The sequence below is a fragment of the Lagenorhynchus albirostris genome, chromosome 4 (genome assembly GCF_949774975.1).
Source record: "Lagenorhynchus albirostris chromosome 4, mLagAlb1.1, whole genome shotgun sequence".
NCBI lineage: Eukaryota > Metazoa > Chordata > Mammalia > Artiodactyla > Delphinidae > Lagenorhynchus > Lagenorhynchus albirostris.
The window spans coordinates 20697698-20944944 of NC_083098.1; the positions used below are offsets into that span (position 1 = coordinate 20697698).

Consider the following 247247-nt stretch of genomic DNA (forward strand, 5'->3'; position numbering starts at 1 on the left):
ATTCAATAAATTTAAGATAGAAGTACAGAGTCTTCAACTGTGTTGAATGCTGCCAAGAAGCAGCACTCATGAAAATGAATGAAATAAGATGAACTAGAAAGATGTTCATTTTAAAATTCTGCATGCAACCGTGTAGCAGCATGGGTTGCTGCTACAAAGAAAAAAAATCCGCCTGCCAGTGCAGGGGACACGGGTTTGATCCCACGTCCGGGGAAGATCACCCATGCCACGGAGTAACTAAGCCTGTGTGCCACAACTACTGAGCCTGCGCTCTAGAGCCCGAGAGCCACAACTACTGAAGTCCACGCACCTAGAGAGCCACAACTACTGAAGCCCATGTGCCTAGAGCCTGTGCTCCACAACAAGAGAAGCCACTGCAATGAGAAGCCCCAGCACCACAACGAAGAGTAGCCCCCCGCTCGCTGCAACTAGAGGAAGCCCGCCCGCAGCAACGAAGACCCAACGCAGCCAAAAAAAAACACAAAACCCCAAAAACCCTGATAAAGAAACACAAGACAAAAGAAAAAAACCATAGACCAATCTCATCTATACATACAGATGAAAAAATTTTTTAAAAGGTTAATAACTATGGCAAAAAGGATTGTATTCCAGGAATTCAAGAGTGTTTTGATTTCAGTAAATCTATTAACACAATTACCCAAATAAATTAAAGAAGAGAAAACATGATCATATCAATAGATGCTAAAAGGCTTATTACTAAGATTCGGTAGCTATTCCTAATGAAGATTCTTGAGTAAAACAGAAATTGAAGGAAACTACTTAAACACAATGAAGATTATTTATGAAAAGCCTATAGGTATTTAAAAATCATAAGCTGTTTCAATTAAAATCAGGAACTAACAGGAATAGCTACTGTCATTAAAGATTATCTTGGAGGATGCAGTGACTATTGATATGATTATATACCTAGGAAACCACGGAGATTAGGAAAAACAATTAAAGAGGGATTTTTAGTAAGGTATTTGGAAACGATGAATATACAAAATTTAATGGCAATAAACACTTTGAAATGCTAATGAAAGAAATATTTCATTCACAATAGCAAAAAAAAAAGGGGGGAATAAAGTTACACAGAAAGGTATAAGATCTATGAGAAAAAAAAACCTACAAAAATGTTACTAAAACATATATATGTGTATAACTGATTCACTTTGTTATAAAGCAGAAACTAACACACCATTGTAAAGCAATTATACCCCAATAAAGATGTTAAAAAAAGTTACTAAAAACAATTGAACAAAATTTAAGCATATGAAAAAATACTATTGTAAATATAAATCTCTTAAAATTAATAAATTCAATAAAACTCATATTAGAATCACAAGAGTATTTTAAAATTGGATTAAACTATATTAAGATTCATTTAGAGTCAGAAAATTCTACAAAAACAAACAAACAAACAAAAAGAAAGGAACTTTACTCACCAGATATCAGCATATACTATAGTCATTGGAATCAAGTCAGTTAATAGGATAAGAAAAACAACTGCATTAAGTAAGAATAAACAAGACTGATAGAAAAGAATTGAGATGAAAGTTTACTGTATGACAAATATGGTGTTTTAGTTCAAAGAGAAAACAAAATTGGACTCCCAATTTTCACTAAGGGTTTTAATGTGGCATAAAATTATTTTTTAAATGATCATTGGGAATTCCCTGGCTGTCTAGTGGTTAGGACTCAAGGCTCTCACTGCCGGCGCCCTGGGTTCAATCCCTGGTCAGGGAACTAAGATCCCACAAGCCGCACGGCACAGCCAAAAAAAATTTATTTATTTTTTACTTTAGAAAGAGAGAGTTGGGGGGTGGGGGGAAAGAAAACAAGAGACTAAATACAGGGAAAACCTGTATTAACAATTTTTTGTGACAAAAGAGTTAAAGTCAAATATCAATTATACATAATAAATATGGAGGAAATTGCAATGGAGGTTACAAAGAGTTAATATCTATACTACTGTGTATTATATAATATGAAATGATAACATTTACTATAGAGCACTTACAAATGGGCAAGAAAAACGCAAACAAAAACATGGGCAAATATAAAGACATAAACATAGAAGAGTAAATCCAAATGACCAAGATGTAGAAAATTATGCTCAAACTCACTAGTAATCAGGGCAATACAAATAAAGCTCTAGAAGATTGTCAGTTTTTACCCCATTAGATAGATGGTCACATATAAAGAAGAGCAATACCTATCACTGGTGGGAATTTTGCAGGAGGGACAAGGTACTCCCATACATTGGTGGCAAAAAATACAGATTGTTACAGACTTTTGGGAAAAAATATATTCTTTGTCACAATAATCCTATAGAAATAAAATCAGTATGTATGTCCCCATATACATATATTTTTTTATTGATCTTAATGGAAAATATTGATCTTAATGGAAAATACACATTAGAGCTGTATTAGTTGACTCTATTTCTATGCCATAGTGATGGGATATATATACTCTTATTTTGAGTGTTGTGTGTGTATGTATATATGTTTGCATATGATTTCATGAGCATGAAGAAAAATGGGAATGATATATTCTAATGGGGATGACATCATTTGTCTAGAGAGGATAGGTAGAGTAAAGATGGGAATTTGGGTGGGAAGGGGAAGAGGAGAGAGAAAAGAGTAAGCAAACAGAAAAAAATACTAAATTCCATGTACGGCATCCCATTTTCAGATTATATAAATTAAACATTTGTACACACAAGAAAAAAGTTTAAAACATTAAATGGATTTGATATCATGACGGTCATTTGATGACCGTACCCAGAGCATTTTTAGATAAGTGGAAGCAAAGAATAAAGTAAAATTCTTATTAGAACAGTTTGAGTAATAAATAAATAGTAAGATAGCAGACGACTATAAACTGAAACTTTACCAAATAATACCAATAAAAAAGTAAAATATAATAAACGATGAGCAAAAAAAGGGGTATGAGGCAAAGGTGGCCTCTGTATATTGGCCCATGGGTTGTTTATTTCTTTACAGCAGGCTGAGACCCATGAGCGCAAAAGCCCACTGACACCAAACCAAAATTTACCCATCCACTTGTTTTAAACATAGTCCAAACAAACAGAGTTTTAGAAATTTAGAGCTTGCCTGCTTTATATACCCTGTGAAACTGTGCCCCAAATCTGCTTGCCACAGGTAATATAAGCCTTGGGCTATAAAGACTCTAAGCTGCTGCTGCCCTTTGGAATTCTCTAACCCAGAGACTTCTGCCATGCTGCTGAGTGACATCATACATAAGCCCCCTAGACATAATACCTCTGTCTCTGATGTCTCTTTCCAGCGGTACCCTTGCCCTCCTCTCGTCGATGGTGGCCTCATGCCTTAAGCCTCTGTATGCTGCTAGGGCCTTTCCCAAATTGCAAACCTTTAGAAGTAGAACCAAAATAGAGCTTGTGTGCTCTACTGCCACCTCATGGCCATAAATTTTTCTTTGATCGGCCCTGAAATGCTCAAACTCACCCCACTTATACTACATAATAATAAAAGTAAAAATTCATCAGGAAGATACACCAGTGCTAAAATTGTAGATGCCTAATATATCCTCAGAATAAATAAAGCCAAAATGAATAGGATTACAAAGAGTAATTGACAAATGCACAAACATAGTGAGAGATGTTAACACGTCATTTTCAGTAACTGACTAAAGGGACATAAAATTAGTAAGACTATATAAATTACATAGAACTATAGTCAACAATTAAAGAATTTCTTTTTTTTTCAAGCATACTTGAAATATTTACAAAAATCTAAAATACTTTTAGGCCTAAAAGTATCAAACTTTTAAACATATAGAGACTACAAAGTACTACTGTTACAAATCAATAACAAAAGCTTATTCAAAAGAGATTTAAAATTTTTAGAAATTAAAAACATACTTCCAAATAATTCATGAAACCAAGAAGTAATTATAATAAAAATTAGAACATATTTAAAATTGGATGAAGATGAAAAGATTACAGACCAATAGATATGTAATAGCTGAAGCAGTACCTAGAGGGAAACTTACCAGAAGCAATTCACATTCACGGGAAGGACAACAGCCTACACTTACAGTCTATCCAAAGTCTATATTGTCTCTTCTACTCTATGTCATAATATAGTCCAAAGAAACCTGGACCGTCTGGACATTCTGTAGAACATCACATATGTTTGTTATATTGATCAGTAAAAACAGACTAAGAAGTATTAAGTGTGTTGGACATCTGGGACACAGGCATCCCCGAGAATAAGAGAAAACCCTTTGAAGACTAAGGGACCTACCACATCAGTGAAGGTTTTAGGGGGGTCCAGTAGTCTGGGGTAGGTTTAAAATAAAGGACAAATTATTGCATGTCACATTCCCACCATGAAGAAGGACGTACAATACTTCACAGGCCTCTTTGGGCTTTGGAGGCAGCATATTCCATAGTTAGGAATACTGCTGTGACACATACGCTGAGTGACACAGAGGCTGCCAGCTTTGACAGGAGCTTACAGCAGGAAAGTACTCTGCCATGGGTTCAGGCTGCAATACAAGCAACCCTACCATTTGGGCTATACAGTCCAGCAGACTCTGATATTGGAAGCGTTTGCAGTGAGAAAAGAGACCATGTGGAGTTTATGGCAAATCTCATTAGGAAAATTACAACATAGATCTTTGGGGTTCTCTAGCAAGGCCATGCTATCTGCTGATAATTATATACTCTTACTAGTTCCAGGCATGCTACTGGATCCACCCGACAATGGGCATTAAGTGACCATGTGGCTAGAACGTCCCATCACGAGCTTGGCTTTTTTAGACCTATCAAGGCATAAGGACAAGCTGGCCTAGTAGCAATCCATGATAAGCTGAAAGCAGCACATCAAGAATTGGGCACGAAAAGCACTACAGGACACAAGCAAGCAGTATGAGTATGTGGCCCAGGACCCCGTTTCATCAAAAACTGTTGCAATATTTTCTCTCCATCAGCTTGCAACTATGGTTGTATAGGCATTCCCAAGTTGCTCAAGGAGGAAAAAGGCTAAATTTGGTCCATTGAAAGGTCATCTCAAGATGTGGATGCAAGCCAAAAATGGATCACTGCCTACTTTAGCTCTGGAAATATAGCAATAAGATGAAATTCTCCTAGTATGCAGAACTTTGGACTGTCCACCTTGTCATTCATTTTGCATGGAAAGAGAAGTGGCCCAAGGTAAGAATGTATCCAGATTCATGGTCAAATGACTTGGCTGGTAGGTTAGAGGTTGGAACGAAAAAGTTCGGAAGATTGGAGACAAAGACATCTGGGAAAGAGGCATAGGGAAGGACCTGTGGGAATACAGTAGACAAAAAAATATGAAGATTTTATATTACATGTTAACTCCCACAGAGGTTATCTACCAACAATCAAGTAGAGGAAATGATTCAGCCAGTTGATGTGAGCCAGCTTCTTCCAACCTTAGTACTGGTACAATTGGTGCATAAATATAATGACAGGGATGGAGGCTATACAGAGGTCCAAACAGCAGAAGTTCCCACTGAACAAGGCTGATCTAGCCATGCTGCTGCTGAATGCCCGAACTGCCAGCAACGGAAAACAACACTGATACCTCAGTACGGCACCATCCTTCAAGGAGATCATATAGTCATACAGTGACAAGTTGAATACATCAGATCTCTTCCATACAGGAAGGAGAACAATTAATCTTGACCGGAACTGACACTCATTCTGAATATGGATTTGTCTTTCCTTCTCACATGGCCTCAACCTGCACCACTACTCAAGGGCTTACAGAATGTTTGATCCACCAACATGGAATCCTGTATATCACTGCACTGGATCAAGAAAGGCTCTTTACAGCACAGCAGTTGCAGCAGTGGACATGTGACAATGTGATTCAGTGATCTCATCATAAATCACAAACATCATAACAACTAGAGGCTGCCAAACAGAGTGAAAAAGCCTTTAGAAGCCCTTCAAAGATACAAGGGTGGGTCACCAGCATATATATGGTGGGTCACCATATCTCCAGTAGAAAAAGGATCAATGGAGAAAGAATCAGTGACATATTTACCATCAGTTCCCGTGATCTTCTTGGAAATTTTTTCTTCTTATCTCTGCACGTCAATGCTGTTATAAAATGGAAGCAGAAAGAAATATGCTTGACACCCAAGTGATCCACTGGGAGATCTCTAGGTAAAATCGTGTTCCATTTTAACGGCTCGATTTAAGTAGACAAGTGTAGTAGCCATGGCTGAGCATGGCATTCTACATTCACTTGAAAAGGAATGGAGACCTGGGCTCAGACAACTCAGGGGTGATGATCTGGGTTGCTCTACCAGGTAGTGACCGGGACCAGCCAAGGTGCTAGCTAAGGGTGAGAGGAATGTAGAAGAGACAGTACGTACCTGGATAGCAGAGAAGGGAGATGATGGATTGAGGGTGCAGGACCAGCTGCAGAACTAGGGGCTATATAGTTCATTCAGTGAACATTTCTTTTATAAATTTCCCCAGCAGAAGAACCGATCAGAATTCTGGAGGAGCTTTTCCTAGATAGAGTGAAATTATGTAAAGCAACAGATTCAAATGATACAGGGGGTGGACAGTAATATGTTCTGTGGTGTGTAGCCAGTATTCCTCTTTCAGGACTGAGGCAGTCATTCCCCTGAGGGCTCTGAGTGTTTTCTGTTGGGGGTTTACAACCAAAGCCCTCTGTAGGGAGTGCCCTCAGATAAAAGAAACTCTGTAGTCCAAATTACACTCCCTCCCTGAGGGCAGTACATATCCAATGACTACTTGATTGGAATTCATATTAATCGTTGCCAACAGAATTTTAAGTGATATGCTGTTAGTGAAAGAAAAATAAAACTTGAGATGAGCTGATGAGAGCTTGAGAATGGAGGCTGTTGGTGAGAGGACATCATGATGATGTGGTCAGTGAGGGCCATTGAAATTCAGAGTGTTATTTGGGCAGAAGGCAACTGAGAGAGGTTGATATGAGGCCCAGACGGGCACTGGGCAGTAACAAAGTATCTGGGCTTCAGTTTTCTCATCTAGAAGAGGAAGGAGTCAGACTAAATTGTCATCAGGTGTCTTCCAGCTCCTGTATTCTGTAATTCTAAAGTCCTCTGCAGAACATACAAACAGCACTGAGGGACAATACTTCAAATCTGTGACTGACTTACTAATGGAAAATGATTCTTTAATACAATGATACAGATGGTTATCCATAACCTAGAGATTCCTACATTCCTACATTTACAATTCAATTTACAATTGAATTGTAAATTTCAATTGGCAATAACTCATACGAAGAAGCACAGCAAAATATTCAGTTTTTATTAAAAATAATATGACCTTAACAACAATGCTCTTGCCAGTGGAGTATAATGTATAAATTAATGCAGTAGCAAATAAAACAAAGCAGTGAGTATAACAAAACAGTAACAGACTCACACACATAGAGCACAAACTAGTGGTTACCAGTGGGGAAAGGGAAGAAGGGAGGGGGGGATATAGGATTAAGAGGTGTAAACTACTATATATAAAATAAATGAGCTACAAGGATATATTGTACAGTGCAGGGAGTATAGCCAATATTTTATAATAATTATAAATGGAGTATAATCTATAAAATTTTGAATCGCTATGTTGTATACCTGAAACTAATATAATATTGTAAATCAACTATGCATCAAGTAAAAAAAATAAGAATTTCTGGAAAAACTATACTCCAAAGAAAAGAAAATGTAATGTCTGCTAAAAACTTAATTTAATTTTTGTTCCATTTCTTTAAGACACTAAAGCTAGGGGCTTCCCTGGTGGCACAGTGGTTGAGAATCTGCCTGCCAATGCAGGGGACATGGGTTCAAGCCCTGGTCTGGGAAGATACCACATGCCGTGGAGCAACTAGGCCCATGAGCCACAACTACTGAGCCTGTGCGTCTGGAGCTTGTGCTCCACAACAAGAGAGGCCCGCGCACCGTGATGAAGAGTGGCCCCCGCTCGCCACAACTAGAGAAAGCCCACGCACAGAAACGAAGACCCAACACAGCCAAAAATAAATAAATAAATAAATAAAATTAAAAAAAAAAAAGACATTAAAGCTAACACCCTATCCAAGGGCTGTGTGTAGGAATTTAGGGTAGCTACCCTTGCCAAGGACACTGCTCATGCCTCCAGGAACTGTTTGACAAAGAACCGTTTCCCCCACAGGCCTGTGTGCAAGTAGGAGCAGCCCTGTCTTTTGTCTCAGAGCCTTGCCCACCAGGTATCCAACCATCGTATTAATGGGAGCCTGCATGGCCAGTGCTCTGAGCCCTCACATGTCAAACTGTCTGGCCTCTAGGAAAAACGCTTTCATGTCCTGGGTCCCATATGTGCCCTAAGGAGACCACCAGGCACCAGAGGGATTGACTGAGAGAAGACCCCTGCACTGGAGCTTTGGGACTGGACTGCGGCATTCTACAGTGCCTTGAACTGGGGACAGAGGGAAGCAGACATCTTTGTTGCAAAAGAAACCAAATTGCGACATTGAAGGTCTTCATTACTCAGGGAAAATTGAGATTAAAAAAAATTTTTTGAAGTGAAGCCATTTAAAAAGATGGAAATAAATGAATGTTTGTGACTTTATATTTAAAAAGAAATGACAAATTATGAAATAGTTTGTTTTAGCTTATGTTTAGAATAGGCTGTGAAGGCAACTCTTTTTAAATTCTTTGAACAAACAAAGAATAAATCAAATGTTGATTTAGCAGGCATAATTTTCTGAATAGATTGTCTAATAGTGTGATATAACATCCTTGATTTCACTTTTGACCTTCATAGCACAATCATGAAGAGGACGTTTTTGCAAAAAAAAATACGATAAAGCTACTAAAATTAAAATATTCTGGTGTTAGTAGATAAACAAATCAGTGGAATAGAATAAAACTCCAGAAATAGACTCAAGTATATATGGAAATTTAATATATGATAAACAAAAGATACCTCAAGTCACAGGGAGAAAAGGCTATTTTAATAAATGGTACTTATTATGGGTGAATTGTGTCCCCCCAAAAACATATGTTAAATCCTAACCCCCAGTACCTCAGAATGTGACCTTATTTGGAAATAGGTTTATGGCAGATGTAATTAGTTAAGGTGAGGCCATACTGGAGTAGGCTGCGCTCCTCATGCAATATGACTAGCTTCCTGATAAGAAGGAGAAGTTTGGACACAGAGACACACACAAAGGGAGGATGATACAAAGACATACGGGGAGAATGCCATGTGAAGACAGAGGCAGAGATTGGAATGATGTACCTATAAGCCAAGGAGCATCTGGGACTACAGTGAGCTGGAAGAGGCAAGGAAGGATTCTCCCCCGGAGGCTTTGGAGGGAACAGGACTCTGTTGACACCTTGATTTTGGACTTCCAGTCTCCAGAACTGCGAGAGAATAAGTTTCTGTTGTTACGAGCCACCCAGTCTGTGGTACTTTGTTTTGGCAGCTCTACCAAACTAGTACAGTATCAGATAACTAGATAACCATTTGCAAAAATTTAACATTGAATTCATACCTCACCTCGTATATCAGGGTAAATTAGAAATGTGTCACATGGGCTTCCCTGGTGGTGCAGTGGTTAAGAATTTGTCTGCCAATGCAGGGGACACGGGTTCAAGCCCTGGTCCAGGAAGATCCCACATGCCATGGAGCAACTAAGCCCATGCGCCACAACTACTGAACCCGTGTGCCACAACTACTGAAGCCCGCACGCCTAGAGCCCATGCTCTGCAACAAGAGAAGACACCGCAATGAGAAGCCCACGCACTGCAACGAAGAGTAGCCCCTGCTTGCTGCAACTAGAGAAAGCCCGCGTGCAGCAACGAAGACTCAATGCAGCCAAAAAGAAAATAAATAAATTTATATATAAAAAAAGAGAAATGCATCAGAGAAGTAAAAGGCAAAAGTAAAACTAAACAAGTGCTGGGGAGAAAATGAGTGAAGTCCTTCCTAACTATGAAATGATATCTATCTAGATGCATGAAGGAAAAGATTCATATATTCAACAGTATGGAAAGAAAACTCTTTTGCTTAACAGAAAAAGCACTGCTAGCAAAAGAAAAAACAAAAGAAAAACTGGAGAAAATATTTGTAATTTATATCACAGACAAGTGGCTATTCTCTCCTACATAAAGATCTTTTCAAAATAGAAAAGAGAGGGACTTCCCTGGCAGTCCAGTGGTTAGGACTTTGCCTTCCAATGCAGGGGGTGCAGGTTCGATACCTGCTTGGGGAGCTAAGATCCCACATGCCTCTTGGCCAAAAAACCAAAACATTAAACAAACAAACAAACAAAATACCCAGAAGCAATATTGTAACAAATTCAATAAAGACTCCAAAAATGGGGTCCACATCAAAAAAACTTTAAAAAAAGTAGAATAAAATAGAAAAGAGAAATACCCAAAATCTGATGAATGGACATAGGACATGGACAGATAGTTTACTGAAAAAGAAAGGCAAACAGCCTTTAAACCTATGGAAAGATGCCCACTCATTAATCAGAGAAACTTCAAGTTACACTGAAATACCATCTGTCATTTATCGGATTGGCAAAAATCCCAAAGTTTGACAATAAATGCTCTTGGTGTGACCCTAGAAAAGAATGCCCAAGTGTGCACGTGCACACCGACCCCCTCCCCCCCCCACAAGCGCTTGTTTTCATTCATTGTGGGATTATTTATAACAGCAAAAGACTGGAAAGAATTTGCATCAGTAGAGGACTGCTTAAACTAATTATAACAGAGCCACAATGAAGCACCATTCAGTGGTAAATAGAAATGAGGATAATTTCGACGTACTGACATGCGACAGAAAAGTGTATATAGTATGCTGCCATTTGTGTAATTAGAGGGGGATATATTTCAAAGATAAATACCTATTTGTTTATATTTGCTGAAAGAAATACTGGAAGAAGAAACCAAAAACTAAATAAATGAAGTGGGGTGGAATTCTTAAGGGACAGGAAAAGAAGCAAGAGTTCTCCAGAAATGCCTTTCATACAGTCTTGACTTTTAAATCATATAAATGTTTTACACATTCCAAAATTATACTTAAACTTTGTTTAAAAGGAAATCTTAGAATGGGAAGCAAATGGAAATAAATGAATCTAACTGTATATCAGTATATATATATTTTAGTAATTACATCAAGAATTACATCAAGTGATTTTAAAATTTAGTACTCTTAGTGGATATCTTTGGTGAGATATAGTCCAAGAACAAAAAGAACTGCAAAATATTTTAAACTTAATTCAGTAGTTTATTGTAAGTAATAATACTGCTATTGTTATTTTGAAATCTTTTTAACATAAGATAAAGCTAATTAATATGATGTTAATATTATCAGGAATCAAGATATTCAGTGTAAGAGAAAAAAGATAAGTTAGGCAAAAGCCCTATAAAGAAACATTTGAATTAGAAATATCAGTTTGACCTCATATCTTTTATAGCTTTATTTTTTTTATGATGAAAAACTGTGATGACTTAGAAAACTTTATTTACTTAACATATCTAGTTATCTTATGGAACCTATGTCCTATAATTGCATTCTTTTATATAACATTCACTTTTTCTCCTTATTAATTGTCACTGAAGGGATTTTGACTAAATATAATCAGTGCATGAACTATATTCTAAAATCATCGATAATACTAAAAACAGCACTGTTTTTATTCTACAGTACCTATTGAAAGTACAATGATTTCTAAAACATGCATTCCTTAGCAATGTTTACTGCAGAGGTCTCGATGCAATGATACTCCAGTAATAGAGTATAGAGTAATAGAGTAATAGAGTATAGGACAAACTCCTTTGTCCTCCAGAGTTTTGTTTCAAAGATACCCATCCTCATGGAAAGGTACCAGTGTCTTTTGGAGAATACTTGATTCCAAGTCTGGAGTAGGGAAAATGCAATATGAAATCTGGACAGCTTGTTATGCCTGAGAGGAAGAAAGCATTCAAACATTATTGCCCCATGTCCAAAGAGTGCAGAAACAAGTGTGAAGGGACCCAAGGGCCAAATGGGGGACAATTTGAAAATCAGAAAATAAATAATGATGGGCTGAAACACACTGCGTATTAAAAAGTCATGAGTTGACATGAAAAGAATACAGGAGACTTCTGGCTCTGGTGATGATGATATAGCAGCTAGTATCATACAATCATCAGCCACAAACAATCATAAAACCTGGACATACATCCTTCAGGTTACTTCCTGGCAGCTATCCCACAGACTTAGAACCATGCTGCATACATCCTCTTAGCCAGTTTGCTCAACTAAGACCAAGTCGTTGCCAGACTGCTCAGGGTGCCAGACCTCGTCCATTCCAAAATACGTCCGGTGTTAACCGTCTAGTTGCTCCCATTTAGTATTATGGTCCCACAAGCCATGTCAACAGAGTGTTGCTAACACATCGACACACAGTTGAGTCCACAACTGCAGCAGCTGCTGCTGTAGCTATTTCTGCTGTCTGTATTCTTCCAAAGTACAAATATGCTGTGAGAGTTTACAGTCCTCAACATCTTTATGCACAGCCACAAGTTACTATGCGGCAGCCTGCTGTTCATGTACAAGGTCAGGAGGCTTTGACTGCTTCCATGTTGGCATTTGCCCCTCCCCAAGTGCAAAATCAAATTTGGGCGAACTCATCTTTCCTTATTTAAGACATGCACCCTAGTCTTGCTGGTAAAAATCACGGGGATGTTGTTGGAAGCTGATAATTCAGAACTTCCTCATATGCTTGACTCTCCAGAGTCTCTCTCTGCGCTAAGGTTGATGAAGCTGTCACTGTACTACAAGCCACCACGTTAAAGAGGCTGCCCAGGAAGCAGTTAACAGTGCCACTGGGGTTCCAACTGTTTAAAATTGATCAGGGACCATGAAAAGATACTTGTGCTTCACCACAGAAAAATGTCTAAACATCAAAAACTTAATATAGAAAAATTGCAAAATATAAAACAAATTTTAAAAGGAAAGAGAATTTTGAATCTTATGTACTGAGCAAATGCCAGGTCTAACAAACATAGTGCTAGTCCTAGATTATTTACTGGTTTACAAACACACACAGCAAAAGGGAAAGAAATTAGCAAAATATAAAAACAAATGAATGTTTTATAGACCCTGGGGAAAATAATTTTCAGCAAAGTACAAAAATTTTAAGCATTCCTTTAATTTTATAATTCTTTACTGTGAAATAGCTCAGAATGTCACTTCTGTTTTCTTGTCTTGTCTTTTCTTTTTTTTTTTTTTTTTTGCGGTACGCGGCCCTCTCACTGTTGTGGCCTCTCCCATTGCGGAGCACAGGCTTCGGACGCGCAGGCTCAGCGGCCATGGCTCACGGGCCCAGCCGCTCTGCGGCATGTGGGATCTTCCCAGACCGGGGCACGAACCCATATCCCCTGCCTTGGCGGGCAGACTCTCAACCACTGCGCTACCAGGGAAGCCCGTCACTTCTGTTTTAAATAACAGAATCGATAATGGAGCAAGGAAATGCAATTTGGATTAAAAAAATTCTTGCATCAATAAAAATTCCTTAAACAGCAAAAAAATTAATGAATAAACAAAGATACACTTTATAAATTTATAAGGAACAATATTCTTGTATTTATGTGCTTAAATACTATGAACACTTGAATATTGTACACATGGTTAACTGGATGCAACTTTTAAATGACTTTAATAAAGTTAATTTTCATAAAAAGTTTTTCTAAATAGAAAATTTTAAATTCAAATTACATATGGACACCTGCAAGACTATGTTAAAAAGTAAAATGTTTTGGTCTAATGAACATATAAAACACATCTAATAAAAAAATGAGTTTTCTCCTTAATTAAAAATATGTCCTCATTCTGAAAATGATTTATTGTGTCTTTATCTTTTATTAAGACCAAATTTCTATTTTAAAATCTAATTTTCTTGTAAATATAAATTACTGTCTTATGAATATAAATATATTTTTACTTCCTTATTTGTAAAAATGATATGTCCTCATGATTTAAACATTAGTCAAAACACTGGTGCAATTTAAACTTTAAAAATTTTAGTACTAGAATTAAAATAGTTGAAAATGAGGCATAGGGGTCATAAGTGTGCTAAGTTGTAAAAGTATAGAAGATGCTACTAGAACAGTAGCTATTTTATCTTGTCCCAAAATTATCTGGGTGTGTTTCAACTTTTGGCAGTTTTAGTGATATATTTTGTGCAAGGTCTCAGTCTTAGTAGGAATAGATACATATTTTTGGTTGCCTTAAATTACAGTTGCTTCACTTTGTAAATTTATGCATAAATTTCATATTCTGTGCTGTTTTAATACCTTGCTTATATAGGTGAGGAAGGAGAGAGACCAAAGTAATGTTTAGTCCCTGTATTTGGCTTTTGCCAAAGAAATCTGAACAATTTCTAAGAGGCCATTCACTGAGGCTATTTAAGAAGATTTTACATGACCCTTCTAATTTTAAAATAAAGAACCTTGAAAGTCAACTGAAACTGCATTTTGCTTGTGATGGGTTCTATATATAGCAGATTTCATCAGCCAGAATTGAAAGGTGATTCTGTTTTACTAAGGAAAAGAAAATCTCATGTGGACAATAGTCTACTAATCTTTCATTTCTGCAGGCCGACTTCAGTTCCTACATTGTGTTATACTAATCGAAAAATCATAGTTTATTTCCATTTGTGATTTAGTTTTATGTCTGTAAATAAATATTACAGACAAAGTTTCATTTAAAAACTATTCGGTGACAAAGCGATAAAGAGGCATGGACATATATACACTACCAAAAGTAAGGTAGTTAGCTAGTGGGAAGCAGCCGCATAGCACAGAGAGATCAGCTCGGTGTTTTGTGACCGCCTGGAGGGGTGGGATAGGCAGGGTGGGAGGGAGGGAGACGCAAGCGGGAAGAGATATGGGAATATATGTATATATATAACTGATTCATTTTGTTGTGAAGCTGAAACTAACATACCATTGTAAAGCAATTATACTCCAATAAAGATGTTAAAAAAAAAAAAAAAAAACTATTAAAGCAGGGCTCCCCTGGTGGCGCAGTGGTTGAGAGTCCGCCTGCCGATGCAGGGGACATGGGTTCGTGCCCCGGCCTGGGAGGATCCCACATGCCATGGAGCGGCTGGGCCCGTGAGCCATGGCCGCTGGGCCTGCACTTCCGGAACCTGTGCTCTGCAACGTGAGAGGCCCGCGTACCGCAAAAAACTATTAAAGCAGACTGTCATGTTAAAGGTATTGCAGAAGAAATATAAGTCTAACTTTAGTTCTTTTATTTAACATATTATTAATTCAGATAGTCACTGTAGTGTGCTGTCCAGAGTACTTTTCAACATGTTACTCTGCTGGGCTGCTGGCTTTCCAAGGTCCTCAGTGAAAGTCTCGCCCTCGCCAGCTGTGTGTCTTCAGGGTAGTCATACCTCCGCCTTTTCTCTGACGTCAGGGTGGTGAGGTAGCAGATGGAAGCACCTCTGTGCTCAGAGGTGGGTGAATCTAAATTCCCCATCTCCCCCCTCAAACTTTTGCCTTAGGTACCAGCAGCATCCACGTCATCTCGGAGCTCATCACATATACAGAATCTCGACTCCCCCCAGACTCACTAAGGCAGACTGTGCATTTTAATAACATTCCAAGATGATGTGTAGGCATGCGAGAGTCTTAGAGTCACAACCCTCGATAAACTGCTTGGAGGAAGTTGTCTGAGTTCTTTGTCCCTTCAATTTAGTCCTAAATATTGCTATTAAAAAGATGTCCACTAGAGGTCACCAGACTCAAGTGATTAATTGATTTGCCACCCATTTGCTTGGAAAAAGAAAAAAAAGTCAGGACCAGGGCTGGGAGTTACCTCAAAGAGTCAAATCCTCCTGCACCCCCATCTCCCCCAAAACAGGAACTTTCTGCCCACCTCCTCAAAGGCAAGTTTAATCAGAAATCTGCATTTGCAAAAGGTGTACCATCAGAGGTCAGAGCATTGATCTTCAGGTGAAATCCGTGCAGTAGGGGCCAGCCTCACATCATGGGGGAGCCAAGGGGGGGGGTTGCTGAGTGCTTGTGCTGCCCCCACTGCTACGGGGTGACCTCAGGCAAGTGGCTTCTCCTCTCAGCCCATGTCTCCATCCATAAAGTGTAGGCAGTCGGACCATGAGATTCCCAGGGTCCGCTGAGCTTGGATGCTGTGGGTCTCTTCCTGTTGCAGCTTTCTGTCTTGTGCCCCAAAATTTGCCAAGGAAATAGAACCAATCTCCAAGCTCCCGTCTCCACCCATAAGTTGTCTTCCCGGCTCTCAAGGCCATGGGTGACCAGGCACTGGGCCTGGAATTCAGGGTGTCTGACAGGCCTGGAGTTTTAAGGCACCCAGAGGCAAAGGCACATTTGTCTCTGTGTGGTAGAGTGGGTTCTGAGTGTGGGGAGAGATGTGTAAGATGATGGAGGGACAGAGCTGGAGGCCCCAATCCAAGCATTTCAGAGATGGGGAAACTGAGGTCCAGCGAAGAATGTGACTCTATCCCAGGTCCCTAGGGCCCTGAGTCAGTGACGGAGCTGGGACTGGGATTCAGGAATTGCTGGTGGAGAGGACAGAGGAGGATGTTTCTTTTCGTGGCTCAGAACGGCCTAGAGAGAGGCCGGCAAGCGTGTCTGTCTTTCTGGTCTCCTGTCCATAAATGTAAGTACTTCTTTTGGTTTATGTTTAGATGTTTAGTTACTCAAATATGTCCTAGTCCACCCAGGAAAACCCCTACGAGGGTGTGTGTAGTCCTGTCTGGCCCACAGCAGGAAGGTGACAAAGATTTTTTAGGTGACCTAAGAAAGGCATGGTGTTTGGCAGGAAAGGGAATTAACTACAGTTTAGGCTACTTACTGGTGCCAAGTTTTGTGCAAATCACTTTACATGGGGTTAGTGACCTTGTGCACTACTCACAAAAACCTTTGAAGGCAGGTATTACGCCCATGTTACAGATGGGGAAACTGAGGCTAGGAGAAGGAAAGATACTTGCCCAAGGCCAGACGGCTAGCTGAGGTTCATCAGTGTGTTGGTTAAGATGCTAGTTGCTGTAACAAATAATCCCCAGATCTCAGTAGCTTAACCAGTAGAAGGTAGTTTTTGTTCTTCAACAGTGCAATCTGGTGATCCTGGTTGGTGGGCTGCCTTCTTCCACGTGGTGACTCAGGGACCCAGGCTTCTTCCAGCCTGTGGCTTCAGTCTTTCCAGGGCCTCACAGACCTCCCTCCTGGCTGGCAGTTGGAGGATGAGTGTGTAGAGAAGGCACAAGCTTCTTTACATCCGCAGCCCAGAAGGGACATCATTTCTCATGCATTCCATTGGTGAGAAGTAGTCACATGACCACATACAGAGCAAGGGGTGCTGGGAAAGGTAGTCCCCAGCTGAGTAGCTGCACTATGGAAAGAGGGGTACACATTTTTGGAGGACAGTTCATTGTCTCTGCCACAGTGTGACACCAAAGGTCATGCCCCCTCACCCAGGGCACCATGCATCCATGCATTGGACTGAAGGAGCATGGGTGGGCACCACCCTCTGGGTGTGACCAGCACTGCAGTCTTGGTTGTGATAATAAATCCTGCAGCATTGGGATTGGAAAGGCTCCTAGAGTCTTTTTTTTGGCTCTGCTGTGCATCTTGTGGGATTTTAGTTCCCCGACCAGGAATTAAACCCAGGCCCTCGGCAGTGAGAGTGTGGAGTCCTAACCACTGGACCACCAGGGAATTGCCAAGGCTCTTAGATTCTGCTCGTCTATCTGAAGCCGCTCAGCAAAGTCCATGGCAAGACAGTGATGCAGCCTTTGCTGGGCGTGGCACAAACACCCAGTGAGCCGGAGCTCACCTGCTGATGAGACAGCTGCCTGTAACCAACGTTCCTGGGGTGATGCTGACCTCTCCCCTCAGGCTGACCTGAGGCCTTACTGTCAAGCCCAGTGGGTCAGCGAAATAAGGAAATATAGGGGCATGCTGGCCCTTCTCAGTCACGACTAGTCCTTCCTCCTTCTGAGTTGAAATCTTCCTCTCTGTCTCTTCCCCCATGTCCTGCCCTCTGGAATATCCCAGAACATATATGCTCACCCTCCCTCAGGAGACACTGGTCATCTGGTTAATTAATTGATTGATTGGTTCATTCATTCAACAAATACCATGGACTGGTTGCCAGGGATAATGGGTGTACTGCGTTGAATAGCATCATCCCCAAATTTATGCCCACTTGGAACCTCAGAATGAGACTTTTTTGGAAATAGGGTCTTTGCAGATGTAAGCAAGTTAAGTTGAGGTCATCCTGGAAGACGATGGGCCCTAATCCAATGATTTACAATCTCTTAGAAGAAGGGAGAAATTTGGGCACAGACACAGAGAGGAAAACACCACGTGAAGACACAGACAGCCCGGGAGAAGGCCACGTGGTGACAGAGGCAGGGACTGGGTGACGCCATCACGAGTCACGGGCACCAGGGACTGCCAGCCACCACCAGAAGCAGAGGTGGCGTCCGGGAACGGATCCTCCCACTGAGCCCCCAGGAAGTAACCACCCCAGCTGACACCTTGATTTTGGACTTCTGACCTCCATAACTGTGAGAGAAGAAACTTCTGTGTTTGAAGTGCCCCCCACTCACTTTGAGGCACTTTGTTAAGGCAGATACAGTCGAGTGACTGAAACAAGCATGGCTCCTACTGTCAATCTACTTACAGGCTAGTAAAGAAGAGAGATTAAAAAATACAGTTCACAAACAAATAGGGGACACTTAGAAGGGCCTGCAGCAGGGTCAGTAATGCGTGGGGTTGGCGGGACAAGCATGCTGTGGATAGAGCGGTCTGGGAGGAAGGAGGGCACGGGGCAGCTGCATGAGGAGTGCGTCAGGGAGCGATTGTGGGTGGAGGGAATAGCATGGGCAAAGGCCCTGAGGTGGGAAGAGCTTGACACCCTCGAAGAACAGAAGGGAGGCCAGTGTGGCTGAGTAGGTGGGAACAGGGGAGACAGCTGTGAACTCAGGTGGGGCAGCGTCACTTAGGGAGGCCAGGGAAAGGAGCGAGTTTTTTCTTCTGTGTGCATCGGGACATCTTTGGAGGGTTTTTAAGCAGGAGAATGATAGGATCAAATTGATGTCATTTTGACTGCTGTGTGGAGGATTGGAAAACATTCACTCACTCACTCATTCACTCAATGACTAATAATACAAGTAAAAACCCAGAGCCATGGCCAGGCTTGCAGATGGAATGCAATGGCCAAGAGAGTGCCCTGGGGTGGTCAAGGCGGTCAGAGGATCCCACACTGGTAAGACGAGCTACAAGCAGAGACCCGCTGAGCCAGGAGAGGGGTAGGGGATGGTGCCCCCAGATGCGGGCACAGCAGCGCAAAGCCTCCACAGCACACTCCTGCTTCCACAAGCTGTATCTTCACCAGGCTGGATGTGATGGTTCCTGCAATTTTTCTCATAATATCCTTCAAATGTTGTAATAAATTCCTGATAACGATGCTCTCAGCTTGCTATCCAAGAGCTCAGTTGTTCTGCAGGCCTTACCAATCACGTTTATCATCACAAGGTTTCATAAACACTTTATAATTCGCAGAGCCCTTTTGCAGTTCTGTCCAACACACCCTCCCATGGCCCAAGGTGTGGGGAGGAGGCAGATGTTCAGATCGATCTTATTTCACCTCCAGAGAGGTCTAATTCCATCCGCTCATGTAGAATAACCGCCTGCAAGCTCCAGAGACAGGGATAGATAAAGACCCCCACCCAGGGGCAATAATGTGACGGAACAGCCAGATACACCAGGGAGCCGTGGTCCTTTGAAGACTATAAAATCTGGTAGGCTGGTAAAGAGCTGGCTCTGGCAATGTGGACTCGGGTCCAGAGGCCCCAGCCAGGAGGGAAAGACAAGATTTGGTCCCCCGGCTCGCTGGCCTTGAGCAAGTCTCTTAAGCTTTCTGAGCCTCAGCTACAAAAGAGGGATGTCGTTTGAGTCTCACAAGAGGCCCAGGAGGGAAGCTCTGAGTGGTTGAGAGCGAGTCAGGCTGCTGGGTGTTAAGTCCTGCCTCTGCCACCAGGACCTGCATGACCCTGGACATGTTACTTAAGGACTCTGTTTCCCTAACCATAAAATGGGGGGAAAGATAGCATCCGCCTTACATGGTTGTTGAGAGGATCAAATGACATAATACATAGTAGCGCTCAGTGAATGCTAACGAGCACTATCCTGGCTTAGAGATGAGGAAGAGAGGTAAAGTCCCTAAACGTTACTCAGGTGTTTTCCTGCTATATTTCCTTGTTGATGATGATGATGATGGTGATGAAAGTGGTGGTGGTAATCATGATGGTGGTGGTGGTGGTGGTGATGATGGAGATGGTGGTGGTGGTGGTGGTGATGATGGAGTTGGTGGTGGTGGTGAGATGATGATGGTGGTGGTGGTGGTGGGATGATGGTGGTGATGGTGGTGGTGGTGGTGATGATGGAGATGGTGGTGGTGGTGGTGGTAACAGCAAATGGGTTAGTGTGGGCTGGAATAGTTATTTCCTCAGCGCTAGGATCTATTGTTGCCGGGGATGCCTGGAGCCTCTGGGGGCCAGTGAGCACCCACAGGAGAAGCCTTGCTCTAATCTGCACAAGTGCCATTTTCTCTGTGAGCTGTGACTCGACAAAGGCTGAGAAGCCCTATTTAATTTGATGCTGTTCATATCATTCTGTCCTCTATTTGTTGCTTAGTAACACTGACTCCCTCTGCTTCCTACTTTTTTTTCTCTAAAGACAAAGTCTTCCCACTTGCCCTTTTCATTCAGTTCAACAGATGCTTTTAAAAGGTCCCTGGACAGTTGGTGAAGGAGAAGATCAGAGCCTCGATCCTAACTACTGTCTCCTTAGATGAAATATTTTCCCATTTTGACAAGTGCCTTTGAGGACTGTGTGATGAGGAAAGAGCCCTGACTGGGAGCCAAGGACTTGAAACTGAGTTCTGATTCTGCCACCACCTCAGCCTGTGACATTGGGCTGGTCACTTAACTTCCTGGGGGGTTCCCATGTTGCGGTAGATTAAAATGGCTGCAAATTCTTCATCACCCATCATGCTGAATGTGGGCTGGCTCCCCTGTGACTTATTTTGAATGACAGCTTGTGAACTTCTGGTGGAAATGGATGCTAATTTCTGGGGCTGGGTCTCCAGGGATGTGCAGCTTCTGCTTTTGCCCCCACCTTGGAGCCTCTCTCGTGTAAGCCAGCTGCCATGTATGAGTCTGACTGCCCTCAACCACCATGCCAGGAGGAAGCCCAAGCAGCCACCTGGAGAGACAGAGGCCATGTGGAGGAGCCCAAGGTCCCCTTTATGTGAGTGAAGCCTTCTTGGACCTTCCAGCCCTGCTCAGCCACCAGCAGAATGCCACCAGGACCCCAGCTGATGCCACCCACAGCAAAAGAACCACCCGGCTGACTCCTGCCCAAATTCCTGGTCCAGAATCAAGGGCAAGTAAAGTGGTTGTGTTAAGCCACTGGGTTTGGGCATAGTTTCTTACCTAGCAATAGATAACTGATTCTCATGGACTATGTCTTCTTCCTCCCCAGGGGACTACTTTGGGACAACAGGTGTGAGGGAGGGGTCGCTATTTCTTTGCCAATTGGGTGATCTCCAAACTCTTCCCAGGTCCTTCACGACCCAGCCCTCTCCAGCCTCCCTGGCAGCTGCTCCCCACCACCTTTGCTCTCATCAGCCCAAACTTCTGCCTGGACCCACCTGCTGTGTCACTTCTCCAGGCCTTTGCATTCAGCCTGCGTTCTTCCCGGAAGGCCCTTTCCCTCCTCTTCCTACAGCAAACCTCTGTTCCTTCTTTGGGATCTAGCTCAAACTTTACCCTTTCTCCAGCTGCCCCCAGGCTACCTCTGGACTCTACAGGCCCTCATGACGATGTCTGAGCCTTATTCTGAAAATAACTCTGCTGCTCTTGGCAGGGCACATCCTGGGCCCCAGCGTCTCTCCAGGCAGAAGGTACATGCTGACATCCAGCCAGACCGTCCTCCCCTAGGCTCAGGAACCAAGGTGTTATGTACTCGAGGATGGCAGCTTGTGGTCCCTGTATTAGGGCAGCACAAAGGCAACCTGAACTGTGGATAACAAGTGATACCATATTTTCTCCAGGAAAAAAAATTCAATTCAGTGAATTCGTGCAGCATTTCATGTACCACGAAGTAACAGTCTCAAGGCAACAGCCAAGAGAATCCCTTGTACCCAGGCTCCTTCTCCTTTCTTGTTCCAGGAGACTGTTCGCAAGTCACAGAGCAAGTTGCAGCCAGAGTCTGACAGTTTCCATTGTATCAAAAACTTGGGGGAAACAATTATCTGTGATCACAGTAAGCCTTCTGGGTAATTTATATTTCTAACGATTATCAAAAACAATATCTCTTTTGCTAAACTGTCCAAATTGCTCCCACAAATATCAAAAGTGCTTTTTCCCCCCAGCTTTCCCTGCTAGTCTCCGCGTCAACACCTATCTGTGGTATTCTGATCGCTGCTGCTAAGTGGGTGTCTGGAAAGTTTTAGGGAGGATTTTGAACTGGGTAATGTTCAGCTCCTCTTGACATTACCTAAGTGCTTTATGCCTAAGTTTTCTTCTATTGTTTCCTGCTAAAATGAGCGAGAAGTTGTCTCCCACCAGCTCTGGCTTTTGTCAAGATGACAGCGGGGACTTGGACTGAAAGCTTGTCACTTCAGAAGGGAGGGAGGAAAAGCCGCAGCCCCATGTGAAGGCACGGGAGGAAGTTGGGAGCCCACAGCCTGGGGGTGTTTGTTTAAAAGGGGTCTTTAGTGACACGTTTTATCTTCCTCGGAGCCACCTGAACCCCTGCCCAGGTGAGCTTGTTGGGTTTCAGACATGGGGGCTGTGGGTCGTGTGGCACTGTAGCAGGGATTGGGGACAATCGGACCAAAGAGGTGTCACAGCATGACCTTGGGCAGGTCCCTCAACTTCCCAGAGCCTCTGATTCCCTGTCCATAACCTGGGGACAATAGCTACCTCCCAGGGTCCTTGTGTGGATTTAATGAACCACCAGGTGTAGTGACCATTTGTAAGGAGGGGTGATGATTTGTAAGGGGGTGATGTGAGGGAACCAGGATCCACTGGTCACACTGTGCACTGGCCCTGTGCTGCCACTTCCCCGCAGGTTAGTTCACAGACCTTCCCAACAACCCGTGGGGTACAGGGGTATCCTGAGTTGATGCTCAGAGAGGCCTGTGAGTCTCCTGTGCCAGACTTACCTAATGACCCTCCATGCTCAGTTCTCTGATGTAAGGTCAGTACCTCTTGGGAGCAGCCATGACGTCCTTCAGTAGGTGATGGACGGATAAACTGGTACATCCTCACCATGGAATACTATTCAGTGCTGAAAAGAGATGCACTATCAGGGCATGAAAAGACATGGAGGGAACTTAAACGCATACTACTAAGTGAACGAAGCCAATCTTATAAAGGCTCCATACCACGTGATTCCAATTATATGACATTCTGGAAAAGGCAAAACTTTGGAGACAGTAAAAAGATCAGTAGTTTCTGGGGCCAGTGCGGGGAGGGATGAATAGGATTTTTAAGGGAGTGAAACCCTTCTGTACGATACTATAATGGTGGATGCATGTCATCATGCATTTGTCAACCCCCATAAAATGTACAATACCAAGAGTGACCCCTCATGTAAACTATGGACTTTAAGTGATAATGATGTGATAATGTAGGTTCATTGATTATAACAAGTGTACCACTCTGGCGGGGGACATTGATAGTGGAGGAGGCTCTGGGTGTTGGGGAGTAGGGGGTATATATTAGAAATATCTGTACTTTCTGCTCAATTTTACTATGAACCTAAAACTGCCCTGGTGGCGCAGTGGTTGATAGTCCGCCTGCCGATGCAGGGGACGCGGGTTCATGACCCGGTCCGGGAAGATCCCACATGCCGTGGAGAGGCTGGGCCCATGAGCCATGGCCGCAGAGCCTGCATGTCTGGAGCCTGTGCTCCGCAACGGGAGAGGCCACAACAGTGAGAGGCCCGCGTACCACAAAAAAAAAAAAAAGAAATAAAGTCTACTTTTTAGAAAGAAGAAAAACCAAAAAACAGGATAAAGTCGGCACCTCCTCCAGGGAGACTTCCCTGACTACTGTAGCCGGTGGCAATTTCTTCCCGTGCTGGGAATCTGCAGGCCAGCACAGCTTCTGCCCAGTTACCTCATTCCTGTTCTCTAACAGGTGGCTGGTGTTTCCAACATCTGAACCAAACCAGCCCATAAGGCCCTCCAGGGCAGGGACGGGGGATGTGCCTTAGAACCTTCCACCTCTTGCCAAAGAACCCAGGGAGGAAATGTGTAGTAGGTTCCCGGCAAATATGGCAGCTGCTGTGGGGTCCAGACCTGGTGGCACAGAGCCCTGTGGCTTGTTGACCAAACCATCAGCAGCCTCTGAGCTGCCCTCAGCGACGCCATGACCAGGCCCCCATTTTGGTGGCTTTCATGGTCACTCCTCTCCACCAATCCCAGGGCAGCAGGCTGAGCCCATTTCTTAGGTGAGGGACCCAAGGCTGGGGGAGGAGGTGCCCCTCACCTGGTGCTGCAGTGACTGTGATGGTTAAGTTTATGTGCCGACTTGACTGGACCAAGGGGTGTGCAGAGAGCTGGTAAAGCCTCATTTCTGAGTGTGTGTGTGAGAGCGCTTGAGTTAGGACTGAGTAAGGCAGATCACCCTCCCCAGTGTGGGCGGGCATCCTCAATCTGTTCGGGGCCTGAATAGAACAAAAAGGCGGACAAAGGGTGAATCCACGCAACTTCAGCTGGGCCGTCCCTCTTCTCCTGCCCTTGGCATCGGCTCAGGCCTTCTGACTTAGATTGGAACTACCACCAGCCTTCCTGGGCCTCCAGCTTTACAGATGGCAGATTGCGGGACTTCTCAGCCTCTGTAATTACATGAGAATATCTTGTAATACATTTCTTTCTAGATATCCATATATGTCCTCTCGGTTCTGTTCTTCTGGAGAACCCGCCTATTGACCTAGTGGGGTGATGAGGACACAGAGGTGGGGGTTCTGGGATGCGCTTCTCCTCTGTGAGGGCATTTGTCCTTCTTCTGCTCTAAAGTTGCCTTGGCATCCTCAAGCTCTTTTTTCCAGTATGAAACTTCTCGATGTACTTGGTGACTCATCAGAAGGCCCCTAAGTGGCATTCATTCTGCTTTCAGAGATGAGTAAATCACGACTCAGACTCATGGGGGCTCAGAACTACCCGGCAACAATGCAGTGTGTGGGGGGTGTGCATGCGGGGTGGGTGGAGGTTCAGGCCGGCGTGGGTAGGTGGGGCTGCGGGGGCCCTGATGTAGCACCCAGCCCTGGTGACACAGAGCCACGTGACCAGTGCCAAGCTCTCTGGCCGCTTCTGCTGCAATTTTAAGAATTCTTCAGAGTGGACCGTGAGCTCAGGTGTATAAAGGAACATAGGAAAGGAGGGAGGGGGAGGGGGGATGGTCAGAGAAATGGGGGATAGAGGGAGCAGGGTTTGGGAGCCCTGCTCCCAAAGGCTCTGCCACCGACCAGCCCTGTGATGTGTGATCTTGGGGAGCCACCACCTCCTTGGAGACGGAGGAGGGCCACCTGGTTGGTCATGGTGTCAGGAAGACCCATGGAGATGTAACACCAAAGAGAGTTTCCTGTCTTGGAGGTGGTCAAGGGCAGGTGGGATAGCCTCCAGCAGGGAGGCTGGGAAGGGGTCTGTGGGAGCACAGGCGGAACGTGCTCCAGACCTTGCTAAATGCTGAATGCAGCTCTTCTGCTCCCAGCTATCCAGGACTCCCCATAAATCCAAACTTCTGGCTCTGTTGGCCTGGGCAGGATGGGCTCTCCAGGTGGTTCTGATACTCGTGCAGCCTGGGTTGGGAACCTGCAGCCCAGAGCAGGGCTCCTCTGACTTTACTATCTACATGAATCACAGGAGTAGCTCTTTGAAATGAAGACTCTTAACTCAGGAGGTCTGAGGTGAGATGGGTTTCTGCATCTCTAACAGTCACCCAGGTGAAGATCACACTCGCAATCACTCGCCTTTACAGTCATGGGTCTTAAATTTCCCTGTGCATCAGAATCCCCGGGGAACCTGTTAAAATGTGGATACATGGGTGATCCTGGGGTCTCACAGTCCTAGATGTCCAATGTGTAGCTGACATACCCCACGTGCTGTTCTGATCTCACTAGCTCAGTAGGTTACACACTCAGGACCTAGGTCTCTGAGTCTGCGGAACGCTCGGCCTGGTCGTTCAAGGGCAATTTCCCAACTCTCAATACTGCTTGTTTATCATCCTGGGACCCACAAGAGGGTGATTTGGGCTCTTGATTCCTGGATTTTGATGAGTATATGTTTGAATGCCAAGGGGTTGGTTCAGTACTCCGGTTATGTTTATCCAAGGCTGCCCTTGCAAGGGTTGGAATTTCCATGCCTCACCTAAGCTCATCTGCAGGACCGCAGTGGACACCAGATGACAGCAAGACGACAGTCCCAACACAACATTAGGATTATATTAATCTCCTGTGGCTTCTGTAAAAAAATTGCCACAAACTCAGTGGCTTAAAACAACAGTTCTGGAGCCAGAAGTCTGAAATCAGTATCATGGGGCTGAAATCAAGAAGAATCCACTTCCTGCCCTCTTCCAGCATAGAGGCTGCTGGCATTCCTTGGCTTGTGGCTGCATTACTCCGATCTTCAAGGCCAGCATCTTCCGGTCTCTCTTTGCTCCATCTTCACATCACCTTCTCTATGTGTGTGTCGAACCTCCCTCTGCCTCTCTCCTTTAGGGATACTTGTGACAGTCTTTAAGGTCCACCTGGAAAATCCAGGGTAATCACCCCATTTCATGTAATTACATCACATGTCAGTTAGACATTTTTTTCCAAATGAGGTAACATTCACAGGGTCCGGGAGGTAGGACCTGTTATCTAGGGGACCATTTTTGGCCTAATACACTGATGGTCTGAAAAAGGCCCCAACTCTGCTGTCCTTCAGATGAAAACTCACGAACGTCCTTCCTCACTTTTCTCTGTATGCTTGGCATGTAGCCCAATGCCTGAAACTGGTAGGCATTGGGCTACATGCCAAGCGTACAGAGAAAAGTGAGGAAGGATGTTTGCTGAGTAAATTGAAATGGACTTTAAATAGGAAAGAAGTGGGCAAGCACATGAATGCAGAATCTGAGAACAGGGAGGCATCAGAGGACTACAGATGGGACAATAGGACTGAAGTGTGGGAGGCATTTTTAGATATCCCATTAAAGGGTCTGGACACTGTCCTTATGAAGCCATTCATTCCTTCATCCATTCATTCATTCAGTACTCAACAGCAAAGCACAGGGTTTGACTTCGTGGGGGAGTGAAGACAGGCCTCCTAGAGAGATGGCACTGAATTAGGACAAGAGCTGTGTTTTAATAAGTTCTCTTAGTATTTCCAAGTTGTTGCCCTATGAGTTTGGGTGCCATATCAGTCAGGGTTCTCTAGAGAAACAGAACCAATAGGGGATATCTCTATCTCTATCTCTATCTCTATCTATCCCTATCTCTATCTCTATCTCTATATCTATACCTATATCTAGAGAGAGATTTATTTTAAGGAACTGGCTCATGTCATCATGGGAGTTGGCAAGTCCAAAATCTGCAGGGCAGGCTGGAAACCCAGGGAAAGGTTGATGTTGCAACTTAAATCTGAAGGTCATCTGCTGGCAGAGTTCCCTCTTCCTCAGAGGACCTCAGTCATCACCTCTTAAGGCCTTCATCTGATTGGGTGAGACCCACCCACGTTATAGAGGGTCATCTGCTTTACTCAAAGTCTACTGGTATAAATGTTACTCTTGTCTAAAAAATATCTTCACAGCAACATCTAGACTGGTGTTTGGCCAAATCTTGGCCTTGACAAACTGACACATAAAAGTAACCATCACACCTGCTGTATTTTCTGATGCATTAAGATTTATGACTGTTGAATCTCTGTGGATTGTACCTTGCACAATTACATAATATCCCTCTTTGTTCCTGTGAGTGCTTTCTGCCTTGAATCCTTTAGACAACATTAGTTTGTCATTCTTGTTATCTTTTAAATTTCAGTTTTCAAATGTAGACTATGTTGGACTTCTATTCATCAGCATTTTTGGTGTCTGCCTTTGTAAACAGCACTTAAACTAGATTTGGATTTTATCCCAGCCTTACGGGCTTTTGATAGGAAATTCAGCCCATTCACATTTCTTATGAAAGTTGATATCCATGGTTTTAAATTTTTCATCTTTTATTAGATTTTGTTGTTATTGCTGTTATTTCCTGTGTCTCCCCCCTTTCTTAATTTTGTCTCTTTACTCGTTCTCTCCACCCTCCCTACCTCCACCCATTAATTCAGAAGTTCTATTCAGCTTCTTTTTTACCAATTGGTGCTTTACAACTCCTGATACTCATAATTAAACGATACTTCCCTGTTGATGTATAAAAAGTAAATGGGGGCTTCCCTGGTGGCGCAGTGGTTGAGAGTCCGCCTGCCGATGCAGGGGACGCGGGTTCATGCCCCGGTCCGGGAAGATCCCACATGCCGCGGAGCCGCTGGGCCCGTGAGCCATGGCCGCTGAGCCTGCGCGTCCGGAGCCTGTGCTCCGCAACGGGAGAGGCCACAACAGTGAGAGGCCCGCATACCGCAAAAAAAAAAAAAAAAAAAAAAAAAAAGTAAATGGTAACAATGTCCCCCTCCCCATCTTCCCTGGCACCAAATCAGACCCTTGTACTTCTCCACTTCACTCCTTGCGCAACTCCTGAAGATCAATTCTAGTTTTTACTTTCAGGCTAATACAGGTTTCCCTTACAGTATGTGGCTTATGTTTCAAGAATCCCTATTTAGCAATTATTGTACAGAATCCCAGGCATATTTAGATTAAACCACATATTTTGCAAGGGTCATTGCTCACCACTATTTTCTGTGTTTTATCTTGAGATTTCTGCTGTGATTGAACTATGTCGGTGAGAGAGAAACTTCCGCGGGTCAAAGGGGCCTTCTCTGTGTCTTGCCATGTTAGATATTTTCCTTCTTCTGCACTGACACATGAATTCCATCATAGCAGGGGAAAGGCGCGTTGATCAGACAGTCAGAATCCCTGGACATTGTCCCAAAATTGCCTAGGAATCTGGAACCACTCTGAATCTCCTTGTTTGGGTTGTGACCGATTTTTTCTGGAATTCTGCAAGACTTTCTCATAACTTATCCTTGGAGTTGGAGACTTTATGGCATATCTTCAGCCCAGAGACATTTTCTTCTAGCATTTCTTTCATTTGTTTCCCCTCCAGCTCCTTTTGGAGTGCCTGTTCTTCACATGCTGTACTGCCTGGAACTGCCAGCAAGCCTCTCATTTTCTCCCTGATGATTTTCATGTATTGTTCCTCCACATTTTAAGGCATTTATTCCACATTATCTTCCAGTGCTAATTTTTCTCACCGTGACTATTCTCTTTCTGAATTTACCTACAACTTTTAAAGTTTTTTAAATCCATGGCATATGTTAAATGTTTCTGTGCTCTGACTGAGGTTCATTTTCTCTCTTGCCTCCCCAGGAGGAATTGTTCAATCTGTCCCCTTCCCACTGTTTATTGGGTCCCTTCACAGGTTTTGTCCTTGATGGTGGTCTCCTTGATGGTGGGCAGTGACCAGCCAGTGGGGATGGATGACAAGCTGCTTATGTTCTTGTAGACAGTGACAAATGAGTTGGAAAAGTCCTGCCAAGATACTGGAGGAGGGGTCTCTACTCCCAGCCTTGCAGGTGCGAGGAGGGCTGCTGATTCCAAGGGTGGGCTGCAGGAGCCATTCAGGTCAGCCTCCAGCCCTCCATGCTGAAGGAGAGGATGGGCAGTAAAGGTGGGTGAGTTAGAAAGAAAAGAAACTCATCTGATTTGTTTTCAAAGAGCCTCTAAGCTCCCAATAGATAAATGAGAAAGAGAATGCTTCTCAAAATTAAGAAATATGAAATGTCCAGCCTCTTAATTACCATGGAAATGCAAATTGCAATTGCAAAGGGACCATTTTTCATTTGCCATAGTAGGCAAGGCTAAAAAATAAAGTAATTCTCCAAGCCAGTGTGCACCCCTCGGAAGTAAACTGGAGGGAACTTTGAGAAACTTGTTTTGGTAAAATGTATCTATAGATCTGAAGAAGCCTATCAGGATCCAGTGATTCTGCTTCTAGGACTTTGCTCTAGTGCACACACACATATACCAACACATGCAGTGTGATCACAGTAACTTCTGGAAACCCTTTCTTAAATATGCATAAACCCCAAAATGTAAACAGTAATAGCCTTTGAGTGATTTTTTTTCTTCTTTCTACTTTGTGTTAATTCTCCAAAATTTCTGTAATTAGTATACTGCAAGGGGGAAAGAGTTCTGTGTGATTTTGGACAAATACCCGTCTATGTCTGAGCCCCAGTCCTCTCATCGATAGAAATGCGCCCAATGTCACCTGTCTCACGGTGATATTGGGGATGAAATGAAAAACCTTGAGGTGTGAAACCCCCCAAACTGAGCCTGGGGCAGAGTGGGTGCTGCTCGACGCCTGTTTCCTTCCTTCCTCTGTGAGCCTCACCGGGTCAGACACGAAGATGGGGATCGGATGGAGGGGGCAGCTGGAGGATAAAGTGAGGTGCCTGATGTGAGTCTCGTGGCTTTAACAAAAGTCCCCGAGGTAGTGTGTTCAGTGGATAGAACTCATCTCCCAAACCATCTGGAAACTTTGCTCCCGAAATATTGGTCACATATTCCCGGCAGCCATTCTGAGCAGCAGTTTCTGCAATGATAACTCAGAACAGGCATCTCAGGTTGGCTGTGAGGACCAGACAGCAGACACAGCGCAGGAGGCGCCCCGCACCGCCAACCGGTGCTTCACAGCCCCAAGGCCTGTCTCAAGTATAGACCTTTGCCCCTATCTGCAAACCACACCTCTCAGACCCCAGGGCAGAACCGAAAGGACGGTTTCCAAACTGCCTTAGCCTCGCGCCACACATTTACCTTGTGAAAGCATGCTACGTTGCACTTCATGCATTTAAAGCAGCCCTTGGTTACAGGTACACATTTAAATGGGCCACATCTTCCTATCCCTGTTCCTCTGTTAGGGGAGCCCTCTCCATCTTTGGTGAGGCCGAAATTAAGGCGTCTGGTGCATAGTAGGCGCTCAACGTGTTAGTTAATATTGCAATAACAATGATAATGAATCCGAACTTGGGGACGCTGGGGCCAGGGTAGTGAGTGAAAGGTGGTCCGAGTCTCGTCCGAGGGTCCAACCACCGGTTACTCACCGAGTGCACGTCTTTCCCAGTGTCCTGACGGTCTGTGGGCGTGGAGTGGCAGGGCCGGGCCTCAGCCAGGGCCCAAGTCCACTCGGAAACTTTCGCTGTGGGCGGGTCCGACCCGCCCACCCGGCGACCTCTTCTCTGAGGCCCTGTGGGCCAGTGGGCAGCTGTCAGGCGAGGCGCTCTGTGATTGGCAGAGGAAGCAGTGATTGGCAGGCACGCCGGTCGCTCAGCGGGCCGAGTCGGCGCCGCGTCCTCCTGGCCGCGTCGAGAGTGGAGGGCAGCCTGCGGCCCCGCCCCAGGCCCCGCCCCTCCCCTGCCCTCGTTGTGGGCAGCGCTCTCCAGCTGCCACTGTAAGCGGCGCCGCCCGCTCGGTCGCGGTTGCTTCGCTTTGGCCCCGGTCCGTCCAGCTCCTCTGGAGCAACTTTGCAGCGAGCTCTGAAGCCCAAGGGCGTCGCGGCGCCGCGTGAGGCCTACTAGCGGGCCGGTGAGTACTTCACGGCAAAGGGGCGGTCGCAGGGTGGGAGTTGCAGCCCGCCTCGGCCTCAGTTTCCCCATCTGAGCGGACGGGCGGCTGGTACTAGTGTCCCCTGCAAGTTCCCCAGAAGTTGGAGGGCCAGGGTCCCGTCCTCTCCGCGACGCTCACGGTAACCCCTGCCCGGGCCTCGATCGCGTCTTCCTTCCGGAGTGCGCGCCCCCTCGTCCCCAGTCCGGGCACCCCGGGCATCGCGGGGCACTGCGCGCTCCGAGCACCGTCACGCCCGCGAGCCTGGCTTAGAAACCACACTGCCGGCGGGAAAACCGGCCTCAGAGGCAGGCGGCTTGTGGCGCTGGGGACCCGGCGAGTGGAAGGGGGCGCGCCTGCCCTGCGTCCCACAGCACCTGTACCGAGTTGCCCAGTCATGGCCCTTCCTCCGCGGCCGTCGGCTGGCTCTCTGGGACTCCGGGCCGCCCTCAGTACCCCCGAGGCCGCTGGAAGCCGCCTGGGCCTCCTCATAGGGGCTGCTGTGTGTGTGTGTGTGTGTGTGTGTGTGTGTGTGTGTGTGTGCCTGGGCCTCCTCATAGGGGCTGCTGTGTGTGTGTGTGTGTGTGTGTGTGTGTGTGTGTGTGTGTGTGCCTGGGCCTCATCATAGGGGCTGCTGTGTGTGTGTGTGTGTGTGTGTGTGTGCCTCCTCATAGGGGCTGCTGTGTGTGTGTGTGTGTGTGTGTGTGTGTGTGTGCCTGGGCCTCATCATAGGGGCTGCTGTGTGTGTGTGTGTGTGTGTGTGTGTGTGTGTGCCTGGGCCTCATCATAGGGGCTGCTGGGTGTGTGTGTGTGTGTGTGTGTGTGTGTGTGTGTGTGTGTGTGCCTGGGCCTCCTAATAGGGGCTGCTGGGTGTGTGTGTGTGTGTGTGTGTGTGTGTGTGTGTGTGCGCCTGGGCCTCATCATAGGGGCTGCTGTGTGTGTGTGTGTGTGTGTGTGTGTGTGTGTGCGTGCGTGCTGGGGGTTCACTCCCCAAGCGGACACGTGCCCTCCTGAGGGGGCAGATTCTGAGACTGAAGCCCCCACTGCCCACTTAGAATCTGTGTAGCAGTTACTCTCCCCCTGGTGCTCCTCAGTAAGGCATGGCGAGGGGCAGTGGCAGCCCCTGGGCCCTGGCTGGTGTGAACCTGGCCCTCAGGAACATCAATTTCTGTTTTGATAGATGGAAACTTTCTGGGGAATCTGACTTTTGGGCGTGGTGGAGCTGAGCCCTCTCACACCATTTATTGTAGTTGATGTTAAGAAATTCCGAGGAACTAACATTTGTACAGTATTTGGCCCTCCCAGTAGTCTTAGGGGTAGGAATTATATCCCTATTTGACCCATGAGGAAGTTAAAACCCCACAGCTGATCATGCAGAGCCTGGTGGGAAACCTCTGCCCCTGGGCAGGTGCTGAGAACCAGTGCCTGCCTCTCCTCACCTTGGACAGTGACCCCTGGCACTTGGCCCATTTGTAAAGGGCTTTCCCTTCTGCTGTGATGCATCACTGAGGGAACGATGCCCTGGGTACCCACTGTGCTGGCTGCCTGACCTCACTGCAGACTCAGTGAGGAAGCCACGCCAACAGAAACCCGGAGGCCATACTCTCCACTGCCCGTCCTGTCAGCTCTGTCTCCAAGGGGCTGTGATTCTCACTGGAGCCCCTCGGCATCTGATCAGGGATTCAGAAGAACGTTCCTTTATATACTTGCTCCCCCAGCAAATGGACCTTTGCCTGGACACAGGAAAGTTTGCTGGGAGACCACATCTCATCTTCTTTCCCAGGATGGAAGGGTATGTGGAGGACTCCCCACTCAGGCCTCCCCTGCCCCTCCCAGGCCAGGGCTGGACAGGCCTTTGGGGCTGGTCACAGAGGGGAACCTAGTTCAGTCCCTGACCCCCAAAATGCCTGTGCTGTGGGACAGAGACCAAATCCTGGTCCACGATAGTGGTGGTAAGAATTACGACAGCTAGCTTGCTCTACGCCTCATATGGCTCCCTCCCCTCTCCCAGGTCCCCTCTCACAAGTGGCACCAACACCATGGCCCCGGGGCACAAATCAGGCCCCATTCTGCTCCCCCCTGCCCACATTCAGTGGGTATTGCTTCTGTTTCTCCTGGCCCAGGAGTGCACTCAGATGCCTGCCCTCGGCCAGGCCTCCTCACTTTCCCTGGAAGACCACCCAGCTCCCTCCCTGGTCTCCCTGGGCCATCCCCATACAGCCCTGATGGTCCTTTAACTGCCACTGCCCTACAGCACCAGCCTGCATTTCCTTCTGCCCTAGGCTCAACCCCACACTAAGCCTGGCACTTGTTCAGGCCCTCGGGACCTGCCCCAGGTTCCAGCTGCCCGCTCAGCCTCTTTTCTCCTTCCTGTGCGCCCGCCCCAGAGTCACTTCCGCACCTTCCCAGCCATGTTGCCTTTAAGCCATGTCCGTTGCCCTTTCTCCTGGGCAGTCCCCCACTGAAATGCCCACACACCTCCATTCCTCCCTCCCTTCATCCTTGCCTGGCTCATGTCTGCTTGTCCTAAAGCTTTAGTCAAGGCCACTCATCCAGAATCCCCACCCTGCCCCTTTTCCACTGCTGAGTGTGGCCCCCTTCTGTGCTTGCAGCCCCCAAGAGCTCCCTCTTTGTGGTTGTCAGTTTGGGTGTCATCCTTCCCATCTGGACTGAGTTCTCCAAGGCAGGTCCTATAGGATCCTCTCTGGGGCCCGGGAGACCCAAGTTGGGGCCCGGCACAGGATCGGCCCACAGTCCATGCGCGCTGACCCACCCCGGCCAGGCGAGGAGCATTCCCAGCTTATTCCCGCTTAGTCCTGGGAACTTGGCACATTGGGTGGAGCCGGAATGTTCCTTGGTTTGGCCCTTAATACTCTGGGGCAAAAATAGGTACCTCCAAGGGCTATGTGCCCTTGTCTTGAGGAGCAGCCCTGTGCCAGGCTGCTGGGCTATCCAGAGCAGACATCCCAGACCCTGGGAACCCCTGGGCCCTCTCCCTTCAGGCTCAGTCACAGACGGGTTTTAGAATAACATTTTGTGGTAATTCCAAAAACCTTGCACGTTCATTATAGAAAATTAGGGAAGTACATTTAGAAAAAATAAAATAAAACTACCTGTAGTCTCTTCACTCAGACATAGTATAACCATTGTGGGGGCATTTTCTTCCATCTTTTTGTGCACATGAATTTTGTTTTCATCCTAAATAGGCTCAGATCAATAGCTCATGCTGCTTTAGATCCCACTTAACAGCGTCATACAAACATTTCCTTATCTTTTTTTGTTTTGTTTTGTTTTGTTGCGGTACGTGGGCCTCTCACTGTTGTGGCCTCTCCCATTGCGGAGCACAGGCTCCAGACACGCAGGCTCAGCGGCCATGGCTCACGGGCCCAGCCGCTCCGTGGCATGTGGGATCCTCCCAGACCGGGGCACGAACCCGTGTCCCCTGCATCGACAGGTGGACTCTCAACCACTGCGCCACCAGGGAAGCCCAACATTTCCTTATCTTTAAACGTTCATATACAGGTCCTGGTTAACAGCTATATAGTGTAGCACCATCTGGAGGGGCTGTGAGTTTCACACCTGCCCTCTCTGGACGGTGCTGGAAAGTACAGCTGTGATGGACACCAGAGAGGTGCTCTGTAAGAGCAAAGGCGTGGAGGTCCACGGTGGCACATGGATGTGGGGGAGCAGCAAGTGGGCTGAATGTGAAACCGTGGGCATCCCTGGTTTTTCCCCTGGTCTGGGATCCTGCTGGTGGAGGCTCCGCTCAGAGGGTGTGTGAACATCCTTAAGGCTTCCCATGGGGGCTTGTTTCAGAGGTCGGGGTGGCCCCCCTGGGGGGACAGCAGAGTGGGGCCAGCCTGAGCAAGGGTTAGAGAGCTTGGGCTGAAGTCCGCGTGAGATCATTCTCCGCATGTCAGTAGGTGTATGATCCTAGCAGCCCTCTCAGGGGGTGGCAGCCCCTCAGCCGAGCTCCGTGATGTTGGCCTTTTGTGTTTTGATGGGATAAAAATATGCCTGGGTGCTCATGTGGAAAGAATGCCGGCCACTCTGGTTTTCTGGATCTTACACAACGACAGGTTCCAAGCCATTACTCTGGTCGTGGGGCGGCAGTGTGGATTGACTGCCCCACTCGTAGGCATCGGAAGAGTCTTGGAGCTGGGGTGGAGTGGGACGCTCATGCTCTCATCCTGCAGTCAGGAGTCTGGATTCGGGATTCTGGGGCCAGGCTGGAGGGAGGGACCTGCTTCCAATCACACAGCGAGATGGGGCAGGCTCTTCCCCAGCGGGGCTCCTTCCCCCAGGCCAGGCTGCCTCGGGTATACCTTGCAAGGCAAGCAGGCAGGTATTCTGAGTGGATGAGATGTAGCCCCTGCCTTCAGGGGCCCCAGTGTCACAGGAAAGAAGACAGAAAAGAAAGCGCCAGACACCATGCGGGTCCCTCCACCGGGAGATCACCTGTGATCCTCCCTGTGACCCATCCATGGCAATGGATCATTTCGTTTGTTTTAAAATAACAAGACCTTTGATTCAAAAAGGGTTTGGCCAACTCTCAGGGAACCTGAAAATTAATCCTCCTTTATTCATCCATTCTCACTAAGCAGAGATTTTACTTTAAACAGTAGTATTTTGATTGTAATGTGACATGCCTAATACTTAGCCCAACAGGCCAGCCAGAACCTGTGTTTTCCTGAAATTCCAGGTCGGAATTTCAGGCTCCATGTGGTTTGTCTCGGGTCAGCCAGTGACCCACACAACTGGGTTGTCTGCTAAATCACCGGCTGACTTTCCCCGCCCACAGCTGGCCACCTGCCCAATGGGTCTGCACGTGCAGGCAGATGACGAATTTCACAAAAGTTGCCTCTTTGTTTGGTGTTTGGAAATAGCACCAAGCACTGTGTTGGTTTCCAAGCAGATCCATGTGGCTTGACATGCTTTTGGTTTGCAGCCAGAGGGATGTTTTAAAATAAGGGCTCAGTCCCTCTGAGGGAGGAATGTCCAGATTGAAATCTCCAGGGTTCTTTGGCGGACAGAGATCTGATCTCTGGGACCCATCTCTAGTAGGAATGGAGCAGACCTGGTTGTGTAGCCCCGGGGAAGTGGCGTGTGGCGCCTGGGGCCCCCTCCGACTCTTGCTGTGTCAGCAGTCTGCAGACACGTGTCAGGCAGCCACTCTGGCAGGCTCGGGGCAGTCTCAGAGCTTGGAGCTGGGCACTGGGGATGCCTGGGAACCTGGTCCCTTGTGGCCTCTGGTCTCATGTGGTCCTCACAGTGTCCCCAAGTGTAAGACGATTGTCCCCATTTACAGTTGAGGAAACTGAGGTGCAGAGAGGGACGTGGCCTGCTCAGGACTACAGAGCTGGTGGACACAGCCAAGCGCGACAGCTACGACGGGTTAGTCTGGGAGCCAGATTCCTCATTGCCGGGCTTTCCCTGCTCTGTGCTCATTTCCTCATCTCAGTGAAGAGGATGGATATGGCCCTGAGGCTGCGGTGAGGATCATGGGATCCTTGGGGATCCCCCGCACCGTGCACGTGGTCCCGACTTCTTCAGGGTCTGTGTCTGATCCTGGTTCCCTGGCTGGGGAACTCCTAGAGCTCTCAGCTCCACGGTCTGGGGCTCATGGTTGCCCTTAATTGTGTCAGTGGTGGTTTTTGCTGTTTTGCTAAATGGCATTATTGACTAATGGAGCCCTTTCCCCTGTGGTAGATGCTCTGTGCTCGCCAGTCTGTTCCGGTCATCTCTTCTGACACACCAGCTTCATGGTTTCCGTCACTGCACATCTAGTGTGTGTTCACATCTGGTGCATTCGTGTTCCCTGATATTTGTTCTGTGGTTCAGGCCTAGCGTGGAGGGCTTGGGAGGCGGGCAGGTCTGACTACATCCTGGCTCCAGGGGCTGTGTTCCCCCCTTCTCTTCCCCTCCCCATTTCGCTCCCCCTCTCCCCTCCCTTCCCTCCTCCCCTCGCCTCCCTATCCCTCCTCTTCCCCTTCCCCTCTCCTCACATTTATTTAACTTTCACTCTGTGCTAGTGTATTCATTCCCTAGGGCTCATATAAGAAAGTTACAGAAACTGGGTGGCTTTAAACAATAGAAATTTATTGTCTCATAGTTCTGGAGGCAGAAGTCCGCGATCAGGATGTCGGCGGGGCTGGTTGCTCCTGGGGGCTCTGAGCGAGAGTCCTCCCTCGCCTCTCCTGGCTTCGGGTGTTGCTGGCGATGCTTGGCATCCCTGGGCGTGCAGCTGCATCTGTCTGACCTCTGCCTCCTCCTTCACATGGGGCCCTCCTCTCTGTGTCTGTGTGTTTCCCTCTTCTTATAAGGATACCAGTCACTGGATTAGGGCCCACCCTAAGTCAGGATGATCTCATGTCAAGATCCGTGACTGCATCTGCAAGGACCCCTTCTTCCAAACAAGGTCTCCTTCACAGATTTTGGGTGGACGTACTCGGAGGCCAGCTTTCATCCCAGCACAGCCAGGCACTGTGCCCAGGGCTCCGTGTGGACCATCTCACTGAATCCTCGCGACATTCTACATCCCCACTTCTCAGATGAGCACACCCGAGGTCCCGTGGCTCATGCCTGGTGAGGCAGGGACCCAAGGCCTTGAGACTTAGGGCCCGGCTCATGCCTGCTGTGGGACTTGCCCAGCCAGCCGGCCTTGAGTGTTTCCTCCCTCGAGTTCCTGCTCTGTAAAATGGGAGTGTCTTACGGGGGCTGTTGTGAGGTTGAATGAGATCACATAGAATGCTGGGCAGCCCCCACCCTGTTTCCCTTGTCCGTCCCCTCTCTTTACCAGAAACTAGAGGCCAGAGCAGACTGGGCTTGGCTGGCCTCCTGTGTCTGACCCTCCGCTTTTCTCACTGCAGAATGGCCTCCGGTGCCTGTCCTCCGAGCCCCTCTGGCCCACGGTCTCCACCGCTGCCACAACGGCCCCAGGCCCGCTCACGGCTCAATGCCACCACCTCGGTGGAGCAGGAGAAGAGTGGGACGCCCCGAGCTCCCGGACCCCAGGTTGGACCTGGACGAGATGTGAGAGACACGACTGCCTCGGCCATGCCCCAGGCCTCGCATGCCAGGAGCCAAGAAAGGGTGGATGGAACAGGTAAGGGGATGGGGCCTGAGAAGCTGGACTGTCCTCCCCCGGGGGTGTTCTAGAAGCAGGGCGAGCACCCGAGTCCTGGCACGTGGTCCAGACACCCCTGCGAGGTTCCTCCTGCAGGGCACCCCCTGTGGTCGGGGGCCCACCTGCTCCACTCAGGGCCCCTCGACTCTCACCTTGCAGCGGGCTTTGCTCCTAAGTTCACAAACTTGGGCTGCAGCAGACTTCACGTTTCCTTATTTTATTTATAATCAAAAGCACCAGCTCCCACCTGCTCAGGGTCCCCACCAGGCACCGTATGGGGGGAGGTGGCAGGAGGAAGTCTTCCCCACCCCAGCTGGTCCCGCCCAGCACTCGGGGCAGCCCATGTTGTTCCCTGTCCACCGTGGCCACTGCTCAGGGGCCATTCAGTCAGGCAGCTCTGCCCGGTCTGGGGGCCCCACGTGGCCACTCCCCCTGGGGACTGGCTGCCAGCCTGCAATATGCCTGGGCCCAGGCCCAGGTCCCCGCTGCCCTCTGGACCACCATCCTCCATCCCCAGGCCAGGCTTCCAAGGGCTTCCCCTCCCCCCCAGTCCACTTCTGGGCCTCCTCAGGTTTCCACTCTGTCCCAGGAGGCACCTCCCAGGCGAAGAGATGAGACAGTGTGAGGACCCGGGTGCGACGCGACAGCTGGTTGTGGTGCTGGCAGCCTTGCTGACATTGGGGGAGGGACACCAGGGTTTGGTCCGTCCTCTGTCCACCTGCTGCTCACTGAGCACGGCCCTTTGCTGGCCCTGAGTGGCCATCGGCAGCACAGGTGAGTCAGGCCTGCCCCCTGTCTCCAAGGAGTCCACGGTCTCGTGGGGAGCATAGAAGTGGCCCTGGGCCTGGCGCTGGGGAGGTGGGGCCCTGCTCTGTGGGAAGAGATGACGCCTGAGCAAGAGTGAGCCTGGGGAGAGGGCACAGCACGGGCAGGGCCAGCGGGAAGAAATGGCCTCGCCGGGGGTGGACTTGGGGTAGAGAGAGCCCCGGGCCTCCAGGTGACGGGGTGGCAGCGAGGAAGGAAGGCTCGGATTGGTGATGCTCTCGTGTCTGGCCTGCGATTTGAGCTACACCAGGAGTGAGCGGGGGCAGGACCAGGCAACGGACTGTAACAGGAGCCTTGTGTGAGAGGCTCCTCTGTGCTTTCGGGGCTGTTGTAGGGAAAAATCCTCAAGTCTACTGTGAGTTCCAAGACAGGGAGGATCCCTGGACCTCTGGCTGTGATATTTGGGGAAAACATAGCTGGTATCGGCGTTACTTTTTCTAATAATCCACCGAGTGCTTCTCAGTGCGTTTGTCTTATTCTCACAGCGACCAAACCTGTGAAGTAGGGACCTTGGCTCCGATTACAGGTGCGGCGATCAGAACGGAGCCCGCTGGGAACATCAGGTCTAAAAGCTCTGTGGGTGGTGAAAGCCCTGTGACTTCTTTCCATGGATCACCGCCCTCTCCTCCCTGCTCACCGAGACCATCCCACGTTCTTCAAATCCGCCTCCGCCTTCCCTGTTCCCCCACCTCCCCTTTGCCACATGGGAACCTCTGCCCAAAATATGCTATCGCCATCTCCACCTGTTGAAATCCTACCCAGCTCTCAAGGCACTGCCGCCTCTTCGACTTTCTGACCTCCTCCCACAGCAAGAAAGACATGTGCTGTCGTAACCGGACTCACACACCCACGGGCCTGCACGCACACACGCACACATCCAGTGGGAACGGAAATTTCCAAAACCATACTTGTCCTTAGTGTGTGTGTTGCTGTCTGATAGTCTCCATTCTGTTGCTTTTATTTAAAAACAAATGCTGCTTGTGGGCAGTAAAATTGGTTCCGTGACCTTCTGGGTCGAAGTCTGTAGTTTGAAAAACGCTCTGTGGTTTGGTGCCAGTGCGCCCCAGCCGGGACTCTGGAGTGCGTCTGTCCACACGAGCTGTTTATTTACTGAGTGTCGGGGCCATGAGGTGGTGCAGGAAGATGGTGCCGGGATGGCTGAGGTGGGACGCTTGGCTGGGCTGGTGGCCTTGAGCTGTGTGCCCTTGAGGGAGTTGGGAGGCCTCGCTGAGCCTGTCTCTGTATCTGTAAAGTGGGCGCAGTCATACCAGCCATGTGGAGTCCACGTGCTAGGACCCTGTGCTCTGAGCATGGCGCATGGGGCGAGGTGCTGAGTCAAGACCCCTTGTCCCTTAGGTGCCTGCCCGGTGGCGCAGAGAGCGTCCGTGCCTGGAGCTCGATGTGTTTCGTGGATGTCATCAAGCCTCCTGCCCCCCGAGCCCATCTCATTTCCTATTCAGGCTTCTCCTGGGGTGTTGCCTCGCATGTCGGGACAGCCTTCCAGTTTCACGGCCCCACTCAGTCCCTCTTGGGCGACCGGTCTCAGTGTCAGCTCCAGGCTCTGTGTGTCTGGGTGTAGGGGCTTCACGTGTGCGTCGGATTCTTCTCTCCCCCAGGAGGCTGTTGTGCTGCAAGCTGTGCGTGCGTGCGTGTGCGCACGTGTGCATGTGCGCCCACGTGCTTCCTTGTGTCCTGCACGAGGCAGGACACCGTGACTCTCTCGGCCGCCGCTGCTCCAGATGCTCTGTATGAGTTAGGGAAGTCCCCGGCCGCGCCCCGCCCTTCTCCAGCTCGCCCAGCCTTGCCGTTTCGTTTTCCCCCTTGAGAAGCCGGCTGCCTGAGGTGAGCACCCCCAGCTCAGCACTGCCCCTGCCCCATGCAGGGGCCCCAGACCCGTGGTGGGGAGCGTCTGCCATGTGCACTGCAGACCTGGGGGCTTCACGTGACCCCTTACGGTAGCTCGAGAGGGAGACTCTGTTCTTGTCCCCATCTAGAGATGAGGAAACTGAGCCATCAACTTACCAAAGCAGCCAGTGCTGAGTGATGGGCACAGGGGTGATCCCAGTCTCCTGTCCCACGCTGCCCCCATGCCCAGCGGAGCTGCAGGGACCTCTGAGCTCTGGGTGAAGAGGGCCTGAGCTCTGCGGCTCCATCACGCTGGACTAGTGCCTGATTGTCCCCAGAAACACGCCCCACTGGGCTCTTCTGATCTCCATATCTCCTTCAAAGATCACTGCGTTCTCTGCTTCGTCTCCAAGGCCTCTGGGCAGGCCAGGGCCTGATCTGGAATCTCTGTCCAGCCACAAACACCCCACAGCTGCGGGGCCAGGAGACGGGGGCTGGGAACGCACTTGGTTTCAATCTGGGTGAAGCAAAACGGCCTCAGAGGACGGACCAAGTCAAGACTGCCAGTTTCAGATAAGAAGAGTCAGGAAACACATGTGGTCTCTGTTTGGCTTCTGACCCCGAGGGGAGGGGCGGGGAGCACTGAGTAAGCGCTGGGCCAGTTGGCACCCTCGGGGTCCCGGCCCGCCACAGCTGGGCCCTGCTGCGTCACTTCTCTCTGTGGCGTCACTGTCACTGAATTGGACACAGCAGGAAACGTTCACCCCAGTGTTGACCGAGGGCCTGCCTGCTCAGCGGGTGCAGGAGACAGTGGGCAAGGCAGGCAGGGCCCGCCGCCACGTGCAGGGCACAAAGGGCTCCCAGGCTGATGGCTCTGGGCAGGGGTTGGACGCAGGGTCAAGAGGTCGGCCAACGGAGCGGGGTCTCAAATGGTCGGGATAAGGAGAATGGGTGTTCTGGGGAACGTTAGAGGATTTAAACCAGAGGAGCGGCATGACCTCTGTTACGTGGAGATGACCCGTGGGAGCCGAGGCCGGCAGGGAGCCCCGTGGCAGGTGGAGAGGCCCCCGGAAGCTGGGCTGACTCCAGGTCTCTGGCTGGAGCTGCCAGGTGGGTGCAGGGCGTGGGCGGGGCAGTTTCCCAGCGGGGTTCAGGGCGGGACGGCGGGATTGGGAAGGTCAGGAGACGATGTGGTGCGGGAGGGGATGCGGAGCGCTGAGTCCCTGCTGTCCTGGGGACAAGGCCACAGCCACAAACGACGCGCTCTCTCCTTGTCCGGTCAAGGTGCTGGCTAATGAAGAGTTAGGGAGTTTTGTACACGCGTTATTTTATCCTGACCCTGACTGAAGCCCTGGTCTGTCTGGTTGTCAGGCCATCACTCCGATCCCCTCACTCCAGGATGACCTGTCGTGAGGACAGATGGCAGGGGCGGTGAGGCTGTCTCCGGCCTGGTGGCTTCCTGGGACCTTTGGAAACTTGGCAGCATGCCCTTCATCCCTTACCTTTAACCTCCCCTTTGCATTCCAAGTCTTGGGTGTCACCTCTTCCAGGAAGCCCCTGCCATCAGGATTGATGATGCCTGGTACCTCCGCCGCCCCTCTGAGCCTGCACTGCTGGACTGTGATTGTCCCCGTCTGGCCCCTGGGCGGGTAGGGGGGGCGGGGGTCCTGCCTCCTTCAGCTCAGTGCCCTTGGCTCCTGGAGCTCAGACTGGCCCGGGGCCAATGCTCAGTAAACGTCTGCTGGGTGAGTGATGATGGGCGAGGTCCATGACCACTGCTTGGGCCTGTGGGAAGCTCAGACCTCCTGCCCGGGACCCTTGCCTTGGAGCTTAGCCAGCCCCTGGAAAAGACGGGGTCGCAGGGATTGTCCTCCTTGTGTGTTCATGAGAACCAGAGTCAGCATCACGAAGGCTGCTGGGACACCCCCTGGTGCAAGGTGACCCAGCCGCCCACAGCGATGAGGAGGACACGTGGGATGCCCTGGGGCTCTTATCACCTTTCCCTTCACCGCAGCCCACGTGGTGGGTGTCAGGAGAGGACCAGGGACTCTAAGGCCTAAGGCTTTAGGGAGCCTAAGGCCTTGTCCAGGGCCAGCGAGTGAGGCAGTGGAAGGGCAGCAGCTCCTAGAGACAGGAGTATGGCATCATAGTTCCTGTGTGTTTCAGATTGTGCTCTTCTCTTAAGAGCCTTTGGCGTGCATTCAACCATTTAAACAATGTGCTCCAGCAAATCTAGATCTCAGCAGTTGTGGAGAATGGAAGCCAGCTTCTCTCTTGCTCTCAGCCGTCTCTGGGGAGCTGGCAGAGCCCTCGGGACTTCTGGGAAGGGACGCCTGAGGCTCCCCAGCCCACGGCCCTGGGGTGGGTGACGAGTGGGAGCATGACTTGCTCGCCACTCACCTTTGTCTGTTTCTACTCAGAACCTGCTCAGATCAGGGAGGTGAGCTTGGCAGTTCAGTCTCCAGGCCAAGAGTGTGCTGTGTTCCAGGCCCTGTGCAAGGATTTGGGGAGACAGAGATGAAAGCTTGAGACCATTCCCTTGTCGGTCCCCTGTCCACCCCTCCCGTCTGTTCAGCTTTTGCTGAGCTGTGTCTGACACTGGGGGATGGAGATGGGTCAGACCTGCGGGACACAGATCATCTCCGTAAAGGCTGGTGGGACCGTGAGAGACGCAGGAAAATGGAGATGGGCTGTGCTGGGGGGAGGGGACAGCATCCTGGGGACTCTCCTCCCATTTCATGACAAAATGAGCATCAGTTACTAATGTGGTGTGGTGGATACAAGTCTCTCAAATGCGTGGGATCCGCAGGAGATAAATAGTATAAAGGAGGGGGTGTGCTGGTCCTCTGTGGATCCTCACAGAGGTGAGGAGACTACCCAGGGCCATGCAGCTCTGCCATTGCCGTTTTGTGATTGATAGAAAGACTTTCAAAAATGAGCTAGAGTCGGGACACTCTCAGTTGCTGGTGATGTTGAAACCCGATGTAAATTAACATAAGCAAAAAAAAAAAAAAAGAAAAACAGGGTGTGGGGCTTCCCTGGTGGCACAGTGGTTAAGAATCCGCCTGCCAATGCAGGGGACACGGGTTCGAGCCCTGGTCCGGGAAGCTCCCACATGCCGCGGAGCAACTAAGCCCGTGCGCCACAACTACTGAAGCCCGAGTGCCTAGAGCCTGTGCTCTGCAACAAGAGAAGCCACTTCAGTGAGAAGCCCGTGCACCGCAACAAAGAGTAGCCCCCGCTCGCCACAACTAGAGAAAGACGCGCACGGCAACAAAGAACAAAAGCAGCCAAAATAAATCAATAAATAAAATAAATTTATTAAAAAAACCCAAAACAACAGGGTGCAGGGGATTTGTTACTTCCATATGTCTGCACAGTGTAGAGTATCCAGGGACTCAGATGACATGATTGGGAATCTGCCCCCAGCTCTGCTTTCCTGCGTGCCCTCACTCTCAGGTGGGCTTCCCCCAGGGCAGCCCTCGACCTCCAAGCTGGTGTCTGTCAGCTGAGATCCAGCAGAAGGAAGAGACATTGCCCAGCAGCCAGCACAGACCCCACTGTCCTGACTTGGGTCTGTGTCCCTCCCTGAACCTGCTGCTGTGGTCAGGGAGACGGATGGGCCAGTAGGCTTGCTGCAGCCATCCTGTGAGAGTGGGGGAGGGTGGGTCCCCAAAGGGGCCATCAGGTTAGGGTTAGGAAGAGGCCAGGAATGAGAGTCAAGCCCGCAGAGAACTCGTGTGTTCAGTGGCCCTCGGTATCCACGCTGACGCAGCCAGCGTCTGGCGGTGGTCTTTATGTGAGGGTTCCTCCTTGGCTGGAACAAGCCAGAACCCCCCGATCGGTTCGCAGCACGAGCCCAACATTTGAGTAGTTGTAGACCTACTTCTGCCGGTGCCAAATGGAAAGGAGGGTAATGAGGGAGGTGAGGTGCATGTTTCAAAGAGATTCTGTATATCGAGGAGACTTCTTGAAATGTCAGGCTGTGGACAATGTCTGCGAAAAATTAATCACGGACAGAATAACCTTTTTAGCCAACAGATCTGTGCCTGAATCTTCCATATTCTGATTTAATAAAAAGGACCTTGGACTTGTGAATTTAGTGAGTAAAGAAAAGAGCTGTGAACTCCGAGAGGTGCCTGGTGTTGGGCTGGGAAGTGTGGCCTCAGTGAGCCAGGAAGGCCCTGGGGTCAGCCGAGAGGTGGGACGTGGGGAGGGGAAAGGAACGCACACTGGGAACGCCAACTCTGGACCAGGCACTTAATACGAAGCGTCTCATTCTTCATAAACCGTCCTACTGGATGGATATTGACGATGGGATTGAAAATGACGCTCCCTTGGTCATGCGGCACTTGGACGCTAAGGGTAGATTCACAGGCAGGTCAGATTTCTCCTCACACACACCCTCCTTCCCTGCGAGCCCACCCTTCCCATTTGTTCTCTTTCGTCTGAGCCCTTGGCCAGAAAGTTCATTCCCACCCTTGCTGAAGGGGGTGACGGCAGCCGAAGGGAGAACTGACCTTGATGACTCAGGAAGCACCGAGGTCTGGGGCCATGGGGTGGGATGGACGTCCTGGGCCCTGAAGCCATCTCTGGGTTAGGTCCCTGGGACCTGGTCAAGGGAACCCAGGCTGAACTCCTCAGGGAGAGGTATCATCATGTTTGCAAGCTGTCCACCAAGAGGGTCTCAGTACATGTGCCTGACCTGTGGGTCTCGTTAAGAATCCTCCTTTTGAGCCGTTCCCAGACACCCCCACCCGGCCCCCGTGTCCTCTCCAAACTAGGTGTGACCTCTGCCTTTGAACCTCCTAGGCTGCGTCGCTTTAGGCCCCTGCCCTGCCGTCTCCCCCTGGGCTCCTGGGTGCCGTAGATTTGGGCACCCTGCACACAGGGGCTGGCTCTGAGCTGGCGGACCTGGTTCTGGGAAAGGCCTGGATGAAGGGGTAGGGAAAGCTGGTCATCCGGTGGGTGTTCCTGGGGACTGTTCGTGTTTCCCTGAATTCTGCCTTCTGTTTCCAGAAATGTCTAGAGAGCAAGAGTCTGTTAATCCCAATTAGGCACCTGCTAAGGTGGGCTGTGGCAATGGCCGAGGCGAGGTGTGGTGTCGGGCATAGGCCCGGGTATTGGTTGCTTAAATCAAAGAAAGGGACTGGTAAAACGTGATCTTTTTAAAAAAAGCTTTTGTTATGCTGCCCACTGCAGGAGAGGTTGTAGTGAAATCGCTGAAGTTACGTGATGCTTTTGTTAAGGATAGCTTTTTACAAAGAAAATACAGCACGAGCTGTATGATGTTTGGACCCTTGGACCTGGTAATTCACCTGAAGAACCTGTGCTGGGAGAATGACCCCCCCAATAAAAAATACACCTACAGAATGGTTTGTTGGCACTGTTTTATAAAATTAGGGAGTATGGGAATAACCTAAAGGTCCGATGGAGAGGAGAGGCCCAGAACCCTGATGGGATTTCTGAGCCACTGAAATGGTGCATTTCACTGCAGAGCAACATGGGAAATTGGTTGTGATTCACTACTTTATATATATATAAATAAAATATATACCAAAATGTATGTACCGTGATTATGACCTCCAAAAATCAGTCGTGTGTATAGACGACAGTCTTGAAAAACATGAATTTGGTTTGTTTATTGGGGCGCTGGGCATTGGGGTGCAGGTTCTCCAGCTCAGGGGCTTTTGAACTTGAGCCCTCGGATCTTTCTAGAACTCCGTTCAAGCCTGAGCTCAGCCGCTGTGGCTGCAGTGAGCTGAGGGGGTGACGGTGGTTACCGGTGCCCCCCTCTGTCCCTTGTAGCTTTGTGGTCCTTGCTCCCAGGAAAGCAGCTTCCTGGCGCCTTCTCTCTGCATCTGCTGTCATGCTCTTGACCTGGGGCTGACGTCTGTTCCTGCCGTCCCCTCCCCTCCTCAGATAAGTGACAAGGACCAGCTTGGTGACAGTCCATCTGCTTGTTTTCCCGTGTTAAAGGGCCTGCGAAGGGAGATGTGGACACCCCCTTTGAAGAGGTCCTGGAGAAGGCCAAGGCTGGGGACCCCAAGGCACAGACGGAGGTGAGCACTGCTGTCCGCGGGAGACTCAGGCCACGGCCTGCAGCGTGGTGGGTCTGGGAGAAGCTGGTGCCTGCAAGCTGGGAGCTGGGAGCGGCCTGACTGTGCCCGCCGTGTCCAGGCCCCCGTTTGTTGCATTTCCGTGTTCATGGTGTCGTTTCTTCCCTCCGCCCTCTGGGGAGCACATACGTGTTCACCTCCTCTGTCCAGCTCCCACCTGATCTTGGGCATCACCTCCTCTGATACCATCTCTGCTTCCTGCCTCTCCTCATGCCCCACCCCCTCTCTCATCGCATCAGTGGGGGAGGGGTCCTGACACCCCCCTTGGCAGGGAGCACCGGGCGGAGAGGCAGAGGGAGGCCGAGGTTGCCCAGCTGCGGGGATCAGCTCAGGGCAGGACGTGGGAGCCCGGGCGCTGTGCGTGGAGGCCGCTGCAGCACGTGGAGTGACGGGGTCCTGCTTGCAGGTGGGGAAACGCTACCTGCAGCTTGCCAGCGACGGGGATGAAGAGGTCAACAACTGCACTGCCGTCGACTGGCTGACCCTCGCCGCCAAGCAGGGCCGGCGCGAGGCCGTCAAGCTTCTCCGCCGGTGCCTGGCGGACAGAAAAGGTGGGTCAAGAGGCCTGGGGGGGGATGCATGAGGCATGCCGTGCAGCTTTGCTAAATTAACAACTAAAGTAGCAGCAGGAAAACTTGCTGCTGGCAGTGCCATTGAGCAATGAGTGTGGTTTCTGTTATGCCAGTGGCTTTGCCATTTAGACATTTTTGGAGTATAACGTGTGATACTTAGGGAGTGAAGCCATTTTCATCCTCTTTAACTTGTGGTGGTGTCTACAAGGAGATACCCTCTGGGTTCTAATCCAAATTGAGGAGTAGATCCTGGAGACGGGGGCCTGAGGTCAGAGCGGCACTTTCTGAACTGACTTTCCATCCAGTCTGAGCCGAGAAGCTGGGGACCATGGGCCAGTGAAGACCCGCTCAGGCTGGCACTCACCGCCAGGACGGGTCTGGGTGTTGGGAGGGGCAGTGATGTGTAGCCTGGCCACGTGTGGACACTTACTAGGTTATCCTGCCCAAGGGAAATGGCTCGTTCCTGGTGTCAGGGAAGAGTGTTTCCTGAAGGTTCAAACCGCAGAAGAAAGATGAAGTGGGTGTCAGAAAGGGGCCTTTTTTCCCTCAGATTGTAGAAGTGTTTATTGTTATCACAGAAAACTTGAACTATATGGAAAACATAAAGATAGAAATTACCCATCACGTTGAAACCCAGAGAGAAGTGCTCTGTAGTTTGGTATTTGTTTTCTTCTGGTTTTGCATTGTAATGTTTTAAAGTAACATTTATTATATAGAATCTACTCTCTCTGGACCTTAGGCTGATGCCTTTGACAACTTGGAGTGGTCATATTTTGCTAGCCGAAATTTCTCACCAAGCCAGCTTCCCCGTTCCAGGGCAGGCAGGACGGCCTTGCACTGGCCGATCGAGTCGGTGTGGCCCGCACAGCTCACTGTTGGAGCCAGTGGTTCCCAGACGCCTTGAGGGAGCCAAGGCAGGCCCGAGGACCAGAGGGCGTGTGAGGGAGGGGGCCAGGCCTCGTGCGACCCACAGCCTCCACGTTCTCACAGTTGAGTGCTTACCGATCATAAACATGGGCTCTGGTTGAAAGTTTCGGAGACATTTCAAAGGAGAAAAAGCCCAATCCTCCATCCCTAGTCTCGCTGCCCTCTGGAAGGGCCTTGCTGACGTCCAGGTGGTTGGGGAGCAGGGGGAAAGGCAGCTGCTGACCAGCCCATGAAACCTGCTCCCGGTCTCTCCATGGGTGAGTCTTGCCTACCTGGGAAAGGGCCGTCTGTGCAGGGACACAGTTGCTCCTGGCGCCCTAGGAGGGGCGGGCGCTGTGGATGCAGGGATGCCCCGCTCTTGCACCCAGGCCACTCACTGCAGTGAGACTGACCAGGGTCTGAGACCGGCTCTGCCTCCCTGACTCGGTGGCCTTGGCAATCCAGGCCGCCCCTGTGTGCCTTGGTTTCTCCATCTGTAAGGCGGGGACAGCAGCATCCCACCAGAGGGTCCTTGTGAGGGTGAAATGGGGAGGGGGGAGCAAGCCAGGAAGATGGGGAGTCCTTGCCCAGCACCAGGCCGCCATGGCCACTTGGTGAGTGTCTGCTGAAAGGCCAGGCCAAGCCGCCCACCGGCCAGGACTTTGGCCAGACATCCTTTTGGTCAGATGTTCGTTTCAGCCCTGGTGACAAAGGTGCCTGCAAAGCCGCTTGCAGGAATCCCTTCCCAACCCCCTCAAGCGGGCTGGCCAGGGCCAGGGCGTCGCTGACAGCTTCTGGGCAGGTGAGGCGAGGGCTCTGATGCCTCCCCTCTTTCAGGCATCACCTCCGAGAACGAGCAGGAGGTGAGGCAGCTTTCCTCCGAGACCGACCTGGAGCGGGCCGTGCGCAAGGCGGCCCTCGTCATGTACTGGAAGCTCAACCCCAAGAAGAAGAAGCAGGTGGCCGTGTCGGAGCTGCTGGAGAACGTGGGCCAGGTCAACGAGCACGGTACGCGGCCTTGCCGTGCAGCCTCCTGGGCCTTTGTGTTGGAGTCCCGGGTGCTTCCGCATGGGAACCGAAGCGGGGGCTCCAGGGACCTTCTTGTGGGGACCTCACAGGTGTCCTGTAAAGCCGGGGAGCGTCCTTCCTGGACATCCTCCTGTTCCCGGGGTCCCCACCCTGAGCTGTGCCCTGAGCCCTGGCTCAGTCCGAGGTCTGGGCGCCCAGCAGGCCCTTCCCCTGGTTCTACCTAGATTTGCTCTGCGCCTTGGGGTTTCCTCCCCTCCTGCCCACAGGCAGAGCCACAGGCCTTGTCGTTCCAATGGTGTCCTGCTCTTCCTGAGGGACAGGGAGTGCGGGGAGGGTGAGAGGTGCCGGCAGGGACCTAGGTCCCTGAACCCCCAAGAGTCTCTCCAGGGCGGACCTCATAGCCAGCCTCTGCATCCCTCCCTACCTCCTTCTAACTTGGCTTTCCGCAAAGGGCACGGGCAGCAGCCAGAAGGACGGATGGGGCAGGAGAATGGGCGTCCCTGACTGGGTGTGGCCGCTCCATTTCCCTGGGTTGGTGGCGCGGGGGGCACCTGACTCTTGCGACTTCATTACCTCGAGGAGCCCCTGCCTCCCGCTGTTCAGAAAATGACTCTCTTCCCAGGGCTTTGCCCAGCCTTCTCCAGCCCCGAGGGGTAGATGCTGGGGGCTGGAGCTACCTGCCAACCCGTCAGAGAGGACTGCTGGGTGGGCACCTCTGCCCCTTCTCTGGGGATCTCAGGGCAGGACTCCTGTCTTACCTGCCCCTCTGGGACGGGCAGAGGTGGCCGGGTGGCAGCACTCCCAAGAGGCATGCTTGCCCCATTTGGAGCCCGGAGACCCTGTGAGGCCTCAGCGCCACCTGCACGTGCTGCCCCCGCCCCCACTGGCCACTTCCACTCGGGGCTCCTGTGGCCTCCCTCAGTCACAGTGCCCCTCCTCTCCTGTTGTCACTGTCTGCGCTCTGGTCCAACTCCTGCCCGCCCCGCCCCTGCAGAGGTGCACCTCGGAGCCTGGCGCGGGAGAGCTGGGTGAATGCCTGCCAGGTTGGGGGTGTGGCGGTAGGGGCGGGCACTTTCTCCTCCAGGGGAGCATCACGCCAAGTGACGACGCTAGCAGCAAAGGTGTATGGGGACAGGCTAGGCTGACCGGAGGGTATGGTGTGTCCAGTGCCAAGGCCGCGCCTGTACAGGGGATGGGCTGTGCCCTGTGGGGCCTGAGTCACCCTTGGGGGCGCAAGCTGAGAGGTGACAGTCCCGAGGGGTGGCCCTTGCACTGCCCTCCGGGGCTGCGTGGAGGCACCAGGCCCTGCAGTCCCCGGGGCACACTGGCAGGTTCCCGGGGGGCTGCAGGGAATGGGGCGGTCAGCCTGCCCCGAGTCTCAATCCGCTCTGTCCCCTGCAGATGGAGGGGTGCAGCCTGGCCCTGTCCCCAAGTCACTGCAGAAGCAGAGGCGGGTGCTAGAGCGCTTGGTCAGCAGCGAATGTGAGTACGGCCGCCGGTCCTGCGCTTGCGACACCTCTTGCCGTGCTGTCTCTCCCACCACCCCGAGCGCCGTGTCTGCTCCCTCCTGCCAGTCCAGGGCTGGCCTCCAGGGTCTTGGAGGCGTGATGGATTTTCAGTCCCTCTGGGGCTGTTGATTGGGTGTCAGTGTTCTGGGCTCTGGGATCTGGACCCTGCCCACTGGGAGCATGCACTCTGGAGGGACAGGGAGGGCAGCATGACAGTCCCTGCAGGACAGAGAGCTGCTGGGGGCTGCGAGCACGCCGGGTGCCCGAGCCAGTGAGGGTGAGGAGGCAGCTGGCCCTCGGAGGGCACCGGGGGGTGCTCCAGGCCAAGCAGACGTCACAGGCAGAGGCCTGGGGGCACCCAGCATGGGCTGTGGGGAGGTGGGGGATAGAGGGCAGAACATGGCGGGTGGAGGTAGTGAAGGTGTGCCAGGCACACAGTAGGCCCGGCACACAGTAGGTCCTCAGAGGATACGCGTTGACTGGCGGGGTTAGGAGGGGGCTGAGCCGCAGGGCGTCAGTGCTGTGAGCGGCCAGGGCCAAGGGAGGGAAGGGGTCACAGGGGCCCTGGCGGTGACGGTGGCTGAGGAGTCAGCGTTGGAGCTGGGCTCAGGCAGCCCCTAGGCTTGAAGAGCTAGGGAGGGGGCCGCTTCGGGGGAGGGACAGCACATCACCAAGGCGAGGAGGCCATCGGCAGGCCTGTCTGCCTCTCTCCTCTCGTCGTCCGGGCCCAGGGAGGGGTTTGCCTGGCCCAGCCAGCGTGCCCCTGCTCGCCTGGCCACGCGGGGTGACAGTGCTTGCAGTCTCGCAGACCCCATCGCCTGGCCACGCGGGGTGACAGTGCTTGCAGTCTCGCAGACCCCATGTGTTCTCTTCTGTGCTTTAGCCAAGAGCTACATAGCGCTGGACGACTTCGTGGAGATCACCAAGAAGTACGCCAAGGGCGTCATCCCCGCCGACCTGTTCCTGCAGGACGACGACGATGACGAGCTGGCAGGCAAGAGCCCCGAGGACCTGCCCCTGCGCCTGAAGGTGAGCGTGGCTGGAGGCACCCGTGGAGGGCTCTCAGCCCGGGCCGCACCGCCCTGCGCCCCCCAGCGCTCCCCGGGGAGCTGTAGGTGGGGGGCCTCGCCCAACACAGGGGCCTCAGGGATTGTGTAGCTTCTCCCTGCAGAGACTCGTCCTGCAGGGACGTCACCGTAACTGCGTAAGGACGCGTCCTTGTGAAGGGAGGCCTTTCACGTGTGCTCAGGCTCTGAAACCAAGGGCACTGTCGGGGGCCGGCAGGTTCAGTGGGTGATGGACAAGCTGAGGTAACTTCTCATCTTTCCCTGCCAAACGCCATCGGGGGACAGGGTGCCGTGCCCTGGAGGCCGCCTTTCACTTAGACTTCGTCATTTTGAAAAATTATCCGTTTATGGCACAGAGTGGAGGTCAGTTCCTCGAAGATGCCTTTTCCCTAAAGCAGAGTGCTGTGTTCAGGCGGCCAGGAGGCCCCTGCAGTGGTGCCTGTTTATCTGGATCTGCAGGGGCTCGGGGAGCAAGCCGGGTGTGGTGTGGAGAGAGTGGCAGGGAGGTGACCGAGGGCCGACCTGAAGGGGGGAGCGTGCGCTTACACCGTTGGCCAGCGAGCAGCAGTGGCGTCCGGGAGCGAGGGAGGCTTAGCGTGCCGACAGCCAGGAGTGGCTGCTCGTGTGGCCCTGGTGTCACAGCTTTTGTTTTCCTGGTCACGTGGTTGTGACTAAGGGTGCAGATGTACAGTGTGGCCACACCGCCCTTCACCAGATTTCCCCCAGTTCAGCTCACGGGCTTGAATTTGTTGTGTCTGTATCTCACTTTGCCGAGAACACCAGGATTTACAGAAGTCTGGCTATCTGGCCCCAGACGGGTCCATCACCACAACTGGCCAGGAGGGCCCCGGCCAGCACAAGGGCCTCTGAGCAGACCAAGCGTCACAGAGGTCCTGGCGTTTGTCACACAAGAATCCGTCGGGTTCTGTGCATCCCCAGCTGCCTGGGAACGTGTGTGAGCTGCCGTCAGCGTGGGAGAGTGGGCTGTGTGTGTGCGAGCGGGGTCAGGGCTGGTGACAGGACGTGTGCTGACGTGTCACCCTCCCAGACGCAGCGCAGTGTAAGCACCGTGCTGGGGCCTGGAGGTGGAGGCTCAGAAAGCTGCCCTCGGTGGGTGGAGAGGCCGACTTGGAAGCAAGTTCCACAGAGATGCTGCAGCCCAGAGAGGTAGGTGTGAGGCCACGCTCAGGACCAGCGAGCTGAGTGAGAGTCCCTGAGGGCAGGTAGGGTGTCCAGGGTGAAGGTTCTGAGACGCGGGGTCGGGATGGCCCAGGAAGCCAACCAGGGAGGCCATGGCTTTTATTGAAGGCCCACTCGGAAGCAGGCCTGGGCTAAGTGTGTTCACAAATGACATTAGTTTTCTTATTAAAGTGAGCGAGGGAAGGTGGAGCATTTGCTGTGGTTCTTCGCAAAGAGGAGGTGCTCCCCAAATGCCAGTGAGGGTCAAAGGTGAAAGGGTAGTGGGAGAAGACCCATGGGCCAGGTGGTCCTGGCCTGGACACCGTAGTTTGCATTGTTCTGGCATAATTACTAATAATGCCTGCTTTCAAAAGCATCCTGGTTTGGACAGCAAGTTATGTTACCCTCCTTACTGGTAACAAGCTCAGTGCTGTAAGATATCTGAAAGCCCTTTTTGGGAAAAAGAGATTTGAAGTATTCCGAAAAGAAATAAGGCTTCTTTTTTCTTTTTTATTTTTTTTTTCAGTTTTTGAAGTTGTCAGAGCACTTTGATTCTTTTACAGTTTGTCTCATTAAAAGCCTTTGGAAAAAGAGAGAATGAATCATAGCGGTGTCTCCCGGAACTAAAAGCTGTCCCAGCCTTTATTAGCCCCCTGGAGGACAGAGAAAGGACGTGTGCCCGGGGAGCCCTCAGCACCCCAGTGGGAAGTGACAGGTGCCTCTCTGCAAGCTGACATGACCCCCAGGGATGTTCCAGGCTCCGAGCTGCCTCTTCTCAAGCCTTTGGTGACAGATGAAACCTTCGTAAAGATGAATTCAGGAATATTTTAAAGGCATAATGTTTTTGTATTAAATTATTGAGAATCCAGCACATGAACATTCACTCAGGTCCGAGCAGAGTCTAGTTGACCTGCTGAGTGAGTGGTGGGTTCCTTGGTCGGCTTCCCCTGTTGTAAAAGGCTGTTTGCTCGGTTTCTCACATTAGCCGAGCGACTGGTGACCACAGCCCTGGCCAGGTTGCCCTGTCCTGTCCTTTCGTGAACTGACTCCCTACTCATTTTTTTTTTTTTTTTTTGGCCGCGCTGTGCGACATGCAGGATCTTAGTTCCCCGACCAGGGATCGAACCTGTGCCCCTAACAGCGGAAGCGCAGAGTCCTAACCACTGGACCACCAGGGAAGTCCCCCTACTTATTTTTAAAAATTTCTCTCCTGCTCAAAGAAAAGTTCATTTTAATTTGTTTGGGCTTTCTCTACAGAAAAGGTTTCTAGTCTCAGAATTTGGTGGGGCCCCAAGAAGTAGGGCTTGGGTAGAAGCTACAAGGGACAGAATTGGGACCTTAAAAGGAGAGAACCCCTGGTCATGGTGGCCCAGGTGCCTCGCCGTGCGGGCAGAGGCTGGCACCATTGGACATCAGGTTCTAGAAGCTTTGTGTCTTTTAAAGGTCCTCTCAACCATGTGGTTGTGTGGCCTCATGGGCAAAAAAAAAAAAAAAAAAAAATAGTGTGAATGGTTTTGAGCATTAGGATAGGATTTCAGATTAGTTTTAAGGTCCCAGCTACTTGGGTACCTCCAGGCTAGCTCCCCCAAAGCTGTCCAGTGCTGGTTGTGCAGAGAGAGAACGGCTGTGGGAACAGCCGCCCTGGGGGGCCTCTCATCTGTCTGGTTAGAAACGCCCCGTCCACAGGGATGAGCCGAGAGGCCGCCGCTGACGCACTCACGGGTTCTTTCCATTGCTCTTTGCATCGCTGTTGCGTGCTGTTGTGTTTCAGCTGGTGGGTGTGGCTTTGGGCCGAAGGGGCCCCTCCCAGAGGAAGCCGGAGCAGGTTATTCTTGGAGACACTGGTTTGCTGTCTGGCAAGTGTCAGAAATCCACACCAAGGATTATGGCGTCCGACGTCCCCTAGTGCCACCTCCAGGTGGGGTGGGTGCTGTGTCTGCTTCTGGGAAGCTGGCCCCAGTGAGCTGGGGGGGCCCTTAGTTGATTTACTGGTTTGTTCATTTTCTTGCCCATTCTAAAACAGAGAGTAAGTGGACCGTCACAAACACGTCGGGAGGAATGCAGCTCTGCGTGCATGCGCGTGTGTGTCTGTAGACTTTTCTGCGCGCGCACACAGTCTTACACACTCCTGTTTCCGCTGTGAGCCCGGGTCACTCTCCTCTGGAGGACTCACTCTCCTGGCTGCTCCCGGGCGTCCTGGTCATCCTGAGTTGCCTGCCAGCCGCGGCTCTTGGGCAGATGACGGCCGCACCCCAGTATTGTCACTCAGTTGTACACACCCAGGATCCCTGCCCCTCCTCGGCCCTCTGCTGGGTGGGGCAGAGCGAGTCTGTCCCCAGGGTGTGGGTGGAGGCTGTGCTGCCCACCTCACCCGGGCACTGACAGGGCTTCTGTCATGTAGCCCCTCGGACGGGCTCTGGGCACAGCTGGGCTTTGCTGCCCCCAGGCGTGGGTGACCTCCACGAGGACCCAGCCCCTGGTGCGGTCCTCCTTGAGGAGGACCGAGTGAGCACCGGCACTGCCCACAGCTACTTTCTTTATTCACCCCCTTCGGCTTCCCTCCCGTCTCCCCGGAACCGTGGTGGGGCTGGAGGCCTCCGGGATTCTGTACAGAGAACCAGGCAGGTATGGGGGCCACCCTGGGTGGCAGAATCGCCCTCGCTTCCCTCACAGCCCCTCATTCGTCTTCTGTTGCGGAAAAGGCCGAGGGTTTCTGATGCTCTTTGCAGTGAGCACAGCCCGGGGGAGTGGGACCCAAGGCAGGGAGCGGTGCTGCCCTTGAACGTGGCTGTGAGGGTTGAGCGTCTGTTCTAGCAGTCGGTGTGCAGGGGTGGGGGGTGCAGGCGGCTGGCGTCGGGCCTCCTGTCACAGTGAAGACGTCGCATCCGCCCCATCGCAGCTGAACCCTTTCCATTCACATGGCTGCCGAACTCTCCTTCCCGGAGTCCCTGCTCCGCTCCTGGGCCGGTCAGAGCCCAGCGTAGGCCGGTAAAGCAGTGTTTCCTCTCCCCCTTGGTAGATGGGTGAGCCGCTGAGGCTCGGTGACGTCCCCTCCACAGGGGTGGCTGAGACGCAAGCAGCCCGGTGCTCTGTCATCTTTGCAAGTGTGAGGCCCGTGGGGAGGGAAGAGGGGGCCAGGTGGGCTCTGCCAGGCGCCCCAGGTCTCGCAGCGAAGACCAGCCCTCATAAGTCTGGAGACCCTGGTGGAGGGTTGGGAGTCAGGGGTGGGCGGGAGGGAGGGGCCAGGCCCTGCAGGATTGGGCGGGATCGAGGGAAGTTTCGTGAGACCACGCGGAGCATCACCACCTGCAGAGGGTGTTACAGGTGGAGGGACTGTGCGGACCAAGGGCCTGGCCGTGGTTGAAATGACGGGTGAGTTCGCTTTGCCCAGAGCCGGGGGCAGTGCGGGTGAGTGACAGAGAGCAGCGACACGGCAGAGAGTGGGGCTCCCACCCTGGCCACGTTCCAGTGCCCCTCCTTTGTCTGCACCCCTCCTCCCAGGTGGTCAGATACCCGCTGCACGTCATCATGGAGCTGAAAGAGTACCTGATTGATGTGGCGTCCCGGGCGGGCCTGCACTGGCTGTCCACCCTCGTGCCTACCCACCACATCAACGCCCTGGTCTTCTTCTTCATCGTCAGCAACCTCACCATCGACTTCTTCGCCTTCTTCGTGCCCCTGGTCGTCTTCTACCTGTCCTTCATCTCCATGGTCATCTGCACCCTCAAGGTTTTCCAGGACAGCAAGGCCTGGGAGAGCTTCCGTGCCCTCACCAGCCTGCTCCTGCGATTCGAGCCCAACCTGGACGTGGAGCAGGCCGAGGGGAACTTCGGCTGGAACCACCTGGAGCCCTACGTCCACTTCCTGCTGTCTGTCTTCTTCGTCATCTTCTCCTTCCCCATCGCCAGCAAGGACTGCATCCCCTGCTCGGAGCTGGCCGTCGTGTCCGTCTTCTTCACGGTCACTAGCTACATGAGCCTGAGCACCTCGGCCGAGCCCTACACCAGGAGGGCCCTGGTGACCGAGGTGGCGGCCGGCCTGCTCTCCCTTCTGCCCACCGTGCCCGTCGACTGGCGCTACCTGAAGCTCCTGGGCCAGACCTTCTTCACGGTGCCCGTCGGCCACTTCGTCGTCCTGAACGTCAGCATCCCCTGCCTGCTCTATGTGTACCTGCTGTACCTCTTCTTCCGCATGGCCCAGCTGAGAAACTTCAAGGGCGCCTACTGCTACCTGGTCCCCTACCTGGTCTGCTTCATGTGGTGCGAGCTCTCCGTGGTCATCCTGCTTGAGTCCACCGGCCTGGGGCTGGTGCGTGCGTCCATCGGCTACTTCCTCTTCCTCTTCGCTCTCCCCATCCTGGTGGCCGGCCTGGCGCTGATGGCTGCGGTGCGGTTGGCCCACTGGTTCTTGTCCCTGGAGCTCACCAAGGTTGTGGTCACCATGGTGGTCTGCAGCATCCCCCTGCTGGTCCGTTGGTGGACCAGGGCCAACTTCTCCGTGGTGGAGATGGTCAAGTCCCTGACACGGAGCTCCATCGTCAAGCTGATCCTGGTGTGGCTCACGGCCATCGTGCTCTTCTGCTGGTTCTACGTGTACCGCTCGGAGGGCATGAAGGTCTACAACTCCACGCTGACCTGGCAGCAGTACGGCTTCCTGTGCGGGCCGAGGGCCTGGAAGGAGACCAACATGGCCCGCACCCAGATCCTCTGCAGCCACCTGGAGGGCCACAGGGTCACGTGGACCGGCCGCTTCAAGTATGTCCGCGTGACGGAGATCGACAACAGCGCCGAGTCGGCCATCAACATGCTCCCGCTCTTCATCGGCGACTGGGTGCGCTGCCTCTACGGTGAGGCCTACCCGTCCTGCAGCTCAGGCAACGTCTCCACGGCCGAGGAGGAGCTCTGCCGCCTCAAGCTCCTGGCCAAGCACCCCTGCCACATCAAGAAGTTCGACCGGCACAAGTTCGAGATCACCGTGGGCATGCCCTACAGTGGCGCCAACGGCACCCGCGGCCCCGAGGAGGACGACATCACCAAGGACATCGTGCTGCGGGCCAGCAGCGAGTTCAAGGACGTGCTGCTCCACCTGCGCCAGGGCAGCGTCATCGAGTTCAGCACCGTCCTCGAGGGCCGCCTGGGCAGCAAGTGGCCCGTCTTCGAGCTCAAGGCCATCAGCTGCCTCAACTGCATGGCGCAGCTGTCACCAGCCAGGCGGCAGGTGAAGGTCGAGCGGGACTGGCGCAGCACTGTGCACGGCGCCGTGAAGTTCGCCTTCAACTTCTTCTTCTTCCCCTTCCTGTCGGTGGCCTGAGGATGCGTCCTGTTGCAGGAGTGTCGGTGCATGTGGCTGCCAGGACCTCCCCCCACGGCCTCCCGGCTGAACAGTGCAACACTAACCACTGTGCGCGCGCGCGCGCGTGTGTGTGTGTGTGTGTGTGTGTGTGTGTGTGTGTCCGCACGCATGCGCAAACACAGGGCTTTGGAGACCACTTGTCACGTGTAGTCTGCTCACACCTCTGTGAACGGGCTGACTCCTTTAGCTCTGTCCACTTTGACTGCCCAGTGTGGTTGGAAATGGCATGCACAGCCTCGACCCGCAGTCCCGACCTCTCCGTGCGCAGCTGGTGTGCCAGGCTAGACCAGGATTCCTGTGCCGGAAAAACACTTTACAGACGCTGCCCTCCCTCCCCTACCACCTCCACGCACGCCCCGGCCCCTCATTTACTTCTGTTTGGGTTTGTTATTTAAAGAACCAATAGTGCTGCTCTGTAAACTCGACGATAGCTTTTCTTATTTATTTGGTCACTGCTAAGCCTTGACAGCTGTTTGCAGATCCTGGGGGCCTGCAGAGCCGCTCTGTCATATGACCAAGGCCCTGCCTGATTCTGAGATCGGAGGCCGCACGGGCAGAAGCCCCGAGCTCTGCATCCTGCAGCCTGCCCGCCTCGCAGCTCTCCTGTCTGGTGGGTAATGGGTGAGTTTGCGAGGGTCTCGCCTGAATCCACCGGGACTAGGAAATAGAAGGAACCCGGGGCGTCCCCTCCCGGTGCTCAGAAACGCTAGGCCATGTTCAGAACCAGAAAGCAGAAAGTCAGGGTCCTAAAGCAGCCGAAATAAAAACCTTTGATGAAATCCACTGTCCTTTTCTTTCTTTAAAAGAAGGCTGTTTTTTGTACGTGTAAGAGAATCAGCAGGTGTCTACCCTTGTGCTGAGTTACATACAAGTGCAGCTGGGGTTACAAAGAGCAGAACTGATTCTCAGTGAGCGACCCCGACACTACTAGGCCAGGGGCCCCTGCAGTGTTTGCGCCATCACCCAGCTGTCTGCCCGGGTCTTACTAGGTGTGAAATGCTCATGGTCATGATTATTTGTGAAACTGAAATCACTGCTGAAAGGGCACATACGTGGTTATTCGTGGTTCAGTAGCTGTGTTGTTCAGCAGTGTGTTGCTTGTGAAACCGTATCCTGTATTCAGTGATGAACAATGATAATTCCATAGAATTAGCATCAGAACTTGAGCCATCTAGGGGTGGCTAGAGCAGCTTGGGGTCCCTCAGCAAACTTAGCACCCTGGGCACGGGTGCATGCCTGTCTGGGTCCCTTGGGCAGGGGGACATGTCTGTCTGGGTCCCTCCGGCCTTTGGTTTCTTCCCTGAGGTTGAGGACAGCCTGGTCCCCTCCTGCCCCCCGGTGGGCAGTGCCCCCCACCCAGTGAGCTGCATGTCCAGTTCTTTGCTGTGGTCAGGAAACCTGGAGTTGTTCACACATCCTTCTGTGGTTTGGAGTTGACTCAGGGTGTGGCCACCTCCGTTTTGAAGACGCATCTCACCTTGGTGGGTAGCAGCGGCATCCCTGCATTGCTGGCTCTTTCTGTTTTGTCTTCCTGCCTGGTCTGGTCTGCCTGAAATCCCATGTTGGGAAGTGCTCAGGAGGGTGGCATCCCTTTGTGCCTCTGGGTTTCTTCCCAGGTAATGAGATGAGGTTAAATGTCAGCCCCACTCCCCTCTCTGATCTGGAGGTTTGTGAGGCCATGAAGTGAGTTCACAGTTCAGCTCTGCCTCCCAGACTCCCCACTGATTGTCTGGAGGGCGAGGAAGCTGCCTGGCTTTCTGAGTGAATGCAGATGACCTCATATCATCCTCACTGGGCAGGGGGCAGGTGCCGTGACAGCCCTGATCCACAGAAAACGGTTCCAGTATTAGACCGAGATCTGCCGGTGCCCTGTCCTCTGGGTCACGCTGTTACTCAGCTCCCGAGCAGAGCGCCTCCTTGGATCAGGGGGTGGTGTGGTCTCACGGGGATTGCCCTGCATCCGCCATTCAGCCCCTGTCCCTAGGTCCCAGTGTCCTGATCTATAAAATGTAAGTCTGGGTTAGGTCAGTGGTTTGCAAAACTACTTAGCAATGAAACGCTGTTTAAAAAACCAAGTGTGGGACTTCCGTGGTGGTGCAGTGGTTAAGAATCCGCCTGCCAATGCAGGGGACACGGGTTCGAGCCCTGGTCCGGGAAGATCCCACATGCCGCGGAGCAACTAAGCCCGTGCACCACAACTACTGAGCCTGCGCTCTAGAGCCCATGGGCCACAACTACTGAGCCCACGTGCCACAACTACTGAAGCCCGCGTGCCTAGAGCCCATGCTCCGCAACTAGAGAAAGCCCGCATGCAGCAACCAAGACCCAACGCAGCCAAAAAAAAATTAAAAAAAAAAGCCAAATGTATTTGATCAGATGGGCCTTGCTAGGTTCCTCCCTGTTTACCGCACTTCGTTCAGTACTTTACTACAGTTATCTACGGTGATAACTCCTTCCTGGAACAGGCTTTCTATCTTAAATATTTTAGGCAGTAAGGGTGAAGTTCAAAGGTTCTTCCTGAGTCTTTTGGGTCTTGCTTCCTTTCAGCTCTAAATAATCCACATGCCAGAGTGGCACATCTTGGAGCAACTTGCCCCGAACACACCCCCATCAGTCGCAAAAGAAAGTTTGACCAGAAACTTCTTTCACATTCTCAAGGAACAGATAATTGGTATAAACACGAATAAAGAAAAGAGCAACTTTGGATGGAAGAATCTTACAAGAGTTTATTGGTGGTCTGATGTAACTTCCTCATAAAAACCAGTGCCTCATCCAAACCCATTTGGGAAGGAACACCTTTCCTTAGGATTTTGTTAGCAGCAATGTGGCCTTTTTCCTGGTTTCCTCTTGAAGCCAAGGAGGACCTTGTGGGGCTCCTAGCAACAGAAGCCTTTTTGTGTCCCCAGTTTCTTGTTTGTAGGAAATAGGTTTCAGCCTCCATGACCTTCCCTAAGTTCCAAAGGGCAGGTTCAAACAGCTGTTGACCAGGGAAAGGAGGTGATGCAGAGACAAGGGAGGAGCAGTCAGAAAACAATAGTGCAGCCTTGGGGCAGGTCCTGGTTCTGCCTCAAAGGATACACATAACAATATCTTTGAGCTCTTCTACAAAACTAAAATCCCCTACAAATGGAAGATGTTAAGTACTTGATGAAGCGGTCTTGATTCCAGAGAAGGTCACCAACCTCAAGAACCAGAGAAGCTCATCAGGAAACTACCTGAGGCCAGATTAAAGGAGTGCAGGCCCTGCCCGCACCCTGATAATAATCAGCAACCCACCCTTGAGCCGCTGCTATAAAACTCCTCACCAAAGCGTTGGGTTGGGACACACAGTTTTTGAGGGCAGAAGCCCGCTGTGTCCCCCTTTGCCTGGCAAGGCAATAAAGAAATTCTTTTCTACACCCAAACAAACAAAAACAAGTGTACAGAACTCCATGCAAAAACAGTGTTGTTTGTAAGTTCAGGTGTAACCTATGCAGCAGATGAGAACAGGAAGCCACCTGGCTGGTTTGGACCCCTCATCCCAGCTGTGTGACCTCGGGCAGATTCACACTTTCCAGGCCTCCGGTGCCTTTTCTGTAAATGGGGGATGTAACAGGGCCTGCCTCATCGGTTGTTTTTAGGATTAAACTAGTTAATTTTATCGCAGGGTGGTCACAACAGTGTCAGGCACTAGTAAATCTCAGTACACTTGTGAATGTTTTAAATGAAGTTAAGCATTCATGGAACTTTAGAACCAATTAAGAACCTTTATGGAGGCCCTCACCAAACGAATGTCCCTTCTAGCTTTTAAAAAGTTTAACCTTTGTGAAAATAACCATGTTTAGCTGAACGGAACTTATTGGAGTGGCTTAATCCAAACAGGGGGACTGGTGTCAGATGATGCTCTGTCTGCACCCACCTCCCAACCACCACACCCGCCGGGACTCACAGTCCTGCCTTTCTGCCTGCTTCACAGCTTTCATTCCTCATGACTACGCATCCAGATAAGGTTGGCTAATACGTATGACTTATCATCGAAAACGTTCCTTATTTAACTTAACTAATGAGCTTTGATTCCGTTCATTGCCGCCCTCGAACAAATATTTATTGCACTCTGATGCTGAGCAGATGCTGTAATTGCACGGTTGGAATCAAACCCAGTTTCCACCCTCAGGGAAATCACACAAGTCAGATGTGTGTGGGCCCCAGTGCAGCGTCAGAAGTGCCCTTCTGCCTTCAGACACAGGAAGTGCTATGGGGGCCCAGAGAAGGCAGAACTTCAGCCTGGGGAGGGAGACGGGGTCCGGAAGGCTTCTGGGAGGATGTGGGGTTTGCCCCATTTTGATAGCAAAGGGAGAGACTGGATTTGGTGAGGTCAGAGGAAGACTATTCAACATTCAGGGCACCCATTGATGCCTCAGGCGTCGCCCAGGACGCCAGGGGGTTCCAGAGGATAGAGCTTGGGGTCCAAAGACCAGGTTGGAATTGAGTCTCTGTCCTGCAGGCAGCTAGAGCCCCTCTCTTGACTCTGAAGCCAGGGCCCTCATAAGGTCAGGGCTGAGCTCTGGAAAATGGGTCAGAGGGTACTTTAAGGCACCGTGTGGAGGAGAAAGGAGACAGTGGAAAAGTCATCCCCCGTCTCCCAGCAGACCTGGCCAGCTGGCCCTTTGGTGGTAGATACTGCTTCTATGGAAGCTTCCACGGGGCCATAAACACCAAATGGCCTTGACCCCTGTGGCGCTGAGGGTCCCCGGCCTGCTTGCTGTCCTCCTTTCCTGTTGATAAACAGGTCGCTGTCTGCCCGGCCCAGGACCAGGTGGTAGGCGCATGGAGGGATCTGCAGAGGTCAGGCTGTTGGCGGCAAAGAGTGCTGCTTCCGGGAGCTGATCCCCACCCTCTGTGAGGCGGGTAGGGGACCTAGGTCTCTGAGCGTCACTTTGTTTACATGAGGCTGTTTGGTCCTGAGAACTAGGTCCCATGGCCCGCCCCCTGCCAACATTTACACGTGAGAATTGTTAAAAGGTTCATGTTCATGTTGTGTGGACTTGGCCAAAGTTACGTGGCCAGGAGGTGGCAGAGCTGGGACAGAACCAAAGCCTGTTCTTTTTACAGAGCCACAAAGAAACCACCATTTTCCTGGGGCTTAAAATCCCTTTTCAGGGCTTCCCTGGTGGCGCAGTGGTTGAGAGTCCGCCTGCCGAGGCAGGGGACACGGGTTCGTGCCCCGGTCCGGGAGGATCCCACGTGCCGCGGAGCGGCTGGGCCCGTGAGCCGTGGCCGCTGAGCCTGCGCGTCCGGAGCCTGTGCTCCGCAACGGGAGAGGCCGCAGCAGTGAGAGGCCCGCGTACCGCAAAATAAATAAATAAAAAATCCCTTTTCAGAACATTGCCCACAGGGGCCACCCTTGGGCCTGCCAGGAAAGAACTGTGCTGACCGCAGGGGCCACCAGCAGATCACACCATGTCTGAGCGCCTGCCAGGCCTTTATCCCTCTGGGCCTGCAGGAGCACCAGGGGCTGGTCTGCGGTGGTGGGTGGAGGTGGGGGGGTGTCTCACGACGCTTCCATGAAGCGTCATGGTGTTTGTGCTGCTCGGGGAAGACCCAGTCGAGGCCTGGAGAGGGTTTGGCACCAGAGCTTCCCACACATCGCAGTGAGACCCCCCCCCCCGCTTCTGAGTGCCCCAGAGGGGTATTCTTTCACGGAACCTGCCCTGTCCATCCTCTTGAGGGGTGGACAGCAGTGTCAGAAAGGCCGCACTCCCCTTGTGGACGTGCTGCTAAAGACCAGTTCTTCAACGTTCAGTTATTCAAATGCTCTTTTTCATTTCCATTCCTATATCCCAATCACACGTCATGTAACTGCAAAAACCCAAATTTCTGCATGTACCTATTTCAAAGTTGTCCATAAAGCAGGACCTTGTCGTTCCTGAACGTGCTGTGAGACAACAGAATCCTTTAACCGTCCCAACTCCCGGTCTGCATGTCCAGATGTCAGGGTTAAAGCCACACCAGCCCGCTGTGCACACGTAAACCTCACCGAGAAGCGCTGGGAGAGCTCCCTGCACCTGGCAGGGTCTTCACCTGGGGACAAGTGCTGCTTGTCATCATGAAATAAAGAAAATTCATTCGTTCAACAAATGCTGAGCACCTACGGTGTGCTGTGCTCTTCTGAGGCACAGGGGATGCAGCAGTGAACAGAGCGGTCCCCACCCCACGTCAGAACGTGACGTTTCCTGGTGGGGGGCTGGGGGACCATCAGCCAATAATAAAGTGACATAATGCCCAGTAGAGAAAGGGGCCACAATCACCTGCCACGAGCACTTTAGAGGCTCCTGTCCGATTTGCCAGGGTTCGTGTGTTTTCTCCTTTAATCATCATGGCAGCCATCGCAAGATAGACATTTCCACTTTGAAGATGCGGGAGGGAAAATAACCACCCCCAGAGGTGTCCACGTGCTAATCCTCTAAACGAGGCAAAAGGGACTCCACAGATGGGTTAAGGGTTTTGAGATGGGAGTTGATCCTGGATTATCCAGGTGGATGCAATGCAATCACAAGCGTCCTTACAAGAGTGGGGCAGGAGTATTATCAGGGAGAGAGAGATTGAGGATGATACGCTACTGGCTTGAAGATGAAGGAAGGGACCATGAACCAAGGAACGTAGATGCCCCTAGAAACTGGAAAAGGCAAGGAATGGATTCTCCCCTAGAGTCTCCAGAGGGAACCGGCCCTGCTTGAGAGCTTTCATCTTGATATTAGCCCAGTGAGACCCATTTCAGAGTCTGACCTCCAGAACGGTAAGATAATGAATTTGGATTGTTTTGGGTCACTAAGTTTGTGGTCACTGGTTACAGCAGCCACAGGAAACTCATACAGAGATGGAGTGGGTCAGGAGGCTAGTGTCCTCCAGCTCACACAGCCAAGTCTTGATGGAGCTCAGACTCAAGCCCCGCTGCTGGCCCTCTGCCTGGCCATTTCCTCCCAGCTCCATAGAGCAGTTTGAAGTTCTCTTCCTGTAGTGGAAGCTGAAGTACACATTATGGCGGTACTGAGCGAGGAGGAGAGTAGCTGTCCTCCTGTTACACGGGGGACAGAAGACCTCTGTGTTCTGACCATAAGTGCTCTTGACAGGTGGAAATTCCCAGGGGTCTCAAAACCTTTCTGCAAATAGGGGGAGAGGGGGGGTATAAATTATATATGAAATGAATGGATGAAAAAATAAAATGGACACAGTAGTTACTTTTAGAAAGCAAAATGAATAGATTAGGATATCCTTAAAAGGATACCTAGCTACGTTTTTTGTTTTTTGGGTTTTTTTTTTTTGGTACGCGGGCCTCTCACTGTTGTGGCCTCTCCCGTTGTGGAGCACAGGCTCCGGACGCGCAGGCTCAGCGGCCATGGCTCACAGGCCCAGCCGCTCCGCGGCATGTGGGATCCTCCCGGACCGGGGCACGAACCCGCGTCCCCTGCATCGGCAGGCGGACTCTCAACCACTGCACCACCAGGGAAGCCCCATGAAAGTTTTTAAAGGGAATAAGGGAAATAATTTCAGTTAATCATTGAGATGGGAGCTCAGGGCCGTCGCCATCTCCCTCTGTGTGCAGGCTTGTGTGCAGACTTGTCAACTCCTCATGACCTTTCTTTAGATAATATCTTGTTCACAAAGTTTGTGAGATTACTGAAGGGGAAGCTAGGGAAGAGATCTGGTCATCTGTTAATTACTTATTTTTTATTCCTACTTCTTGATCTACAGAAAGAACCAACAAGTTAGGAAGGTATCGTGTGAACAAAAGATTTGAAAGGTGTGCTTGGGCCAGAGATGAGTAGGGCGTGGGGGTGCCTGATTTAAAAGTTAGTCACGATGTAGTTTTGCTAAAGTGACAAGAGAAAAGGGATTTCCTGCAGAGGACTGTTTCCTGCAAAGAGCTATTTACAAATCCCCCCCTTCAGATATCATTCCATTTCTATGGGATTAAGGACGAAGGTCCATCTCCTGTAACTGCTTAATCCTGAGAAAGGGCGTCGAGGTCTTAGAGTGAAAGGTATCGACATGGGTTTGAAGCATCTCTTTGCTGACAGTTTTAGCTGCCCATTTACATATATGGGCAGAACAAGCTACTATTATTTTGATGCCCACAAAGATATAGATTATTATGAGCAGTAGTGTTAATCCCATTCTCTTGAGGCCAGTTCTTGGAATTGTGCTGGCCACAGATTCAACACTGCTCAAGATAGAGCGGCTTATGTCATGGCTGCAGTCTCGTCATCAGGCAGTTAGCTTTTCCCTCTGGTGGCAGTTACAGTATCTGTAAAACAACTCAGGAATGTACACCAGCTACTGAATCTGTGACTCTATCGTCCTCATCGTTAACTGCTAGAGCCTGCTCTCTCGTGACTCAGGGAGGCCTGGGAGACCTCAGCTTTTATACAAACAAGAGGCAGGGGACATTGAGGGACCTTTGTACTTGGGAGGGGGCCCGCACAGGGTTCTGCACGGTTCCAGCATTAGCAGATACCAGCACCACTCCATTTACCTTTATCCCTCGCAGGTGCCCTTCTTCTCTGGTAGTAGAGCCCTGACCTTGAGCTGGACCTTTGGCTGCCCAGGAACAGCCCTGTTTCCCAGCCTCCCCTGCTGCGGGCCTAATTTCTGGTCACTGGAAGTAATTGGAATGGATACAATATTCTTCTCCTGTCCTGAGAGTCAGGGGAGAGGTTGGGTTGGCCTCGCTTGGCTCATACACTGACCCCATGACTAAAGCGGGCGAGACACTTGGTCCAGTGCTGCACCCAGCCTGCACACATGAGGGAGCGGAGGTTTCTCCCGAACCAGCTCATAGCCCAGTTACCAGCAGAGGGGAACGTGGCTGCTGGTGGTGATGAACCGCATCCCTGCCCTCCCAGCCTGCGTGGCTGCAGGGACTCCAGATTCTGGCCAGCAGTGCCAGGGGTCCTGGGGGTGCATGCAGAGCCCACACCACCCTCCTGAGTGGTGTCGGTGGTTTGGTCAGCCTGCTGGCTCCGGGTGCAGCAAACCCCTCTCCTCCCGGACCTCGCCCTCCCCCAGCCCCCTCCTCCCTCCCGCAGGCTCCCTGCTGCCCTCCGCGCAAGGCAGCTTCATTCTCAGCGTGGACACAGGCTACCCTGATTTCCCACAGGGACCGAGCTGCAGGGTTTGGCAAGACTTCACTGAAGCTTGGTCCCAGTGCGAGGGCAGAGCGATGATGTCATTCAACACGCTTCCAGGGGGCCCAGGCTCCGTGCTGACCACTTCTGCCAGGATTTTCTTCTTTAATCTGCACCACCCCACGAGGTAGGTGCTATCATTCTCCATGCTTTGTGGATGAGAAAACTGAGACGCGGGAAGGGTAGGTAACGACCCCAAGATCCACAACTGCCCTCAAAGCCAGGCTTTGAGTCCCTGAACTGGGCTCCAGCGTCCCTGCCCTGAACCACTTAGCCTCTGTGCTGCTCACATAGTGGGCACCCAAAGAACATTTGTCGAGCGAACAAATGAGTGATTAAGCAGGTTTGTAAAGGTAAATGGTGAAGCTAGTTCTCGTCTGGCACCCCTCATAGGCGTTACACGTGTATTAAATGAATAAGTCGCTTCTCCAGCCATCCATCTCTATTTTGCATGTTTGTACATCTTTTAATAATGGATTCCTTTCCACTTTTATTTTTACTTTTGTCTTCCTAATATTGCTGCCTTCTGCGGATATCAGTTCCTCTCTGAAATTCATTGTCACTTGACTGTGTGGGCCCCATGTGGAATTCTAACAGCATCCAGGTAGCAACAATGGGGCTTTGTTGTTTAAAAGAGGACATGGCTGTTTTAAATGAATCACTCACAACTCGGGCAATTATCTTGAGCTCTATAAGCTTCTCCGTTGCTAGGAAACCATCCCTCCAAGCTGGTAAACCTTTGCTAAAGTTTTGTTGTCGAGCGGTTCCACTTCTGCAGGCCCTGAGCCAGCCTGCTGTTCCAGGCTGCGAAGTTAGTTCCCAGCAGAGGAAAAGCAGCAGTGGCCTGAAAACACCCCTCGGACGGCACCCATGGGGACCTGAGGTGGCTCAGGTGGCGGCGACTCCAGGACCCAGTCTGGGGGCACACTGCCTGGGGGCGGATCCCCAGTTTGTGGCCTTGGGTGAGGTACCCCTCTCTCCCTGTGCCTCAGTTTCCATCTTTGTAAAATAAGGAAATCACAGCATCCTCGTTTACGGCGACTTGCCGATGAAATGAGAAAAGCTTACAAAAAGCTCTCAGCACGGTGCCTGGTGCAGTGCACGGCTCAGAAGCGCCCGCTGTTACTACAACAACGACGCGGAGTGTGAAGGGTAAGGACGCTGCCAGGCAGCTGGGCAGGTCACCGAGGGGCCCACACTCCAGGCCACGGCTCAAGGGCATAGTCCAGTGGGTGTCAGGAGCCTCAGAGGCTTGGGGCTCGGGGGAAACAGGGTGATGGCTCTGCCTTCACCTGAGCAGAGGATGGTCTGCAGTTGGGAAGAGGTCTGGTGAGGGGAGCAGAGTTTGAGCCTTGTTTCACGTGGCCCCTGGAGTGCTCGCCCTGTGACCTGCCCACAGCTCAGCCCGGGGGCCCGTCCACGTGTGCCGCTCCCCGCAGGGCCCTGGCCCTCTAGCAGCCCCACACCCCTCTGTGCTACCATCTGGCTGCCAGCCCCTGAGCACGGCTCAGAGCTCCCGGCAAGGCCCCACCCTGGCTGCCCCCAAGAAAGGCCACATGGAGGCCGGTCCCGCCTTTGCTGCTCGACCTTAGGCGAGTACTTGGACCTCTCTGGGGTCCTCATCTGTGAAAGTGGGCAGGAATCTGCTGAAAGTATTGGCTGTGAGATCAGAATGAAGGGACCTGAGTGTGTCCACTCCCCAAAGGACCACAAACTGGAGTGGTTTAAAACAACACACTTATTCTCCTACGGTCTGCGGAGGGCGGTCAGAAGTCCCACGTGGTCTCACTGGGCTAAAATCGATGTGTCGGCAGGGCTGTGCTCCTTCCAGAGGCTCTAGGGGAGAATCCATTTCCTTGCTTTTTCCAGCTCCTAGAGGCCACCCACACTCCTTGGCCTGTGGCCCCTTCCTCCATCTTCAGAGCCAGCGATGACAGGTGGAGTCCTCATGTCACATCTCTCTGACCCTTTTTGCACTGCTGCATCTCCCTCTGAGTACAGCCAACAGAGGTTCTCTACCTTCTGGGACTCATGTGACAGACTGCTCCTCCCTGGATAACAGGATATGCTCCCCCATCTCAAGGTCCATCATCTTAATCACACCTGTGGAGTCCCAGAGCTGGTGCTCAGTCAGTGCTGGGTGGGGCTGGATTTGGTAGGGCTGAGACCACGGTATCGTCACCATCCTTTGGGCATCTGCCATGCGCCGGTGCTTCCACCATCTGAGTTTGAATCCAGACTCCTCAACTTACAAGTTCTTTGAATTTCGGCACAAGTTAAATCTTACTCTCCCTAAGCCTCAGTTTCTCCAGGTGTAAAATGGGTATAACACTAATACTCCCCCCCTTCCCCCACAAAAAGGCAAAACATGAAGCCTAAACGAGATACTACCATGGGTTTAACAAGGTATTTTTTATTACCTCACTAGTCATCCCAGCAAGAAGGAGTGGCATCGCCCTCTATTTACACATGGGGTTCAGAGAGGTTAGCCCATTGTCCAAGGTCACACATCCCGGAAGTGGCTTTCCCCTCCTTTATCAGTGTCCTGGGGTGGAGTGGTTGATGGAGAACTTAGCCAAAGTCCTGCCAGCACACCCACCAGGACAGCCACTTCCTTCCTCCTGCTGGGCCCGAAGTTAAAACACCCTCTTGAAAGTGGAGGCAAGGCCTGGGCTCCCAGGAGGGGAGCAGGGAAGCCACGGGGTACATGAAGCACTTCCCCACACAGTCTCTGGCTTATCTCAGCCATTGCAGCATGTGGGGCTGGGCCTCTCTGGCTTCCAGAACCAATCCAGATGCCCTGTGGTCTGGTTCCTCCCAGATCCTGTTCCCCAGGACACTGAAGCATGTGTGGTGCTGCTGCTGGGGGAGCACCGTATTAGGAGTTAACTGGACCAAACTAGAAACGTGACTCCAGCACCTGCTAGCTGTGTGATTTTGAGCCAATGCCTTCACCTCTCTGAACCTCAGTTTCCTCATCTGTGCCATATTCTCAAGTTGGACGTGAGGCTCAAAAAAGGTGAGGGGAGAGTGTGAGAATATTTGAAAATCATGGTGGGCTATGCTTCCTTGCTTCAAAACAAGCAAAGCAAAACAAAACAAGACAACTGTCATTTATTGAGAGCTTACGTGCCAGGCACTGCACTTTGCAGGCCTTATCCAATTGAATCTCACCCCTCCCCTCACGACCCCAAACCACAAGGTCAGTACTATCATCAGCTCCATTTCCTCAGTGTTGAAATCAGAGCTCGGAAAGGTTAAAGGCTGCCGTAGAATCTGGAGGCAGGAAAGCCTGGAAGTGAGCCAGGCTTCCCATGTGTATCCCCATCCGCCATATGTGCCTCCTGACGGGACCCATGGCCCATTAAAAACAAACAGCATTCCAAGCCTCATTTTCCATGTAACATTTGTTATTTTATTGGAAAAAGCTGGTATTAACATATTTATAATTTTATTCAACAGTTGGATAGTTTGTGAGACACCAAAGAAAACAAGAATGCACCTATGAGTCACAGAGTCCAAAATGGTCAGGCCTGTCTACTCTACCACCACGTACCCGATGCCACCGAGCGATCAGTCCTCAGAGTATTGAAATAAAAACAAAAACAACGCAACAACTTCACAATGACTATGTGAACGCCCGTACATTCAAAGAGCAGAAAATTTAAACGGTAAGGAAGCAAAGTTTGTGACTATGTTACTGGCCCTTCTGCCATGTCTAGTTTTGCCCCTCCCCCTCAGCCTCTTTTCGCAACACACATTTTATTCATAATTTGCTTTGGACATCATTATTTTCCAGGGATCCAAAGGCATGCTTTTTCTTCTGAGATCTTTTTCTTTCTTTCCCTTTTTTTTTTTTTCCTTTCTGGTTTGGTATCCAAAGTTTAAAACAGAGTAAGGAACCAGGAACTGTATTAAGACCTCCTTCTGAATACAGATTTGCACTTTGTAGAAATGGTCCATGTTAAATCTATGATCTGACAGTAACCTCTATCTGCAAATGCAAATTTCCTCTCAGCATCTGAATCAGAAAGGGAAATGGATCACACCAAACACCCCAGTAATTGTGTAAGGCCCTCAGAGCTGGATTTTGGCTTCAACAAGATTTCTATACAATTTACCACATTTTGAACCTCTTTACAAAGGGAAAAAGAGGAATCCATCCCTGTGATTGTTAACTTTAGTTAGAATAGATATGTACATATAATACTGTCCAGGTTACCTGGATTTTACAGTGATATATAAACAAACATTCTTCATTCATGTCGATTAAAAAAAAATCAATGGACCCATTTCCTTGTGTAATTATCATATGGCTGGAAGTGAGTGCACATGCGTTCTGTGCTTTGACACACACAAAAGTAGACCATTATCTGTTGAGAAAAATCTCGGGTTGGGCCTATTTCCTGGGTTACGTTACATCTTGTAAAAAAAAAAATGTCGGATTCGGTTGGGCCTCTAAACTCCGCTTTTTGAATCAAAATGCAAGCCACGTGGTTCCGCTGCCAGTTCCAAGGGCAAAGACAAGTGAGCCTGGTGGGTGGGTGGGCCGATCTGGTCCTGACAGCGGGAGGAACTGTCCTGGAAATACCGCATTCTCTGCGGCCCGAGGGGAAGTGTCCTTTGGGACTGAGGGTCATAAAAGAAAATTTATCCTAAAATGGTCATAACATGCAATTTTCTTTTGGAGGCAGTTCAGTGCATCTGGAAAAGGAGCTGGGGTACAGATGTGGGGTGGAGAGAGGGCGGAGTTCCTCGTTACCCAACAGGTGAGGGGCACCCCGGGGGTCTTCTGCATTCTGTGTCTCGATTCTCCCCGGACCCTCGTCATTGTCCCACCTGCTCTGTCCTGCTTCACAAGATGAAGAGATGTTTCCAGAAGCTTCCAGGCTAGAATGCTGCTTTAACATAAGCCACCAACGTGGTGGGTTATAAAGGGCCTTGTGGGAGCGCCTGGATGGGATTCCTGACTCCCCCCTTGGTTGGTGCAGGCCTTGGGCCTCAGTTTTCTTGTATGCACAATGGGAATGACAAGTTATTCACCTTTAATCCCTGGCACCTGGCACAGAGCCTGGCACTCAGTGCGCAGTTGGCATTTATGGAGGAAATGAATAGGCACCCAGTTCACAGGGTCGTGATGAAGATTCAGAAAGATCATGGAGGGAGCCAGTACGAGTTCCCACGAGGTGTCAGTGACGGCTGCAGGATGACAGGAGAGCCACAGGGCGGCTGCAGGGACAGACCCATGGGCCTGGGGGGCTGGCACTATGCCCAGCACGGGGCAGATGCTCGCGAAGGGTTGTTTATATGGTGAAGAACAGGCACACACATGGGATTCCATTCCCCTTCCTCTCAAGAAACTGTAACAGACCTGGGATATTCAAAGACATTAAAATAACCTAAAAGAGCTTGCAAATTCTCAGCATGAATTCACGATCCAAAAAGCAAAACAGTGAGACCCTCGGCTCTGAAACAGTGGCAATTGCTCCATTTATCATCAAAAGAATCCCTGGCTGGCTTGTTTGAGCTTCGTTCTCTGTCCCCGGAGCCCTGATCTGGGGCCAGTGAGGCGCGCGAGAGAAACGGCTCCGGGGCTCCCGCGTCCCCAGAAAGGAACCTCTGGAGTGAAAAATTAACGCGCAGAGGTAAAAATCCTAATAAGGTGGGAACGACTGCACGCGGTTAAAGTACGGGATGAAAGAACTGAACTTCAAGGCCGACAATCACGTCGGTTTACTGTGAATCCTTTTTCCTGTTTTCAAACAATCACCAGCAAAGGCGGTCCGGCCCCGGGATGCTGGACGGACGGCCCGGCGCCTCCTGGTGGCCGCTCCGCGCGTGGCCGTGTGGCACCTAGTGCATGTCGGAGTTCACCTTGTCCTGGAAGATGTACAGGTTGTTGGTGGCCGCGATGGCGATGATGTTCTCGGCCGGGTGCCAGGCCGTGTGCAGGATCTTTTTGGTGAAGTCCAAGCTGTCCACGCTGATGTCGTCCCGCCTCCGCTTGCCGCCCACGCACACGCGCCGCGGCTTGAGCACTGCCCGGGGCTTGCTGCTCTCCCGCGACGCCTCCAGGGTCACATCCCGCTTGGTGTTCCGGTCAAACATGCGGAAGAAGTTGTTGTAGGCCCCGGTCATGATGACGCTGGTGGGAGACGGAGCGGCGTCAGGCGGGGCAACAGAAGAGAGAAGCCCGCCCCTCCTCCCGGGGCTGCAGGACCATCGCCCGGGAAGCAGACGGGGGACACGCCTTCCCACCTTCTCTTAGGGTCTCTTGTCCTCCGTCACATCTTGGCTGCCTCAGCACACAGACTTAGGGCCAGGAACTGAGACCGTTTAATGCTCTGCCCCAAACATTATAAAAACATTCCCTTGTATTTTGTTTGCCCTTTAGTCCAAAAGAGAGAGACCTAGGCTTTCAGTAAGACCAACAACAGCAGAAGACGAGCAAAGTGGAATAAACACAGGAGACACTGGGCTACAAACTCTGCGCTGACAAAAGGCAGGCCCCTGAATCAGCCAGATGTGGCCTCCTGGCGGGGACTCAGGACCCTCCTGTTGGCTGAATAGTTGAGTGACTAAATGATCACTGTCTGCACACCATCAATGTGCAGGTGTTCACAGACCTCCCCCGTTCTCCTAAAGAGCATGCTATATTTGTCTATCCACTCCCCACCTCTTCTCCCTACCTCTCCTAAGGAGAAGGGATTCCTGTTGGACCAGAGGAAGGATGTTAATCTACACAGTAAGGGATGGGAGAGAAAAGAATACCACCTACATGGGCCTGGGCCTGGAGAAAGGGGTTGGGTTTTGGAGCAGCTGGGGGCAGGGCATACAAAGTAACTGGGGAGGTGGGAGTGAATTCCAGAAAACGATACTGAGGGTAAGGAAGTGGTCCCCTTCAATGTTCTTCAGGAGAGATGCGGACAGATTGGAATCCCTCCTCCCTTTAGGAGATGAACTGTGCTTCCTGACGGTGTCATTGCTCCAAGATGAGCCACGAGGACCCCTCGGTTTACAAGGGTTATGCACGTGAGCCATGTCTTCAGTATCACCCAAGTCACAGGAGTAATCCCGTGCACTGGGCTGTGCAGGGTCAGATGCTCAGGCTCCCCGAATGATACTGAGTCACAGGCTGAAAGTGACATATGTCCTTGTAACATATTTCCTTCTTGTGGGAGAACCTGGGCTGACACCAGGAGAGTGTGGTACTGAGGCCCCAGCCTGTAGCATCTTCATGGGAGACCCAGGGAAGCCCACCTCCCTGGGGCCCACATGAGAATGGACAAGTTGTCATTACAAGTCACCTGTCACCTCGCCTGTGGACCATGTCTTAATGTCGGTCCTTTCTAGATGCTGATGGCCTGGGTGTGGGTTGGGGAGGCCCCTCTGCTGCCTGGTTCCTGAAACTGCTCAAGGAGAGGGGTCTCCCCAGCAGAGGGAAGAGGGTAGAGTGGCATCCGTCTCCTAATGTGATTGATACAGCACTTTGTTTCCTTTCTCACTGATAAGTCTGCCCCTCCGACCTCTGATCCTTCACAGAAAGGACCTTTCACTTGGCTTGGGGCCTGGCAAGTCTGGGCCAGGAACCTCGTTTAGGTTCCGGCCCACAAGCAGCTGCCTGCCCAGGCTGTGCAGTTCCTGGAGATGGCCGTGTGCCCGTGAGGCCAGCCTCCCACCAGAGCCACAATCTGCACGTTAGTGCTTGGTGCCACCCCCCCCCTCGACACCCAAACTGCTCTCCCTGACCTTGTGTTCAGAGATGGATGGGTAGGTATTTGGGGGCAATGAGGATGGAAAGCCCCTTCTATAAAGTGGCTCTTCTGCAGATGTTCTAGGGGTGGCCAGGCGGAAGGGGGTGAGGCCCCCCGGGCCCCAGCAGGGGGCAGAGGGCACGTGCCAACTGGGTGGTAGGAGAGGCGCTCCATAGAAAGACTGTTCGCAAATGTTCTGGAAGGTTCTAAGGGAACACAGGGAAAGTGCTGTGCCCTGGGACTGGTACATTTGGAGATTTTGAAACTACCCCGAGGCCTGAGAGGGAAGGGGAGGGAGGAGTCACAGGAAAGAGAAAGAGAGAAAGAGACAGAGCCAGAGAGGTCTGTGTGAAGGGGGCTGTCCTCTGAAGGGAGCTGTGCCCAAAGGGACACAGTCAGCCAAGACGACAGGAAACAAGGGGGAATAAACGCTCCGGCCTCTCTCTCCACCCTCAGTCTCCTTCTAGGGTCCTCAGTGGTTAAACCCGGCCAGAAGCCAGTGGGCACAGAGGCCTGTGGATGCAGCCCATGGGGTCGGCCTCCAGGTATAGTCTCTGTGGAGGAGGGTGGAGATGGGAGCTGGAGGGGCAAGTGGGGACCCCTCCGGGCTCACCTCGCAGCGCTAATCGCCCGTGGGCCAGCAGCGCCTGCCTGTGCCTCTACCTCTCCGGCAGAGGCGGGGCGGTGGGGGTGGGGAGGCTCCCGGCCCAGGTGTGTCTTGTCTGAGTCCCCAGGGCCTGGCTTGGCCACCTATGTGGGAAGTGGTCCTTGAAAGAAGACAACCCCTGGCAGCAGCGGACAGGAACAGACCAAGCAGAGCCGCCCAGCCCCCATGCCCCGGGGACGACGAAGACTCAGTAAATGCTTCGTAAACCAAATGCACCGAAGGGCCAGAAGCTTCTCTCATTCACTGCCAGACCTGCAGGTTCAGAAGGTACCTGCCCCCAGTAGGGGCTCACTAAGTATCTGACGAACGAATGAATGAATGAATGAACGAGTGAATGGATCACTGAATGCCGGGGCAGGGTCACACACAGTCACAGCCACCCTCGGAAGACTTAGGAAGGCACGAAACAAGCCGCGTGGCCACCCCCCTGCACAGGGACAGGGGACAGGCCAGGGGTGAGTGGAGGGGGCTTCTCGGACGCTATCTGGGGAGGGGTGGCACGTGGCAGTCAAAGGGTTCTGCCTTTTAAGAGGTTTGTGTAATCCCCGGAGGTGAAGGGCGGGTGGTGGAGAACTCTAACGCGCTCTCTGGCTCTAGTCTCTTCTGTTCTGAAACCTTAACTGCTGTGAACAGACCCGAGTGCTGCAGATGAAATGACATGCTGCGGAGGTGCTGGGTGGGCGTGAGGCGCCCCCCAGCGCTGCTGGCGGGGGGTAGTGGGGTGGGGGACAGTGCCCTCTGCTCCCTCCTTCCCAAAGAAGCCCCCTCCTCTCCTCAGAGGTCAGCTCACGCCAGGGAAGGCTGGGTTGGCTCTGATGTCGCCTAAGTTATGGCCCGTGAGACTTCACGACAGTGCCACCACCCACGCGTCACTGGAGCCCGAGCCCAGGTCTCTCGGGGCTGCCCTGGGGCTGCTGTGTGCGCCAGCGGCTTCTCCTCGGGGTCCAGGCGTGGTGACCCTTGCCCGGGTCACCTCCGGAGTGCAGCGGCTCAGCCAGCCAAGGGTCGCCCTTGTTTGGGCCAGAAGACAGGGAGGAGGGCGGGGTGAGGTTGGGCCTCCGAGAGGCTGGGGGTGGGGTCAGAGGGGCCATCCTGCCAGCCAGCGCCCAAGTGTCCCAAGGCCAGGGGATGGGCGGGGGGGAGCAGGGGGTGCTGCGGGGACAGGGCTCGTCACATTGACCTTGGCCTTCCCACACAGCCCGGGAGGTGACACCGGGGAACCACTCCCCGGGTCTGCACTCTCCGCTGCCCTTCTTCCCGCCTCTCAGACACAGCAGGGCTGGAGGGGCGAGAGGAGGGCAGGTGAGCAGGTGGCAGCGACCAAGGGCCACTGTGGGTGCGGGGAAGCCGCGCCCGAGTCTTCGTGTTCAGGAGAGGCAGTGGGGCTGCGAGCACGGGCATGCAGGGCCGGACAGAGGCCTGGAGCCCCTTCTGCAAGGTGAGCGAGGAGGACCCCGAGGCAGGGAGCGGGAGGGTGCACTGGGCTAGCTGCCAGCGTGCGTGTGCGTGCGTGCGTGTGTCTGTGTGTGTGTCTGCGTGTGCACGCCCTGCCGAGGGACTCCTCAGGCCTCGGGGGTCGGGGGTGACCAGTGGGGATGAACTCTGACCTCCCGACTCGGGGCAGCAAGCCCACCAGGCCTGTCTGGGTCAGCAGACAAGAGGGGGGCCTGCCTGGGACCCCGCCAGACGCCCCCTGTCCCTCCCACAGCTGGCGTGCACTGGTGTCAGGCTCTGCATCAGGCCGGGTCGCGGGGCGGGCCCCCGGCACTGGGGCCCAGGCATAGGAGGTCAGTGCCGATGGAGGCAGGAGGGCCAAACTTCATGATGAGGGGACTCCTGCTTTTGGTCCTTCCTGATCGCCCGCTCTGCCTGGCCCTGGGACACTGGGTGACACTGGGATGACACTGCTAAGCCAGCAGCAAGAGAAGGTGGATTCTCTCCTTCTTCCACCCCTCCCTCATCTCCTCTCTCCCTGCGATGTCCCTCACCCCCACCCTATGAGGTGGTCCTCCCAGAGCCTGCAAAGGAGGAGGGTGGCCTGCAGGGGCACAGACCCACCTAGAAGCTCTTAAAACCCATACCAGCCCCGCCTGGGGTGGGCTCAGCAGCCTGGGGGTAGGTGCAGCACGTTGGATGGGGGAATCAGAGAGTCCCAAGGGCCAAGGCCTCCCTTCCCTGGGCCCAGAAGGCAAAGGCAAAGGCACACTCCACAAGCACATGCAGTGCGGACAGTGCTTGGGTCGGGTCAGCCACCTGGGTCCAGATCCCAGCCCTGCCCCTGACATGCTTCCTACCTCCCCGTGCAGTTTTCCCATCTATAAAATGGGGTGAGGGACCCCAGCCCCTGGTGAGAATGGACTAGATAACAAGGTAAAACACTTAGAACAGTGCTGAGCTCAGTAAATCCCACCTCCTGTTATGTATTAAATGCCAACAGGTATTTCTGAATTCTAACCATCCGTGTGGCCTGAAGCCCCACCCACCTGTCTGACTGGGAGCCCAAGACTAGGGAAGCAGAAGGAGAGAGTAGGTGACGGATTCCCAGAGAAGGAATCTGCGTGCCAAGGGGCCCGACCAGGGGGGCCTCGCCCCCTCCCTCCCTGCTGGCAGGGGCGAGAGAAGAGAGAAGGCAGCCCTCCCGCCACCCATTTCTCTAGGGAACAGTTCACAGAACCCAGTGGGTGCTTTCACACAACACCCATCCTTCTCCTGAGCCATCAGGGGAAGGGAGAGTGAGATCATTAAAGTTATTTGTAACCCACACAGCTGCTAATCCTCCTTCCATTTGGCTGCGGGATCCAGCTGACACCTCTGGGGGAGGGGAGGGAGCCCCACCACACCTGCAGGGAGGGGTCTCTCTCACCTCGGAACACCAGGTCCCAGCACCCTGCAAACCACACTGGGACAGAATGGCCCATTGCTCCCATTCTTAGGTGTTCTCTAACATTCTAGAAGGTTCTTTTAACAGGTCCTGGCTGCCCTTGTCCCCAGGCTCTCTTCTTTCCACTGGGGAAAGGCTCCTGCCCCATCTCTGTGGTTCTGGAGAGTGTGACAATCATGGTGCTCTACTGCCCCCTGCTGGCCAACTGTGGCATGCAATAAATCATGTCCATGCTGATTGGCTCAAAAGTGAGCATGTGACCCAAACAAAGCCAATCAGATCCTTCCACGAGAATTTTCCATATACCTAGAAGGGTGATTGTGGGCTGGGAGGACAATGGAAGGGGGACTATTTGGGGTCACCATCCCGAATAGCAAGGGGGAGCCATCTGTAATAGGAGAGGATGAGGCTAGTGTTTAAGAAGAAGCAGGGAGGCTCAGAGATGGGAGTGGACAGAGAGGAGATGGCCCCAAAGGTACAGCATGAGCCCTGGGGTAGCCTTGCTGGAACTTCTCAGAACACGCTTAGGCTTATCTGATTCCTGCAACTAGAAGATACTTGGTTGACACAAATACCTTCTTCCCAGGCAGAACAGATCAAGGGGAGCTTCCTAGAAGAGGTGGCATTTGAGGTGGGTCTTGGTGGCTCTGCAGGGTTCTTTCAGACAAGACAAACAACAGACCGGCGTGTGCAAATCATCGGACCATCCGCTGCCAATATGGAGCCATGGCCTTGCCAGGAGTTTCACATACAGCGTCTTATCCTCAAAGCAGCCCTTGAAAGTCCTGATTTATTAGAACTACTTTCCAGGTGAGCAGACTCAGAGAAGTCAGGTGGCTTATTGAAGCATGCAGTTGGAGAGTGGTGGAGCACAGTCTGGAAATCGAGGGTGTCTGACCCCAAAGCCGCTGCCCTTTCCTCGCCCCCAGGCTGCCCATCTAAGTCTTGCTAGAGTTGGGTAAGGGGCGCTGTGAGGGTTATCAGATGTCCACCCGCTCTGTCCTGCTACCTATACAACTGGCATGCTGGAAGCTTCCCGTTAACATGAGAAGGACAGAAAACGCTGAGCTGAGGGATTCAGAAGGTTTGCTTTGGTTTTCAAGGGTGGGGGCCCTGGAGGGCAGCACTTGATTCTCCCCTTTGCCTCTGAGCTCCTGGAAGGCTGGGACCAAGCTTTATTTACTTTGGGATCCTCCTCTATGGGGCTTGCTGGGCTCACGGGATGCTTGTGTTGAAGTGGAAGGAGGTGGCATACCCCTATGCCTTCCAGAAGGTCAACAACCACTGACTGGACACTCCTGAGGCCCCAGGTGAGGGGCTCAGGATGGGCTGAGCTACAGTCCCACTCCCAGGGACACCTCAACCAGTGGGGAAGGCAAACAGAGGCAAGATGAAAACATGTAATAAATGCAAAGACACAGAAGGAAAACCCAGGAGGCTGGGGGTGTCAAGATGCAGAGGACCCTGAGGGCTTCCTGGAGGAGGTGGCCTTGAGTTGAGTCAGTAAAGTGAGGTGGCAGCAGGAGTGAGCCAGTTGCAGTGTGGTCAGGGTTCCAGGGTTCCAGTTGCAGTGTGGTCAGGGTGGGAGTAGAGCGGGTTGTGAAGGAAGGTGCAGGGACTACCAGGGCTGGGGTGGCTGGCATGTAAAGTGCATGGCAGTGAGAGGCAGGACAGCAGCTCCAGGCTGGGCACCCGAAAGACAGGAAGAGAACGGCTCCAGTCTCTGGAAGCCCAGCATCCCCGTTCATGGACGCCCCCTGGTGGTGATGTGAAGGAAAGGCGGGCAGTGGTCACAACCGCTGGGAGCCCAGCACATAAAGACAGAAAGACAGGCAGACAGACAGACAGACACACACGCAGTAGTACTGGAATCCTCTTTTTGCTGTCTTCTCAGATTCTAATAGACTCCTCAGCCCCAGACCTACTTCCGGTAATCCCTGGGGAACCCCCAGTGTGTCAGCCTGGGGGCAGGCCCCCGGAGGGAGTGCCGTGGGTCCCCTCTGACCCCGCTGCATCAGCCCAGTCTCAGGCCAGGGCCTCCACCTGGCTTTCTAAGTGTCCTTCAGCGGACCCCCTGTGCCCACGATACTGGTCCCTCTGAGAGCACTGTCCACTTGGAGACTCCTGAGCCCCAGGATGCTGGCAGAAGCTCTAGGGGACCCTCCACTCCTGGACACAGCAGCTCGACCTCCCTTGGGTCCCCACCCATCTTCCCTGGTGGTCCCGGTGGGTCTGTGCTCACAGCCACACAGGGTGGTAGCACAGAAGCTCTCCCACGACCACGGCAGTGCCAGCCACACTCAGAACTCGGGGACAGCCCAGCCTGCTCCTGGCCGGACACGCAGGACTGACGGGGTCCACGTGGATGGACGCGCCCCGGGATGGCACCTGAGTCGAAGGCTGCCGGCTCTCACTCCGCGCCTTCTCCCTCGCCAAACCCGCTCCGCTTGTGAAGTGTGACGGGCGACAGGCCGATATCCTGGCCAGAGTGCTTTTCAGCCCTGCAAGGTCTGGTCACCTGGGTCCCTGCCCTGGGCCTTCCCTGTCCACACTCGCCCTGGGCTGAGCCAGGTGATGGGGAAGCAGGAACTCAGGTCAGGCTCAGAGCCATTTCCCAGGTGGGTGGGGCTGTGAGAGGCGGCTGCACCTGTGGAAGCCCCCAGCCGCAAAAGGTGCAGCACCTCTGCCATGCTCCCCGGAGCCCAATGGGCCTGAAGCTACAACCACGATGGCCGGAGGAGGGTGGAGGCAGGGGTAGACCGCTGGCTAAAGCCCTCCCCGCCTCGGGGCTCTAGCACCTGAACAGCCCTCAGTCCTGACAACCTGGGGAAGGGGCTGCACGGTGAGGGACCCGGAATTGACTAAAGATGTTTCCACTACCACTCAGGAGAACAGGGCTCCACATGGAGGTTAGGTATAGTTTCAGAACACGAAGTTTCCTTTCTGCCCTTGAATCTGAGAGCTGAGAGCTCGAACCTGCTACAAGAAAGACTGGGCCTCCTTGGAACACCTTGATTCCTCAGGCTTGATAACAGTTAGTCCCCCTGACACATCCCGCCCAGGTCACCAGCCGGCCCTGCAGAGTGGAAGGTCCCTAGTTAGGTGGGTGGGGTCCAAGGTCTGAGGTTACCTGTCGCTCCCATTCCAGGCGCATTCGAACTTGTCAAAAATGCAGTCGTTCTCATACAGGGAACAGAGCTTGCTCCGAAGGTAATCGTGGACCTGGTGAGAGAAGGGGACGGGGTGAGCCGAGGGGGGCACACAAATCCCCCCGGTCACCTCTCTGACCTCAGGCTCCTCTTCTCTCCCATATGTTCACTCTGCTCCAGCTGGCTCCTCACCATTTCTTTTTTTTGGCCATGCCGTGCGGCATGTGGGATCTTAGTTCCCTGACCAGGGATTGAACCAGTGCCCCCTGCATTGGAAGCGCAGTCTTAACCACTGGACCTCCAGGGAAGTCTCTCCTCACCATTTCTTGAGCGCACTAACCATGTTCCTGCCTCAGGACCTTTGCACTTGCTCTTCCCTCCTCTGGGAACACCCTCCCTGTAGAGGGCTCCTGCCCTTATTTCCCCTAGGCTTCAGCATCCCTATTTTCTCTGCCTCAGCCCCTGGTTTGTCACTCTTTTGGAAGCTTGTGATTATTTCACCTATTTGCTAGGTTTCTGGTCATCTTCCCTGCTGAAACGGATGCCCCTCTAGGCAGGACTTACTTGTCTTGTTCCCTAACAATTTCCCAGTGGGGTGCACAGGGCCTGGCACATCACAGGACCTCAATACATTTTTTAAAAATAAATGAGTGGGGTTAGAGGCAACTGGAGATGGTGGGGCTGGGCTCCCCAGGTGGGCCACCTGTCTGAAGAAATAGCAGGGCCCTCCCCCAGCTGTTTCCCTTTCTCCACTCTGCTTCCTCAAAAGCCCTCAGCGGCTCTCATGTGGTGTGTGTCTGTGGCTAGAGGTCTCCTAGCCCATGGCCACAGCAGGTTCAGGTTCACTGTGTTCCTGTCATCTGGGACCCTTGAGGGTGAGGTCACGGCTCCTCCCTTCTTCTGAGCCCAGGGTCTAGTGGGGCGCAAAGCACCAGCCCAGTATGTGTACGACTAAGATGAATAGGGATAAACGGTGCCTGAGGTCATTTCTGGACACAGATTGTTAAGATGCTCGTGTTCACCCCTCCAGGTTGGCACGTTTGTGTGTGCTCGTTGCACTCAACGCAGCCTCACTGATGCACTCGTCCAAACACACGTGCTGTTCTCTCCCGCATACTGAGTGCCTCCTGCCCTCTGGTGGCAGGGTGAGGAAGGGTGTTGACTATGGAGTAAGAAAGACCAATCTAAGGTCGGCTGCTTGCTACTCTACCACCACAGATATGCCATTTAACTCAATTTTCTCCAAATAAAATGGGATAGAGAGAACACTGTCCCCACCGTCCAGGACAGCTGGGAGGCTTAGAAGAGGAAAAGCGTGCCAAGGTCTTATGTCAATGAAGCACATGCTAAGGCTCACTTAACACCCATCCCTACCCTTTTCTCCCTGTCTTCTTCAACCACAGAGGCTGTAAACCTACTAATTTTTCCAGCCTGGTCATGGGCCTGTTCTAGCCAATGAGTTGTAAGAGGTCTTCTCAGGAGTGTTCTGGGAAAATTTTTGTGTTCATAATAAAACATACCACAGATCCAAACAGCACAGCCTTTCACACTTCCTCCTTTCCTGAATGGATGGTCAACATAGTTCCTGGAGTTGTGGCAGCCATTTTGCCACCATGAGGTATCAAACATGAAGGTAGAAAACCAACACTCAAACAATAGTGAACTAAATCACAGAAGTGGCTACTGGGACACTGGGCAGGTCACAAAGCCACTAAGTATTCTAGGATACTCCAGGCTTCCTGTGAAGGGAGAAAAGCCCCTATCTATTCAGTACTGCAAGTCAGCCAAACACAATTCTGTTTTACACAATTTCTAGCATCTAACAGCTAAAAAATGTTAGTTATGTTGGTTTTACATAAAGATTACTATTTTAGAATCAATAGGTCAGCTGGGCCAGAAGCCAAGCACCCAGCTTTGGACCTGGTCCTCCAGAGCAGTGATTCTCCCACTTTATTGGGTCCTCACGTGCTTTGGGAATCTGAAGGCTCTGGACCCTCTCCCCGAAAATGCTCACATTGAACACTGCACCTAGCTTCAGGGTCTGGGGGCTTTTGCTGACACCAGGGACACGGAAGGCTGAGGGGCCTCAGAGGGCTGGACATAGTCATGTCCCTGGGCAGGCTCTGGGAAGGGCATGCTCTGGGAAGGTGCCGGAACAGTCAGTCCCACAGGCCTGAGCAGGGGTTAAGTCATTCCGGCCCCAGTCTCTGACCCCTCCCATTCCCAAGGGTAGAGGAGGGGCTGACCCCTTCCTGGGAAGTACAGTGGGAGCTGGAGGCCTGCAGTGAACACAAGTGGCTAACAAAGGGGCCCTTTCACGAATCCGTCATCCCGAGGAAGCTGAGGGACGGGGCAAGGGCACCGGAGCTGCCCCAGACGTCCCTGTGGGTGTGGAGATGCCAGAAGCACACGTGTCCCAGGTCAGGCTCTGAGCACCCCGTCTTCCCCTCTGAGCTCTGTGCCCCTTCCCAGTGGGGGCCCTCTGCCTCCCAGGACACAGCCCTCCCCCAGTCCTTGGCAGGGAAGGAAGACAGGGAAGGGCGCTGTGCAGCTCCCGTTTGGGCCCCGAAGCTGTCACTGCCCAACTGTAAGGCAGCTCCCCATATCCTAAGCTCTCAGTATCCCAAGTTCCCTTCCTGTCAAGTGGGGCTGATATCACCCCATTCACAGGGCCAGTAAGGAATAGAGGAGAAAAATATATGTGGCACTCTGTGTGCACCCAATACTTGGTGACACTATGAGGGTTTGGCTGGGTTTTCTGCGGGGGGCGGGTACTGTTTTCCCACTCACATCTGTACAACCAAATCCTACTCATCCTACAAGGTCCAGCACAAATGTCACCTCCTTCAAGAAGCCTCCCAGACTGCCACAGCTAAAGACATAACTGGCGCAGCCTTAAAACAGTCCCATATTTCCGCCAAATTTTAACATCACATGAATTTTGTTTTCTATTCCCTAATATATATGGATGAATCATAACAGAAAAATAATAAACGACTTTCCAGGAAGGTGTCCCATGCTTCATCCTGTATGCCTGGCTGAAAAAGCCTGCACTGAGGATTTAGAAACGTACCACGCTCCCAATTCACCACTGTATCACTAGCTAAGGATGCTCCCTGGGAGAGGGCAATGCTTAGCCTGCGTTAATGGTAGGACTGCAGACGCCGGCTCCAGGGGAGGGAAGCCATCGTCTGCACCCTCAAACTGAGCCTGGCCTGATGCTCATCTTTGTCCCCTGGACCTTGGACTGCAGACCTAGTCACAGCCCTGCCTCGGGGCAGGAGCCAGCAAGCACATGACACACAGCTTCCCGTGAGGCGGGGCTGAGCAAGTTCTCCTGTCCCTGGCTGAGCTATGTGGGATGAGCTGTCTGATTTCTCAAGCCTCAGTGTCTCCACCTGCAAAATGGGCTCATGAAAGCCACCCTATAGCTGGGAAAGCCCCTCAGTGTGAATTCTCAGCACAGGGAAGGCGGCAGCGGGTCTCCCCCCCGCAGAGGGGCTGCGAGGTTTTCCAGGCATCAGTGCCCACCTGGTAGGTCTCTATGGGCCGCGCCTCCATGTTCAGGTCCCAGACCTTGACTGTGAGGTAATCGCGGGTGAGCATGTACCGGCCGCTGTGGCTGAACTTCACGTCCGACACAGAGGAAATAATTTCTGAGAAGAAGGAGCGGTTACTGGGGTCCTCGGGCTCTTCAAATACTGCGGAGACAAAAACAACCACCGTCACTGGGCCGCTCCCACCCATGGGGTCCAAACAACAGACGACTCCATTTCCAATCTGGGCTCATGCGGTAGGTCATTTATTCATTCATCAAACTTATAACTAAATACAGGTCAGGCCCAGGCCCAGATGGATCCTCCAAAGAGGGAAGAACCAGCTCTTGGAACAGTGTTTATTGAGCATTTACTCTAAGCCAGATTCTGTGCTGAGCCTTTCCCGTGTGTTACCTTATCTAACGCCACAATAAAAATATCATGTCGGTACCACTAATATTCCCATTTTATAGCCAAGAAAACTGAGGCATGGATGGCCTCAGAGCTGGAAAAAGTGGTGGAGGAGGGATTTGAACCCAGAGCTGTACTCAATGTGCTGCTCTCTGCTGCCTCCTGCTGGTGATGCCAAATGCCAGGACTGTGAGGTGTCCAGGCATCCTCGAAGGTGCTGGACCACGTCCTGGACTAGGCTGGGCACCGCCTGTGGTTCTAACTGGCTCTGGGGCCTCTGTTCATGGTGCACTGGGCACACATGGCCGAGCCCCACTCATAGGTATGTTGTGTTTGTCTGCCGTGCGGGTTGTAGCAAAATCAAACCTCGCCACCACGGATGCAGCCTGAGTCCCGTTTGCTGCCTGCCACCCACCTCCTATTATTTTAGACCAGCTGCTCCACACAGGAAGTTGCTTACCTGACCCCTGAAGGCAACAGCCTGCTGCCTTTACCAGAGATCCCAGAGTGGGCGGTGAGCGGCTCCCCCAGCAGCATCCCTTCCCTGCTGTCCCCCATAGCCAGGGCTTCCTGACACAAGGAGGTCCCCATGCAGCAGGACAAGCTCTTCCAAGTTCCATGTCTGTTGCTGGCTGTCCCAGTAGTTTGCCCACCTCACTGGACAATCAGATCCTACAGTGGCCCTGGTGCTGCAGCAGGATGGAAATTAGGGTCCCTGCTGACCACTTAGGACCTGGGCCATGGATGGGCCTGGGGGTCAGGGAAGAGGATGGGGTGGTGGGTTGACAGCCATCTACAGCCAGTCTGGAAGGACTTTTAAACATTTGACAACCTGTCCAGCTGTCCCCATGGGCACCGGCTGAGTGACTGCCCTGCCTGCTTGTCTCGAGGCTCCAGGCTTAAAACAGGGAAGCAGAGAGCTGATCACATGTCCCCAGAGGCTCACAGGAGTGCCCTTCCTGCTGGCCCCTCTTATGTGGGAAAGTCCCATATCCCACTTCCCAGGTCTGTCCCAGCCCCTTACCCCCAATCTGGGAATCCGTTCTTCTTCTTGTCCAAGGTAGACACTGCTCCTGCCTTTCCCAGAGATACAACTCCTGCCCAGCTCCCCTCTGCAGGGTGGCTGGAAACATTTCATGCCGATCGGATGCTCTCATGTGGTCATGCCTACATGCATTCACTCATCCTCTCAGTTAACCAGTCCATACTGAGCGCCCACCATAGCCAGGCACTGTTTGAGGCCGTGGAATGCTTCAGTGAGCAACACCCCCATTCTCCTGGAGCCCACAATCTCCTCCCAGAGACAGACAGTAAAACCCAGTGACATGCAATACCGTTGGGCCATGGTGGAAGAAAGATAAAGTAAGTGAGGAGACAGAGAGACGTGGGGGCTGGTGATTTGGATAGACAGGGCCTCTATGGGAGAGCACATCTGAGCAGAGACGTGAATGAAGTGAGATATCAGGGAGTAGAACTCCAGGCAGAAGTCATAGCATGTGCAAAGGCCCTGAGACAGGGATGAGCTGAAGGCCACGTAGGCTAAGAAAGGCGAGAGCGAGGGGCTGTAAGCCATGGGAAGGGCGTCATCCTGTAGGCACTAGGGAGCCACAGAAGGGCTCGGAGAACGGAAGGGCATGGCAAGATTTGGTTTTCTCCAGGATTCCCCTCCCTGCAATGGGGAGGAGACCTCCTTGTGGGTCACCGTTAGCCTCTAAAACCTCTGCATTCTGATTGGTCATCTCACATAATTGTGATTTGTGCCCTGGTACACTGACACCTTTATTTTTGCAGGAATAAACATTCATAAGTTTTCTTTGTTAAGCCAAAAAATGTAAATCAATGCCATTTCCCTCTTCTCTCAGATGCCTGGAATAAGGACAAATGCAATCCTTGATTTCTTACTTAAACTAAAGCACTGAGATTCTGTATTGTCTTTAAATGAACAGGGGTAGAGACCTAATACTTGGGAGAAATGGGGCAGAGGGTTTGAAAGAAGATGCACCTCAAACTCTCTTCAGGGATCTGGGTAGCCCCCAGCACTTCCCCTGGTACGTGGCAGGAACTCTCTCTCGACTGAATTAGCATCTCTGCTGCTAGGCGTCAGACAGAAGGTAAGATATAAAAGCATAAAGCGGGGTCTGTCTCTTGCACCCCGACTTTGTACCCCTCGCCTGCCTCAGTGGATTCCTCCAGCCTCCACCCAAACCACTAGGGCTGGTCCAGCTCCCTCCGCCCTGCACCCTGCAGGGCTCCTGGCACGCTTTGTGGGGTTTCGGTAGGCAGATGGGGACCAAAATCACAGAGGAGCATCTGCACCGCATGTCACAGAGCCAGGGGCTGCGTCTTCTGCTAGCTTTAAGGAGCAGGAAACCACAAAGGTCAAGGGCTGAGAGGATGACCTAATCCATAGTTGAAAACAGAAGCACCAAACGGCCCACTGCAGTCTCAGTCTGGCTGTACTTGGGCACTTCTGATGGTTTCTTTAAGCACAAAAGCACCAGAACTGAAAAAGATTAGTGGGAAGGATATTGACAAGCCTGAAAAAAGTTACGCCTAGAAGTTCTTCGTTTTCTTGTCAAATATTTCTATGAAATTTTCGATACAAGTATTTTTTGTCAAAAGACTGCAGAATCTTCCGTATCAATCCCTCCCCCTCCCCCCAGACACAACCTGCACGTCCCAGGCCATTAATAAGAGATAAGGGGGTCTCCCTTCTAATTGACGGAATCACTAAGGACATCTCACAGTAATTATTGCTGCCAAGAGTTCAAAGAATTGCATCCCAGAGCCCCTGTCACTTGTGGTGGGCTCTATCCCACCTCTCTCGCCTGCCCTAATTATTTTGTAGTTGGAGGGCTCCGGAACAGCAGAAATCTCTGTCCGATCTTTTTTTTAAAAAATAACTTTGCGTAATTAAGGCTCTCGTGGCCCTAGCTGGTTCCCTGACAATGGCATCCTCCTCTCTGGGTGTCTCTGCTGTCACACACGGGGGAAGCGTGAGGAGCCCCCTTCCCGCCACCCTCTCCTAAGTGAAGTGAAGGGACCCTGGGGAGGTTCTGAATCACCCGTGATCCAAGGAAACAGAAGTGAAGCCTGAGGTGCGGGCCAGCCTTCCTCTCCAGCCTTGCACACAACTCTGATGTGTCCCTCTTCTGCTTAAAGCCCTCCATGGTTCCCAGTGCCCGCAGGATCAAGGTTCAAGATCCCACATGTAGCGGCCAAGCTCCTTCCTAACTGGGCCCCAACCGGCCCTGCTGCTCCAGCTTCACATACCCAAATTCCCAGGGCCTCGAACAGGGTGAGGCAAGCAAGACCCCTAGGGCACCACACGGAACAAGTCACTCTGGGGTCGCCTTAAATGAACGCCTCCTTCAATGTTGTGACTTAGGCATCTCGCTCGCCTTATCCTAACCCTTGCCCGGCCATATACCAGGCAGCAGGGCAGAGCCAAGCTCTGGGTGACCTCAGGCAAACCCCTTAACCTCTCTGAGCCCAAGTTTCCTCACCTGGAGGACAAGCATGGTTAGACCTTCAGAGGTAACACCTAGAAGCACCTGGCCCAGTGACGGACTTGAGTAGCTGTTCAATAAAACTGCCTGTTTTTATAGTTATTTTTCACATTGTTTTCTCTCCCTGAAATTTCCTTTCCCATTTTTAGCCTCTGTCTTTCTCACCAACTCCTGTACATCCTTCAGAACCCCAACTCAAACATCCTGTTCTCTGTGCAGCTTGTCCAGATGTTCTCCAAAGAAATGAAATGCTCACCCTTGCTGCCCTCACAGCCCCGGGGTGCCCTCTTGTATGGCATCAGTGAGGATGCCTGGTCACCTCATGGCACTGTGAGCTCTTGGGGCAGGGGGTTCTGCCTTTGTCATCAGTCGTCTCGGCATCCCTGCCCAGCCTGGAGCCAGGCTCAGAGCCCAGCCTTGCTCACAGAGTGGACAGAACCTTCTGGTGCTGCCTGCCCATGTGGCCTCTTCTCCGTGCCTTTCCTGACATATTTCTTTCCCCACCTGGTACGATGCCACTTATATATCTAGGCACAGCAGTGAAACCTGTATCTGCTAGAAGTGGCCTCTGGGAGCCCGTGGCTTTTGCTCTGTGTCCCTCTTAGTGGCACCAGCTTTGTGCCACTCCTCATTGTCAGCATGTGGGTGGTCTTCTCTGGGCATGGGTCGGGAAGTGGGGGGTAAACTGAGCAGGCAGAATTGATCAGATGGGGCTGGGATGAAGGGAGGTTCAGGGCTGATGGAAGAACTGCCCTGGCTTGAGCCATACGCTCTGGGACAATGGCGCAGGGCAGTGAAACCCTGGAGAGAAACACGGACATACGGAAGTGGGGCTGCAGTCTGCGGAGGTGGAGAGCACAGGAGGAGACGGGCCTGAAGGAGCAGACGGGTCCTGCCCAGTCCTTCCTCCTGGCTGCCCTGGCAACGGGTCCCTCCTCTGCTCTGATATCATACGAGAACCTCCACTTGAATGACGAGCACACGTATCCAGCCTAGTCCCACCTTCCCACCTTGGGCTCCAGGAGGAGCTGCGGTAGGGAGGTGGTCCCTGCAGCAGAGGGAGAAGCAGTGGGGTTGTGGATCACAGGGTACCTGTCGCTCCCGCACGATGCCACTGTTGGAGGAGGTGCCTCCTGCGAGGCCACCTTCCCGCCCCTGCCACCCTGCCAGCAGGAAGGCTGAGGCCGTGCAGCGGGGCCAGGACAGGCAGTCACTCTAAGGCGGTGGGCACAATGAACTCTCTGCTTATAACTGTCCCCTGCTCAGCACCGTGTGATGGACCCCGTTGGACAAAATAACGTCCACCCCAACTGTGGTCCCCCGCTGTCCCTTCACCCCACTGCAGCCAAGCCCCTCTCGCGGCACGCCCCTCACCCCCTTCCCTCTGCCGCCTCTCGTCCCAGGCTCACTCTTTCATTCTTCAAGGTGCAGAGATGCCTCCTCCGACCACCTTAATTTAAAGCTGACCACATCAGAGCAGCCGCACGGCCTTCAGAGACTTGCCCGCTGTCACGCTCCCATTTACTTACCAGTCTGCTTGCTCCATAAAGCCAGGCGCCCTCTCTCTGCACAAAGCCTGCGGCCACCCCCCACCCTCTCTCACTCTCCATTCTCCATTCAGTCCGTGGGCAAAGCTGACCTTCCGTGCGCATGCACGACCCGACCCCCTCCACTCACCGCACCCAGGCCTCTCGGGGCGTCAGCATCCTTCATCTGGGTTACTGGGCTAATCTCCCAGCTGGCCCCCACTTCCGCCCTCCTCTCAGCAGCCAGGGGGCTCCTATTAAAACCCAGCCAGGCAAAGCCCCCTGTGGCTCCTGTCCTTTCACAGTAAACCCAGAGCCCCCGCCATGGTCTGTAAAGTCCTCTGCATGTGGACCCTCTGCTCTCCACACGTGGAGCCTCCTCTCTCCGTGCGCCTCTAACCTCACCCCCACCTCCCCCGACTCTGCTCCTGCCACACGGGCCTCAGGATCCAGCTACAAGGCCCTGTCTGTGCCCTCTGTTGGGGGCTTTACCCTGGCTCTGCCCCCAGATATCTGGAGCCTCTCCAACAGAGGGGGGCTAGGTCTGGTCTTCCTATCCCAGATCCATTACCAGGGATGAGTCCTGGGAGTCTACCCCACCCAGACCCTTTAAATGAAACTGGTTCATCCACAGTTTCCATAAGAGTTCTTTGTTCTCAAGGCTTCTGTGAAGATTAAGTGAGAAAGAACACAGGCTGATAAGCATGAGACTACTGGAGCCTCTATCCTGGTTCCACCTAGCTGTGTGACCTTAGGGAAATGTCTTAACCTCTCTGTGCCTCTGTGTGATAAACGATAATGGCCCCCAAAGACGGCCACATCCTCATCCCTGGAACCTGTACATGCCACCTCACATGACAAGACTTTGCAGATGTTAAGTTAAGGGTCTCGAGCTGCAGAGATTATCCTGGATTCTCCAGGTGGGCCCTCTGTAATCATAAGAGAGAAGGAGGAAGGTCAAAAGCAGAAGAGATGGCATGATGGAAGCAGGGGTTGGAGTGATGCATTTTGAAGATGGAAAAGGATCGTGGGTGACCTCTAGAAGCTGGAAAAGACAAGGAAACGGATTCTCCCCCGAAGCCTCCAGAAGGAATGCAGGCCTGGTGACACCTAAATTTTAGACCTCTGTGCTCTAGAACTGTAAAAGAATATATCTGTGTTGTTTTCAGCCACTGTTTGTTACAGCAGCCAGAAGAAACCAATACACTCGGTTTCCTCATCTATAAAATGAATAATCGAGTACCTCCATCATAGGGTAGCTCTCAGAACTTAATGAGATGTAAACTTCGAGCAGCACCTGGTGTGTAGCAAGCCCTTGACCAATGTTAACTGCGGTTCCTGCTTCAACCAGCATCGGGCTGTCACAGAGTAGGGGTTCCACCAGGGGGAGCAATTGTCATTACCACCTATTCTAGGGAATCTTCGTGCTTCGGCACAGCCCTTCCTTTTGGCAGACTCTGTGCTGTGAAAAGCAGAAATAACTGTCTATTTTGAGGATTCAAGCACAGTCGTTTCCATGGTTACCCTGTCATAATGACTAGCAGACAAAAGACCCAGATTTCTACTGCTTTGGAGAAAGACAGCAAGCTGTGGGCTGGGTAGCAGCAGCCCGTGCTTCCTGGCTCTGCCCTTGACGGGGAGGAGCCTGGGGAAGCCACTGCATTTCTCTGACCTCGGTTTCCTCATCTGCCCAACGGCAGAAGTCAACACGTGATCCACTTGTGATCCGGGATGCCCTTCCTTCAGAGAACAGAAAATCACGGTCTTATCTGTTGAGAAAATGATGCTGTGACCATTCATCTCTGGGGGTGTCTCTATCAGCCATCCCCTGAGTTCTGAGTAGTAACTAAGTAAATATATAGAAGTGAGATGCAAAGAATGGGTCCTAACCTCCAAGTCTCCTTATAACGAGACCTGGCTCCAATAACAACCATTTGTTCTGATTAAAAATAACTACCTAATTGGCAATCGTCTGCTTGCCAGACGAGGGCTAAGAACAAACGCGATCTGGAGAAAGCAGACAGCAGGGCAGATATCTCCTCTACTCACAACTTATGGCAAATTAAATGAGGGAAGGAAAACAGAAGCTGCAATGTATTGTACAAAGACTGATGAACAATCCTGTCACTGGCATTAATGAGAAAGTGCGAAGTATTGAGTTTGAGAATGAAAAGAAAATTCTAGAAAAATTTAAAATACATTTTTGATGAAAATTAACTCTCATAGAAAACCTATATAAACCGATAATCAAAAAAGATTTACACTTGAGTTTTACTAAGACTTCAAGGAGCTGATATATTCTACTAAATATTCTAGGGAAAAAAGAGAAATCAGCCAGCTCATTTTACAAGAGAACAATCTTCTTAATAAAACTGGGCAAAGAGTGTAGGCAAAGAAAATTAAAGGCCAACTTCATCTAGGAACATTTATGCCAAAAGCATAATTTTTGCATTTATGCAAAAATTTCCTGCCCTCAGTGTCACCAGCCACTGAAAAAGCCCCTGGTAGTCAAAAGGCGCGATGTCCCTCCCTTCATACCTTGGCCGTGCCAAAGCCTTCTGGAACTTCTCGAGAGGCAGACTCCTCCATGGCCCGATAGTTAATTAATGCTCATCACAGCCCCAGGAGAGCGGACGAGAAATTCAATGGAGTTGAGTCATCAAAATAAAGTTACAGCTCTTGCACTTGACTTTGTGGGCTGATTCACATGCAGCTCCACACCACCGGGCGTATGATGAGGACGTGCCTGGAATCTATGCTTGTGTGCCTGGGCTGGGGAAATGTATGAGTGGTGGCCGCCCTGGTGGGTGGCTGCTTGTTCAGACCCCAGGGAACCAGCTAACACAGTTACAGAAGCCAAGAGGGGCTCTGACTCTCACATCCAGCCCACGAAGAACGTCATTCAAGCAGCGTGGGCGGACACAAAACCATCTCTATTCTCCCTAAATTCCATCCTTCCTGCACACACACTCAGGGACAATTTCTGGAAGTATTTCTTCCCATGCTTTTCTCTTTCCATTCTTTCAGTGAAGTAGTCATTGCCTTGCTTTTCTCCCCCATGGAATCTTTAAACATCATTCCCTCACGTCATTAAAAACCTCCTAAGTCAGTATTTTAAATATTCCATTATACAGACATCATCATCTGGCCACACTGGTGCCTTCCCATCGTGGAGCCTTGCCCCCTGCAGTGTCCCCCTTCTAGAAGATTCTTCCCCCAGAGATCTGCATGGCGCACTTCTTCAGCACCTCAGAGAGACTGTTCCTCTGTAACCTCCTCAGTCAGTGGCACTGACGTGACCCTCCCTATACTCTGCTTTTCTGGCGGCTGTTTACACCACTCACCACTCTGGACATCACATCACCTAGTTAGGAGTTTATTGTCTGCCCATTGGTTCCTGATGCACCCGTGTCAAGAACAGTGCCTGGAGCATGGCAGGTACAGACAGTCTGCCTGGATGGCTGTGTGTGCCCTGCTGGCCCTCGCTCCACCCAGAGAGGGAGATCTGCCCTCGCCACCCTGAGTGCTGACGCCTCAGCCCTCAGGAGAAGGCTCGGCACACAGAGAGGGGCTGTTCCCAGGGCTCCGCTGGAGGAGCCCTGGGGCTCGTGGACGGGGGACTGCAGCTCCAACAAGTGCAGACCCAGACATGCCCCGCCGGGCATGCGCACTTACGTTTGGAGTGCTTGTCGCACAGGGCGGCCGCACGCATGTCGCAGAGGCGCAGGGAGCCCTTGCTGCTGCTGTAGACGAAGAGGTTACAGTGGTGCGGGTGGAACTCGGACGCGGTGATCACCTCCGTCAGGTCCTCCATGTTGGCCGGCTTGATGTCCACGATGTCTGGGTGGCCGAGTCAAGGAAGGGGCGGTGAAGGAAGGGCGCCCTCGCGGCTCTGCCTTTCCCAGCTCGGAGACCCTCGGGTTTCCCGACGCCTCTCGTTGGCACACCCACCTACCCCGCATCTGAGCTGGCTCCGTTCCTGAGACTCCTGGACAAACACCCCGCCACGCAGTCCCCAAGCTGCAGACCCGACTGTCGTCGAACAACTGCTGGTTGTCCCTTCTGGATGCCTGCCCACTGTTCCCATAAGGCGGGACTGCCGCCTCCTCCCTGACCTGTGCCCTTTCTCCAGCCAGTGCCCATCCGCCGCCCGGCCCCACGCAGGGCAACCCTTGAGGCTTCTCCCCTCTGCCCCTCCTCTTTCAGTTGCCAAGCAGGAGGCCAGGAGCATTTGTTGAGTGCCTACTACATGCTGGGCTGTGGACACACTAGGTGAACAACTGCAGTTCTCCCCGTCACTCTGTGACTCGTGTCTGAGCTGAGTGGACAGGTATCGGTTGGCTCCCCTCCGCCCCCGCCCCGCCCTCCCCCTTCTCCCCTCCCCCTCCCCCACCCCCCACCCCCCACCCGCACCCACTCCCTTCCGCCCACAGCATCAAGACTCTGCTTTGGGGAAAAGGTTCTCTGCTTTTCTGGGTTTTCAGCTCTAACCTGTGCCTTCCATTCCCACTCACAGTCACCACGAGGGATAAGCATCTGGTGTCAGATGTGCCAGGGGAGGGGCTCCAGACTTGGAATACTGGGAACGCTGGGATGCAGCTCTATCACCTCTGCGGGCTGGGTGGTGTGGAGAGGAAGGGACTGTATCTGCTGCCATGACAAGGGGAAACCCGGAGCCTGGGGCAGGGGCAGACCGCCCCAGAGACAGAGTAGATGGAGAGGAAGATCTGTCAGTACCGTTAGAATCCTGGGTGAGGATTCACCCGAAAACGGTAACCGCTGGACGGTTAAATATAGGACCCAATAAGTCCATTTTCTGTTTAGCGTCAAGAATTTTGTTGCTTGGAAAGGAAGTATCTCTGACTGAAATGCTGGAGCCCAGAGAGGGTAAACAACTTGTCCAGGGTGACTCAGCAGTAAGTGGTGAGGCTGGATTCCTGTCCATTCGCTGTTGCCTACAACAGCAAATCATAACCCCTTGCTGTAGCATCCAAGGCCTGGCATGCCCTGGCCTCTCTCTACCTTTCTGGCTTCAGATCCTACTAGTCGCTCTGCCCTAAAGGCACTTTCCTCTCGAACAGCAACACCTTCGGTCTCTGGTCTCCCCAGCCCCATGGGGGCTCTGCACAGCCTGTTCCCTCTTATGGAAATGCCCCCTCCTCCCTCTTCTTTTCACGTGAGCTCTGGATTCAGAGAATGCCAGCTCTGCCACCTCCTGGCTGTGTGATCCTGGGTGAGTCCCCCCACCATCCAACCAGCTCCCCATGCCTCAGTTTCCTCATCTGTAAAATGGGCTAACAGTTCTATCCTCATAGGTTTGCTGTGAAGATGAGAAGAGGCAAAGCCCTTGGCAACTGCCTAACACATCGCAGAGCTCAACGAATGTCAGTTGCTCTTATTATTATTATTATTTTTTTGCGGTACGCGGGCCTCTCACTTTTGTGGCCTCTCCCGTTGCGGAGCACAGGCTCCAGATGCGCAGGATCAGCGGCCATGGCTCACGGGCCCAGCCGCTCCGCGGCATGTGGGATCCTCCTGGACTGGGGCACGAACCTGTGTCCCCTGCATCGGCAGGCGGACTCTCAACCACTGCGCCACCAGGGAAGCCCTATTTTTTATTATCTGGAAAATACTGATTGAAACTCTGACATTCATCTGCTGTCAGCACCCCCTCCTCCACCTGCCCCAGGCTGCTTCCTCTCTCAGTAAGAAAGAGGCATTTTCTGACTTCTATAAACAGTAGAATTTATAAAACATCAGAAAAGATGGTTGAATCTGTGCAATCAGAGGAGGCTCTCTGTGCAGATGCTCAAATCTTGCTTGCTAGGAGCACACCATTAACCAGAAACTTAGAATCACATCAAAATAGAAAGAGAGGGAAAAAAGGAGCTATGTCGTCAGTGCCTGAATTGGTTTCCCAGGAAACTGTGGTTTTCTGGTACGATAAGAAGCAGAGATTAAATCATGAAAAAGTGAGACTAAAGGTTGAGAGAGAAAAAGAGCCAAGACTTCTGGAATGTGAATTCCATCCACATCAACCTGCAGCCCCGTCCTTCTCAGCCTGAGCCCCCGCTGGTGACGTCCCATGGGCTCTGCCTGCTGAGAACGGCTTCAATTTCCTCCTGAACTTCAAATGGTGTCTGGAGAAAAAGTGCCGTCGTTTAAGAAATGCGCGTGACTACAGCACCTGTCAGATGTTCTGCAAACGGGGACTGAGGTTCTCCCACAGGACCTGGGACACAAAAGCCAAAGAGGGCCTGGGAGAAACAGAAGTGCCGGGCCTTAGGGCACGCAGGTCAGGTTTGAGTCCCGGTTGTGTCGCTTGTCAGGGGACGTGGGTTTTTACCGTGTTTCCCAGGGTTATACCCTCCGCAGGGAGTGAAGATGCCTCGCCTTGTAGGTGGTTCCCTAAGCATCCCAGGGAGACCCGTCACCCGGCCTGAGGGGGCTCGGGCCATTGTGACTTGTTGCTTTTGCCCATGAATGGAGGGCAGAAGTGACAAGTGCTGCGTGTCACTTCCAGGCTGAAGGTCTGAGAGCCAGCACGTGCTGTGCCGTGAGCCTCAGGGCCCATCAGCAGGCTCTTGTCACCTCTGAGACTTTCTGATTGTTACTTCAGGGTCACCTAACCCTCTTGACTGCGTCAGTGTCCAAACTCTTTCCTTCCCGGCCTCAAGATGTTCTGGAATCCAGCCCAACAGAGAAGGGATCAGAGGATGATGTCTGAACTCTGGCTCGTGGAGACCGAAACGGGGGTTTATGAACCATCTTTCTAACCCGGGAGGCTGTGGACGCCAGTGGCCAGAGAGAGGGCAGTGTGGTGGCGTGAAGCCTCCTCTCTCAGGCCCCCAGACGCTGGTCCCAGGCTCACACAGGGGCCAAAGCCAAGCAAATGGGTGTTGCCTGATTATAGTGCACGTGCTTCCTGCTGCCTGTTTCCCGTGACCCACGGCACTCCAACCGCCCCTGACCGCCTCACAACAACCATGTTCAGCTTTGGCCTGCCTTCTGCAAACACTTGCTAGAACTCTGAACGAGGCCATGATGGCCAAGTCTGCGGGGTTCAGTCATGTCTGCAGGCTCTACAGCTAACATGCCTGAACCAGGGCTACACCGAGCCGGCCATGGGGGGAACCCACGTGGACCGGGGACCCTGTGCATGGGCTGAGGAGACAGAGTCTCCAATGCCTAGGTCCCATCAACAGCCGTGGACCACAGCTCTTACAGCCTACGCATCCCTCGGGGAATCTCTCTTGCTGTTTCAAACAAAGGACTGGATACAGTGGGTGCTGGGGAAAGATGATGTGAAGCACAGAGCTTCCTTTCCACCTGATGCTGGGGGAGGAAAACAAAAGCACAGTCATGGCCAATGTGTGCCTCTGAATCCCAGGGCCCACAGCCTGACCCAGCACCTCCAGGACAGCACAGCATCCTTCAGGGCGTGGCCATCCAACCGGGTCCACCATCACCCAGTCCCGGGACGGCTTCTCCAAGACCTCTGGCTCCGCTCGTCACAGGACGAGGATCTCCCTGTGGGTGCCCAGCTCCTCACTGGCCATCGGGTGTGTGAGAGCCAAATTATCGAGAGGGGCTGTCCCTACTGAATCCCCATGGCCACATCACAGAGCAAGGGCCTGGAGACGGACTCCTGACCAGCGAAGTAGGCGGAGAAGCCTCCAGAGCACGGTAATTACGTCCCAAACAGACACCACAAACACTCCTCCGGGACTCCCACCTGAGTGGCCACATGCCTGTGGACTTTGAGACACTGGACCATACACAGTGGCCTGGACTTTGGCAGGACCAGTGCTGGGTTGGAAGCTGGGGGCCTTGGGCCAGGGTCTGGTTTTACCTCTCTCTGGAATGTTCAGTTCCACATGCAGAAATCACTTCCATCTGTAAGTCTCAGTTTCCCCTATCTGCAAAATCAGGGGTTGAGTATGACCCTGGAACGCCCTTTCATTTCGAGGATTAACCCACAGGTGGCTTCCCCCATGCCCACTTCAGAAGCAGCTGCATGAATGCCACGTGTAGCCAGGGCTTTTTTCATGGCAGGACTGACCTCTCTTGGGAAGGAGCACGGTTAGATTCCTTCACAAGCCCCCCGCCCCCTGGCAAAACTGGATGAATTATTCATGTTCTATTTCCCCATCTAGTTGTACTCCAAGTGTCTGATGGCTTTTGCTTAACTTTCAATCACACTTTGGCAGCTAAGAATGATTTTCCCTCCTAGGAAAGTTTGTCAGACACAGGTAGGCGGAGAGGGGAGCAGGTCACGCGCGGAGGATGAAGGGAGAAGGTAGACTAGCTCCGGTCCACACCCCTTGGCTGGGCGCGATGTATTTTCCTCCAGTGCAGTGTGTTGAATGGTGCCTCCCCCCTGCCCCCCCAACCCAAATACATGCCCACATCCTAACCCCCAGAGACTGTGAATGTGACTGTATTTGGAAAAAGGGTCTTTGTAGATATGATCAAGTTGAGATCTCAAGATGGGGTCTTCCTAGGTTACCTGGGTGGGCCCTAAATCTGAAGACAAGTGTTTTTATAAGAAACATGGAAGGAGAAACAGAGACACCCGGAGGAGAAGGCCATGTGGCATCTGACGCAGAGGCTGAGGTGATGCCTTGGGCTGCAGGAGCTAGGAGAGGCAAGGAAGGATCCTCCCCAGGAGGCTTCAGAGGAACACAGCCCTGATAACACCTTAACTGCAAACTTCAGGCCTCTGGAACTGTGAGACGATAGATTTCTGGTGTTTTAAGCTGCCCAGTTTGTGGGAAGTTATGGCATCCATTGGGAACTCAGACACCCAGTCTGCTTCCTGGAAGCTGGGGAAAAGACACGGGTGCAATGCTAGTTATCACGGAAGCTTCCTCTATCTCCGTTCCAGACCTCTTCTTTCCCTGCTTTAGCAGCCCCAGCCCTGAAACGCAGAGCCAGGAATCAGGGCAGCTTCTGGATCCCTCCCTCTCCCTCCATCACATCCAACCTGCCTCCGTGGCCTGTGCTCGTCCACCTGGAGGTCCCTCTGCTCTGGCCCTCAGCCCAGGCTGCCTAAGCCTCAGTGGGGCTCCCCGCCTCTGGTTAGCCCCCCAGTCTCAGCTAGAGTGAACTCCCTAAAATGGGAGTTGGGTTCCCCTACTCCCCACCCACAAGAGAAGGCCTTCTGTTCAGGCTGCAAATACTGGCTGACCTATCATCTGTTTCACTCATCTGGGTGCAGGCAAGATCGTTTATACCCCAAGCTCCAGTTTATACCAGACTGTGCCCACCTGAGATGCCCTGCAGGCTGATCAGATGGCTTCACATCTGTGTCTGTTCAATCCTCTCCATGTGTGAGTGAGGTGCCCCCCCCTTTCTGTGGATGAGGAAATGGGGGCTCCGCAAAGAGAAGCCACTTGCTCGGGGCCAGGCAGAGGGGGACCAGCCTGGGACTGGAACTAAGTTGAGTTCCGGAACCTGCAATATGCAGTATGCAGTGTGCTGTGACTTGGGAGGCAAAGCAGAGTGGGGACGAGAACTCCGGCCCCTGACAGCCTGGGGCTGAATCCGGGCTCTGTCTGCTTGCTAGCTGTGTGTGCAAGTTTCTAAACCTCTCTGTGCCTCAGTTACCCCAAGTTCAAAATGGCAATGGTACGCCTTATCTCCTACGGTAGCGGTAGGATTAATTAAGATGGTGCACGTGATGTGCTGAGGACAGGGCCTGGCAAGGAGTAGGTGCTTTGGAAGTGAACTCCTAAGAAGGCATGTGGCATAACACTGCAGGCAAGTGGCTTAAATCTGCCTTAGATCCATGCGGCGCCTCCCTTGGGCCAGTCACTCAGCTTCTCTGGACCAGTGTGAGCTGAGGCTCCAGGAACACGAGAGGAAAAACACAGCCACGGGAGCGTGGACAAGTGGGCAGGAGGGGCTGCCACCTCCCTGGGGCACCCGGGGGCCTGGGAAGATAGCTCTGGTTCGGGCAGCTGTCTGGCTCCAGTCCCCTTTTCCTTCAGTGGCCAAGTGTGAATGAGCACACACGTAACCCTCTAGACCAGGGGCTGGCAGGCATTTTCTGTAAACGGCCAGAGGAAATATTTTAGGTTTAGCAGGCCACAAGATCTCATCTCGTCCAGGCTGCTGAACTCCGCTTCTGTGATGCAAAAACAGCCACAGACAATACGGAAATGAATGGGTGTGGCCGTGTTCCCATCAAGCTTTATAAACTGGTGGATTCATGCGCCCACCTCTCCCCGCTGGTGGAGAAGTAGCCCAGGTTTAGAAGAGGGATTGCAATCTTGCTGTTGTAACAGAAGCCCCCCTTTATTGCTAGTGTGCAAGACGCCTGGGGGTCAGTAAAGCGCAGAAACGGGTTTGTCCTGTTCCATTCCAGAAGGAAGTCTGTGGTTCTTACTGCCAAGGGCACAGGAATGTAATCCAGGTGAGCCTTTGCAGAGTCATCAGGTTTGCAGAGATTTTTATAGAAACTCCTTCATCTCTTGCTGCCAAGAGCATCGCCTGGTGTCCTGAAACCAGTGGGGTGACACCTGCGCCAGGCACCATGGCTGATCAGTTCCAAGCCACACGGCTCTGTGGGATCCCACTGGGAGGGTCCTGAAACTTTGGAGAGAAGGTGGCTATGCTGCTGTGGCCCTCACTCCTCTGAGGTCTGAGGTGCACTTCTCAGAGCCTTGGTCTCCCTTACCTATCCCAGGAGCACCGGTACCAGGGCCATCACTCATCTCCTGGGCAAATCTCCGCGGACCATAAAATGAGTCAGGCACGTGAAATGAATAAACATCATTGGTTCGTGAGGGGCTCCAGCGAGAAACAGGTCTGTAAAGCACTCCATAACTGCCAGAGAATTACACAAGGATCACCTACTGTGACGGGGTTTAGCGGCTATGCCACAACAAACGCTTGTAAAGACACAGCAAGTAACTGAGCTCTGAAACAGTCAAACCCTTGGAGGGCTGGTGAGGGCAGCCCCTTTCAGGTCGGGCACCTGGATGTCCCTGCGGAAGGGACCACCCACCCTCCAATCCCACGAAGGAGAGGGAGATGAGGGTGGGGAGGTGACCGGCCCAGGGCCAGAGGTGGAGGCAGAACCAGGATGGAATCCTGGCTTCTGAACTTCCAGCCGGTGTTCCTCCCACTGCCCACTCTATCCTGGAGTGACTGCACCTCCACACGATGTGGAGTTCTCCCCCGGGGTCAGCACCCGCAAAGGCCCTGCTGCTAGGGCTCACTGGACTGGCTGTATCCTGGGCAAGCTGGGTGTTGAGAGTGGGCAAGGGCTCCATGAGGAGAAGGACGTGGCCTTGAGCTCCACTGGTTGAACTGAGCAAAGTGTGGTTTATCCAGATGTCCTGGTAGGAGCACACGCTCAGGAGGGGGGGGGAGGGACTGTTACCATGGCGACCAGGCAGCTGCGGAGTAAGGATGGAGGCGGTTCTGCCAAAGGCCACACCGCCCGAGGTGCCCTACACAGGCCCCCCAAGGACGCTAGTGTGGAGGGGCCTGTAGGCCTCCTGCACAGGGAGGCAGTCTCGCTGGGGTGTGGCCAGCAAAGCTGCTTTTTTTCAGCAAATTTTCTCCAAAAGATGACCTGGCTACAAACATGAACTGTGAACAATCTGGCCTCATCGAGTCAGATCCTACGGGAGGTTCCTGGCTACCTGTGCCTCTGTTTTAGTTTGCTCAGGCCGCCATAGCGAAATGCCACAGTTGGGTGGCTTAAACAATAGGAAATGACTCTCTCACAGTTGTGGAGGCTGAAAGTGCAAGATCAATGTGTCAGCAGGGTTGGCTCCTTCCGAGGCTTCTCTCACTGGCTTGCAGGTGGCCATCTTCTCTGTGTGTCCTCATGTGGTCATCCTTCTGTATATGTCTGTGTCCTGATCTCCTCTTCTTATAAGGACACCAGTCATACTGGATTAGGACCCACCCTAATGATCTCATTTTACCTTAATCACCTCTTTAAAGACCCACCTACAAATATAGTCATATCCTGAGGCGCTGGGGGTCAGAGCTTCAACATACAGATTTTGGGGGGACAAAATTCACCCCACAACAGCCTCCTTCCCTTCCCTGCTCAGAACCTTATTAACTATGATGGTACAATCTCACTCAAACAGAAGAACCAGGTCGCTGGGACCATGCTGGGCCGTGGGAGAAGGGCTGTTCTGAGTAACCGCTCACTGTGCAAGCCCACTGAAACCCTGGAGTGTTTTCTCTGTGTGATGAGCCAGACTGCACACCTCTTTCAAAAGCCAGCTTATGTGATTCCCAAATGCTTAGACAGGCAAGAAATGACTCCTGAGTCACAAAAACCAGGGCTTGACAGTCTAGCCCCACCGAATAACAGCTGTGTGACCTCTGGAAAACTTCTCAGCCCCTCTGTGCCCTGCTTTTCTCATCTGTAGAATGAGTGGATGCCATCTGCTTTGCAGGGCTGTAATGAAGATTTAAGGGATGACATCTCCTTCATCAAGGAGATAAAGGTCCTAGCACATGGCTGGTACTTTTAGCAGCAATTAAAGTGAGTTAAATCAGAATCAGTATTTCTCTTCCTCTGAAACAAATATGAAATTAAGCAGGGTGCAAAAGGTATAACGTTTGTTGCCTGGAAGGACACTCTGGAAAGACAGTGAGGGTTTGTGCTGGATTACATGCCCGGGTTTGTCTCCAACCCAGAGTTGGGAGGGGAAACCCAAGGTGGGACAGAGCTTGGACACACACCTAGGTGGCTACCTTCTCATGGCACCGAGAAGGGGCAAACCAGACCCTGTCCCAACCTCTCAGGGCTCCTAGCCCAGCAGTGAAACCAGATATTAGCCCCATGCTGGATGCTCCAGGAGAGACATACAGGGTGCATGTGATGAGATTCATAACAAGGCCCTGACTGGTCTGGAGAGTCAGGGAAGGGTCCTCTGAGGCAAAGGCATCAAGCCGAGGCCAGAGGGTGAGCAGGAGTTATCCAGGCAGAGGGTCAGGTTGCTGGAGCCCCAAGACGGAGGGACACAGGGCAGCTGACAGGGCTGTGGTCTGGGGTCGAGGGGGGTTGAATCAGGAGTGTGTTACAGAAGTGCCTCAGAGGCCTTTCAGGAAGAGACAGGAAGCACCACAGAGTTGCCTGTCCCACCACCCAGAGGAAATGTTAGAAACATCAGACAGCCGCCAAAGCCCGGCCACTTATGTTACGCATCAATCCCCACTCTGTCCTGCAACAGTGCAAAAAGCACCTGCTTCCCTTAGGATGTAAAACAAGAGCCAGAAACGTTATTGCATTGACAGGACTGGACGGACAATCTGAGTGACTGAGGGCTAGGAGGGCCATGGGCAGGTGCACCCACTTCTCAGAATGGAGAGAATGACAGCACCACCTACGCGAGCTGCCGTGAGGATTAAGTGTAGTAAGTGCGGTGCGTTCAGCTCAGTGCCTGCGATCAATGTGCAATAACAGGGGCTGTCCTGGAGGCTGTGACCATCATGACTGAGGGGCGGTGTGGCGTGACAGTGACGTGCATGGGTTCTGCGTCCAGATGCCCTAAGTCTGAATCCCACCCACTTGCCAGCTGGGTGACTCTTGGTAGATTACTTAACCTTTCTGTGGCTTAGTTTACTCCCCGGTAAAAGGGGGCTGTTAATCTTGTCTACTCCACAGTGATGTCGGGCGGGTTACATAGGTGAATATGTGCACGGTCACAGAGTGCCGTCTGGCACGGAGTAAGCGCTCAGCAAGAGGTGAAGGTGGTGTGGGAAGTGGTGAAGGTGATGGTGGGATGCAGCTCTGGTTTCGGATGGGGTCAGCACCATGGACAGCGCACAGGAGCACCGGCCGCCGCAGAACCCAACCAACTGCCTGGCCTTGCTGAGCCCCCAAAGCAGTGGTGCTGGTAACAGTTTAACAACATGCTTTCTGGGTGAAAAGCTGACTTTGGAGATTCAGATTCAGGGCATTTCTAAGCAGACTCGCCCCACTTTCCTTATCTGTGGGAGAATGAAAAGAGGCAGCCTGTGAGGTGCTTGACGGTGGTCACGGGCTGGTATAGGTCCTGTGTTTATAGCCTATCAGCCCCTATGCTCACCGGCCGTGCTGCTCTCACAGCCCCCAGCACAGGAGGAACACCCCTGTGAATGGAGGAGAAAAGCGAGGCTCACAAGGCCTGAGTGACTGGCAGGGTCGCTGTGTGAGCGTTGAAGGCAGGGTTGAACCCCAGGCTCTAGGGTTTTGGCCAGCACAGAGTCTGGTACATGGAGTGGCCTTGGTCGGTCCCCTCCTTAGCTCCCTGTGCAGAAAATAAGCCCAGTCCACAGGTGGCCGAGTGCTGACCAACATCCGGAACCGCTTCAACATCCAGCCTAGCTTCAGCACCTGCTCCATAAATGGGAATTAGGAATTTGTTCCAGGCTAAGCCTTGGTGTGATGCCAGCTTCCACCATGAGAAATCGCTCAGTGGGGAGAAAAATCAACTGAACCATCTTTAGAAGTTTCTGGGTGCTAAAAATAAAGCAGAGGTCCGTCAGCTGAGGCCTCCTGTGCAATCTGTTACCTTTAAGATGCTTCAAACTCAAGAAAAATCACCCAGTGCCGCCTAAGAGCCTCAAAATGTTGGCATTAAAGGACTGAGCGGTTGTTTACACAGATGTGGAGATAGCACTGGGGAAAAAGGGCTTCAGTGACCAGAGAAGATGTAGGGATTTATGAGAAACAGCCTTAAGTATTTGAGGGGCCACCCACCGTCTAAGGGAGAAAATAATACCGGCCAACTGCCAGGCCCCTTTATGTGAATGATTCCTTTACTCCTTATAATATCCACATGATAAGGAATTTGGCCCATTTTGCAGTCATGGAAATCGATGACAAAGGAGGTAAAGCAATGAGTCTGAGCCCAATTCTGCCGGAGCCCAGAGCACTTCTCTTTAGTGTCTGGGGTCTCGGAGCCCCCGACCCTGGAGCCCAGGTTTGCAAGGAGGCATCTATATCCTAAGACCAGATGGAAACTGTGAACTTCCTCCCTCCAAAGTCACCATTTACAACCATTCATAAGCACCTACGATGTGCCAGGCCCTGCATTATGGGTGGGGACACAGAGAGGGCTCAGCCTGGGCTCTTAATCCCAAGGGTTTCAGCAGAAAATGGGGGAGGCATTCATACTAACAGATGATGAAAGCCCACTGTGACCAGGGAGTGTGGGCCCAGAGGTACTCGGACCGGCCTGGGAGGGGTGCAGAGTGGACAGAGCAGAGGTGACCAGGCAAAGGGGGCTGTGAGTGAGGCATGTGGGCAAACGGGAGCCAGCCAGGCTACAGGAGGGAGAAAGGCTCCTCCAGAGAAGCATCAGCAGAAGGCAGAGCACCGCCCCCACCCCTGTAACACAAAGGGAAACCCAGTGACGTGAAGGTGTGGGCAAGCCTGACGCACAGGACTCTGGGGAGGTGGGCAAAGGCTGGTCACCAAGAGCTGCTGGGCACTGTTGAGGGATCTGGACATTCTCCAGATGCTGCTGGGGACCACGGAGAGCTCTACACAGGGGACTGATGTGGTCAGACCAGAGGCTCTGATGAGCCACTCTCAAAGCTCTGAAGAGGGCCAGCTGGCTGGGCAAGGTGGGATTCAGGCAACAGTCCAGGCAGGAATGGTACGACCTGAGCTGGGCCTTGGTTCGAGCGGAGAGGAGGGCATGATTCCAGAGCCATCGGGGGAGAATGGAAAGTGCTTGGCACCTCTTTCCATTTTGTGGGTGAGAGAGAGGGAGCCTCAGTGACAGACAAAGGCGCTGCACCGTGTATGTGCCTGGCACACGGCAGAGGCTCAGGAAGTACCAGGCTCCTCTCCCTCTATTCAGAGCAGCCAAGTCTAGAATTAGAAGAGGAAAGGTCCTCTGAGTCAGCTTCATCACTATTCTTACTGGTGGAAACAATGCACACTTTTTCTCCTTTATTAAAAAGGTTTTCCCTTCTCTTAAAAACCTTTGCTAAAAATCAATTCTGCCTAAGTAGCAAGTGTTACTATTTGGACACAAGGAGATGGTTACATAGCAGAAAACTCCCAGTGGCCTTGAGGACTGAACAGCAGCACCAGGGCAAATCAAGACATTGAAGAGCAAGAGTTAAAGGAATGTGAACCCCTAGGTCCAGAATCCCCCAGGAGGTACTTGCTCAAAAGGTGTTTCAAAATTCAGAGCAATTCCCCAGCTCAGCGTGGAGTCACAGCTGCCTTTCTGGCCTCCTCCCACGTTGGAAATGAAACGCCTTTTCTAATTACTTGGCTGCTATCAGACCCATCATGACACCTACGACCCACAGTCCCGACACCTTTCTTGTCAGGGGAGGCTGAACGCCATGGGACGGTGCCAGGTGTCTCTGCTCTGGGTCCCTGTGTCTTGTCACTCTGGTCGCCAAGCCGCAGCAGGCCATGGGGAGCGCCTCGTGCAACATCATTCCCTGATGAACTGATCTCATCAAGGGACATTTCCACAGCCACCACGCACCCTGGAGATTCCACTCAGCTGCTTCTGTCTGCCTAACTGGTACTTAGGTTCTACAGGCCAGGGCTGCTGTGAGCCCGGCCCTGGTGTCTCGAGCATTCTGTAATGCTCACACTCTCCTGTCTCTAAGGGCCAAAACATTTGTATATTTTGACCAACTAACAATTCATTTTCACAAAATTAAAGGCTACACACAGGTTTAACAGAGTTATGGGGCAAGATCTGCAGCCAGAGAAGCCCCTCTGGCATCCCACGGGGACCCCCAAGCCACGGATGCTCCCCTCTGGTCACCAGCTGTCACCGCCTCACCTGGCTTAGCTTCTGCAGCCAACCATTATCTTCACTCCCTTGCACACGCCATCGGCCCCATGTCTGCATCTTCACGTTGCAAACCCGCTACCCTGGCTCCCTTTCCACCTACTCTGCCCCTGCAGCCACGCAGCAAAACGTGGCTGGAGAAAACCTCACACGACTGTGCTCACTGGTCGCACTCATTCCCCACAGCACTTATCGCCTGCTCACGTACTGGATACTTTGTTTATTATACTAACGGTTTATCAACATTAAATTATATGTCCGTTCCAGGAGGGCATGGATCTTTGTCTCTTTAATTCAAGCACTGGGCACAGGGCCTGGCACACAGTAGGTGCTCACTAAATATACTGGTGAACGGTGTACCCGCCAACGTGTGGACAGGGCACAATCTGTGTTAGGAGATGAAGCTGACGGTAATGACTGGGCAGGTCTGCCTGCAGTCCTGGGATGGATTAGTCCTCTTTTCTTAATAACAACTAACCTGTTCCAATGTCCTCTGGCCACCTTAGTCCAAAAGTCAGTTATGATACAGCCCCATATCTACGAAGTCTATATTTTAACTATCGCTCTACCTCCCGGCTTCTTGCCCATGGCCACGCTCCACCCTACCCATCTCCATGTCTCCCTGGATCTACTCGGTCTCCTGGCTTCCAAACTCGTCTGCTGGAATCCATTCCACCCACAACATACACCCACAGCCCCAGGGGGCCCCCTGCAAGGTGACCAGTACTGCTCCCCTGCTTACGGTGCATCGATAGCTTCTTATTACCTGACAGCAGTTAGGGAGTTGGACAGTCTTCAGAACACAGACTCAGACACCAAGCAAGGCTTTCAGTTATTGATACTTTCTAGTCCTTTTGCTGAACGAGGGAGAAGCTCTCTGTTTGCGGGATCATATCTCTAACACCTGAAGTACCTCCTCATCCCCAAGTCCGACAGAAAGAACTAGCCTCGGGGTCTAACACGTGGCATTTACAGATCTGCACATGTGGCTATTCAACTCCAAATGTGAATTCATTCAGCCTATATGAAATAAAAATTTCTGTTCCTCGGTCACCCTAGCCACATTTTAGGTACTCCATAGGCACACGTGACTGGAAGCTACCACACCACACAGTGCAAATAGAGAACTTCTCCAGCATCACAGAAAGTTCTACTGGACAGGGCTGAAGATGGATTTCATTCCCTTTTTTTTTTTTTTTTCATTTATCTCTATAGCTACCTCCTATTTATGGTATGTGATATGTTTCACTTTCATTTATGGTAGTAAAATGAAAGTCCCTTTCAAAATGCATTTATTTAGGCAAACTTAAAGCTACTTGACTTAAAGAAAATTAATACAAATTAGAAAAAGATTGGAAAAGTAAATGAGAGAATGCACGGTGTACAGACATAGTAACACTTGCAAAGGAGGGTTGCAAATGATCGATGTTTGGAGATCGTGGTCCCCAGGAGTAAGTCCCCCACTGACACCATCAGCCAGGCCCGCTGCAGCTGTCCTGGCCACCCCCCACCTTCCTGCCTCATCACGTCACCCTTGCGCGCCCTGGGCCCTTCGGTAGCCTCCTCAAGCCACTGGGAGCATCCTAACCCTGCCTCCTTCTCAGTCCTCCCTGGTAGCCCAGGCACAGTGTGGAGACCTGAGTTACAGCAAGGATGGCACGGCTGGTACCACCCAGGTCAGGGCTGGGTCTCCCAGCAGTGCATGAGGTCCTTGAGGAAGAAGCTGAGTTTCTTTTATTTGTCCCTGTGTCCCCAGGGCTCAGCATGGAGCCTGGGACAGAAGAGAAATTGATGGTTAAACGAATGAAATCAAACAATCCCTTCCACAGCTGCAGGGCTTTGCAATTTTTAAAGGGCCTCTGCATTCACGGTATCATTGAATCCTTATAATAGCCCAGGGAGATAAATTGGTCAGGGCTTACCGTCCCCACCCTAGTCCTAGGATAAGGAAACCCAGGCTCCAGGAGGGTGGGTGCCGCTGTCCCAAGGCTGCAGCCCGAGGGCAAGGCAAGAAGCACTGGGCCAGGCCACGGGACTCTGTCCCCGGCGGGGGGACTTTGGGCCAAGCCCCGGTCTCCCCAAGCCTGCATCTCCTCATCCATAAAGTTGGGTGATGATAACATTGCCACTGATGGGCGGCTTTCATGTCACTGTGAGCGCCAAGTGAGACTGAGAACGGCAAGCTGCTCTCTAAGCTGTAGAGTGCTGTGCAGGAAGCTGAGCCCCACGCCTGCCCCGTGTGCAGACCTGGAGCTCCTGTGTGACTCCTCATGTTATTCTGCTGGGAAGCAGGTCAGCACCTCAGACCTGGCAGTGGATGTCTGTCTGTGCTGCCCACCACGAGGGGCCCCCAGCTCCTGGAGCAGTGCTTCTCCCAAGGAGACCACCCTTCCCAGATTCAGACACTGCTGGAGGTGGAGCTGACCCCTCCGGCACCAGGGAGGGTCCTGGCCAACCAGAGCATTGCACCCCCAACAGAAATGGGTTCAGGGGTGCCCCTGAGGTCCAGGCAGAGCCCACGGGGTGCCACCTGGGGACCTGGTGGGACAGTTCAGAGACAGCGGGTCTCTTTTCTCCTGGACTTTACTCTGGGAGGGTGGGGCCTGAACTGCTGGTGTCAACTCACCACCATGTGGAGGCTGAAGCCAGAGCAGAGATCAGAAGCAGGAAGCAGAGAGAGCCCTCCCAGGACACTGAGCCCCTGGATCCATCTGTACCTGCAGCTCTCTTGGTTCCATAAGTCAGTAAACGTCTGTTCTGCGTGAGCCAGCTGGAGAGGGGTGTTCTGACCCCTGACTAGCTGGTGTCTAAGCACCAGGGAGGGGTGGGACCTGCTGGGGTCTGTGCCTGAATGGAGGGTCCAGCAGAGGACCAGCCCAGCCCGGCCCTCTCCATGCAGCCAGACTGAGTCCCCACCCCTCAGAGCAGCTCCAGCCCCAGCTCCTCCTGGAACCTTCCCGACCATCCCAATCCACTTCTGCCTTCCAGGCCCCGAGCACTAAGGAGGGAGGAAGGAAACAGATGCTAATGTTTCCTGACACGCTTTAAGCACCGGTTTGGTGTTGGGTGTCTCACAGGGGCTCGCTGAACGCTGCCATCCTATGGGGGAACGGTTAGGGAGGAGACCGAGGCTCAAGAGGGGTGCAGTGACTCGCCAAGGTCACAGAGCTTAACGTGGTAGAAGCAGACTCCCAGAGACTCCCAGTGGCTCCTCCGAAGCCCAGGCGTTTGCCCCGCACCCTCTTGCTGGGCTCAGGGAACATCAGATGCTTGCTCTCAGCCCTCCCAGCTCCGAGGTCTCCCTGCCCTGTGGTCTCTGGCCAGTTTCTGGCTCTTGGCCCCCCAGAAGCCGTTTGTCACTCCTTCTCTCCTCTAACCGCCCCCCCCGACTGCTCCCTTCTCTGCCCCACTCCCTCCCCCCCAGTTCTGGCTTCTGCTCCAAGGGACACAGCCCGATCCTGACCTGTGAGAGGACAGCACAGCAGGCGCGATCCCCTGTGTTGGGAGCTTCTCGTGGCAGGAGCTGTACGGTCTCAGCTCTGGGTGTCCAGGGCCACCCGGCACCCAGCACCAAGTGGACAGTCAGAGACATCTCTTGGGGGGGGGTCATCCCACCTTCTTCCACCCCACATCTGGGCAGCATCCTTCACAAAGGGCAGTTGGGTGGAAAGGCTGGAAATGAGGACTTGGGGCTGGAGGGCCTGGGTTTGAACCCAGCTTTCCACTGGCTGCTGTGAGCTCTAACCAAGTTAGCCCGGGCTCTCTGTGACTCAGTTTCCTCATTGTAAAGAACCTACCTCCCAGAATTACTGTGAGGATGAATCGAGTTCACATTAACACGTGTTTATCAGGCACAGAGCCTCACTGGGCATTATTACTATTATTATTATTATTGTTGTTATTGTTATTTGTCTGTAGAGTAGTGACACCTGTAGGTAGTAACCTGCCTGCTCTGTCCACTGTAGCCCTCATTGGGCCAAGCCTCAGCCTGGGCCCCTCTTCAGGCCCATGTTCTTTCTTCACCAGTCAGTGGGGGCCGGAGTCAATCCTATAATCCTATTACCCAGACACATGGGGCCACCAAGCAGGGCTGCCTACCTTGACCCCATCCAGCTGGGCTTATGACACCCCAGTTGTCCCTCTAAGCCCTGGGCGGGACCCCAAGGTTGTCCATCAAACACTGATGCCTCAGGCCCAGGGAGGAAGGTCCAGAGAAGCCTTCAGTCGACTGTCTCAGGGTGGTCGGCCACCCCTTGCCCAGGAGGGCTGACCCAGGACTCCATCCCCTCCATGGTCCCCAGTGAGGCCCCCAGATGACGGGATGATGGCCACCCTGGAGGAGGCGAGGGGTCAAACGTAACCCTCAGCGGCCACAGTTGTAAAGTTTTCATAAACTCATCATGATTCCAAACCTCGGCCTCATGCACACACTGTGAGCCAGGAGGCACCCCGCTGAAGAGGCTGAACAGAGCAGAAGCTCCCAAGCCAGCTGGCTTACAGCAGGCCAACTGACGTCCCGACGTCCCACCCGGGAGCCACCCGGCCCGCGGCGTCAACGGTGGGGCCGCGCCACGGCAGGAAAGGATACTGAAGCTCCGGTCGGTGATGGCCAGGTGCCAGAGGTTGATGCGCAGGTCGTCCGCGGACATGTACGTCTCGCAGTCGCTGTTGACGGAGATGGAGTTGATGTGGTAGGTGTGGCCATTGGCGAAGACCCTCCGGGGGCTCACCTCCACCATCAGATCCATAGGCTTCAGCACGGGCACCTGCGGAGGAAGAGGGGCGGTCAGCGCAAGGGGAGAGGTGATGGGGGAGGGGTGCTGGCAGGAAACGTCCAGGGCCACGTGATCAAAACGAGAGGCCAGGAGAGGCGTGGAGCGCGCCAATGGGTGTCCATCCTGCCTGTGTCAGAAGTAAGCAGTGCCACATGGCCACATCCATTGGCACCAGCCCCGCAGGGAAGCCTGCCTCCTTTGCTTGGCCTCCTGGGATTGGTTCTGAACCTGCTGCGTGACTTTGAATGAATGGCTGAACCCCTCTGCACCCCAATTTCCTCATTTCTAAAATGGAAGGAGAAGGTACTGTAGCAGAGCCAGATTTTCCACCAAACATTTGTGTCCCCTTGTCACGGGGAAGTGGCTGCCCAGGCAGGGACTACATTTCCCAGCTGCCCTTGCAGCTGGGTGCGGCCACATGACTGTTCTGACCAATGGGGTGTGAGCACACTGATGCCCAGCACTTGGGGGGCCAAGGCTTAACGGTTAAGAGGCAGCTGTGCCTTCTCTGCCCCCTTCCCTTTCCACAGCCAGAAGGCGAGGATCCAGGCTTTAGGGATGGAGGCACATGGGATGGAAAGAGCCTGTGTCCCTGCAGGAGAGCCGTGTGCCATCCAGGATGCCTATACCGGAGCTTTCCTTGAGTGAGAAATACATTTCTGTGTACTCTGCCCTGGGGCTGTTACAGCCGCTGGTGTTAGCGGAACTCGTACAAACTCCCAGAGACAGTGTCAGATAGCATGGCTTTGCTTCTCTCTGCACCCTCTGCCTAGAATGCTCACCCCAACTCCTCCTGCAAGATCTGGAGTTAACAGCCCTTTGGATGTACAGCCTGCCACACCCCTGCTCACCCCCAGCACGCTGCACACACTGCTATCAGGGCTCTCGGTGTGCACTGCGGGGTGTTTTGGGCACGACTCTCCGTTCCAGTAAACTGTAAGGTCTTCAAAGGTACAGACAGACAGACACGGCCTCACTGATCTCTCCCTGGCCCAGCCCCAGAAAATGAGGGCTGGCATTGCCATCCCCATGTGACCGATGAGAAGACTGGATGCCAAGATGAACTGGGCTTCCTAAGTCACAGAGGCAGGAAATGACAGAGCCAGGACCAGAAGCCAGGTGTGACTGCCCCCGGGGCATCACGGTGCAAAGGTGTAGACCTGAAACCTGACTTTGGCTTCAACCCTGCCCAGCCGCCTACTAGTGTTACCTCCATTGCGGCCTTCACCTCTCTGGGCCTCAGTTTCCTTATCTGTACACTGGGTAATGCTGGCGCCTGCTCAGGGCTTCTGTGAGGATTCCATGAGTTGATGCAGGTCAAGTGCGCCTGGAACATCACTCGGTCCACAGTGCCCTCCTCCCCCTCCTCGGGGGGTGACTAGGGGTGGCTGAGCCAGGGCTTACACAGACACAGTTTCCAGAGTGGGCCTGGATGGGGGTGGGGGGAGGGGGGTGCTGCAGGGGCAGTGGGAATTGTGCCCAAGGCCATCCTCGGAGTGAGGAACAGAGCAGCTTCCGGTGAAGGGGGACGCAGACCTTTGTCAGCTACCTGCAGGGCTCCTGAGCCCCGGGCAGCAAGCACCAGGTAGAAGGGCATGAATCCACTCAGAACTGGCTGGCAGCAGGTGATGGGGGACCCACTGCTTGCACTCACGTGGGAGAGAAGATGATAGGCTGATACACGTGTGTGTGTGTGTGTGTGTGTGTGTGTGTGTGTGTGTGTGTGTGTGTGGTCTCAGGAAGCAGTAGGTGCTCTAAAGAAAAATAAAACAGGTGAGGGGACAGAGTGACAGGGAAGCAGGGGCTGGTGCCCGGCTGGAAGAGTGACCAGGAGGTGACATATGGGGAGGGGCTGAAACAGGCTGACGTGGGACCCTAGAGAGTCTCCTTCTCCCAGGGGACCTCCCCCAAACATACCTACTCTTAGGCTGGGCCTGGGGCTCCCTGGGGCTCCCAAGGCCCTGTAATCCCTCATTATGGCCTTGACCACGTGGTAAGTTGTTGTCTTCTTGTTTGTTTCCCCAATGGACTGGGCAGCACTTAGGGGCGCTGTGTGTCTTCTTGTGTTCATCTCTGTATCTCTGGTACTCAGCCCAGGGCCCAGCACAGACAGGTCTTCAGGTGAATGAGTGAATGGGTGAGTCAATGAACAAATGAGCTATGTCCCTCCCTGGGGGACAGCTGAGATGGGAGGTGACAGCTTTGGTGCTGCAGTCGGGGTGGGCAAGCACTAAGCATTCCTTTTGGTACAAGGCAGCTCTGCAGCCGCCATATGTCCTCATGTACCAGGGCGCCCAGTGTGAGCCTGTGTGGGTGTGTGAGCCTGGGTGTGCATGCATGAGTGTGTCAGTGTGCACATGCATGTGCCCGAGTGTGCATGTGTGTGTATGCACCTGGCTCTGGGTGGTTCTTGTGTTGAGTCTGTGCTTCGGGACTGTCTGCTCGCGTGTCAGTGTTGGTGTGTCTGGGCCCCTCTATGGGGCCTTCCGCATGTCCGCCGGTGTCAGATATTCTACGTCAGCTCCGAATCTTGCCTTCCCTTCCCTCAGGACATGGCCACCACCTGCCCTGGGGATCCCTGGAGTCTCTCTCAAGCCACACCTGCTCCTGGAGAAGGTCAGGGCATCGCTGGCCTAGCAAAGTCTCAGCATCTCAGTCTGCTCCCCCCTCCTTCCGGCAACATTGTTTTCCCCTGGCAGCCTTGGAACTGTTCACCCAGTGCTCCAGCCATGCACCGCCATCCCCAGACCATATTTCAAAGTCAGAAAGCAAAAAGAGGAGAGGAAGAGGGAAGAGAAACCTGCCCTGAAGGTTTGGAGGTTTCGTGAATAAAACTTTCCCCGCACCCACGCTCTTCCAGAAGGTACAGTGTAGTCAAGGTGAAGGACAGGAGGACAGACACATGGACACTAAGGACAGAGCAGTGTGGGATGCAAAAGGCTAGAGGGCACACAGAAGGATAAGGATTCATCTGGCTCGTGTAGGAAAGACTTTCAGAGGTGGAGGCTAATAGGGTTTTAAAGGATGAATAGGAGTTCACCAAATAAACAAGGTAGAGAAAGGCATTCCTGTGTGTCCCTGTGTCACAGAGCTGACCTCCAGTGTGGGGGTGACTCCATTTCTATTTCCTTGGGGGCCTGGGTACACTTTGGGGGTAGGCACTCAATCTCACCTTGCTCAGCTCTGGGATCCCAGAGACCTAGCACAGGGCCTAGCAGAGAGCAGGTTCTCGGTAAATAATAGCTGCCTCTAGCACAAATGGCCCAGATTAGGTAGAGAGCTTCCCAGGTTCGGGAGGCTTGGGTGAACTGGGGAGGAGACAAGGTGAGAGGCTGGATGAGGAAAGACCCAGGCACCCACGTTCTTTCCCCCTTTCTTCTCCTTCAGCCTTAGTTTACAGTTAAGTGCCATTTCGGGATGTGTGTGACATAACAGAGAAAAATCTCAGACGCTGGGTGGGAAATAAACAAGATTCCCATGGGCCACTGGCTCTGCCGCAAATGCCAGGCCAATCAAGAGGTGATAATTGCCTCCTCCCACCAGATGAAACCCTCATAAACTTTCTTGGGGCTTGGAGGTGGGGGGAGCGGGGAGGCACCCTCACTCCCGTTATTCAATGTCAAAGCTAATTGGCTCCCCTGCTTTCTCAGAATTTATTTGTGCAATTTGCCAGTCATTTAGAGGCCAATGTGTTTAAACATTTATTCCTCCTTCTGGGAACAACATTGCCATTTCATATTTATGACAGTCGGCTGGATGCTGAGTGCGGGGCGCTTGCTAAGCTGTTGCAGAGAAAACGAGTCGTTATCTCCTGTTTGCTGGTGAGGAAACTGAGGCACAGAGCAGGGAAACGGCCACAGCCATCTGACCAGCAGTGGTGGGTCTGTGAGCAGTTTGGGAGCCTGGAGGGGCCTTAGCACCACCGCGGCACCAGGCAGCACCACTGCCCGCTCGGAGCAGCAAACACAGCCACGGTAGGAACCCAGGGAGACGGCATTCCGTGTGATGTGAACTCAGACCTTTCAAATCTGCCGAAGAGCGCAGTCACCTCCCGACGCTCATCCTCGTTCAGTCTTGGGACTCAGGCCCCCTCCCTGAGCAGGACCTGTCCCAGGCTTAGACCGGATCTGCCCCCAGACTCTTCATTCACTGTGGCCTCCTGGTGCCTAGAGCAGGGCTGGGCGGCACACAGCAGGTGCTCAGTAAGCGTGGCTGAATGAATAAATCTGGCATCACCTCCAGCAAACACATGGGTGGCTGAAAGCACCCACCCTCTTCCAGGCAGGGTTCTGGAAGCCAGCGGACAAGGCGGCCTCAGTGTGCTTCCTGCGAGAAGCCGCTAACCATGCCCATGGCTGCCCTGGGAGGCAGGAGCTTCACTTCCACTTCACGGAGGAGACTGGATGCTGATGCTGACTGTGGAGCTAGAGTTCCCTGGGTTTGGATCCAGCTCTCAGTTTCCTCATCTGTAAAATGGGGATGACAATCATACCCACTATAGGATGTGGCTGAGGACTGAATGATTTTATAGCCAGAGTGCTTGGGAGACACGTGCTCAAGTGTCTGTTCTTGTTCCAGATGAGGAATCAGCGGCTCGTGGTGGCCAAGAGCCCCGCCCAGGGTCACACCACCAGGACGCGGCGGAGGCAGGATTTGAACCCGGGTCCTGCGACTCCAGAACTCTTTCATATCTCCCGGCCTCCCCGCAAAAACATGAGTCCTTTTGCTTTTCATCGCGTTGGGAGCAAACGCTTGCCTTCACACGGCTCTGCCACTTAACCCTTCCAGGCCGCTCTCATCTCAAGGCAATCTTTGCACTGAGCCTTCATAAAGGCTGCAAGAATCACAAGTTCTGGGTGTCCCTCTGACCCTCGGCAAAGGGCCGGGAACCCACAACGCTCCGCTCACAGGTTCTCCTCCTGGCTCTGCCACTTGCTCAGCTGAGCTGCTCTGGGAGAGCTGCTGCCTCTCTCTGGGCCTCGGTTTCCCTATTTGTATAACAAGGGATTAGAGAACCTGCTCTCCAGCCTCAGGTGCAGCTGAAAAGGGCTTCATGGACACGCATCACCTTGCCTCATCCTCACGGGACTTCCAGAAGAAAGATGATCCTCTCTGCTTTGCTGGGGAGGAAACTGAGGCACAGAGCAGGAACATGATGGCGGCCACCCAGCAACTAAGCAGCCCGGCTTCTTAAAGTTCTGGATCGGAACCTGACCGTGGTTCAGATCGCCATGGCCCTTCCAGTCCTGAAATCCTCGCTGTGTAATAAAGCACAAACTGCTCTTCGCTGGCCGGAACTGTCCGTGTGCCACATCTTACCTGCAGTGACGTCACCGTGGACAGGTCTTTAAGCTTCCCCTCCTCATCTTTCAGGTTATAACCCTCGGGCCTCTTATCACGTTCGGTAATCTTCCATAGTTTGATAGTTTTATCTTTAAAAATAGAACAAAGTGAAACAAGACACATGGTGAACACGAGCATGGAGAATGGAGTACCCACTCGAGTCTGCTAGATAAGGGTGCCTCAACCCACAAGCTCCTTAACCTTATCCTGTTCTTGGACATGAAGTTTCTTTCTAATTTGACTCCTTCTGTCCACTGACGCTACGAACATCTTTGCAAAGGGAACGTTTGTCGTCATGCTCGAGCTCCTCACAATGGATCCCAAAGGTGAAACTGTTGGGTCAAAGGGCATGACCCTTTCAAGGGCAGTTATCAGTCTTTCAACTAATTTCCGCAAAAACTGTACTAACGAAGCTTCCTGTTCTTTACACTTCACTGGCATCCTATTTCCTGAGATGCATCCCGCCCATCCAGAAACTCAGCTCTCCGGAAGCCTCACTTCTCTGGAATCCTGCCAAGAACATCAAAAGAGTAACCTTTACCAGCTGTGATGGTTCATTTTAGATGTCAACCTGGCTAAGCCACACTACTCAGTATTTGGTCAAATGTGTGGATGTCACTCTGAAGGTATTTTCTAAGATGAGATTAACTTTTAAATCCATGGACTAAAGCAGATTATCCTTCACCATGTGGGTGGGCCTCCTCCAATCAGCTGAAGGCTTTAGAGAAAAAAGACCGAGGTCCCCTGAGGAAGAGGGAGCTCTGCCAGCAGATGGCCTTCAGACTCCCAGGCCCTTCGCTGGGTCTCCAGCCCGCCCTGCGGATTTCAGACTTGCCAGCCTCCACAATCAGGCACGCCAATTCCTGAAAATAAACCTCTGCTTATATATCTATATCTAAGTCTACGTCTATATCCACATCTGTCTACGCCCACACACACACATACGCCCATCCTGTTAGTTCTTAGTACAGCACCCAAAACAATCACCTCCATGCTCCTGAGGAGGAAGGGGAGAAACTGCTATCAGTTAAACACTTGACAGGTGCCCATGGACAGGCTACTGGGAAAGGGAGGAGCTGGGATTCAAAACTGGGAAGCTTTGAGGGTGTGGGTGTTAGGAAATTCCTGAAGCTGCCCTTTCCTCCGAAGAGGCGGCAGAGAACAACACTCTGTTAAATGATTAAAAACAAAAAAGCAACACGTGAACGAGGCTCAGACGCCGGCCCTGTTCTAAGCTCCTGACGATGTCATTTCCCTCCAGCTTCCCCAAAACCCTATGAGGCAAGAGCAGCCGTCAGGTTCAGAAGAGGAAGCGGCAGGGCCAGGCTGTTAACTGCATTAGGGGCTCCTGCCCTGGGTGACCTGTTCTGGTGGTGGGGGACCGCTCACTGCCTCTGTTCCAGCGCCTGGGAAGGGCCCCTCTGCCTGAGACGGGGTTTGCTGAACATGACTCCGTGCCAGGCACCCCTCAGGGGACACAGACAATCAGAATGGCAGGAGCTCCATAGGGCAAGCCCTGGAGGGTCAGCAGGGGTGGGAAGGCCCACGGGAGGGACACCTCGCTCTGCTGAGCGGTCAGGGAAGGCTCAGTGGGAGCTGACACCCAGCGGAGGCCTAAGGGGTGAGGCGGGGTGTTGGCCAGGTGGGGGCAGGGAGAGCCGGCCTTCGGACACAAAGATGGGGTGGTGGCTTGAGTCTGACCGGTTTCAGGGATGCCGTGAAGACCGCCCTAAGGAGTCTGACTCCCTTGGGTAGGCAGGTGGCATCATCTTATAAGACTCATCCACCCTGGAGCAGTACTGGCTGGCCTCGGGGTGCTGGGTGGGCAACACCTCCCTCCACCCTTGTTGCAACTCCAGAGGGAGCACAGGTGAGGAAACTGAGGCTCAGAGAAGCAAGGCCACTCCCCAAGGTCCCCAGGCTGGGACAGAAGCCAGGACCCTCCTAGCTCCCACCCCAGGCGTCTTTTATGATGGGGCTGAGAGGTGAAGGAGGATGAGCAGGTGGACATGAAGGTGGGAAGCGGGGCCTCTGGCTCCAGGCCCACTGCCGGCAGAGGCCAGATGGCCCCAGGAACCGCAGCCTCTGAGTGGACCGCAGCAAAGCAGGGGTCTGGCCGGGAGCCTCCTTGGGGGCCTCCCTGGGGATGCGTACCATCTCCCAGAGGCAGATGGCCAGCAACCAGGCAACCAGGGCTCCTCCTGTACCATCCACTGAGGACCCCAGATCACCCGGTGACACCCTCCACTCTGGGGTGGTCTGGGATTCTGGGGGTTGTGGATAAAGAGGCAAGTCTGAATTGAGTGTTGACTGTTTTCCCTGACCTGGCCTCCTTTGTCCGTCCCCAAATTAAAGTATTCACGGACATGCTCAAGGAGCTGCTAGTTACAGCAGAGGGAATAAGCCCCCGTCCGACCACCAGGAGAGGGTGAACGAGTGTATTCACTGCATGGAATTTACCCGCTGCTCAAAATACTATTTTTCAGGAGTTCTAAAGACCTAGGAAAAAGCTCACCATGTAAGTGAGGTGAAACATGGCATCTGATGACACATTGCTACAGTACGTGTGCATAAGAGCACGCATGCCTACACACACGTGCACACGCGTGCGCGCACACACGCCTCACCGTTGGTGGACAGCAGGGAGTGGGCGGCATTCTGCTGAGGGAGCCACTTGATCTTGTTGATCTTCTCCTCTATCTCCAGACTCTTGAGATAGTCGAACTCCGGCTCGTGGCTCTGGAAAGTGCTGTAGACGTCATACTCGCCCTGGCTGTGCGGCGCATTTTTACTCTGCAAGGAAACCAGACCCTGAGCTCCAGGATGGTGAGGCGGGGCGGAAGCCGGCACTGGGACAGGGACGGGACTGGTCCAACCCACGCAGGGCCTGGAACAGCCATGGCGACCGGGCATCCGAGCAAGGGTCCAAGGAAACTCTCTGCTTTTTAAATGGCCGGTACCTTGCTGTGCAGCCAGGGCCGAGCTCCATCACCTCCTCCGTCCAGTAAGCGAGAACAAGGGCACCCACGCCAGCGCGTGTTTACTGAGCACCTACTGTACACAGGACACTGAGCTGAGTGCTGCTCACGCCTCCTCTCATTCTATCCTCGACGCCCCTCTGTGATGGGCACCATGACTCCGCCCACTTTACAGATGAGCGAGCGGAGCCTCAGAGGTGAGTCGACCCCCGCGCCCCCCCCCAAAGCCACCTGTCCACAAAGTGCTGTCACTCACTCCACTGAGGTCCGTCTGGCACCAAGGCCAAGGCTCTGATCTGCTCCCACATCCTTGTGTCCAACTTGGGTCTGACTCGAGGAATGAACGCATTTTGGAGCAGATTTAACATTGGGGCCAGACGCCCTGCAATGTCAGACAGACATCGGGATAGACTGGGATAGGGTGTCCTCCCCCCAGCTTTCCTGAGCGGGTCCCCTTCTGGTTTAGTCAGCCAAGCTCATTACAGTAAGGACCTCCTGGTGGAGCCCCCAAAATAGTGAGGTGGTGAGTCCATCGCAGGTACCAGGGACCACTTCCTGGTAGACAATTCAAGTTTCTATGACAACATGAAACTACAACTAAAACTGCCTGGGAGCAAAACAAAGGTAGTCAACCAAGCACAATTTCAAGTTTTCTGTTGGTTTTTCAAAAGTATCTATTCATATATTTCTTTTCCTGCTGTGTTTTTGGAAAGCTTTAAAGTTCTTCAATATTTTTGCCTCTAATTCACTTCATCTCCTGTAAGCACTGGCTATGGAGAAGGTCAGTGTTAAGAGAAGGTCAGAATTAAGAAAAAAATTAAAGGAGAAATATTCAAAACTGAGAAACTTGCGCATCTACCAATTTAATTTCTTTCTGCAATTTGGCAAAAAGAAGGCTTGGCTTTGCAATCCCCAGCAGGATCCTCTGGTCCTGCTCATGATCAAAGTGCTCCTGCTCACAGTACTGGGCTCATTAGATAAGCAGTTTCTCAGCTACCTGCTTTCTGGCTCTGTGTTCTTGGTAAGTTATTGCAACCCTCTGAGCTCTGATCTCCTCATCTGTAAAATGAGGATGACGATAGCACCTAATGGTACCACGAGGGCTGTCACGAGGGAGGGTTATGGGAGTGAACACAGGTGAAGTCAGAGCTCAGGGAACGTCAGCTGTGGGGAGGATGCTACTGCAGCTCCTCTCCCCGCTTCATCCTCCCTCCTGCCCCCTCTTCTCCTTCTGCTCCTCGTTCTGCTTCCCCTATCCTCCTTCCCCCCTTCCTCTCCTCCCCCGACCTTGGTGTCACCTTAGATCCTGTCTTCAGCATCTAATCCCAGCCCTGAAAGGCAGGGTGGTGTGTGAGTGACAGACCACACCCAGTCCTGGTTTCCATCCCTGGTCTTTGCTCACTAGCTGGGTGACTGTGCAGGCGTCCTCATCTAAGAAACGGGGTGTGAGTCCCCACCCTCAGAGGTGGGCAGTGAAGAGTAACTGGGAAAAGCACGTGGAGAACGAAGTGAGGAGTCTGCATGTAGTAGGTGCTCAACAAATGGGGCCTTTTAAGCACCAGGTTCTTCCAGTGGTTCAGAAACACTGCCTCGGGTAGGCTGTTCCAGACAGCAGACCTCACTGGGGCAAGGCCCGGGGCTGAGCAAAAGCGCCAACCCCAGACAGAGGGCCACCCACAGCTGCAGAAGGGTCCGTCCTCCCCTCCACCCGGCTCTGGCCGCACAGCACCAGCTCTCCAAGGCAGAGGGCAGTTTAATCAGGAGTCTGTTTCTCCAGGGTCTAGGACACAGTGACCAATCAGCAAACTTCCACTCAGCAGAGGGGGATCAGAATATGGCGCTGTGAGTCGACCCGGTGGACTCCCTTCCCTGGGCCTGCCCGGTCCCATCCCTGCGTGCCGCGGTGCCCTTTCCCGGGCTGGATGCCCAGAGGCCCCCTGCGGGTTAAAGCCCGGGCTGAGCCGTAGTCCCCCTCCCACCAGGCCCCGCCGCACCTCCGGTTCCCGCTGGAAGATGACGACCCGGCCACCCTTATCGCCGGTGGCCAGCAGCTCCCCCGTGTGGTTGAACTCGACGGTAGAGATGATATCGGCTGTGGTGGAACAGAGACAGGAGGATGTGGCTCATTAGGACCCAGTGCTGTGCAGGTGGCCAGAGCTGCGCGCCCAGCCCCAGGGCCCCCAGCGGATAGCAGGGGCCCGGCCCCCTCCCCGCTGGCCGTGGGACAGAGACCCGTTCACGGGTGTCTTTCCTTCCTTCCTGCTCCCCTTCCTCCTGAAGCAGTCTGGGGTTTCCTCGTGTGCTGACCAGGTGACTGGGATGCAAATCTGACACTCACTAGGCCAACTCTGGGGGCCACAGAGACCAACTGTACCCCTCCCTGCCTCCACTGAGCTCCCCCGTAACCTTCACATTCCTGGCCTGGACCCTGTAGGCACCAAACGCTTCAGCACAATGGATCTACTTTCAAACAAACCACACATCTGACTACTCCTCCCGGCAGCCCCAGGCAGGTTCTCATACTGTGTCCTCCTTCCAGCCGCCAGGATGATGGTTCACCCCTCCCCCACCCCGACTCATGGGGTATTTCTGCTCAGACCCCCTCCTCTGCATCCTTCCCTGCCTCAAATGAAGGCAGTTCCATCCTCCCGCTGGCTCGGGCTCGAGCCTTTGGGTCACCGTGACTCTCCCCTCTCTCTCTCTCACCCTCCACATCCAGTCCTATTGTCTCAACCTTCAAGATACATCCAGATTCCATCACTTCTCCCGCCTCTCGCTTGGACGACTGCGACCGTCTCCCATCCGATCCCCTCCATTTCTCCCGGCCCAGACACAAGCTGGCCTCCACAGAGCAGCCATAGGGAGCTTTCTCGGACCCCTCCAGAGGCTCCCCACCGACAGAGGAAAAGCGAAGGTCTTCAGAGTATCGAAAGCCTTGAGTGACCTGTGGCCCCCCGAGGGAGGCCACGTCAGGAGCCCAAAACTTCACCCTGCCCCGCACTCGCCCCTGGCACTTGGCATTGCCTCCCACCCTGGGCCGGGTACCGTGCCCTGTGATGGGCTTTGGCCTGCGGGACGCCAGCAGACAAGCCGCCGTCCTGCGCTTCTGCCGCGGCCCCGGAGGAGGACCTGCCCAGGCCCGCAGCAAAGCCGCCCAGCTGAGCTGCCTGGTCACCCAGTCCAGCCAAGCCTAGATCGGCGGGGTTGGCAGATGCGTGACAAAAAATATTAGTGCTGAATGCCCCGTGTTTTAACTCAATGAACGGTAACGGATCCCCACCCCAATTCCTACGACTCTCAGCCCTGCTCTCCCACTCGGACTCAGGCTCCTCACTGATTCTCAGAATACCAGCTACCTTCTGTCTCAAGAACTGCTCTCTCAGCCTCCAGTGGTTTTCCCAGTCCTATTTGCTATTCCATACATGCCTTTTCCTTCTCCAATCACACGCCTTCAGAGGCAGCTCCTGACCCGCGCTGGCCTCTGAGCCACAGGTAAATGCCAACTCTGACGGCGAAAGGAAAGAGGTCAGAGGGAAGGTGGTTCAGGAGCAGGATAACGGGCTGGATGTACTCACTGAGCAGGATAAGAGCACGTTTCATTAAACTTGAAAATAAAGGGAATAAAAAACGAGGAGAGCCGCTCTTTGGGATCACGGAGCTGCTCTCTGAGTGTGGAATTGGCCCGGCTGCCTGACACTTGTCCCTGCGTGGGCAGCCTGCCTGGCCCAGGGACACAGGAGGGGCACAGCCGGAGGCACAGCCCAGCAGTGCCGGGTTCCTGCCCGTGGCTCTGGTTCTTGCTGTTTCATGTCAGCACGCCCTTAGGGGGGAAGAGCAGGATATAAAACTGTATGTAAAATGTCTTTAATTATAATAGACCAGTGATCACAGCCATGTTGAACAGCAAACAAACTGGGCAGAGGGAAAACAAGCTGGAAGAGACTTTTCGACCACGTTAAACAGAGATTGCTTTAGGGCGGTTGAAAGAAAACATTTTTTTCCTTCTCTTTCTATGTTTCCATGTTTTCTAGATCTTCTGTAATGAATGTATATTTCTTAATAGCTTACTGGTATAAGGTTACTGAGGTATAACTGATATACACAAAAATGCACATTTTTAATGTATGCAATTTAATGAGTTTGGACATATGCATAATATATATTATAAAATATATATATTATTAAAAATATATATTATTTTTATGATGGAAAAATAACAATGCTATTAAATTAAAACGCCCATGTAACCACTGGTATCCAGAGCAAATGTGGTCCATACATGCTGGGCAGCTATCACAGAAACAGACAATAACACCTGCAGGCAATTTACAATTTATATGTCAGTTTTATATCCATCGCCTCCTTTGAACCTCATGCCAGCCCCTGAGGGAGATATGACTATCATTTCTATTGGCAACTGAGGAGATGGATGGAGGCCCGTCCACAGTGACAACCCCCTGAGCTGTTCATGGACCAATCTGAAGTCCTGGGTCGGAGTCCTGGCTTCAACGCCTGGGCTCTGTGACCTTGGGTGGGCTACCTCCCTGCTCCGAGACTCAGTGCTGTCATCTGTAGCATGGCTATAGTACGGTCTTCCCGTGATTAGAAACTCAAGAGAGATGTTGGAGGTGAGAGGGTTTGGGAGGGTTGAAGGACCGTAACACCAAGGAATGATGAATGACCAAAATTTAGCAGACAGAAAGTCAAAGTTTTTTCTCATCTTTGCTTCTGGCCTCCACAGGAGTGGCAGCTGCCAGTTCAGAAACGTGCCAGATAAATCTGAGATTCAACCTCCCTGTACAGGTTTGGGAGTCCTGACCACCAGCCCCTCCAGCCCCCTTCTGCAAACATCTGCAGAGCACCTAGAGACCTCAGGCCAGGGCACTGCTTCCTCCGTCCCAGGAAGGGGCTGGTGGGTATTTAACATCCATTCATTGCTACAGGAAGTGTCTTCTAGAGCTTGCCTTAGGAAAAGTTACCTCCCCTGAGAGCTGGAAGTTGTCATCAGTAAAATCATGCAATTGGAAAGTCCATGCTCTCATTTTGGAATGTTTGACACATCTCCAGCCTCAATACCACCTCCCCCAGGAAGCCTTCCTGGAGAGCCCTCCTGCCCCCCAGGACAGTAGTCTCTCCTACAACTGTGATCTCATGCCCACTACGTGCCCCTCATTAGATGTCAGGCCCTGCAGGGGAGACAGCAATTGGAAGAAGAGGCAACACTGGGTGAGCTTCTTATTTTCACGGCTTTCAGCCTGAGGACAGGTCCCAGTCTGTGCCACGTGGCTACTGAAACTCAGATAGAAAGTCATACTTTTAGGCTCTATAAACCAGAAGACAGAATCTGGGGAAATCCTAGTAGCTGTAAAATGAGGTATTTAACCCTGGAAATGGGGTCTAAAGAGCAGTCCCCAAATGCAACACATAAACTCTGCCCCAATCTTTAGCTGGCTGCAAACTGCACACGTACACACGATAGACCCCAGGCAGAGCTGCTAAGGCTAAAAGACATGAACCAGGATTTGTGCTGGGACAGAGTTCGAAGTTGAGTTCAACCAAGTCAACTGCTTACAAATGCAAAACAAAACAAAACCACTCTTTGGAGGGACGTACTAAACATCTAGAGTCTCTACGGTATTGTCATTCTCAACACCCAGGATATTCTCCAAAATTATACGAAGATATACAAAGAAATAGGAAAATATCGCTCATACTGAATAAAAAGACAATCAAGGAAAGAGACCCTGAAGTTCCCGGGATCCTGGGATTAGCAAATGCAGATTTTTATATTATAACTATGTCCAAGGATATAAAGGAAAATTTGCTTTCACTGCATGAAAAGAAAGGAAATTTCACCAGAGAAATAGAAACTATTTTAAAAATAGCTAAATGGACAATCTATAACTGAAAAATACCACATATGAAAATCACTGAATTGCTTAATAGGAAATTTGAGGTGACAGAAGAAAGAGTTAGTAAACGTGAAGATATATCGATAGAAATTATGCAACTTGAAGAACAGAGAGAAAATAAATTTAAAAAGATAAAGCACAGAGCCTCGGGGATCTGCCGGAAAACATCCAATGTCTATGTGTACTTGGAGTTCCAGAAGGAGAGGAGAGAATAGAGTAGAAGAAAGACTTGAAATCATGACTGAAAAATGCCCCAATATGGTAAGAGACTTTAATTTACAAATTTAGGAAGCTCAGCTAACTCCAAGTAGGAAAAATACCAAGAAATCACACCTAACCATCAAACTGCTGAAAGCCAAAACAAAAATGAAAATTTGTAAGCAGGTAGAACAAAAACCACATATTCTATTCAGAGGCTCCAAGACTCAGATAACTGCTGATTTCTCATCAGAAATAACAGAGTTCCGAAGGCTTTTAAAGTGATGGAGGGAAATTTAAAAACCTGTAAACCCAGACTTCTGTATCCAGTGGAATTATACTTCAAGGATAAAGGGCAAATAAAGACATTTTGGTGAAAGCTCTCCACGGACCAGTGATTGAATCTCAGGACAAGCCCATTGCCCTACCATCACTCTCTCTTTACAGATAAGGAGCTTGGTCAAGAGGTGAGGCACTGGCCCAAAGTCCCATTCAGGGCAGGGCTTTTGCAGTGTATTCCCCTGGCAGGTCCCGGTCCCTGCACCACAGGGCCGAGTTGCCAAACAGCTGATGCCTCAGGCTCAGGGTCACAACTCAGCCACTGGGAGAGGTCCGCCAGGCCCACGTATGAGGGTGCTCCAAGTCTCCCTGTTGTGGGTGATGACAATCCCACGAAAACCCAAGGTGCCCTTCTACTTGTGAGGTCCCCTTTTCTTTCCGCTGCAGCTCTGGGAGTCCCCCAAATGGCAAGGCAGAGTTGGAAGGGGCAGCTTGGACCCCTGGACAAAGAGGCAGCAGTCAGCCCCCTGGGACTGGGTACGGCGCAGCCCTAACAGTGCAAGCCCAGAGCCAACTGGTTTGGGAGCCAGAAAGCCACACTGTGGCCCAGCATGGGCTCAGGAAGAAGTCAGGGGTGGTGTCCCAAGTGACCAGCCCAGTGACAGGTGCACCGCGAGAGCCAGAGCCAGAGATGGGCAAAGACCATGCTGTGGGTTGAACTGGGTCCCCCAAACATATGTGGATTTCCTAAGCCCTGGTACCTGTCGCTGTGACCTTATTTGGAAATAGGGTCTTTGCAGATGATCAAGTTAAGATGTGGTCATACTGGATTCTATGGGCCCTAAATCAACGACTGGTGTCTGAGAAGAAGGCCATGTAAAGACATGGGCGCACAGACACATGGGGGGAAGGCCATGTAAAGACACAGGGGCGCACAGACACACGGGGGGAAGGCCATGTGACAACGCAGGCAGAGACTGCAGTGACGCATCTACAAGCTGAGGAACATCAAGGATCGCTGACTGCCAACAGAAGCTGGAAGAGGCCTTGACAGATCCTTCCCTGCAGCGTTCAGAGCAAGCACGACCCTGCCGGGTACCTTGACTTCAGACTTGTGGCCTCCAGAACTTCGGGGGAAGAAACCTCTGTCGTTTTAAGCCACTGAGTAGTTTGTCACAGCTTCCCCAGCCAACATACGGAGAGAACAGAGCAGAAACGCGAGGCTGTGCGGGCAACGCTCTGCAGACCCAGGCGGCACCCTGGGCTGCGGCTCCTCCTGGGGTCACGTGGGGAGGATCAGCCCCTGGATCTCACAGGTGCCCCTTGTGTCTTTTTCATCAAGAGGAAGGTATTCCAGTCCCAGCCTCGGTACATACTAGCTGTGTGATCTCATCCAAATCACGCTCTCTCCGAGCCCTAACTGTCTCACCCATAAAATAGGAACTGTCATCCCTACCTGGTCACAGTGCTCCTAGGGTTTATGTAAAATTCAAAGGATTCCGTGGACTGGAAATCTCCCTGGAAATTGTGGCAGAGGCCTGCAAATTCGAGGAGGAGATTAAGCTGCTCATCAGGGAGACGCCCCCCCGCTCATCTCACCATTCATCACTGTAAGTGCTGTCGCCACCATTAATGATCCATCAGCATCACAGCTCACGGCAGAGTGAGGGCCCTCGGAAAGCCCAGCTTCATCCTTCTGATGGGATCGCTGCGTTTAATTAGTATTGTCAGAGGCATCAGGGCTGATGAGGAGGGAGGTGGGAGAGGAAACAGGTTCTGTCTGCTGCTGAATGAAAGAGCTTGGTGCGAGGAAGGAGGCTCCGTGTGCCCAGCGTCCGCCTGGGACGGGACTCTGTGAGCAAGCATCTTACCCAGCATCTTCTCTGGGTTTGGAGAGAAGGGGCCAGGCTGGACCCTGGGGATAAGGAGCCTGTTCTCAAGGGCTGCTCTGGGTCCAGGGAGATGCACACGAGGTGAAGAGGTGGCCTGGGGAAGTGACCACTTCAGGATGGGGAGAGGTGAGATCCAAGAGGGCCTCCTGGAAACAGTAAAACAGGAGTGGGGTCTTGCAGAACAAGGAAAGGTGGCAGACTTAACATTGATGCCCCATCAGCGGCTTCCTGTATCCACATCTTATACAATGTGATTCTGGGACTCTTCCCGTCCAGCGACAGAGACTGTTCGCCCATCCTTGACTCTGCACTGGCTTGTGACTTGCTTTGGCCAACAGAATGCAGAGGAAGTTAGAGGGTGCCGGTCCAAGCCTGGGCCTCAAGAGGCCTTCAGTTTGTGCTCTCTCTGGGACCCCTGCTCTGCCACGGAAACAACCCCAAGCAAGCCTGCCAGATGACGACGAGAGGCCATGTGGACAAGCCAGTGCAGCTGAGGCCATGCTAGGCCAGGCCACAGCCAGTCCACCCCCGAACATGGCAGCAAGCCCAGCAGAGATACCTCCTGACCCATAGCTACCGTACACGTCAGAATGAGCACTGCCAATACACGAGGAGACGCCCAGTAGACTTAAAGACTAAGGGGAAGGAGTGCACGCTTGTTGTTTGAAGCCACTGAGCCCTGGGGTCTGCTACGCAGCAGTAGCTGACTGAGACAGAAGGGCTGCTGGGTAGAGCGTGGCCATTCCACCCAGCTCTGCTTTGTAGATCACCCTTTTTTGGAGGCAGGGAAGTCATTTCAAAGGAAAGACTTTCCTGATCAGAAAAAGCTCTTGACTATAGCCTAGTTTTTCAGTAGGACTCACACCCACACCCCACCCCATCCCTACCCAACCAAGGTGCCTTGTATACGCTGTGCTCTGACGGCAGCACTGCCCCTTCACGGCTCACCCTGGCAACCCTAATCACTCTTCTGGTCTCAGCTTGTGTTGCTGAAGCCACCCGAGTGCTCTTTCCATTGTACAGGTGAAGAAACTGAGGCACAGAGAGGATTAATAAGTTACCCAAAGCTGCCCAGCTGGTGTGTGCAGGGCTGGGATTTACCCCTTGACCTTGACCCCCAGGCTGGTGCTTCTCAAGACATTTAAAGGAATCAGAGATGGCTGGGGGGCTTCCCTGGTGGCGCAGTGGTTAAGAATCCACCTGCCAACGCCGGGGACGCGGGTTCGGGCCCTGGTCTGGGAAGATCCCACATGCCACGGAGCACCTAAGCCCGTGCGCCACAACTACTGAGCCTGCGCTCCAGAGCCCGTGGGCCACAACTCCTGAAGCCTGTGCATCTAGAGCCCGTGCTCTGCAACGAGAAGCCACCGCAATGGGAAGCCCGCGCGCCGCAACGAGGAGTAGACCCCCACGCGCAGCAACGAAGACTCAATGCAGCCAAAAATAAATATAAATAAAATAAATTAGAAAAAAAAAAGAGAGATGGCTGGGGATTGGTGAAGACATTTCCTGGGAGAAAACAGATGCTGAGGGAGGGTTTCCACTTACACCTTTTGAGGGGAATGGGGGAGGGTGCCACCTTCCCTCCCCAAGCCTAGTGAGACCCTCGCAGAGCTCCAAAGTATGTTTCCTGAAGGTAGGAGACCCCAGCCTGAGACTCGGAGAGCAAAAGGGGTCTAGGGTCTGGACTCTGACTCTGCCCGGGATGTGGAAAGACGAATGGCTTTTATCCACGTGCTTCCCGGGGACAGGAGAGAGCAGGCTGGCTTATGTCATCTTAGTCCTGCCCGCTGGCTCCCCTGCGGGCAAAGAGAAAGCGGCAGAGGGAGGCCACTGTGCCCAGGGGCTGAGGAAAACCACTGGACGTACAGCTCTGACTGCCCAGGTCAAGGGCTCTGCAAGAGGTAACTTGGAAGGAAATTTCCAGACCACCCAATGCAGGACCCGTGAGAGAAACGGGCAGCTATATCCACTGGCCAGGCCCTCCCAGAGCAGGAGAGCCACCAGCAGGCTCACGGCCAGTGGTGAGCGAGAGGCTGCAGGACCCCGTCCCCTTCCCCACTGTCGGCCTCCAGCACAAACAGGCCCTGTTGTGGAGGTGCAGAAGGAGAAAGGCCACGTCTGGTTCGGAGTCTGGACCGTTAGCTGGGACCAGACATTCAGCACTGGATGGGGGCCACTTAGCTCTCCGAGGGTGATGGGAAAGGCGTGGACCTGCCTGAGTCCCCAATCCCCAAGCAGGTCTGGTGAGAAGTTCCCTCCTGCAGCCTGAACTTGGTGGAGGGTGAGGGCAGCTCCCGGGCCGGGGTCAGAGGCGGGGTGGGGACAGCTGGGATGCCGTGGCTGGGCCAAAGCAAGTCCCCCTGGACAGTGCCTGGGTCACCTGGATGGAGGTAGATGTGAAGGCGCTGGTGGGAGGTTTGGGAGGGTTCGTGTGGGGCACGTAGCACCCTCCACCTCCCACCCATGCACCCCGGAGGCCCAAGACCCCGGCTCTGCCCGTGAGGGGCCGGAGCTCTCATGTTAAGGCAGGAAGGGGGTGTCGAGCCCCAGCTGCCCACAGGTGGGAGATGGAACTGGCCACGCTGCCCCCTGGAATCACACAGGAGCCATGGTCCCAGCTCACTGATGGGACATCCACCCTGCACCCGAGCTCTAGTCCCTGTTCCACCTCTTTCTGACTGGTGACTCGGGGCAGGTCACCTCCTCTTTTTCTGAGGACGAGAGGCAATGGGAACACAGACCAAGAACCTGAGGGCCAAGCACTGTGCTGGGAACTTGCCCACGGTGCCTCATCTCATCTTCTCCATGTCCCATAGGGCCAAACGGGTGAGTCCTGGATCCAACGGCACCCCGTCAAGCTAGCTTTTTAAAAGGAAAGTGCACCCAAACAGGAGACCCAGTGGATGACAAGTTAGGTAAACATTAAACTGGGCCTAGTACTGATTAATCTTAAAGGCTGAGAAAAACACTTCCGTTATCCTGGCACCTGCTCCAAGAGCTCCAGGTGAAATGGAACGTTGGAACCTTGAGTTATGGTTCCCATAATATATATATGTAGATATGTGTATATATATATAAAATATAGTCAGTCAGCCAGAGCTGAGGATGTTTGGGAATATTTGGCTCAGATAATGACCTTTGGGGGGAGGGGTAGCAGCGGGAAGCCTGGGCACGGAACAGCCAGAGGGTCTGCGGCTGGTTGAAGTTAGGTCCTTAAAGTGTAGTTATTCCATGGTTATGGCACTGCCTGGTAAGGGGAAGATCTGTGTTCAGATCTCACTCTTCCTGGCTGCAGGACCTTGGACAAGGCATTTCACCTCTCTGAACTGATTTGATCGTCTGTGAAACAGAGATGGTCATACGCACCCTCCAAGGCTGCTGGAAGGTTTACCCACATATCACCTAGCATGTGGCAGGCACTCAGTAAATCTGTTCACTGTCCATTTATTATTCAAAAGAATATTAATGGGGAGCTGTGGTTTAAGTTATAGTTTAAAGGGAAAATGTTGGCTAGGGTGTGATGTTTTTAATGTGAACTTTGGATAAAAGACTCAAAAAAAAAAGAAAAGTACAGAGTTTCTGTGTGAGATGATGAAAAAGTTTTGGAAATGGGATAGTGGTGACGGTTGCACAGCACTGTGACTCTAATGCCACTGAATGGTACACCTAAAAATAAAGTGGTAAATTTTATCTTATGTATATTTTATACATTTTATCTTATGTATATTTTATCACAATAAGAAGTTTAATTTAAAAAATTAATTGAGGACCTACTGTATCCCAAGCACTGTTGCAAATGCTGGGAACTCAGCAGTGTACACACCCCACAAGAAGCTCACTCTCTAGTGGAGAAAACAGACAATAAGCAAATTTCTGGGAAGGAGATAAGAGCTAAGATAAAAGCTAAAGTATGATAAGGGATGGGAGGGTTGGAGGTGCTGTTTTAGCTGGGGAGGTCAGGGGAGACTTCCTGGAAGAGGAGCATTTGAGCAGAGACCTGCAGGAAGCAAGAGAGGAAGCCGCACAGATATCTGGGGGGACAGCACATGCAAAAGCCCTGAGGTAGGAGAGAGATTGGTCTGTTGCAGTTCAGCAAGGAGGGCAGAGTGTGTTGGTGACAGGGGCAGGACATGAGCTCAGAGAGGTGGGCTGCGCCAGGTCCCTGAACCTTGCAAAGAAAGACTTAGGATTTTATTTAAGTGAAAGAGGAACCACATAGCATTTTGAGCTGGGAAGTCATGATCCAACTTGGGTTTAATGACACTCCTATCCTCATGTGTATCCCTCACTAACATAGATGGGCTCTTCCCTTCTGTGCCCTGTCCAGGGCCTGGCACATGGGCAACTGCTGGAAAGGGTTTGTTAAGTAAATACCAGAGAAGCAGATGCTCACCAGGCATGTGGGGGATGGCAGGAGCCTCTGTGTCATCCCTGCCACTCACTTGCCTAACGCAGTTCCTCTCTCTGGGCCTCACTCTGGTTCCTCGTCTATTAAGAAAGGCGTTGGCAACATGATGGTTTTATTGTCGTTGCTTTTACTTTACCATTTAAAAAACTGAGATGCAATTCAGGTAACATAAAACTCACCATTTCAAAATGTATACTTAAGGGGTTTTGAGTATATTCAGTGTGTTATGCACCCATCATCACTATCTATTCCAGAACATTCCCGGCACCCCAAACAGGAACCCCATACCTTTTAGCAGCAGTCATTCCCCATTCCCTCCTCCCCCCAGCCTCTGGCAAACGCTCGTCTGCTTTCTGTCTTTAAGGACATTTCACATAAATGGAACCATACAGTGTGTGGCCTTTTGTGTCTGGCTTCTTTCACTCGGCATCACGTTTCCAAGGTCTACCCATGCGGCAGTGTGAACCAGGACTTCAGTCCTTTTCATGGCTGAATAATATTCCATTGTGATCATGATGGTTTTGAAGGCAGGCCCCAGAAGAGGGCTTGAAGGGGGTTGGGCACCTAAGAATGGCCCTGTGTCCCCAGAACCCTGACCCATGGTTGCTCCCAGCTCTGCAGGCTGAGGGGCTGCTGCAGGAGCCAGAGTAAGGGTGGGACAGCGCTGCCCCTCCAGTGGGTGCTCCAGGAGGGTCAGGGTGCGAGGGAGGCCACGGACCGTGGCTGCCAGCTCCTCCCCGCCAGCCCAGATGGGCCCCTGCTAAGTAGCTGTTGGCCTGACTGGCGCAGGGGCAGATGGGCCTGGCAGGGGTGCAGGGCAGCTGTGGGTTGGCCTGTGGTCAGCAAGACCCGGTCAGCCTGCTGGGTTTGACGCTAGGCCAGGTTGGATTGTGCTCACAGCAGGGATGACTCCCCAAATCAGACTGAAGCATGGCTCTCCAGGCCCCTCAAAGCAGCCAGGTGGCCTGAGGCCAGCAGCTGGCCTCGGGACAGGGTCAAGGTGAAAGGGACAGAGAGAAGACCACCTGCTCCTAGCCTGTTTGCTTTCAGCACAAGCTCCTGAAGGCCCCACAGCACAATTGCCTGGGCTTCTCTCCTAAAGATGAAGATTCCCAGGGCCCTGCTCAGACCCACGGACCAGAATTGCTGGCACCTGGAATCTGCATTTTGATGGGCTCTTCAGTGATGCACTGAGGTTTGAGAGCCACTGGTAAAGTGCTAAGAGGTTTGGGAGTGAGAGCACTCACTTTAGTGGGGCTGCCTGATCCTCAGCAAGTTACAGACATTCTCTGAGCCTCAGTTTTCTGATCTCTAAAATGGGTATAATACCGTCATCTCAGGGTTGATCGGGAGGATTTAATGAGGCAACAAGAAGCTGCTTAAAAATCACTAGCTGCAATTAGTAGTATATTATTATTACACATGCAAACCAAATCAGAGAACTGTCTGGATTTTAAAAGAAAGTGGGGCGGGGAAGAATTAATAAATGAGAGAGAGAGGTTTAAGATATGGAGAATTTGCTGTTGGGGGGAACCTGGCTCTGAATCCCACCCAGTTTTGGCTGTCATTTCGTCCTTCAGTTTTCCGGTTTGTGCAGTGGTGATGGTAAGAGCCGCCCATGCTGGAGGGCTCTGCAAACTGTAATATGCTGTCCCGTGCCAGGGCGGGGAACGCAATGTGAGGAGGGGGATGGAGGCCTGATGCTGATCTAGACTGATGGCTTGAGTCTGGGCCGGGCCAGCTGGCTGGGGCTGGCTTCTGCCCTCCCAGTGCCTGGCTCCCGAGGGCCCCATCCTTTCTGTATCAGTTCCTCAGGCCCCAGCCGGCAGGCGGGCAAGAGGGGCCAAATGCCACTGTGACAAGAACACCCTTCAGGCTCCGTCACATCAGTGTGTCCATCTGTCCCCTCGCCAGGCCCGTGTCTGCGCCAGGTAGACGGACGGCGCTCAGGCGCTGAGCTGGGTGCTGAGGTCATGCTTGGCAGAGCCGGCTGGGTCCTCTGTCTGCCTCTCCTGCCTCTGCCCTGGCCGGGGCCATCGTCACTTCTCTCCTGGACATCTGCAGCCGCCTCCCCTTTGGGTTTCCTGTCTTTATCCTGGCCTAGGCCACCCGGTGACCAGAGGGACATTGCTGAAACTGAAAACTCATCGTACCCCAACCCTCCCTAGAGCCCTATGTGGCTCCCCGTGGCCCTCGCCAGCCCTCTGTCTCTCCACTCCCAACACGACCCTCACCCTTTAGGCACCCCAGCGGGGCCATTTATTTATTCGAGAAGTATTTACTGAGCCCTAATGCTAGGCGGCGGGAACTGACAGGCGGCCTAATGGGCACCTTGCAGCCCCTCCCACGCCCACCAGTCTGTCCCGTGTCCTGGGGGAGACAACCAGCCTGCTCTTCCTACTCCTTCCTATTTAAAAAAAAAATTTTTTGTTTTAATTGAAGTAGAGTTGATTGACAATGTCGTGTTAGTTTCAGGTGTACAACAAAGTGATTCAGTTATACATACATAAAAAATTACATATATATTTTATATTGAGTATATATAATGTGTATATATCTCTGTGCTACACAGTAGGACCTTGCTGTTTACCTATTTTATATATAGTAGTGTGTACCTGTTAATCCCACACTCCTCATTTATCCCCCTCCACTTCCCCTTTGGTAACCATAAGTTTGTTTTCTATGTCTGTGAGTCTCTTTCTTGTTTTATAAGTAAGTCACTTGTATCATTTTTTAGATTCCACATGTAAGTGATATCATATGATATTTGTCTTTCTCTGTCCGATTTACTTCTCTTAGTATGATCATCTCTAGGTCCATCCATGTTGCTGCACACCTCCCCTGTCCTCTTGAAAGACCCCGTGTCCCAGCCTCTGGGTGACAGTCTGGTAGAGGGTGACAGTCCATCCTGTTAAGGTGTGGCTGAGGCACCCCCCTGAGAGGGGCTGAAACAGCCTGGGATGGGCTTGACAGGCAGATGGGCAGGGGCGCTCCAGCTCTGCACTGGCTGCAGACCATTGTTAGCTCAACCTCTGGAGGCTTGGTTTCCTCACCTGTAAAATGGGCACAAGGGTGCATCTGAAATTAGATGCTGTGGGTGGAGGCTCAGCATGGAACTTGGCACACAGCAGGCCCACTTGTTTTGGTGCTGTCATCTCCAAGGGACCCACTTTGCTGGTGGGAGCTCCTTAGGCCACCAGGCTCGCTGCCTAGCTCCCTGGCAGAAAGAGTCCCAGCTTTCCTGCGGCTCCCTTCTCCAGCCTTAGGCTGTTAGCACAGCCGCTCCACTTGGATCACCGGGCAGCGGACAAGGAGTGGCTTTGGAAGTGTTCCCATCCTGGTTACACATTGACCGCCTGGTGGGAGCTGGGTCCTGGGGAGGTCACATTCACTGGGCACCAGCTAGGACCCTCACCCACCATGTGCATTAGCCCGCGGCAGACCGAGGAGTTTGTGGCATTCTGCCATTTCCACGTGGGGAAACCGAGGCTCTGAGGGTTGAACTTGTCCTCCTGCTGGGAACAGGTGGCTTCTCTGCACCAGGTGGACCCCAGGGCCTGTGCTCCTAACACGGTAAAGTGGGTCAGGCTGGCCCCAGGTGCCTTCACCACGTGCACCTCCGCGGGATGTGATGGTGCCATGGTCTCCCAGGCCACGTCTCGTGCCTGGTGCCCTGCACCCAACACCCCTTCCCACCCAGGGATGCCCGCACCCATTATAAAGATGAGCAAACTGAGGCGCCCGCAGGCAGGACTGGCGGGGCCGGGCAGGTCTGGAGCCCTCCTCTGCCCCGTCTGCTGTGGGTTCTGGGGCTCCCTTCCTGGGTTTTTCCTGGAGACATAAACTCCCAGCACGTTATTCAGCAACTGCTGAGTGGATGACTCCTGTCGGCCAGCGTGGTAACCGCCCTTCCATGTGGCTTCACGCTCCATCTCAAGCACCTCACACCCAGGACCTCAGTTACAGGTTGTGACCCCACTTCCAGATGGCGAAACTAAGGCTCCGGTGTGCTGGTGCACACGGACCACTGGCTCTGCGGGGGCGGGGAGGGGGTGTGGAGGAGAAAACTTGGAGTCGTGGCTGACTCTGTGGGCTTCAAGCCACCCATGGTTTAACAACCGGCTCACGAAATTCCTAAAACTTGAACAACCAGCTCACGTAGTTCCTGAGCTGAGATGGCCCTGACACACCCTGGGTGAAGTGAGGTCCCAAGTCCACACTGGCAGAGACAACCTGATTCAGGGCTAAGTCCCAGCCTTCGGCGTCTGAGCGAGACTCTTCCGGCAGCCCCACTCCTGGCACCCCGAGGGCAGCCTGCCCCTGGAAACCCCATGTCTCCGTCAGCAGGACCCTCCCCACCCCTTGCAAGCCCCCACCTGGCCTGGCATCACGGATGCCAGGACCAGACGCCCCCGTACACCACCCACTGCTCCCCCCTAGCTGCGAACAACCATCACCCCCATGGGAAATGCCGGGGCCCAGCTTCAGAAAACAGAAGTTTACTGCCTGGGAAAAAAATCCGGGTGATGTTGTCAGTGCTGTGCGAGTCTGAGGCTGTGGGCGCAGAGGGAGGGAACTGGGCCTCAGTGACAGCCGGGTGCCCCGTGGGTCTCCTCCACCGACCTCGCTGGCTTGGGCAGGAGGAGGAGGGGGAAGGTATATGGGAGCCAGAGGAGGCGGGCCTGCAGCATGGTGGGCACAGCAGCATCCATTCCAGCCGCCCCTCCCCTCAATCTGCCCCTCTCGGAGGGAAACCTGTTCCTGCAGCTTCGCGGAGCCCCTTTCCACCCCCGTCTACTCTGTGCCGGCCACTGGCCAGGAGGAGGTGCCTGCAGGCCCTAGACCCTCCCCTCCTCCTTCACCCTCCCCTCTCCCCTCCTAGAAGCATATTAAGCATCTCTGTCTCAACAGCAGGTACGGGGCGACCTGGAGGTGGGGTTCAGCCCTACACCTGGTGATCCTTGTGTCCCTAGGAAAGCTGCAGCCTCCGCATCCCTGCTGCCAGCCCAGGCCATAGGATTCTGCCTCTACTTCTTCATCTGGACAGTAGCTCCCAACTGAGGTCTTGGGCTGGTGGGGACCTGGCCCTCCAGCCAGAGCTGACTGATGTCCACCCACTCATCCATTCATTCGCCCAACATTCACCAGATGTCCGCTCTGCATCAGGTCCCCCCAGGGCTGAGTCACAGTGATGGATATCCAGACAGTCTGTCTTCATGGAGTCTGCGGCTTACAGGGAGATGGACAAGGAAACTGATAAACTCTTTCCAGCCGCCCAGGTGCTGGGGTGGAGGTCTGTACAGGGAATGCGTAGAACCCAAAATAGAGGGCAGGACTGCCTAGTGGTTAAGACCAGGACGCTGCAGCCAGACACTCCAGGTTCAAACCTCACTTCCACCTCTCAGTTACCTAGGAAAGCTACTCATCCCCTCTGAACCTCAGTTTCCCTCTCCTGTAAAATGGGTTCGATACTCATTAAATAATACTGCTTCAGAGGGTTGTAAGGATTGAATGAGTGAATATGTGTTCGTATTAGAACAGGACATAGACTCGCAAAACAATTTTACAAAAAAGGAACAAAGTTGGAGGACCTAGCCAACCTGATTCAAAGATTTACTATAAAGCTATAGGAATCACGCCAGTGTGGTACAGGAAAAGGATAGACACATAGGTCAATTGAACAGAGAATCCAGAAATAGACCCTCCAATCCATGGTCAATTGGTTTTTGTTAAAAGCACCCAAGCAATGAGGAAAGGATGGTCTTTTCAATAAATAGATAAAATGGGGAAGAAAATTAACATCTGCCCTTACCTTACACCATATATAAAATTATGTGGAAAAGGCTCAAAATATAATTGTTGAAATGAGACCTAAGTATAAAAGCTAAAGCTAAATAACTTCTAGAAGAAAATATCAAAGAAAATCATTGCAACTTTGATTTCTTAGTCAAGACATAAAAAGCATCAACAACAAAAGAAAAAATGGGTAAACTGGACTTTATCAAAGTTCAAAACTTTTGCTCATTGAAAGAAACTGTTATGAAAATAAAAAGGCAAGGACGGAATGAGAGAAAATATTTGCAATCCATACATCTGACAGATCACTTGTATCCAGAACGTATACAGACCTCATACAACTCAATAATAAGAACACAAACCACCTAATTAAAAACAGGCAAAAGATTTGGACAGACACCTCTCAAAGCAAAACATATGAATGACCAAGAAACACATGAAAAGACGCTCAGAAGATCATTAGTCACCAGGGAAATGCAAATTAAAATCTCAGTGAGATACCAGTATGTACACCCATCAGAATGGCTAAGATTTAAAAGACTGATAATATCAAGTTGGTGAAGATGTGGCACAACCAGGAATCTCCTTCACTGCTGGTGGGAACGCACCACCATACCATCCCTTTGGGAAACAGCCTGGCAGCTTCTTACAGGGTTAAGCATGTGCCTATCATATGCCCCAGCCATTTCTCCCCATTAGGAGTAACGAAAGCCCACGAACACCCAAAGACTTGTACACACCTGTTCCCAGCAGCGTCACCCACAGTTGCTCAAAACTGGAAACCATCCAAATACCCATCAACAGGGGAATGGACAAATTATGATAGATCCAAACCATGAAAGACTACTCGGGAATAAAAAAGAACAAACTATTGATACATACAGCAATGGGATGAACGTCAAAATGATTATGTGGAGTAAAAGAAGCCAGGCAGAGTGCGTCCTGTATTATTCTATTTACGTGAAATGCTAGAAAGTGCAAACTAATACATACTGTCAGCAGGCCAGTCAGTGGTCACCAGGACACAGAATGTAGTCAGGGATGGACCACACAATGGAACAAGGAAATTTTGGGGGCTGATGGAAAATGCTCTGATTCTTAATCCCGGTGGTGGTCTCACAAGCACACACAGCTGTCAAAACTATGGGACTCTACACTTGAAGTAGATGCAGTTTATCGCACATAAGAACATGTTTTTAATTAATTAATTAATTATTTTATTTTTGGCTGTCTTGGGTCTTCGTTGCTGCACGCGGGCTTTCTCTAGTTGTGGCGAGTGAAGGCTATTCTTCCTTGCGGTGCGCGGGCTTCTCATTGCGGTGGCTTCTCTTGTTGCGGAGCACAGGCTCTAGATGTGCGGGCTTCAGTAGTTGTGGTTTGCAGGCTCTAGAGCCCAGGCTCAGTAGTTGTGGCTCACGGGCTTAGTTGCTCCATGGCATGTGGGATCTTCCCGGACCAGGGCTCGAACCCATGTCCCATGCATTGGCAGGTGGATTCTTAACCATTGAGCCACCAGGGAAGCCTCATAATAACATTTTTTAAAAGTCTTTGTTTGCAGTAAAGGGGAAGAAACAGCAGCAGCGGCCACCTACTCTCTTCTGAAACTTCCAGCAAACAGCTGACTTAACACCCTACAGGCTCCATGGGCAAGGCGACCGCCCGAGTAATTACATCAAGGGAAACAATCATTTGGTGCATTTTTCATCAACTGAGATCATTCATATTTATCAAGCTTCTAATTCATCTAGATTTGTCTCAGGAGGTCTGACCCACCCTGGCCTGGGCATGAGAAATGGATTGTGCCAGGCACGTGGTAGAGTCTCATTAATTGCATGTTGAATGAATTAATAATTGCCCCGCCTTTCCAAGTGCGCACAGTTCGTCAGTGGCCAACCGGAAGCCAGAAGCCAGCGTGGGCAGCCTGAGCTGACCCTGGGAGAAACCCAAGGCTGCCTTCCTCCACGGACAAAGCCCTTTCCAGGACACGCTCAGATGCCGAGGCTTGGAACAGCGAGAAAAGGCAAAGTCAGGACCATTCTGATGTGGCATTAGGGGGTGGGGGGACCACGCAACACAGCAGAGAAGCTTGAAAATCAGTGGGCAGCTGGTATGGGGTCAGATGCAGGCTTCGTCCAGAAATGTCCAGTCCAGGGGCATGATAGAAGCTGCAGACAATATCTGTAGCTGGATCAAACTGCTGGGGACAGTTGAGCCAAAGGGGCTTGGCTGGGACCTGAAGACAGGCCAATCACTGCTGTTATTTCTCTTTTGGTCCAGCTCCAGGCTGGATGCTGTCAGAGCCCTAAGATGCAGCTTCCTTGTCAATGCAGGAAGTGACCTGGGGATCACATGCTTTCTCTTCCACCTTCATCTTGAGCTCCTCAATCACCTAAATCAGCAGTTCTTAGACTGTGGTCCAAGGACCCCTGGGTGTTCTTGGGGTCCTTCTTTTCCAACGACGTATCCGTGTGATGTATCTGTGTGGCGGAAACCACATTTCCACCAAACAAAATAGCACAACAGACTGAATGCAGAAGCTGATGTGAGAATCCAGCTGTCCTTTATTAAGCCAGACATTAAAGAGATTTACAAAAATGCCACTCTTCTCACTAATTTTTTTTTGTTTTGGAAAACATAGCTATTTTTCAGAAAAAATATTATTTATGTTATGTGATGGTTTGTTATTTCTATGTTTAAATGAATTAATATATAAATATTTCTAAATGTTTCAGTCTTAACTTCTAATATGGGAGATATCAGTGGATACAACCGACATACACAGAAGCTCTTTGGGATCCGAAATAATTTTTAAGAGTTTAAGAGGATCCTAACATCAAAATGTTTGACAATCACTGCCCTAAAAGTGGCTGGGCAATTTGGGTATTTGATCTATTAATGTATCTATTGGTCTGAGCAACATTCCTTAGTGCTTAGAGCTCCTGGCCCATGGAGGACGCTCCCATGCTCCTAGGATGGTGTCATCACAAAATGCCCAGAGCCTAAAGGAGAAGTTAAGGTGAGTCAGTGAGGCGTGATGATGAGCCAACATCCCACTGGCAGCTCGTGGCTCCCATGTCTCAGATAACTCGCTGCCTCTGCTCACAGGGTTGTTACGGTCAAGGGTGTGTGTGAAGGAGTCTGAGCCGGAAGGGGCCAAGAGAACATCTCAAGCGGAAAAAGGGTCTCAACCCACATAGACACTCTGTCAGAAGTATACACGTTTCCTTGGGCTTCCCTGGTTGTGCAGTGGTTAAGAATCTGCCTGCCAGTGCAGGGGACATGGGTTCGATCCCTGCTCCAGGAAGATCCACATGCTGTGGAGCAACTAAGCCCGTGCGCCACTACTACTGAGCCTGCGCTCTAGACTCCGCACGCTGCAACTACTGAGCCCAGGCGCCACAACTACTGAGCCCACGCCCTAGACCCCGCACGCTGCAACTACTGAGCCCATGTGCCACACTACTGAGCCCATGCCCTAGACCCCGCACGCTGCAACTACTGAGCCCACGTGCCACAACTACTGAAGCCCGTGTGCCTAGAGCCTGTGCTCCACAACAAGAGAAACCACCGCAATGAGAAGCCCGCACACCACAACAAAGAGTAGCCCCCACTCGCCGCAACTAGAGAAAGCCCGTGCACAGCAATGAAGACCCAATGCAGCCAAAAAAAAAAAAGAAAGTATACACATTTCCAATGCACATTTTGGCCAAATGGCACATGGCTGGTACTAAAATTGGTATTTGAAAAAACTAAAATAAAATGAAATTGGTATTTGGCCAAAGATAATTATCACCACAGAGAAAAATTCTGCATTATGGGAGTAAGTCTGAAATTGTATCTAACATTTGAATTATTAACCTTGTTAGAAATGATTCAGCTTGCCTGCCCTTCTAGAAAAATCTGATGGAGACTTTTCCCTCCATCTCCGAGGCTCCGTTGATGGTAAGGATGCAGTTTTATGAAGCAACCCCACAAATGGACACTGCAGCAATGCTTAACGAAGGTGCTTCTGTGTCCTTCCAGGAGCGGTCTTAGGCTGTCTCCCTCATCTCCACAGTTAAGTATTTTTACACGTGCTTCTCCTGTAAGCTGTTTCACGCGTTGGCTATGAGGGTGATCTTCATGAACCTAGGACCTCTGATCCCAGACAGCTCATGGATGAAAAGCTGCAGCTATCCAGCCTCCCAGAGACCAAGGGCAAGGCCAAAGTGTGGAACAGCAGCCCGGGGCTCAACACACGCAAAGCCCTAAGCTCCGGCGCATCCTAACCTGAGATCCCCTTGGAGCTGGGCTGGAGGACTCCATTCTCCTCTGCAGGACTGTGAGCCTGAGAGCCCTCTGTCATCGTGACTTTATCCAAGTGGCTCCGGGGGGCCACAACCGTGGAGCGGTGACCACGGATCAGCTCCAAGTGCGCTGGCGGTCAACCCACGGAGGAAAGTCACAAGCTCAAAGAGCGAATCCATGAGGGGGCATTTCCCACCCGGACGCCACGGTGGGGGACAACAGTGCTGAAGAGGGTGCTGGGGATGATGACAATAGTGGCTGCCACTTAAGTACCTACTGGACGCCTGACGCGGTACTAGAAGCTTACATACCTCAGGCAGTGGAGCAGAACAGTCAAAGGCCCCAATATCAGAGTCTGGGGACCCAGGTTCCAACCCTGGTTCTGACACTCACTAGCTGTGTGACTTTGGGCTAGCTTTTTAATCTCTCTGTGCCCTGGCGTCCTCCTCTACACATTGGGATTAATGATATGAGGGCATCGCGTAACTCACGGGCCTGCTGGAGGATAAATAGGAACATGTGGGAAGCAGATACTGCCGCTCTTATCCCCTCTGGTCCACCGAGCAACCAGGGAGGTGAGGCTCATGGTCTCTACTTTACGGCTGAGGAGACCCATGCTGGAAGGCTGAAGTGTCCGCCCGAGGTCCTGCGGCAGGTGCAGCTGGGCTTTGTGCCCACACCTGCCTCACCTGAAGCCTCTGTGCTTTCTGCTTTACTGTGGCTTCTCTCAAAAGCTGCTCCTGTTTCATCAAATCAAAGAGAAACTCATCCTTGCTCCTTTAGACCCAAGATGGAAAGCATGACGAACTAGCAGGTGGGTGCTTGGCTCGGCGACTTCCCGGGCACACGTCCCTGGTCTTCTCCTCTGCAGAATGGCTAAAACGCTGCCCACCCTCCCTCCATTCCTTCCTTCTCTCCTCTCCTCTTCCTTGTTTCCTTTCTCCTGCCTTCCATTTCAGCAGACATGTGCTGTGCTGCCACACCAGGCCAAGGGTGAATTGGATGCCAAGGCCCCTGCCTTCAGGAGCCCCCAGTCTCACGGGGGAGTCCGAGCGGTAAAGAAGCACCACGTGGGGTGGCCAGTGCTTCCATGTTGGGATGGCTTCCTGGAGAAGCTGAGTCCTGACAGGTCACTGCTGGTGGGGAGGCATTCCGGCGGGAAGGGGCGTGCATGTGCACGGCTGGAGCACCCGTCCTATGGACGATGGCAGTGGGGCAGAGGGAGGCAGACGGGGCCCCCAATACCACCCGTCTGCAAGGCCCACTGCGATGACCAGCCCATCAAGGAAATCTGTGTGTCCTCTTGCTGTCTGTCTCTTGTCTAACACACACGTTCTAGGACCGGCTGGTAAACCAGGAGGAAGAGGCGCTGTAAATTCTACCAAGGCCAGAAGGAGCCGCTTTGGGCTAATTAGAACCGCAGAGCAGTTTGAGGACTTCAATTACCGCTCTCGGCAGGAAGGCGCATCCCCACATCTGTGGGCTGATTAAATCCGCCGGGATGTCGCTCACAGGGCAATGCATTAAAAAAAAAGGCGGGGTCCCAGAAACGCCAGGGCAAAGCCCACGTCAGGAATTGGTTTGGAGACGAGAAAGAGAAGAACGCTGGTCCTTCCTCCTCCTCCTCTGTTCCCCTCCCCCTCCCCAATGTTTCATTTGATTAAAAAAAAAAGGCAGAAATGAGATGGCGCTTAAATTGCAGCTCTGTTGCCGGGTGTGTGAAGTTTATGAGAAACGCGGGTGGGAGGTGAGGCTGCTGGGGTCCCAGTTCCTATAAGCATCACAGTCATTACTCAGGCAGCAGCTGATGCTCTCTCAGCTCAGAACCTTTTCCTCTGGTTCTGGGGGCTTAAAAATTCAACCATCTCTTATCTGAGGGGCTGTACTGTGTCACTGCACCCCCAACACTGTCACAGTGGAAGGGAGGCACTGGGTGGGGGTCAGGGACCCAGCTCCCTCCCAGCTGGCCACCGCCTCGCTGTTTGACCCTGCCTCTCTCTGGTGCTTGCTCATCTGTAAAGTGGGCAGTGGCGGCTGGATCAGAAATTCTGCAGCTCTACAACTTCCCAGTGTATCTAGGGACTAGAGTTGCCAGAAAAGGTCAGGACACCCAGTTAAAATTGAACTTTAGATAATCATTTTTCAGTATAAGTATACCCCAAATATTGTATGGGACATACTTATCCTAAAATAAAAATCGTTTCCTGAAATCAGATTTATTGTGCAGTCTGTCTTTTTATTTGCCGCACGTGGCATCCCTGTCAGGGATACAACCTATTCTAAGTTGTATCCTTGGAGTGATTCCCACAGGGTGGGAGGAGGGCAGGGAGGGGAGACAGGGGATGGACCTCCCAAGAATCGCTCCAGATCAGCCCCCTTTGGTGAGAATCACCGAGCCGGGAAAGGCAGAGGCTACGATTTCCGAGTGGAAACTGAGCTCTTGGGGGCACACCTTGCTCGGGATACTCAGGTATGTGCCTCCCCAGCCGTGTGTTTCTCATGACAGCCCAGGAGGGGGTTGGGGGCCTGGCGCGGAGGTTCCCATTGCAAAGATGAGGAAAGGGAGACCCAGAGTGTGGGGGAACTTGCCCAGGTTCACGGCTGGCCCAAGGCTAGAACCGCCCTGAGAACTGGGCCCCCAGGCCCACCCGGAGGATCCCCAGGTCACGTGTCCCATGCAGATGCTGGTTTGAACTTTGGCTTCTGCAGCTGCCCCCAGCCAGGTCTCACAGGGTCTCCCTTGAACCTGCCCTTCCTCATGTCTTTCAACTGAGTTCCGGTCGGCTGACCATCACGGACCACTGCTACATACCAGCAGCAGGCAGGCCCGCTGCCGTCTTCCTGGGAGTTAGTCATCCCCCCCCCTCCCCCGGCTGCTCACTGTCTCTGGTTAACATAGTTACTAAGGTTAATCAGCTTTCACTGCATGTCAGGCTTTGCCTCACTGACCCTCCCCCACCTCCTATAAGGTAGATTATTATTATACCCACTTCTCAGATGGGGAAGCTGAGGCTCAGAGAGATCAAGTAACTCATACCTGGCAGAGCTGGGACTAGAAACCACCTGTGGTGTCCCGGGTCTCTGCTTCCTCCCGGAGGCTATCAGAGTTTGTCCACTCCGAGGAATTGGTATCCCTGGGAGGGGACTTGTGGGGATTTCCTTCCTTAACCAAGAGGTAGAGTTGCTAGTGGGAGAGTGCTGGGCACCTAATGGGCCTCTGGAAAGCTCCTGTGGGTCTTCGGTGGGGTAGGGGTCCCCATCCAAGGCCAGGCTGAAGGTGCCTTAATCTCCCTGAAGTTCAAGTTCCTCCAGGGCACCAAGGCTCCCCAGGCCCAGCAAGGAGCTGGCATACAGAAGGTGCCCTACAAGTGCACGCGGAACTTGCTCTTCCGTAGCCGGGAAAGCAGCTACACGCAGATCCTTCCACCCCATCCTACCAGAGCCACCGAGGCCCACAGGGAGGGGATGCCCCTGAACTAGTCCCTCCGCGTGGCACTTTGCAGATCCAAGGTGCGTCCTCTGAGGGTGTTTAGTTGAACATTTGGAACATCAACTGTGAGACATCCAAGCTGTCAGCTTGTCATCCTAGAGACAAAGGAGCTGAGACGTGGAGGGATGACCTTTCTGAGTTGGGGGGAGGACTGGGGTAGAGCCCAGGAAGCAGTATTTAAGTCTCCCTGGGGGAGGCAGGAGCACACGGGGAGAGAGGGTCTGCAGCGGGCATGAAAGCAGGGAGTATGGAAAAGTGAGGTGGATTCAGGGCACCGGCCAATTGCAGTGGACATTCTGACATGGAGTGGGCAGCCCAGGAGAGTGGGGTCCCACGCGAGCCAAGAGGCAAGCAGAGGAGTGCTCCTGGGAGAATGAGGTGAGTTAATAGATGAACAGTGTTCAGAAGAGTATCTGGCTACATAAGGGTTAGGGGTTCTGGCTGTCACGCCCTGTGACAGGCAGCACATTACATCCACTACCTCCTCTAATTTTCGTAGCCACTACGTAAGATAGCTACCATTACACTAGTCTCTCTATTTTATAGATGAGGAAGCCAAGAGAGAAGGATGAAAGGAACTTCCCATCGTCCAGAGGCTGCTGAGTAGAAGAGCCCGGTCAGGGCTCTCCCACAGCCCTTCCTGCCTGCTCCCACCGCAGCCTGGCCACCTCCCACCCTGCCTGCGGGGAATGGAAGTACAGTGCTCCAAACTGGCTCTAAACAGGCACTCGACAGTGGTTTTCTGAACAAACGAATGGATGGATACATGAATGAACAAATGAAGGGGCTGGGAGGGGGATGAAGGATGAATGAATGCCACAGGGAGGAAAAGCCTTCTCAAAGGCAGGAGGATCCCCAATTTAATGACGGGGATGGTACCCCCAGGGCAATCCCATGCCAGCAGTAATACAAGCACTTTCATTACTGTTTATAGCTTCCTGAGCCCATTAGCAAATCCCCCAGGCTCCTGGGGGTGATTAGAAAGGGGGAGGGGCTGGGCTTGCTCCCGGGGCCACACTGGAGGGCCCGGGTCTAGGAAGCAGCCCGTCTTGAATCCAGATGCTGACATAAGAGCATCAAGAAAACCTCATTTGCAAACCCAAATTACTGCCATTCTGATGATCATATAAAAGAAGGATGGGAATATAAAGCAAGCCGTGAACAAGCATGACCGTGGGTAACGGCATCAGTGAGGAGCTGGGAGAGCTCATAAACAAAGGTTTTTGTCATCAAAACCCATTTGATGACTTACGGATTCAGCTCAATTCTTTGCTGTTATCCTTGCAGGGGTCTCTTTTTCCCTTATTTTACCTATCATCGGCCCCATTAATAATACAGAGGTATATGATATGGATATAAATATATAATAATGATAATTACAATTATGATGATGAAATTTAGCATTTATAAAGTGCTGGTGCTAAGCCTGGCCCTATTCAGAGCATGTTACAAGCATCACCGTATCTACTTTTGAACAATTTAAGACATTCTTGCCTTTCTGTTATCTTTCAATTTGCTTTCCTGAATGCATCTGACATACCTGTTTATCAAATTAACCCCCATCCAGTCCTGGCCAAAGTGAGCTGAACCCCAGACCATGTGGACCAGCACATCCTGTTACGTGGGAAATGATGCCGAAAATAGCTGGCTTTTCATAACCCACGATTATTGTATGTATTTCACAGCTTAGAAAAATAAAACGCTGTCTCGTCCTCCTTGCTTCTTCATTCTTACTGTCACACATTAGTGTTACACTGTGGTGGGTTGAAAGGTGGCCCCGCAAAAGATGTGTCCACATTCTAATTCTCATAACCTGTAAATATGACCTTACTTGTAAAGGTCTTTGCAGATGTAATAAAGTTAAGGGTTTCAAAATGAGATCATCCAGGACTATTTGAGTGGACCCTAAATCCTGTGGCAAGTGTCCTTATAAGAGAACACAGGGCTTCCCTGGTGGCACAGTGATTGAGAATCCGCCCGCCAATGCAGGGGACACGGGTTCGAGCCCTGGTCCGGGAAGATCCCACATGCCGCGGAGCAACTAAGCCGGTGCGCCACAACTACTGAGCCCGCGCGTCACAACAACTGAGGCCCGCGCGCCTAGAGCCCATGCTCCGCAACAAGAGAAGCCACCGCAATGAGAAGCGGGCGCACCGCAACGGAGAGCAGCCCCCACTCGCCGCAACTAGAGAAAGCCCGTGCACAGAAACAAAGACCCAATGCGGCCAAAAATAAATAAATAAATTTTAAAAAAAGAGAGAGACACACAGAAGAGAGACAAACTGACAAGAGGAGGCCACGCGATAAGGAAGGAGAAATTGGAGCACTGTGGCCATAAGCCAAGTAATGGGGGCAGCCTCCAGGAGCTGGAAGAAGCAAGGATTCTTCCCTAGAGGCTACGGGGGAATACAGCCTTCCCAACAAGTTCATCTCAGACTTCTGGGCTGCAGAACTCTGAGAATAAATTTCTGTTGTTTTAAGCCCTTGAGTTTGTGGTAACAAGTTATGGCAGCCCCAGAAAACAAATACACCCACTGATCAGAAATGCACACCGATGACGGGCTACCTGGCCTGGTCAGCAATGACCCAACATAGACAGGACACAGTGAGTCAGGATGGATGGACTTAATCCTCCAAGACTCCAACAGATTTTATGAGCACTTCTTGTTGGAAAGCCAACATTTTAAAGTCAAATACTCTTAAACAATGGGCTGTCAAGTCCCTAAGCTATTTTTAACTATTCAAAAGGGGGTAAAAATACATTCAAAAGGATATAAAGCAAGGTCATCATTAAGAGCTGCACTGTCCAATACAGTGGCCACCAGACACATCTGGCCACTGAGCCCTTGAAATGTGGCCAGCCTGAACTGAGATGTGGTGTCAGTGTAAAGTACACACCAGATTTCAAGATTTAGTATGAAAGACAGAATGTGAACTATCTCATTAACAATGTCTATATGGATTACGTATTGGTCATATTTTGGATATGTAGGTAAACTATTAAAGCTAATTGCACCTATTTCTCTTTACTTGTGTAATGTGGCTACTAGAACATCACAATTTACACAGGTGGCCCCTGTTACATTTCTATTGCTCAGTGTTGATTTAGAGTATGGTGAAAATTTAATAATTATTGGGAACTAAAAAATTGTGTGTGTCATTAGGTTGGTTAAAAAACACTTAAATGGGGCTTCCCTGGTGGCGCAGTGGTTGAGAGTCCACCTGCCGATGCAGGGGACGCGGGTTCGTGCCCCGGTCCGGGAGGATCCCACATGCCGCGGAGCGGCTGGGCCCGTGAGCCGTGGCCGCTGGGCCTGCGCGTCCGGAGCCTGTGCTCCGCAACGGGAGAGGCCACAGCAGTGAGAGGCCCGCGTACCGCAAAAAAACAAAAAACACTTAAATGGCGGAAAAGACTAGGAACCCCAAAGGGGTCAGATGTTAGATAAGCTGATAAACTAACAGCAGCAGTGACTTCATTACTGCCCCTAACCCCTGTCCACCAACTGGCATCAGCAGCAACAGGGTTCTTTACCATATGACCACACCCTCACACTGACCTCAGCTGATTGGATCAAGAGGTAGACATCCCCTTTTACAGGCAGCCAACCACCAGGCTGCCCAGAGAGCTGAGCCAATCACGTTTCTCTCCAGAGTGGAACCCAGACCAGGTGTGAGCGGGGAGCTCAGGAAATGTAAGGATTCCTAGGGGTTGCAGGACCTGCAGGCTGAGGTCACAGAGAAACACAAATAGAGCTGGTCCTCAGTGGGTTCTGCATCCTCAGATATTTGGAAAATATCTGAAAAAATATTTGAAAAAAAAAAATCCAGAAAATTCCCAAAAGCAAGACTTGACTTTTCCCCGAGCCTGGCAACTACTTACATAGCATTTATATTATATGAGGTATTTCAAGTAATCTAGACAACTTTATAGCATACAGGAGGATGTGTATAGGTTATAAGCAAATACTTGGCCATTTTATATCAGGGATCATCATTTGAGTTTGGACCTCATGGGCCCTGGAACCAACCCCCCCCCAACAGATACCAAGGGATGGCTGTAGTCTAGAGCAGGGCATGGCAATTACATCAGTGCTTGTTAAGAATTCAGATTCTGGGGACCCGCCCCAGGAAGCCTGGGTGGGGCCTGGGAATCTGTATTTTAAACAAGCCCCCGAGTGCATCTGCTAAAGGTCTGTGGGTCACACTGTGAGAAGTCCCAAGGGCAAAGGTTGCGGAGGCCAGTGGGTAGAGGGGCCTACCTACTGAGGAGGCAGACCAGAAGCAGACCAGGGGTGGCTGCCTTGGGTCCAATTCAGCAGGGCAGAGCCAGCTGGGGGCGTCGCTGTCTCAGAGGCCCCAAGAGGATCCCAGGGCACCCTCACCATGAAGCCCCCATCCGATGTGGCCTCAGTGAGCTTCCTGGAAAACTGGCCAGTGAGTGCCAGGTACGCAGTCCACTAGCTTGGAGCAGAGGGACCTGAAATGCCCTTCCCGTCTTTCACTTGGCAGTTGTTTGATAAAACCTCCGTTTTCACCTCCACCTAAAGCCTTCTCTGGTTTCAGAGTTTGGGGAAATCTTCTCTCAGGAAGCACAGTTTACAGAAAGGAGCCAGCCTTGCGTCACCATCTAAACCTGACATGTGTCCCTCGGATGCCCTTAATTAAACAGAGGGCCCCAGCTCCGCACCACTACCAAGCTGGCAAGAGGTGGATATGCCTGCTTAGAACTGGGCTTCTGAGCCTCAGGGCCACTTTCTATGGGGCCCAAAGGCAGGAGCCCGCCTGGCGGCCTCACGGAGCTAATGAAGCCACGTGTAAGCTGTAATTACAGCTGCACATGAGCCGGGAGAGGGCTGGGCGTGCTTGTTCACGCAGGGCCTAATGAAGCATCCCGTGTTCTACAAACCTCGCTGCATGATTTAATTAACCCTCTGCTCCGGGTGTGCCCTGGCCACCCACCGCGAAGGAGGAGACCTCACCCCAACTCCGGAAGCAGCCGTAGTGACAATAATTGGGGGTGTGCACTAGAGGGAGATCCTGTAGGGCAGAGGAGAGCTCAGGCACCCGCTGGGGGGTCTGGGATTTGAGTTCAGATTTAGGTAGAAGGTAAGCTATCAAAAAGATAATGGGGGGCGGGGCACGCTGGCTGACAGGTACCATGTGGTGCAGTGGCAGGAGTGTGTCTGGCATGGAAAGGAACGGGCCATGGAGGTGACCATCCTGGCTGGTGTGTGGACAGGTGAGGATGAAACCCGGCCTGGCCACTTACCATCCGAGTAAGTCTGCACGAGTTGCTCTTTTTTAGAAATGCGCACGATCAAAGTCATTCATATACGCTGATTATTTCATCCTCACGATGGCCCTGTGGAGTTGGGACTATTATTTACTCCCATTTTAATGATGAGGAGACTGAGGGTCAGAGAGGGGCAAGTCAGGTGCCCACAGTCACAGAGCCAGGAAGTGGTAGAGCCAGGATTCCAGCCCAGCTGCCTGTGCCTACCCCCAGTGCTGGTGTGAAGATTAGTGCTGATGGCGTGATGCTCCGGCCTGGGGCCTGGTACACAGCAAAGAAGATCATGAAGGAGGTTCCCTTCTCCTGGACCCTTTCTACCTTCTTCCCGGCTTTCCTCCTTATGCTCTCCCTCTGCTCCACACAAATTGTGTTTCTCCCCAAACCAACCACACACTTGTAAATTTTCAAGCTTGTGTCTCTTCTCCACCTGGACTTTTCCAACAGCCTTCTATCCTGGTGGCTCTGCCACTTACCTCCGTTACTTAATAATCATGATGCCTCAGTTTCTTCATCTGAGAAATGGGGATAATAACATCTCAAGGGGTTGTTTTGAGGATTAGATGAGTTAATAGTTGAAAATGACTTAGAACAGTGCCTGGCAAACAGTAAGGGCTATTTCTTTTTTAAATTTTATTGAAGTATAGTTGATTTACAATGTTGTGTTGATTTCAGCTGTACAGCAGTGATTCATATATATATATATATATACACACATATATATATATACAGTCTTTTTAAAATTCTTTTCCATTATGGTTTATTACAGGATATTGAATACAGTTCCCTGTGCTATGCAGTAGGACCTTGTTGTTTATCCATCCTATATATAATAGTTTGCATCTGTTAATCCTAAACTCCCAATCCTTCCATTCCCCACCCCTCTCCCCCTTGGCAACCACAAGTCTGTTCTCCAGTAAGGGCTACTTAAGTGTTCATTAATATAAAGAAGGTCAGTCGCAGGTTCCTTTTTTCTCCCTTAGCCCTTCCTGCTGGTGGCAGTGGGTGTGACAGGCCCTACATCAGACTGGTGATGTAGTTGGGCCACATCCGCCAGCCCAGCTCAGTAAAGGAGCTCTCCAGGGGTCCAGGCCAATAACAAATGAATAATGATCACGGCAGCCACGTGGACTGAGCATCTCCATGCGTTGCACACCCGCTGTTCCTCTCGCAATCACCATGGCAACACCAGGAAGTGTTCATTGAATTCGCATTTTGCAGATGAAGAAACTGAGGGTGTTCTAGGGATTTTTCCAGTGTTACTTTGGACAGTGCCATGAGGACCGGGGCAGACAATGGTCTGAGCTGCCGTCTGCTGGGGAGCTGGGTTCAATCATAGCCGAGCTACTTTGGGGGAACAGAAACAAACCCAAGTGCATTCTGAGCTGAGCACTCGGGGGCACAAGGAGTCCCAAACCCCTTTGCAAAAGGCACCCTTGAAGAAATGTGGGATGTTTAACCAGGAGAAGACAAAACTCAGGGAAGACAAAGCTCACTGCTAGGTCTCCTGGAGGTTCTTATGATTAAGAGTGAGCTGGCCTGGTCTGTGAGTGGAAACGGGTCCAGTGAGTGGAAACTCAGGGAGAGAAACTACCAGTCGCAGTGGAAGGTAGAACAGCAGGGAGGTGGTGGGCTCCCTGTCACCGGAGGTGTGCAAACAGAAGGGGCAGGTTCCCTCGTAGAAAATGTTGTGGAGGGAAACTGAAACATCATTTAGGTACTGGGTTTCTTCTGGCTCTGAGACTCTCAGCCCGAGTCCACCCTGCACCTGAGCGCCTCAGAGGAGCTGCCAACACTTCCCAGCAATGGCTTGACCAGGGCCTGTGCCCAGTGAGAAGCACACAGGGTAAATCCTCCCTGGATGACTTTAAAAAGCTACCTTGGATAAAAGGTCAGTTTTGATGATATTATAATAATAAAAAAGCCGTTCTCTTAATGACTTCAGAAGTTGATAATTATTTGCCAGTCGAAAGCAGCCAGGAGAAGGTAAAGAGATGGGACATAATATTTATTTATAAACAACGTGCCGGGTGTCATGCTAGATGTTGCTGTTGCACATTGTACTGTCCCTTCAAAATAACCCAAACGGTAGGTGGTATTACCCCATTTTGCAGGTGAGGAGGATGAGGCTTAAGGAGGCTAAGTCCCCTGCCAAATATTATGATAATTTGCACCTTTATTTTTATTTTTATTTTTTTTTGCGGTACGCGGGCCTCCCACCTCTGCGGCCTCTCCCGCCGCGGAGCACGGGCTCCGGACGCGCAGGCTCAGCGGCCATGGCTCACGGGCCCAGCCGCTCCGCGGCATGTGGGATCTTCCCGGACCGGGGCACGAACCCGTGTCCCCTGCATCGGCAGGCGGACTCCCAACCACTGCGCCAACAGGGAAGCCCTGCACCTTTATTTTTATGTCCCCAGGCACACAGTAGGTACTCCTTAGGTGCCGACTGTGTGCTTGAACAAAAAATGAAGAAATGTCCAAGCAGCACAACTTCTGAGGGTAGAGTCAGGACTCGGATCCCAACCCGAGTGCCTCAGAAGGCCCCACCTAGAGCTTTTGTGTACTTGGAACTTGACAATTTTGCCTTCTCTCGACGGTCGACAGCATCCTCATCTAAAGCCCTGTGTTAAAAAGGTCAGCCAAGCACCAAAGACAATTCTAAGAGAGTCACAGGCCACCCGCCGCCCCCCGCCCCGCCCCACTTATGCGACTGACACATAAACATTTCTTTAAAATTTCCTGCTCTTTCCCCTGAGAATAAACACAGTGAACGCACACACACACTCATACTCACTGACACGCACACACACTCCACCAGCTAAAGCTGAACCCTCGGTTTTTTCAGCTACTTGGGGTCAAAGCCAGAGTTTCCATACTTGATCCAATTTTATCGCTGATGAAGCCCCATCGGCGACCCCAGCGCAACCCATCTCAACCCGTCATTAAATTTGCCAGAGGGATGCTGCTGGGTGCCTATCCAGGAGGCCACGAGTACTTGCCTTGGTGTGGTCATCAGAGCCAGGGCCTGACCCCTGCTGGGTGAGAACACCCTGGCTGTCCTCTCTGCCTACACAAGAGCACGGGCCTTGTTTCCTGGGATGATGGCAGCCAAGGAAACTCAGATTTCCACTGCAAGCCAGCGCACGAGCCCCACTTTTATATTTTAACATCCCAATAACCCTCTTGTTGGCAAGTGGAGAAACTGAGGCCCGAGAAGCGGGGTGACTGGCCCAGGATCACAGCTGGCAAGTGGCAGGGCTGGAGTCCCCCTCCCCCAATCCCTCACCATCGCCTGAAGCCGCAGCTCACGCCTTCCTCTTCCCCCAGGGCTTCATTCTCCTCCAGCCCCGGCCCCAGCCCCGGTCGCTTCTTTACACTCCCTTCATCAGAATCAGAGGCTCTGCAGTCGACGCCATGCTGCCAGTCAATTGCCAAAAAGGAGGCCCAAACCCGCCAGTGCCGGCGGGGCCACTGTTACAGCCCACACGGGGTCTCTGAGCCCCTGTGAAACTACCAACGACACATCTCAAGGTGAGACCTCCAGCTGTTCAAATCCATTTGCATTTGGCGGACGCTCAGCATCTTCTGGTAAAGGCAACTTTGTGCCTGTGTTACTGTTTCTGCCCAGCCTGAGGCCCAAGAGTGTCTGGGCCATGGTGACAGTGACACTTTGGAAAGGACCTCTGTGTCCCAAACGCTGTGCAGAGGCCAGGCAGCCGTCAAGGGCTTTGAAGAGCTGCGGATGCTCAGAAGGGCCCCTGAAGGCCATCCAGTCCAACCCTCTCTGGTGTCCTCTCTCCATGGGCCCCCAAGGAGATCTCCAGCCAAGACTCTCACGCCTCCCTTGATGGGGAACTCACTATCTCCCTGCACAACCCATTCCAATTTAAGGCAGCTGTGGTGGTGAGAACATCCTCCCCTCAGGTCTCCCCCTAATGGTTTCCCCTTTTGTCCCAGGTCTGCCAGCTGAGCCCACACAGAGCGTCCAGCTCCTGTATCCACAGGACAAGCGATAAGGACCTCAGGTCCAACTCTTTGTTCCAATCCCTGCTTGTCAAGCTGAGTCTTTCTATTTGGATTTTCACCAGCAGTTTAAACACAAGATGTCTAGGACTGAGCCCACCGTCTTCCAAAACAAACCCACTCCTCCACTACCTCCGCCCATCAGCCCCCTTAAAGCTGGAGTCAGCTCAGTGCCCCCTCCCACCTCCCTTGTGATAACATATGGGCCAGGACATGCTACCTGTATGCCCAGCCCCAGGCTGCGTGCTTTACATGCACACAACAACCCCACAGCAGGGAGTGCCCCCATTTCACAGATGAGAAAACTAAGGTTCAGAGCGGTCACATAACTTGACAAAGTCATCCAGCTCCCAAGAATGGGAGCCAGTGTTCAAAGCCAGGTCTGCCTCTACCACCCGACAAAAATGCCACAGCCAATCCGGCAGCACAGCCTGTCTGTTCTGTCATCTTGATGTCCCTTGTCACGCTCCTCTGGGACCTCCAGCCTCGGCCCAGCTTAGCACTTCCCACCACTGCCTCCAGTCTCGCCCACCCCAACCCCTCTTCAGCTGCTGTCTCCAGGACGAAGTGGGAGCCCTGGCCAGGCTGGTCACCAGGTCCAGGCTTCTCTGTCATCCCGCTCTGCCTTCTCTCACCTCTGCTCCAGTTCCACTGACCCTCTGGCCAGTCCTGGGCTGCCAACATGCCCTCCGGCTGCACAGATGCCTAACAGAAGAGCCAGGCTGTGCATCCAGATCCTTCTGTTTCTCAAGACTTTGGCTCCGACCACTGGGCCACACTGTCACCACCCTGCAGGAGGGCCGGGACCATTTGACAGGGTTGGGGGAGCAAAAGACACCTCTTCCTGACTCCTGCTGTGTCCTCCACCGCAAGCACCTGGCCTCTCCCCTCCTTGGGAGGGAGGGTGACCCACTCTGATCAGTGCATCTGGAAGGAGGGCTGGGTGTGAGGGGCGTGGCCCCTCCTTTCCCCTCCCTGGGAGCCCAGTGCCCATGGGGAGCCTGCTCTGCTCTGCCCCTGCACGCCGCCGGAATCCAGAGATGTGTGGGTGTGCCGGTGAATTCTGGGCTTCAGCAGCAGGAAGCCCATTTGGCCAGCACACCTAAGCCAGGTCCTCCAGTGTCCACAACAAGGTGCCAGGAGTGATACTGTGCTGCTCCATGCTGCCCCCCTTCAGCCAATGTCTCGATGGGGCACCCTGTAAGGACATCATAAAGGACGAGGAGCGGGAGGGACTAAGTGAAAGGGGACGGGACGAGGCTGGTGGTGATGCTGCTTCTGAGAAAACAAGAAAGAAAACAAGAGGAGTATAGAGATCCTTAGGCCCCACGGACTAGATTTTCACCTGGATCCTCCTCTGGGTTACATTCATCAAGGGCGTGGCCCTTCCCCCAATTCTACTGCTTGTTGACCCAGGCTTCAGGCCTCCTGGGGAATCTTCTGCTAGAAAGCACCACCCTTCCTGGGGCTCCTGGTGCCCCTGCCTCTCTGTGACCTGGGTTTGGTGTTCCTGGGAGTGCCCATCCCCCTCCCTGCAACGTGCTGAGCTCGGAGCTCCTAGAATCCCAAGGGCACCTCAAGTGGGTTCATTTCCAGGGCCCAGCCTGCCTGGGTCCCTCTGGTTGCTGCTCTAGCTTCTGGGTAAACACATTCTCCTGCAGAGGCTCTCAGGTAGGGGAGGCCCCAGAGACCCCCAGTCCATGGCTTCAGCCCTGCAGCAATAATTCAAAGATGCTTCTAGTTGAGGGCAAGCAACAGGCCTTCTCAGGACACAGTCTGATTAAGGCAGGAGAATCTAACTAAGGATGGAATCTGGGCTGTGTGTGCATGCACGGGGAGGGGAGGGTGGGTGCCTGGAGTAGCCACCATGGGGGTGCTCGGTGGGGTCACCATGCCTCAGATGGCAGCCTTCCCCGCAGACTTCTGCCGTTCAGTCCAATGATCTGAGATGATGGAGTTTTCCCTTAGCTCTGGCCCATGTGCCTGACCGTCCACAGCTTAGACAATGCCTTGAGCAGGTAGTAACTCGGACGGGGGAGAAGAGGGTAGGAAGAAGACCGGGCCGGGTCCCCATTCTGCCACTTGCCTTGCCTTGTAGCCTTGGGTAAGGCACCTCCCTTGCTGAGCCCGTTTCTTCATCTGTACAGTGAGGTGGCCATGGCAATCCTTGGACAGAGCCAGGATGGGAAGTAGCCAAAGGGGTAGGGGACACAAACCCACTCTGGAGGAAGAGAGGCCTTGACAAAAATGCAAGACTTTATCAGTCAGAGCCACCTAACAACAGAGCTGTCGCTAATCGCAGGCACCCTGTGTGCCAGGCTGCGCACACCTCACCCCGTCCTCAGGATAGACACGACAGGGAAGGCTTGCTGTACTCTCCTGGGGAGGAGGCTGAAGCCCAGCAAGGTTAAGACATTCACTCACAGTCACACAGCTGCCAAGCAGCAAAGCCAGCATTCAAATCCGCGTCCAACGCCAAACTCTGTGCTCCCAACACCAGCTCATGCTGCTTTCAGAGATCATTTCCCTTTTCTCTACATTCCGCATCTCCTCGACTGAACTTCCGGCTGTGCTAGGGTTGAGTGGGGCTCCAATCGCCCCATTGGCCCGGACGATACCTGTCAGATGTACCTCACTTTGGCTGACTCTTCACCCCTTCGCCATCAAACACTGTACAGAGGTGACTCAGCTAGAGCACCTGCCCTCCCAAAGCGACAATGACACCAGGGAAGTCACTGCTATGGAAGAGGGAACTTGGACAAGTACCCAGACCAGAGAGGGCTTCCAGAAGATTCCTTCAAACAAATCTCCCCTGAGCTCCCGATATGCCAGGCCCTGTGCCCAGCACCAGGGAGTGAAGTCGAACAAGAGAGACAAGCCCTGGGATGGACACAGGGAGGCATGTCCCTGCCCAGCACCGTCCCCTGTGGCCTTCCTTCGGGAAAACCAGTCATCATTCCCACGGACAGTTCTGAAAACTGACCCCTGGGGGCTCCAGACTGGCTCCTTCTTCATCGGCACATGGCCCAACAGCAAAATCCATGACCATGTGGCCTGATGACGGACTGGGTCTCCCTACAGGCAGAATTAATGCCTGGAGTTCCAGGCTGGCAAACTGTAGCCCGTGGACCCAATCCGGCCCAGGATCAAGGATGTGTTTTTGCATTTTTAAAGGATTGTACAATAAGACAAACAACAAACCAAAGAAAACTATGCAACAGACACTGTATTTTAGGCCTGCGAAGTGGAAAATAGTTACTATCTGGCCATTTACAGAAAAGGTGTGTCGCCCCTGCTTTAGTCCAATACCTCACTTTGCAGATGAAGAAAACTGGAGTCAGAAAGTTAGGGGCTGGGGCTGTGTCTTCATTTCCTTTCCCACTACAAATGGAGAGGCCGGAAATGATAGAAATGTATCGTCTCACAGTCTGGAGGCCAGAAGTTCAAAGTCAAGGTGTCAGGAGGGTGGGCCCCTTCTAGAGGCTCTGAGGGGGAAGCCGTTCCTTGTCTCTCTCAGATTTTGGTGTTTGCAAGCAACCCTTGGTGTTCCTTGGTCTACAGATGCGTCACTCAAGACTCGGTCTCTGTCCTCACATGACATTCTCCCTCCTCCTCACACAAGGACACCAGTCATTGGATTTAGGGTCCTCCCTAATCCAGTATGACCTCATCTTAATTTAAGTAATTACATCTGCAAAGATCCTATTTCCAAACAAGGTCATATTCTGAGGTTCTGGGTAGACATGAATTTTGGGAGACAATATGCAACCCACCATAGTCTAGAGCTTCCAATTTTTTCCGCCCATTAATACTGCCTCCTCTGGGGAACTGTATCATCAGGGGTAAGGACACTTCTGTCCTCCACACACACACACACACACACACACACACACACACACACAGGCAGGCACAAAGATGCTCTACCCCACATGACAGGCGGGCAAGACTTCCCAAGGACAGGCTGTGCGACGACATGCAGGCTGGCACGTGGCCACGACAAATGGCTTGTTTCTTACGAAGCCCCACTGCCAATGTCTCCTTCCATGAGAACTTACCACCGGCAGTAAAGGTGAGGATTACCACCATTCGCTGTGCTTGAATCAAGAGCATCCCCTCCCTCCCACCCAGTGAACAGGCAGCAAGGCTCTCCCAAGGCCCAGCTGGGATTCGGAGCTGCCCATGTGGCTTCTGGTACTGGGGACCTATGTACTTTTTCTACAGAGCTTCGGCCACACCCCTGCCTGTGAACCCCAGGGGTAGGCCCCTCACTGCTTCCCATCACCCACCTCTCACTCCCACCTGCTCAGATCCAGAAAGGGACCTGCTGGTGGCCGGTGACCTGCTGGGGACACGGTCACCCTTAGACTGCATGACCGTGCTCTTCGGTCTACTGCAGGGCATGCTGACGGAAGTGATGGATTCTGGGATCTTGCAGATGGTATTAAACAGAGTAAAACAGAAACCTAATGCCTGAGAAGAGAGAGCTGGGAAACATGAGATGGCATGGCCATTCAGTGCAAACCCTGACAATGGTGACGCGAATGAGTATCTGACGCCGGGGCCAGGACTGTGCTTGCACTCTTAAGTGCTCATTAAATCTGTGCTGAATGTTACTCATGGGATATTTCAGGTGAATGTCCAGCATGTTTAGCAAGCCCCGGCTTTTCCCAGCCCACCAACCAGCCTTGGGAGAGAGGCTGCTGCTGCCTGCAGTGGGGGGCAGTTGGTTCTCCTTGGTGGGCTTGGGGAGGGCTTCCTGGAGGAGGGGGTGCAGGGGCTGGGCTCTTAAAAGGGTAAAAGGTCTTCCAGGCAGAGGGACCACTGGGATCAAAGGCAGAAAGCACGACCCCACGTCGGCACCGCGTGACAGAGCACAGCTCTATCTAAAGTATGACCTCCTCCTGTCTCCCTTCACCCCAAACGCACTGGGGGGCATGCAGTGGGAGTGGTGGGCTTCCATCCTCCATCTAACTGGTCTGCGTGAACCCTCTTGTTATTTGGGGTGAATCTTCACTGCATACGGTCCACAGAAACGAAGGTGTCAGGCCCTTCCCTCCGTCCTCCCCCATACAAGGCATGTGACCTGGGATCAGCCAATCACAGCGCTTCCTGGGTAGCACCTGACCGACGCGGGCCAATCAGATACTCCCCTGGACTCAGGCAGGAATGCTGCCGAGGGAGAATCAGTCTTCGACTCGATCCGGGACTCAGTGGCCTTGGAGGCAACTGTGGGGTCGAGCGGCAGGTCGGCCCCACTGAAAGGCAGTCACGTGCTTCCTGCTTCTTTGCTTCCCAGGCTGCCATTTAAAATTCTGGTTTTCCAGTTCTCGCCGAGTCTTCAAGCCCCAGATGGAGACCAGGCCGGTCCCGTTCCTGGCAGTTCAGAGCACCCCAGTTGGCACCTAAGTGCTTTGTAAGTGTTTGTGGATCACCGTGACAAACAGCTCTGAGTAGCGTCACCTGCTTTGTGCCAGGTCCCCACTGGCTGCCGCAGACCTGGCTGGCATGGCTCACAGGCAGATGGGCCACAAACTGCAAACCAGCGAGGTGACTTCCAAGGGGAGGGGGCTGAGAGTAAAGACAAGAGGGCTCCTGGCACAGGGCTGCCCAGGGAGGGAGCCGCCTGGCTTGCCGGTAGCTCCTCCACACCTGCTGAGACCCGGAGGATGAAAAATTACAGTCCCTCCCCGTCCACTTACAGGGATCATGGCATCAAATGAAAGATGGGGTGTAAAAGGGCGTGGTGAACAGGCCAGGTACACACAGTCTACAGAAGGACCATCATTTTACTTCACCTCCCCGTAACCAGATGCCCTCCATGTGCTGAGCTAAATGCAGGGTGCTGAGTCAACTTGAAGGGAAAAAAAAACCCAGAATTCCTCATGTATCAGGAACAGCTTCAGGCTGCATAAATTGAGTCCCGCCCCTGAGACTACAGCCCTGATGCGGCATTGGTGGAATTCTTTTTTTCTTTTTTTTTTAAACTCAGTAGAGGATCGAGTGGTAAAACCTGTGTCTCACAAATATTTTACAACCCTGAAGAGGCACAGGCCCAAAGGGGAAACTGAGACCTAAGTCTGGGAGGCTGATGGGGCTCCTACACCCTCATGTCGCTGTGTGACTTTGCAACCAGCCAATAACGACACTGAGATTTCAACGGCCACCTCTGAGCTTAGCGCCCAGTTGGCCTGAACCAGCCTTGGAGAAAGACAAGTGGACCAGGGTTCAAATGTCAGCACCAACACCTACCAGCAAGTACTGTGACCTCTCTGAGCCTAAGCATCCTCATTTGTACAAATGGGAAAAGTACTCCCCTTCCAGAGCTTAAGGAAGTAACTTAGGTGCTTATTCTCTCACAGTTCTGGATGCTAGAAGTCCAAGATCAAGGTGTCGGCAAGGCCTCTCTCCTTGGCTTGTAGGTGATCGCCTTCTGTGCTCCCAAGTGGTCGTCCCTCTGTGTGTATCTGTGTCCTAATCTCCTCTTCTTATAAGGATCCCAGTCAGATTGGATTAGGACCCACCCTAGTGACCGCATTTTACCTTAATCACCTCTTTAAAGGTCCACCTCCAAATGCAGTCACATTCTGAGGTGCTGGGGGTTAGGGCTTTGTCATATAAATTTGGGAGGACACAATGCTGTCTTAACACAGTAACATGTGCAAAGGCCCTAGCACATAGTAGGGCCTCAAGAAATGTCACACCTGCTCAGCTGGAGTTTTTAAAATAAAAACTACCACTGAGCGCCTGCTAAGTGCCAGCCACAGTGTTCATTTTACATGCACCATCTCTAATCCAGGGAACAACCTGTGTTCGTCATCTGTCCCAGGCCTGTCCGACACTCGCTCTCTGCCACGGCCCTGCATGGAAGGGGCTGCAGCACCCTCACCCAGCACTTACTCAGTCCTTCCACAGATATCCATGGAGCCCCGCTGCGTGCCAGGCCCTACGCTATCCCTGGGGGTAGTTTAGTAAGCATGCAACACATGGTCCCTGCCCTTAGGAAGTTTCACTCTAGTGGGGGAGACAGAGCCCGAACAGGTAGGCAGTGTCGGTGAGGTGCACCTGCACGAGACCAGGAAAGGCCTCCTCAGAGCAGGCCCTGCTGCAGGTTCCTCACTGCTCATGGGGTTTGACAGTGTAGGCAGAGGGCTAGGGGTGCAAAGGTGTGGGGATAGGACCACATCCCTGTGTTTGGAACTATATGGGACGAGCTCCCACACCTCCCACGAGAGCTGGCACGAGGACCTCACCTTGGAGACTCTGTTTCTTCACCTGTAAATGGCCAACCAAACACCCTGGAGCCAGACTTTCCGGTTCAAATCCTGACTCCACCACTGCCTAGCTGTGTGGCCTTGGGAAAGTTAGGTGGCCTCTCTGTGTCCCAGTTCCCTCCTTTGTAAAATAGGGATACAAGAGTCTCCTCCACCTTTGGGATTGTCTTGAGGAATAATTGGTTTATATGGACAAAGAATTCAGCCTGAGCCTGGTGTCCAAAAGGTACCAAGAAAGCATTTGTTATTCTTGTCCTCATTCATGTGGGCTTGTCGTGAGGATGAGAGGAAGAAAGTGGCAGTGCTGAGTGCCCCATGTGAGAGGCTGCATGAAGGTCAAGGGCCTTCGCTGCTGTGTCCCTACAGCAGCCCAAGCTGCTCCCTAATGATCCCTTCACTGTCCGCCCCTCCCAGGAGACAGCCAGCCCCCAGGGCAGGCCCTCGGCGACATCCATTCCACAAATTAAGAACAGGCTCAGGAGCCTGATGCTGGCCACACTCAGCTCTTCGTGTTGCTGTGTGTCCCTGACTCATGCATAACCTCTCTGATCTAAACCACCTGGGGGCAGTGGCGTCACCTGGATATCGGGTCATGCCAGCCCCTGCCCGGGAGTCTGGTGAGGACCTGGGGTCAGCCGGGTCTTACAAAGGTGCAGCCTGAAGCCCGGGGGTTCCTGCCATCTCTCCCTGAAGCAGCCCGCTCTCAGCTCCGTGGGGCTCAGAGCACACGTGCAGAAGCAGAGACTCAGGAGCGCTATGTTCACCTCTGCCACCTGCCCAGGTGTGAACATGTATGTGGCTTTTGGTTTCTGAGCAAAAGCAAACCCCTCTGCCTTTCTGCGGGAGCAGAGGACAGGGCAGCCTGAGCAGTTGGGATTTCTCACTCGGCACACACAGGACCCTTGGGAAAGCACGTCCCTCCCCGTCCCCAGCAAAGCAGCACAAGCTGGATGTTTGTGAATCCACTCTACCTTTGGAACCCAGGGGTTGTGGACTGAATGTCTGTGTCCCCCTAAATTCACATGTTGAAGTTCTAACCTCCATTGGGGTGGTATTTAGAGGTGGAGCCTTTGGGGGGCGTTAGGTCATGGGTGTGGAGCCCTCACGAGGGATTAGTGCCCTTATAAGAAGAGACAGGAGAGCTTGCTTCCTCTCTCTCCATTGGTAATGTGAGGACACAGTGAGAAGGTGGCTGTCTGCAAGCCAGGAAGTGGGTTCTAACCAGGAATCGAATCTGCTGGCACCTTGATCTTGGCCTTCCAGCCTCTGGCACTGTGAGAAATCAATGTCCGTTGTTCAGCCTCCCAGGCTATGGTACTTTGTTATAGCAGCCCGAGCAGACTGAGATAGTGGGGAAGGGCATCTGCTCAGGCAAGTTGGTGTGCCCAGAGGACAGGGCCCCAGAAGCAATGCTTGGGCACACCTTGGGGAGCTCTGTAGCCCATCAGGACCGGGTCGGGTGGGGGTGGGATGTGCCATTTCCCAGAGACGGGCCCTGCTGCCCTTGCATCTCGGAGCCAAGGACCCAGTCGGCACCCAATTGTTGCTATGGTGCCCACAGGGCCACACCAATCGCCTCCCCTCCTGACTGGCTCAGTCCTGGGGAGTAACTGGGTCTCTTTGCCCAGCCTGGGAGTGTCAGGAAGCAGCTACTTGGATCAGACAGTGGCCAGGAGCCTGCAGCCCTTGCAGTACACACTAATCACCTGGTAGCACCAGGGAGGGAGGGGTGGGAAGGTGGCCTTGGGGTCCAGCTTACTTCCACGGTCAGCTGCAAAAAATCCCCACCGTGAGAATCCTTCCGTCCACACGTGCCTTCTCTGCAGGCACCTCCTGCTTGCCTACCGCGTGCCACAGGCTCCAGGCTGAGGACTGGGGTGGAGAGACACAAGAAGGGGCCCTGCCCTAGTGCTTGTGACCTCAGGCCAGGCCGGACAGATGTCCTCAAAGGGTTTGGGACCCAGACTGGCGGTGGCCTGCTCAGTCTGCTCGGGGAAGCATGCAAACGTTTGCTGCAGCCATTTACACCTGCACGACAAGGGTGGTCTTTATGTTTCAGACATGAGGACAGTATCATCCCGCAAAGCCTGCAACGCTCCCACTTCATTCCGTGCACCCTGCCAGCGTTCCGAAACACTCAGTGTCAGGGTTAGAAGACACAGAATGGACTACCATGGAGCAGCGCTGGAACAGCATCCTGGAAAGCGGATGCTGCATGCACCATCGAAAAATTGCGTTCAGCCTCCTAGTTTTATATAAAGAGGGACAAGCCCCAAGAGGTTGGCCCACCTGCCCAAAGTCATCCAGCGGTCAGCTGGCAGAGTGGGATTTATGCCCAGCCCTGACTGCAAGCCTGCATCTCGCCCACCTCACTGCAGGTCACTCCCACTCCCCTCTTTGGCCCAGAGCCCTGCTCTTTGCTCGTGAGACCCACACGGCTGGGTTGGGCCCAGGTTTGGTCCAACAGTGCCCACCAGGCACAACACTTGAGCGATTCCTGCTCACCCAGCTTTGCGGGCTGCACTGTCCCTGAGAGCCCCAATGGGGAGAAGCCAGTTTCAAAAGCTAACTTTAATAATCTTTTCCATGGGTCTGAAAGTGAGCTGGAGCCTGGCACATACCACAGAGGGTTCGTCTGCAGGGGGGGGGGTGGTTTGTGGTCCCGTACTAAGCTGCTGCTACAGGGAGATGACTCGTAGGGTGGGGCTCACACCGGTAGGTCTGTTCCACCTTGACCTGCACCTTCACCTCCAGCAGGGACAGAGCAGAACTGCAGTCCAAGAAGAGAAAATCTGACCTGGAAACGGTCTGTGTCAATGTGTGCCAAAGTGGGTAAGGGTAACACTCTAAGCCCTGGTACTTATGCTTTGCATCCATGGAGCCTGGAGGGCCAGGACCAGTCTGGTGGGCCCTTGCTGTATACCTGATGCCTAGAACAGTGTCTGGCACACAGCAAGTACTCAATAAATGTTTGTTGAATGAATGAAAGAACTGAGCTGGAGAACAAAGTCTCAAAGTTCAGCACCTCGGAGCTCAAATGAAGCCTGGGAGATCCTAGCAGGACAATTCCTCCCAACTAACTCAACAACCGTGTCCTTGGTGCTGTCATTTGCAGCCAAGCCATGGGTTCCCACTGGGCCTGGGTGACCGCACGGTCCAGGGGCTTATTTGGTTCTCTTGAGGGGGTTCGGGGACAGGGAGGAGACCAATGTCACAGAGCCACCTGTGACTGCTGACAAGGGTCAAGGCCACCATTTTTCGGGTTCAGAAACCACATCTTGTCAGGGCAGCTGGAGCTTAGCAGGCCTGAAGGGCTGACTCATTTGGGCCAAACGCACAAGAGACTGATGAATAAGCCAGACAATTCATTCACAGTAATTGACAATGATGGGAACTTGGCGCCCAGCAAGTGCTGGGCCCCTTGTTAAACGTGTCAGTCACGAACAACAGCCCTGCAAAATGGGCGGTATTTGGTTGAAATGTATAGATACAGGAACAGAGCCCTGAGAGGTGAAGGGATCAGCTCAAAGTTGCAGCCAGCACACCCAGAAAGACTTGATGCTGCAGTCTGAGTCCAAATGCATTTGCTGCAGAACTCCCCTCTGCCCAGAGGAGGTTAGTCTTCCTTCTATTCAGGCTATCAACTGATTGGATGAGGCCCATCCACGTTATGAAGGATAATCTGCTTTACTCAAAGTCTACTGATTTAAATGATTATCTCATCCAAAAACACTCCCACAGAAACATCCAGAATAATGCTTCACCGAATAACTGGGCATCACAGCCCAGCCAAGTTGACAGACAAAATTAATAATCGCAATTGGCAGTCTTTCTATAAAAGCCAGATAGTCGATATGTAAGGTTTGCAGGCCATGCAGCCTCTGTTGCAACTTCTCAGCTCCCCTCTTGTAGTGAAAAAACAGCTGCAGACAATATGTAAATGAACAGGCATGGCTGGGTTCCAATAAAACTTTATTTACAAAAACAGGTGGTGAGCCGGATTTGGCTCACAGGCTGCTGTTGCCACCCTTGTTTTAAACCACACAACAGCGCAGAAGCAGCCTTATTTTCTGACCACGACATTACCTTTTTTCTAACTTAAGCACCCCATTTGAATTTTCATTTCTAAGCTAATTTTTCACATCCCTTAAAATAATTAATGTGTGGCTCAAATCAGGTAATCAATGACCAATTAACAGTAAATCTCAGGTCCCAGCCCCTGGTAGGAAGACAATAACGAAGTTCAAAAGCCTCACTAAGATGGGTTTTAATTGAAGACGGCAAAGAAGAAAAATCATTCAAGAAATCAACAACACATTTTCAAAAGAAACTTAAAAGTAAGCAGTTGAGAATGATGATAAATTCCCACACCGTCGATCAGAATTAAGCTGAGAGTCTGAAGTTACAAACAGCATGATGTGCTCGGCAGGCCTGACCATTGCTCTAAATCAAACACACTGCAGCATACACCACGCTGCTCTGTCTGGCTTCTCGCTTTCTGTACTAAGAAAGCTCTGACAGGAATGAAAAGCCAAACTTCTGACCCGCCTCATACTGTTTAACTACCTCCTTGAAGCTGTATTGTGTGCTGACACCACGGACATCGATTCTTGATCGAACTCCTGGTGGGAGATAAACAAACGCCCAGTCACATCCAAGAAGCAAGGGTCTGAGAGTGCAGGACGGCCCTTGAAGAGCAGGGCGTGGAATGAGGGCCAGCTGTGCCTCCACTGCATCTGAGAAGGTCTGAGGACCCTCTGTGGAGGTGGCCTGCTCCACGCAGAAGCCCAGAGAAGCCAAACGCCTTGCCTAAGGTCATATATTGCATCCACGGGAGCCTGACCCCCACCTGTATCGTCCAGTATCCTTCGTAATCTTAGTATGCTACCCAGGGCCTAGGTGGTCGTACCACCTGGGCCAAGATCAAACTTGGGGATGTGAATTTCCCAAGAAGTGGCCGTGTGAATCTGTGTCCTTTTCCATGATAAGCTGCATTTTCCCCTGCACCAGAATCAATGAAAGTTGCCACAACTATATCCTTGATGGGTACAGTGCTTCACGGCAGCCGCCTGCACTGTCTCACCTGACTCCCTTGAACCCTGGGGGTCCATGAGGATCATCCAGATTTCCCAGAAGGAAGCTGAGGCCCAGAGAGGTGAAGCAAGTTCCCTGAGGTCACAGAGCCTGCACCAATAGTCTGGCTCCTAAGGCCATGCTTCCTCTGCTCCACCCCTACTGCCTTGTATCAGTGAAATGCCCAAGGGGCCCACAGGTCCTGGAAGAGAGAGGTGAATTCCGTTTGTGACAACCCCTGCCCCCAGGGTGCTTGGGAGAACTGGTTTTCAAAGTCTCAGTGTGAGAAAAGGCCCAAAGCCAGAGGTTCCCCATTATACTGAACACTCTTAACTTCACAGTGACTCTCCTGCAGATGGGGATGGAAAAATCGTGGCCATTGGCCACTATAAAATGTCTTTGATATGTTCATTTAGAAAATTCAGGTCAATTTTGTAATCTATTCATTCCTTCTTTCACCAAATTACAGCTTTGAAGATACTTATCATTGTTTTATTTAATGTAAATATTAGAAGAGGCGGATGTTATAGCTGGGCACCCGGCCACTTGCCCTGCTTTGAGAAGAGTGGCCTTAAGGGAACCCACTCATGAGGGGAGGGTGCCTGAGATTCTAGATGACAGATACTGTTCGGTTTTCAAGGCCAGGAGTCAGCACAATCTAGCAAAGGGGGAGAGGAATTCTGAGGGAGGGGAAGGTCTGAAAGGCAGCCAGGAGTGCGCTGGCAAAAGTTTAACAACTGGCTGGGCCCTGAACTGTAGCATCTGCCCACGTCCATGGTGTGAATATTCCCACCATAGCCAATTTCAAACTACCAGCCAGGTGATGACCAGCTCACAGAATCAAAGCTTTCACAGTTGGCTCTCAACAGCTAGTATGAGCCTCCCAGAATGCCCCTGGATGAGGCCCGCCTCCCGGGTAAAACAAGGCAGGGCCTCAGCGGCTTCCAGAGGCCTCCACACTCCAGGCCCACAGCAGTGTGGACAAGCTCAGGGCACATCTGCGGAGCTCAGGCTGAAACTCCCTTCACATGCAGCCACACTCTCCCCCCAGCCTGTCTCCCCCAGCTCGCTCCTGCCTGGTCTCCCCTGGCGACACTTCCTTAACAAATCACTTGCGCTCCCACCCTCAACTCAGGGTCAGCTTCTGGGGAACGCGCTGAGAGAGCCTGGAGCCCCAAGATCTCAAGCGTGCCCCTGACACTGTCCAGCTGTGCAGTCTCGGGGTGGAGGATGGGCCAGTGTTTAACTAGCCCTTCTGGGGGCTTCCCTGATGGCACAGTGGTTGAGAATCCGCCTGCCGATGCAGGGGACACGGGTTCGGCCCCTGGTCCGGGAAGATCCCACATGCCGCGGAGCAACTAAGCCCGTGCGCCACGACTACTGAGCCTGCGCTCTAGAACCCGCGAGCCACAACTACTGAAGCCTGCGTGCCTAGAGCCCGTGCTCTGCAACAAGAGAAGCCACCGCAATGAGAAGCCCGTGCACCGCAACGAAGAGTAGCCCCTGCTCGCCGCAACTAGAGAAAGCCCGCGCGCAGCAACAAAGACCCAACGCAGCCATTAAATTAAAAAAAACACAAAACAAAACAAAACAAAAACCAACTGGCCCTTCTGGTCTCCCCGCTCTCCTTCCACACTTGTCTGCTCTGAGCCATCCTCCAGGGACCTTGCTGAGCACAAGTCAGACCAGGTCCCGGCCCTGCTTCTGTATACCACAATCACACCCTGGGAGGATCTGGGGTGCGCCAGCACTCCATACTCAAACGCACTTCTATTTTGGTAGCAAAACACATGGAAATTTACACTAAAAAGATAAATAAAGACTTTAAATCAATTTAAGACATCAATTTAAGTCATGTTTTCCTGCCAAACAAGTTACAAAATATCTTTTGGCTTTTGGAGCTTTTGAGATTTTAGAGTACTGCTGAATGGATTTCTATGTGTGTAGCTGCAAGAGTTTTTCTATCCTATTTACCCAGAAGGGGACTAGCTGGGCTGTAGGCCTGGGACATCTTTCACATTTCTACATGTTGGCAAATTCCTTTCCAAGTGGTCTGCTCTCATTTATGTTTCCGACGGAAGTGTATGTGACCCTCCATTTCTCCACCCCCATCCCACACCTGGTATTACGAGACTTCAAGGTCTCTTTGCAGATCTGAGGGGTGTGAAATGGTACTGCCCCATTTTCCCATTCATTCATTAAGACCCAGCCAAATGGGCTTCCTGGGCTGCCTCCCTCAGCGTGAGCTGGTGGTCCCCTCCTTAGCACCAGCATGAGCCTCCCTCAGCATGAGCTGGTGGTCCCCTCCTTAGCTCCCCTCTCCAGACCTCTTACTGCCTGGCTGTGGCTGATCTGTTGGAAGGTCAGCCATCTCCACTGGGCCAAGAGGTATATGGGCTCCAAAATCTAGACCCTGGGTTCAACCACGGACACGGTAATAGAACAGTTAATTTGACTCTACTTGTTACTGCCAGGTTCTGTCCTAATTATTTCACTTGAATAAACTCACTTAATCCTCAACAACCTGATGAGGTAGTGTCTTAGCCCACTTGAGATGCTATAACAAAAATACCTTAGACTGGGTGGCTTATAAACAACAAACATTTATTTCTTGCAATTCTACAGGCTGGGAAGTCAAGACCATGGTGCCACACATTCAATGTGTGGTGAGGGCCCACATCCTCATAGACAGCTGTCTTTTCACTATAACTTCCCATGGCGGGAAGGACAAGCTAGCTCTCTGAGGTCTCTTGGACAAGACACTGTTCCCAGTCATCAGGGTTCTCCCCTCATGACCTCATCAACTCCCAAAGGCCCTACCTCCTAATATCATCACCTTGGGAGTTAGGATTCATCATATATATATTGGGAGGACACAAACATTCAGTCTATAGCAGTAGGTACTATCGTTAACTCCATTATACATATCTGAGATCCTCAGAGGTGAAGTAACTTTCCCAAGGTTACATCTAGTATGTGGACCAGCCAGCATTTGGACTCAAACAGCTTAGGGTCAGAAGCTCTCTAAGCTGTGTAGCCTTTGGTTATGCAAAGGGTACAACAAAACTAACGGTGAGAATGAGCTTCCCTAACACCCTTCTCCCTCTGTACCCAGCTCTTCTGCCTAATGGCAACCACTGTGAACAGTTTCAAGTGCGTTATCCTATTAGGAATACTCTATGCACAAGCAATCCTAAGATACCATATTTTAATCATAAACAGTGTCATACTTCACCCACACTTCTGCACCCTGCTCAACTCACCTAAGAATCTTACACATTGTTCTGTATCAGCGTACATCAATGTGTTTCATTCTTTTCTTTGCTGTACATTATCATACTCTGGAATAACTGATTTAACTAGTTCCCTGTTGACAGTCATTACAGCTATTTCCATCCTTTTGTATTACCATCAATGCTACGATGAATCTCAAGGACAAATGAGATTGTGTGAGTATCTCTATTAGATAATGGTTAGAAGTGAAATTTTTGAGTCAAAAGTTCCTGAGAGTTCCTGCTTGCCCTACATTCTCACCACCATGATATATTATCAGATATCTTGGACCTTGTCTATATGATAGATGAAGTTAGTATCTCATTTTAACTTGAAATTTTCTTATGATGTGTGAGATTGAGTACATCTTTTCATGTAAAAGATATCTATATTTCCTTTTATTTGAACAGTCTTCTTATATCCTTTATTTTCTATTGAAGTTTTGGGAGGTGTTCTTTTTGATTTATAAGAAAATTAGTCCTTTCTCTGTGATATGTCTTTGTGTTGACTTTACCATATCAATATATCCTCAGTCACTTACTATGTTCTTTTTCAATCCATAAATTCACATCTTATGTATGGAAAGTTTTCTTGAATTGTATAGATATTTTAAAATTTAATTATTTCCATTCTCATCTTCAGGTACACCAATTATGTGGATGTTGGATCCCCTTCTGCCTTCTGTATCACTGTTTTTCTACTCCTTTACCCCTTCTTTACTTACATGAATTTGCCTTGCTTTTACCAACACCCGCTCTTCCAGATCTCTCGCTGTGTTTCCTGCATTTCCTGCTGTGATAATTCTGCTGTGGGCTTCACTTGTTGTTGGGCTTATTTTTCAGCCCATCTATCTTACTGAGCTCTGCTGTATCAGGTTTCATCCTCTTCTGTCACATTGCCACCTCTCCTGAGTTCTTGTATCTCAACTTTGTACTTTTGTTTTATAGGTGGGATTGCCTCCAGCATGTCTTCATTAATCCAAGACATTATGTACAGTTGAAATGTTCATCCGTGTTGTGGCAATATTTTTCTTATGCATATTCTTCACCTGTTACTTTCTTGGTTTTTTATGGTAACTTAATATAGAGCCTGTGCCAGTTCCTACAGATTATGACTCACCTTTGTATGAGGTGAGTTCTTCCTGAGCCATCAGTTTATACAAGAGTCACGTGTCAGATAGTCCAAAAAGTGAGACAGCTCTTATGATCTAGGGTGTGAGGATTAGTTCTTTCAGCCTTTACTTTTTTTCTGGGCAAGGAACAGAGGCTGCAGGTCTGTACCCCACATAGAGCCTCTTTCCCCTACCCTGTCTCCCCAGGAGATGCTTCTAGAAACTATGGTTTGTCCATGTGAGACCATGTTCAGTCCAGACTTCTCTGCTTTTACTTTGTTTAAAACTAGATCTGATGGATGAATGTATAAAGAAAATGTGATATATATATGTGTGTACCTATATGTGTGTGTGTGTGTGTGTGTGTGTATATATATATGGAAAGAGAGAGATAAAATGGAATATTATTCAGCCATAAAAAGAAGGAAATCTTGTCGTCTTTGACAGCATGGGTGGACCTTGTGGGCATTAAACTGAGTGAAATAAGTCAGACAGAGAAAGACAAATACCTTATGATCTCACTTATATGTGGAACCTAAAAAAACAAAAAACTGAGAGCTACAGAGAACAGACTGGTGGTTGCCAGAGACAGAGGTTTGAGGGTAGGCAAAATGGATGAAGTGGTTCAAAGGTACAAACCTCCAGCTATAAAATAAATAAGTCACGGGGATGCAATGTACAGAATGGTGACGATAATTAATAATTCCGTATTATATACTTGAAATTTGCTAAGAGGGTAGTTCTTTTTTTATATAAATTTATTTATTTAATTAATTTATTTTTGGCTGTGTTGGGTCTTCGTTGCTGCGTGAGGGCCTTCTCTAGTTGCGGCGAGCGGGGGCTACTCTTTGTTGCAGTGCGCGGGCTTCTCATTGTGGTGGCTTCTCTCGTTGTGGTTCACGGGCTCTAGGGCACAGGCTCAGTAGTTGTGGTGCTTGGGCTTAGTTGCTCCGCTGCATGTGGGATCTTCCCGGACCAGGGCTCGAACCGTGTCCTCTGAATTGGCAGGCGGATTCTCAACCACTGCGCCACCAGGGAAGCCCCAAGGGTAGTTCTCAAAAGTTCTCAACACACAAAACAATTGTAACTGTGTGGTGACAGATGTTAACTCGGCTTACTGTGGCGATCATTTCCCAATGTACACAAATATTGAATCATTGTGTCATAAACTAATAAAATGCTGTATGGCGATTATACCTCAATTAGAAACAAAACCCTAGATATGGGGGGGCGGGTCTCCCACACCAGCAGGTGCACTCAGTCCTGCTCCACAAAAGGGGCTATAGGTTTTGCCCTCTGTGTGCACAACACGGGGTGCAGAGCGTTCTGCTCTCCTGCTCTGTCTGAGCTCTTCTGCAGCTGTGAATTTCCTCTCCCTCTGGACCCCTCCTGCATCCATTTTTGACCTTTACTGGACTTCCCTATGTATGAGTTTCCAGATGCTCTGGTTTCATCAAAGATGGCATTTGCATTTCCACCTGTTGCTTCAGGATAATTTCCAAAAGGAGAAAAGGGAAATGCTGTCTTTACTCTGTCATTTTACAACTGGAATTCCCTGAGCCAGGCTTTGAACTTGGGTCATCTGAGCTCTAAATCCAGAATATTTCCCTTGCCCCATAAAAGACTCTATAATATAGACCGGGGTCAGCACACGTTTTCTATAAAGGACCAGAAGTAAACATTTCAGGCTTCACAGACCGCACCGTCTCTGTCGCAACTACTCAGTTCTGCCGCTACATCATGAAAGTATCCACAGATAATCTCTGAACCAATCGGTGTGGCTGTGTCCCCTTCAAACTTCATTCACAGAAACAGGAGGCAGTCCAGTGGGCCACAGTTTACCAACCTCTCTCTATATATAGACTACAGAGCAGAGTGCAAATGCCCAAGTTGTCTTTTGGTGACTCAGCCCACACCTGAATGCTTAAAAGCTTCTCAGGGAACATTTAAAAATGGAAAGATTTGATGTACAACCCCAAATTTCTTATTTCTTTTCAGAAATTGTGAGAGCTGACCACTCTAGAGCCCCACAAGGCTATGCTCGCCCCCATGCTACAGTCCCCACCACTCCAAGGCCTGGATGTCACCTTGCCTCTCCCGGCATCACATTGCACTGTTTTCCCTTACACATTTTGTACTTTGTTCATTGACATGCCCTTCCTGGTTTCTTTGGACATCCCAGTTTAGTGGTCACCAAGGTGAAGGACAAGCATCTTGCTCTATTTCCTCAAAAAAAGCCGGTGAAGTGCTAGGCTGGGCTGTTAAGAAATGCAACTGGAATTGCTCAGAAGTAAATTATATCTCTCGCTTATGCCACCCCTGTACTCTGCTGGCAATAGGAGAACTGAGACATAAGGTCTGAGAAAACCTCTTCGGTCCATCTGGCACAAACCCTTTCTTTCAAAGATGGGGAACTGAGGCTCAGAGAGGAGTAGGACTTGACCAGAGCCACAGGAAGCTGGGAACAGAGCTCTCATCAAACATCCCCTCATCCAGGACTCTGTCATTTATAAACCTGCTGGGGCCCTTTCTTCAAAACTGAACTCTATTGTGGCAAAGAGGAGAAGCAGAAGGAGTTGTGTCCCCTGCCATCTGTCTTCTGTGTGTTTACTGAAATGTACTTGTAAAGACTCATAAGTAGGCCCTGGAACTTAGTGCACAGAGAAAGGCGCAGCGGCCAATGGTGTGTGTCATCCTCTCCCAACCTCCTATGGAAACAACAGGTGGTGTCACTCGAGGCATGTGAGAGCATCTCCTTTACCACTTCAATGCCATCGTCCCCACCTCCACTGTCTGCTCCTTCACACCGTGTTCACTGAATCCTCACAACAACCCCATACAGATAAACTGTCTTCATTTTTGTGTAAGTGAACCGGGGTCTCCTGTCTCTATAAGTAAGTTTTCCCACCATAACAGAACCATGGACCTTTGGCAAGGAGGGTATAGAAAGTTTTGGCTAATTTTTCTTCTTTCAAGCTTCTGGACCAAATAGTTCTGCTGTTGGCTTAGCTGCAGTTTCACGAGGTTTTCTGGAAGGAAACAGACTGCATTTCATGGATCTGTGCCAGAAATCCCATAAAACCTCTCTTTCCTGTCCTTTTTCGTCCCAGGAACTGGATTAAAAGTCCCGAATCACAGCTCTGTCACAGCCATCTCTAGCCTGCATTGAATCATGCTGCTTGCCGTGGAACAGCCAGTTCTGCTACAACCACTGCAAATTAGGTCATACATGATTCGCAAACAGGAGAACGCTGTCAGTTTAATGTGAAAGTCGGATTGGTTCAAACACAATTTGTCTCAGTGTGTTTTGTGCCAGCCAGTGGAAGCAGCTGAACGTGAAACACACAAGGGCTGAACCTACCTAGCAGCTGCAGAGGAACCCAGCACAGGAAACCACGCCCTTCACTGCACTTCTTCCTTATGGCTCAGTCTGGAAGTGTTTGGTGGGCCATTCCCTCTTCTGTACTTGGGACTTGTTACCATCTGTACTTCAGCTCCCTTCTTTATAGCCTTTTCCATCACACGACCCTTGCCTTTTTTTCAGGATAAAGTTGTATAATTTGCTGGAATATTTATTAGGAATTTAACTTTTTTTTTTAGAACCGTGCTAGATGTTTATAGGATTGTTACTATTTTTGTTAGTTCTGGTTAGAAGCTGCATGGGTTTCCGGCGGTCTGCCCCAGCCTTATTCTGTCCATCAGCCTGGATGGTGGTAAGCATGCAATTTTGCAGATTAAGAGGTTTCTCAGGAATGCGTATATCCTACTTGGGCGGAAACACCTGCACTTATCTTCATAGTTACTTTTTGTTTTTGGCCCGATTTGCTGGCTTCCATTTATGATAGAGGGTCAATTTTTAACGAAAAGTATGAAGTGAATATATGAGTGATATACAGGTGATCCCTGACTCACTATAGTTTAGGGGGTAGAAACCTGACATGGCGTGATGTGGGCACAGAGAAAACATAGTATGTGACATGCTCAGTCAGAGGACCGCAGGACACACAGGGCAGATTACTTGTGGACAAGGGACCTTTCACACTGAATCCCTGAACAGTGCCAGGGATGTGGTTAGAACTCAATAAATGGTATTTGTTACTATGATTGCCAAAAAGAAAAGGCAAGAGTGAAATAAATAGGATGCTTCCTCTCTAGAAACAGGCAGAAGAGCCCGTGGTGACATTCACGGCAACAGCAAAAGCAGTTCAAACAAATTTGCTTTCCATTAACCCTGCATAAGCATTGGTTTGCCAGGATCAGCAGAAATGACTAATTACTCTAGTCTGAAGCCTAAAAACATAAAGAATTAGATTTATTATAAATGCAAGGGTGTGCACTCTTGTCGAAATGACTTGTTCTACAGTTCGTGACGTGCACTGATTTATGGCACTACATTCACACAGGGCTGCTTTTCCAGTTTCTAATGCTCTAAATGAGACATGGATTAAAAGGAAAATTAGAACTCTAACTTTAGCATGGTTCAAAATAGCTCATTTCCATTCCAGAAGAGCAGAGATGAAAAGTATCTTTCTTCTCATTTTCTTCTAAATTAGGGAGACATGATCTGGGCTGATGGACACTTCTGGTCACAACCAGGCCCTGGACCCACTCCCCTCCCCTGGAAAATATGCAAGTCTCCCCACCGCCCTCCTGCCTCCAGACTCCCCCATCTTGTCCACTCTTCCGTCCAGGTTACCTCCATGGTCAGGTCCAAGCGCCTTCACACACTTCTCAGAGTCCTTACTAGCCAAATCCACACTTCCAGCCCCATCCTGGCCAGCCTGAGCTTAAACCACACCTTGCTATCTGTTGTTCCTTGTGCCATCTCACACTTTTTAGGGGCCAACACCTCCACACAGCCTGCCCTCTATTTTTACTTCACTGTCTGGAAAACTCTTACTGATCCCTGACCAGCTAAAGGACCACTGCCCCACCATTGTCCATCCCTCCATCACTGCACAGAGGTCTCACAGCCCTGTGGCCCCTTCTTTCCTAGAAATTGCCAAGCTGACACTGTAGTTGTCTCTTTGTCCAACTGTCCTTCTCTCCACAGGTACTTCCCCAGGGCATGATTATAGGGACCTAGCGATCTCTAGGTCCCCAGTGCCTAGCAGGGGGTCAGCCAAAACTTGGAAAGCAACACGAGTTGGATGGACAGATGGACAGGTGAGCAAATGACCCATGGACTCATTTTCTGGGAAGATCTTAGAAAAGGGTACCTACCTTTAGAACTTCAGGCCTAAAAAATCAGTCCTATATCCTGCCAAGCTCAAGTCAGAATCTCAATCCTATAAACAGGAAAGCAGAAACAGGGAAACCCAGAGTCCTTTCAGCTCCTGTCCCTCTGGGCCAAGGATTTGCAGGGTGGGTGTCGGGAGGGTGGAACAGCAACTCTCTAAGGGAGGCCCAAGGCCCTGGGCACCATGGTACTGACCAGAAGATGACCTGGCTTTCAGGGGTGGGAAAACAGGCTGGATGTAACACGCTCGATTCTTTAAACCCCACTGTGGTCTCTGGGGCCCAGCCAATGGAGAGACCCTAGGTAGTAGCCAGCGGGTGGGGCTTCCGTGGAGCTGTCCACGGTGCAGAGCAACACAACGGCATTTCCTGGCTCTGTCCATGGTGCTGACTCCCGGCCTCGGGTTCAGCCCATAGCCCCAGCACTTCCCTCCCCACCTGGCATTGCTTCAGGGCCTCCTGGCACAGCTGACAGCCACTTCCTGGGTCCTGTCTCTTGATATGTCCCTGAACTTCTTTTTTTTTTTTAAGATTTTTTTTTTTTTTTTTTTTTTGCGGTACGCGGGCCTCTCACTGCTGTGGCCTCTCCCATTGCGGAGCACAGGTTCCGAACGCGCAGGCTCAGCTCAGCGGCCATGGCTCACGGGCCCAGCCGCTCCGCGGCACGTGGGATCCTCCCGGACCGGGGCACGAACCCGCGTCCCCTGCATTGGCAGGCGGACTCTCAACCACTGCGCCACCAAGGAAGCCCTGAACTTCCTTCTGAATGAGCATGAAGTTGGCCTCTTCGCTGTCCTGTATTAGCCTGGGTCCAGAAGCAGACCTGAGGCAAGGATTTGTGAGGAAGTGATGAGGAAGTGTTCCCAGGAAAAACCAGGAAGGGTGTGGGGAATGTGACCAGGACGAAAAGGAGGCCAAGAGGGGAGTGAGACCAAGAAAAGTCTCAAGGAGGGCGACTTCGGCTCAATCTTGTGGGGAGCTCTAGGGACCGCCGTAGGTCACCATCAGAGTGTCCAGATCAGGAGAGAGGGGGCTGGGGTATTTGTGCACCACACCTGTCAGGCACTGGGTGAGGGCTGCCCCTTGGAGGACAGAGATCTCCAGAGCTTCTGGCTCCCCAGCGCATAGGCAAAGGGGGATCCAGCTGCCTGAGGGAGACCCAGGGGCAGGCTCCTGGAAGAGAAAGCACTTTGGGGGCCTTTTGCATGAAAACAGTGCCGGGGTCTGAGGGGACACAGGCAGAGGCTGGACAACCTCGGCCTCGGCCTCCACCTCTGATCTCCTCACCTTCAAGCCCCTCTCCACACTGACCACTGCCAGTGGTCCTTCTCAACCCAGCTCCGGTCTCTTGCTCAGCTCAAAGCCCTGCCTGACCCCGCTGGCTGCAGGGGAAATCCAGCCCCTCAGCCTGCCCTTCGAAGCCTCCACAACCTGCACCTCGACGCCCACCCTGCACTTTACAACCCTGCTTACTGAATGGTCTGCCATCCCCCGCCACAACACACACTTTCTCACTGCCTGGCCTCTGTTCAGGCTGTGAGCCCCTCCTGGAGCGCCCCCCCAGGCACGCCTGCCTGGCTCACGGTCGGGGCATCACCTTCTGCTCTGCAGCTGTGTCACCCACTCAGCACGCCCGGGCCCCTGCCCCTCGCCCCAGCCTAGACCTCAATTCCTCAGCCGGGCCTCTGCTCCCCTCGTTACCATCTCAGAGAGGAGGAAAGGGACCTCAGAGGTGAATTGCATCTGTCATAAGGGGTGGGGCTGTGGAAGGAGAGGGGATGGGCCCTCACACCCAGGAGAGATCATGACTCCACCTGGCACCACGTCTCTGTGCAAGGGCCCAGCCCCTGAGTCTCAATGTCTTCATCTGTAACTCGGGGACACAGACGCTCCCGGCACTACCGGAAGTAAATGTCTGGTGCTCACAACTCAGCCAAACGTGGCTTCTTCCCTCTCCGCCCTACTTCCTCCCCGCACAGCTCACAGCCCACGGCAGAAGGCGCCTAACCACCTGGTCAGACCCAGTACACAGCCCGTCTGAGGCACACACTGACTGTGGGTGGGAGAAGCCAGTTGGCCAAGAGGACACCTCGCTCTCGGATTCATCCTGTTCCTTGAGCGGCTGAGCCCAGGCTGTCATGTTCTGATTTGACTCAGGAGGCTGTGACACGTGGCATCTTGGCAAGCGATGAGACTGCCACAGCAGCTCAGGTGGACCCAGGGTAAGGAGGCCACCAGACTAACATGCCATCTCTCTCACTGGGTCCCAGCACCCGGCCTGCCACTCCCGGCCATCTGGCCCGCTCCCCGCCCCCAGCAGAAGGCCTGCGCTCCCCTGCAAGCGCCACACTGCAGATGATTCTCCCGCCTGGGGCGGTGGGAGGTGAGAGCATCAGCTTCTGCCTGCTCTTGGCAGGAAGGTGGGCGAGTGGGCAGAGGCTCGGGCTCAGGACCAACCTACTTGGACACACCGGAACCCACACCAGGAAGTGGGCCACCGATCCGTGATCATGACGCTCTGCTGACCACTCAGTTCAATTTCGTTCAGGTGGCACCAGGCCCCACTGTGCACCACAAACGGCAAGGCCCCAGCGGAGAGGATGCAGTGAGGATGACTATGACCACGGCCATGATCAGAGCCACCAAGATAAACTGAGCACTTGCTGTGTCCCAGGCACTCCCTAAGTGTTTTATGGGAATCAGCTCCTTTAAGCTTCCAACAACCCTAGGGCCTGAGTACAGTTTAATTATCCCCATTTTACAGATGAAGAAATGGAGGCACAGAATGATTAAGCAACCCACCCCAGGCCACGCAGCTCTAAGAGGGGCGGGGCTCTGAATGCATGCGGTCTGTCTGGCTCCAGGGTCTAGGCTCCTACTGCCGCCCCAGCATGCAGCAGCTTGCTGGGCCCAGTGCTCTCCGTGATGCATTCTGGGTCCCCTGAATTCGCCCAAGGGAGGCACCTATATTATTTCTATCCCAGCAAGGAGACTGAGGCTCAGAGACTTCTCATGACTTGCCCAGGGCCACAGTCTGCTGGGCTCTGAAGCCCACATCCTAAATCACACTGTGCTTGGCGGCCCCCCTGCCTGCTGTCATCCACCATCCGTTTCCACACATTGTCGGAATCCCTGTTTTCCCCCCAGGGATCCTGGAGAACAAAGCCCTACGGTGGCCCCAACTTTTTAAACTTCCAGCAGAGATGAGGTCCCTGCCTCTCTCCTCCTCGGCCCCACTCTTACGATGACCCCAGCCACGCACCTGACAGCCGCCAGGACTAACTCTACACTCCAGCCAGATCAGCATTGACAGGACCACTGCCATCTCTCAAAACTGAATTTGGCTTCTCCATCTCCTACTGATTTTATTACAAAGGTTTTTTATAGGCAAAGGCATCTTGCGACACACACACAGGGTGCCCTCCAGACCTCCAGGTCAGCTGCCCTTCTGGCTGACCAGTACTGCTGCAGGAAGCAGTTCAAACTGGCATGCAAAAGCCCAAGGGCACCCCGGGACCTGGGGGTCATCAGGCGCCTTGAGAGGAGCCACCTTACTCTTGTGTGAGACACTCTCTATTTATGGATATTTCCCACAAGTCACTGCCGCGGCACTTAGCTGGAACAGTGATCACGACCCTTAGCAGACTGGTGGAAAGAACATGAGCTAAGAGGTCGGGAAGCCCGGAGTTCAAATCCCGCCCTGCCACTTCCTAGCTGTGGGACCTTCGCCAGTGACTCAGCCGCTCTGAGCCTCACGTTCCTGGTCCGTATAAACAGCATGGCAATGCCCAGCTTGTAGGGCTATAAAGAGGCTCTGGAAGATTCTGGGTGCTCAGTAAATGTATTCCTTCCCCACTCCACCTCCCAGGAGTCCTTGCAGACCATCTGGTCCAAGGGCTGCAAACAGATGGCTCCTTGGGTGCATCCTACCCGGCTGCCTAGCTCGGCCCACGCAGGCTTGAAGGCGGTGTGATGAGGCCGGTATCGAGCCCGCCCAGTCCAACAGCAGTGCAAGCCACCATGCCCGGCCACATATTTTAACTGCCTGTGCTCTTTGCCTATGATGGAGTTTGGGACCCAAACACCCGATCAGAAAAACCAGTGATTCTGCAATTCAGAGGCTACTAATGGGGCTGGAGGCTTAGTTTCTTAATTTCTTTGACTACAAGGAAGCTGCAGATGGAAGGAGAATCATGGTGCAAAAAGACAAGACGTCTCCATGTTTCCAAGCGATGACTAGCTGGGCAGATGATTTTGCACTCAGCAGTTTTTACTGTGACACACATGACCGTCCCGCAGAGGTCAGAAAACGTCCGCTACGCCGATAAGTAGGCTGCAAGGGTCATTTCTGTGCGGCACCTTCACACCCCTTGCCCAGCAGCATCAAAAACCTCTCCCCAAGCCTTTTCAGGGTGACTCCTAGTAATCTCTCTGTAACACCTAAGAATATTCCAGATTCTTGTGTTTGCTCCCCAGGTAAGACAGGACACGCCAAGATGATTTGCATGTCTGCGTCAGCAAGTGTGCACTTAATTAATCCGACTGGAACCAATTTAGGGGAATTTAATTACCTAAGTTTGTAAAAGGACCGACTGTCAGAGGAAGTTCAGCCTGTACACTTGTTAACCAAATATTCCAAGAACAAGTGAAGCGACTGCTCTCATCTCCCACAAAAGCAGAGCTTTGTAAACAGGCTGCGGAGACGGTAAAGTTTTAGAAAAACAGAGTTCTAAACATCACTAATCCAAGTGGCACAAGAGACCTTTCCAAGCACATGCTGAGACTCATATTCCCCCAGTGTGGTCTTAACCCACCTCCACTGCAGGACTGGCAACCAGGCCACTGGGAGGCAACTGGACCCTTGCAAAGAGCAGTGGAGTTGGAGTCAGACCCGGGCTTGAGTCCCAGGTGTGAGCAAAGATCATGTTTCCTCCCTGAGCCTCAGTTTCCTCATCTGTAAAATGGAAATTAACATCACCCACCTCACGGGACTGGTGCAAGGATCAATGAAAACTACAGGTGGGGAGCCCGTGGCACGCCGTGCCCACACAGGGGCTTATGAGAGTCTCACCATCCTGAGGGCTCTTGTGCAGGGGTCTGAGACCCCGACGCACTTCCCAGGGGTCTCCCTGCCTCCAGGAGCTTTGTCCATCAGCCACGATCCCGTGGCCATGGAAATATTGATGACACCTGCACAGCACTCCCCTCCTACAGCCCACCTTCTCATTTCCCCTCACCAGTCATCTATGAGGCAAGCAGGGCAGGCACCCATGTTCCCATTAATCAGATGAGAAAAGTGAGGCTCAGAGAGGTTATGCAGTCCACGTCAGCACTCTTTCATTGAGCAAAGGATTCTCTGGTGCAAAAACAAATCTGCTGAATAAAGGAGTGAATGGATGAATGCATGAGGGCTGCAGGAGAAAACCAAGGGGTGTACAGACTTCTCCAGGCAATGGCTGGTTAATGGGCTCAAAGCACAGAGGCCCTCCAAAGGAACGCTGGGAAGCTGCTGGCTGCAGCTCAAGAGCCGCTGCAGAAAAGGGAGCTGCAGGCAAAGGCCAGGTCCTGAGGTCCCTGGGAGCCGGCTGCGGTCTCATGTGAAGGGGCCTTGGAGGCCTGGGTGGGCAGTGCTGGCTGGGCTCACCCTTGCTGGCCGAGGAGAGCATGCAGGGGGGTGCAGAGAAGGTCCCGGCAGAGGCGCCTACACCCTTCGGTGGGGGGACACGCAGCCGTGGCAACTCCCACTGCACAAGCCTTCAGAGGAGGCTCCTTCCACTCTCCGTTTCCATGGGAATCCCCTTGAAATAACCCCATAACGGCTGTTGTTCTTCTCTGCAGCGGAAGAGCTCAGGATAAATGCGACGGAGGGAGGCAGGCACTCACTGGCGCTCAGGACGCCATGGAAATGTCAAGGCCCAGCCCCACGCCACCTACCCACTCTCACCAGCGGAAGACGACCAGGGCCTCGGGGAAGACTTGGCCTTCACTCTCGCCTCTATGGGGGCAACAAGACCGTTTCCTTGGCAACTGAAGGACAAGGAGAAGACTGGCAATTGCATCTAAAACAACGTCCATCTGTCTCCCTTGGAGAAGGCTCACACCGGCCCAGGAAGGCCCAGGTTTGCAGGGACATGGCCCGGGGTCAAATCCAGCAGCGTGACCTGGACAAGCCCCTGAACTTAGAGTCCCCTTTTCTCAAGTGCCTTGGGTAACAGCAGAGGGATACAGAAGCACCCACACCCCCTGCAGCTCCGAAATCACTGGTTCCCTCTCCTCGCACTGGTTTCCGTATGCGTTTGTCTAATAATCCTAAAATGTTACGGAAAGTTTCTCTGGTTCATGCAGCAAATACCCGTCGAGCCCTCCTGGGGGCAGGAGAGTGGCCGGCTCCTTGCATGTCCTTGTGGGATGCAGTGGGCCGTCATGCACAGTCATATGAGAAGAGCACTCCTGCCTCAGCGGAGTCTCCAAAGACCTCCGGCTCCTGAGAAGTCTCTCCTGCAAACACCGGGCACTTTGCACCAGACACTTCCAAAGCCCTTTCCACTGTTTCCCACGTAGTTTTCACAGCCACCCTTAATGTGAGATCTGTTTTCCCTGCTTTGCTGATGGGCTCACTGAGGCCCCAGAGGTCACACAGAGATGGGTGGCCGGCCAGGACCTAGGCCCAGGTCACCTGGCCTTGCAGGCAGCCCTCTTAACAGCGGTCCCGGGACCTCCTTGCCCTGCCTGGGTTGGCCCAGCCCACCGAGCTGTGGAGATGAAGGCTCAGGCCGGGGTCCCAACGGGACCCTCAGGGCGAGGCCCTCCGAGCACGCAGCTCCACGTCTCTGTCTCTTTGTGTCTGAATCACCCCGTCCCTCCCCCTGGTCCCAGGGCCCACTCCTCCCTCCCAGGGAGGGGCAAGCTGGGGCTGTGGAAGCCAAGTGACCCTCCCCAGGGCCTTTAGCCAGAACTCCTGGAGCAGAACTCCTGGAGAACTGCCACTTCCAAGCCCTTTTCATCTGTGCCTGGCTGGTCCCTCGTCCCAGACAAACAAAGGGACCACAAAGCAATGGCCGTGACCCCAGAGGGCCGTGCTCCACTAAGAGGCACCTGCATCAGCAAGGGAAGGCTGATCACTGGTTAACCCAAAAGTTCCTGCTAAACCTGGGATGGGGGCTCAGTGCTCATCCTGGCAGATGGCTGAAATGTCCATGACGACGATCCTTCCAGCAGGGAGCCCCTCGCGGCCCCTGCAGATGCCCCCACGCTCGGCCTTACTAACCAACCAGCCAACCGCCACCCCTAAGAGGTATCCCTGCAGAACCTGGCCGGCTCTTGTGACCGAGGGCGCCTGAGGGCAGGGACGGGGCACAACGTTCGGCTCAGCGTCTTCCCACATGGGCAGCCGAGGACTTCGCCGGGGGCACCGAGGAGGTCCCAAGACTGTTTCAGAAAGAAAGGCTTTGGGCGGGTGAGGACTGGGGAAACAGGCACTGCAAACTTGGTGACATTAATCAGAATAAAAATACATGTACCTTTTGACCCTCCAGTACCCACTTGTGGGAATTAGTCCTCAGATACACAGCACGGGTGTTAATTTGCAGCATCATGTGAAAGAGGAAAAACAACAACAACAAAAAACTAGACACAACCTAAAGTCTCTCTCTAGGTGACTGTTTAATCAACTGTGCTCCATTCCCACAACGAAATCTCTGCATCTGTTAAAGAGAACGGTGCAAACGCCATGCGCCAATTCAGGAAGAACTGTATTGCCACGTTATACCACTCTGCTACTCTAAATATTTGCTGCATATGAATGCATGACTTTAGTTTTTAATAATAAAACGAGTTTGATTTTTTAATGACTATAAAAGCAATGGCTAATAAAATTCCATGAAATATGTCTTTGAGAGAAAGTACGGACTTTCTCTCAAATTACGGACGGGAGGCATCGCGACCCTACAGCCCCTTCCCCGACCCGGTGGCCCTCAGCTGGCCCCCGACTCCGTGGGTCGGGGCTCCGGGGTCACGATGTCCACCGCTCCGTGCATGGCAGGAGGTCTTCCTCTGGCTACCCAGTTCTCCATCTGGGCCCTGTGCACAAAACAGGCAGGACAGCAATATATTCAGCAGGGAGGAGAATCTCTAAGTCCTGGAAATCCATGTCACCGGGGCAGCACGTGCAGGCCCCCTCCAGCCCCTGCCTGAGAGTTCTGGAAACGGATGACGTTCCCCACAGGCCCTGGTCTGAGAAACCAGAATTTTCTCTTCTCCTTTCACCAGATGCCAAATGCTGGTGGGCTATGATTTCCAGAGAAACGGCCAGTCCTGGACGCAGGAATGGGGCTCCCAGGGCCAGCGAGGACTGAAAAGAGGCTGATCCCAATCTGCTCACAGAGGCTGCCATGGGAACTTCTGAGCCGAGTTTCTGTGGGATGCCCTCTCTTAATTTTCTTTCATCGCATTGCCTGTCCTAGATCGCTCTGGGGGGTGGAGTTTCCTGCAGCAGCAAAATTAGCTCTGAGAGGTGCAGGGTATGGTGGAAATAGCATTCGCTTTGGAGTCAGGCAAGGCTGAGGGTGAGTCCCAATTCCACCACCCTGCTGGCTGTGCAACCCTGGGCAAGGAGCCTGACCTCTCTGAGCCTCGGTTTTCTTATCTAGGGGATGGGGGTGGGTGGTACCAGCACCAACTGCAGAGGCCTGTTGAGATAAGCATCGGGGTACCTCTGGCCAGTGTCTAGCACCTATTCCACAAACACTGGCTTCCCCTCGCCTGCATCAACATCCCCAGTTTTAAGCTAAACAAAGGACAGGTGAGTGGCTCCCCAGTTCTTCATCTGGGTCCAAGAAAGATCAAGCAATGGCTCAGCTGCACTCTCAACACTTGCCAAGCGCTGGAAGGAAACGCCAGATGATCTGCACAGTGGGTCAGCTCAGGGAATTCCGGCCCTTCAGCAGCCCAGCCAGTGATGAAGGAAGGCTGATGGCAGAGCCGGCCAACGAACCCATGTGCCATCCTGGACATGGTACCCATCCCCGAGCCCTCAGTGTAAGGAGGTCCGCGCAGACCTAAGTGAGGGCTGATTTGGCTTCCGAAGACCTGGCTTCAAATCCCAGCCCACTCACTTAGGAGCTGTGAAGCCCTCACCTCCATTTCCTTGTCTGTCAATTAGAGGTAACAATTCCACATCCTGGGGGGGCTTGAACGAGGCTTGTCGCTGCCTCCCCCTTCACACTGACTGATCCCTCCTCACCTTCTGGAACCCTCTTCCCCTCTCCCCCAACTCGTGCTCCTCCTTTAGATCCTAGAACTTGCTCGGGGTCCTGTATCTCCTGTATCTCCAACACCAATCTCAATGGTGGTGCAAAGCAGGCACTGATAAATATGCACTGAATGAATTCACTTCTTCCAGGAAGCCTTCCCTGACTTCCCACCACCCGGGCCCCACTCTGGGCGGCCCAGCCCCTAGGTTCCTCCCTGCCACTGTCCCTCACTGACCCCTTGTCCATCTGGTCTGTTCTAGGGACTCCTCAGGGCATGGACCTTGTCAGTCATGACCACGGCCATATTCCCCACTCCCAGCAAAGCGCCTGACACGTAGTATGTGCTTAATAAATTGTGGGCTGTCTGGGTGAATCCACAAACAAAGATTCCTGAACATCTTCTGTAAGTTCTCTCAAACCTGTCAGTCTCCCTCCCTTCCTATACGGCCAGCCTTCTCAGCATGATTAAGTTTTCCTATTCCGGATATCTCCTCTCCTAAACATCCCATGCTCTCCAACTAAATCCAACTTTTTATTGTGATGAATTCCATCTAAAACATTAACAGCAAATGTGCCTCCTCTTCCATTTCCTGGATTTCTGTGCTCTCTGCAATGGACAGTATCGGATCTCTGAGTAGTCGGGGGAGGGGCAGGGAGAGTGGGAGGGGGCAGGCCAGCTGGCCGGTGGGGGGGCTGTGGCTTTTGTTCCTTCTCTGTGCGCAGCCCTGGAGAAGAGGCCTCAGGTTATAAATCCAGCTGAGCCTGTTTTATGGAGAAGGTGCTCCACTGCTGATAGGCTTTTATAGCTGCCTGTTTACAAAGCCGAAGTATAATTAATTCTCGGCCACCTCCCGCAGCGCCAGCTGTCCCATGCAGCCAGGTTCGGGGTGGCCAGGCTGAAGGAGGACAAAGGATGTTCTCTCCTTTGCGCCCCATCCCCAGTCCTCTGAGGGACTTGGCTGGATTGCTTTGGGGACCCAGTAAATGGCACCCCTGCTCCTGTCCAAGTGTGAAATGCCTCGAGGGGCAGAGAAGAGTCAGGTAACGTAGAATCAGGCATACGGGGTGTACATGCAAACGCCAGTGGGACCTGCTCTCCCAGAACCCAGAAAGGGCCTCACCCAGCGCAGGCAGCACTGACCCAACCCAGGCCTGTACTTCATGTCACAACTCGTCCTAAACCCACAAATCAGAGTCAACTCCCCATCCCCACTGCCCAGCAGTAGCCAAGGGAGGGTAGAGGGGGTCCGGAAGCGCCCTCCCCCCAGAATGAGGGCTGGGGAGTGGGGTCCCCAGCAGCCTAGATGGGAGACAGGGGGACCAGATCCCTCTCTGCTTGTTGCAAAACCACACTTGTGCCTTCCTTAGATACAGAAATGGATCTAGCCACCTCCTGCTGGCCCGTGGGCCATTTGTCCCTTCAGAATGACTTGCATGTCCCCCGATCACATCCATCCGCCAGTCAGATCCCCAACGTATGAACATGGAAGTTTAACCCTTAGGGTGCAGCCGGCTCTTCCGCACTTCCCAGCTCCTGGGGCACATCCCGTTTCCCCTTCGTCCCATCTAAGTCCTCCTGGATCATTTCCCTGGGTCTGCATGGGACCCTGCTCGAAATTGTGCCTCATACCCATATGCCACCTCCTTCGACACATGCGCCTGCTTCAGAGAACACACTGGCATCTACGCCCTCAATGTAGAGTCTTCATTCCACAAATGAGGAAACTGAGGCCCGGGGAGGCTGTGCGGCTCCCCCGGGGTCACACAGCCAATCAGCAGCACAGCCTGGGCCTGTGTAGGGGTCTCTAGGCCCAGCGTCGTCACCTGTCACCATGCTGCACACAAGGATACAAGTCCAACCCCACAGTTTTCAGCCGTTGCCCCAATTTATCACCTGCCGTCCCACTGTCCCCATATGGACAAGCACATGTAGCCAGAAAAGTGTCCCAGTTTGGAGTAATGAAAATTGGGTCACTCGTAGGGAAGATGCCAGAACAAGGCATGCCTGGGGTTCACAGGGTGGACCACAGGGGCTCCCAGCTCCAACAAATGCTCCAAAGCATTTGGAAGCAAAGTTATCAACTGAGTCCTTGGCATAAAGCCATGTGGGTCCTTGGGGTCCTGCTGTCCTGCGGATGTCCTGGCCCAAAGCTCTCCTGGAGGTCCAATTCACCCTCTGGCCCAGCACAGATCAGGATCCTCTCAGAACACCACAGGGCTGCAGGAGACTGAGAGGTTCAGGTGGCCAGGCTGCCACCCTGGCAGGCTTGCCACCCACCACCTGTATGGGTTGCCCCCCCATGCCCGGCTCCAGCTCCTCACGGCCACGCTGCAGGTCACCCTCGCTTGGTTAAAAGGTAGGACTGGGGGCTTCCCTGGTGGCGCAGTGGTTGAGAGTCTGCCTGCCGATGCAGGGGACATGGGTTCGTGCCCCGGTCCAGGAAGATCCCACATGCCGCGGAGCAGCTGGGTCCGTGAGCCATGGCCGCTGAGCCTGCACGTCCGGAGCCTGTGCTCCGCAGTGGGAGAGGCCACAACAGTGAGAGGCCCGCATACCGCAAAAAAAAAAAAAAAAAAAAAAAAAAAAAAAAGGTAGGACTGGGGTTCTGGTGGGTCAGAGTCAAGGGTTAAGGCCTTTGGAGCCACCCTGGAGCACCCTTTCCTGGGAGGCTGATAGGCATGGATGTGTTGGGTGTGGCTCCCTCCTTCTCTGGTTCCACTGCTCAGCAGAAAGACCAACATCTGATGGGACCTTTCTGAGTATCAGGTGCACATAACGTGTTAACTCAGACCACCCTTGAGGAGACCTCAGAGTCCTCTGGCCCCGATTTAGAGCTGAAGATATGGAGGCAGGAGGGGGGCCAAGGCAGGTCAACTGTGCATGGGCAGTGGGTACCTGAGTCCCTTGGTGCCCGTCCGCTCTACAGATGTACACGCACCAGGGACAAAGCACGGGGGGGAGGGGCCCCCAAAGGGAAGGAGTGGAGTTCGAAGGCATCGGAGTACCTGCGGTATCGGGAACCAGCCCCAGTGTACCCCAGCTCTGCCTCCTCCTGGCTGAGGGAGGTCTTAACTTCTGGGACCCTCAGTTCCCTCATCTGTAAAATGGACAGAACCACCCCCTCCTCTAGGGCTCTTCACAGTTCAGTGAGATGAGGCACAACAAGAAGATGCAATGGTTGGCAGGGGTGGGTGGTGGATCTGTCCCCACCGTGTCCCCTGGCTGGGGCAGAGGAGGGCCTTTGGGAAGCTGTCCACTCAGGAGGACGCCGTGTGTGACGGGGCTGCGGCTGGTGCGCGGTGGGGTCCCTCCTCCCCGCCTCTCCCTCCCGCAGAACAAGCCATCTTCTTTTTTTTTTTTTTTTTTTTTTTTTTTTTTTTTTTTTGCGGTACACGGGCCTCTCACTGTTGTGGCCTCTCCCGTTGCGGAGCACAGGCTCCGGACGCGCAGGCTCAGCGGCCATGGCTCACGGGACCAGCCGCTCCACGGCATGTGGGACCTTCCCGGACCGGGGCACGAACCCGTGTCCCCTGCATCGGCAGGCGGACTCTCAACCACTGCGCCACCAGGGAAACCCAAGCCATCTTCATGATTGAGTTTTCTCCCCAGAGAAGCTCGGGCTTTCAAAGATCTACTCTCCTTCTCAATTGCACAACATGGATGAATCTAGAAGACATTCTGCTCAATGAAACAAGCCAGATACAAAGGACAAATAATGTATGATTGCACTTATATGCGGCCCTAGAAGAGGCAAATTCATGGAGACAGAGAACAGCTCAGAGGTTACCGGGGTGGAGGCAGGGGGGTTACTGTTTAATAGGGGCCGAATTTTTGTTTGAGTAATAAAAGCATTTTGGAGATAGACAGTGGTGATGGTTGCATGATATCATGGATGTAATTAGTGCCCTTGAATTGTACACTTAAAAATGGTTAAAATGGCAAATTTTATGTTTTACTACAATTTTTTAAAAATTGAGTAATATATAAAAAAGCCCACACTTTAAATGGGTGAATTGCATGGTATGTGAATTATACCTTAATAGAGCTTTTTTTTTTTTTAAATTAAAGATGTGAATCTTGACGGCTGGGGTCTCTGTTTGTTGGGCCAGGGTCTGAGCGGGCAGGCTGAGTCCATACACGGCAGCCAAACCAAGGTGCCCGCCTGTCCTGTGACTTGCAGCCTGGAGGACAGAGGCTCTTTCCATCAGCTTTGCTGACACCCAGAGGAAAGGAATCCCCCCACACACTTACGCTGAGGCTGAGAGCTTGGTGAGAGCCTCTAATGTGGCCCAATGTCCCCTTCCCACCCCCAGAGGAGAAGGGCCTGGAGGGGAAAGATCATTGCCTGGGACACACAGGGATGATTTTAAGATGATGCTAAGCCACCTCTCACTCAGAACAAGACTGGAAGAGAGCCCTAGACTCGGCCTGTCCCTTCTCCTGCCTGAGCTCCCAGCTCCCCATCTGGGACAATGACAGTGCCTGCCCCAGGGACAATGCTTGGACACCGCTCACCCAGCCTGGGGCAGGCACGTATGCACTCTCTCTAAATGGCAGGGTGGCTTCCTTCCCTTCCATCACATGCACTCAGACAATGGTCCCCACTACCCATTGGGTGGATGCCACGTGGGCCGTGTCTGGGACAGGTCACCAGGCTGTAACGGTTTCCAATAAAACTGCTTCCTCGAGGCTGGGCAAATAAGATGATCCAGGAGGTCGGTGTGTCCTTAGAGTCAAGCTGAGCAGGAAACCCAGCTAGCTCACCTGTTCCCTTCTGCAGTCTTCCCCCCATGACAGGGGGCTGCCAAGAAGGAAAGCACAGCTCCACCCAAGGCCATCGTCCCAGATGTGGGCATCGCATAGCACAGCACACCTGCAGCGGGGAAGGGCCGGGGTGGCGCAGTGACTGACAGGGTGCACCCCGACCTGACCCCCATTTCTATCAATAACTTCTGCCTGATGCACACAGGGAGGCGGGTCTGTGGGAATCTATTCTACCTCCTAAAAAGAGCTTTTATTCACCTCTTGTTTTCTGTATTTATTTTTTCCAACTTTATCGAGATGTAATTTACAAATAACACTGAATAAGTTTAAGGTATACAATGTGTTGATTTAATATACTTATATGTTACAAAATGATTACCACCATGTTGTTAGCTGAATCACCATCCCAGCACATTATTACCATTTCTTTTTGTGTTAAGAATATTTAAGATCTACTTTCTTAGCAACTTTCAAATATATAATATAGTATTATTAACTATAGTCACCATGCTATAGATTATACTATAGATTATATATTATATAATATATAGATTATACATTAGATCCCCAGAGCTTATCCATCTTATAACTGGACCCTTTGACCAACATCTCCCCATTTCCTCCACTCCCAGCCCCTGGCAACCACCATTCTAGCCCCTGTTTCTCTGAGTTTGGCTTTTTTCAGATTCCATATATAAGTGAGATCACACGGTATGACTTCACTTAGCATAATGACCTCAAGGTTGATCTACATTGTCCCAAATTCTGTATTTAAATAGGCAAAAGCATGGGATGCTTTTCATATTTTTGAACAGAGAAACGGTCTGGAGGACAAGGCCTCTGCATCCTGTTACTGGTCAGGAAGACAAGGGAGGTGCAGCACCTTCAAGGTCAGACACATCCCAGAACGGATTTTGGCTCAGCTGGCTGTCTGCAGCAGACTGCTTCTCAAAGCGGGTCCCAGCACTGTCTCCCATCCCATCTGTTCTCCACAGTGTGACCTGGCCTGTCCCGAATCCAAAGGCAGAATCTAACTCCCCTCCACCCCGGGCCAGCCTGTGACTTGACAGAATTAAAGTCACACAACTGGTGATGGGAGACTCCGAGGAGGTCGGCAAGTCAGGTCTCGCACCTGGATCCTGGGACACCTGATCCGGCGAACCAGTGCCCTGAAACCGCCATGCTGGAGACGCCACGTCTATGGTCCCCAGGGAACCAGCCCCACCACACACAGAACACGTGAGCGAAACCGTCTTGGACCCTCGCGCCCCCAGAGCAGCCTGCCCAGCAGCCCAGAAGGAAGATGCAGCAGTTCCCATGTAGAACAGATCTGCCCAAATTCCTGACTTACAGAATCCAGGGCACATCATAAAACCGCTGTTGTCTTAAGCCACTAAGATTTAGAACGATTTGTTGCGTAGTGGTAGTAACCATGACACCACCGTGTGACTTTAGGTGTGTGACCTGACCTCTCTGGGGCTCCGTTTCCTGGGACATAAAGGGGGTCATTCCCACCACCTCCCATAGTGGGTATAAAGTTCCGATGAGATCATAAACATGTGTCTCATGATATCGTTGCAGTCAAGAAATGGCAGCTTCCCTCGTCATGGCCGTCACCATTACTATTCTACCATGAAGACGAGATAGCTGTACACGCTAGAAAAGGGTCACAGCACAATTCCTCTCCTGTGCAGTCAAAGCCCCATCACCCATCAGACACACATCAAGAGACAATGATCACAGCCATAAGTCACGATGTACTGGAGCTGAAACTGATCCTTTTTTTTTTTTTTTTTTTAAAGCAAGAGCGACAGAGACTGAGGGGTTTGCTATAATCTACAGATTACTCCAGAGCTGCATTATACATGTGGACTGACTCTTTTAAAGATCACCACATGAAAAATTTTGATACATTTTATTTTTAGTTTAGTAGACATGATATTCAAATCCTTATTTAAGCCCTTTAAAAACACTCCTATGTTTTCATGAAGAAATTGCATTCCCATATAGCCAGAGATAGGAATAACCTGAAATACAGAAAAAATGTACATTCTCAAGGATGCTCAACATATCTTAATTTAAAACACCCAAAGTTGGGGGCTTCCCTGGTGGCGCCGTGGTTGAGAGTCCACCTGCCGATGCAGGGGACACAGGTTCGTGCCCCGGTCCGGGAAGATCCCACGTGCCGCAGAGCGGCTGGGCCCGTGAGCCATGGCCGCTGAGCCTGCGCGTCCGGAGCCTGTGCTCCGCAACCAGAGAGGCCACAACAGTGAGAGGCCCGCGTACCGCAAAACAAACAAACAAACAAACAAAAACACCCAAAGTTGGGATATGAGTGTCCGAGAGTCGGAGGTCTCTCCACCCTCTACACACTGTCATCCACACCTACCAGCCTTGGGAACACGCTGGTATCGACCAGAGACGAGGAGAGGAGGCTCAACCCTCCTTTCTCCACCATGCGTGCTGCCCCAGCCCTGCCTCGACAACCTCTCCTTCCCACCGCCTTCACCTCCATCCCCTTCCACTGCCGGCTCTGGGCGCCTCACTGGGGCTTTCTCGCCTCTCCTGGAAGTGCTCTCGTCCCCCTCTGACCCTCACTCCCCCACTTCACTCTAATCTCCCCAGAGACCTCTGGTCACTCTCGGTTCCCTCTTTCTTCTCTGCCTGGACAGATTACCAAGGCCCCTTTGTCTGTTCATCCGCCACGACTGCCGAGGAGCTCCAAGACCCACAAGTTAATGCTCCGGCAACCCTAGAGCCACACTGTTTCTCACCTGCGAGCTTCTGTCCATAACACCCCTACTGCCTGGGATGCCTTCTCCCCTGCGCGCTACTACCCTGCTGGACAAGCCGCTCCTCTGCTCTGGACTCAGCCTCTCCGCCCATCTGCTCCCAGGCTGTGACAGGACCCCACTGCATCCCAGCTCCCATCACACTGTATTATGATCACCTGTTCATGTCTCCTTGGTTCCAGAGGTTCTCAAGGGAGGCGCTGTCTTATTCCTGCTCTTTCCTGTATCCTCCTTCCCCACCCACATACCCACTGTAGGCAACAAACCCCAGGCTGGCGGATGAAGCCTACATAGCTACTGAATAAGTAATTAAATCTACATGATGGACTATTATGCAGCCATTAAAAACTGTTTACTCAGAGTCTGTAATAATAGAGGGGAATGTTTCAGCACGTTAAATATTTTAAAAGAAACAACTGTATTTATATTACAATCTACAGGGGGGCAGTAAGAAAGAAATATAACAAAATTGGAACAATGTTTCTGGGGCAATGGAGTCAAGGATGTTATTTTTCCCCCTCTTTATTCTACTTTCTGCATTTTCAAACGTTTCTGCAATGAGATAAAATAAAGAAAATTAAAATCTTGCAAGGAGCATCTTAACTACATGCACCTTAGCTCCCAGAGCATGACAATATGGGACACCTTACGATGATGGATAATATTTTCACAGCTTCAATAAAGAGCCTTACCGCTCCTTGGGGAAAATATTCAGGTTTTTTTGTTTTTTTTTAATCACCTTTCACATTGAAAGCTGGTGTAGGAACCACTATCGCTCAGCCCGTGACTCCTTCAGCCAGTTCATTCCATGATGGCTTGTTCCCGAAGCAGACAGGCTGGCTAGCGATCTGCACAGTGAACACAGTGGACGGAAGTGCCTCTCTCCCAGTGGTCTACTGGCTGCCCAACCATTTTTGCAGTGAGGAATTTGAGTTATCTAATTGTCTTGAGCTGCTGTTTTCAATAAGGAGGATACTAACTCCAATCCTCCAGCCATGGTTTAACATCACCATGCCCTTGACATGTGGAAGGGCCACGCAGGATAGACACTGCCCATTTGGCATGAGTTCAGGGAGACCTCACTTTGCACAACTGTATGGAACCCTAAAAATGACCGTGCAAGCTGAAACACTCAAAGTGATCTTAATAATCAATGTGGAAATTACAAAAGTTCCACGATCTTAAAAAAAAACTTTTTAAAGACATGAAAAACTCTCTTACTGATGGTTATAAATGTAGAGGGTAATAAAAAAAGAGTAAAACTAATATTTTATTTAGTACACAGTCATGTAAAACCTTAGAAACATTGAGAATTCAAGTGTTTTATCTCTTTGTAAAAAATGTATCCAGACTAGTTTCAACACTGCTGGCTTCCTCTGCTTGTTGGATAACTTGCGATGCTGGGCAAACATCTTTTCTATGCCTTGAAGAACTGCCTTTCTAAATTCAGATCTGCTTCCAAGATTCTATCCTCTGCACGTTCAACACTGTGGAATGGCTTCAAGAGTTCCTTTCACATGAAGTGTGCTGCCAGCGTCACCTCCCCTGGGACATCTTCATTTTTTCTGTCACAAGCACTTCTCTCATTTATGTCAATAAGTTCACTTTGACTTAGTTACTTAGTTCCCCTGGCTGCATATAAGAGTCTCGAATGGTCACAGCTTCAACATCCCCAGGATCAGCAGTTTCCTCTATAACTCCATTTACATCCAATCCAAATTTCTCTGCCAGCATTATTACTTTTCTTCTTCCATTTCTTTTTTGCCGAGCATCATCTTTGTGGGCCAAATTTCCTCTTTTGACTATCCATTTTTGTAAAATGTCATGTGGGTTTATCACCAGGAAACAAGGAGGCAACATCACCACATGCTTTGCTGTCTATGTGTGAACCAACAGATACGCAGGGACCAACCAGAGACAGACACTGAAAGAAGGGACTTGGTCTCAGATCACAATACTCATCTGTTATTTACTTAGTGATTTGTGGGCTGGAGAGCCAGTGGCGAAGTTTCTACTTTATGCAGTTACTCACAGTTACCGTTTTGTGGTAGCTGAAATCTGGGCTACGTGATTGGGGGACTGGCATTACTGAACAAAACTGTGGTGACTGAAAATCCGTACACATTGGAACTGTGCAAAGTGAAGATCGCCGGGTGGATGTGTGGCATTTGGAAAAATAATTGGACTATTCTGGGGTCAGATTTGAAGACATGCCATTTGTTCACTCAGTCATTCAAACACACATTTATCCAGCACTTATTGGGCACCAGGTGGGTACCAGGTGCTGAGCTGTGTACAGAGGAAACAGGCATGTCCAAGATATATATCCGCTGATGTTTCATGAGGCAGGACTCCGGGTCCAATGTTTCAGAAAGGCCAGGTTCCAGTCCTGTCTTATGATCTGAGCTGAGTCACCCCTCCTGGCTGGGACTGGGACTTAAGGTTCTTTAAGTTATAAGGAACAGAAATTGACTCAGGCTAACATAAGCAAGAAGGAAGTTACTGGAAGGTCCTGAGGGAGCCACAGAATCTAGGAGAGAGCACAGCAGCTGGACAAGGGGCCTCAGAAGGAGCCGGGCAGTACTGGGAATTCAATTTCGGGGATCTATGACTATGCCAGTTACCTATCGCTGTGTAACAAATAACCTTATAACTCAATGTCTTCAAACAGAAACCTTTTGCTCCTGAGTCTGCAGTTTGGGTAGCTCTTGGTGGAGATGGTGCACGCTGCTGAACAACCTGCCCAGGATCTCTCGGCTGATCAGTGGTGAGGAGGGGTCCTTAAAAGAGAGGGGCGCGCCCAGGGGATTCCCAGGATCCAGGCAAACACCTGTCAGCATCCGGTCCCGTCAGGCAACTGGGATTCAGAAAGGGATTACAGACTGTGGGGATGAAACTGTAATCCTTCCGAAACAGTAACGAATGTCTTTATCAAGTCTGGATGGAGGACTGATCTCAATCAGAAAAGATTTAAGAGACAGAACAAGCAGATGCAGGACTTTAGATCCTGGGTCAAACCAACCAACTATAAAAAGACATTTTTGAGATAACTGGAGACATTGCTAAGGTGAACCAGAATCAATCAACCTGTTTGTTTATTTTTTACTGAAGTATAGTTGACTTGCTAAGATGGACCAGAATTTAGATTGAAAGAAATTCGTACTCATTTTGTTTGGTGAGATAGTGGTACTTTCAGAGATGCCTGCTGACGTAGGGGTGAAATGACAGGAGTCTTGAATTTACTTAAATATTCTTAAGCCAAAAGGATGGGAAAGTAAATGAAGAAAGTACAGCAAAATCTTGAGAGCAGCTGCAAAGCGAGGGGATGGATGAGGAACAATTCAACATACGACTTTCTCTACTTTCGTACATATTTGAAAGTTTTCATTAAAACGTTATTGAAATTATAAAAGGAAATTCAAAAGCTGATAATGACAACACAAGTAGCTCCCTTTTATTGAGGTGTAAGTGCAATGCGCACATTATCGCCCTTAATACAAAAAGCCCACGTGGCTAGTAGTTCTCCCTCTCCTTTAGGGATGAGTCGACTGGTTCAGAGGCTGGAGAAACTGCCAAAGGCTCACAGCCGTGCCCAGGAGCGGAGCGCAGGGCTGGCAGCCCCGGGGGTCAGGGCTGCAACCTCTGCAGGGCGTGGGGGCGGGAGGATGCAGGAGGCCAGGCTGGTTCAGAGGAGGCCCTGGTCTGCAGTTGGAGATCCCATCCCTGCTTGGGGCAGCCGGAACCTCTGAGCAGCCTTTGTTCTGCCTCAATGTGCCATTCAGCCCAGGGTTCTGGAGGACAATGGATCCCACTGTGCAAGGAGGCAATGCCATCCTGGGCAGCGCAGAGGCCCCAGGTGGGCCCTGGTCCCCAGGCAGGCTGGCGACTACAACCTGGGCTCAGGTAGAGGAGCCTAGATGCTGTCAAGGGACAAGCACGTGTAACTCTGCACATGCTGTTCTTTCTGCCTGGAAGGCACTAGAAATCTGTGTCTCAGCACGCCATCACTCCCGACCCTGTGAATGCCACTCCCTTTAGTGCCAAAGCACCTGTCCTCTATGGAACTGTGATCACCCCCCCACTGATGCAGTGGAGGGGATCCCTTCTTCCACTGACCCACATGGATTACCTTCACCACGTGTGGCTAGGAGAGATGCCGTGCTGCTACATGTCCAGCGTTAGCACCATGCCAGGCAGTCCTGGGTTCAAATTGCGAGACCCTCTGAAGCTGGGTGCAGAGCCAGAACTGAATGGGCCACCTGTCCCTTCCCTGTTGGTCCAACAACCAGGCAATGTGGAGGTTAGGAGGATGGGTTTGCAGGCAGATGGCCGGCATTCAAACCCCAGCTCTGCCCCTTACAAACCATGTGACCCTGGGCAAGTGTCCAAGCCTCAGTTTTCTCCGTTGTAAAATGGGGTAAAACACACACACGTGCACACACACACCGGGGTTTGTGAGGATCCAATAATATGAGGCACTCAGTAACACATCTGGCATCAGTAAATGGTCAATCATAATAATGGCTATTATGTTCGTTTCATAATTATTTAATGCTGAAGACCAGGTGAGTAATTTTGCACAAGGGCTGACTGGTGAGGAGACCAAGGTTAATTAACAGGACACCCCAGGGTGCTGTGGGGCTGGCAGATTGCTTCAGCAACTCCAGACTCCATCCTGAGGCAGCCCACTCTCTCACTGGCATCCAAGATCCTGGGAGAGATGGGCCCACGTTTCAAAGACACAGCCTGGCCTGTGTCCATGAAATGAAACCAGGAGCGTGGAGCTCTAGAAATGGTGCCTTCTGGGGCCTGGAGCATTTGTCCCAGGGCAGGAAGACTGGGGCGGGGGTGTCAGGTGGGTGAGGAGACATCCTGGAGAGCAGGTCACAGAGAGCAACCTATTCTGCGTGCCAATGGGGAGAACTAGGGGTGCAGACTATAAAGGCTCATGGGGAGATGGCATCACCAAATAGAATGCAAGGGAACCAGGTGCTGGCTGGGTGTGGGCACCTGAGAGATGCTTCCCAACGCTATTTAAGGCTGGGTGACCCAGCTTTCTTCCTGCCAGCCCCCTCTCTCTCCCTTCCCTTCCAGGATTCTCTTCGATCTGTGACTCCAGAGCCTTCCTGTTTTATCTCCCACCTGGGTGGCCACCAAGAATTCTCGTTCTCTGTCCCTTAGATGTTGGTGAACCTTGGGGCTCTGGCCTCAGCTCTCTTCCCTCCTTCCTCTCGCCCCCACTTCACTCTCCCTGCCCAGAGACATGGGCTTCTTTTCTGCCTAGCACGTAGTGGGTGCTCCAGAAATGTTTGTTGAATGAACGAATGAATGAATGACCTTGTCCTTCAATGTTGTACGTCTGGCATCTAACCTCCCCCTGGCATTTAAGGGGGATCAGTAAATGTCTGTTGAACAAAGGGGGAAAAATGTTCAACCTCATTGGTATTCAGACATGAATTTAAACAAATATTTTTCATCTGTGATATTGGCAAAGGTCAAACCAATTAGAACACCTAACGCTGATCAGTATGAGGTAAAATTTGTCAACGTGTGTCAAGAACGTTAAACACGTTCATGATTTTTACGTAAAATCGCATGTGTGGGACTCTCTCTGAAGAAAATTATTCCAGATTTGGGGGGAGGGATGGGAATAGGGTGTCTTCCTACACACATAGCTTTCCTTCCCTCAGTGTTAGTTATAAAAGAAAATTAACAACCTAGTTATCCATCAATCGGGGGTGAAGAGTTGAACTATGACATCTATCACAGGAAGAGTGTGCAGCCAATAAAATGGTGGAATTTGGGGGCGGGGCCGAGGTAACCAGTTACACACCCCTTCCCTGCTAGGACTTGAGAACACACAGGGAAGATGGACAAGAAGGAAATCAAAAAATTCTTCTTCCTTGATGGTAAACTCGCGGCAGGGAATGAGCTACGGAACCCTACTCCACTGCCCCTCCTCTTGGGCCTGTGGGGAGAGATAGGTCTAAAGGCTGGACTCTGAAATGAGGGAAACATAGGCTTCTTCTTGGGGCCCCATGGGTAGGGGTGAAGCAGAGACTTTCAATACTACAGCCCCGCCCAACAGAGAAAAATTGTCCAATGAGTGACAGGTTCTCACCAGTTCCACCAATCACAAAAGCCAAGGGGGTGAGAGGCGGGGCCAAGGATTCCACCATCCCAGGAATTCCAGCCTCCTCCCTACAGCAAAATAGGGCCAACTATAGCATTTGTGGAGCCCGGTGCAAAGTGAAAATGCAGAGGATAAAAAGCAGGGAAAAGTATCATTAAAGGTACAAAAATATAAAGCTTCCTCGTTTTTTTCCCATGACTTGTCTTAGTTATTTGCTATTTAATGACAATTGAAAAAAAATTTTAAATTATTAGCATGAATTGTATCGCTCATTCTGTTGTGTAATTCCAGCTTTAAATGCAAACAGAAGAGCACTGAACTCGAATGCAGAATCCCTGAATTACACAATTCGTATCTGGTAGCTCCTACAGGCATACGTAGCTTGTTCTTACCAGAGCAGTGGGAACACTGCACGTTTTATTTCACCTTTTGACGCTTGCACGTTCTAGGCACACACCTCCACCCTCGATGAATGACGGTTGAAGGGAACAGGAACTATGGTTGTCCATCTTTCCCTTTCTTTTGGTGCCATCGTTTTCAGAAGTGTTGATTAGCTAGCCCAAGGATGTCACGCGAGTAACAAAGGATATGATAGGGTTCCTTGGTCCTTATGCTTCTTAGAATGTCATTGCCTCCCTTCTGCATTCAAAACAAGTTCTGATTCAAAAGGAAAGCGTGGCCTCTCGAGCTGTCAGTGCCCCTGTTTATGCAACCACAGACATGCTGATCGGTGCCTATGCGCAGAATTCTGGTGGCCCCAGGACGCTGGGGAGCTCCATGACACTTAAAGTGACACAAGGTAAGCATGTTACGGAAGCCACACAAGGAACAGCGGAATCGCTTGTTGCACGTGTCACTTGTGTTCACAGGTGTGCTCCACTGTCCCATCAGATGTCACTTACAAAACACGGGTCCAAAGATACAATTATTAAAAATTTCAAGATGGGGACAGCAGAGAATTAAACGGAGCGCAGGGTTCTTGGTCCTTCCGAATATGGGACCTACACGGGTTGCACACTCAGGACACCAGCTCTGCAGCAAAGCACTGGAAAATTCTTATAACCTCACACTTAAAAGTACCCTTCCAAATGGTTTATATGGAGAGATTAAAGCTTTTATTAAAAACAGACGTGGGCATTTAAAAGAGATGGGCAGGAGCTGTGGCAAATGGCTAACAACATGTATCTAGAGGCTGGTCTTTCCTCTTCATCTGCATTGTTACTCTGTAATCCTCCCCTTTAAGCCCCAGTATTTCATACAGCCACGCTTCAGGTGTCAAGACCTAAACACCTTAGAGAAACATCCCTTAGCTCTGCTGACTTTAAGGATAAAACCCCAAAACTGTAGCAAGTAAAAACCAGGAGATGATGCGGAAACATTTTATTAGCACTTGATCTCCATCTTGCAGCAAGAAAATGAGAAAACCCCTACTTGGTGACTGCACCAACCTTTAAGTGAGGTCTGGCTTTCTTGACAGTTTGGGGAAACTGATAAAAATAACCCCTTCCCAAAGGTGGGCCTTTGGAGTCCACATGGTCTTTACTCCTCAGAACCTTGTGACAACCCAGGGCAGGAAGCAATGCAGGGAAACTGAGGCTCAGAGAGGTGATGTGACTTAATGGGGGACAGCCACCAGTGTCCCACAGCAGCTTCCTTCCCTGAAGTGGAGACAACTTGAGCTCGTGAAAACCCAGGCAAACTTATGGAAGGGGTGCTCCTAAGTGGAAGCAAAAGGAACAAAGATTTCAAAAATCAAAGGCTGGCTCTCCGCTCTCCTACTGGGCTGGCTCAGGTCCCTGCCAGACATAACTCCCCTCTCAGCACAATTTCTCTGGGGGTGGAGATGGAATTAGGTTAGCCAGTCTGATGACAGTTCTAAGGGCTAGTCTAACTCTAACCCCTAAAGAACAGACATAGTTATTTATGGACAATATTTATTAAGTACTGACTGTGCCCCAGGCCCTGGGCTGGGCACAATCACACACACCCAGCCGTTTAATGCCATGAGTTCACTGAACATATTCCATTCATGAAGCACGGTGGAGAGTCCATAGAGAAGACGCTACAGCATCAAATAACTGCACGTCCCTTGTTTCAAGTGATCTAAGGAGCAACCTGGAGAAGAAACTAAGGCTCAGAGAAACCTGCCCGAGATTACAGACCCAGAGCGGACCCCACCGGGAAGGCAGGTCTCCAGACCCCACCAGGAATGCAGATCTCCTGACACCAGATCTTGGGATACCTCCTCTGGCTGGAAACGCGAGGAGGGGAAATCAGAACTCTGCAGCTTGGACTTGAGCGCGTGAAAGAAATCAAAGAGGATTTCTAAAACAAAAAGCAAACAAATCAGCATCCCTCCTGGTTTTCTGTATCTCGCATCTCGTTCATGAGTGACAGGGCAGCCTTTCTGTTTTCCAGACAGTCAGTAAAGGCTGTACGAGTCGGGGTACTGCTGGCTGCAAGTAACAGAGACTTGGTTGAAAGTTTGAAACAACGAGTAAATGTAACAGCTCACGGAACTGGAAGCCCAGAGGTGGGGTGGACATCAGGCCTGGTTAATCCAGGAGTCACAGATGTCACCAACGTCCCCAGTTCTCACTCACTGTCTGCTCTGCCAGCAACAGTGTTGTTGGCTTCAGACTGGCTCCCTCCATGGTCTCAAGGCGGCCGCCAGCAGCAATGGAGGCTTCTGTGTTCCATCACAAGAGAGGGACCAGCTTCCTGCAGCTCACTCTACTCTCCACTCAACCTCCAGAAAGGACTCCCACGTCCATTCTGGGACCAGTCACTGCAAGGGGGATGGGAGTACACTGGTCCATCACTGCCTGCCCAGGGCCAGACTCAGAAAAGGATGTGCTTGGTAAATGCTACTGCATGAAGGAGGATGAATGTATTTTGTAGATTCAATCTAGCCTAAAAATGTCTATTTAACCACCCTAAAGCTGAGTCCTGGGGCTGCAGCAAGAGAACACAGCCAGGAAGAGTCCTTCCTAGAGCCATATCTGGCTCTTGAGAAAAGCCTAAACAGAGACTCCTTGGCATTCTCCTATCCCTGGGGCCCCTTCCTCTAGGGCTCAGGTCCTTCTACTGTCCACTGTCAACTGTACTGTTCTCCCCAACACTCACCCATCCTTGCCAAGTTCTCTGTGCCCCACAGTGACATTCACTCATGCCTTATGATCACAACAGCCCTCAATCAGCTGAGCTGAGCTAAGAGTTAGAGGGGGAAAAGCTGCTCTAATTCACACTAAGGTGTGAATGACTAACAAAACCTAAACTCTCCCCAAGGTATTTGAGATTTTACAAGAAGAAATTGAGGAACTCAAGCAAGACTGGCACTGGTGAAGATGACATTTAACTTGAGACCTAAAGGATGAGAAGGAAGAGCAGGAAGTGGGTGTTCCAGGTAGTGGACGTAACCAAGTGCAAATACCCCAAGAGAAATAAAAAACTTCCTGCTTAAGGAACAGGGAGTAGATCAGAGCCACTGGGGTATTGTGAGTATCTGTGACCAAGTGACCAGGTGGAACAGGAATTTGTACGCCTGGTTCTTTTACAAACTCCCAGCATCCATTATTTGCTTGTGAAGCTCTTCCAGGAACAATACTTTTAAATGATAACAGTGCCATTTATTAAGTGCTTCCAACAGGCCAAACACTGTGCCAGGTGCTTCCTAAATTAGCAAAACCACTGATCATTCCAACAGCCCTGTAAGATGAGTCACTATTACTCCTCCCTTTAAAGGGAGAAAGTGAAGCCCAGAAACATTTAGTAACTTGTCCGAGGTTGCACAGCACCTGAAGAGTCAGAAGAAGAATTCGAATACGAGTCTGTCTGACATCCAAATCTGTAACTTACTCTGTGCTCTGAGCACAAAATGCAGGCAAGATGCAACAGTGTGAAAGTCTGTTTTCATGCAGGGAGGCCAGAAATCTCATATAATTCTAATAATTATTGTTATTGCTTTCTCAAGGGCGGGAACTTCAGATCTTGGTCCTAGGTTCCCTAGGACCTGAGCTCTGTGCCTTCCACACTCTGGCATTCAATCTGGGACATGGACAAAGGCCACGCCTCAGTTTCTTCATCAGCACATAATGGGTCCTCCACATACCTGGGCTGCCAGTTCACAATTTGTAGTTCCGAGGTGGCTCTTTCATCCACCATCTTATCTGACCCTCACAGAAACCTTAATACCTCTAGGCAGAATGGTATTATTCACTCCCATTTCACAGATGGGGAAAAGAGATCCATCCACATAACGGCGTTCCCTTCTAGAATACAGGCTGCCCACGGGCAGTACCTGTGTCCAGTCCCCAGGGCTAAAACTGACCAGAACATAGTAGGTACTCGGTAAATATGCGTTCTATGAATGAAGAATTAAAATCATCACTTCTTACTCTGATAACTATGCACTTCTCCCTTGTTCCTCCCTTCTAAGAGCTGGTGAATTAGTGCGAGAAACAGCGGGAGACAGAATAAAGAAGGAATTAGGGTTTGCAAATGTCCGCTATGAGTCAGGCAGTGCTTTTTAAATACTTTAAATCACGGCGCCCAGTGCCCTGTCCCATCATCCTCAATGTAGAGATGGGAAAACGGAGGCTTCCTCCAGAAAACCAGACCACAATGACCTGCCAAGATCCCCTCTCTCTCCTGGCTCCAGCCAGACCACTGGGGCACCTGCCAGCAACCCAGCAGCCTTTTTACCTCTGCCTCTAAGCAGGCTGCCAGCAGAAAGAACACCAGGAAACACGCTGATCCTTCCTCAGCCTCTCCAAGGCAGGCGACAAAAGACCGCTTTCAGCTGCCTGGGGACACCCCCCACCCCGAAACCCCTAGCTTGGGGCAGAGCCCTCACCCGGCCTGAGCAGCCCTGCCCCCTCTCCCTACACACACCCATCAGCAAAGCGTGACTCAGCACTTCTCCTCCGGGGAGCGGGGAGCGCCACTCTTCAGCATATGTCCGCCCGGGTTACACACCCAGCCTCTGCTCCCCTGGGTCAGGACGCCCAGGAGCCCACCCCGCGCTGGCCCAGTGCTCCCCAGGCCTCCGCAGGGCTCGGGCTACGGGCTCCTCGGCCTCATTTCCGGCGGCGCCAGGCATCAGCGCGGCGGACAGCACCCTGGAGTCGAGTCACCGCTCCGAGCCCACACGGGTTCCTGACACAGGCTCCCACGCGCACCAGTCCCGCGGCACGCAATGCCCAGGGCCCCTCCCACCGAGGCACCCATCAGGGGACCTCTTGCTAAAAACCCACAAACACTTCTGCAGCCAGTCCAGCAGCCCCCAGGGAAGATGAAGACGGCCCCTTCACCCGGGAAGGTCTCCAGCACAAGTGTCCCCACCGCTGCACGCTGACACCCCGCGGCTAGCTCTCCCCATCCTCAATGGAGGCTCCACTCCGCGGGCCCCCGGCTGCGGCCCAGGAGCTGTCCCCACCGCTCCCTGGGCAAGGTGGAGCAGAGGGACCCTTGGAAGTTACAGGCTTATAAGAGAGGGCCCCTGACCCTCTAGATCCCACCAGCCTCGGAGTGGCGGTTGGGCTTGGGCTGTAGGGCCAATTTAGGGGATTTCAAATGCAGGGCCTGTTTGGGGTGGCATGTCCCACTTTGGGGGGAAATTCTGACAGTTTAGGGCCAGCTGTTCCTGTCTTAGTTCAACTCGCCAGGAATAAAAGATGAACCCCAAACCAGACACCTTCTCCCACCCACTAAGGGGCCCTGCTTCTCGAGGTACAGGGAGGGGCCGAAGACCGCGAGCCTCTAGGGGAATCTGGCAATGGATTACCCCCACCCCCACCCCCGGGTCCCACTTCGTCTCCAGGGAGTGGGCAGCCTAGAAAATTCTGCGGGCTCTGGACAGGGCAAACCCAGTATTCTAAGCCACTAAATTTCCCCGGTATTTCTTCACCAGATTAGCCGCAGAGGTGGCCTTTTTAAAAATGAGGGCCAGGGCCGATTCAGGATGCCACCAGGCCTGGGGGCGGAAAGCTGCCTGCCGGAGGGCGGCGCGGAGGAAGGCGCTGCGCTCTCGGGCTGCTGGGCAGCGGAGGCCGGCGCCCTCGGGCTCCCTCCCTCCCGGACCCGGGGCGGGGTAGGGTAGGGTGGGGTGGGGGGACACGACACACAGCGCGCGGTCCAAACCTTCGGAGGGCATTCGGTGCGACGGCATCCCCACGCCGCGGCCGGCCGGAGGGGGCCTCAGACAACACGTACGTTACCTTCAGTCACATAGCTGTGGTCCCGCAGGAAGCTGTGGTTAATTTTCCGCGTGTCCGTGTCCTCGCCCATTGAAGGCCGTGCCCGGTGCCCTGGGCATGCCCCGCCGCCGCACACCGTTGCAATCCGCAGAGGTCGCGCCGGGCGCGCGGGCCATGCCGCCGCAGCCTAGCAGGGGCGCGGGCCACCGGGGCCCCGGGGGGCGGACATCGCGACCGGGGGCAGCCGGGGACGGGCGAGGGCGGCCGGGACGGGCGCCGCGGTCAGGCTTGAGCGCGGCGGGCGGGCGGCGGCCGCGGGTGGGGGCGGACCGGGGCCCGGGAGCGCATCCCGGCCGGCGGTGCGCGCTGCGTCGGTGCGCCCGGCGGCGGAGGCCTGGTGCCGGTGCGCCTGGCTACGGCGGCGGCGGCGGCGGGAGGGGACGCGCGCGGCGCTGCGCCGACCGAGCCGAGGCCGAGCCAGGCTGCTAGGGCTGGGGCCGCCGCCGCCGCCGCCGCCACTCTCGCAGGCCCCTCCCTCGCGCCGCCCGCTCCTCCGCCCCCACGGCCCGCGCAGCCCGCCGCGCGCGCGGGCAGCCCGGCACCCTGCAGGTACGGCGGCGCCCCGGCAAAGGCTGCGTCTCCGCGCTCCCGGCCTCGCGGGTGGGCACCTTTGGTCCCTGGGTCTGCCAGCGGGGGAGGGAGGAAGGAGATGGCCAGCTTGGGGGGCACACGGTCAGCTGAGCCTTTGAGGGTCACCTTGCGTGCCCAGGTACTCCAGTTGTGTATGGCCCATGGGTGGGGAGATTAGAAAAGGGGAGGACAGGTGGGTAGCCTCACAAGGCCGAGGGCCGCGGCGACCAGAAGAACAGGGAAGGGAGCGGGGCGCGGCTGAAGGCGAATCTGGAGAATGGGAGACTTCACAGCGGCGGAAGACCGGGGGTGGGGAGTAGGGACAAGAGCTCCCGTTCATTGGTAAAAGAGGGTAGGCAGACGCACTTCCAGGAACCTCCTAAGCACAAAACTGGACCCGTGGGAAGAAGCTAGGGGACGGACTGGGGGGGGGGCGGCGGGGGGAATCAGCACCCTACAAACAAGGCAAAACTCTGGATGAGATGGCTGGAGGTAGTAGGCCTCCTCCAGGCAGAGCACCGAGATCTCTTCTCATGCTCACCTCTCTACTTACTGGTGAGATAAAGTGGAGAAACAGTGCTGGGTACGCTCCAAAAACAGGCTGGGAAGTGCGAGTCCCTCCTCCCTCTGCCAGGCAGGAACCTACCGCCTCCCTTCCCTTAGTCATAAGTGTACCCGCCACCCCCTCGCATCCTACACAGTGCTTCACATAGAGCAGGCGCTCAAAAGCTATTTGTTCCCTCTTTTGGCGAGCTGCCACCTCCTCCAAGCTGACCCCTTGCCTGCAGGGAGCCCAGCCCCCAGTGGGTGTGTCAGAGGTGTTGGGTATGGATCAACACCGCCCCCCCAGCACCCTCCCCCCCACACACACACACACCAGCAGGCTTTCCTAGGTGCTCAGCAAAACCAGTTTGGAAAGGGAGAGTAGGAAAGGTTCAGACTGCCTCCAAGGGGTACCAAAGCTGAAAGGGCCCTTGGCCTGAGGTTGGGGGGTGGTTCAAGCCACAGGAGGGAGGTGCCGCTGGTCTCTCTCACTCCTGCAATTCTGTGATGCTTTCCTCTCCTCAACTGGCTTTCTGGGGACTCCAGGCATCTCCCCAAACTGCAGTGGGGACAGGAGAGTCCAGAAGGGGCTGGGGTAGGAGGATGGGTTTGTGGGAGACACTGGGGAAGGTGGAAGCCACCTGAGGTTTCTTGCTGGGAGGTGAGAGGGAGTTTCTGAAGCTAGATATGAGCTTTTATTCCATAGAAATGCCCAGAATGAACCTATAAGGAGGTGGAAGTTTCTCCCCCCTCACCCCCCCACCCCCCACCCCAGCACCCTGGAGGGCATAAGTGAAAGGGCAGGACCCAGGAAGGGCCTGGGGTTCTGCCAGCGCCACCACCTGGTTGCTGAGTGAGCCGGGACAGGTCCCGCACCTGTCCCCACCTCAGCTTTCTCACAAGGTCCACCTCATAGCACAGGTGTGCAGATCCAGTTCAAAGGCCAGGTAAACGCAAGGACCCTCAGGAGGTGAAAGAGGCTGACATCCAGTTCTCTATCACCCACCAGCCTGATCTGCTCAAGTGTCCCGCACCTAACAACAGAACTCAGCATCCCGCTCTCTGTCTGTTCCCCACTCACCTCTCTAGCCCATGTAGCAAGTGGCTGCAGCCTCAGATACTGGAAACCGGACAGTTTGGGTTCAAGTCCTCACAGTGAAGGGGCCCCAGGCAAGCACAACCTTGTCAGTTAAATGGACGTGATCACAGGCTGGTGTGCCTAGTTCACGCTTAGCAGGGGCCTGGCCTCATCGGTGCTCTGGAATGTTAGACATTATCATCATCATGCTGACCCTCGCCTCTCTGATCTTGGGGGGACCCCCTCACCCCCAGCCTCCCCATCTGGCAGTCCCGCTGAAATACCCACCCTGTCTTCCAGGATGCCTGGATCACAGTGAAAAGGGCCTTGCCCTGGCCGAACGCAAGGATCCACCCCTTTCGTCAACCTGTAAGTCAGGCTGGGGACCCGGGAGTTGGTGGTGTTGAGCCTTGCTGGGCCCCAAGGCTCAGCTTCAGCCCCTTGCACCCCCATGCAGTCTCCTCTGACTCCCTCAGGGCTCCTCTGGACTGTCTCTTCCATTCTCCTGAAGCACCCCTACGTCAGAGCCAAGGCCCCTCCCTCAATCCCCTGCTCGTGCCCACCTCCACCCCACTCAAACTCACGCCATCCACTGCTTCCTCTCCTATATCTGCAGGCATCCCTGCCCCTCGGCACATCCTGCCCCTCTGTTCTCCTGACCCCAACCTCTCTCTCTGTATGGCCTCCTCCCTTGTTTTTCATTAACGAAGACTATTTGTTGAGCATCTACTATGTGCAGGCCCATTTCCAGCACAGGGGTAATGAGAACAGAACAGACCAAACTCTCTGCTCCCATGAGGTTGACCTATTAGTGGGGCGAGGTCAACAAGACAATGTGAACATGTAACATGGAGGTCATGATGAGTGAGAAGAGAAAGCAGGGCGCAGGGATGGAGATGGATGGAGGGGTCTATTTTATAAAGGGTGAGTGGAGAGGACCTCTCTGAGAAAGTGAAATTGTGTAACTACCACCTACATCAGGAAAAGAGACCACTGCCGTCTTCATAAGGCCTCCCTCATGACCCACCCTCTCCACCCCAAAGATAATCCCCATCTCGACTTCTAACAGTATAATTTTGCTGGTGGGTGTCTTTGTGTAGGATCATAGAGTGTGAATGTTTTTCTATCTGGTTTCTTCTGCTCAACATTATGTTTCTGAGTTTCACTCATTATTATATACATGCAGCTGTAGTTTATTCATTTTCCACTGTTCTATAGTATTCCATTGTACAGATACACTGCAATGTACCCTCCTTGTGATGGGCACTTAGCTTGTTTTCAGTTGGAGGTTATGATGAATAAAGGTCTGCCTGGACTTACTTCCGTTGGGCGTATATGCTCATCAGGAAATTGCCAGATGTTGGGATCTGTGTATGTGGAGTTTTAGTAACTGATATCAAAGAATTTACCAAAGAGCTAATGTAAGAGAGTTCCTGTTGCTCCACAACCTTGTCAAACAAGATATTACCGTTGTTTGTGATTTTAGCTACTCACTACCTCCAGCACTGCACTAGGCATCCTCTCCAGAAACCGAGACTGGCCCTCGTCCTCCTTCCCACTCAGGTCGAGTCATCCTCGACCCCTCACCCTTAAGCCTTCACAGCCTGTCCATCTTTCAGTCCTGCTGACCTGCTCTCAGAGCTCTCAAACCCTCCCCCTTCTCATGCCGGCCTCACCACCCCACCAGCATTCAGGGGCTCACCCCTCCCTCATGTGGACTGAAAACTGACCATTCACTTTCCTGCTTAAAATGTTTCAAGGCTCCCAGTTTCTACACGCTAAAGTCTAAATTCTAAGGTCTTTTTAATGTGGTCCCAAACTGCATCTCTAGCCAATTCCCTGTATGCTCGACCTGTTCCGCAATTTTCTGAACAAGGCTGGCCCTTTCAAGACTCTGTGCATTTGCACATGCTTGTCCCCTGCCTAGAATGCCATTCCCACATCCATTTGTCTCCATTTGGAATCAACCTAAATGTCATCATGAACAGTAACTCTAACAGCAGCTCCCATTCATCGAATGGCCACAGGGAGGTCTTCGTGCTGACCTCACATGTCCTGCTTCCCACCTCCTCCTGCGTACTGGATAGATCTGCACTTCCTGTCCCCTCAAAAATTAGGCATAGTCATAAGAAGGTGTAGTGAAATGTAAAGAAAGTGACTGGTGTCTCTTCTGACTTAGAACTTTAAAAGCCTGAGTGTGGTTTGCTAGATTTTTTTTCCCCTCCTGACTTAGGGTCTTGAAAAAGCAAATGTCAAGATAAAACCATGATCTTTATCTTGATGATGGCTTTACCTTTGAATGGTTACAAAGAACAGGGACCACATTAAATGTGTAGTGTGAGTGAGAAATAAACATGTGCTGTGCTTGGTCACCGAGATTTGTGGGTTATCTGCTACTGTAACATAACCTCACTTATCCCGACAGCTCCAACCCTGTATGCCAGCTGGTTGTAGTTAAACACTTTACAGGTGCTCTCTCATTTTGTCCTCAAAACATGAGGACTCTGTATCAGCCAGAATGGACTAGGTTGTATTGCAGCAATGCATGACCCTTGGAAATGCAGTGCCTTATAGAATCTATTTCTCACTCATGCCACATGCCCATCACAAGTTGGCTGCGGCTCTGATCATCGTCATCCTTACTCTGGGAGCCAGGCTGACCAAGCAGCCCTACATTTGGGCGTTGCTGGGGTCATGATAGAGGTGAACAAGAGATGAGTGTCATGAGCTCACTCTTACAACTTCATTGGCCCAAGTAAGTCACATAACCACGACTCATGAGTTCAAAGGGCAGGGAGGGACACTATAGGTCACATGACCACATGACCTCAATGGCACACGTAAGTACAATCCTCCCCCAAGGAGGGACTACAAATATTTTGCACTATAGCAGAATCTACAACAGTACTCATTTTATAAATGAACAAACAGGCGCCAAGTCACTTCCGAAGTCACCCACTAGTAAGTGGCCGAGCTGCGATTTACCCAGGTCTGTGTGAATCCAAATCTTGTACAGTCAGCCCATACTAGCTGGTACTAATGTAACTACCTCTCTGCCACCTTTCCCCTCTGTGACTGCCCAGGTCCCACAGGGAGTTCAAGGGGGTCTCTTGGTTCTTTTCGCCACTGGGAACTGTCTGGAGAGGTGGCCTGAAGCAGTACCCGGATGGATTTTTCTCCAGTGAAAGGCTAGACAAAAATCTAGCCACCCACCTTAGTCTAGGTCACAGTGCCTCTGGGTAGAGAATGTCTAAGAACGCTGAAATGTGCTAAGACCCATCAGAGAGCAATGTTACCAGGGAAGGACCCAGGGTTGTCATCTGGCCACACACTCAACGTTTAGTGATTTTCTGCCCCTGCAAAAGTAACACTCGTGATAGAAAATGTGGAAAGAAAGGAAAATAGGAAGAGTGTTGTCCTGAATCCAAACATAATTACCAGAAACCTTTTGGAGTGTCTGATTCTGGGACCTTTCAAGAGAGAGTTTTGTTTTTACACAGTCATGATCATACTTTATTTTTTGTATTGTATTTATTTTAATGAGATATAAATAAACAGAGACGAAAGTATATTATTACAATCCCCCACCTTTTGAATATCGATTCAAAGGAATCAGTATTAAGATTCTGACATCTGGGCTTCCCTGGTGGCGCAGTGGTTAAGAATCTGCCTGCCAATGCAGGAGACACGGGTCCAAGCCCTGGTCTGGGAAGATCCCACATGCCGTGGAGCAACTAAGCCCATGCGCCACAACTACTGAGCCTGTACTCTAGAGCCCGTGAGCTACAACTACTGAGCCTGAACTCTAGAGTCCGCAAGCCACAACTACTGAGCCCGTGCACCACAACTACTGAAGCCTGTGTGCCCTAGAGCCCATGCTCTGCAACAAGAGAAGCCACTGCAATGAGAAGTCCGTGCACCACAACAAAGAGTAGCCCCCGCTCGCCACAACTAGAGAAAGCCCGTGCAGAGCAACGAACACCCAATGCATCCAAAAAAAAAAAAAAAAGATTCTGACATCTAATATGTTAGAATCTTTTAATGTAAGAAATAAAATCAGAGATATTGAAGCTCCTTTGCATCCCTTCCTAGTCTTAATCCTCCCATTCTCTTTCCAAATTCTGCCCCCAAATTTATGTTTTCTTCTCATCCATGCTCTGTTCTTTAACACATGTACATGCATTATATCATTTTGTGTAATTTTAAAATTTATACAAACATTATCACATTGATTGCACCATATTGCAAATTGCTTTTTCTCTAAGCCTTATTTTTTCAGCTCTACCTAGTTTGTTTATTGATCTCGAACGCTAGGAGAAAACAAACAATGGTGTGCCGGAGCCTGCCCCAAGAACCTTCTTGCAGGAACGGATTGTGTGTTTCTCTTCCAGACTCTGTGTTCAGTGATGTCATGGTGGTAACTAGGAATCAGCCCTGGTGGGAGTTATTTACAGCCCGGAAATCAGCAAATGCTACAGATTCAGGCTTTTTCCCTTAGATAGTAGGTTGTTAAACATTTATGAGCAGTGACTGCAATTAATTTATTATTTCTCCCATCCTCTCCACCCACTTGGATGGATATCTAGGTTGTTTCCAACCTGTAGGAATTTCAAACAACAATACAGTGACATCATTTTACCTGGTTCCTCATAACAAGTATGGACACCTGGAGGCAGGATTATGGTATATGTATATATTTAACTTCATACATGTTGCCACAGCAAGAAACAATTTACACTCCTACAACAGTGTATCGAATTTTGAGTAGCACTTGAAACTGAGTAAATGCACCTCAAGTTGGTGGGTGAGCTGATAGATGATGGTTGTCTAATTTGCATTTCCTGATGACTAGTGAGGCTGAGAATCTCCATTTCCTCTTCTAAGAATTGCCTGATCCTCCCTTGCCCCTTTGGCTTTTTTCTTACTGATTTCCTGGAGCTTCTTATATAATTTTACTACCTATCCTCTGTCTTATCGTGTGTGTTGCAAACATTCTCTTCTAATTTGTTGCTTTTCTCTTAAATTTGTTTATGGTATTGTTTTCCTTCAGAAGTTGCTGATTTTGATGTAGTGAAGTTTATCAATATTTTCTTTTAAGTATTTTGCCTTTTGTGTCCTCTTCAGTAAGTACTTCTCTACCTGCTGAGTTATGAAGGTGAGCTATAGAATGTCTTTCTTTTATATTTACATTTAGCCCATCTATAGCATAATGTTCTGTTTGGAGTGAGGTAGGGATCTAATTATACACTTTTTTTCCACATGAAGTACCTAATATCCAAATCATTTATTGACTAATCCATCTTTCTCCCTCTGATTATAATGCCAGCTCTCGTCTATACCAAGTTCCTGTATATGTGTGGGTCTATTTCTGAACTCTCTATTCTATTCCATTGGTCTTTTTATCTGGCCTATGTGCCTTAGATATTATAGTTTTATAATAAGTCAGTATCAAGTAGATCAAATGGTATAGTCTTTGTTTTTCTCAAAATTGTATTGACTATTTTTGGACCTTTGCTTTTCTATATAAATTTTCAGTTTATCAGATCCCATTAAAAAGCCCGTTGTCATTTTCATTGAAACAGCAAAGAATTTATACATTTAACCAGGGAGAAATGATATTTTTCTAATGCAGACTTGTCCCATCCCTCGGCATGATCTATCTCTATATTTATTCAGATATTCTTTCATGTTCAAATGTGCTGTCATTTTCTTCCCAACAATAATAGCAAACATTTATATGTACCAATTACTGTTCTAAACGCTTATATTTAACTCAGAGGTACATATTATTGTCTCCCTTTACAAATGGGGAAACTGAGGCAGAGAGTGGTCAAGTACTTTACCCAAGCCAATTAGCAGTAGGGCTATAATGTAGAACCAGGCATTCTGAGTTGGAGGCTCTTCTCTGACCCGTGCTGCTATACTGCTTCCATACAGGGCTTGTACATCTGTTCTTAGATTTCATCTTAGGTACCCTATAGATTTTACTGCCTTTGTGAATGGAGTTTGCCTCTCTTATATGTTCTCAATTGTATTCCTGTTCAGGAGAAGTGCTATTGACTTTAGTGTGCTGTCTTGTACCCAGCAGTTATGTTGAACTGTTATATGATTTTAAATAATTTGAGAGATTACCTTGGATTTTCTATGTAGACAGTCATGTCTGCAATTAAAGACAATTTGTGCCTTTTCTTGCCAATCTTTCCCCATTTTATGTCTGGCTCAGCTGGTTCCAGTATAAGGTAGAGTTGAATAGCAGTGGTGACAGATGGCATCTTTGTCTTTGGTCTAGCAATGCTTTTAAATTTCCACATGAAAAAATGTTTGCTGTTGGGTTTTGATAGGTGCCCTTTCTCACCCTTCCTACTTTTCTGGGAGAGTTTATCAAGAATTACTGCCAAAATTTGTCTAATGTGGGCTTTTTTTGTTTGGCTAGTTGCTTTGTTTTGCTGTACCTATTGATATGATTATCTGGCTTTTTCCTTTTAATCTATTAATGGAGTGAGTTAAATTAATAGTTTATCTTTAAACCATTCTTGCATTCCCAGAGTGGACTCAACATAGTCATAAAGTTTTACTGACACGTAGCCATACTCATTCATTTATGCATTTTCTATGGCCTCTTTCGCACCATAATTGCAGAGTTGTATAGTTGCAATGGAGGCCATAATGTCCACAAGCCTAAAATATTTACAATCTGTTTTTTTCAGAAAAGTCTGTTAACTTTTCCTAGAAATTTTATAGGTTTGGGTTTTCCGTTTTGGTCTATGGTTCATTTTGAATTATTTCTTGTGTATGATGCGAGATAAGTTTCATTTTTTTGAAGTATAGAAGTTCATTTTTACACACACACAATTGTTTTAGCACCAATTGTCTATTTATTCTCCACTGAACTACCTTTTTATTTTTGTTCGAAATCAGCTGTATCAGCTGCCGTAAACGTGTGGGTCTATTTCTGGGTTCTGTATTCTGTTCCATTGATCTATTTGTTTCCCTTGACATAATACCACCAATGCCAATATCAATTACTGAAACTTTATAATAAGTTCTTGAAATTAGATCATATTAGTCCTCCAAATGTGTTCTTTTCTTTCAAAGTTGTTTTGACTATCTTAGATCCTTTGCATTTCCATATGAATTCTAGAATCAGTTTGTCAGTTAAAAAAAAAAAGCCTACTGAGATTTAATTTGCACTGTGTTGAGTCTATAGATCAACTTGAGGAGCATTGACATGTTAACAATATTGAGTCTTCCAATCGGTAGAACACTTTCTCCTTATTTAGGTTTTCATTAATTTATCTCGTGTTTTATAATTTTCAGTGCATAGGTTTTTCACATCTGTTAGATTTATTTCTCCATACTTCATATTGTAAGTGATACCTTTAAATTTTAGACTCTGATTGATCTTATATCCTGCAAACTTGTTAAATGTATTATTAATTCTGGTAGTTTTTTGTAGATCTCGTTGGATTTTTACATAGACAATCATGTCATCTGTGAATAAAGACAGTTTTACTTCCTTCTTTCTAATCTGAATGCCTTTTTATTTCTCTTTCTTGCCTTACTGCACTGGCTCTAACCTCTAGTACAATGTTCAATAGTCATGGTACAGGTGGCTGTCCTTGCCTTGTCCTCTGTCTTGTGGGAAAGTATTCCATATTTAAGACCATTAAGTCTGTGGGTTTTTCAGAGATGTTCTTTATCAAATTAAGGAAGTTCACTTCTATTTGTAGTTTGTTGAGAGATTTTTTTTTTTAAATCAGGAATAGAGGTTGGGTACTGCCAAATGCTTTTTGTGTGTCTGTTTAGATGATTGTATAGTTTGGATTTTTTATTGTCAATATGATGAATTACATTGATCAATTTCCAAATGTTAAACCCAGCTGGTACACCTGGGATAAACCCACTCAGTCATGATGTATTATCATTTTTCCCTGTTGTTGGATTAGATTTGTTAAGAATTTTCGTATTGTATATATGTCCATGCCTCTCTCTCGCCCTGTCACAGCTCACCCTTCCCCCTATACACGAACAAACGTAAGGTACATAGCTAGTGGGAAGCAGCCGCATGGCACAGGGATATCGGCTCGGTGCTTTGTGACCGCCTGGAGGGGTGGGATAGGGAGAGTGGGAAGGAGGGAGATGCAAGAGGGAAGAGATATGGGAACATATGTATATGTATAACTGATTCACTTTGTTATAAAGCAGAAACTAACACACCATTGTAAAGCAATTATACCCCAATAAAGATGTTAAAAAAAAAAGAATTTTCGTGTTGATGTTCATGAGGGATATTGATATTGGTTTGTAGTTTTCTTTATTCAAAATGTCCTTGTCTGGTTTTGATACCAGGGTAATGCTGCTTCACAGAGTGATTTGGGAACTGTTCCCCCTTTTTCAATCTTCTGGAAGAGATTGTGTAGTATTGGCATTATTTACTCATTAAATATTTCATAGAAGTCATCAGTGACTGGGCCTGGAGTTTTCTTTGTGGAAAGGTTCTAAATTATCACTTCAATTTCTTTTAATACTTATAGGACTACTCAGGATATCTTCTTCTACAGTAAGCTTTGGTAGTTTGTCTGTCAATGAATTTATCCATTCTATCTAAGTCACTGAATTTATTAGCAAAAAGGTGTTCATAATATTCCCTTATTATTCTTTTAATATCTGTAGGATCTGTAGTGATGTCACCCTCTCGTTCTGGCTACTGGTAATAGTGTCTTATCTCTTGTTGTCCTCATAAGTCTGGCAATAGGTTTATCGATTTTATTGATACAAAAGCTCAAAGAAACAGCTTTTGACCTCATGAATTTTCCCTATTATTTTTGTTCTATATTTTGTTAATTTCTCTTCTGATCCTTATGATTTCCTTTCTTCTTCTTACTTTGGGTTTAAGTTTCTCTTCTTTTACTAGTTTCTTAAGGTGGAGCCTAGGATAATTGGTTTGAGAACTTTCTTTTTTTCCAGTATAGTTGCTTAGTGCTATAAATTTCCCTCTAAGTATTATTTTAGTCACAGATTGTGACACATTGTGCTATATATGCCATAAACCACACACTCTGTTGTCATTATTTTTGTTTCAAGAGCCAATTATATTTTAAAGAGACTAAAATAATAAGGGAAAATATTATATATTTACTTGTGCAATTACCACATCTGATGGTAATGCTCTTCATTCCTTTGTGTAGATCCATATTTCATCTAGTATCACTTTCCTTCTGTTTGAAGGACAGCCTTTAACATATTATATTTAGGATCTGCTAGAGGTGAATTCTTTTAGTTTTCATAGGCCTGAGAAGACTTTATATTGTTTTTATTCTCATTTTTTTTTTTTTTTTTTTTTGTGGTACGCGGGCCTCTCACTGCTGTGGCCTCTCCTGTTGAGGAGCACAGGCTCCGGACGCACAGGCTCCGGACGCACAGGCTCAGCGACCATGGCTCACGGGCCCAGCCGCTCCGCGGCATGTGGGATCTTCCTGGACCAGGACACGAACCCGCATCCCCTGCATCGCCAGGCGGATGCCCAACCACTGCGCCACCAGGGAAGCCCTATTTTGCTTTTATTCTTGAAAGACTTTTTTTTTCTGGATATGGGCTCCAGGTTGACAGTACATATTTTTTCTTATTCAGTACTTTAGAGATGTTGCTCCACTGCTTTCTCACTTGCATTGTTTTCTACAAGAAATCTACTGTAATCCTTATCTGTGTTCCTCTGTATGTAACATGTTCTTCTCCCCCCACCCTCATCCTTTCCAGCTACTTTTAAGATTTTATCTTTATTATTGATTTTGAGCAATTTACTTATAATATGCCTTAGTGTGGGTTTTCTTCATTTTTGTTGTGCTTGGGTTCATTGACACTCTTGTATTTGTAAGTGTATAGTTTTCATCAAACTTGGAAAGTTTTTGGTCATTATTTCTTCAGATATTTTTCTATTCCTCCCTGTTCACTATTTCAGGGACTCCAATTGCACATATATTAAGCATCTTGAAGTTGTCTCACAGCTCACCAAGGCTCTGTCTCTCTTTTAAATTATTATTTTTGTTTTTTTATTCTCTATGTTTCTTTTGGATAGTTTCTACTGCTGTCTTCAAGTTAACTAATCTGTTCTTCTGCAATGTCTACCCTGCTGTTAATCTCATCCGTTGTGTTTTGCATCTTAGACATTGTAGTTTTCATCTGCAATAGCTTGGTTTAGGATTTTTTATATCCTAAACCAAATATCTTTAATATCCAAACCTATATTTATTGTATGTTCCATCTTTCCTCTAACTTTTTGAACAAATGGAGTAGAGTTATAATAACTGGTTTGGCATCTTTGTCTGCTGATTCTAACATCTGTGTCAATTCTGGATCAGCTTCAACTTACTGACTTTTCTCCTCATTATGGGCTGTATTTTCCTGCTTCTTGGCATGGCTGGTAATTTTTACATTGTTTTCTGTCTTTTATTTTTTTAATTTTGAAAACAAGTTTTTTGAAATAGAGTTGATTTACAATGTTGTGTTAGTTTTAGGTGTACAGCAAAGTGATTCATATATATATATATATATGTGTGTGTGTGTGTATATTCTTTTTTAGATTCTTTTCCATTATAGGTAATTTTTTACTGAATGTCAGACATTGTGACTTTTACCGTGTGGGATGCTGTGTATGTTTGTATTTCTATAGCTATTCTTGAGCTATGTTCTGGCTTGTTTTTAACTCAGAAACAGTTTGATCCTTTCAAGTCTTACTTTGGTGATTTGCTAAGCACATTTGGACCAGTTCTCAATCTGGGACAAATTATTCTCCAAGACTTGCCTGAGTAGGCTGCCCAATGCCCTGTGAAATGTGAATTTTTCCAGCAGGCACTCTTCCCAAATCTGTGTGTGCTCGAAACACTGTTCCCTCTGGTCCTTTTGGGTGGTTCTCTCCCTGACTTTGGGCAATTTCCTCCCACGTATGGGCTGAACAATTCTGAGCTGAGTGCTCATGCTGGACCTCTCCATACCTCCAGAACTCTCTTTGTAGCTCTCTCCTCTACATTATTCTGCCCTGGGTACTCTAACTTCCTTGATTTCCCCAGAATCTCAGCTCAGTCTCCTCAGCTTGAGGATTTTACCAGACTCAGCTTGGACAATGTCTCCCTGACACATGGCCAGGAAACTCTCAAGGCATAAGCTGGAGCAATCATGGGCTCTCCTTGTGTGTTTTCATTTCTCAGTGATCACTGCCCTTTACTGCCTATTGTCCAGTCTCTTGAAAACCACTGTTTCCGATGTTTTGTCTTGTTTTTCAGTTGTTTTGGGTGGGAAGGTAAATCTGGTCCCTGTTATTCTTTCTTGGCTGGAAACCCATCAGGTACATTTTAAGCTTTGAGTCATCCATCCACACTTGGCTCCAGAGAATGGGCAGGTACCTTCTCTTCCTCCCACTTAGCAGTGATAGGAGCCTCAGCACAGCCCCCTCCAGAGCAAAACTCCTCATGACTTCCCGTCATTACCCACCACCCTACCCTGTCAGGAAGGGGTGGAAGAATCCTTGCAACCCGCTCTTAACATTTTTCTTTGAAAACCCGTTTCTTCATCTGGTTCCCCACTTTGGTGTATTATATTTATTTTATCTGGATATCTCAGTGAGGATTAAAGAAGATGATATACATAGAGCCTGGTACATCACAGGTGCTCAGGGAGTATAGTTTGCCCCTCATTTCTCTGATTCTGCCAGCCCACCACTCAAACAAGTAAGTCAAGCCTTGAGGGGATGGGGTGCTCAGAGCAACACCTCTTTGCAGTACCAGGTAAAGCAAGAGTCCCTCCCCCCATTTAAGCACCTGAATTAATCCCATCCACAGCTTTCAAACTTAATACCAAAGAGAAATGGACGGCATCCCGTTTTACCCCACAGACTGGATTCAAGCAAAATAAATGGGCACAGAACTAATCCCCACACACCAGGCCAGCCCTAGGGAAATTTGGAAAACAGGCACGATGGAGCAGTTTGGCCTAGGAGGGAAATGACCTTGCCTACACATTACTCTCTGGTGATCAATAATTCACAGCACTGCCAGCCGAGTGTGCAGCCTCCACTCAGCCTCCCCTCTGACCAGACCTTGCGAGAGGGTCCTGAAGGTCCCATGCTCATCCCCATGTCCCACCCAGGCCTGGCGGTATCAGGGAAAAAGACTCCAAGTCTCCTGAGGGCAGGCTCCCAGGAGATCGGTGCAGCAGCCCAGAGCCAGACCCTCATCTGGGGACACACGTTCATCTTTCAAGGGGAGGCTCCAGGACCCAGCCTTCCACAGTGAGACGGGGTTCTTCTTTCCCACTGGCAGTTCCAAGCCACCCTCTCATGACACTTCCTCCGTGAAGCCTTCATTGATTACTTCAATGCTTGAAGTCATTGCTGAGTCCTTACAGCATTTATTCACCATCCATTAATTTAATTAGAAATTATTGATCACCATTAAGTATCAGGCCTGCAATGGACATTGGAGCAGAGACCAATGACTAACACACATTCCTGACTTCAAGGTCTCAAGTAAACTCGAGGGACAGATTCATGGGGAACCAGACGGACAGATGGACGAGAGCCATCCAGATGATCACAGACCACATTAGTGTTTAAACCTCAGAAATGAGGATCATACTCCTCGCTTCTCCTGAACGTAACATTCCTGGACATGGAGCATGAGGGAATCTACACATCTCAGGCCACGAAGAGAAGGTAAGATTGGGGAACCACTCACATGGCATGTACTGTGCAAATGCTCTAAATGCATTATTTCACTCCACCTCCAAAACCTCAATGGGTAGGCACTATTAGTGTCTCCATTTCACAGATGGGAAAGTTGAGGCTTAAAGCAGTTGAGTAATCTCTGTCAGATCACTCACGAGCAGCAGATGGGAGGTGAAGCCCGGCAGCCTGGCTCTAGCACTGGGTTCCAACCTCTCCCCATGCTAAAAAACGGGCACCACCCCATCTAGAATTGCAGGCTTAGCCCCATCATTTCATACCCCCTGCTCTGCTTTACTTTTTATCTCTTTAGTAATTATCACTAACATAGCATATATTTTAACAACTTATCTTAGTGTTTTTTTCCCCCACTTCTCCCATTTCAACCTTGGAGAATGTCAGCTCCATGGTTGCAGGGACTTTTGCTTGTGTGTTCAGTGCTGTGTTCCCACCCACCTACCATGCCCCATCACCCCCACCCCCACCCCCACCTCCAGTGCCTGGCAGGAAGTAGAAGCTTATGCAGTACTTGTTGGATGGATTAATGAACGAATGGTTGATTGGGGAAGCCTGTCAGCAACGCAGATGGCCAGCCCCTTTCCTTCCCTCCCACCACAGTGGCTCCCATAGGGAGTGGTGCAGGCTGCCCCACAAAGTTTTTGCCATGGGCCGATGGTGCCGGGCCGGCTCAGATGTCTCGGTGGGTCAAGCCAGGGGCCATGCTGGGTGGCAGGACCATCCCAAGCATCCCTCAGGGAACCAGAGAGGCAAGTCCAATGGGGCTGTCAGAACCCAGGGGGCCTTGGAGAGCCAAGGCAGAGGCAACAGATTCATACAGGAGGGCAGCTGTGCCTGTCACGGAGCAGGGCTGGAGTTGGGGCATCTGTCACTGTGGCTGGGATCTACCTACTACCTTGCTGCAGAGCCTGAGAACTAGGGTCCTTGAGGGCCCAATGGTGCCAGGGATGATGGGAAGCGTTGGCCAGCACCCTCGGGTTGCAAGTGACAGAAGGGCGGTCCAAACTGGCTTAGCAAAAAGGGGACATGAATCCAAGCCTCAGAAAGCAGACCCAACCTGGGGACACATGGCCCCTGGGGCGTGAACTTCATCGGACCTCATCCGCCTCTCCTCTCTGTTTCTCCCAGGGGCTGGCCTCGTTCTCCGCCTGCTACAGGCGGACTTCTCTGGGTGTGGGGAGACCACGGCTAGCAGCAGCTCACATATCACAGCATCTCTGCTGGAGCAGGAAAGCCGTCCCCACTCTCTGCACTCACAGACCCCAGCCTGGACACCTGCCCACTCCTGGACTAGTCCCTGAGGCCAGGGAGGTCCCATCTTTGGCCTGCCCAGGGTCATGGTGCTGAAGAGTGAGACTGGTGCTGGGAAAGACGCCACGACAGCCTCCACCGTCCTCTGGTTCTAGCCGCAGCTGCGGTGGACCATTGGCCAGGCTCCGACTCGCCCGGCTGCCGGGTCCCCTCTAGCACTCTGGCGTCCTGCTGCGTTCTGCTCCCAGACCTCACCGACACCCCTGGGTCTTGAGCCCATGCAACCTGGAGTGCGCGGAGTCAGTGCCACCTGGGCGCCCCTGACTTATTTGGAAGAAGAATCCCTGGAGAATTGCTGCTGCCCCTCTCCTTCAGGGATCAGTTCCAGAACCTTCCTTCCACATCTCAGTGGACTGGAGCCCCCTTTCCCCACAGCAGGGAGCAAGCGATGAGCCCTGGGCTCCCCTCCCAGGTAGACTGCCTGCACCCACATGCTTTCCAGGCTCTGATTGCCAGGACCTCACGCTCAGCCACGTCACCGAGAGGGCCCAGTGCATTTGGGAGACTGAAACATGGACACAAGGAGCAAGACGGCCCCCCGCGGCCGGGAGGCCTGTGTGCAGGGCACGGGCCTCGGGTCTGGGACTGGATTTCGGGGTCGGGATTCTGACCTGGGACTAGCATGAGAGGAGCACTGAGCGGGCGCTGAGGCTGGGGCACTGCATGAGCCGCTCCCGCCCGGGGAGCCAGAGGGATGGCCACTCCCAGAACTGGAGGCTCTCACAGCTGTCCTTTCTGCCATATGATGAGCACCTACGGTGTGCCAGGCATGGCGCTAGGTGCTTTGCTGGCAATAGACCAGGTGGGTGTCACGGGAGCCTCTTTGCAGTTGAGGAAGTGGAGCGTCCACGCAGCCATGAGTTCCCCGGGCAGATTCAGGCTCTCCCTAGCCTCCTTCTCTTCCTCTGGTCCTTGTTCAAATATCCCCTTCTCAGATAGGCCTTCCTGGATGTGACGCCATTGCAAATGGCAGCTCTGTCACTCTCCGATTCCTTCCCTGCTCCATTTTTCTCACAGCACTTAGCATTATGTGATAATTTAGAAGAACATAGTTGACATAATATCATTTCCTTGTCTGATTATTCACTCTCCATCTGTGTCTCTAGAACATACACTTCACGAGCACAGGGCTTCCCAGCTAAAACAGTACCAGGCCATAGTAAGTGTGCAATCGTTTCTGAGGGAGTGACTGAATGAATGAAGGAACAGAGGTAGAGTTCATTCTTCTCCTACTTCCCCACAGTCACCAGTGTCCAGGTGCCAAGTCCTACACATTTGCTGCAATCCCCCCTCCAAGCAGAGACTGAAAGGGGCTCTGAGTCAGAGAGGATGCAGCCAGAGGAACTGGAGCTGGGCTGAGACCCCAGAAGGCACATCCTAGCTTCTTGGAGGCGGTGCTGTCCCGCCCTTCAGCCCAGCTGCCTCCAGGCCCCTGGGAAGTCCCTGTATTGGTGATAGGGGTGGGGTAGAGAGACAAGGGGGGCCTGCAGGGGTCTGTACAGGGTTAGGGCTCCCAGGGGCAGCTACCAGTGTACACAGTGAAGATGCATGTGTGTATGTACATATGTAAGTATGTGTGTATGTACTATGTATGTACGTGTGTATGTATGTACACATGTATGTATGTATGATGGGACAGAGCCCAGGTCTCCAGGACTGGGACCAGCACCTGCCATCTGAAAGATGGAATCCTGGAGCACAGGACACACACGGGCCTGCAAAGAGCGTGTGAGTGTGAGAGAGACACAAACTGCAGTGTACGTTCCTCCCAGCTAACCGCCCTCTGCCCCATACATCACTCCTCTCTCTCTCTCTCTCTCTCACAGGCTGCTCTGCACATGTCCATCCACCCTCTCTACCTGCTCCCTCTCTCCCTGTCCCGTTCCCTCCCATTCATTTGTTCAATAACCACGTGCTGAATGAGCTCTGGGGACCAGGTGTAAATCAGCCTGGGGACAGGCCCTGAAGGGCCCATGGTCCGGAAGAGGAATCCGAAGCCCTAATATAAGTGTGGCGGGGGGAGGTCCTGGGGCTGCAGGGACACCAAACACAAGGAGTACAGATGGGCTCAGCAAAAGCTTCAGAGGGAGCGGACATTTGAGCTGGGGCTTGAAGAATAAGTAGGAGTTTGTGGGAGGAAAAGGCAGGTAAGGAGCCAGCAGGTAAAGGCCCAAATTCAGTCTCCGCCACTCAGCAGCTTGGACCTCCTGCTGGCCCTTCCCCAGGGGCCTCAGCCTGCTTGTCCATGAACTAGGTAAGTGAGTCTCACCCCTCTCAGGTGCACAAACCCCCAGCACAGGACCTGGCACAGAATGGTCCAGTGAACTGCGGTTTCCCCTCCCCACCAAGTGCCCCCCTCTTCCTGCCACGAGGTCCTCCCAGTGGCCTGAGAACCCCACATGATCTGCTTCCCTCTCCCCACTCCTCCCACCTCACTCCACTCTAGACACACTGGCCTCCCTGCTGTTTCTCCAACCTGCCTCAGGGCCTTTGCACCTGCTGGATTATCCCTCCACCTGTATTGTTCTTCCTTTATCTCCAAGGCTTAGTCTCTCACTTCCTTTAAGACTTTGCTCAAATATTTTCTCAGTGAGGCCAACCAGGGTTCTCCTATTTATGACCGCAACCCCCCCACACAAGACACTCACCCCTACTCCTGGACCCCTTTACTTGGCTTTGCTTTTTTTACTTTGTAGCATAAAATACACTTTTCTTGTTAAGTGTGACTGTGATTTAGTATCTGTTCCCCCCAACCCCTCCTCCGAATGTCAGCTTCACCAGGTGGGGACTTCTGTCTCACTCACCCTGGAACCCCAGCAGGGTACACAGAAGTATCAGTGAGTGCTCAGAAAGTGAACAGAGCTGGTGAGAGGCTGGAGCCCTTTGTAACCTAAGTGAGGACGATGAATCCTGGCCATCAAGATGACACGCTTCACACACACTGCTAGTTTTGCACACTAGCAGTGCTGTGTTAGAAATCGGACACGTACTAAATCGATTTACTGCAAACTAAAAGGTAAATTCACACTGGTGTCTTTCTGAAGGAGAAGCCATGTCAGCAGCTGGCTCTCCACCCTCGCAGCTGAACGCGCCCGGGAAGGATTGCAGACATGGAGCGTTGGCTACCCTTGGCTTTGCTCTAATTGCTGCTAACCGCTCCTGTCCTCTGGGCTGCATTTACACTCTCCCCCAGCCCCCAGCCCGATTAATGGTTTTTTCTTTGGTCAGGAGCCGCAGCTTTAAAATCACACCCGCCTCAGTGTACTCTGTTACCTAGCAACAGCCATAAATCAACAGAACATGCTGGAATGTTCAAGCCAACCTCCCCGGCTGTTAGATGCTTCGGCTGTTTTTAAACCCAAACATGTTCATTTGCCCCCATGCCTCTTCTGCACCCACCTTTCCACCACTGGCTTCATAGAGCGCCCAGGTTTGTATATTTTTAAACTATCTTATGCCCTGTCTGATTTTGCAGCAGGAATCTTTTGTGCTTTCTCCGAACTCTGGCCATTGCCCAGGAATGGGACCAGGCCTGTCTGTCCAGCCTGCATGCTTCCACTTCAGCCCTGCAGCCAGGGGACCTGGATCAACCCTGCAGAGTGTCTGGACACATGGGATCTCGGTCCTTATTGCAGGTCCCCAAATAGCCTGTCCACATGGTACCCTGGGTGGGTTGGTATGGATGTGAAGTCCCTCCCCTGGGTACCCTCACAATGACGTCTGTCCTGCATTCACTCATTCGTTCGTTCAATCATTCAGTCATTCAACAAACAGTTACAGAGCACCTCCTTCATGCTAGGCCTCTATAGGCAGAGAGGAATAAGGCCTGGTCCCTGCCTTCAAAGATCTCTCATTCCACTGGCGGGGAGCTGACCAGAACACAGCAATGCAGAAGTGACACAATCTCCCAGGCTGAGGCCATACTCAGTGCAGACACTCAGGCTACAAGAGGCAACAAGACAAACCCAATACCAAACTCTAGATGCTCGCACCACAGAGTGGCAAGCCACATGCACAGATGTTCGCGGTGCACAGGGCGGGTTGGAGAAGGGCCACATGACTGGGCAGGCCAGACCAGCCTTCACGGAGTGGGGGCTGCCTGCACTGAGGCTGAAGGAGTGGGAAGGCATCAGCTGGGCTCTAGGCATGGGAAACAGGGGAGCACGGTGCACCCGGCCCCTCCCTAGCTGCCCGCCATCCAGTGTGGCTGGAGAATCAGGGTCTGACCCCGCAGTGCAGACTCCAGCAAAAGAGCTGTGCTGAGCTGCTGCCGCCAGGGTTTGAAGCCAGTGGGAGACAGGAGCAGAGAGTTTTGATCCGGAGGCCTCTCTCTGGCTGCTGGGAGCAGAGGCTGCCGTGGGGGTGAGGACGGAGGCAGGTTGCTGACCGGGATGTTGCAATTGCAGGGCCTGGGGTACTGGTGGCCTGGCTTGGTGACTCGCTGCAGGCAAGAGGAGGGGAGACACTGAAAGTCCCAGGAACGGGACTGGACTGGTGCAGGGGCAGAGGGGCTGGGGGGGGAGGAAGGGAGAACCCTGTGCCTGTGCGACGAGGGAAACTGGGCACGAGGGAGCAAGTGCGGGAAGAGGCATAGAAGAGCCTGGCCCCGCCCACGAGCTCCCCACCGGCCGAGGGCCCTATCTCCAGCTGCCAGCCCGCCTGCCGAGTGGCCTCCACAACCAGGACGAGAGTCCTCTAGCCGAGGCCATGGTGTTGCTGAGCCAGCCAGCAGCTCTTTTGGTCCAGGTGTGAGAGCCTGGACCAGGCTACAGAGGGGCCGCCACACAGCCTGCCCCTCTGCCACTGGCATGGCCACCTCACCAGAGCCCACCCTAGTGACAGCAGGTCGGTGTCAGCGAAGTGAAGGCCACACCAACCAGCGAGGAGGCTGGGCCCCGGGACATGGTGGCAGGGGCAGCCAAGGCCGTTGATGGGCTGGACGTGAGGTCCACTAACTGAGACCCAAGAGAAGGAACAGTGCCGGGCGTGGTGCTCGCACGTGGTGGAGGCCTAGGGCCTGGTGCAGAGAGATGACTGATCCCATGTGGGCTGAGTGACATTTCTGTCTGCCCCCCACATCCTCCCAGTGAGGGGACAGGCTTGAAGTCCCATCTGGGCTCATCCCAGGCTCTGGCAGTGATTCAGAAGGAAAGCAATGCTGGGGCGAGGGGAGAGGGGTGAGGACACTTCCTCTGCCTGGAAAATAGAGATAGAGGTCCCCGAGCCTTTCTCCTCGGGCTGCGGAGAACATCAGCTCCAAGAGAAGGGATCAAAGGCTTTGGAACAGCACCGCTGTCCAGGAGGGAGGAAGGCTCTAGGCTAGTTTTCCCAGCTCTCTCCTGATGCGTGTGTGAAAATGAAGCAAGTCAGGGCTAGTGGGAGGCAAGGCGGGAGGGAGCAGAAAGTAGCAAGAACGACTCAGTGCAGGAGGGTTATACCAAAAGAATAACTACCTGGCTCGTCTTGCAAGATGGTTCCAGAGGCTTGCAGGCAATGAGGCTTGATTTGAGCCTATGATCCAGCGGGAGTTACTCAGAGGAAAGAGGGAGAGGGGCGCCCCAGAGAAGTGAAACAGCACCAGTGCAAAGGCAGTATGACAAACAGTTGAGTGTGTTCGCTAATGCAGGAATAGAGTAGCTAGTTACTTATCTTTAGAAGAGGAATGGATTTAGGAGGAGGGGCACTTGCACGATCAGATAACAAGACATTATAAAGCTTATTATAAACCTTAAGGCAGGGTGATATTGGTGCAAGGGTAGACAATTAGGAACAGAATAGAATCAGGACAACACATGTAAGGAGACTAGATGTAATGTGGAGAGGATGTTATAAATCAGTGGGAAAGAGTAGGTCACTCACTAATGGTGCTGGAAGATTTGTTCTCCCTTTGGAAAAAAATAATTTAGGTCCCTACCTCAAACCCTACAGAAAAATCAATTCTAAGCAAATTAAAGATTTAAATGTGAAAAACCTTTTGCTCTTGAAACATTTTGCACTTTGATATTATAAAAGAGTATCCTTATGACCCTGGGGTGGGATGGAATTTCTTAAGTCAAAAGAGGAAGACATTCTGCTACTTAACTTAAGAACTTAAGACACCATACACAAAGACAAGACACATGCAGGGAGAATGCCTCTGCCACATACGCAATGAACATGGGATTAATACAGAAAAGATACAAAGAACTTCTAAATGTCAACAAGAAGTGAAAGAAGGTGATAAAAATGTTTGCCCAAACCAGGAACAGGTGTCTCCTAGAGGAGGCCATGAGAAGTGCCTGGAAACATATGAAAAGATCTCCAGGGAAAATTAAACTAAATTCATAGGCAAGACCATTAACACCCACCAGACTGGCAAAATCTAGAAGGTCTGTGAATATGGAGAGTTGGTGAGATCTTTCGTTGCTGGGGATCGTCAACCGGCACAGCAGATTCAGAACACTGTCAGTGTTCCATGAATAAAGCTGATGACGTGACACCCCAAACCCAGCAATCTCTCTCTAGTCGACACTCTAGAGAAACTCTTACAGCCCATATCCTGGGAGATACATACAGTAACGGCCACAGGGCATCATCTTGAGAACAAAGCATGGGCAACAGCCCAAATGTCCACTCCCAAGAGGATGGATAAAGTCTGGCACATTCACATAAGGGAATGGTGCACAGCAGTAAAAGTGAGCGCGGAACGCTACACGTATCAACACATAACCTTGAGTGGAAAAGGCAACTCCTTGAAGGACACACACAGAATGTTCTGTTTACATAAGTTCAAAAGCCAGGCTCAGCTAAGCACTAGGTGGTTTAGGGCTTCAGCTTTGTGATGAAACTGTAAAGAAACAAGGCGATGATAGAGATACCATTCAAGAGAGTGGTTACTTTTGTGGAGGGGGAGGGGGAGGGTTTGTGCAGGAAGGAGCACATAGAATAGTATGTTCTAGGCTCAGGGTAGGGGTCACAGTTGTTTTAATTTAATTTTATTATTATTATTTTTAAAAAATTTATTTCATTTATTTATTTTTGGCTGTGTTGGGTCTTTGTTGCTGCACGCAGGCTTTCTGTAGTTGTGGCGAGCGGGGGCTACTCTTCGTTGTGGTGCATGGGCTTCTCATTGCGGTGGCTTCTCTTGTTGTGGAGCACGGGCTCTAGGCACACGGTCTTCACCAGCTGTGGCACGTGGCTCGGTAGTTGTGGTGCACGTGCTTAGTTGCTCCACAGCATGTGGGATCTTCCCAGACCAGGGCTCGAACCTGTGTCCCCTGCACTGGCAGGTGGATTCCCAACCACTGTGCCACCAGGGAAACCCCACAGCTGTTTTTCCTTATTGTTCTGCTTCATGATCTACACAGCATTATGGTATATCTATTTGTATGTATCAAATAATCCTTAATTTTAAAATATATAAAAATAGAAACTAAAAGTGCCAAGGATTTAAAACAGAAGTGAGGTGGGAATGATTCACTGGCTTTGCTGTGGAATATTAATGAGGGACAGCAGTTTGCCAAGGGGGCTGTGAGAGGTGACACCCTCAGTGTTCGTTCCAAGGCGTAGGAGCAGATGACTGTACAGAGCCTGGGAAACCAGGGCAGCAGAAGCCACCCAAGCAGATGGCTCATTGTGCAAGAGACACCTGTGGAGCCCAAGATGCTCCCAGGCTGTGCGAGGGCCAGTGGGGGGGACACAGTGTGACTCCAACAGTTACCAACAAGGGAAAGGTCTCTTCCCTGAGCCTTGGTTACTTTTGTCACCTTTCCCCATCCTGGGAGGGACTTCATTATCTATCTTCACGAGGCTGGTATTGCAGCAGGTGCCCCTAAATCTAAACCAGAAATCAAGAGGGATTTGGTCTGGAAAGGAGATGGCTAGGGACCATCTCTGTCCTTTCTGATCTGAAGGGCTGCCTGAGCAGTGGGATGAGCAGAGTGGGGTGTGGTGGATTTCTGGGGAGAGGAAAAACGGGACAGAGCGCTTCTTTCCATGTCAGAATGACACTCCTGCCTTCAGAGCTTCTCAGCACTGGAACCAGTGAGCCCTGGAGCTTCCCCTGTCACACAGGCACAGGGTCCTCTCTTCCTTCCTCCCCAGCCCCTTGGCCCCTTGGCCCCTACATCTGTCCAGTCCCTCTTCTGGGTCTCCCAGTGTTTCCCCTCTCCTCCCTGCAGGAGAAGGCGGCTTCACAGTGCAGGTACCAAACAGCTCTGACAAGCTTAGAAGAACTAAACTGAGATTTTAGCTGCTCTGCTCTGCAAGGGACACATTTACTGTTTGAATTCAGAAGTTAACTATCTATAAAACAAAAAGAGGCAACACTCTTAGGTGTAACATAATAGAATCCAGAGTGTCTACAACATTTTGCTCACAAAGTTCAGGGTACAAACCAAAATCACTTGACAGGAGAAGAAACATAGGAATCAACTGGGACTGCCCCCAAATGTTGGAATTTGCAGCTGATAATTTTAAAAGAGCTGTTATCACTGTGCTCGAGGATGTAAAGGAAAATAAGTTTGTAGTGAATTAAAAGATAATCTCAGCAGAAAAATAGAAACTACTAAATGAACTAAATGGGAAATCTAGATCTGAAAAATATTGCACCTGGAATAAAAAATTCACTAGATGTACTAAAAAGCAGTACAAATCCGAGAAGAAAAACTCAGTGAACTTCAAGAGAGATCGATAGAATTTACCTAATCTGAAGTACAGAGGAGGAAATTTAAAGTAATAAAAACCGAAGTCTCAAGAACAGGACAATTGACTGGACAGGGGAGCCAGAGATCTTTTTGAGGTGATGGAGTGTCCAATAGCTGATTTGGGTAAAGGTTACACATTTGTCAAAACTCATCAAATTATACTCTCAGGATACACTTTACTGCATGAAATTGTACCTTAATAAAAATTTTTTTATTTCAAATGTTGACATGGATCTCTGTGTTATGACTTTGGCATTTAGGCAGAAGACAAGCCGCTGACACAAACCCCACCTGTAACACAGCTCCACCAATGTCCACACCAGATCCTGTTCCCATGAACTCAGAGCACAAGGCAGCTACTGAGGCAACCAGCACACAGGACTGATGAGGCCTTTGAGAAGTGACCTTTGAAGAGATGATTGAGGAGAAGGGGTCAATTGTGAAAGATCTGAGGAAAGAATTTTCAGACATGGAGACAGAAAAGGGAAGATCTTGGGTAAGTGTTCCAGTCAGCTGCTGCTGCATTACAAACTCTTCCTTAAATAGCAGTGTCTTTTCACCTTCCCTGGTTCTTAGACTGACTAGGCTTAGCCGAGCTGTTCCTCTTGACTTTCCTCATGAGGTTGCAGAGGGCTTGCTACCTTGCTGGACTCTCCCTTGGAAAGAGAGCCGCCCAGTCTGCCTCCAGCTGTTCTAACCATCCTGGCTGGGGCATCTTGAATCCCAGTCAGCATCCACATGACTGCTGGAGGTCACTGAGCAACCCCAGGTTGACCAGCAGAAGAACCACCCAGCTGAGACCTGCCCAGATTACAGAATCATGAGCAAATAAATGGTTGCTGTTTTCAACCTCTAGATTCTGGGGTGGTTTGTTACACAGTGACATCTAACTGATACACTAAGTAAGGCCCATCTATCCACTCCCCATGTCCTATCCTAAACTGGTCCTGTTCAAGATCAGCCCTCATTCTCTGGGCAAATCTTGCTTAGAGCACAGTTTCCTCATCTATCACAAGGTAGGGTTGATCTTATTGCTGAAGTACCTTTCAGCTCTGAAAATTCGATAACACTGAAAGACCTGACTCAAAGTTAGAGTGAACGTCAGGGTGTGAAAACAACGACAATGTAGTGCTCAATTCTTAAGAAGGATAATCCAACCATTGTTTTAACCACAGTGTTGAAAACATCTCAAACTTTTCAGACAGGAAGCTAGGTGAAACTGGGTTTCCTGTGGTTGAGAAAGGACAATTACAAAGTCACAACACTCTAACTTTGAAAACAAAAGGCTCAAACAGGAGACTTTCTTGAGAGATGGTGACTTAGTCTGCATCTCTATTTTTCCCATAACAATCCAAAGACAGGGCTAGAGCAGTGTGTCAAGGATTTGTGAGCTGAAACACAAGAGATATTCAAGAGGGAAAGTTGAAATGGGAAATTTAGAAATCAGTAAGTGCAATGAAAAAAAACCAATTCAGACTGTGGCATAAGTAAATGGGAGATAAACCTTTACACTAGAGGAAATGGCACGTTCAATAAATCTACCCAGAAATCCAACCACACAAATTCCAATTGCATTCAAGGGACCCACCTACCTCTGATCTGATGAAGCCACCCCTGCCAGGAGCTCACAGCCATCAGGTGTGAACAAGGCTACCCTGGACTCACTTTTCCACCTGCCCTTGAATCTGTCTCTGCTCCCTTCTATCTGTGTGAGCTGAGCACTCCATACCTCAGTTCCTCCTTTGGTTTCCACAGTGCCAACAGAGGTACCTTCCTTCTCTTTTCTTCTATTCCAACAACACACCTGAACGGTGTCTGGCCTTGGGTAAGTGTTTGCTGTCATCAGGGTCTTTAGCCTTCTTTCTTGCACCCCCATGTCTAACTGATCAGTTCTTGTTGACTCCGTTTCCCCAGTGGATCTCAAATGCTTCTATTCCCCCACTTCCATGGTCATCACCACAGTCTGGACAACTACCGTCTCTTGCCTGGATGACCACAGGCTCCTTCAGACTGGTCTCCCCATCTTTAATCCTGCTTCCCTTCAATTCTGTCTCTACACAGCAGCATGGATGGCCTTTTAACACATAAGAAAGACCATGCCATTGACCTACTCAAAACCCTTCCCACTGCACACAGAATAAACCCAAACTCCAACCCTTACCCACATGGCCTGGCCTTGCCACTCATCCCAACCTTACTCCCAACTCTCTCCCCTGCTCAGGACCCTGGAGACTCACTAGCCTCTTTCTCTTCCGAACATGGCTGGATTGTGGCTGGTGTGGGTTTTTGGCATTCGCTGTTCCCTCTCCCTGGAGTTCCGCCAACAGGTCAACCCCTTCTTGTATTTTCAGTCTCAATTCAAATGTCACCTACACAGGTATTCCCTGACCAGCCAGTCTCAAGTAGCCCTGCCTCGCCACCTTTGTCGCATCACCCCGCTTTAATTGAATCACAGCACTTGTATCTCTCTGAAATTGTCTTTGTTCATTTATTTGTTTACTTCTTCATTGTCTACGTCTTTGCCTCACTCAGATGTACACACCCATGCTTGCTTGAAGGCATGCACATACACATACATGCACACACATGCATCTGCCCTTACACACACACACATACACATGCCCTGTGGAATGTAAACCTCCTGCCTCTGTCTTCTTAGTTCTGTACCTCTCAGCCCCTGGATTGGTGCCTGATACTAGGAGACCCTCTCAGAAAGTATTTGCTGAATGAATGAATGAGACTAAGCATCTGATTTGATTTTCAGCTCTTTCACTCACTAGCTGGGTATTTGAGAAAATCCCTGAGTTTATCCTAATATTAGTTTCCTCTTCTATTAAAAATTGAGATAACAATTGTGTCTGTTTTATGGGGTATGTTGAGATCTACCTGAAAAAAACATGTTAAATACTGAGGCAAGTACCTGACATGGAGTAAGTGCCCAATATTAGTTGTTCTGGTGGTGATGGTAATAGTGATAATGGTGGTGGTGACAGTGATGATGGTGTTGATTATGGTGGTGACAGTGGTAATGGTGGTGGTGATAATGATAGTGATGATGGTGATAATGGTAATGATGGTGGTGTGGTGATGGTGGTGGAGGTGGTGATGGTAATGTTGCTAATGATGGAGATGCTGCTGCTGAGGATGGTGATGATGGTGACAGTACGGTGCTGATGGTGATGGTGATGACTAATGAAGAAAACGTTCAGGATGACGCATCACCTGGGCCCAGCATCCCGTACGATGATGGAATGTATATAAAAGTGCCCAGCATGGTGCTTGACGAATGGTAAGTGCCTAAGAACTATAGATTTCAGTTCAAAACAAATGTATCATCTTATGATAAAATTCAGTGAAATCAGATCCAATATAACCGTGCTTATAAAATTCTGATTTAACAGCATTAGCTGGTCATATCAGGATTATGGAAAGGACTTCACTGCACTTTATTGCATCTTGGGGAATTTTTAAAATAATATAATTAAATTTGCTCTCAATGTGAGGGTTTTAAAAAGATTTGCTGCAGCTAATATAATTTGATTACATCTTAGGGCTTGAAAAATCTTCCAAAGGAGAACACCTGATTCAGTCACTCACTTACCCACTAACTCATTCATTCATTCACAAACATTTAATAAACTTCCACTCAAAAATATGCTCAATTTCGAGGACCTCAGATATTAATGAATTGATTGTGTTACTGGAGGCCTTGTTTTTCAATTCAATGGGACGAACAGGCACTGGATTGGGATGGGGTCTGTCCGAAGGGTTTTTGCCTTCCAGGCGCTGTGGAGCAGCAGGTAGAGGGGAGGCTGTGTCAGCCCAGAGGAGCCCTCCCGGGCTGGGAAGGAGGGGGAGGGGTGAGCAAATGAATGCCTTCCTAGGAAATGGGAGGCTCCACAGGAACTTGGAGGGAGGGGCTTTGGTAACCAGGCTGCGCAGACTGATGCCTGTTTGTGCGGCTCTGAGCCACTAGGTGGCGGGCTGGAGTGAGGCAGGTGAGCATGAGGGGACAGGTGCATTGTGTGACTAGCCTGGGCTAGTTCATGAAGGGCATCCCAACCGAGCCAAGGAGCTTCAGTTTTCTTCTCTGGGTGATGCAGACTCAGGGAAAGGTTGCACCCAGGAGAAGCCCCTGGCGGGGTGGGAAGGGTGCACCTAGAGGCGGGAGGCTGGGGAAGTGTCCCTGCAAGCCCCCATCTCCTCCCCGCTTGCTCGGGTTTTGTGCATCGGGGAGCACCCGCCCTGCAGACACCACCTATTCTCTCCCCGAATGAATCACCTACAGTTCAAAATAGGCAAATATTTTGCAAATCTCTGGTGAAAATAAATTAAATCAACACTAATTTTGAGGCATTCTAAAAGTGTTCAAATGGGGTGTATAAATCGGGACTCTTATATTTAGGAAGCTGAAGAATACAAAAGCAGAGCCATGTTAATGAGCAGTGAATTCACTTTATGTAGGGAAAGAATAACTTACCTCCCTTTGACATTTTTTTCTTTTTAGAAAGTACAAAACCTGGTATAATTGAGTTATTCTTTCCCCATGTATCTAAATTGCAGGTGAAAATATGGTGCAATTAATCTTTTCAATTTTGTGAGCCTATGATATTAACAGAAATTTAATTTCATCTATTGAATGAACCGCCCCACTGGGGGTTTGTTTTTGTATTCATTTCAATTCAAGAAACGTTTGTTGAAGATCAGGTAGAATCAGGTACTCTCCAGGTGTTTGCACATCTGTCCCACTTAGTCCTCACATCCCTCAAGGCAGTGCCATTGTGGCCACTTTTCTGGAAGAGGCGGCTTGAGGTGTTGCCTGGTGGGCCCAAGTTCTTAGCGCCGGTAAGTGACAGAGCTGAGCACTTAATCCGCTACTGGCTGACTCCAGAGCCCTTGATTTTTCTAGAACTGCACCTCCTTGCCCTGCATACACAGAGATGTAATGCACAGAGGGGAGAACGTTCATGTCATCTGAACTATTAAATTGGGGAAGTTCAGATACCTGAGTTCTAGAATATGCTGGAAGAACGTGGGGTAGAGGTTAGAAGAGGATGAGCACAGTCAGCTTGTGGCAAAACTTGGGGTATATATTCATTTCCTGGGGCTGATATTACAAAGTACAACAAACTGGGTGGCTTAAAACAAGAGAAATATGTCCTTAGTTCTAGAGGCCAGAAGTGTGAAATCAAGGTGCTCACAGGGCTACCCTCTCTCTGGAGGCCCAGGGAAGGTCTCTTCCAGGCCTCCCTCTAGCTCTGGTGCTAATTAGCAATCTTTGGCATTCCTTGGTTGTTAAATTCATCACTATAATCTATGCTTCTTTCATCACATGGCATTTTCTTTGTGTATCTCTGTGCCTCTTCTTCTTTTTTTTTAAAATTTATTTAATTTATTTATTTATTTTGGCTGTATTGGGTCTTTGTTGCTGCACGCTGGCTTTCTCTAGTTGCAGTGAGCAGGGGCTATTCTTCGTTGCAGTGCACCGGCTTCTCATTGCGGTGGCTTCTCTTGTTGCAGAGCACGGGCTCTAGGCGCCCGGGCTTCAGGGGTTGTGGCTCACAGGTTCTAGAGTGCAGGCTCAGTAGCTGTGGTGCACGGGCTTAGTTGCTCCACGGCATGTGGGATCTTCCTGGACCGGGGCTCAAACCCGTGTCCCCTGCATTGGCAGGTAGATTCTTAACCACTGTGCCACCAGGGAAGCCCTCTGTGCCTCTTCTTATAAGGACACCCATCATGTCACATTAGGGCCCACCCTAATCTAACATGACCTTTTCTTAATTTGTTTGCATTGGCAAAGACCCTATTTCCAAATTAGGTCATATTCACAGATACCAGGGGTTAGGACCTTCACATATCTTTTGGGGGGGACATAATTCAATCTACACCAGGATGCTAATAGAGATGAGGGCTGGTCAGGGAAGGCCTCTTGGAGGAAGTGACATTTTTAAAGACAGAATCAAATCAGCCCTTATTCAGTGTATCTCAACCAGCAAACCAGAGGCTCTGGCAGCCTGAGGTGGGAAAGGAAATCCTTCTCTTGTTTGAAAACCAAGGACTTTCATAGAGTCCCAGAACCTTCTCAGCACAGCTGGGGAAAAGCAGTGAACACGTATGGGGTAGTCAGCATCTATTGAGCACCTACTGTATACCGTGCCATCAGCGGGGAGGCAGTATTGCAGTGCTGACCAGCCAGGGCTCTGGACTTAGAGCCGCTTACAAGACCCTAGCAAGCGGCTTGTCACTCCGTGTCTTGGTTTTCTCCTGCATAAAATGAGAACAGCAGTAGTATTCTCCTCAAAGCATTGTCCTGTGCATGGATGAATGAGTACCCTATAGTGCTCACAGGAGCACACGGCACGGAGCAAACACACGGGAAAGTTCATCTCTCATCAAATCCTCAGCTCTTTGCCTGCTATACAGCAGGCACTCAATAAACATCATTCCTTCAGCAAACATTTATCAACTTCCCACTCTGTGCCCTACCTGCGTTAGGCATTTGTGTCAGTTTGCAAGGCTGCCGTAACAGAGTACTGCCACAAAATTCTGGAGGCTAGAAGTCTGAAGTAGAGGTGTCGGAGGATCCTTCGTGGCCTTCCCCTGGGCCACCCTTGGCTTCCTCGACTTGTAGCTGCAGCACTGCCATCGCTGTCTCTGTTGTCACATGGCCGTCTGCATGTGTGTCTGTTCTTACCAGGACGCCAGTCATATTGCATTGGGGCTCACCCTACTCCAGTATGACTGCATCTTAACTAATTATATCTGCAAGGACCCTATATCAAAATGAGGTCATGGGGCTTCCCTGGTGGCGCAGTGGTTAAGAATCCACCTGCCAATGCAGGGGACACGGGTTCAAGCCCTGGTCCGGGAAGATCCCACATGTCGCGGAGCAACTAAGCCCGTGCACCATAACTACTGAGCCTGCGCTCTAGAGCCTGTGAGCCACAACTACGGAGCCCGTGTACCGCAACTACTGAAGCCTGGGTGCCTAGAGCCCGTGCTCTGCAACAAGAGAAGCCACCGCAATGAGAAGCCCACGCACCACAACGAAGAGGAGCCCCCGCTCGCCGCAACTAGGGAAAGCCCGCGCGCAGCAAGGAAGACCCAACACAGCCAATAAAGAAATAAATAAATAAAAATGAGGTCACATTCCAAGGCACCAGGGGTTAGGACTTCAATAGATATTTTGAGGGGACTCCATTCAACTCATATCAGCATTGGTAATTTCTTTTTCTGGCAGGCCTCCTTAGGACACACTTCTGCGTGCTCCCAGCTGCCCACTAACTCCAGTGCATCCCCAGAACCCTGACCCAGGGGCCCCAGGACCACCCTAACTGTGCAACCTGCAAAGAGGATCGTGCCGAGGACTTCTCGTCCCGACGACAGAGCTACTGCAAATTCTCATCCACTGCCCCGTCTCACTCTCAGTACCATCCTGCAAGGTGGGAGTCAGCATCCCTATTTGCAGATAAGCCAGCTGCATCTCAGAGAGGGGCTAGATATCCTCTTCACCCCACGCCAACGGGACCCAGCATAACGCCCAGCCTCCCGATCTCGGGCCATCTGTCCATCTGTCCACCCTTCCGCCCTAGGTGTGGTCAGCACCTCAAAGCTTTAGGGTCTGGGACTCTCCACCACCAGGCCCCAGGGGCACGTGTTGTCCATCACTGTTTTCATCAGATTCTGGAAGAATTAGAACAGCTAGGACCCTGCACTGAATTTTCCATTAAAAAATGTACTCAATTTCCTGGCTGGCCCTTCATTCTAAGATTATGCAATTTCTTCTTTTTTTTTTTTTGGCATTAACAGAGTGTTTCTTTTATGACACGATGGTGATAATAAGTGATCCTGTTTGTACGAGTCCTTACTTGACAAAAGGAACAGCTGGCGACATGGCTGGCCCTTGAGTTTCCGTGGAAGATGTCTCTGGTTCATGAGATCCTGCCCCAGCTGGCCCCGGACTCCTTTCCACTGTACAATCACCCAACAGTCGCGGTGCGCAGTGCACAGGCAGGGCGCTACCTATCTCGCCATCCCAGAAGTGTCAGGAACTCAGAAGGAGTCAGGGGCTATATATAGATAAGCACAGTTTTCTTTAAAAAGCTCTGCCACAGCTGGCCCCTCCACAGTTCCCCACACTCCCGGAAAACGACCTGGTGGGCCTTCCCCTTCCCCAGGACCGGGTGGCCAGAAAGAGAGCACGATGTGGATACCCACCCTCCTCCCCAGCGAGGCCACCAGGTGGCTCACCTGGCAGAAGGTGGGCAGACCCTCTGGGTCGGGGGTGGGATTGGCCCTCCCTGATGACGCCCACCCCCAGGGACTACTGCCGGGCACCTGCCCTGTGTGACAGGCACCATGCCGCAACCACAGCTCACCTGATCTCCACGCAGCAGGGTACCCTAGAAGCAGCCCACGTCATGTCGTCCAAAGCCAGGCTAGGCAACCTGGCAGCTGGGTGAGCCCAGGCAACTTACTTAACCTCTCTGAACCTCACCGTCTCTTCCGTGAAATGGTAACGAGAGCGACTACTTCCCAGGGATCATATGAAGAGTACGTGTGACACGGGAAAACATTAGCACATAGAAAGCCCTGCTTATGTGTTAGGCACTGCTATTACGACCAGTCTCAGTACATATCATCCCTATTTTGCAGACGAAGAAACAGGTTCTGCATCACTAGGAAGTAGGAGAGAGAAGGTGTTACCTCGCAGGCTACCTGGGAAGTCCTCCTACAGAGACGCATCCCTCCCTATCCTCCTTTCCTTCGTTCATCATTTCAGCAGGCATCCCTGGTTTGGGAAGGAGGGAAAAGTCGTGGGTGTGAAAACCCGGCAGACGGTGTTCGGATCGCAGTTGCTGCGCCCCTGGCACGACCGAGCCTCTGCCCCTCCCTGCCCTGGGTGTCCCGGCACAGTGGGGATGCCTGCGGTCCAGGGCTGCCTGGGCTTGCGGTGAGTCCGGCCAATTCTGGGGCTCAGTCTGGGGAGCCGCTTGTCCTCAGACATAAACCACATTTTCCACTGTCAGTTTCCTTGGTCACAAGGCTGCTATTTTGATGTCCCTTCTGCCCCCTTTTTGTGTCTGCCATTTAATTGGCTCCCAACCTGGCACACAGGTGATTTATTGGCCCCTGGTATTCCACTCCCTCCTAAACCTACAGCCAACAGGCATGGACTTAACCTGCCCAGAACAAACCTGGGCCTCCGGAGCCTGTCCTCCCTCCCTCCCTGGAGGGCACCTCAGCTGCTTCCCTCGCCACGACCCTGGAATTCAGCCTAGCCTCATTCTCCCTCCTCTCCTCTTCCTATCTCCGCTGCAGAGGTGTTCCGGAGACGCCTCCAGCTTCAGCTCAGCACAGACCCCCCTACAGACACCCTCCCACAGCCCTTTGCCCGGCTTCTTTCCCAGCACATCACACGCCCTTTCCTTAGGCTAAGGAGGTGTCTGACGGGAGTGGAAAAGAGCTCGGACTCCCAAATCTTCGAGACCTGGCTCAGCTCCCAGCTCTCAGCCAGCTGCACGGTTTTAAGCCGAATGGGGAGACTGGCAGCTGGCGTCAGATCCTGCTGCAGGGTCAGTGGTGGCCCTCCCAAAAGATACATTCGTGCCGAACCCTGAAACCTGGGAAGGAGGTCTGTGAGAGGTAATTAAGTTACGGATCTTGGGGTGAGGTCGTTACAAGAGGAGGGAGAGGGAGATTTGAGACCCAGGGAGAATGCCATGTGACGACGAGGCAGAGACCCAGGTGATGGGCCTACAAGCCCCAGGGAAAGAGCAGCTCTGTCCGTGCGTGTCCCCGTCCACCCCTCCTTTTGGACAAGATCTCTCGGTCCCACATTCGCGGCAGCCCTGCCACACCATCCTGGGGGAAAACGACCCGGCCGCACACAGATGAGGGGCTGCCTGGAACAGATGATGACAAGGCCGTCCTGGAGTGCCAAGCACAGCCCCCAACAAATAAAACCTGGCAGCAAGACTCTGGCCTGATGCTCAGCTGAGCTTCACGATTCAAGTCTGACAGGCGCACGGTGAGAGCCGCCATCCACACCCCACCAGGGCGCTCCTCACCCCCACGGCAGGGCAGCGGGCGGGCTGCAGGGTGCGCTGGGCTTGGGGCCTGAAGACTTGCCACTTTAGGAAGGGCCATGATGTGCCCGGGTGTGTGCGGAGTATTCTCTACAATGAGGAGGCACACATCCTGCACCCCCCCACCCCCCAGCTGTACTGGGCACATAGAGAAACTGAGGCATGGGAGGGAAAGGACATCTCTTAATGACCCACGGCTCGAAAGGGAAATCCAAGCGTGCCCCTTTTCCATACTCTTTGTACAATGCTCTGTTGCCTCCCTCTGACAACCACGTTGATTTCACCCAGGCTCAGTTTCTTCATCTGTGAAATGGAGAGGCTGAGCCTGTGTTAAAAGGTCATTCTGAGAAGAGCAAGTTTAAATGGAAAGAAACCCACAAGACCAGTTTGGAGGCTCAAAATCATTGCACAAATATTAGATGTTATTGCCATGTCTCTCACAGAGGCAGAAGAGGGTGGGAGATTGCATGCTCTGGTCAAAATCCTGACCTCACCACATACTGGTGAAGACGACGGGCAAGTTACATGTCCTCCCGGGCCTCCATTTCCTCGTCTGTAAAATGGGCCTAACGAGGGCACCTTCTGTGGCTTGTGCCTTGGTGCAGGCTGGCTGAGATGATACGAAGGTTTTAGAATTTACTTGGCCCCTGGCGAGTCCTCCAGAATTGTCATTACAGTATTCTTACTGTCACCTTGGGGACCTCTGGGGTTTACAAACCTCCTTGTCCCGATGGAGCAAAATTCGGGTGAGGAACAAATTCAACTCCCTCAATTTACAGAGTCTGAAATGCACAAAGCTCAGAAAGTAAGGTTCAGAAAGGTTAAGTAACTAGTCTGAGGCCACACAGCAGCAGCAGCAGAGCTGTGTTGACTCCAAGTCTGTCTGACTCAAGAGCCCGTGCCCAAATGCTTCTAATGTGCCAACAGAACATCCAGTTCCAAACCTTTGCACCACAGGCCACTTTGCTGCACAGCTCCTGTGGGTGAAAGGTTAAAAACATTGGTATGTGGAGCATGAAACACTTATTGGGATATACCAAAAGATTCGAAAAACTGAAAAGGGAACTACCGGATGACCCAGTGATTCCGCTCCTGGGTTGATATCCAAAAATACCCCAAACACTCTTGCAAAAAGATACATGTACCCCAATGTTCATAGCAGCACTATTTACAATTGCCATGATATAAGAGCAACCTCAGTGTCCATCAACCAATGAATGGATAAAGAACAGGTGGTATGTGTATATATATATAAAAAAATATTACTCAGCTATGAAAATATGAAATTTTGCCATTTCCAGCAACATGGATGGACTTGGAGGACATTATGCTAAGTGAAATGTCAGACAGAGAAAGGAAAATACTGTATGATATCACTTATACGTGGAATCTAAAAATGCAACAAACTAGTGAATATAACAAAAAAACAAAATCAGACTCACAGATACTGAGAACAAACTAGTGGGGACCAGTGGTGAGGTGGGAAGGGTACTATAGGGGGTGGGGAGAGGGAGGTAGAAACTCTTGGGTGTAGGACAGGCTCAAGGATATATTGTACATCATGGGGGAAATAGCCAATATTTTATAATGAATGTAAATGGAAACTAACCTTTAAAAATTATCTTAAAAATTGAAAAAATTTTTTAAATAAAATTTTCAGAAGATTCAATATTCTCAAAGAATATTCGAAAAGTGGATATGCATTTCTCTAATTTTTACCTTACTGAATGCACTTTAAAGATGTGAGAAAGTATAAATACGTGGCGGTGGGGGGAGAACAAACTGTGGCACCACAATTTATAACACACACACATAGACACACACGCAATCAACAAAAAATTCTGATCTGTTGATTCAGTTATAATGTGCTTTATTAGCATAGGTCATGACTTCCTTTGTGAATCATCAAATATGCATTCATGGCATCCTTTTCAAAGGCTTCTGTCCATTGCCAACACAAGTGTTAATCCACCCTCCACTGCTGCCTTTGATTTACTTTCAGACAAATCTGTGATGCAAACAAGTCCGTGCTCTGAATCTTTTGGGGTATGGGGTCTCAGCTCCCCGAGGACAGGTGGTCATGCCCCCCTCCCGAGTACTCCTGCTGGTCAAGTGGGCCCTGAGAGGAGAGGGGGCTGAAGGACCTGAGGACTAAGGGTATCTTTGGGTAGATTTCTAAGGGCCACCCTCACACAACCCTAAACCCACCATGTGATTCCCACCAACCCAGCAGCCTGTCCCCTAGGCAACAGCAAGGCCATACCTATTCTGGAAGGAGCTCAGCCCCTACGAATCAGGCCCAGGGAACCTGCACTTCTGGAAGTTCTTACCCCAAACCTTCACGCTACTCAGTGGTCTCAGGTGCCCTCTGCCATATAGCTCTAGCTCAGTGCTACTGAATACGGGTCTGACAGAGTAACATCAGCACCAACAAAAAGCTTGTTAAAGATGTCATTTCATGAGCCTCACAGGAGAATCATAATTAAGAGTGGGGCCTGGGTTCCCCCCAAATTTGTAAGCACTTTAAAGCTTTGGAAGAAATGTTTGCTACGTGGCTCCCATGCAGTTTCTCATTAGTATTACATGATGAGTATTTAGCAATAACATCACCTGTGCCCTCCCCACAGGGTCTATTGATCTGCGTGGGAGCATCTGCGTTGTTTTAACTCCAGGTGATTCTAAGGTTAGGCCCGGTTTAAGCACGAGGGCTGCTTGGGTACCTGGATGAGAGTTGCTTCCAGTCTTTGGTCCTTTTGCCTCTGGGGAGGTATCGGTGTCTGCTCTACATGGGATTGGAAGGGGCAGGGCGGTGCAGCCCACTTGCTCTATGCTGTAACAGAGTTTCTGGGCATCTGTGTGAGGGGAGAGCACGTGTAGACAGGAAAGAAAAAGCTCACAGTTTGGTCTCCACGCAGGAGCTCATTGTTCCTGAATCTCTCTTTTTCTGAAGGTTGGCATTTCAGCGTTTCAAGGCCTTTTGCCTGTGGGTATGGTGGGAACAGGTGAAGGAGCTGTGCTGTTGCCGTTGAAGGCATATTCTCAAGATGCTGATGTGATTCCTCAACATGATATCAATGAGAAAATGATCAAGAGCAGGAGGTAGAAGAGGACGAAATGGCAGTTTCTCAGGTAAATGTCCTGTCCTGGGTCAGAGGCTGTGTCTGCTTTTCCTCCTGAAATGTCATGGATTGAGAACGTGCAAACCTTTCATTTTCTAATTCTGACGTTCCTCCCTAGCAAGGTTGTTTTCAACCACTTGTTTTTTTCCTTCTTATGATAGTCATAGTCAGCTCTTCAGAATATTTCTCCCCTGTGTTCCAGAGCCTTTTCCCCATTGTCTGCATCCAGGCTCCCTATAGAGCACGGAGAATTCTCACCATGAATTAATGACCTTCAACTATCGAAATTCCTATTCCTTTTGTGAAAGATCAACACGGGAAGGCATTAGTATCCAAACTTCCCTATGGGATACTTTCAGGTGTTGAGATATTAGTGAAGAAGGGGAAATGGAATGATTAATGTACATCTGAACGCAACATCAACTTATCACAACAGGATTAAGAAAATGCACTTTTAAATGGGATGGCATTAGTGGTCCAGATAACTCAAAGTTCTGAAAAAAATGCAATTAGGAGAGACT

The 247247-nt window shown here is 51.4% G+C and overlaps 2 protein-coding genes across 3 annotated transcripts; one reads left to right on the top strand and one right to left on the bottom strand.

The window, feature by feature from the left end:
- Nucleotides 1-31687: 31687 nt before the first annotated feature.
- Nucleotides 31688-60157, top strand: WFS1 (wolframin ER transmembrane glycoprotein). Its single transcript, XM_060147659.1, has 8 exons — nt 31688-31832; nt 38720-38955; nt 47626-47708; nt 48172-48316; nt 50081-50251; nt 51674-51754; nt 52664-52809; nt 57528-60157. Exons 2-8 carry the CDS (start codon nt 38721-38723, stop codon nt 59334-59336), a joined length of 2670 nt encoding a protein of 889 aa, XP_060003642.1. The 5' UTR covers nt 31688-31832; nt 38720; the 3' UTR covers nt 59337-60157.
- An 11855-nt stretch (nt 60158-72012) lies between these two features.
- On the bottom strand, nt 72013-208743 carry PPP2R2C (protein phosphatase 2 regulatory subunit Bgamma). Of its 2 annotated transcripts, none has more exons than XM_060147660.1 (9): nt 208562-208743; nt 123853-123950; nt 121508-121673; nt 118857-118969; nt 113351-113528; nt 95651-95815; nt 86525-86694; nt 82975-83066; nt 72013-74687 (listed from the first exon to the last, which is right to left on the bottom strand). In XM_060147660.1, the coding sequence occupies exons 1-9, from the start codon at nt 208629-208631 to the stop codon at nt 74396-74398; spliced, it is 1344 nt and encodes a 447-aa protein (XP_060003643.1). In that variant the 5' UTR covers nt 208632-208743; the 3' UTR covers nt 72013-74395. The 2 variants fall into 2 exon arrangements, with proteins under 2 accessions (XP_060003643.1, XP_060003644.1); XM_060147661.1 differs by having other exon boundaries at nt 208485-208641.
- Nucleotides 208744-247247: the final 38504 nt, after the last annotated feature.

Coding starts and splice junctions, on each gene's coding strand:
- PPP2R2C (XM_060147660.1), bottom strand. CDS start 208,631: ATGGGCGAGGACACGGACACGCGGAAAATTAACCACAGCTTCCTGCGG. Junction 123,951..208,561: donor CCACAGCTATGTGACTGAAG/GTAACGTACGTG, acceptor GTTCCACCACAG/CCGATATCATCTCTACCGTC. Junction 86,695..95,650: donor GTGCGACAAGCACTCCAAAC/GTAAGTGCGCAT, acceptor TTGTCTCCGCAG/TATTTGAAGAGCCCGAGGAC.
- WFS1 (XM_060147659.1), top strand. CDS start 38,721: ATGGCCTCCGGTGCCTGTCCTCCGAGCCCCTCTGGCCCACGGTCTCCA. Junction 50,252..51,673: donor GGGCCAGGTCAACGAGCACG/GTACGCGGCCTT, acceptor TGTCCCCTGCAG/ATGGAGGGGTGCAGCCTGGC. Junction 51,755..52,663: donor GCGCTTGGTCAGCAGCGAAT/GTGAGTACGGCC, acceptor TCTGTGCTTTAG/CCAAGAGCTACATAGCGCTG.